This window comes from Bombus fervidus, chromosome 15 (genome assembly GCF_041682495.2).
Source record: "Bombus fervidus isolate BK054 chromosome 15, iyBomFerv1, whole genome shotgun sequence".
Classification (NCBI taxonomy): domain Eukaryota; kingdom Metazoa; phylum Arthropoda; class Insecta; order Hymenoptera; family Apidae; genus Bombus; species Bombus fervidus.
Window position 1 is genome coordinate 520,994 of NC_091531.1, and position 243,793 is coordinate 764,786.

The 243,793-nt window shown below is 40.1% G+C and overlaps 3 protein-coding genes, 2 long non-coding RNA genes and 1 pseudogene across 6 annotated transcripts; 4 read left to right on the plus strand and 2 right to left on the minus strand.

Moving 5' to 3' along the window:
• Positions 1–20,525: 20,525 nt before the first annotated feature.
• LOC139995182 (uncharacterized) lies at positions 20,526–154,488 on the minus strand. Its single transcript, XR_011801896.1, has 2 exons — positions 154,388–154,488; positions 20,526–21,296 (listed from the first exon to the last, which is right to left on the minus strand). It is a non-coding gene; the product is annotated as an uncharacterized lncRNA (long non-coding RNA).
• LOC139994714 (uncharacterized) lies at positions 46,533–50,511 on the plus strand. Its single transcript, XM_074112080.1, has 2 exons — positions 46,533–47,206; positions 49,920–50,511. The coding sequence occupies exons 1-2, from the start codon at positions 47,190–47,192 to the stop codon at positions 50,509–50,511; spliced, it is 609 nt and encodes a 202-aa protein (XP_073968181.1). The 5' UTR covers positions 46,533–47,189.
• LOC139995168 (dnaJ homolog subfamily C member 7-like) lies at positions 53,001–53,674 on the minus strand. The gene is made up of 3 exons (XM_072018409.1): positions 53,549–53,674; positions 53,284–53,472; positions 53,001–53,217 (listed from the first exon to the last, which is right to left on the minus strand). The coding sequence occupies exons 1-3, from the start codon at positions 53,621–53,623 to the stop codon at positions 53,023–53,025; spliced, it is 459 nt and encodes a 152-aa protein (XP_071874510.1). The 5' UTR covers positions 53,624–53,674; the 3' UTR covers positions 53,001–53,022.
• On the plus strand, positions 54,562–58,748 carry LOC139995171 (eukaryotic translation initiation factor 3 subunit C-like; annotated as a pseudogene).
• Positions 154,489–171,719: 17,231 nt separating the features above from the next.
• Positions 171,720–241,261, plus strand: LOC139995178 (uncharacterized). 2 transcript variants are annotated; one of them, XR_011801889.1, is made up of 3 exons: positions 171,720–171,905; positions 172,518–172,603; positions 241,251–241,261. It is a non-coding gene; the product is annotated as an uncharacterized lncRNA (long non-coding RNA). The 2 variants fall into 2 exon arrangements; XR_011801890.1 differs by lacking the exon at positions 241,251–241,261 and adding an exon at positions 215,498–215,521.
• LOC139995011 (uncharacterized) lies at positions 189,818–192,201 on the plus strand. The gene has a single exon (XM_072018109.1). It carries the CDS (start codon positions 190,570–190,572, stop codon positions 191,827–191,829), a length of 1,260 nt encoding a protein of 419 aa, XP_071874210.1. The 5' UTR covers positions 189,818–190,569; the 3' UTR covers positions 191,830–192,201.
• Positions 241,262–243,793: the final 2,532 nt, after the last annotated feature.

The window sequence follows — 243,793 nt, forward strand, 5'->3', positions numbered from 1 at the left end:
TTGCTTTCTGTTCGTTAGCCATAAGCGCGCATCAATTCGTTCCCGCGCCTTGGCCTTTCCTGTAGTTCCCGGCTGTACGTCGCATCGATTCGTACACGATAGCCAAAATTCGAGCTTCCTTCGCCATAAGTTGATTCGTTTTCGCTTCTATCTCCTCAGCAGTCAGTGCAATTAACAACATTGGATTTGCCTGATTAGCAACTCCATAACCTAAGAATTAGCCCGGCTACATAGTCGCCTCCTGTAGCTGGTAACCATCTTCTATATTTTGTATTATGTTTAAATTTCTATTTACAGTCGTGTATGTAACTGAATCAATAACCATCTTTGCTACAAAGATATAATAATTATAAAAGGGGAAAAATTAAGTAACTATAAATAGCAGAATGTTTCATAGCATGAAACTGTTTATTTATATATTTTACTTTTCATTTCTTTGTAATACAAGAAGCGGAGATAGTATATTTCTTATATCTTCATCAAGTTCCTAAACTCCTCTTTGAAATTAACAATCATTGAATGAACAATGATTGAACGGCCAAGATGGCTACAGTTATTGGCGATTTTAAAATAAGATTTCCTTAAGTCCAAGATCATTGGGAACTTGGATGAAGGTAGTCTTATTTGCGCCTTTTGACGTTATATGAGATTTTCTTATTTCACAAGATCTTTACTAAGCAAATCCTTAAGACACGACCTTAAAATTAATCTTCAGTCACAGTTATGAAATCAAAAGACATCTGAAGACTGTTCTTGAGACGATCTTAAGTATAAGACTGGGCTATGAATATCATCCATAGATTTATATGAAGCAGGTCATATGGGATGCAATTTTGAGCGTGAGAAACCTATCGTTGTATAGGACATAGTAGCAAAGTTCCTTTTGTCAAATATAATATGTGGAAGACAAAGATATTGTAAAAACAAAAATACCTTTTCGTGTCTTTCGCGTAATTGTTAAAGTTAAAGTATCTGTTGAACTAATTACTTTTTGACATAAATAGGTTAATACCTTTTCGTAGGGGACGTTGAGACGAATCAATTACTTTATTTAAAACTATATGATTCCATTAAAAAAACGTATTTTGTCATCATATGATTTGCACCTGACCATATACAGAGAAAATTATTATACCAGATTATGTTTCCTTTGAAACTATTCATTTCTTGCCTAAAACATTTTTTCATACAGTGGATGGTATTTCTGTAATTTGCATATATTTCTTGAAATCAAACACCCCATATATATTTTAATGTTGGAAGTATAGCTAGAAGGAAAAAAATCTGTTCCTTATACTTTTTATTTCGTATTTTCCATCTATTTCTTATTTTCTATCAAATATTATATATATGTCGGGTTCTTATTATGATTAGGGTTAGGGGCGTGTAATGAATCTTCACTGGAATTAACCATCGTAGTTATACAATCGAGGTAATGTTGACTAGCACAAGTGTGAGTATTACAGAATTGACAAGTAACCGCGGTGATTAGACACTAATGACAATGGTCTTAGGTTCGATAACGAATCCGTAGTCAATGGAATAGCGTAATGTACTTCCCTCCAAAGTCTAAGTCTGACTCTTTGTTAAGAACGTGAAGCATTCACTGATCGTAAAGACGTTGTTTTTCTCGCTGATGAGATTGCACGAGAATGTGTCTCTCCGTCGCGGTGATGCCGCAGAGGAACACTATGATGGAGTGTGTCTAAGGGCACGATATCATTGGATTCGTTAAGGAAAACCTTGGTTCAAAAAATGAGAGAAATCTCAGGAAAGTGAGGGAAAGAGAAGACTGTCGTCAATATAGTTTATGCAAAATTCTGTTAGTATATTCCTTCTAAGAGTATTTGCAAGCACTCGTTGAAAAATAGCAGGAGAGATTTTCAGTTCGAACGGTAAATATTTCCATTGCCAGTGTCTATTTTATGTTATGAAGGCTGTCTTCTTTCAATCTTCTTTTTTTATTGGAATTAACCAGAACGCTGAATTAATGTCAAACGTTGAGAAGAGATGGCAATTTCCCGTCTTGACTATGATATCTTCTATTCTTGGGAACGGTTGTGATTTCGGAACTACAATTTTGTTTATCTCCCGGAAATCGATAACACAGTCTATCTTTGCGGTTCGATTCTTTTTTAAAAGCTAGTGTCACCGGTGCTGCAAATGGTGAACTTGATTCCTCTATGAGGTCGTATTCTAGTAATTTTGTAATCTGGAATTCTATTTCTTTCTGATCTGGAATGCTACATCTGTATGGTTTTTTTATATGTATCTGTTTTCGATTAGCTTAATGGGAGCCTCTTGTGATTTTCTAGTTCCCACATCAAATTTGTGTTTGGCGAATACGTCTTTATATTCCTCTATAAGTTGACATACCCCCCCCTTTTTTTTTAGATTATTTAGGTGTCCAAGGTTGTTCATAGGCTCGTCCGTCTCCATGTATTCGGTAACGTTTATCTTTCTTCTCTGATTATTCCTTCTTTCTTCATTTCTATCAAATATTATTGCCTCTTTGTCACCAATTTTTGGGGCGACTCTCAAGTTCTCGTCTTGTTTAAATTTGAACTTCCTTATGGCGTCCAGCCCTAGGATAAGGTCATATGTGAAGTTACCATTGCGTACTATGTAAACATCTATCTCTTTTTCTATTTTATTTATTTTCATTCTGAGTTTCGCCCGAATACTCGTGAAGTCCTTACCACTGGTAGTTTTGAACATACTCTTGTCTTTTGTTATGTCTGCTTTTATTTGGTCAATGATCTTTTGATTGATGAAGCTTGCATTGGCTCCAGTGTCGTAGACGCCTTCAACCTCTTTCTGATCATTGATTTTAACTCGAAGCTTTATCAGTGATTCGTACTTCTCCAGGCGTTTTAGTTTTTTTCATTCTCATCTGGTGTTATTGCCTTTTTACTTGTTTGGGGTTCATCTGAGCATTTCTGTTTCTGCATAAAATTCTATTGGGTGAAATCGGCCTGGGAAATTCAGTGCTTCGCAAACCACGCACGGGTGTTTCTTGGGTGGTGGATCTGACTTTCTGTCAAATCTTACATTTCTTTCTTGTATTTTTTCCCTTTTTATCTGATCTTCATATTTCCCCAAAATTCCGGTTAAGTCGTTTGTCGATTTTACCGCTTCTTTATCGATTTTGTCTTGAATGTAAATGGGTAATCCAATAACAATCAAATTTATCCTTATTTCTTCAGGAGTCTTCCTCCTTACTTCCAATATTAACCGTCCTTTTTTTATGGCGTACTCGATGAACGAACCTGAAATGTATCTGAAATTATAGGCGTATCGTACTGCAGACCAACCTTTATTGCTAAAAGCTTTTAGAAATGCCGCCTTCCAGTCTTCCCAGTTGTATTCTTCATCCTTCAGCAGATATCTGGTACCATTCTGATGCTGTTTTTTTTTTTCAAATATTTTTTCAAATATTTCTTCAAATTTTTGATATTTTTCTCATCACTTTGGATTTCGTATTTTTCACATTCCGTTTCATACTCTAATATCCAATCTGTGACTTTCTGTGTTCCATCAAATTGTTTTATAGCGAAGTCCGTACCTTCTCTCTCATGCTTGTCTCGTTTTTGGAGAATCTCTAAAAATCTTTCCACGTGAAGACTGGGCTTCTCGGTTTCGGTTTTTGTTTTCCTTGTGGGGATGATTTCTGATTCTTCTAGGTGAGTATCTCGAAATACGAAGTTTAGGTAGGTCTGTGTCGGTGTATGACGCTGCCGTTGCGTCATCCATCGTTACTGTAATGTTTCCGTAATGGCCTACCTTGGTTAAGCTGTTTGCGGTCTTCCTCACTATCGATGAACTGAATAACTGCGGATGATAATTTCTTGCTTGATACTCCGGGGGAAAAACATAACACACTTCATCTTCTGGTTTTCTTATGAATTCTATGCATTCTCTTTTCTCTCTTCTTGCTCTCTCGTTCATAACGATACGGAGGTTCACTTTTAACGGCATGGCGTAACGAAAATCGATTTGTAATGTCGTAAATCTCGGGGTAATTCAGGTGACCGATTCTGAAGTCTGAAAATCGAGTTTATTGTGAAAATACTTAAATGAAATACAGCAGTAAACAACAATTAATACTACTCTGTAACAGTAAACAATAAATAATAAGTTCTGTGCAATGTCTACTTGAAAATCGAAAATCGATTTTCAACGTCCTGAGCTACCGATCTTTCTCCGCCAATCTTCAATGTTTTAAATAATTATTCTTTCTTCTATGATTTTGTCTTTCTCTGATGTTGCTCTCTATCCGTCCGTTTGGGAAATGAGTGTCTCTCAAAATGGCTGTTCGTGAAATAAAGAAAGTCATGCTGTCCATAAACAGAGAAAGTCGTGCTGTCCGTAAACAGAGAGAGTCCTTATCACATTTGAACTCGAGGGAGTTTACATGCATGAATATTCTTTTTCCCTGTATGGAATTGAAAAATTTTTTGATTCGCGTTATGAATGTTTCTTATAGAAAAATGTTCACAAAATTGCGTGCGATTGTCAGAATTCGCGTCAGACCTCTACTTTTTGAGAAAAATCGAAAAGAGTACAAAATTAGGGCCAAAACTGGTCCCGTCAGCTTTACTTAACATTTATAGATATATCCAAATCGATATTGCCAAACTATTGTATATCAATGTATTTGTATGTAGTTAAAATCTACGGAATTCATTGAACCCAACAGGAATTGTATAGCTTTTGTAATTTTGCTATAAATTGAGGTCGAAGTTGAAAAATTGCGGTCAAGTCAAACAATCTAATATGACCCTGTACCGCCCCACGAAGCAGACCGTCCATTCGGGCAGCGCCTTACAGAGAAAACCATGAATATCGGCGCCAGCGTCAACGTGTTAAGGAAACTCCGGTGGTGCTTGGTGCAGATCCGTCAAACACGACTCGGAATTTTGTAGTTTAGCTGGACTCTTTGATCACGTCGTGATGTGGCAGAAAATATCCGTCGTCGGTGGAATAGTCCGTGGTGATCTTCGTCATGTGTCCTAATTCCAAGTATTCTTGTATTACGGCGTGATAGTCGGCTTTGAATTTTCTGTCTCGTTGGAACCGACGGCAGAGAGATGCGAGTCGCTTCATCGCCATGGCTTTAGAAGATTCAAGCGAAGGAGTTGTTTCGTTAAATGGGAGAGTGACAATGTATCGCCCTTCGTTGGTACGTTGGACGTGATTTCGGAAATGTTGTTCGCATTGTCGTTGCGTCTCTGAAATGTGTGAAGTGGGCGGTCCTTCGTCGATCTCCCAAAAACGGGCGAGGTCCGCCTGTAAAGCCGTCGTGGAGGTGTGAAACGTATGTGCTGATGATTGCGAGGTTGGGCTCCCCCCGATGATCCATCCGAATCGCGTATTTTGCAGACGCAAGTCAGGCCCGTTTGAGTGACTGATGTCAAGTTGACCGACAAAGAGTGATGCTAGTGTTGGTCCGGTGCTCAATATGATTTCGATCAGAGCAGGTCTATGGAATCTTGGATCGACTAGTTGGAGATTCCTAGGTATTTGTATCATTGAGCGATCTACGGGCTGATCTGGGACCCAAGTTGATGTAGTTGGTATAATTAGGAACGTCAGTGTACGTTCGTATGTGCCGTCGATTGAGGTGATTGTAGCCGTGATATAACGTTTCGATGTCGTTGATAACGTGTTTAGGGCTCCGATTGGGACCGAACATTTCCGTTGATTGAGCTTCAATGAATTTGCAAGTTTCTCGGTGATGAAGTTCATGCTAGAGCCGGTGTTTAGCCAGGGCTCTACAACGGAATGGTTGAGTTTTGTCGTTCAGAATTTTAATCTGCGCTGTCATTAACAGATCGTGGTACGATGGTTTAGAGGAAAGCGAGGTGATTGAATCCGTTTTGTGCGATTCGATCCCTAATAAAGTCGTCTGAGGCAGTCATTGTTTCCCTTGTCGTTGAGGACTCGGCGATAAATTTGATCCGGTTTCCCTTGTTCCCTTGTCGAGCGAGACTCGCGTTTGGGAGATGTTCGGGGAGACGATCGGTGAGATGATCGGGGAGACGTGTCGGATCGTCTCAAACGACGCGACGAACGAGGTGTCGGTGAACTAGGTGGTGATCGTCTGCCTGATGATCGCTCGCTCGACCTTTTGGCGGTTTTAAGGCGAATTTTTACCAACTTCGCCTTGACAAGACAATTCCAAATTTCGCGTGGTCCTTGGCAAGTTGACACACCAACGTTCTATATGTAGTGGTAAATGTGTGGGTTCGCGGCGCGGTTTATCGCTGACGATTATGTGGGTCGGAAGCCCGTTTTTTTTCATAATTGTGGTGGAGCTTGTCCTACCGCCGTTCGTTCGTGTTTTTTGAATGTCTATTATGTGCGTGAATGACGGCATTTTTTTATTAAGCAGGGTGCGTTGCCATTTACGAATGGTGGCTGATGGTAGTTTCAAAGTGAATAATTTAATCAGAACGGCGTTTGAAGTGACTGGTTCACCTAGTTTCTCTAAGGCTTGAAGGTTAACCTTAACTGTCTCGTGAAAATCATCTACTGCTTCGGATGTCTCTTCGGTTATTTTCGGATAATCGAAAATCAGATCCCAATGGCGCATGCAGACTTGACGGTGGCAGTCAAATTTTTCTTTAAGAACGTCAATAGCAATCGAATAGTTGAGTTCCGTAATATCTAACGATTGGATACTCCGCGCGGCCTTTCCAGTCAAAGATGATCGAAGGTAATGGAATTTTTGGACGGGTGTCAGTCGTTCGCTTCGATCTATTGTGGACGAGAATGAATCATAAAAGGAATGCCAATTTTCAATTGTACCGTCGAAAGTAGGTAGGTGAATTTCTGGTAATTTAATCAATAATGTTAATTGTGAATAGTATCGCTTCCATTCTGAATGTAGATCTGATGGAAGTGATTCATCCCAGTCCACCTTCAGTGCCCAGACTCGTTGAAGTAGAATTTTTGCTCGAACTATCACTGGCTCGAGCAATTTAAGTGGATCATATATTCTGGCAATCACAGAACTAATTGATCGCTTGGTGATATGTGAAATGTTAGTTTTGGTTTCAATTGAGTATAGGATTGCATCGTCATGCGAATCCCAAAAAACCCCAAGAGTTTTCAGAGTTGGAGACTCACCCAATTGTAGTCTTTGATTTTTATCGATTTCTGATAGCCCACGTAGTATATCTTGGTCGTTGCATGCCCACTCTCTTATATTCAACCCGGCAGATCGCAGTAGTTTGTTTAATTCCTTTCTGATAGACACCACTTCTTCTTTTGTATCAGCTCCGGTGGGAGCATCATCGACGTAGAAATCGATGAAGTACGTGGGAATCGATGGCCCTCGTCATCTGCCAATTGTTTTAGGCACCGTAGGGCAAGATACGGTGCTGCCGATAACCCGAAAGTCACGGTATTGAGCCGATAGGTTTCGACATCGCCTTTAGAATTGCTCCACAGAATGTGCTGATACTTCCGATCCGCTGGTCTCACTAGGATTTGACGATACATTTTTTCAATATCGCCAGTGAGGACATACTGATGAGAGCGAAATCTCAACAGAATGCTAACTAGATCTTGTAGCTTTGGACCGGTATGAAGAGTGTTGTTTAGTGAAACTCCGGTAGTGCTGGATGCTGATCCGTCGAACACAACCCGAAGTTTAGTGGTATCGCTCGATTCCTTGACCATGCCGTGATGCGATAAATAATATACGTTACCTGAGGGATAAGTAGATGTGATCTTACTCATGTGTCCCAGGTCCAGATACTCTTGAATTACCGCACGATATGCTGTTTCCAATTGCTTATCGCGTTGGAATCGATGATGAAGTGAGGTAAGCCTATTCATGTCTACGGCTTTCGATGTTCCCAGTGAAGGAAGTCTCTCATTGAATGGTAGGGCGACGACGTATCGCCCTTCTATAGTGCGCGTCGGTCATGGTCTCGGAAATGCTCCTCACATGTTCTTTCCGATTCCAACAAATGCGTGGTGGGACGGTCCTTCATCGAGTTCCCAGAAACGCGCTAGATCCGCTTGCAAATCAGTGGTGTTTACATGAAAAGAACAGGTAGTTACTTGTGCGGTTGGACTCCCCCCGATGACCCAACCGAATCGAGTCTTTTGTAAGCATAACTAGGAATGGTTTGCTTGACTTAACTTGATTTGCCCGATGCATAGTGATGCTAAAGTTGGTCCGGCGCTTAATAATACTTCGATCGGGCGTGACTTGTGGAATTCTGGATCAGCTAATCGTAGGTTTCGAGGTAGTTTGATTAGCGATCGATCGATGGGTTGGTCTGGAATTGCTGGCGATATCGTGGGTATTATTAAAAAATTCATTGTATGCGTGTATGTGCCATCTGTAGAAGTAAGGGTAGCCGTGACTTGTCGCTTCGCAGTGGTGGTCAAGTTGTCTAGAGCTCCGATCGGCACCGAACATCTCCTTTGTTTGAGGTAAAGTGAGCGGGCGAATTCTTCAGTCATGAAATTCATGCTAGATCCGGTGTCTAGCAACGCTCTAGCTCGGATGGGATGTGCCCTGTTATTTAAAATGTTTATCTGCGCGGTGACTAACAGATCATGATTTTGTGGGGCCTTTGGAGATATATCTAGTGCCTCGGTCGCTTTTCCTATTGTCGTTTTCAGTCATTTCTTCTTGGATCGCTGTTCTTTGGCTGATCCGTGCGATTCGATCGAGTTAGATCGCGGTGAACGTGATTCGTGGTGATGAGTAGATCTTCGTTTAGATTCGGTAGTACGTCTTGACCGGTGGGTATAACGAGGTGTCGGTGACCCATTTGGAGATCGGCCTTTATTGGAACGGCCGTTCGATGAATGACTGCTAGAGGATCGATCGCTCGACGACCGATCGCTTGATGATCGTTCGCTTAAGGATCGATCGCACGGTGACCTACTGCAGGATGATCGCGAGTTCAAAACTTTATCACTGACCTGAATGTCATCTCGATGGAGAAGAGTATGGTGTGTCGTCGTCGACATATGCGACATGATCCAGCGGAGCATTGGGTAATGGTGTGTCCCTTGCCTAGGAAATTTGTGCATAATGATATGCCTCCTTTATTAGTTCAACGCGTGTCTTTGCCGGCTTTGCTTTGAAGAATTGGCAATTCTTTATAACATGAGGTCCTCGGCATATGTGACATGTCCACGTCCTCTTTGTGGTAGTGAAAGTTTGTCCTCGTGACGAGTTATATCGATGACTGGGACGTTGGTAAGACGACTCTTTTGTCTCCTTTGATTTAGTATTGGGTTGGACGCCGTTTGCCCGTGCCGTCAGAAAATCTATTAGATGTGTATACGAGGGCATCCTTTTATCGGGCAATGTATGATGATATTGCGTATAGTTGATGAGGGTAATTTAGCTGTGAATAAATCGATCAAGATGACATTCGACGTGACCGGCTCCCCTAATTTCTCTAATGCTTTGAGATTAAGTTTTACCGTCTCAAGAAAATCATCTATGGCATCTGGTGTTTCTTTCGATATCTTGGGATAGTCACGTATCAGATGCCAATGACGCATGCATACTTGACGGTGACAATCAAATTTTTCTCTTAGCACATTAATTGCGATGGAATAATTGGACTCGGTGATATCTAACGACTGTATGTTTCTCGCGGCTTTGCCAGTTTCTCATTGCGATCGATGGTGGACACAAATGTATCGTAAAAGGAATTCCATTCTTCAATAGTGCCGTCGAACGTGGGCAAATGGATTTCTGGCAGTTTGATGGCGATTACTTCGGAATTGGTTTCTGATTCGGGTTTTGAAAGTGTCGGATGGGTTAATGATCGATTTTTATCCGCGAGGGTCTTGAGTCGCGCGGACAGGTAACCGCAATTTTTCAGGGCCTCCGTTTCTTGCGCGAGGTCCTCACCGTCGAGATCATCTAACTCGCCTCGGAGGAGTTTCCCACCCATCCTAAAGCTGGGATTGATATGTGCTCAAAAACGAGATTTGTAGTGCGGTGGACTGCTCATATTCGTCAATGCTCTCCCTTAGGAACTTGAGGGTATTTTCGAGTATTTTATCGCGTTTTTTTCTTATGACATTGATCTTTGCCGTGGTCGGAACGATTAGCGACGTAGTTAATATTCAAGTTATTTGAACTTTCAATTGGTTGATTCTCTAGTTATGTTGGGACGCAGTCTGGTTGCGTTCCTCGACCAACGAGTTATATGTATTTTATAATGACGATGCTGAAGTTACTTGCTTTTGCTGCTTTCCGACGTCCACGCGTGTTACTGAATGGCGGTGTTTTCACGTGGCACTGTGTGGTCACTGTTAGGTACACTTTTCACTGGCACGTCATCCGGTTTTCATTGGTTTGTAATCCGGCTCGAAGGACCATGTATTTTCTTCCAGTCGCGGGGAGACGCGGTCGCGTTGAAGCGCGTCAACGGGAATTGTAAATTCCCGTTACGATTAAACGAATCGACACCACGAGCAGGGCGATCCTCTTATTTTTTGTGGGATAATAGGGGTTTTTGGTTTTGAATATAACTGCTATCTACAGTTATATATGTCGGGTTGACGTTAGGGCTTGGATTAGGGGCGTGTAACGAATCTTCGCCTGGGTTGTACATCGTTGTTGTACAATCGAGATAGCGTTTATTATCACGGATATAGATGGTACAAGATCGACCAGTGGCCGCGGTAACTAGACGCTAATGACAATGACCTTAAGTTCGATATAACGAATCCACGGTCCACGGGCTAACTCATTTTCTTTAATCTATCATGGCTGTATTTATACGACCGTTTGCCATCTAACGTTTTTAAAATATATCTGTCTCCTTCCAAAATTTCTGATATCCCAAATGGACCCCTAAATTTCGGATCTAGTTTCGTTTGATTTCTTTCCTCGTTTTTCTTTAATACAAAATCACCGACATTGAATTTAACTACTTCGGCTTTCGTTTTATCGAATCTTTCTTTATCGTACTTAGCGCTGTTCTCTATACTTTGTACGGCCTGTTGTCTTACGTTGGAGATGTTTACTTCCTTTTCCTCGATATTTTCAGGTAGTAATAACCCATAGAGTCTTGCCGTTTTACCAATTAATGATTCTAACGGACTCGATTTAGTCACACGATTGGTGGTGCAATTCAAAGCTAATTGAATCTCTCCGATCGCGTCTTGCCAGGAACGTCCGGTCGTCTCTACTGTCGTAAACATACTTTTCAACGTACCCATAGTACGCTCTACCTGTCCATTCGCTCTACTAGCACCGGTTGCTATTAGGTGTAGTTTGATCTGTTTATTCCGACAAAACTCTTGAAATTCCTTACCGGTAAAACATCGAGACTATGGATTCTCTGATTAGCGAACATTCGGCTCCAGAATAGAAACAAAATGAAAACGACTCACCCAGGTGACTTAATTTACCCATTGGAGACTCCACCACGCAGGAGTTTACTCGACCTTCGTTATCAGTATCGCGGTTTGTTTTCCGCAATAACGGACAGTCAGGCGCGATATGGCCCTCCTCGCGGCACTTGAAACAGAACACCTTGGATGATACAGCTGGTCGGCTTTTCTCCGGGCGTCGTGTAGTCTCCTGTCTTTCGGTCTTCATCTTCGTACGGCACTCCGCCATTTTGTGTCCGGGGACTCCACAATAATGACATTTAATACGGGGGTCAGACAGCTTCCGTCATTTTGCTTCGAGGCCTGCCGATGGAGTTCTTGACGAAGGCGTCAGCCTCTTCTTCGCGTAATGAAAAGCGTTCATTTCCGCCGCAAATTGATCCATAGTCTTCACGTCAGTTGTAAGCGCTATCTTCTCGACACGCTCGTCGCGTAAACTCAGGTGATAAAGAACGGCGGCGTTGACTGCTTCGGTTATTGTCAAATATTCCCACCTTGCTCCAAGGAGAGAGCGGAGACGCATACCATAGGCTCCCGTAGATTCACCCTCCAGCTGAGGTTCGGCCAGCATCTTCATCAACGCTGAGGTTGCCGTCTCTTTTCCACCGAAACGCGCAAGAAATTGTTCTTTAAACTTTGCCCAAGTGAAGTCTGCGACGGTCAGTATATGCGTGAGCCACTGCGCAGCAGTGCCCTTCAGCGCACGGCTTACAATAAGAAGTAATTCGTTATTTTTAATGGGCCTTTGCTCCATGAGCTGATTGGCGGTTAAGCACCATGCGGCTGGATCGGCGCCTGCGTTAACAGGATTAAATTCTGGTAAGGATACTTCCTTCGGTTCCACGCTCTCCCTTTGTCCTCTGGATTGGTTCATGATGGCTATGAGCTGGTCCAACGTTACAAACGGCGACGATCCCACTTCTGATGTCGGAGTTGAGTTGTTTGAGTTTTGATTATGGGCGTGTAAAGAATCTTCGCCTGGGTTGTTCATTGTAGTTTCACAATCAAGATAACGTTTATTAACACAAATACAGAAGAAATAAGTTTGAACAGCAACAATGGTAACTAGACGCTGATGGCAATGACCTTAGATTGGATATAGCGAATCCACGGTCCACGGGCTCACTCTTTATTTAACTCAGAATAGAATTTCTATGCACAAAAGTATCGCTCGCTATGACGCTCTTTATATTGCTCTCTAGACGATGTGTCACTCACCAAGGAGATCACAAGAATAACTGAGTAATGGAAACTTTCTTTTCCTTACGGTTGCGTTGGTTTTGTTTAACGTTGGCCTGGGATACCAACAAACTGCTGCTGTTGCTAGGCAGACTCACATAACTGCGACATTGCTCTTGCCCAGGGTTTGATTGTTAATACAACGTGTGTCTCATAATATTGGTACTTTTCTGTTAGGTGAAACATTCATCCCGTGACCGCGGCTACGCTCGGCGACCGGTTGTCGCCTCGAGCCCAAGTTCATTGTCTCAAGTTTCGAATGACTGTGTCTGGGTTATTTCATGAATGCTATTGAGGCTTTTCCAAGCAATTCCAACGGGTGACCCCGTTGTCCTTTCATCTCCGACATATATATATATATGTAGAATTGTTTGAGTTTTGATTATGGGCGTGTAAAGAATCTTCGCCTGGATTGTTCATTGTAGTTTCACAATCAAGATAACGTTTATTAACACAAACACAGAAGAAATATGTTTGAACAATAACAATGATAACTAGACGCTGATGGCAATGACCTTAGATTGGATATAGCGAATCCACGGTCCACGGGCTCACTTTTATTAAACTCAGAATAGAATTTCTATACTCAAAAGTATCGCTCACAATGACGTTCTTTATATTGCTCTCTAAACGATATGTCACTCACCAAGGAGATCTCAAGAATATCTGAGTAAAGGAAACTTTCTTTTCCTTACGGTTGCGTTGGCTTTGTTTAACGTTGGCCTGGGATACCAACAAACTGTTACCGTTGCTAGGCAGACTCGCATAACTGCGACATTGCTCTTGCCCAGGGTTTGATTGTTAATACAACGTGTGTCTCACAATATTGGTACTTTTCTGTTAGGTGAAACATTCATCCCGTGACGCGGCTACGCTCGGCGACCGGTTGTCGCCTCGAGCCCAAGCTCATTGTCTCAAGTTTCGAATGACTGTCTGGGTTATTTCATGAATGCTATTGAGGCTTTTCCAAGCAATTCCAACGGGTGACCCCGTTGTCCTTTCATCTCCGACATATATATATATATAATTCATTAAAAAAGGGGGAAATATAAAATTAAAAAATACACATATATTTAACAAACATAAAAAAAGATAACCTTACGCTATCACATTTAAAATGTGTGTATATATATATTGAACAAAAAAAGAAAAAACAACAAAATACATCTAAAAAAATAATAAGGAACCCACGATTATCAAACAACGAACCAGCGAAATTGAAGCAGCTACACCGAATCAAGGTAGAGGAGCTCCAGGACAAAGTTCGCTGAACTCACGCATACACCAATAACGCACAACAGGGGAAATTCCCTTTCTCCTAGAAGCATGGTGACGAAGATGTGCCTCCAAAACCTCTCCGGGAATTTCATTTGCAAAACGAACTTTTACACAACGATCGGTATCAGCGGCTTTAACCAGAGGGGGTTCCCACTCCAATACGACGGTCTCTGCATCGAAGAAACTCTCATCGACAGTAACAAAATTGTCAAAGCTCAATTCCGACGGGAAATCCACGGCCTCGGTATCAATGTCGAGTAGTTCCTCCGACCACTCTGGTACTTGTGGTTCGTCGCAGCGCCGCATGCATTTGATGGGTCTTCTCGAGTCGCCCATGGGTTCTTCGGAATCCCTCTTTCGCTTGCGCTGAAACAACACAATATAGTTTAAATAGAACGAAACAGGACGAATCAAGCGGACTAAAAACAAGACAAAATACGCACCAGAGAAGTCTGGATAGGAACCCCTGATGGAAGTGCCCCCGCAGACATTGTTCAAATGTCGATCACAGAAGCCTAGAGAAACAACAAGAAAAGGAAAAAGAATCAAAATCACGAAAACAACCATAATATGCAAATATCCATCTAAACCAAACTTACGCAAACTAACTCGAAGGAGGAGATCCTTGTTGTGGGAGAGCAGCGGATTGCGCGTGTTGCCCGAGCAAACATCGAAATGATAATGATGCTGCAGCCGCCAGCCCTTGCACGCGCCGAAGAAACACAGGTAATTCCCACCGTACAAACGTGGAAGTTTCTCGAGAAAAGACTAGATCAGCATGGAATGCTTCAAGCCTCCTAGACGCTAGCTCAGCAGAAACACAGGACCGATGGGAACTAAGTCGAGATATGGAATTTACATTCCCTCACGTACGATTTCAGGAAACCCAAACTGCAACATCCCGATTCCCACGGAAGCGTACCCCCAGTGGACCACCACCCCGTGGGGGATGGCATTATAAATAAGCGTAGCAACATAGAGCAGTGCTCATTATTACGTTCCATATCGTGCTCAATTATTACGTTCCATATCGTGCTCAATTATTACGTTCCATATCGTGATCATTATTACGTTCCATATCGTGCTCATTATTACGTTCCATACCGTGCTCAATTATTACGTTCCATATCGTGCTCATTATTACGTTCCATATCGTGCTCATTATTACGTTCCATATCGTGCTCAATTATTACGTTCCATATCGTGCTCATTATTACGTTCCATATCGTGCTCATTATTACGTTCCATATCGTGCTCAATTATTACGTTCCATATCGTGCTCATTATTACGTTCCATATCGTGCTCATTATTACGTTCCATATCGTGCTCAATTATTACGTTCCATATCGTGCTCATTATTACGTTCCATATCGTGCTCAATTATTACGTTCCATATCGTGCTCATTATTACGTTCCATATCGTGCTCATTTATTACGTTCCCTATTGTGCTCAATTATTACGTTCGTTATTGCGTTCATTATTACGCTCATTCCTACGTTTAGAAATTTTGTGTAGCATTTTGCATTTCGGCGGTCTTTAGTTGTTCAGGCAAGAAAAGAGAGTCGCGACTAAGAAAAATTTATCTTTGAAGTCCTCATTTCATCGCTTAGACAAAAGAAAGCACATTGTAATTGCGGTATTAATCCGGTTAGCAATTTGTAAAGCGTGTATCGAAACAAATAAATAAAGTAAAAGTTTGATAATAAACTATATCCGAGTTCGAGAAATAAACCCAAAAATAAAAAAAACCGACAACCATTAGAGCAGGCGAAGTAATGGCACCCGACAGCACTTATTCCTCAAGGTAAGAAAATTAATTTTGAAAATTTCCTTCTTCTCTGATAATTTCGTTGCACTCGAGAATCGAACTAGAACTACCTATCATCGATCTCGTTTTATTTCCGTGAACGGTTTGAAGATAAAATCATTGTTTTAAACTTTAAACAAAGGGGTTGTTCGCTGTGTTGGCTTGTGCGAACGGTGTTTTCAGCTACTGAAACACCCACTGATCTTCGCATTCCTCCTCCCATTGTTGGCAAAATATTGCCAGTCTTTGGGCAAGGCTTGCGAAATCACACAAGTCCCGCACAGAGAGGATCGTTAGAATCATCCTCGATTATTAAACTCAAAAGGCAAGAAAATCGTGGCAATAGAATCCATCAGTAGCAAATGAACTGAGCTTTGGTTCTAACGACAAACTACTATAGCGAAATTAAAAGAGAAGAAGAAGGTAAACGTAAAAATAAATTTATATCAAACAACGAAAAATTTCACATTCTCATCCAATCCATCAACGCGAAAATTCTTGTTCTACCTCCTCTAACACTAATATATACATCTACACACACACACATATATATATATATATATAGGTAACAATCTAAGCAATTCGACATTCAAATAAAAATCCGTTCAACGAGGACAAATATTTATTGTACCCAGCTTTAATCCTCTCCTGTGCTAGTATCCCTGCACATAGCAGGTTAGCCGAAAAGTGGAATCCGTTTGCCAGTTGCATTAAACGTTAGTTAACGCTACCCAATAAACGTAAACTATTGGATAAGCATTTACTAAGTAACAAAAACCCCGATAGACGAACAATACCCATCACTTACTAATACTCTTAACTTGAAGAGAAACAATAATAATAATAAGAGTAAAAAAAAAATTTTTTTTTTGAAATAGTCAGACTATTTCTGGTGGCAGCAACTACCGTATTAATCAGAAATCCAAATCAATATTTCATACACAATAATATCATTTCAATATTTCCCTTCCAATTAAACTCTAAATCAAACGGAAAATAAATTAAACAAAATTTTAATTTTAATTTGATTTAAACAAATAAATACGTAACAACACTTTATCGTATTTACATGCTTTGTCGAATTACTTAACAGAAACTTTATCACTTATTGCTTTATTCACACTCCCCTTAGTTTACATTCATCCATGACCTAAACCTTTCGAATTTCTCTCTACACAATGCCTTCGTAAAAATATCCGCAGTATTTTCGTCTGTACTTACTTTAATTATATTTATCTTGTTTTCCTCTAAGCACTCGTGAACGTAGTGGTAATGAACTTCAATGTGTTTAGAATTTTTTGTAAAATTTCCGTACTTTGCTATACTTATCGCTCCAGAGTTATCCTCATAAATTTTTACAGGGTTATCGTTTAGATTTACATTGAAGATTTTCATAATTTCTCCAATAGACATTAATTCACTCACCGCTTCCCATAGAGCTACATACTCTGCATACGTCGAAGCTTTTGCCACACAGCTTTGTTTTCTAGACTTCCATCCAATTACATTTCCATACAATCTAATTACATATCCAGAAGTCGATTTCCTATCTAAATGATCTCCTGCCCAATCAGCGTCTACATAACCATCTATCGTTTCACACTTTTCATTCCTTTTATAATCTATCCTTAAATCTCTAGTCCGGTACAAGTATTTCAATATTCGCAAAGCATATTTAGAATGTGTCTCGCTACAACAATCTTGAAATCTACTCAGATAATTCACACTATAACTTATATCGGGTCTGGTATTCATACTAATATACAACAATGCGCCAATTAAATTCTTGTATCCAATGTCCTCTCTATTTATCTCGGCCTTTTCAATTTTTAAGTTGGTCTCCATAGGTGTACTGTACAATTTGCTGTTTTGTAATTTATATTTGTTTGCTAACGATTCAATGTATTTCTTTTGGCTTATTCTCATTTCATTTTTGAAATAATCATACTCTATATTTATTCCAAGATATTCTTTTACTTCACCTAAATCTTTCATTTCAAATTTGTCAGTTAATAACCATTTTACACTTTGTATCTTCCTTTTGTTTCTACTACAGATTAACACATCGTCTACATATATTAACAAATAAACGACATTTTCTCCCTCTCCGTGAGTATATAAGCACAACTCTATGTTATTCTTCTTAAAACCTAATTTCGTCACATACCTATCAAAACACTCATACCAGTCCCTCGGACTTTCTTTTAAACCATAAAGCGCTTTCGATAATTTACAAACTCTATTCGTTCCGTCTGCATATCCCTTTGGTTGATTTACATATACCTCCGAGGTTACTTCACCATTTAAAAAGGCAGTTTCTACATCCATTTGCTCAATGATTAATCCATCTTGACAACAATATGATGGCAATATCTTAAAGGTCTGATCCTGACTCGCTACTGGGGAATATATGTCATCGGCTACGTTTCTTTGTTGGAATCCTCTTACCACTAAACCTAGCCTTATACCTGCCATCTGATCGTCTCGTGTAAACCCATTTTACATCTAATACTTCTTTGCCTTTTACCCTTTCTACCAATTTCCAAGTTTTATTCTTATAGAGACATTCTATTTCCTTATCCATAGCCTGTTTCCAATCTTCACTATTTTCGCAACAAATCGCCTCCTCAAATGTACGAGGGATATCTACTCTACAATAATTTGCATGAATCTCACTAATGTTTTCCTTTTCTGGATACCTTACTGGAGTTCTCTTATTACGCGTATATCTCCTAGGGATGTTTAAGCTTTCAGAACTGTTATCATTTTCATCTATCCTACTTTCTAACTCTTCCTTATTCATGCCGTCCAATAAATAATTATCTTTGTTATCATCGCTATCTGCATCTAACGAATTCTCCTCAAATCCGATAGTGTCTGTCTCTATGACCTCTACATGTTTAGCTATTGTTATTTTCCCACCTAATAAGACTCTGTACCCTACTTCACTATATCCTAACAGAATTCCCATATCTTCCTTCATGTCCCATTTGCAAACTTTGTTTTGTTCTGGCCTTCTTACAAAAAACTTTACTTTCATGTAGATGTACATTTTCAACACTTGGAATCTCCCGAAGAATATTTCAAAAGGTGTCTTTGTGTCTATAGTATTTGATAGTATTCGATTTATCAAGTATGCCGCTGTACATACTATTTCCGGCCAATACCTTTTATGTACTTTCGCTTCCGCTAACAAGCAACGCGCTATGTCCATTACCGTTCTATTATACCTTTCCGCTGTCCCGTTTAATTCATGTACGTATGTTGGGCAATTATTTATTCTGATACCTTTATCCCTAGCAAATTTATAAATTCGATTATTTAAATATTCTTTACCATTATCGCATCTTAATATTTTTAATCTCTTGCCCGTTAAAGACCTCATCTTTTGATTTTATACAATAAATTCCAGCTACTTTACTATAATCATCGATAAATGAAATAAAATATTTTTCTCCATTGAATCCGGTAGTCTTAAAGGGACCACACACGTCCGTATGAATAATTTTCATTATTTCCCTAGCCTTAGTTCGATTATATTTGAAAGATAAATTATGCATTTTGCTTTCTATACACACCCTACATTTCAAAAATTCCTTTTCAAATTCGTTCGGTATGCCAGTCACTAGCTGCTCTTTACCCAAAATATTTAAGTATTTAAAATTTACGTGTCCTAGCATCCTATGCCATCTTTCCTTATTACTCATACCACTACGTTCGGCACTGTTTACTAAATGCTCCTTCCCTTTCAATATACTTTTCATTCTATATGTCCCATTCTCTTTGATCGCTACAGCTGTAAATTTATTGTTCTCATCTATTATTTTTGCAATATTTCCTTTTGAAATAACCGTATTCTTATTGTCTGTTATGTTAAGGTTATGCGATGTTTGTGGGATTAAAGAAAAGCGTGGGTAAATTGTAAGGTATTGAAAATATATAATTTATTGTGAAAGTATAAAGTGTGGAATATATGTAAGCTGGTCCAGATCCGCACGCTAGCAATGTTACCCTGAGACTAAAAGAACGCTGAAGCCAACGTCGCACGTTTATGGTCTGTCGTCGACGCATTCTTTTGTCTATGCGCTATCGATGACCTCGGCGCTTGAGAAAGCCGAAGACCAGATGTAGAGTTTTCCTAAAAGTGTCGATCACCTTAACATGTTAATTTACCTAAACTGATCAAATTTGCGGACATTTCTTTCGCGTAAAATACTTTACTCATATTTATTTTATTTTGTTTTCCAAATACTTCAAAGTAGCTTATAACGTTTCCAACTTTTGTTGCTTTTACCGGTCCATTATCGTCTAAATATATATTTACTGGTTCCTTAAGGTCACTACATTCCTCAAAGTAACTTACATTATTAATTATATGATCGGTACAACCGCTATCTAATAGCCACACTATTTTGTTCTCACTTATCTCATTCGTCTCGCTGCTGCGTGCTGCGTGCGTTGTTGCTATCCATGTGCCGCTCGTGCCGGCTGTTGATTGACGATGGAAGTTTCCACGTCCCCTGCTCGTACTGCTTTTGTTTCCTTTTCCTCTGCTGCGACCGCGTGTTGACCCACGCCAACAGCTGTTACTACTTCCTGCTTGAACGCCATTTTGACACTCTCTCGCAAAGTGTCCTTCTCTTCCACATCTGAAGCATCCTCCCTTTTTTTGCAGAAAAGGCGTTGGTTTGCGTTTCTCCTCGATTGGATTTATTTTTCTTCTTTGCTATTTCAATTTTATTTTTCACATATGCTACCGTTTGATCTTCTTCTCTCAATGCATCTGTTATGTCCGCTATGTAACTGTATTCTTCGGGTAACGTATTCAGCATGTAATTTAGCTTTTCCCTCTCACTTACTTGTGCGTCCGCACCTTTTAATTCATTTATTAATTTTTCGAAATCGCTGAAGAACGATGCTGAATCTCTGTAGTTCTCAAGTCTTATCTTTTCCAATCTCCTTCTGCATACGATCTGTAGTGCCGTCGACTCTTTCAAGTACATTTCATCGAGCTTTTTCACTATTTCATATGCCGTTTTTTCTTCCCTGATATATTCCAATTGTCTATTTGTGATGGCACTGTAAATTATATTTATTGCCTTCAGATCCTTTTTGTCTCAATCTTCATTGTCTGTTTCGGTCTTCACTCTAGTTGTAACAATCTCGCATTCTTTATGCCTGAGAAACATCGTGATTCTTTGCTTCCACATACTATAATCCTCACCATCGAATATAGGTATCATGATTTCCGATCTCTCCATTTTAATTAATTCCTTATCTCTTACTCAGGCGTTCCTACGGGCTCCAAGTATATTTTTTTCTTTTTATCCTTTGAACGTTTCTTCCCTTGCTGAAACTTACTCGAACTAACTCGCAAGATTGAAGAACCACGCTATGCTACCATGTAAAGATATAGGAGGGATTCGGAAATACAAATAATTCACTTTATTCAGCACACAACAGTTATACATATATCTTATACTCTGAAGACCTCGTAAACCTACTCGCACGCACTCTTGTTGTCAACCGCCCTCTGACGCTTACACACACATTTACATGTACAGTGTAACTGTATCATCTTCCTAACACTTTTACTACGGCATGTGTTCTTCCTAGAGATCCATTTGACCGAGGGTGGAAGCTAGTGGTTTTAATGTGTTTAATCTTAAATGCCTCTTCGAATTTTATAATGAGTTCGCTATTGAAGTTTTGTCCCTGGTCTGTTAGAATTGTTTTGGGTGCAGAAAATATGTAAATGTAGTGTTCTAAGAGTGCATTTATTATGGATTCTGTCTGTTGTGTCTTTAGTGGTACTAGGACCAAGTATTTCGTCAGTTCGTCATGTATTGAGAGTATAAATTGATTCCCTTTCTTAGTTTTGGTCATAGGTCCTATGATATCCATAGCAATTTTGTCGTTAGGTTGTAATGGTGTGTCCGATATTACTGGTTCTTCTTTTGGTCTAATCCGCGTTAATTTCTCCTTTTGACAAGCTTCACATCTCTTTATAAACTCTTCGACTTTATTTAATAAATATGGAATTTTATATCGTTCTTTTATTCTTTGGTATGTCTTTTGTATCCCTAAATGTCCTATCGTACTGTTATGATTTTCTTGAATTATTTTCTCTATCTCTTCCTCGGTTAATTCTTGGATTGGGTCCCACGCGAAAGTGACAGGGTATCGGGTATCATTGAAATATAGAAGCATAAGTTTGATCTGGCTTTTTTCTAATTCTGTAAACGTGTTGTCTCCTATACCTACTTTCTTGTTATTTCGTAATATGTTGTCGATTTTCCGTAACCACACTGCCTCGTCGAACTCTCCTAATTCTGTTTTAGTTAATTGATAGAAAGATTGATCGTTAGCTTTTATTTCTAATCGTTTTGGGATATCTGACTTCTTTTTCCATTTTGTAAAATGTTGTAAGAAATCTAAGACTACTGCTCCTTCAGGGGTTTCTACATTTTGAATCGCGTGAATTCTAGATAAGCTATCTGCGACTGGGTTTTCTTTGCCTTTAACGTATTCGATTGTGTATTCGTACTCTTCTAGCTTTAGTCTCCATCGCATTAATCTAGACGATGGGTCTTTGCAATTATTCAACCATTTCAAAGCTTCATAGTCTGTTCTAATAATAAATTTTCGTCCTAAGAAGTATTGTCGTAGTCGTTTTAATGCCCATACGATAGCTAATAATTCTTTTTCTATAGTCTTATAATTTTTCTCTGGAGGGTTTAGCGTTCGAGAGATGTAACAGCACGGGTGTCCGTCTTGTGATAATACGGTTCCTAATCCTTCATTACTAGCGTCTGTCGTTAATATGAACGTTTTAGAGAAATCTAGGTATGACAGAACAGGTGCTTGACAAAGTTTTTGTTTGAGCGTATCGAAACTGTTCTGTTGTTTGTCCGTCCAATGGAAGTTAGTGTCTTTTTTGTTTAGGTCCGCCAGGGGTTTGGCTATTTTAGAGAAGTTACGTATAAATTTCCGGAAGTATCACACGTGTCCTAAGAATGATTTGACTTCGGTAAGGTTTCTAGGAATTTTAAAATTTTCGACTGCTTCTATTCTTTTCGGCTTAGGTTTTACTCCTTCCGATGTTACTATGTGTCCTAAATATTCGAGTTCTGGTTTTAGAAATTCACATTTATCTGGTTGGATTTTTAGTCCTAATTCTCTTAGTCTTTGTAATACTATGGCTAAGTTTTCATTATGTTTTTGAATAGTACTTCCAAATATAATAATGTCGTCTAAATATACAAAGCAATGTTTATTAATTAATCCGCGTAACGCTGTGTCCATCATTCTTTGGAATGTTGCTGGTGCGTTTTTGAGTCCAAATGGCATTCTGTTAAATTGGAAATGTCCTTGCGGTGTTGAAAAAGCAGTGTATTTCTTTGAGTTTTCGTCCATAGGGATTTGATGGAAACCGGATGATAGGTCAAGTGCTGAGAAGAATTTCGCGTCTCCTAGTTGGCTTAATATGTCTTCTATGTCGGGTAATGGATAGGCGTCTTGGTCAGTCAGTTCGTTTAGTTTTCTAAAGTCAATAACTATTCTCCATTTCTGTTCTCTCGATGCATCTAATTTCTTGAGAACAACCCATACTGGTGAATTGAAAGGAGAGTCTGATTCTTCTATAATGTTTTTATTTAGCATTTCTGTCATTTGTTTCTCGATTTCACGTTTGTAGCAGTCGGGGGGTCTGTATTATTTGGTGTTTATGATTTTGTCTTGTCTTAATGTGATTGTATGTTTTGTCAAATTAGTACACGGTAATAGATCTGTTTCTAAATTGAATACGTCAATGTAATGTATTAATATTTTCTCTACGGGTTCGCGGAGTTCGCGTTCAATATGATTTGTTCTCACTATGGTTTTGAATTTAACAATTTGATCTAGTTCTTTACTGTTATCAATATCGTTAGAAATTTCATGGTTTGTCTCACCAGAATTGAAGAAGCATACTCGCTCTGGTTTGCCTTCGAGGTAGATGGTTCGAATTCTCTTTTCGCCTGGTTGTATCGTTTCTGGTTTCTGAAAGTATAAAATATTATTATCAAGTTTTAGTCTATCGTTGGAGATTTCATATTGGTACTTATCTAAACAGGGTAGTCCTATTATCCCATCTTCTATTAAGGGAAAGTCTTCCCGTGTTACCGTGGATTCTTTGCGTATGACCGTTGGAATATTCGATAAGATAGGTGCGTGGTTTGGATGAGACGATTTCTGCAGATCCTAGCCATTCGTGGTGTAGTATATTAGTTTTGTGATCGTTATGTACCCATACTTTATCTTTTACTCGGAATATCGTCTGTGCTTTAATAATTTTTCGTATTTGATTTTTCTGATATCGCTTTTTGTTAGATTCGGTAATTCGTCTTGCTTTAACTGTATAGCCGTTGTGTCGATTTTTCCAGAGGTTAAACAATTGTTCTCTAGTTAGGCTAGAAGTGGTTGATATTGAGGATGTCATGTTAGCTTGTCATCGCTCGGGCAACCGAGGTATGCAGACGTGTGTAAGCAAACGTGTGCTTCAGTCAAGTGATTCAGAGAAGTGTTACGAATAGTGATAGTGACAAACAATGCAGCAGCAGATACCAACAATTAAGATTGCAACCAAAGGAGAAAAATATTATATAAATGGGCCGTTAGATTTACCAGGCTTAAAGCAACAACAGCAAAATAGTAACAACCAAAACGATATGGAAACAGAAGAAATGGAAGAGCAGTGGAGACAGAAGGAGTGCAGACACGATAACGAAAGAAGTTACCAGGACGAAAACTGGAAGCTAGCAAAGACTAGCAAAAAAAGAAAAAAACGTAAAATAATTCCATGCACAAGTGCTGCTGGAAACCCAGATACAGGAAAGCAGCGATGGCTGCAAGAATTACCTTTAAGAAACTCCTTCAGCTCATTAACGGAAGAAATAGACAATGACCCGGCAAGCAAAACCACAACTAAATCAACTTACATATCAAAACCACCACCAATATTTGTTGAGGCCCAAATAATAGACCCGCTTATTGATCTACTAAACAATATAGTCAGGAAGGATAACTACACAACAAAACAAACAAAATTAGAGCAAGTAAAAATTCAAACAAACACCGCAGAAGTTTATAGGAGAGTGATAAATGAACTAAAGGAAAAAAATGCTATATACCACACGTACCAACTCAAAACGGAAAGGAGCTATAAAATAGTTATAAGAGGTTTACATCCAAAAACTAACACAAAAAAATTAAGTGAAGAATTAGGAAAAATTGGCCATGAAACAAGAGCAATAAACAATATGACAAGATACGATACGAAGCAACCAGTGCCATTATTCTTAATAGAACTGGAACCCAGAACCAATAACAAGGAAATTTATGAAATCAAAAAAATACTAAATACAATTGTAACAGTGGAACCACCACGCTACAAAAAAGATATACCACAATGCATGCGGTGTCAACAATACGGACACACAAAAAATTATTGTAACAGAAGCCCGGCATGTGTTAAATGTGCAAAAAATCATCTAACAATACACTGCCCATACACAGGAAAAATAGAAGAAGTTAAATGCTATAATTGTAACGGAAACCACCCAGTCAGCTACAAAGGATTCCTCCACTTCGCAATAGATCGTACAATAACTACCAACCACAACAAAGTATAACGGATAATGAAACAACATTGAAAGCACGATACGAACTAAACGCTATAAACAGAACCATAGATCCCCAAGGTAACCGAAGCTACGCACAAGTAACCAAAAACTTTAGCCAAGCAACGCTTACAAACAATCAGAATCAAAGCAATAACATCGAAGACGTTACAGAAATCAAAGAAATGCTCAAACAATCCATTAAAGGTATGGAAATGTTAGGAAAAATGGTAAGTGAGCTAAACACAATACTAAGACAACAAGTACAACAAACAACAGTCGTGTTACGACTACTCACAAACTTGCTAAGTAAAAAATAGAGATGGACATATTGAAAATAGCAGCCTGGAACTCCAATGGCTTGCAACAGCGAGCCCACGAAACTAAAATATTTTTGTATAAAAATAATATTGATATACTACTTGTCTCAGAAACACATTTCACTCTAAAAAACTACATGAAAATACCGTACTACACCATCTACGATACCAAACATCCCTCGGGTAAAGCACATGGAGGAACTGCAGTAATAATAAAAAATGACATCAAGCATCACCTACATAGTCAAACAAATCAAGAACACTTACAAGCAACCACTGTCACAATACAAACCAATGACAATTACTTCCAGATGTCAGCAGTATATGTACCTCCGAGACACAAAATGACACTAGAAAAATGGGAAGAGTACTTCCAATCCTTAGGCGACAAATATATAGCGGCAGGAGACTTTAATGCAAAGCACACATTATGGGGTTCGAGAATTAACACGCCGAGAGGTAGAACATTAGAAAAATGCATTAGAAGTAGCAACATCAACGTACTATCTACAGGAAAACCAACGTACTGGCCAACGGACCCCAATAAAATACCTGACCTGTTGGATTTTGCAGTAACAAAAGGACTAAATGTTAGCAAATTAAAAATAACAATCAGCCTCGAGCTTAACTCCGACCATACACCAATTATAATAGAATATACAAGCAAACCACTATTTTATAACAAGTCAGAGTCGCTTTGCAATAAAACCACCAATTGGCAAACTTTCAAAGAGCTGATCGAAAACAAAATCAACTGCAATATCCCGTTGAAAACACCTGGACACATTGAGCAGGCAGTAGCAACTTTGACAGAAATAATACAGGAAGCAGCGTGGGCAACCACTACCTATGAAACAAATAGCAGGCAATCAAAAATTATTCCGCAGGACATCCTAGACAAAATCAGGGAAAAAAGAAAAGCGAAAGCAAAATGGCAAAAACAGTTACATACTGTTGTGGGCTTTCCTCCGATGTATTGGGTTGAAGTTAAAGCTTCGCCTGATCCTATCTCGTTATCGGTGTTCTGGAAATGTAATATGATCTAAGTTAAATTGCAAATTTTGTTAGTGGTATGTGTGTCACTTCCCATTAGGAAGGTCTTTGGGTTAAAGGTTTGGACGTTTAGTGAGGCTTTTTCTTTTATAAGGTTGATTCCTACTCCGGTATCGATGAAGAATCTGGCTGTTCCTCCATCTCTTCGTTGCAGTACGATTGATAGTAATCTTCCAGTGGTGGTGCAGTTGACTCTAGGTAAGCTTCCTCTGGATTCTCCGTTGTTTGGTTTACTCGAGGTGGAATCTTTCCTTGATTGGCGAATGGCAAATTTCGAGAGTAGCAGTTTTCGGCTGTGTGTCCGATTCGTAAACACTTGGGACACTTCGGTTTCATGCGATCGTCTAATGGTCGGCTAGGTGACTCGGCAAAAGTTCGTGGTCGTGGATCGGTAGTATTTCGCTTGGATACTAATATAGTGTTGTGAGATTGATTCTTTGGGCGGTTGGCGACACGATTTGCTTCTCGTAACCATTGTTCTCTATCAGCTGCCAGTTGATCCTGTTCAGTATCCTGTTCAGTAGATTGTTACCTCTTACTGTAATAAGTCTACTGCTCCATTGAGTATGTATAGCGTTGTAGTCTCCTCCTGCTATGAATCTATTGCCGAGGTCTTCGAGGAAGTTATCGAATATCCAGGAGGACAGTATACTGCTGACGTGGTGATTGGACCATGCTAATCTTCTATTGCTACTTTTGTGGCTTGGAGGTAGTCTTTCTGAAATGATGGAGGCTCATAATGTTTTATGCTGGTTTTAATGATAATTCCGGTGCCGCAATGGGCTTTTCCGCTGGGATGTTGGATATGATAGAGGTTATGATCATTTATTTTTAGGTAATTTTTATCGGTGAAGTGGGTTTCAGATATGAGCATTACATCAATTTCTTGTTGTTTTAAGAAGAGTTCTAGTTCGTATTTATACTGAGTTAGACCGTTGGCATTCCGAAGAGCTATGTGTAATGGTTTTATTTTACGTCGCAGTGTAGTTTGCTCACAAGGAGTGTAAGCAGTGATAGCAAGCTTTTAAATTGCTCTGATTGTCTGTCGATTAATTTTTCGAGCCTATCGAGGTTATTCGTGCTTTGTGGACTGGGAACTGAGACTGGGATATTTTGGGAATGTTCATTATGGATTATCGGTCTGCTTTGTACTCCTTGAACTACCTGTGCATAGGAGATTGAAGGAGTAGATAGTTTTTGTGGGCTGGGTGTTGGAATCGTGAGGTCCTTTACTCTGGGTTTGGGGTACTTGTTGTTATATAAGATCTTGTAGGCTGAGCAGCCTTTGTAGTTCGCAGGGTGGTCTCCTTGACACTGGATAACATTTCGCAGGAGTTTCTGTTGATTTAGTGCATTGATCTGTAAAACGAGGACCTGCACATTTGCCGCAGCAGTAATTGCGGTTGCAATATTTTTGCGTATGGCCGTATCTCTGGCACCTTTTACACTGAACTATTTCTCTCTCTCTCTCTTTTTTTTTTTAAAGTAATTCTAATTTTATTATTGAGTTCATTAATCGGTTGATATTATATATTTCTTTGTTGTTTGGCTTTTGCTTTAATACAACAAAGAATAGAGATAGTGGGTTTTTTGTGATTCGGTGTCTTATATTGCTGATTTTGGTAACTTCATGGCCAAGATGTTGGAGTTCGTATTTCAGTTCATCTAAGTTAGCAGAGTGATGAATGTTGCGTAGTACCACTCGAAAGGGTCTTTCTTGTTTTAGTTGATAAGTGAGGAATTTAGCATTCAGGGTTTTTAGCAGCTTTATTAGTTTTCTGTAGGAGTCTGGATTAGTCGGTAGAATTTTAACCTGATTGTTTTTAATTTTTAGTTGATAATCTTCTTTGTTGATGTCTTTCTCGATGGACTTGATCATTGTTTGAATATCGGTGACGTCATCGATGAAGATTGGTGGGTGGAGGAGGAGCTTTGTTTGCTTTTGTTGGCTTGGTGATGTTTCTATTACATCCACAGAGTCGTGTGTGGATTCTAGTAGTTCGAATCTGTTGTAAGTGGAAATATTTATGTTTTTGTCGGGTGAGTCTAGCGTGCGTTTTCTGTTATTATTTGTGTGGTTTGGAAGGTGGGACAGTTTATCCTTTTGCCACGGAGGAGGGAGAATAAAGCGGTTATAGCTTTGTTCGAGTGAGCTAGTTCGGGATGTTTGGGCCACCTTCGAGCTACTTAATTCAAATTGAAATAACTAGTCGAGAGGCTATGATTCGGATTGCAGATTAGAAGAGTCTGATTATTCACTACTAAGTTTAGAAGCACTTGTTCTATTTTGGTTTCACTTCACTTTCGACGGAGGGTCGTCACTTGTATTGTGAACTGCACTAGGCACTAGACACACACGTATTCACGCTTCGGCAGTTTGAGCATTTCTTTGATTTCTGTAACGTCTTCGATGTTATTGCTTTGATTCTGATTGTTTGTAAGCGTTGCTTGGCTAACGTTTTTGGTTACTTGTGCGTAGCTTCGGTTACCTTGGGGATCTATGGTTCTGTTTATAGCGTTTAGTTCGTATCGTGCTTTCAATGTTGTTTCATTATCCGTTATACTTTGTTGTGGTTGGTAGTTATTGTATGATCTATTGCGAAGTGGAGGAATCCTTTGTAGCTGACTGGGTGTGTTACGTCGGCCGACTCTCTACCTGGACGGGGCCTTGTATCGCATATGGCAACCATATGTCTGCACCTCCTTATTGCGTACTTTAAAGAATCTCAAGGACCTTTTCTACGAAAGTAATTTCTAAGATCTCTGGTTTGTGTCCGGAAAACACTTAAAATTAGTTATTTTCACACGGGCGATGCTTCCCACCACCAACCTTCTATCGAGAGCGGCTAAGACCCCTCCTAGTCCACCAACCATCGCAATAGCCAATAGAAACAATGTCTATTACCTTCACTTTCCTTACCAAAAAACTGTCATTAACGAATCCGATGATCCCATGCGTTAGACACACCCTTTCCTAGCTCTCCTCTGACACAGCATCGTCACTCTCGACACAGTTCATGTTCGTCGTCCGAACAGTCAATAAGTCTACCACGATTCTACCTTCAAATCAATTCGTTTGCAAAGTCTAACTATCGCATCGAGACATATCGTCAAATCGGGTCATATTTTCTGTAACGCATAAGCTGTACTCATCGTCAAATATTTGTGACGCTCATAATATTGTGTAATCCATTGTTGAATATATATATATATCATATTAACCTGTTAACACAGTGTTAATTTCAATTAACCACCCTTGTTATCCTAACTGAAACACGGGGAACGACTATTTCGCGGCGTCGATTAGCCGAATCGTAGCGAGAATTTACGCCTCTCGCTGACGCGTTTTCCTCGTGACCGCGTCTCTCCGCGAACGGTCGTAACAGGGTGGTTTCCGTTACAATTATAGCATTTAACTTCTTCTATTTTTCCTGTGTATGGGCAGTGTATTGTTAGATGATTTTTTGCACATTTAACACATGCCGGGCTTCTGTTACAATAATTTTTTGTGTGTCCGTATTGTTGACACCGCATGCATTGTGGTATATCTTTTTTGTAGCGTGGTGGTTCCACTGTTACAATTGTATTTAGTATTTTTTTGATTTCATAAATTTCCTTGTTATTGGTTCTGGGTTCCAGTTCTATTAAGAATAATGGCACTGGTTGCTTCGTATCGTATCTTGTCATATTGTTTATTGCTCTTGTTTCATGGCCAATTTTTCCTAATTCTTCACTTAATTTTTTTGTGTTAGTTTTTGGATGTAAACCTCTTATAACTATTTTATAGCTCCTTTCCGTTTTGAGTTGGTACGTGTGGTATATAGCATTTTTTTCCTTTAGTTCATTTATCACTCTCCTATAAACTTCTGCGGTGTTTGTTTGAATTTTTACTTGCTCTAATTTTGTTTGTTTTGTTGTGTAGTTATCCTTCCTGACTATATTGTTTAGTAGATCAATAAGCGGGTCTATTATTTGGGCCTCAACAAATATTGGTGGTGGTTTTGATATGTAAGTTGATTTAGTTGTGGTTTTGCTTGCCGGGTCATTGTCTATTTCTTCCGTTAATGAGCTGAAGGAGTTTCTTAAAGGTAATTCTTGCAGCCATCGCTGCTTTCCTGTATCTGGGTTTCCAGCAGCACTTGTGCATGGAATTATTTTACGTTTTTTTCTTTTTTTGCTAGTCTTTGCTAGCTTCCAGTTTTCGTCCTGGTAACTTCTTTCGTTATCGTGTCTGCACTCCTTCTGTCTCCACTGCTCTTCCATTTCTTCTGTTTCCATATCGTTTTGGTTGTTACTATTTTGCTGTTGTTGCTTTAAGCCTGGTAAATCTAACGGCCCATTTATATAATATTTTTCTCCTTTGGTTGCAATCTTAATTGTTGGTATCTGCTGCTGCATTGTTTGTCACTATCACTATTCGTAACACTTCTCTGAATCACTTGACTGAAGCACACGTTTGCTTACACACGTCTGCATACCTCGGTTGCCCGAGCGATGACAAGCTAACATGACATCCTCAATATCAACCACTTCTAGCCTAACTAGAGAACAATTGTTTAACCTCTGGAAAAATCGACACAACGGCTATACAGTTAAAGCAAGACGAATTACCGAATCTAACAAAAAGCGATATCAGAAAAATCAAATACGAAAAATTATTAAAGCACAGACGATATTCCGAGTAAAAGATAAAGTATGGGTACATAACGATCACAAAACTAATATACTACACCACGAATGGCTAGGATCTGCAGAAATCGTCTCATCCAAACCACGCACCTATCTTATCGAATATTCCAACGGTCATACGCAAAGAATCCACGGTAACACGGGAAGACTTTCCCTTAATAGAAGATGGGATAATAGGACTACCCTGTTTAGATAAGTACCAATATGAAATCTCCAACGATAGACTAAAACTTGATAATAATATTTTATACTTTCAGAAACCAGAAACGATACAACCAGGCGAAAAGAGAATTCGAACCATCTACCTCGAAGGCAAACCAACGCGAGTATGCTTCTTCAATTCTGGTGAGACAAACCATGAAATTTCTAACGATATTGATAACAGTAAAGAACTAGATCAAATTGTTAAATTCAAAACCATAGTGAGAACAAATCATATTGAACGCGAACTCCGCGAACCCGTAGAGAAAATATTAATACATTACATTGACGTATTCAATTTAGAAACAGATCTATTACCGTGTACTAATTTGACAAAACATACAATCACATTAAGACAAGACAAAATCATAAACACCAAATAATACAGACCCCCCGACTGCTACAAACGTGAAATCGAGAAACAAATGACAGAAATGCTAAATAAAAACATTATAGAAGAATCAGACTCTCCTTTCAATTCACCAGTATGGGTTGTTCTCAAGAAATTAGATGCATCGAGAAAACAGAAATGGAGAATAGTTATTGACTTTAGAAAACTAAACGAACTGACTGACCAAGACGCCTATCCATTACCCGACATAGAAGACATATTAAGCCAACTAGGAGACGCGAAATTCTTCTCAGCACTTGACCTATCATCCGGTTTCCATCAAATCCCTATGGACGAAAACTCAAAGAAATACACTGCTTTTTCAACACCGCAAGGACATTTCCAATTTAACAGAATGCCATTTGGACTCAAAAACGCACCAGCAACATTCCAAAGAATGATGGACACAGCGTTACGCGGATTAATTAATAAACATTGCTTTGTATATTTAGACGACATTATTATATTTGGAAGTACTATTCAAAAACATAATGAAAACTTAGCCATAGTATTACAAAGACTAAGAGAATTAGGACTAAAAATCCAACCAGATAAATGTGAATTTCTAAAACCAGAACTCGAATATTTAGGACACATAGTAACATCGGAAGGAGTAAAACCTAAGCCGAAAAGAATAGAAGCAGTCGAAAATTTTAAAATTCCTAGAAACCTTACCGAAGTCAAATCATTCTTAGGACACGTGTGATACTTCCGGAAATTTATACGTAACTTCTCTAAAATAGCCAAACCCCTGGCGGACCTAAACAAAAAAGACACTAACTTCCATTGGACGGACAAACAACAGAACAGTTTCGATACGCTCAAACAAAAACTTTGTCAAGCACCTGTTCTGTCATACCTAGATTTCTCTAAAACGTTCATATTAACGACAGACGCTAGTAATGAAGGATTAGGAACCGTATTATCACAAGACGGACACCCGTGCTGTTACATCTCTCGAACGCTAAACCCTCCAGAGAAAAATTATAAGACTATAGAAAAAGAATTATTAGCTATCGTATGGGCATTAAAACGACTACGACAATACTTGTTAGGACGAAAATTTATTATTAGAACAGACTATGAAGCTTTGAAATGGTTGAATAATTGCAAAGACCCATCGTCTAGATTAATGCGATGGAGACTAAAGCTAGAAGAGTACGAATACACAATCGAATACGTTAAAGGCAAAGAAAACCCAGTCGCAGATAGCTTATCTAGAATTCACGCGATTCAAAATGTAGAAACCCCTGAAGGAGCAGTAGTCTTAGATTTCTTACAACATTTTACAAAATGGAAAAAGAAGTCAGATATCCCAAAACGATTAGAAATAAAAGCTAACGATCAATCTTTCTATCAATTAACTAAAACAGAATTAGGAGAGTTCGCGGATTGCTCAATGTCATAGGCTCAGTATCCAAAACTTTATTCGGAACTCTCGACGAAAAGGACCTAGAACTCATTAACAAAAACATCGGTACATTATTTGACTCCAACAACAAAATAAAAACAATCCTTAGTAGCCAAATCGCACTTACCAAACGCGTGCTAGACGGCACCAAAACAAATCAACTTGAAAACCTTGCCAACGCTATGCACAAGATTGAAAACCACAATGAAGAAAACGAAATATTAGTCTCCCTACTAATTCAAACTGAATCAACCATCATATCGGAACTCCATATTAACATCGACGAAATTTTTAACACTGTCATGTTAAGAAAACAAAGAATCCTAAATCCACAAGTTATAGAACCTGAACAATTCTTAAAAACACTTGACCAAATAACGAGACAAAACTTTATGATTAACCATATCGAACCTACAGTTCAAAACTTTCAACTAATTCTAGATCTAAGTAAATTAAAAATATGGATAAGAGATAACTAACTTATATATACAATAACTGTGCCTCTTTTGGAAAACAATGAATGGAAAGTAACTAAAATTTATCCGATACCATCCAAACAAAACTCTGTATTCATTGCGCCTGTAATAGAAACTGATTTGATACTAACCAATTCGGAACAATACATCTTTGCCGGTAGTCACTACTTAAACAAATATTGTAAACGAACAGCAATCATTCACATTTGTAAAAGAACTCAACCGAGTCACAATAGAATCAACTCACCTGAATACAGATCAGAATTAATTAATAATCAACAGACAGTCAAAACTTGCCCGACTGTGTAACGCCACCCAAAAGCCAGGCATCTGCCGACATCGGATATGTCGATAACACCTAGTCATGCGATAGCGATGAGAAAAGACAATAGCCGGACTCCCACCCATAAGATATGTGAATCATAATGAAGAGATAAAAACTCCAATCCTTTAGTCAGTAAGTCAGTCTGTATTCTGCAGTTAATAAAGCATACGAATGGGCTATTGCTCATTCGCCTTTTTGTAACACCTCGTCATTTATTACGTGACATTTTTGACGATCCTGCCAGGATCCATTCGGTTCAGTGTAAACAAAATTACAATTTCGGCGTACGCGCATCACTGAAGATTGAAGGATCAGCGGACCTCTGCATAGATCAGTTCACTTTGCGTGAAAACGACTTCTACGGAAAGCAGACTACGGTCATCACCAAAACTGAAACTGGTCAGAGCAACATCCACGAAAAGAAGAATACCCAGGTAAAAAACTGGATTCTTTTAAACACTATCGTACTCGTTGCAACAGTTTCAGTAGTACAGACTCCGACGACAGTATAATAACCACTATGAGCAAAATATCAGAAGATACATCTTCTGTTAGCTCTATGGTTACAGGTATGGATTCAAATATTCGGGCCATACTAGACGCTATGCAAAAACAGAACGAAAGACACGAACCAGCTTTGAGTAGCTTGCATAAACTAATACACGACGAAAGTCAACAACGCGTTAGAGAAATTGAACTCTTGGGTAAGAGTCTCGCTGAAATACGAGTAGGATTTCAGTCAGTTTCCACATCTGAATTTAATTCCATTATAACTGAAGATGCTAGTGCCAACACTATTCAAAAAAAAGCGACCACCTGTTCCTAAAAAGACCAAAATAAAACCTAACGAAACGGACGATATGGACAGTGAAGAAGAAGCAGTAAGTTGTGACAACCCCACGTACAATGCAAAAACCTGCCTAGACTTTATCCCTATACTCAATGGACAAGACGATATAGGAGTAGAAGGGTTTATTAAACGGGTAAGAGAAGCTCGAGCCGAATGGCGAGAAAAACGCGCATTATTACGCCTAATTTTAACGGAAAGAATCATCGGAGAAGCGGAACGCAGTATCCGCCACATTGAAATCGAGGGCTATGAAGACCTGTTTGAAAACCTCCGAAAATTTGTATCCGTGAGTATTACATCTAATGGAACCCGTGATAAATTGCAACGTACGCGACAAAACTTTAACGAATCAGTACACAGTTATGTGAAGAGATTCTGACACAACCTCAACGAACTGATATACGCACTCCAACACGAAATCCAATGCGTCGAGCAGTTGCTATAGATCTTGAAACTGAACGAGCCACCAAAGTCTTTATTCTAAACTTGAAACCCGAAATAAAAATACGCACATCGGCTACAAGACCGAAGAATTTCCAAGAAGCACAAGATACAGCTTTCGAGACAGAGTTGTTTATAGGTGAAATCGAACGCAACAAGAACATAGTAAGAGGAAGAACAATGAATCAACCAATTGCAAGAGCCAACCCCCAATTTCAAGAAACACCCAATGCAAGAAGAAATATCACGCTTGGCAACACCGCACGACCAAAGCTAATAAATCCACCTACGGAAAGAAAAGCAATAGTGGAACGACCACCGCCCAAATGTTTCAAATGTAATCAAACGGGACATTTAGCCAACGCTTGTACCCAACAGCGAAATTTTCCACCAGCCAGCCAAAGAAACCTACCACCTCCGAGAAATTACCATATAATGACGGACGAAGAGGATATGAATCCCGAGGAAGAAGTGGAAGAGAACCAACAATACGAATTAACGCCATCACTGCAAGACTCCTCACAATTACCATCGGATCAAAACTTGGACGAAAGCGATATTTAGTAGACACTGGTGCCAGAATAAACATAGTCAAAAGCTCGAAAATTATTTCTACTCCATTAAAAGACGACAAGAAAACATTCTTTATGGGCAATGACAAATACGAGACAGACGAATACGTTTACCTTAGAATCTGTGACAAAAGAAACAAATTCTACATAGTACCTGACGACTTCCAACTAATTGAAGACGGAATCATAGCGTTACCAATGCTAGAAAACTATCAATACAAAATTATGAACGACCAAATCCAACTCAACGATCATGTATTCTTATTTCAGCCACCACAGGTAATTTCTCCAGGACAAACCAAAGTCGAAACAATTTATCTGGACAAGAGACCAACGCAAGTATGCTTCTGCAATACTGGTGAGCAATCAATACCAATTTCTAATGATCTCTCTAATGAAGTTGATCTCGAACAAATTCAAAAATTCAAAAACATAATTAGAACGAGCCATATTGAAAACAATTTCCACATTCCTATCGAAAAAATCCTCTTACACTACATTGACGTATTCAACATATACACAGACACTATGCACCGATTTAACAAAACGCATCATCACGTTGAAAGAAAACAAAATCATAAACACAAAATCTTACAGACCACCCGAGGCACACAAATGAGAAATCGAAAAGCAAATCAAAGAAATGTTAAACAAAAACATAATCGAAGAATCAAACTCATCGTACAATAGTCCAGTATGGGTAGTCCCAAGAAATCGGACGCCTCCGGAAAACAAAAATGGCACATAGTGATAGATTTCCGTAAATTAAACGAATTAACTGATCAAGACGCGTACCTTTTACCAAACATTGACGATATGCTCTCACAATTAGGAAACGCGAAGTTCTTTTCCGCATTAGACCTCTCTTCTGGCTTTTGTAACCCCAAAATCTTCTACTCTGACGTCACTTTAGGCGACCAACTCTAGATATCCTTCAGACAGTTGACACATCGCCACCCTGATAAGGAACTTCCAAGAATAATATCCCCACCATCATTTCCATTGTTCCCGCCTAGTATATAAACTCCGAATATTGACGACCAAATTAGTCTGAATTGTAAGCCAATACTTGAACATTGTAATAATATTGTAATTAGTACTCCAGGGTCTTGGACTCTTGAGAAATAAAGTTTTTTTTTGTATCATCACAAAAGTTTTTTTTACGTGACATTTTGGCGATCCTGTCAGGATACATGAACGTTGGGTAAAACAAGACTACGGTTTTGGCCTACGGGACATCCGACCAAAGGTGTATCAAACAACCTCAGTTGACCGTGAACCTCCGAACAAGACGGACCCCTCAGCCCAAAAAGGGACATCAGGCTTAGGTCAGAACAGTGCGCGCGTCAAACTAGACAATCTGTTATTTCGTCCAGTCGCGGGGAGACGGTCGCGTTATAGCGTGTCAACGGGAGTCGTAAATTCCCGCTACGATTGCACGAATCGACACCACGAACAGGGCGATCCCCTTATTTCTTTTGGGAGAATAAGGGGTGATTGGGTTGGAATATAACTGGACTTCACAGTTATATAATATATGTATATTTATTTACACTGGATTACAATATTTAACGTGAACAGACCGTGTCGGAAAGCGCCGTGATGGACCCGAAGGTTGATCGATTTGATAGTTAGAGCAGCGAGAACTTCACTGAGTTATGTTAGAACTTTACGGCCCGATGAGTGTTAGAACCGTAGACTTGACTGCCCGAGGGGTGTTAGAACAGTGAACTTGACTGTCCGAGGGATATTAGAACAGTGATTGACCCGTCTCGTACTATTTAGGAAGAAAGCTCGATGTGGGTGTATCCTTGTTGAACTAAGAACGCGGATTCGTAGTTCACACTTTTCGGTAGAAAAGTGAGGGTAACGATCCCCGATGACCATTGGGTATTGCCAATGTTAATGAATAAAATATGAGGAGACAGTCCTCGGCAGATGTGGCTCACGTGTGTTTCTGCCCTTGAGAAAAACTCGTTAACTCGCTGGGCAAACCTCCGCTTTCTCCGTAATGAGTGAGAGCGTGCAATAAACCTAAGGACCTTTTTAAGGGACCACTCATAAACCGAAGATGTTCAAAGAATGCAACTTTATAGCTAACAGATGTGGGCTATGGTGGTTCCTTGGGTTTATTGCGGGTCAGTGTGACGATGTGCAGGCCTCGGCGGCCTGACCATGAGGGACGTCGCAGGTACCGACTCACGCGACGTAACACAATCATTCCCTGAAAGAGAAAGAAAAAGTGACAAAAAGTGGAAAATATAGCAGTGACACCATCGCTATAAATAAAAATAAAAAAAAAATAAATAAAATAAAATAAAACAAAATAAATAAAAAAATAGGAGACATCGATAATGAAGCCTAAAGCAAGAAAACGGAACCCACCATAAACTCAACAAAAAAAAGGCATTAAATGAAAAATAATCACGCAAAAGACGACCAAAGAAATCAACAGTAGCGTAAGACTTTCCGCACAAAAGACGCGGAAACTCAACCCACAACCAAACCTGGTGACCAGGACCAAAGGACTACCAGGCAACCTGGAAAACACAGAAGAAGAAGATCTCTCACTAAACCAAGAAGTTCTGCCCGAGCAGTTGAGCTAAGCGGACGTGTGAATCAGTGCTTCCGTAAGTGCGACAAGTGGGAAAACAAACTGTCTCAAGACGTAATCAATCGCTAAACAAGCAAAACAATGCAACAAATACCACCAATTAAGATATTAAACAACGGCGAAACATACATTATAAACAGAGCTGTAGATATAACGAACCCAAACCAACCAACAAACGAAGAACAGGATTGCTCAGTTATAAAGGAAACACAAATGAATGACGAGAGGAATAACATCAACATCCATCTATCACACCAGAATGAAAGCTGGAAGGTTGTAACTCCTAGCAAAAAATAAAAAATAACATCAAACACAAATGTTAGGAGGGCGGTAGAAACAGAAAGGCAACGATAGCTCCAAGAAATTCCTCTCCAAAACTCCTTCAGCACACTGCCACAAGAGAAGGAACCAGACCCAACTGAAAAACCAAAAACACACAACGCCAAACCACCACCAATCTACATAGATTCCCAGATAATAGACCTCCTCATCGAACTGCTAAACATCACGGCAAGCAATGAGAACTACAGTATAAAACAAGTAAAGTTTGACCAAGTCAAAATGCAAACCAACACCCCTGAAATCTACAGAAAGATGGTAAAAGTGCTAAAGGAAAAAAACGCCGGGTACCACACTTACCAGCTTAAAACTGATAAAAGTTACAAAGCAGTAATCAGACGATTACACCCAAAGACAAATACAAGAAATATATGTGAGAAACTAGCCAAAATCGGACACCAGGTAAGATTAATAAATAACATAACCAGACACGACACTAAACAACCACTACCGCTATTTCTAGTAGAGCTAGAACCTAAAAGCAACAACAAAGAAATTTTCGAAATTAAAAAAGCTCTAAACACAATAATTACTGTTGAACCTCCCAGACACAAAAAAGACATACTACAATGTATGCGGTGTCAACAATATGGACATACAAAAAACTACTGCAACAGAAACCCGGCATGCGTTAAATGCGCAGAAAAGCATTTAACAACGAACTGCCCATACACAGAAAAAATAAACGATGTAAAGTGCTACAATTGCAGTGGAAACCACCCAGCTAGCTACAAAGGCTGTACAATCAGAAAACTACTTCAACGTAAACTGTCTCCGTCGCTTCGAAGCAGGACATACGATAACTATCACACACAACAGGACAGCGCAGAAACTGAGACATCAACAAACGTAATGAATATCAACCACAATAATACTAATACCTCTGGTAGCCGAAGCTACGCGCAAGTAACCAAACAAACAATGTCCCTAGACAACCAAAACCATAACAATAATACCAACGACGCTACAGAAATCAAAGAACTAATAAAGCAATCCATCAAAAACACTGAAATGCTAACAAAAATGATAGGCGAACAAAATGCAGTCCTGAGACAGCAAACGCAACAAATCATAGTCATGTTGCAACTACTTACAAACATGTTAAGCAAAAAATAAAAATGGACATGCTTAAAATAGTAGCCTGGAACTCTAACGGCCTACAACAAAGGGCCCTAGAAACTAAAACATTCCTGTATCACAACAACATCGACATATTACTCGAATCAGAAACGCACTTCACTACAAAAAGTTACATAAAAATACCGTACTACACCATATATGATACCAAGCATCCCTCAGGGAAAGCACACGGAGGGACCGCAGTAATAATGAGAAACGACATTAAACATCACTTACACAAGCCAAGTTAGTAAGGAATATTTACATGCAACCACCGTTACTGTATAATCTAGCAGCAACGATTTACAGTTGTCAGCTGTATATGTACCACCGCGACACAAAATTACAGCACAAATGTGGGAAGAGTACTTTCAACAATTAGGCGACAAAGTATATCGCAGCGGGAGACTACAACTCAAAGCACACACTATGGGGATCAAGAACCACTACACCTAGAGGTAGAGTCCTGGAAAAATACATTAGAAAAAATAACGTCAATTTATTATCTACAGGAAAACCGACATACTGGCCGACAGACCTGAGCAAAATCCCTGACGTACTTGATTTTGCAGTTACAAATGGATTAAATGAAAATAAAATAAATATAGCACCCAGCCTCGAGCTTAGCTCCGACCATACACCCATAATAATTACATACAGAAACAAGCCCATACTTTACAACAACTCAGAGACACTATGCAATAAATCCACCAAATGGCAGACATTCAAAGAAGTAATCGAGAGCAAAATCAACTGCAACATACCACTGAAAATACCTGAACACATCGAACAAGCAGTAACAACATTTACAGAAACTATACAAGGAGCAGCATGGGCAACCACTATACCCGAATCAAACATTAGACAAACAAAAATAATTCCGCCAGACGTCCTGGAACTATTTTGAAAAAAAGGGGGGGGGGTGAAAATAAAAAACGAATCAAGATGCCAAGGGACGATGAAATTAAGGTTCAAATATTCGATGGACGTGATTACAAAACGTGGAAGAAAAGAATATTAATGTATTTAAAGTGCAAAAAATGTTGTGAACCGGCTACACGAAAGAAAATGGACACGGATGCGCAAGATAACTGGGATGAAAAGAATCAATGGGCGATAAACTACATCTATGATAGTATAACGAATGAGCAATTAGAATTTGTTGGTGATCAGGACACTGCTTTAAAAATAATGAAAAAATTTGAGGAGATGTATATGAAGGAATCAACAGCATTGCAAATCTATATAAGAAATATACTAGACATGATGAGGCTGAAGGACTTCGAAGAATCAAATTCATTTTTTACGGAATTTGAAAAAATGATAAATGAATTAAAGAGTGCTGGTGCAAACGTAAGTAAACGTGAAAAACTCGACTACATGCTGAAAACACTACCAGAATCATTGAGCTATATTGGTGATTTAATCGACTCAGTGAAAGAAAGTGATCGAACATGTAAATTTTTAAAAAATAAAATTAGAATGTGGGAAACGCGTAGCAAGAAGCAAAGTGATAGGACAAGGTAAAATGTATTCACAGCTGAAAAAAAGGACATAAAGTGCTATGGCTGTGGAAAATACGGCCACGTGGTAAGAAATTGTACAAATACGTGCAGAAGCGGGAACAATGGCGGAAACAACGGAAGAGCGCAATGGCAAGGAGGTGCGTATCAGCCGCAGCAGAATAGGGGTCGCGGCGGACGAGGCTTTGGCCAAAGAGGACGAGGATATGGTCAACGAGGACGAAGCAGAGGCTGGCAACAACACGACGCAACTTATTCACACAACGAGGGCTACGACGACCAAGAAATTGGATCTTTCCTAATGAGAGTAGAGCGAGAAAATGGTAAAAATGAAATTACGGTATATACTAGCGATACGCGAAAAATAGATTGGATATTGGATAGTGGATGTTCAGATCACATTGTGAATGATGACTCTTATTTTGTTGAATACGAAAATTTAAAAAACCCGATAAATGTAAAGTTAGGAGACGGTAGAATTCTAAAAGGAACAAAAGTCGGAAAAATTTTAACTTACTTTGAAGTAAATAAAAGGAGGATTAAAATCATAATGTCTAATGTATTTTATGTGAAAGAAATGGATAGTAACTTGATTAGCTATGCGAGAGTAACGAATGAAAATAAGATAGTCTCAGCAGGAAATATTTCAAAGATATATAACAAATACAGAAAGTTGATAGGGATCGCATTCAAAGATCATGGTTTATATAAAATAAGTAGTTACATTGAAAGGCAAGAATCTCACGCTAAAAATGTAGGAAAAATTTCACAGGATCTTAGGGCATGTAAACTTTAATTATTTAGATACAGTGTGTTACGTCGACCGACTCTCTACTTGGACTGGGCCTCACATCGCGGACGGGATTATTGCGTACCCTTAAGAATCTCAAGGACCGACCATAAATCTTAGAAAATTCTAGCTAAAGTCATTCAGATCGAACAAAGATCTTTTTACGAAAGCGTTTTCTAAGGTCTCTGGTTTGTTTCTGGAAAACACTTGAAAGTTGGTTTTTCCACACGTGCGATGCTTCCTACTACCAACTTTCTATCGAGGGCGGCTAAGACCCCTCCTAGTCCACCAACAATCGTAATAGCCAATAGAAACAATGTCTATTACCCTCACTTTCCTGGCCAAAAACTGTCATCAACAAATCCGATGATCCCGTGCGCTAAACACTTCCCTAGCTCTCCTCTGACACAGCATCGTAACTTTCAGCGTAGTCCATTTTCGTCGTCAGAACAGTCAACAAGACTACCACGGTTCTACCCTTAAATCAATCCGTTTCGTAAAGTCTAACTAACTCATCGAAAGATATCGTCAAGTCGGGTCATATTTCTGTAACGCATTAACTGTACTCATCGTCAAATACTTGTGATGCTCATAATATTGTGTAATCTATTGTTGAATATATACGTCATATTAACCTGTTAACACAGCGTTGATTTCAGTTAACCACCCCTGTTATCCTAATCGAAACAAGGGGAACGACTATTTCGCGGCGTCGATTACACGAATCGTAGCGAGAATGTACACCTCTCGCTGACGCGTTTTCCTCGCAACCGCGTCTCTCCGCGAACGGTCGTAACACAATGTTTAAAAAAAAATTAGTTGAGGAAATGCCAGAAAATTTTGAGCAAGTAAGATTAAAATGTGGTACATGTATCCAAAATAAAATGCACAATTTACCCTTACAAAATAACCGTAGTAGAGCACGCGAGATTTTAGAATTAGTACATACCGATTTAAATGGACCTCATAAAAATACCGGGTTTGATGGATCCAAATATTTCTTAACATTTTCTAACCACCAACATAGAAATTAACCAATTAACAGCAACGTCCATTTCCCTCACCTTCCGAGCGGAGGCTTTCATCGACAAATCTGATGATCTCGTACCCTTAAGCACACCCCATCATAGTTTTTCTCTGTAGCATCATCGTGACGGAACGTCATTCCCTTTCTTGCAGTCTCATTAGCCAGTTACCTAGTGTCTGTACGATCGGTGAATAATCCACGTTTCAATAAAGAGTTAGTCAAGTAATCCTTGTATTGCGAGAAGTAAGTCGAGTCAGACTTAGACTTGGGAGCAAAGTATATATATCTGTTACCCCGTTGACTGCGGATTCGTTATCGAACCTAAGGTCATTGTCATTAGTGTCTAGTTACCGCGGTCCCTTGCCAATCTTGTAACCAATCTTGTGCCAATCTTGCCATACTTGTGCTAATAAACGCTACCTCGATTTTGTGACAACGATAAATAATTCCGGTGAAGATTCACCCTAACCCTAATCTTAACGATAACCCGATATATATATATATTATATATATATATATATATATAACCTAACCCCAATTAACAGCAACGTCTATTTCCCTCACCCTCCGAGCGGAGGCTTTCTTTGACGAATCCGATGACCTCGTGCCCTTAGGCACATCCCACCATAGTTTTCCTCTGCAGCATCGTTGCGACGGAAAGTCATTCTTTTTCTTACAGTCGCATTAGTTAGATACCTAGTGTGTTTGTACGATCAGTGAATAATCTACGTCTTAGTAGAGAGTTAATCAAGCGATCCTTGCATCACAAGGAGTAAGTCGAGTTCGACTTAGAAGTAAAGTAGATCAATTATCCCGTGGGCCGTGGATTCGCTATACCGACCCCACGATCGTTGTCATTATCGTTCGAGTATCGACACCGGTAGTTTATCTTGTATTTGCGACAATAAAAGATATCATCGATTGTACACCGACGATGAACGACCCTGGCGCAGATTCTTTACACGCCCCAAATCCAATTGTTAACCCCAATCCGACATATATATATATATAAACTCCCTAGAGTTCACGCGGGATAGGGACTCTTTTTGTTTTACGGGTAACACGACATTCTTTGTTTCACGGACAGAGCGACCCTTTTATGTTCTACGGACAACCATTATTGAGAAGCACGCATTTTCCCAAACGGACGGACAGAGAGTAACATTAGAGGCAGAAAAAATTACAGAATAGTTATTTAAAATTTTGAAGACTGACGTAGAAAGATCGGTAGCTCAGGACGTTGAAAATCGATTCCCGATTTTCAGGTAAACATTGTACAAAACTTGTTATTTCTCGTTTATGTAATTTATTGTTATTTATTGTTATAGACGGATATCAATTGTTGTTTATTTTTGTATTTTATCTAATTACGTTCATAATAAAAAAAACTCGATTTTCAGACTTCAGAATCGATCCCTGAATTATCCCAAGATTTACGATCTTACACTTATATTTAACTAGGAAATTAAAATTAACTTATAAAAGAAATTTATAAAAAAAATTTACGAAGATAATTCTGGAGCGATTGCGATATCAAAACTTGGAAACTTAACAAAAAATTCTAAGTACATTGAAGTTCACTTCCATTTTGTGAACGGAAGTTACGAAAATAAAGAGATTGACATTATACTCTACGAAGAAAACTTAAATGGACAGACCGTAGACACTAGGTGGGGATACAACATGACCCTCCCCCTGAAAGACACTAAAGACAAGCACAGAAAAAACACAAAAAAATATTGGTGGATACCAAATCCATAATAAAATAAGAGAGAAAATCATTAAATCGACAGAATTCAAATCTGCCTCCGTGTAACTTAGGTGTAAACATTGTAAATATTGTAAATTTTGTAAATAAACCTATTTAACATCCCCCCTCCGTCTCCCTCTCGCCCCGTTCCACCGCAAAGTTCCACAGCACCCAAAAAGTAGAATGCAGAAGCGTCCTGTTGTGCGGCCAAGTTTTTAGGACAGAAATAACAACTAAAAACAAGATCACACAAAAGCTCCGCCCCCCCCCAGCTGCTTAAATCCAAAGAATTTAACACAAAGAATTAAAACACAAAAAATTGTAAAAACTCTGACACATAATATAGTATGGCTACATCGTACTGTCGAGTATCGGTACTTTTGCCTAACCCATTTTATTAAAATTCATAGTTTATTGTGAATTACTAAAATGTATTAAAAAGAAATCTTGGTATAATAAACGTTATTAAAAAAAAAAAAAAAAAAAAAAAAAAAAAGTATCAAGCAACCCGCACTACGAACGACGATTTTACTAGTGAGTAGAACCATTTCCTTTAAAAAGATCGATCGACTGTATTCGGTAACGTCAGATTCCGACGATCTATTACTCTGAAATGGACAAGAAAGACGATAAAAAAATTACACCTGTCGCTTCGACTAGCGTTGATCCAAACCTACGGGCAATTTTGGATATGATGTAACGCCAGAACGAAGAGCATAAAGCAGCTATAAATAATTTATATAAACTAATCCGCGATGAAAGCACTCAACGCATTAAAGAGATAGAATTAATAGGGAAAGCTATGGCGGAACTCAAGCTAGGTGATACTTATATACTTATATACCAAAAAAAATCGAATCGAATCTCTGTAAAACATTGACTGCATCTTTCACGAAACAATTTGTGACGCTTCTATTATAATTTAATTTATTGTTAAAAATATATGCTATATTAACCTGTTAACACAGTGTTAATTTCATTCAAACACCCCTGTTATCTCAATCGAAACAAGGGGAACGACTATTTCGCGGCGTCGATTACACGAATCGTAGCGGGAACTTACGACTCTCACTGACGCGTTTTCCTCGCGACCGCGTCTCTCCGCGAACGATCGTAACAGAACGAAACCGCGGAAACCAGCGCAGCCAGTAAATAAGAACTCAGTCATTCACTCGAGGGGATGTATCATCACAGCGCAACTTAAGAGCCATTTAGGAGTAGTCCGATGACTACGCCCAGTCGTCCGCAGATAAACACTCAGACAAACAACGATAAGGCTATCTCTGGAAGCAGATTTAACCAGTTAGAAGGGAAACCATTACAAGAAAGAGCGAAAATGAAATGTTTCAAGTGCAACCAAATAAGTCATACCGCAAATTACTGCCGAAATTTTCAACCGGTCAACCAGCGAAACCTTCCGCCATCGCGCAGCTACAATATAAACATGGAGAATACGGGATAAGAAGAAGAAACGACACTACCAGAATCTCAAGAGACATCATACGAGTACACGCAACAACAGGAAGACTTCTATCTATTGGAGTTTGATCAGGAACAGGAACCAAACGATATTTAATTGATACCGGTGCAGGAATAAATTCAGTTAAAAGATCAAGTGCCACATTCGAACCTAAAAAGACAGAAGCTAAAACATTTTACATGGGAAATGACAAATACCAAACTGAAGAAACAGTAGACTTTCAATTCTTTAACATTATTAACACATTTCACGTTGTACCAGACGATTTTCCTTGAATAGAAGACGGAATAATTGGCTTACCTATGCTTTCTAACTACTCATACCAAATTAGCAACGAATCAATACAACTAAACGGGAACGAAATATTTTTTCAGGAGCCAAAAACCATTCTCCCAGGGCAAACCAAAATCGAGACAATTTATCTGGATAAAGTTCCGACGAGAGTATGTTTCTGCAATACTGGTGAGCAACCAACTGTAATTACTAATGATCTTTCTTATGAAAACGATCTCGATAAAATTGCTAAAATGAAACAAATAATTAGACTAGACCATATTGAAGACAAACTTTGTACTCCTATTGAAAAGATCCTCCTACATTACATAGACGTATTTAACCTAGAATCCGATACCCTACCTTGTACTACCTTAACAAAACACACCATCACCTTACGCGAAAACAAAATCGTCAATACCAAATCATACCGACCTCCCGAAGCCCATAAAGCAGAAATCGAAAAACAAATGAAAGAAATGTTAGATAAAAATATTATTGAAGAATCAGATTCTGCTTACAACAGTCCAGTATGGGTAGTACCCAAGAAATCAAACGCATCAGGCAAACAAAAATGGCGTATAGTTATCGACTTTCGAAAATTAAATGAACTTACCGAACAAGACGCTTACCCATTAGCGCCAATCGATGACATTTTATCGCAATTAGACAACGCCAAATTCTTTCTCCGCTCTAGATTTATCTTCAGGATTCCATCAAATACCTATGGACCCTTTCACTACTTTCACTACTCACTTTCACTACAATCGTATGCCATTCGGTATAAAAAACGCCCCAGCCACCTTCCAATGCATGATGGATACCACGCTACGAGGATTATTGAATAAATACTGCTTTGTATACCTTGATGACATAATAATATTCGGTAATACAATTCAACAACATAATGAACACCTTGCTATAGTATTACAAAGATTAAAACAGTTAGGACTAAAAATCCAACCCGACAAATGCGAATTTCTAAAACCTGAATTAGAATACTTAGGACACGTCATAACGCACGAGGGCATAAAGCCAAATCCTAAAAATATCTCCGCAGTTAAAGACTTTAAGATTCTCAAAACACCAACAGAAGTAAAATCATTTCTCGGATTAGCAGGATACTACAGAAAATTCATTGAAAACTTTAACAAACTCGCCAAACCATTAACAGATCTCATAAAGAAAGACAATCCTTTTAGATGGACAGAAACGCAACAAACAAGCTTTGACACACTAAAAGAAAAGTTATGCTCAGCTCCAGTTTTAGCATACACAGACTACACGAAAACATTCACACTTACCACAGACGCTTCCAATGAAGGAATAGGTGCAATCTTATCACAAGACGGACATCCTTGCTGTTACATATCACGAACACTCAACACACCAGAGAAAAATTAGTCTACTCGGCTCAAAAATTGCAAAGACCCTTCCTCGCGTTTAATTAGATGGAGACTTAAACTCGAAGAATACGAATACGAGATTCAATACTACAAAGGTAAAGAGAACACAGCAACCGACGCACTGTCCAGAAAAATTTACCAAATTACCGACAGACCAGTCCCAGACACACCTGCAAACTCTAAAAACATTGTAGAACACTTTAACGCATGGTCAGAAGACGCGACACCACCGGGACGACTTAAAATCACGCCAAACGATCACACATTCTATCAATTGAATAGAGAAACATTAGGTCCATTCGACAAAGATACTTGGATTCGAAAAATTGTTGAACTAACCAAGAAACACAAGAAAATCGGAATAGAAGACAATAGTTTTACCGAAACCGAAAAAGCTAGAATCAAAGTAACACTCGTGTTTATCAACGATTAAATTGAAGAAATAACTTTTGCATACGAACCGATACAAACCATAACTGACGAACAAGCTCTAGACATTATACGCGAAAACCATAACGACATTAGTGGGCACTTAAGGTATTCAAAAGACATATAGTAAAATCAAAGACCAATTAAAAATCCCACACCTCGTGGAAAAGATAGAAGATTTTATTAAAAATTGTGAAGCTTGTCAAAAGCTAGTTAGAATCAGACCCAAGGAACAACCTGTAATCCCTCAGACACCAGTAGAACCAGACGAAATGATAGCCATGGATCTAATTGGTCCGATGCCTAAAACCACACGTGGAAATCAATATATTCTTTCGATTCACGATGACCTAACGAAATATCTCGTTTTAGTACCACTGAAAACACAACGAACCGAATCAATTATCGATGCACTACTACACCACTACATTTACATCTTCTCAGCACCCAAAACAATACTAACAGACTAAGGACAAAACTTTATTAGCGAACTAATGGAAAAATTCGAAGAAGCATTTAAAATCAAACATATAAAGACCACTAGTTTTCATCCTCACTCTAACGGATCCTTAGAACGAACACACGCCACAGTAAAAGACATGATTCGCACAAGCCTACACGATTCTAATAAAGAATGGGATCAGGTATTAGACTTTATTTGCTTAGGTTATAATACCGCGATACACGATGCAACTGGACTTTCACCCTTCAAACTAACATTTGGAAGAAAAGCTAACCTCCCATCTTCCGTATCCCGTACTTTCAATTACACCTACGAAGAATATGGCAAAAACAATTGCAAAAATATAGGATGATAGCGAAGAGCACTCTTGAACAAAGTAGAAAGAGATACATGAGAGATCAGAAAAGAAAAATCATTAAAACTCAAGTCTTATTTAAGGAAGGAGATTGTATACTCCTTCACAATGATCATAAATCAGATAAATTGGACGACGAATGATTAGGACCCCACGTCATTAAGTCAGTCAGGACACCGTATTATGAGATTCTTATTAGAGATCGAGTTAAGAAAATCCACGGTTCCAGAATAAAACCTTATTTTTCAGGACGATCACCCTTGCCATCGGCATTACCACCCTTAACGGATTCAAAATAACCCCTATTGATAATAATGGAATATTTCATGAGAAAATATCCAAAGAATATCTTTATGGCGAACGTATAAATGTTATTATAGGAATAGATATTAGTACTGTATTAGAACAAGTAAGATATACTGAAAATGGAGTAGCCGAAGTTAAGAATCATTGCGAGACACAAAAAGATTGTACCATATTACCAGAAATACGCTCTTTACAAGCAAAACTAAATAATGTCAGAACACTTAGCATCAAATTACAATCCTTAGCTCATATTCATCTCAGAAATAGACGAGGACTAATAGACGCTATCGGATCTATTAGTAAAACTCTTTTTGGAACCCTAGACGTAAACGATCTAGATGTAATTAACAAAAATATAGACAAACTCTTTGAAGAAGGTAACAGTTTAAAAACCATAGTAGCCGACCAGACAGCTTTGATTAAACGAATTTTAAATAACGACGTCATCCAACAACTGAAACGAGTAGACACAGGTATAACAAACGAACTTAGAACGCTTAACAAAAACGAAATCACCTTGTTGATAATATTCTAACATTTCGAACATCTCTCCATTTGAGGATCACAATACCGCTCTTATCTTCTCGTGCTATCATTTCACCTTTCTTCAACGGGTACGACATTACGGAATGGGGCATATATTTTTTGTTGTGCCATACAGTTCCAACGGCATGCGTCCTAAAATTTAAACTATTTCACTGCTAACTGATGGCTCGTATAAAAGTAGTCGACGAACAAAGTTCGTCCTTCATTTAGCAATTTATCTGCAAGTTCAACACAGACGTTTTCAGCTATGCCAACTTGCTTTCTTTCGGTGATTTCTCGTCCAGAATATACCTTTGCAGACCATGTGTAACCTGCGGTGGAACACAGTTTGAATAGTTTTATACCATACTTATGTGATTTCGTCGGTATGTATTGCCGGAATATTAGTCGTCCCCTCCAAGGAACCATTGTCTCGTCGACTACAATATCTTTGCCTGGTGAAAAAGTTTGTTGGTAATTGTCTATCAATATGTTTATGAGTGGTAAAACTTTTCCAAATCTGTTATTATCTTCTATAGTTTCGTTATTTGCAAAATGCAAGTTTGCCAATAGCAATTCGATACGATTACGGGAAATCAAAATAGGACAAGTATTACTCGCCAATCCACCATACAATATCGTCGAAGCTGAAAAGAAAGCCGCCGACTTCGAGCAATACTTCAGGGAAGATCAAAGTCGACGACTAAGACCAACGGAACGACCACGATTCCCCGAGCAGCGACGACCAACGACCAATAATCCTAACCCAACCGTTGGTTTTCTAACTCCAACACCTAATCCAATGCCAAGAAACTTCTAGCAAGCTGAACAAATGCCACTTGCCCAAAGGACTCAACTGAAATGTTTCAAATGCAATCAAATCGGACGTGTCTCCAGTTAATGTAGAAATTTTCAGACACCCGGCCAACTTCCGCGACCACCAGCAGTCCACAATCTCGAGACACGCCAGGAAGAAACAGAGGAACCAATACACCAGACCTACGAATTAACGCCACAATAGGAAGACTACCCACAGTGCTTCTACGATCCGACGGACGACGACATAATTCCTCGTTGACAGCAGAGCAGGAATTAACGTACTTAAGCAAAGATGCGTATTACAACCAAGAACGGTAAAAGAACGAAAATTCTCGATGGGACACTCTAGATTTAAGACTAACGAACACGCCTTGATAAAATTATTCGGTAAAACTTTAGAATTCTTTGTAGTAGACGATAACTTTCCAATTATAGAGGACGGCATACTCGGTTTGCCAGCCCTATTTAAATTCAAGTTTGAACTCTTAAATCAACAATTAAAACCTGACGGTAATATTCTCTTATTACAACAGGAAACCGACGTACCTCCAGAACAAGCAGTGTCAAAAACAGTCTACCTGGAAGGGAAACCGACAACGATATACTTCATCAATGGTGGTGAGTGCCCACCAATCTTATCGAAAATTCAAATACATACGATCAAGTCTCCACATATAAAGATTTAGTCAGACTCTCGCATATAGAGAAAACTCTCCGTGAACCAATCGAAAAGATATTGCTGTTTTACTTCGACGTATTCAATTTAGAGACCGACCTTTTACCATGCACTAACCTTGCTAAACACACAATAACGTTAAAAGAAAATATTATCTTGGAAATATAGACACATAGCACGAACATATATAGCATCTGTTCTTTCGTCCAGTCGCGGGGAGACGCGGTCGCGTTGTAGCGCGTCAACGGGAGTCGTAAATTCCCGCTACGATTGCACGAATCGACACCACGAGCAGGGCGATCCCCTTATTTCTTTTGGGAGAATAGGGATGATTGGGTTTGAATATAACTGGACTTCACAGTTATATATGTACATTTATTTGCACTGGATTACAATAATTATGACGTGAACCGAAATAGTTTGAATTCGTCGTGTCGGAAAGCACCGTGATGGACCCGCAGGTTGATCGATTTGATAGATAGAGCACCGAGAACTTGACTGCCTGATGAGTGAAAGAATAGAGAACTTGACTGCCCGAGGGATATTAGAACAATGATAGACCCGTCTCGTACTATTTAGGAAGAAAGCTCGATGTGGGTGTATCCTTGCTGAACTAAGAACGCGGATTCGTTGTTCACACTTTTCGATCGAAAAGTGAGGGTAACGATCCGCGATGCCCATTGGTTCTAGCTAATGTTAAGAAACAAAATACAAGGAGAAAGTCTCCTGCATATGTGGTGCCCTTGTTCCTGGGGAAAAACCAGCTATTTCGATGGGTACATCTGCTTTCTCCGTAATCAATAAGAGCGTGCAAGAAACCGAAGGACTGTTTAAGGGACCACCCATAAACCGAAGATGTTTGTGTGAATAGAATTGAATAACAGATGTGGTTTATGGTGGTTCCTTGCATCTATTGCGGGTCAGTGTGACGATGAGCAGCCCTCGGCGGCCTGACGGTGAGGGACGTCGCTGACCATCTCGCGTGACGTAACAGCATCTGCATTTTGCTTATCAATATGCAAGATATCACTGAAATATCATTGATATTGAATATAAAATAATTTTGATTACTTTAGGTTCATGAAAAAAGCAATTAATATACTTTGCTATTTCCTGTGCTTCTTGATACCTCCCCAAGAATACCAAACATTCTGCTTTAGTTAATTTAAATCTTGTGCAACGATTACTTATATCACAACAACGATCCATACAATATATAACCTATAAGTATTATATGTTAAACACTATTATCTATATTACTATTCATTTAGAAGTTGAGCCACAAACCTTACGATAATCTTTAACATTGTATGCAGTATCTGCATCCTTAAGAAATTTTTTCACATATTCTAAGTCTTCTTTCTCTGTGGTAATGTCTTTATTCTCGGGATCAATCTCTAATAACTTGGATAAAGTAGTCTCAGCTTGAACTATGTCACCCAAAATCAGGCAACATTTTATAATTCTTACATAAGCCTAAACGTAAATGAATTGAATTAAAATTCTTGTTCATTTCTTAATGTATTTTTATGTATCTTTATGTCTAACGTACTTTGTATACTTTTGGATCCAATTCAATACATTTCTTTGCATCTTTCAAGGCAGGAGGATATTTGTCAAGCATCATGTAACATGCAGATCTATTTGCATAAAGTAGTGGTATATTTGGATATAATTCTAAAAGGATATTCATTTTATTGATCGATAGGGTCATAACATCATAACAAATTTTTAATTGAGCAAATACTTACCAATAAATTCACTGAACATTTTTAATGCTTCCTTGTATTGTTTCCTAGCATAAAGTACTTTGGCCTTGTACAGTTTTGCAATTCTGGAACATCTATCTATTTAATATTGCACTGAATAATTTGATAAACCATAATCATAATCATATAAACTAAAGCCATATCATCTTTCACCAAATCAATTATGTAACCTCATAAAAAAATATTAAAAACATAGGGTCAATATAAAATTAAAACGATTATTAAAAGATAGAAAGAATGTTTAAGAATTTTGAACGATATTTAAAGAAAAAGATCGATCAGTCCAAGGTATATATCATTTCTGTTTATTAAAAAAGTAACATTTAATAAATTAAACGAAGCGCGACATTATATAGTCTCGGTCTTTACTTACTCTTTAATCTCTGTAATAATGGACATTGTCGAATGTTTTGAAATATACTTGTGTATATTCCTAAAAGACTGAAAAATAATAAGCGTAATATTTCATGAGATATGATATTCCTATGTTTATACATAGTCATCTTATATTATTATGAAACTTACATCCTTGTAACAAAAATATATACGTACTAACCCAATCGGTTTATTCCTTTCGTGCAACAGTCCTACTCCCTTTAACACTACCAACAGAAGGGCCGCATTTGTAATAATGATCCCAGGAAATTAGTATATACACGTTCCAAAACGCATCCAAAATGGTTTAAAAATCCAAATTAATTTTAAATTAATTATTATTTAATACTAATTATTAGTGCGATAATTAATCAAATTTTTGTCCTAATAATAATTTGAATAAAAAAAACATCAAAGAGAATTTGAAAACTTTCTACCATTTTTTTTAGAACACTTTCATCCCAGCAATTTTATGGTGTATCAGCCTTTAATGGCGTTGTCATTCCTACCGGTAGCAGTTTAACCTTTTGAAGGGAAAAAAACAATCAATTTTGTAATACGTAAGTTTATAAATGAATAAATATAATTTATATACTTTTAAAGCATTTTTGTTAATAGCAATGCGTGCTCAACATAAACTAATACTAATCAAACTATTACACCATGTGCTTAAGAATTATCGCATATACGGAGTAGCTTTTCTAATTACATGCATTTATAATTAGAATGCAATTATAATTCACATAATAATATTATCATATTATATTATGAAATTTTATAAATAAATATATTATTAATAATAATATTTTTATTAATATTTTTATTAATAATAAAGTATATATATTTATATACCACCTTTTCGAATATTAAACATTTACTAAATTTGTTCCTTTTTTCACAGTATTTTTCTAAACATGAGTCGTTTTTTTGCTACTGGATCAGATTCTGAATCTGATAGTGCTTCTGAGGAGGAGCAGGTTCAACGAGCACCAACTACAGCTTTCACGGTAAATTTAAACATTCTAATATTTTATTATTTCCTTTTTTATACTGTGGTAAACATACAAAATTTGCATTAACATAATGTAAAATTTTTTCAGTTCAGTGATGAAGAAGAAGAAACTAAGAGGGTTGTACGATCAACCAAAGAAAAAAGATACGAAGAGATTGCAAATCTCATCAAGCTCATAAGAAATTATAAGAAGATCAAAGATATGAGCAGCATGTTGTCCAGTAAGTGCTTACAAAGTTTAATGATATTATACAAATATAAATTATTTACAAAGTATTCATTTAATTGAAATCATTCATATTGTAACTATAGGTTTCGAGGATTTAATGCGTGCTTATCAAAAAGCTCTGCCTGTAATAGCAAAGGAAGAAGGTGGCCAAACACCACGTTTTTACATCAGATGTTTAGTAGAAATGGAAGATTTCATCAATGAAGTATGGGAAGATCGCGAGGGACGTAAAAATGTGTCAAAAAACAATTCAAAGTTATTGACTTCATTACGTCAAAAACTTCGTAAATATAATAAAGATTTTGAAGAAGATATAGAATAGATATAGATTCAGAGAAAATCCAGATCAGGATGATGATGAGGAGGAAGAAAAACGTGAGTCAATTTCACTGATAGTATTCAATAATATTTCAATTCAACAATAATTCAATAATATTTACTGATGTTCTAAATTAATTATTTAAAATAAAAATTAATCATTGTTTAAAATCTTTTAGCTGAAAAAGTTATAGAATCTGAGGAAAAGGAGGACAATGCAGTTCCTTTCAAAAAGGCTGGATCAGAAGCAAGTGAACCAGATACTTCTAAATTTAAGGTTTGTTATATATAATAGAATATTTTGTGACTTCCTTTTCTTGATATTAACAAGATCATACTTTTACAGAAAAGCATGGTTGATGGAGAAGAAGGTAGTGAAAGTGAATCTGACTGGGGTAGTTCTTCAGATAGCAAGAGTACAAGTAATGAGGATGAAGGTCAATATCAAAATATACATGAATGGTTTATCAAAAAGTATGTTTAACTCATTCACACAAATAGATGAAAGTAATAATTAATTAATGTAATATTAACATTAGCATATTCTGAAATAGAGTGACAGATAAAGAGGAAGAAGAAGACAAGACAAAACGAAAGGAACAGCGAAAGGAACGTAAAGAAAAGGAACGGAAAAAGAAGAAAGATGAAGACGACGAAGAAGGTGAATGGGAAACTGTCAAAGGCGGTGTAGCCATTACATCCGAAAAGCCGAAAATATTTGCGAAGGATGCAGAAATTAATATAGCTGCTGTCTTGAAGAAACTTTCTGAGATCATCGCGGCTCGCGGTAAAAAAACGTACCGATCGAAGGGAACAAATTGAACTTTTACACAAACTGCAATCCATAGCCGATACTCATAATCTTGGACCAGCAGTAGCTGTAAAAATTAAATTTTCTATCGTGTCCTCTATTTTCGATTACAATCCAAAAGTATCAGACGCAATGAAAACTGAATATTCGTCAAAGTAGGTATTATATTCTAAATTTTTTAAATATGAAACCATCCCAATTTATGAATTAATAAATTATTTTTTTGCAGGATACTAGAACGTATCACAGAAATGCTTGATATGCTTTTAAACACAAAAGATATGGTTATCGCTGAAGTAGTATCCGAGGATACAGAAGAGTACGAAACTCCTCCTTATAATGGATGCGTGCAAACGCTAGTAGAACGTTTAGATGAAGAATTTACTAAGTTATTAAAGGAATGTGATCCACACAGTAATGAATATGTAGAAAGGTATTAGTAAATTGTATTAGTAAATTAGTAAATTGAAAATGTAGACGAAAATATTCACCATATTTTTAGGTTAAAAGATGAGAAACAAGTGTCCATGATAATAGATAAAGTTCAAGAATATTTAGAAAGGCAAGGCACAGTTTCTGAACTTAGCCGCGTATACCTACGTAAAATGAACATTTATATTATAAATTTGATCCAAATGTTCTTAAACAGAAGTAAGTATATAATTATTAATATTTTACAGATAAAAATCTAAAAATATAATATATACATATTCAGGGCGAACTTAGTCTAGATGTCGCAACATCTGTCCAAGTTATGGAGAAGCTTTGTAGATACGTTTATGCTCATGACGGGACTGACAGACTTAGAACTCGTGCGATTCTTTCTCATGTTTATCATCATGCTCTTCACGATAACTGGCTTTAAGCACGTGATCTTATTCTGATGTCCCATTTACAAGAAACCATTCAGCATTCCGATCCAGCTACACAAGTTTGTATCCTTTATAATGAAATTATGCTTTTCTATATTTTCATGAATTTTTTCCCCTCTATTTCCAATTACAGATTTTATACAACAGAACAATTGCTCATTTGGGTTTATGTGCATTCCGTCACGCGAATATTAAAGACGCATATAATTGTTTAGTTGATTTAATGGTGACTGGTAAAGTAAAGGAACTCTTGGCACAAGGTCTTCTTCCTCAAAGACAACATGAACGCAGCAAAGAACAAGAGATCGAAAAACAAAGACAAATGCCATTCCATAAATTTGGAACTCCTTGAGTGTATTTATTTAGTTTCTGCTATGCTCATTGAGATCCCGTACATGTCTGGACATGGATTTGATGCGAGGAGAAGAATGATTTCTAAGACATTGTATCAACAGTTGAGGTCAAGTGAACGTCAGTCTTTGGTTGGACCTCCAGAATCTATGAGAGAACACGTTTTCGCGGCGGCAAAAGCGATGCGCAATGGAAATTGGTGGGATTCCAATAATTTTATCATTAATGATAAAATGAATTCTAAAATTTGGGACCTCTTTTACCAAGCGGACAAAGTTCGTGACACGCTTAGAAGGTTAATCAAAGAAGAGGCTTTAAGAACGTACTTGTTTACGTATTCCCACGTATATGATTCGATTTCTCTGCCAAAAATGGCAGAGATGTTTCAACTGAAGCGACCTGTTGTTCATTCCATCATTAGTAAAACGATTATCAACGAGCAACTTATGGCATCTTTGGATGATCCAACAGAAACGGTTGTGATGCATCGTAGCGAACCAAGTCGCTTACAATCTCTAGCATTGCAGCTTATCGATAAAGTAAACAACTTTGTGGATTCTCGAAATGAAACAAGGTAAGCTATGAAAACTTTAAGCAATTTTAAATGATTGTAAAATTGTAAAATGATTCATATTGTAAATGATTGTAAAATACTGATGATGATGAACGTCTTGCGTCACAGGAAACTTTTCTCAAGAGGAAATCCAGGAAACTTCCGTGATAGGCAAAATTACAATCGACAGGGACAAGATTCGGGCCGTCAGAGACGGGACCGTGATTGGGATCGTAATCGAGAAGAAAATCAAAATCAATCAAATCAAAACGATACTATACGAGGAAAACTTAAACGGACAGACCCCAGACACCAGGTGGATATACAACATGGCCCTCCCTCGAGAAGACACTAAGGACAACCACAGAAAAAACACAAAAAATATTGGTGGATACCAAATCCATAATAAAACAAAAGTGAAAACCAGTAAATCAACAAAATCTCAACACCGCCACTGTACAACCAAGGTGCAAAAAATTGTAAATATTGTAAATATGTAAATATTGTAAATACCATAAATAAAACTATTTCACACCCCTTCCCGCTCCCTCTCATCCCCACCACCAAAGTCCACCAACACACAAGTAGACTACAGAAGCGTCCTGTTTTTGCGGCCAAGTTTTCAGGACAGGAACAACAACCAAAAATCAAGAACACACAAAAGCTCCGCTCCCCAGCGACTTAAATCCAGGAATCCCAACACAGAAATAAAATCTCAAAAATTGTAAAAACTCCGATGAACAATACAGCATGGCTACGTTATACCGTCGCATATCGGTACTTTTGCCTAATACATCTTATTAAATTAGTTCATAGTTTATTGTGAATTACTAAAATGTATCAAAGAAAAAAAAAAAAACAAATCTTGGCATAAATAAACGATATAAAAAAAAAGCACTCGTTCTCGTCCGATCACGAAAGTTAAGTAACGCTAGGCACGGATAGCACTTAGATGGGTGACCGCTTGGGAATTCCGTGTGGTGTTGGCTTTGGGGGGCATGAGGCGGGTATGAGTTCTCGATGAATAGGACCATGCTCCGGGAAACCCCGATGGATCTGATGCTCTCATATAGTCGGATGGCGGCTGGTCGGAGCCTCTGGCACCCGTCAGTTCGCCGATCCGGTGCGGAGAGCTTCGGAGAAGTTGGTGGGCCCATACCCGCCAAGACCACTCACATCACCCTCCCGTGGAGGCTCTCCGTCACCCTGCACCGACCTCGACCTGGACAGGGTGCGAAAGAGTGAGTGACACCAGGATGGAAACCTCTGTTGACGACTTGGCGACAAAAATAAATAAGAAACACTATGGACTTGGATAGAAAGAAGCAAGTTTACGGTGCAGGGGAGGGAGACCCCAGTACCGGCGCAGTTGTGGGTTGTAAAATGGGCCCCGCTGGCCGTCCGAGGGTGGACCGCCAGGCCCCCGGACGCGTTTCTAGGTACGCCTGGCGAGGCGATAAGCGACGACGATAGGATGGAGGTGAACAAAGCTCCAAGGAGAACGAAGAGGGGTCCGCAGAGCATCGCGGACAGGCCGGAGGGCACCTTCCTCGCCCCGGCCGTAGTGGACGACTATATCTCACCGATAGGAAGAGGATCCCGGGCGCGAGCAAAATCCGATGACGAAGAATCGATCACGTCATTCGCGTCCCGCTCGTCTTTGGCCTCCTCAATGTCCAGAGGAGGAAAGAAGAGGAAGTTAACGTCGCTAACTCCGGACGTTTCGCGCTGGAGGTTAGAACGAGCTCGCCAGCCGACGTCAGCGCCGAGGTTACGCGACAACTCTCGGAAATCATGAGAGTCGCAACGACGTCGGCCAATCTCAAAAGGACGTACGTCCGGGTACTGACAGACGCTGCCTCGTACATCACCACCGCATGGAGGGATCAGGCAGCAAAGAGGACCGAACAAGCACATAACAGCGACACCACATCCACGAGGCTTGTAAATGCAAGGCTGACAGCGCTAGAGGAGGAGAACACGGCACTTCGCCAAGAACTAGCGCGAAGGCCCACCTGCGCTCATGGGTGCCCGCGATGCGATAGCTCGGCCCCTGAGCCCAGCCTCCCTCCGCGTACGGGCCGGAGCGACAGTGAGCGCATCGACAAATTGGAGAAAAGGATGGAGGAGTTCGGGCCCAAGATACTCAGGGCCATTGAAGAGCGTTTTGGGGACCGACGACCTCGCACCCCAGAACCTCGAAGCAAGGCGGACCATTCAGCCGCTCCCCGGGCAGCCCAGATAACGGCCCCCCCCCCGTAAGAGCAAGGGGGAGAGGAATGGAGGGTGGTAGAGCTCAGAAGAAGGAAGAGGGCGGACCAGAAATAGCCGGAGAAAACAGCCGCCCCCGAGATGACGAGGAAAAGGGCGACCACGGCTACACTGACCAGAGCCGCAAGAGCGCCGAGACCGAGTACCGCCATGGCCGCCGACAAAGAAGACACCGGCACAGGTACCAAAGACGACCGCGCTCCCCCGCACACCGCGAACATCCGCGGTGACCGTGACGCTAAACGAAGGAGCGAGTATGTTGTACGCCGACGTGCTCGCAACGGAGAGGAAGAAAATCCCGCTCACGGAGATAGGTGTGGAGTCCGTCGAGATGCGAAAAGCTATGACGGACGCCATATTCATAAGGGTCCCTGGGGATACAGGGACAGAGGGAAAGCCTCGCGGCTAGCAGCACGATTGACAGAGGTGCTGGACCCTACCGCGGTGAGAGTCGCGGCTCCGATGAAGACAGTGGAGCTACGAGTGGTCGGGATCGACATCTCGGTGAGCAGGGAAGAGCTGCGGTGAGCACTGGCCTCGGCGGCGGGATGCAACAGCGCGGAGGTGCAAGTTGGGGAAATTGGCACATCCAGAGGCGGCCTCGGGTCTACGTGGATTAAGTGTTCGGTGGCCGGAGCCCGAAAACTGGCCAAGGAAGGAAAAGTGCCGCTGGGTTGGTCCAGGGCCAGAATAATAGCCATACCGGCAAGGCCCCTGCAGTGCTACAGATGTCTGGAACTGGGGCATGTACGCGCGGCCCGCGTGTCTGCCGAGGATCGGGAACATCTATGTTACCGATGTGGTGAAAGCGGACACCGCGCCAGACGGCGTCCAGCTGCCACGCCCAAGTGCCCCCTGTGCGAGTCGCTCGGGGGCACCCACTGGCCGCAGAATGGGAGGGGTGGAATGCGCTCCTCCACAGATCAAGAGGAGATGCCCCACTCGCGAGCCGACCGTCGCCGCGAGAACGACACAAAGGAGCACCACCGAAACAGCTGGTGATGGCCGGGGGGAGGCCATGGATTTGAACGAGTAAGGTTAAAAGCCTCCTCCAATGCAACTTAGGGAGGGGGAGGCGGGCGCAAGACCTGCTCCTCCAGATCATCCGGGAGAACGGGGTCGCCCTCACGGTGGTGGCCAAGCCGTACCGTATTCCTGACGCTTCCAACTGGGTCGGGGACCTAGACGGATTGACGGCCATTGGGTGGACGCCAACATTGAGCGCCCCAGGTGTTCTGCTCGACCGCGTCAACGGCTACGTCGCGGTCGAGTGGGCCGGAATAGCGGTGGTGGCGGTATACGTTTCCCTCGACACAATGGGGGAATGCCAGGACTACCCCACGAGGAAGATGGCTGACCAACTGGGCCGCGGGCCTGGAGCTCCTTCTGACAAACAGGGGCTCGGCGAGTACCTGCGTGAGGTGGAGGGAGTCATTCGTAGTGGACATTACCAGGGCCACCTCGGAGTTATACCGGAAGATCCGCGATTAGAGAGTCGCCGAGGGGGTCGAGACGTTGTCCGATCACCTCTACGTACGAGGATAGCAGCGACACCAGGGGAAGAGCGAACCGTTCGGGCCCACAGCCACGCAGATGGCAGAAGATTCTCGCGGGCACGCCGTCGCAGGCAGACGCGCGACGAAGAGGAGATCTCCCGCACCTACGAAGCCTATAGAGAGGCGAAGCGCACCCTCCAGCGGAAGATCAAGATCGCAAAAGCTCGGTCCTGAACGGAACTAATAGAGTCTGTCGAATCCGATCCGTGGGGGAGGCCGTATAGGATCGTGGCCAACAAGCTACGACCTTCCCCCCCCCCCCCGCTGACCGCAAAGATGGACCCGGTGCTGCTGGACAACGTCGTGGGGACTCTGTTCCCACGGCAGGACAGTTGCGCTGGATAGCCAGGACCGCCTTCCGCCACTGCCTCCGACGAGGACGGTGGGATGGAGCCGACGATGACGGAGTGGAGAGAGCAATTCCGAGTCACCAAGGAGGAGCTGCGCGAGGCAACGAGAAAGATGGCATCCCGTGACGTGGCACCGGATGAAAAATATTTTATTTCACTTATCGATGATTATAGTAAAGTAGCTAGAATTTATTGTATAAAATCAAAAGATGAGATCTTTGATTCTTTCGTACAGTTTGTAAATGAAACCGAGAATTTAACGGGCAAGAGATTAAAAATATTAAGATGCGATAATGGTAAAGAATATTTAAATAATCGAATTTATAAATTTGCTAGGGATAAAGGTATCAGAATAAATAATTGCCCAACATACGTACATTAATTAAACGAGACAGCGGAAAGGTATAATAGAACGGTAATGGACATGGCGCGTTGCTTGTTAGCGGGAGCGAAAGTACATAAAAGGTACTGGCCGGAAATAGTATGTACAGCGGCATACTTGAAAAATCGAATACTATCAAATACTATAGAGAGAAAGACACTTTTTGAAATATTCTTCCGAAAAAAACCAAGTGTTGAAAATATACGTCTATGTGGAAGTAAAGTTTTTGTAAGAAGGCCAGAACAAAAAAAGAGTTTCCAAATGGGACAAGAAGGCAGATATGGGAATTCTGTTAGGATATAGTCATGTAGGGTAGAGAGTCTTATTAGGTGGGAAAATAACAATAGCTAGACATGTAGAGGTCATAGAGACAGACAATAAATGTATCGGTTTTGAGGAGAATTCATTAGATATAGATAGCGATGATAGCAAAGATAACTATTTATTGGACGGCATGAATAAGGAAGAGTTAGAAAGTAGGGAAGCTGAAAATGATAACAGTTCTGAAAGCTTAAACATCCCTAGGAGATCTACGCGTAATAAGAGAACTCCAGTAAGGTATCCAGAAAAGGAAAACATTAGTGAGATTCATGCAAATTATTGTAGAGTAGATATCCCTCGTACATTTGAGGAGGCGATTTGTTGCGAAAATAGTGAAGATTGGAAACAGGCTATGGATAAGGAAATATAAGAATAAAACTTGGAAATTGGTAGAAAGGGTAAAAGGCAAAGAAGTATTAGATGTAAAATGGGTTTACACGAGACGATCAGATGGCAGGTATAATGCTAGGTTAGTGGTAAGAGGATATCAACAAAGAAACGTAGCCGATGACATATATTCCCCAGTAGCGAGTCAGGATCAGACCTTTAAGATATTGCCATCATATTGTTGTCAAGATGGATTAATCATTGAGCAAATGGATGTAGAAACTGCCTTTTTAAATGGTGAAGTAACCTCGGAGGTATATGTAAATCAACCAAAGGGATATGCAGACGGAACGAATAGAGTTTGTAAATTATCGAAAGCGCTTTATGGGTTAAAAGAAAGTCCGCGGGACTGGTGTGAGTGTTTTGATAGGTATGTGACGAAATTAGGTTTTAAGAAGAATAACATAGAGTTGTGCTTATATACTCACGGAGAGGGAGAAAATGTCGTTTATTTGTTAATATATGTAGACGATGTGTTAATCTGTAGTAGAAACAAAAGGAAGATACAAAGTGTAAAATGGTTATTAACTGACAAATTTGAAATGAAAGATTTAGGTGAAGTAAAAGAATATCTTGGAATAAATATAGAGTATGATTATTTCAAAAATGAAATGAGAATAAGCCAAAAGAAATACATTGAATCGTTAGCAAACAAATATAAATTACAAAACAGCAAATTGTACAGTACACCTATGGAGACCAACTTAAAAATTGAAAAGGCCGAGATAAATAGAGAGGACATTGGATACAAGAATTTAATTGGCGCATTGTTGTATATTAGTATGAATACCAGACCCGATATAAGTTATAGTGTGAATTATCTGAGTAGATTTCAAGATTGTTGTAGCGGGACACATTCTAATTATGCTTTGCGAATATTGAAATACTTGTACCGGACTAGAGATTTAAGGTTAGATTATAAAAGGAATGAAAAGTGTGAAACGATAGATGGCTATGTAGACGCTGATTGGGCAGGAGATCATTTAGATAGGAAATCGACTTCTGGATATGTAATTAGATTGTATGGAAATGTAATTGGATGGAAGTCTAGAAAACAAAGCTGTGTGGCAAAAGCTTCGACGTATGCAGAGTATGTAGCTCTATCGGAAGCGGTGAGTGAATTAATGTCTATTGGAGAAATTATGAAAATCTTCAATGTAAATCTAAACGATAACCCTGTAAAAATTTATGAGGATAACTCTGGAGCGATAAGTATAGCAAAGTACGGAAATTTTACAAAAAATTCTAAACACATTGAAGTTCATTACCACTACGTTCACGAGTGCTTAGAGGAAAACAAGATAAAAATAATTAAAGTAAGTACAGACGAAAATACTGCGGATATTTTTACGAAGGCATTGTGTAGAGAGAAATTCGAAAGGTTTAGATCATGGATAAATGTAAACTAAGAGGAAGTGTTAAAGTTTCTGTTAAGTAATTCGACAAAGCATATAAATACGATAAAGTGTACAATGTAAATGTAAGGAGGCGTGTTAGGAAGATGATACAGTTACACTGTACATGTGAATGTTTGTGTAAGCGTCAGAGGGCGTCCAGGCCTTAGTTAGGACAAAAGACGATTGGCAGTCTTTTAGAAGCATCCGAAAGAGTTGGTTGACAACAAGCGTGCGTTCGAGTAGGTTTACGAGGTCTTCAGAGTATAAGATATGTGTAACTTTTGTGTGCTGAATAAAGTGAATTATTTGTATTTCCGAATCCCTCCTATATCTTTACAGGGGCAAACAGTGTTTCTACACCTATCAAGAACGCACCATACAGAGAAGCCGTAGGAAACTTAATGTTTTTACAAACCGCAAGTGGGCCAGACATTAGCAATAAATATAGTGTCGAAACATTTAGAGAATCCAAATAAGTATCAGTGGAAATTAGTCAAACGAATTTTGCGCTACATAAAAGGGACCGCAGACATGGGATTCTTATATACGAAGGTAGGCAGACTCGAAATTTTTAGCAATGCTGACTATGCAGGTGAGACGCCAACCACATGAGAGACCTCATGCTGCGCTTCGGAACCGATGGAGTGATGACGGAAATAAAGATCTGGCGGCACTCGGCGACAATGTATGTCGCCGAAGCAAAGTGTCTAATGAACCCTCAATATCCCAACGGTCCTTTCGCCGAATGTTCGAGATCGCCTAACAAACGCGTGGATAGTGGGGATATTGAGGGATGACAAGGAAAAAGAATCAGATTCCGCCGAAAGTCAAGTTGTAAGAGCTTCAGTCAATTTTCATTTTTTTTATTTTTTATTTTTATCTTTTATTTGCATCTTCGGTCCCCCTTTTTTATTTTACGTGACACAGGCAACAAAGAAACAAGAAAGTCGACATCAGGCGTTGTGTGTAAGTATGCGAATGCGGCCATTAGATGGCAATGTAAGCGACAACAATGGATAGCTTTATCTACGACAGAAGCTGAGTATTTCAGTGCAGTCTCAGGAAAAAATTATGTGGCTGAAGAAAATATTTCTTGAATGTAAAATAGACATCCTCAAGTATATGCTATATGTAGACAATACTAGTGCTGCGAAGTTAATTAAGAATCCAGAATTCCATCAAAGAAATAAGCATATTGATGTAAGATATCATTTCTTGCGAGATTTATACAATAGAGGCGATATTGATGTAACGTATGTAACAAGCGAAGAACAACTGGCAGATATATGTACAAAGGCGTTGCCAAAACCAAGATTTGAATATTTAAGACAAAAATTAGGTTTGAAAAATAAAAGGGATATTAAGAGGTAATTGTTTGTAGAGATGTAGAGTTTTTAGAGAGGGTGTCGAAGTGGTTATCACTTGTAAAAAAGGAAAAACTCTACATGATCTGTTAAGTCTTTTCGTGGTATTTTTTTGGTAATAAATTAATTTGAATGGTGAAGAGAAAGGCATTGACGAAATTAAGCTTCAAATATTTACAAAGAGATAATTGTATGTAGGGATATATAGTTTTAGGTAGGGTGTTGAAGTGATCATTACTTCTAAGAAAACTCTACATATGGTCTTTACTTTTCTCAAGCACTGAAGCTATTGACAGCGCTTAGACAAAAGATTGCGTCGAAGGCAAACCATAAACTGTACACAGGCAACGTTGGCTTCAGGGTTTTTCAGTCATAAGGTAACACTGCTAGCGTGCGCATCTGGATCAGCTCAATTATATTTCGAACTTTGTATTTACACTTTAATATTCAAAATATATATTTTCTACTTTATAATTTATCCACGCGTTCCTTTGTATTCACATACATCTTCTAATAACCTCAACAATATCAAAACGACATCCTTCCACCCACAGAGTAACGGATCTTTAGAACGAACACACGCAGTAGTAACCGACATGTTAAAATCGATACAGCGAAATTCAGATGAAGACTGAGACGATCAACTTAACTTTGTATGTCTTGCATATAACACGATGATACACGACTCCACTGGTTACACGCCATTCGAACTCACATTTGGACACCAAGCCAATCTCCGTTTCACAATATTCAAGAATCCCCAATGCACATACGCAGACGAGGTCACGCTCTGCAAAAGAGAATGGAACTCTAGACTCCAACACGCTCGCGAAACATTGATCAAAAGCAAACAGCGATATCAGCGCGACCAAAAACGTAAAATTATAAAACCTCAATCAGTTTTCAAAGAAGGAGACCCCGTTTTAGTACATAACGATCATAGAAAGCACAAACTCGATATGGAATGGTTACGACCATACACAATTGATAAAGTATGCACTCCATACTATCTGATCCAAGACGAAAAGATACACGGTAATCGTTTAAAACCTTACTTTCCAGGTCGACATTCCTTTTTGCCGGAATAGTACCGCGCAAATAAATATTACACCATTAGAAGGAAACTCTGTATTCATAGAAAACATTAGAAAAGGATATTTGTATAGCGATACTGCCAATATTATTGTAGGATTAGACACTAGCGACATATACGAGCAAATAAGCACGATAGAACTATATAAATCAACAATAAACTCACGCGCAACCAGCAAAGAATACGCTGCAGAGTTAGACGGATTACAAAATCGTATCGATAGCCTGAAACAACTCGCGAAACACTTGAAGGCGTTAACACACACCAGAAGCAAACGAGGTTTGCTCAACATCATAGGTTCTGAATCGAAAAGTCTGTTCGGAACTCTCGACAATGACGATCTTATACTCATAAACGAGAATATGGGCAAACTATTCGATGACAACAATAAAATCAAAACTATAATAGCTAATCAAACAGCACTTATTAGGATAATTGTAAACTCAGAAAACCTAAACCATTTAGAGAAATCATATAACGATGTATTAAAACAACAACAGCAGGCAAATCTCGATAGATTTATGCTTACAATAATCATGAAACTCGACAACGCGGTGCAAACTTTACACTTTCAGTTACACGAGATACTTAACGTCATAATATTAGGCAAACAGGGAATAATTAGCCCACAAATACTCGACCCCAATGAATTTATAGAAAACTACGCCAAGGCAATAGGCAACCAGATGTACAACACCGCGATATCTGCCAAAACCGAACATTTTCAGTTTATACTCGACATTAGTGATCTTAAAATCTTCACAATAGGTGACAAAATATTCTTCAAAATCGTAGTACCTTTAGTCTCTAACACGGAATGGAATATATTGCAGGTATTTACTATCCCGAGTAAGAGAAATAGGGTATTTTTGGCTCCAATAGTCGAACGTCAGATATATTTAACTTCAGGACTTTCATTTATGAACACTGATATCGAATATCTCGACAAACTTTGTAAGAATCGGGCCGGAACCACTATATGCAAACAAACACCACCAATCCATGACAGAAACTCGAGAACCGATTGTCGCAGCGAAATAATAAACTTCAAACCTCACAGCAAACATTGCAAAATAATTGTACTTAACATTGAAGACATTAGCTTTATGCCGCTCAGAACTAGCAACAGCTACATTGCGATACCGGCAAACCCGATAGAAATAGACACAATTTACCAAACGAAACATACCTTGCAAAAACTTGACAAGCCCTCCATCATAAGAGCCAACACTTCCTGCGTTATATTGTACAAAGATGAACACATGCGTATAGGCGAAATAAAGAACGAAGTCAAATACGAAATGAAATCTAAATCTCTAGCGCTCAAAACAAACGATAGCTTCACTCATGTGTTAGACAAACTCGAGCGAGCACCAAAGGTAATATATAATTTACAAGGCTATAAAACCGATCGATAAAATAGGCGACGAGATACAAACTCTTAATTTCGAACAAAGAATCAAAAATATACAGTATTGGGGACTAACCACGCTCCAGATATTAGGGTACATAGCATTAGGCATGATAGGTATATACGGATTAAATAAGATAGGAGTATTCAAATGCATCAAAACATGTATACCGAACAGTTTATGTATCAATTTATTTTGCTGCCGAAATGAAACCGTAATCAACAGTCACGATGCAACATCCCCACCAGCATCAAGCGTCCTGGCCGCAACACCCAACATCTATATTCCGACCATTACATACCACCTCGAAGAAGTAGAGGAATCAACTGTGATTTTCAAGCCACGCGGAGTCAGATTCCATAAAAATCTTCTGAAGAAAACTTGACGAACCAAGTTCAATCTAAGAAGAGGGGAATGTCACAGGTGAAATTCGACTAATTATGCGATACGATAGTAAATTCCAAGAGCCTTGTCATGAGTGACCGTCTGCGTAGTATTCTCGTTCTCGTTCTCAGAAATATATGATAAGTTCGACCAAAATCTTTTCCCACTCCAACGAATAAAGGATCTAAATACTCCCCCCAAAATCATCCAAGTTAGTCTGAATAAGTCCGAACCAGCCTGAATATTAAAAGCCTATCGTTGCGAACCGTAAATACTATAAAGGGTTTACCATTTAATTATTGTATTAATTGAGTGGCAATAAAGAACTCTATCTCCTGTTTGGAAATCGACAATTATTTTTCACTTGTTGAATTTTTACGCGACAAATACAACGTCACTGACAATCAAGTAACCTTAGACGCGATTATATTTCCATTCCAGAACACCGGTAACAAGATAGGACCAGGCAAAATTTTAACTTCAACCCAATACATCGAAGGAAAGCCCACAACAATATACTTTATCAACACTGGAAAGCAAATCTGTCATATTACAAACGAAATAGAAAAACCCGATAAACTAATATAAATTAATAAATTTGCACAAGTACTTCGCACGGAATTTCGAGAACCCCTTGAGAAAATCCTTATCAATTATCTAGACATTTTTAATAAGGAAACAGACACACTACCATGCAATAAACGAACATACAATCACACTCAAGACAGGCAAATCTATAAACATCAAATCTTACAGTCATGAAAATGTCATAAAAAAGGAATTGAGACTGTTACGTCGCGAAGCTTGATATGGATCGTGTTTCTAGCCGTCTCTCGCGGTCCTCTAGCGTCATACACAAATCGTTTCATCTCCCCGACGGGATATACAATGTATCGACGAGCGCACGGTTGCCGCCCGGCCGCGAGTTCCAGAAACGTCGATTCGATCCGTTCTTTAATTACACAAAGAAGTCGGCATACGTGATCATCGGCGCGAACGGTGGCGTGATCCGAGCGCGGAGGGGGTCGTCTCCCCGAGAGGACAAGAAATTTATCCTAGGGCAGTCAGTCTTTCTTCCGAAATCTTACCGCACACGTCTTAAACGCTAACGGATAAAATCGCGAATTCATCGAACATCGATACATATCAAAGTCAAGTTCTCGGCGTTCTATCCATCAAATCGATCCATTTTCGGATTAATCAATTACTGTGCTTTCCGACACGACGAAGTCAATTTCTGTCGACGCAATAATTATTGTAGGCTAGTGAAAATAAATATATATATATTCTATAACTGTGGATTCCAGTTATATTAAAAAACTAATCACTTATACTGCATTTTCAACTCCACAAGGTCGCTTCCACTATAATAGCATGCCCTTCGGACTCAAAAACGTACTAGCAACGTTCCAACGCACGATGGATACCGCGCTACGGGGATTAGTAGGAAATAACTGTTTCGTATACTTAGACGATATAATAATATTGGAAGCACCATCCAAGAGCACAACCGAAATCTAGCCATTGTATTAGACTGATTTCAAAAATTAGGATTAAAAATACAACCGAACAAATGCGAATTTTTGAAACCAGAGTAAGAATATCTTTTTTGTTTTCACGTGGAGAAATCCTCATGGACACTCCGCCGCTACAAGCAGCAGCAGAGCAGTGCCGGACTCTTACCGACTAAGACTCCACGATGGCCTGCCTGCGCGTATGATAGGAATGCTCCGTGGTCCCGTTCTTGGCGAATTGCAATCGGTGCATTCCCCGCGATCCCCCCCATCACGTTATCCTACAAGGGTGAGAGTTTCTCTTTCTCTATCTTTCTGTCCGTTATTTTGGGAGCATGACTCGCTCCCAGAAGAGGCGGACAGCCTTGTATTTCTGCGGCTGCTCAGTATTGCTTCTATGATTGCCGAGGGGATCAGCCTCTCGCCAATGATGAGACGCAAGGTGAAGCGGGCTGTTCTCACGCCGGGTAAAACTCCAGCGTGTGCTGCGCTGTGTCCCTGCTTTCTCCGCAGTGGTGATAGATGTCCGTCGTCTCGCATCCGATTTTCCTTAGGAATTCGCCGAACACGCCGTGTCCTGTAAGAACCTGGGTCATCCTGAAGGACAGCGGGAGACCGCGTTGGCTCCTCCATGTCTTCCAACTTGGGAGGACGGCCTCGACGCCTCGATGTTCGCGTCCCTCGCTGATCAGCTGGGACCGCCACTGGTCTCATGCATCCTCCTCGGCGGTTCCCTGGTCGTCTGGCGCCGCCTGTTTGGCTGATTCCTCTGTCGGGTCTAGCGCTCCCATGCGGATGTATCTCCTCTTGAGCACCAACGCTCCAAGCTCCCACGGTGGAGACGTGTCCAGAATCGTCGCCGACGCGTGGGACACCGTTCGGTATCCCCTGACGATTTTGATGGCGGTTACTTTCTGCAACATCCTAAGGAGCAGGATGCTGCGACGACTCGCCATCAAACTGTTTGCCCATATTGGGGCCCCGTATATCACTCGGGACCGAACAACGCCCTCGTATAATCGGCGCACCGCGGCTCCCGCCCCGGCGATGTTTGGCAGCAGGCCACATAATGCGTTGGCCGCTGTCGTCACCTTCGGAATCACGGAGTCTAAGTGCGGCTCGAACGTCCACTGGCTGTCGATGACGAGACCCAGCTATTTCATCTGCGATCCCACCCCGACGGTTTCGCCTACCATGCTTAGAACGGGCGGAGGGGTCCGTCGTCTGTTCTTGTCGTAGAAGGAGATGGCCTCCGACTTCGCAGGGGAGACCCTCAGGCCCAGTCCGCGCAAAGCATGTATTGCGCGCTACACACCATGCCCGCGTCCGGAGGCAGCGGGCAGCGCAGTACCTCGTCGTACGCGGTGATCCACAGGATCGGTCCCAACACCGAGCCCTGCGGGACGTCACGCACGACGAGCCGTCTTTCCTCCCTCTCCCTGCTGGCGTAACATACCTGTCTGTCGTTGAGGTAGGCGCGGATCAGTCGAATGAGGTGTGTGTCTTATGTTTTACGGACTCATTCCTCGACGCTAATTTTTTGCCATACTGGACCCGGGTCCCCTAGGTCCATAGGGGTTGGGGTTACGCCCAACCAGCGTGCAAGGTTTCCAGAACCTTGCTATCTATATTAGTTAGTCCTGCAGGGGCTGTCACTCACCTCAGGTCGAACGGGGCGTTTTCTAGGCCCTACCGTCTCTCCAGGATGGTTCCGGAGCAGTTGGTACGCTGCTTACCCGATCCGCTATCAAGTTTCTGTATTTGTTATAGATTTATTTCCTGCTGAGATGATTTTATTTTCACTTACTCTCGCACAGCTAATCAAGTTTTGCCCATTTCTTTCACGTAATATACATTAGACATTGTAATTTTAATCCTCATTTTGTTTACTACAAAGTAAGTCGAAATTTTTCCGACTTTTGTTCCTTTTAGAATTGTACCGTCTCCTCTTTTTACATTTATCGGGTTTTTTAAATTTTCGTACTCAACAAAATAAGAGTCATCATTTAGAATGTGATCTGAACATCTACTATCCAATATCCAATTTATTTTTCGCGTAGCGCTAGTATATACTGTAATATCATTTATACTATTATCGCGCCCTACTTGCGTTAGGAAGGATCCAATTCCTTGGTCGTCGTAGTCCTCGTTGTATGAATAACTTGCGTCGTGTTGACTGGCCCCGTCGTTGCGTTGCTGTCAGCTTCTGCTTCGTCCTCGTTGGCCAAATCCTCGTTGATCATATCCTCGTCCTGTTTGGCCGAAACCTCGTCCGCCGCTATCTCTATTCTGCTGCGGTTGATATGCACCTCCTTGCCACTGCGCACAGCCATTGTTTCCGTCATTGTGTCCGCCTCTGCACGTATTTATGCAATTTTTTATCACGTGGCCGTACTTTCCACAACCATGGCACTTTTTGTCCCTTTTTTGATGTTAAATACGTTCGACTTTTTCCTATCACGTTCACTCTTGCTATGCGTTTCCCACATAGTAATTTAATTTTTTAAAAATTCATAAGTTCGATCACTTTCTTTCAATGAGTCGATTAAGTCACCAATATAGCTCAGTGAGTCTGGTAGTGTTTTCAGCATATAGTCGAACTTTTCACGTTCACTTACGTTTGCACCAGCACTCTTTAATTCATTTATCGTTTTTTCAAATTCCGTGAAGAATGAATTTATTTCTCCAAAGTCATCCAGCTTCATCCTGCCGAGTCTATTTCTTATGCAAATTTACAACGCTGTTGATTCCTTCGGATACATTTCATCAAACTTTTTCATTATTTTTAAAGCAGTGTTTTGATCACCAACAAATTCTAATTGTTCATTTGTTATACTACAATAGATGTAGTTCATCGCTTTTAGATTCTTTTCACCCCAGTTATCTTGCGCATCCATTTTATCTCGTCCAGCCGGTTCATCACATTTTTTACACTTTAAATACAGTAATAATCTTTCCTTTTATGTTTTGTAATCACGTCCATCGAATATTTGAAGTTTAATTTCATCGTCCCTTGGCATCTTGATTTGTTTTTTATTTTCACCCTTTTTCTTCTTTTTCAAAAATAATTCTCTTTAATATCCAGATTCCTTTTATTTGTTCTGCCAATAGCCTTTTTACCTCTTCAGAACTTATTTCCAATTTTTTAAACTCGACGATAACCTTAAATTTCGCCAATCACGGACTTTTGCTACCATGTCGAGAATTGTGGATCTTATCGCCGAAATAGAAGTAAAGGAACACTAAGATTATACTTAGAATTTATATTAAAACTGTAGTATCGTGGATACTAAGAGATATCGAGTAAACCATAAACATTGTCGCGAGAGATCCGAGATGCCGACAGCCCCATTAATGTATCGTCGGTTCTTCATTTGAATAGTTTCGTAGAAAAGGCCTACGTGACCTTGGCAACGAGCCGTTGCGGAACACGTGCGTGGTGGGCCTAAGAAGAGAGAAAGGGATGCTAGAACAGTCATTGTTAGTGAAGAATCCAGAGAGTGTGAATCGAAAAGTCAGAGAGTGCGAGTTGCGTTGTCGAAATATTGTTGCTAGCTTTGTCGAGAGAGTGTGGTCCGCGTGAGAGAGAGAGAGAGAGAGAGAGAGAGAACGTTGGATCCCTGGTGACGAGAGTTGCAAATTAACTATTTAGTTGTCAATCATTAAGCAACCATCGTTTTTCTGTTTAGTCAACATCTGTACAATTCATTCATTGTAAATAAATTATATTTATTTACGATACTACAAAACAGTTTTAGATTTATTTAATAAATGATTTGAAGGTCTTCGGCGATATACATTTGCACGCGTCTCAGCACTCTTTTTGTCTCACCATCTTCTATACCACACACCTCTAACGGAACAGTTGCATTCATCTGTTTTTCGAGCCACTGTGCACACACATACTTCCATACACTCATACTCACATACGTGTGTCACTACTGCGCGGGTAATCTAGTCTAGCACACAAAATTACACATATGTCAATAATCATAATGCTACTTAAGCCAGGCAAAGACCCACATCAAACTGCAACTTACCGGCCAATATGGCTACTTCATGTGTTTTCCAAAATACTAGAGAAAATAATATACGATCGGCTGAAACCAACAAAAGAGAAAACTAAATTAATGCTAGATCATCAACTGGATGGATTCAGAAACTAACGCTCCTCGATAGAGCAAATGCACAGGCTCGTCAATGAAATCTTACTAGCAATAGAAAAGAAACAATATTGTACAGTCCTCTTCATGGACATCGAGAAAGCATTTGACAAAGCGAACCATAAAAGCCTCCTACAAACAATAAAAAAACATTTCGTGGAACAAATCCATCACTTACTCAAATCGTACCTAAGCAACAGAACCTTTGTAGTAGAAATAAAGGTCGTATATTCTGAAGTAAAAGGCACCAAGCCAGGGGTACCGGAAGGAAGCGTCTTAGAACTAATATTATACACACTATACACGGCCAACATAACATCTACTACTTACAGCAAAATACTGACATTCGACACTACTGCAGTGACATAACTACAAGAGCATATCACAAAAATAGAAAAATGGCTACAGGATAAACAAATAAAAGCAAACCCTAGTAAATACAACCATATTACACTTACACTACGAAAACGGAAGCCACCAAATGAAGCAAGTTAAATACCGAGGACTCCACTTAAACTCACAACTCACATGAAAGCATCATATTAAATCAATTATAGAGAAATTGCGGATAAAGAAAGACAGATGTACTAGTTAACTAGTCGAAATTCTAAACTCAGTATAGAAAATAAATTAGAAATTTATAAAACGACCATTTTGGACGTACGGAACATTTTAACTATGGGGGACAGCCACATAAATAAACTAGAGTCGTTACAACCAATAATGCTCCGAACAATAGTTATATGCGAAAAGATACAAAGAAAGAATTGCTACACATTCAAACCAGCTGGCTGCTGAAACGTGCAAAACCCATATCAAAAGAAGACTGTAGAGAAAACACCCCACTGTCCTTACTAAAGAAATATAATAGGCAAACTGTAAGATGGTATCTCTCTGGGGGTAGCCATCCACAAGTTATATAGTAATAAAGCTAGAAAAATTTACCGAATGTTCAGCTGAATAAATTATAAAGTACAATTTAAATAAAAAAAAACCTTCTAAATCTGTTCCCATGTTTCCATGGTCTCTATACTGTCTGCATCATAAGTTTCCTCTTCACCGAATATATATCCATTACTGCCGCCACCCTCACTTACTTTACACGTTCTTTTCATTTTGGGAATTACAAAAGTTTTGTCGAATAGCGAGCAGCACACTGATTGAACGCGAGTGACTCAAAATTTCTTTATTACAGGTTGCCAAGATTACAATTCTTTAATCCAGATTATTTGTGAAATGTTCGAACTGCGACGCGAGGAGATCACTGGCAATTCCGTAATTTCTTGTGTCTCCTACGTGACAAAAGCAAAGTAATACCTTCACCGAAATAGCAAATATAGTGAACAGGTCAGCAACGGCTTGTAAGCAAGTTTGGTATAAATTTTTAAAGGCAGGCATGTATTGCGATAAACTGAAAAACGGAAGACCACGGAAAACAACGCCGAAATTGGATCGCTGGATTCATCGAATGAGCGAAAAGGATCGTTTTCGTAGTGTAAATAATATTACTGCGGAGATAAACTATAAAAACGATATACAAATGAGTGCTATAACTGTTAGGAGAAAATTAGAAGACTCTAACTTATGAGGACGAAAACCTCAAAAGAAACCACTGCTGAGTTCTAGGAATTGAAAAAGATGACTTGCATTTGCTAAAGCTCATAAGCATTGGACAAGTGAAGATTGGAAAAAGGTATAGTTTTCAAACGAATCGAAATTCAATCGCGTCTCTTCTGACGGGATACGGTATGTTAAACGTCGAATTGGCGAAAGTTTGAAAACACAGTGCGTTTTAAGAACTCTTAAACATGATGGCGGAAATATGGTGTGGGCGTGTTTTTCTCGAGGCGGCTCTGGCCCGATATGAATCAATGGAATTATAAACCGTTTTCAATACATGGACATACTCAAGATACAATGTTCCCTTTTGCACGCAACAACATTAGTGATGATTTTATTTTTCAAAATAATAATGATCCGAAGCATGCGCCTCGGGTTGTGAAACAGTTTTTTGAGGAAGAAAATATTACCGTGTTGCCGTGGCTGTTGCAATCACCAGACATTAATCCACTCGAGAATTTGTGGAGCATCATAAAAAAGACAGTACAAGGTTATAAACCGAAAAGTTTAAATGAACTTTACAATTGAAAAAGTAATATTACGGTAGATCAATGTAAAAAATTAATAGATTCTATGCCAGGAAGATGTATCGAAGTGATAATGGATATTGGACAAAATATTGAATTTAAACAAAAATTGTGTATACTTTTTTTTATCAAAACTTAATATTTTTTGTGTATCCTTAAACTTTTGACCGACGAAATATTATACAGATTTCGTTACTTTTTTATAACTTAGCTACTGAGCAAAATATCAAAATGAAATTTTTTGTAAGTGTATAAACAAATGTCTAATTAGTTAATACCGAAAGGAGAACACTGTATTTATTTTTTTTTATGGGAAGTAAATCAATTATTTATTTCTTCCATTTCGTTTTAATCTTTTGTCCGCTACTGTATATTATTTTCATTAAAATATGATTGAACCAATCTTGATGTGTATAGATGCATTATCTTCTTGAAAGATGTAATCAACTCCAGAAATGCGTTCTGCATGATTATTTATTTGTTCTTTGATTAAATTTATATATCGGACACTATTCATTCTCCCATCGATGAACTTGATACTTGTCTTGCCGAAATAACCGATGCCGATCCAAACCATCACGCTGGCTCTTCCCATTCATCATCGAATTGCTGACATTGTCTCTTTTCTTATGTCATGAAAATAATATTAGAACCCATCACGACCATCCAAGTTGAGTCCTTTTCGTCTGAAAATAGTACCCTTCTCCATTTCCTTTTTCAATGTATTTTCACTTTTACAAAGCGTAAACGTCCTATTTTGTGTTTCGTTGTTAACGAAGGTTTTTTTTCAATTTTAGCCTCTTAACATCTTTGCAGGATAGTAGAACTCGATGAACAATTGAAACACTGGCACTAACACTAGATTTTTCCATTATTTGCTTTGTTGTTAACTGCGAGTTGGAAGCTACACGCAAAATTGCTCGCTTATCATGATCGAATAACGATGACGGCCGACCAGTACTTTTCTTTTTGCCATAATCTTCAACATTTTTTAAGAAATTATGTATTACTTTACAGCTTCTTCTTATTACTTTCAATATTTTTGCTACTGATAACTGTTGCTGTCTTAGTTCATGAATTTGTTTTTTTTTCAGACTCGTTTAATTTTTTCCGCGTCTCATACTTACAAATTTATATAATATTGTATTGTAATCTTTACTCGTTCACAGATCATGAACTACTGAGCAATTTCTAAACACGTTAACAAAGTGTGTCATCATTTCGTTCTTTAAATAAATTAATTTTTTTTGCTACACACTAAACCTCATAATATTTTTAATTATTTTCAACGCACCGCTTGTTCTGAGCTCATAATGTTTTGATATTATACAGACGAAAAACTTTAAACGCGTCATTGAGAAATTAAAGATAACACACCTGGGTTATCTTTTTGACGAGGAGTGTATTTCTATTAGACACATTAAGACTCAACTGGATACAATCATAGATTATAACTATTGTATGGAACGACTCTTCAACCTTTTTCAGGTATGAAATTCTGAATAAAAAATCGGAATGGCGAGCGCTTGCACACCTGATCGACGCTTGTCTGCTTTCGGTTTTATATTCTTGGAAATATTTAGAATTGGCCCCTGTCATTTTGTAAATATATTCTTAGATAGTCTATCTATCGACTTAAGCAGTAAAAAAAAAAAAACGATTTTTTTTACATTTTAATTCAGGACATCCCCTTAATGTACAAAATAAAAGAATATTTAGAAAAATATAAATGTGTGTAAAAATAACAATGACATAATGTATGCTAATAGTCATGTAATATTAAAACATTTATTTTTCTCGATGCTTAGTTTATAGATTATTAAAAATAGATTATTAAGGAAAGTAGAAAAGATTGGAAAAATAAAAAAGCAAACACCACACGGAGTTCCCAAGCGGAGCATCTAAGTAAGCTTGTAGCTACTTTTCTATTTTTGTGATATGTTTTTTGTAGTATTGTGACTGCTGTTACAGGGTTAGTGTGTCTGACTAGAACAACTGTGTCGTCCGCGAATGTCAGTATTTTGCTATTGGTAGTTGTTGGTATGTTGGCCGTGTATAGTGTGTATAGTATTGGTCCTAAGAAGCTTCCTTGCGGAACCCCTGCACCAATGTCTTTGACTTCGGAGTATGCGTCCTTGATTTTTATTACGAAGGTTCTGCTGCTTAGACATGATTTTATTAATTGGTATATTTGCTCCGAGAATTGTTTCTTGATTGTTTGTAGAAGGCTTTCGTGGTTTATTTTGTCAAATGCTTTCTCTACGTCCATAAAGAGGGCTGTACAGTATTGTTTGTTTTCTAGTGCTAGTATTATTTCGTTGACGAGCCTGTGCATTTGCTCTATACTGGACTGTTTGTTTCTGAATCCGAATTGGTGATCTGGTATTAATTTTTCCTTCTCTATTATTGGTTTTAGTCGGGCGTATATTATTTTTTCTAGTATTTTGAAAAGCACGGGAAGTAGTGAAATTGGTCTATAGGATGCTGTTTGGTGTGGGTCTTTGCCTGGTTTAGGTAACATTATAATTTGTGATATTTTCCATGGTTTAGTATTGGATTCTTAGTATTGCATTGTAAATTATGGTTATTAGTCGTATCGCTTTCGGAGGAAGGTTTTTCAAGATTTTACCATTGATTAGATCAATTCCTGGTGTTTTGTTGTTTTTTGTTTTTTCGATTATGTTTCTAATTTCTTGAGCTGTTGTTTTAGGTATGGTGTATTGCTTGTCAGTTGCGGAACTAGTGATTGGTGCATACTCGTCCGTGCGACAATTGAGGTTGCTGTTGTTGATATTGTGTGGTGTAAATGTGTTGCATAGGTGGTTGGAAAATTCTTCAGCTTGCTCTTCGTTGCTTCTTGCCCATGCGTTGTCTGCTTTTCTGATTGTTGATTGCTAATTTTATTGTCTTCTTTATTTTTTTTTTTTTTTTGTGCATTTCCATAGTGAGTAGTTGTAGTTCTCGTGTGCAGATAGTGACTCTATGAACTTTGTGAACTCGTTGTTATTGTGTTCTTTTATTTTGTTTTTTATTTCTTTTGCAAGTTTGTTTAGGTGTTTTTTGTTTTCTCTTGTTCTATGTTTTTGCCATTTTGCTTTCGCTTTCCTTTTTTCCCTAATTTTTTCGAGGATGTCTGGCGGGATTATTTTTGTTTGCCTAATGGTTGATTCAGGTAAAGTGGATGCCCTTGCTGCTTCTTGTATAGTTTCTGTGAGTGTTGTTACTGCTTGTTCGATGTGTTCAGGTGTTTTCAGTGGGATGTTGCAGTTGATTTTGCTCTCAATGATTTTTTTGAATATTTGCCATTTGGTGGATTTGTTGCATAGCGTCTCTGAGTTGCTGTAGAGTATTGGCTTGTTTCTGTATATAATTATTATGGGTGTATGGTCGGAGCTAAGCTCAAGGCTGGGTGCTATATTTATTTTATTTCCATTTAGTCCCTTTGCAAAATCAAGTAGGTCAGGAATTTTGCTCAGGTCTGTCGGTCAGTATGTCGGACTGCCTGTGGATAATAGATTGTGGTTATTGTTTTTTATGTATTTTTCCAGGACTCTACCTCTAGGTGTAGTGGTTCTTGATCCCCATAGTGTGTGCTTTGAGTTGTAGTCTCCCGCTGCGATATACTTGTCGCCTAATTGTTGAAAGTACTCTTCCCACATTTGTTTTGTTAGTTTGTGTCGCGGTGGTACATATACTGCTGACAACTGTAAATGGTTGCTGGTAGATTGTACAGTAACGGTGTTTGCTTGTAAATATTCCTTACTATCTTGGCTGTGTAAGTGGTGCTTAATGTCGTTTCTTATTATTACTGCGGTCCCTCCGTGTGCTTTTCCTGAGGGGTGCTTGGTATCCTATGGTGTAGTAAGGTATTTTTATGTAACTTTTTGTGGTGAAGTGCGTTTCTGATACGAGTAATATGTCGATGTTGTTGTGGTATAGGAATGTTTTGGTTTCTAGGGCCATTTGTTGTAGACCGTTGGAGTTCCAGGTAGCTATTTTGAACATGTACGTTTTTTATTTATTGCTTAACATGTTTGTAAGAAGTTGTAGCATGGTTGTGATTTGTTGCGTTTGTTGTCTGAAGACTGCATTTTGTTCGCTTATCATTTTTGTTAGCATTTTAGTATTTTTGATGGATTGCTTTATTAGTTCTTTGATTTCTGTAGCGTCGTTGGTATTATTGTTATGGTTTTGGTTGTCTAGGGACATTGTTTGTTTGGTTACTTGCGCGTAGCTTCGGCTACCAGAGGTATTAGTATTATTGTGGTTGATATTCATTACGTGCTGTACGTTTGTTGGTGTCTCAGTTTCTGCGCAATCCTGTTGTGTGTGATAGTTATTGTATGTCCTGCTTCGGAGTGGCGGAAAGAGTTCGCGTTGAAGTTGTTTTCTGACTGTACAGCCTTTGAAGCTAGCAGGATGGTTTCCATTGCAGTTCTAGCACTTTACGTCGTTTATTTTTCCTGTGTATGGGCAGTTCGTTGTTAAATGCTTTTCTGCGCATTTAACGCATGCCGGGTTTCTGTTGCAGTAGTTTTTTGTATGTCCATATTGTTGACACCGCATACATTGTAGTATGTCTTTTTTGTGTCTGGGAGGTTCAACAGTAATTATTGTGTTTAGAGCTTTTTTAATTTCGAAAATTTCTTTGTTGTTGCTTTTAGGTTCTAGCTCTACTAGAAATAGCGGTAGTGGTTGTTTAGTGTCGTGTCTGGTTATGTTATTTATTGATCTTACCTGGTGTCCGATTTTAGTTAGTTTCTCACATATATTTCTTGTATTTGTCTTTGGGTGTAATCGTCTGATTACTGCTTTGTAACTTTTATCAGTTTTAAGCTGGTAAGTGTGGTACCCGGCGTTTTTTTCCTTTAGCACTTTTACCACTTTTCTGTAGGTTTCTGGGGTGTTGGTTGGCACTTTTACCTGGTCCAGTTTTAATTGTTTTATGTTATAGTTTTCTTTGCTTGCCGTGATGTTTAGCAGTTCGATGAGGAGGTCTATTATCTGGGAATCTATGTAGATTGGTGGTGGTTTGGCGTTGTGTGTTTTTGGTTTTTCAGTTGGGTCTGGTTCCTTCTCTTGTGGCAGTGTGCTGAAGGAGTTTTGGAGAGGAATTTCTTGGAGCTATCGTTGCCTTTCTGTTTCTATCGCCCTCCTAACATTTGTGTTTGATGTTATTTTTTATTTTTTGCTAGGAGTTACAACCTTCCAGCTTTCATTCTGGTGTGATAGATCGATGTTGGTGTTATTCCTCACGTCATTCATTTGTGTTTCCTTTATAACTGAGCAATCCTGTTCTTCGTTTGTTGGTTGGTTTGGGTTCGTTATATCTACAGCTCTGTTTATAATGTATGTTTCGCCGTTGTTTAGTATTCTAATTGGTGATATTTGTTGCATTTTTGCTTATTTAGCGATTGGTTGTGACTTGAGTCACTTTGTTTTCCCACTTGCCGCACTTACGGAGGTACTGATTCACACGTCTGCTTAGCTCAACTGCTCGGGCAGAACTGTGTTACGGGTAGCACGACTTTTTCGTTTCACGGACAGCGCAACCCTCTTAGGGTTTTACGGACAACCATTTTTGAGAGACACTCTTTTCCCAAATGGACAGACAGAGTGCAACATCAGAGACAGACAAGAGCACAGAATAACCATTTAAAATTTTGAAGACCGACGGAGAAAGATCGGTAGCTCAGGACGTTGAAAATCGATTCTCGATTTTCAGATAAACATTGTATAGATCTTGTTATTTCGCGTCTATGTAATTTATTGTTATTTATTATTATAGACGGATATCAATTGTTATTTATTTTTGTATTTTATCTAATTACTTCCACAATAAAACTCGATTTTCAGACTTGAGAATCGATCACCTGAATTATCCCAAGATTTACCGATCATACATATATATATATATATATGTGTGTGTGATGTATAATGCAAAATAGAAATATAAAATTAAAGTTTATTTCACAATTACACTTGGATATGGTATGGAAATTAAAGTTTGAAAGAAAATACAGATACATTGATTTTCGGAGTTATTTAATTGCTTTTCATGTTTAGTTGTGAATTTCCACAGTTGGCGAAATTGCAAAATTCATGCCATTGGCATTAAGGAAACTATATAGAGTGTAATAAAAGGAAAACAGGAAAATACAAATTCTGACAGTGAATTTAGTGAAGAATCAAGAAAAAGTAAGACAAACGTTAGGAAACTATAGCAAAATAAAAGAAGCTCGAGAGGGCAACGGTAACCATAGTAATAAGAAAGAAACACAAGAGAAAGGTCACTAAAATAAATCACGAAGTGTAAAATAGTAGAAGACAAAAAATAAATAACAAGTACGAGCAAAGAAAATACAGTTAAACAATAAAGGAAATGAAGGAATGACCTTAAATCAAACCTTAAATCTTACAGAAGGCGTATATAATATTGAAGGTAATGGGAATATGAAAGACGAATTAGAAAAGGTAAGAAAAATTTATGATTAATTAAGAGAGATATTATATTATAATAGAGAGATACCAGAATATAGAAAGAGATAGGAGAAAATAAAGGAAAATGAGCAGATGAACAAAGCAAAATGGGCAGGAGAAAGAAGCAATCTAACAAAAAGAAGTAAGGTACTAGAAGAGTCAGACAAAATTAAAAGAAAAAAAGAGGGGAGAAACTATTATTATAAAAAGGTTGTAAATAAGAGATAAAGTAGAAGAACCCAAAATGATCTTGAACATAAATAGGTTAAACTTTGTTTCAGGGCATCACTCTTTTCTGGTCATTGTTTGTATCTTCTAATGTTATTTCATGAATATGAAGATGAATATGAGAATGAAAAATAACAATTTTGAGTTTAGCGATTCATTGTTTCACAAGTAATGATCAATATATGAATTGATTTGACAAAGGCAATGTTTGGCATTTTGTACAAGAAGAAAAATATATATAACCCAACTAATATTATAGCGAAAACATTCATGGTGCGGATAGAAATTAATACTTTAATGGTAATCTGACGTCAGGACAAAGTCAACCATACATAGTATATAGCTATATGGCATAGGAATATGCGTTTTCCACTACTCAACAAGAATAGATAAAACACAAACACATTCCATGAAAAGAATATTATATATACTGAAATACCATGTAATGCCAGATTATGTGATTAGAAGCAAGAAGAATAGACTTGGAACACAAAATAATAAAATGAGGCATAAACTATATGTTAAAACTGGCAAACATGGGAGAACACATAATTAGACAGGAAAACATTGGAAAAAGTTATACACACACTGAACAATAATAGAAAAAATAACAGAGATACTTTCTGGAGAAAAGAAAGAAAGAATAGAATAATTTACCTATAGTGAAGTATATAAATATGCTAAAAATATAGAAAAAATAATTAAAGTTACTTACTTAGATATGAAACTGCTATTAATAACTAAAAGAATAATCAAAGTCAGAGTAGCCGGGAGACAAGAACGATCAGTGAATGCAGAAAACAGCATAAAATACAAAATAGATGAAAACAAAATTTATAATATGTGTAAGAAAAATAAATTGGATATAGTAGTCAGAATTCAAAAACAAAATCCATTAAAAAACAACAATAGGATGGTCATTTCCTTTTCTGACAAAGAAAAATAGTTACAAGGACTGACAAATTTTATTAAAAAGCAAAAGCAGCATTAAACTAAGATCATTTTACCATAGAAGAATAGCAATTCAGACAAATTCACAAATTATAATAATCTAAGAACAACTTAAAAACTTTGTTATGTTTGTTTTATAGTAACCAACAAATTTAAAGACTTTAAACCTAAGTATAAATATGCCACAAATAATTTTATATAGAAATAAACATAAATAATATTAAATAAATAGAATTTTTCTTATTGAAATGTGACAGTCTGTAATAAAAGAAGAATTAAAAAAGAAAAAATAATTTTAATAAAAAAGAGATTTATAAAAATTTATTCTTAAAAAATTGTGGCCAATCAGATAAGTGAAGTTAAAAGTATAAAAAATAACTTATATTAGAAGAAATATGATTAGTTTACAAGATCATATGAAACAAGAAACGAAACATGTAACGTATTCTCACGACGTACATTTGCGAAGAGGTTTACTTACTCTATATTTCATTTCCGAATTTCTTTGTTTTCACGCAGTCATAGCAATTCAGAACTATTTTACGAAAATTAAGAATTTCCTACATCAGATTATTTGATTTGCAAGACCTTATATATTCCTAACTTATTCACACAAAATTAGTACAGCCCGTGAACAATGCAAACATTAAAAAGCAATAAGCGATACAGTAGCCTAAACAAAGAAGGACCTAGGTTGAAATAAGACATCAAAAATAGCAGTTATTATTCAAATTTATATGAAAAATCCTTGAATAAGTAAATTCTTCTTTAAATGAAAGACGGTTATGTTAATGAAAATCAAAAATGTAATGAAAATACAAAAAACATAAAAGAAGGAAACTGTATTTTTTATTACGACTTACTTTTGCATGTAGAACAATTTCCTTTCCAGTTACTATACTACATCATCCATCCTAGAACAAATTTTTAGGTTAAAATTATTGATACGAAACAAATATGTATACGAATCTTTTCATTTTATAAAATTGTATGTATAAAGTATTTACCTTCGCTAAATCTCTTTTTACAGAAATTTTGCAGATCAACTTTCTAATCAAATTTAATTCTCCACTTATTATTCATTACCAAGTAATGCTTGGTAAATTCAAAAATTATAACGTTCAGTAAATTTTTATATAATTTTTCTACCGCGTCTCGAATGCGGAAGACGATTAAACAGTACTGAAATTTATGACGATGTGCTAGCGTGATATAATGACGACGATGAGGTAGCGTTGCTTGCTGATTGGTTGTGCTTCAGGATTAGAAGTGGGACCTGTGTACGATTGCTGGCTAAATCGGTCACCTTGCGATATGTTTATGAAATCTAAGTCAATTCTTCTGTTAACATTTCCACAATTGTACTCCAATTTTAGGATTAATTAAACAAATATTTAATAACTATTTTAATACCGAAAATAACGATTATTATAGTGCGAAATTTTATGTGTATATAGTATATTAAAATATGTAAAATAAAATATATAAATGTCTGCATATGCAAAATATATTACATGCGTGTGTACCTACATTTAAAATACGTAACAGCTACACAATATTTTAGATTACGAATTTAGTTTTAAACGTTTATTGTGTTCTTTTATTACAATTTAGTTTTTATTACAATTTGTCAATTGCAAATCGATTCATAATATTCATAAGGGAAGGACCTTCTTATTGCAAATAAACTAATGGAAGGTTTTTCCCTAAAATGAATTACAAATAATAATTTTCAGTTCTACCCGAGCAGCCGAGCTGAGTGGACGTGAGAAGTGGTGCCTCCACAAGTGCGACAAGTGATGCGACACCAATCGAGCTGATAAACAACGGCGAAACATACGTAATAAACAGAGCTGTGACTTCAGCAAACCCAACACAACAAACAGGTGAGAAGCATGATTACCCAGATACAAGCGAATCGGAAATGGAAATCACAGAAATGAATGACGTGAGGAATAACACCAACATCGATCTATCACACCAGAATGAAAGCTGGAAGGTTGTAACTCCTAGCAAAAAATAAAAAATAACATCAAACACAAATGTTAGGAGGGCGATAGAAACAGAAAGGCAACGATAGCTCCAAGAAATTCCTCTCCAAAACTCCTTCAGCACACTGCCACAAGAGAAGGAACCAGACCCAACTGAAAAACCAAAAACACACAACGCCAAACCACCACCAATCTACATAGATTCCCAGATAATAGACCTCCTCATCGAACTGCTAAACATCACGGCAAGCAAAGAAAACTATAACATAAAACAATTAAAACTGGACCAGGTAAAAGTGCCAACCAACACCCCAGAAACCTACAGAAAAGTGGTAAAAGTGCTAAAGGAAAAAAACGCCGGGTACCACACTTACCAGCTTAAAACTGATAAAAGTTACAAAGCAGTAATCAGACGATTACACCCAAAGACAAATACAAGAAATATATGTGAGAAACTAACTAAAATCGGACACCAGGTAAGATCAATAAATAACATAACCAGACACGACACTAAACAACCACTACCGCTATTTCTAGTAGAGCTAGAACCTAAAAGCAACAACAAAGAAATTTTCGAAATTAAAAAAGCTCTAAACACAATAATTACTGTTGAACCTCCCAGACACAAAAAAGACATACTACAATGTATGCGGTGTCAACAATATGGACATACAAAAAACTACTGCAACAGAAACCCGGCATGCGTTAAATGCGCAGAAAAGCATTTAACAACGAACTGCCCATACACAGGAAAAATAAACGACGTAAAGTGCTAGAACTGCAATGGAAACCATCCTGCTAGCTTCAAAGGCTGTACAGTCAGAAAACAACTTCAACGCGAACTCTTTCCGCCACTCCGAAGCAGGACATACAATAACTATCACACACAACAGGATTGCGCAGAAACTGAGACACCAACAAACGTACAGCACGTAATGAATATCAACCACAATAATACTAATACCTCTGGTAGCCGAAGCTACGCGCAAGTAACCAAACAAACAATGTCCCTAGACAACCAAAACCATAACAATAATACCAACGACGCTACAGAAATCAAAGAACTAATAAAGCAATCCATCAAAAATACTAAAATGCTAACAAAAATGATAAGCGAACAAAATGCAGTCTTCAGACAACAAACGCAACAAATCACAACCATGCTACAACTTCTTACAAACATGTTAAGCAATAAATAAAAAACGTACATGTTCAAAATAGCTACCTGGAACTCCAACGGTCTACAACAAATGGCCCTAGAAACCAAAACATTCCTATACCACAACAACATCGACATATTACTCGTATCAGAAACGCACTTCACCACAAAAAGTTACATAAAAATACCTTACTACACCATAGGATACCAAGCACCCCTCAGGAAAAGCACACGGAGGGACCGCAATAATAATAAGAAACGACATTAAGCACCACTTACACAGCCAAGATAGTAAGGAATATTTACAAGCAAACACCGTTACTGTACAATCTACCAGCAACCATTTACAGTTGTCAGCAGTATATGTACCACCGCGACACAAACTAACAAAACAAATGTGGGAAGAGTACTTTCAACAATTAGGCGACAAGTATATCGCAGCGGGAGACTACAACTCAAAGCACACACTATGGGGATCAAGAACCACTACACCTAGAGGTAGAGTCCTGGAAAAATACATAAAAAACAATAACCACAATCTATTATCCACAGGCAGTCCGACATACTGACCGACAGACCTGAGCAAAATTCCTGACCTACTTGATTTTGCAAAGGGACTAAATGGAAATAAAATAAATATAGCACCCAGCCTTGAGCTTAGCTCCGACCATACACCCATAATAATTATATACAGAAACAAGCCAATACTCTACAGCAACTCAGAGACGCTATGCAACAAATCCACCAAATGGCAAATATTCAAAAAAATCATTGAGAGCAAAATCAACTGCAACATCCCACTGAAAACACCTGAACACATCGAACAAGCAGTAACAACACTCACAGAAACTATACAAGAAGCAGCAAGGGCATCCACTTTACCTGAATCAACCATTAGGCAAACAAAAATAATCCCGCCAGACATCCTCGAAAAAATTAGGGAAAAAAGGAAAGCGAAAGCAAAATGGCAAAAACATAGAACAAGAGAAAACAAAAAACACCTAAACAAACTTGCAAAAGAAATAAAAAACAAAATAAAAGAACACAATAACAACGAGTTCACAAAGTTCATAGAGTCACTATCTGCACACGAGAACTACAACTACTCACTATGGAAATGCACAAAAAAAAAAAAAAAAAATAAAGAAGACAATAAAATTAGCAATCAACAATCAGAAAAGCAGACAACGCATGGGCAAGAAGCAACGAAGAGCAAGCTGAAGAATTTTCCAACCACCTATGCAACACATTTACACCACACAATATCAACAACAGCAACCTCAATTGTCGCACGGACGAGTATGCACCAATCACTAGTTCCGCAACTGACAAGCAATACACCATACCTAAAACAACAGCTCAAGAAATTAGAAACATAATCGAAAAAACAAAAAACAACAAAACACCAGGAATTGATCTAATCAATGGTAAAATCTTGAAAAACCTTCCTCCGAAAGCGATACGACTAATAACCATAATTTACAATGCAATACTAAGAATCCAATACTAAACCATGGAAAATATCACAAATTATAATGTTACCTAAACCAGGCAAAGACCCACACCAAACAGCATCCTATAGACCAATTTCACTACTTCCCGTGCTTTTCAAAATACTAGAAAAAATAATATACGCCCGACTAAAACCAATAATAGAGAAGGAAAAATTAATACCAGATCACCAATTCGGATTCAGAAACAAACAGTCCAGTATAGAGCAAATGCACAGGCTCGTCAACGAAATAATACTAGCACTAGAAAACAAACAATACTGTACAGCCCTCTTTATGGACGTAGAGAAAGCATTTGACAAAATAAACCACGAAAGCCTTCTACAAACAATCAAGAAACAATTCTCGGAGCAAATATACCAATTAATAAAATCATGTCTAAGCAGCAGAACCTTCGTAATAAAAATCAAGGACGCATACTCCGAAGTCAAAGACATTGGTGCAGGGGTTCCGCAAGGAAGCTTCTTAGGACCAATACTATACACACTATACACGGCCAACATACCAACAACTACCAATAGCAAAATACTGACATTCGCGGACGACACAGTTGTTCTAGTCAGACACACTAACCCTGTAACAGCAGTCACAATACTACAAAAAACATATCACAAAAATAGAAAAGTGGCTGCAAGCTGAACAAATTAATGCTAACCCTAATAAATGCAACCATATTACATTCACACTGCGAAAACAGATACCATCATACATCTTCCTGAACGACACGCAAATAATACAAACAAGGCAAGTCAAATACCTGGGACTCCACATAGATACACAACTCACATGGAAACAGCATATCAAATTAATAATAGACAAAATACAGACAGCAAGGAGACAAATGCGCTGGCTAACAAGTAGAAAATCCAAATTAAGTACAGAAAACAAATTAAAAATATACAAAACAATCATAAAACCAATCTGGACGTGCGGAATTCCACTATGGGGAACAGCAGCAATGAGCCATATTCGCAAAATTGAGACAATACAAGCTAAAATTGTTAGAACGATAGTAAACGCCCCATGGTACGTTAGAAACGAGGACATTCGGAAAGACCTGGGAGTACCAACGGTCAAGGAGGAGATTAACAGACTTGCAAGTAGGTACAGAGAAAGAATTAGCAACGCACCCGAACCGGCTGGCAGCGGAAACGATCAACACAACAAGCATTGAAAGAAGACTAAAAAGGAAACACCCAACAGACCTCACAAAGGATATAACCTAGCAAACACGATGATGTTACCCCGCTGGGGGTAGCCACCCGCATGCTATGTTTTTATTTTTGTTTTTTCTTTTACTCTCTTAGATATAATACTTTACCAAATGTCCTTCTGGACAAATTGTAACAATAAAAACTCAAAAAAAAAAAAAAAAAAAAAATGTCCAGATGGACAAATTGAGAAGCACAAAGTAAAAAAGAAAGAACGGAATGTGGAAATAAAAAGATCAATATTTTCTATATTATTAAATACATGCATTGAAATATTATAACAATGTCAATGTTTGTATACATTTATTATACAATTACATTATTTATATGAATGTTTCTTATGGTATACAATTATATATATTTGAATAATGTAGAAAATATTGTTCTTTTATTTTTGCATTCCAACTGTACTAACACTTCTATTTTTCACTACACATACATACATGTATCTTAAATGTTATACATACTTCGCATGTATCATATTTAATGTATGATATTTGCATAAAGATCTTGTTGAAACGGCTTGTTAAAATCGTACTTATATATCTATCAATCTTATATTAATCAATCTTAAAATACAAATATTATACGTTTATATTCTTATATATTCGTGGAAGGATGTGTGCAGGTACCATGTTGTGCTGCCGAATTGTAGCCAATCAACGAGCAGTGCTGTAAGCAATTCGAAATAATAACGGTTGACCAACACGAGGCATCGCACAGTTGTTCTGTGGATTCGCACATGGTCAGATGTTCGTCGTGTTAAAGGATGCCTACAATGTGAATATATATCAGTTAGTAATGAATGCTAAACAAAGAATTACAAAGTTAATCTGTTAAATTTTGATAGAAGAGAATGTACAAATACAAAAGATGTAACACTTGACCGACCATTGATTTATTTAAGGTAAATATTTTCTATATGTTTATATAATTAAACATTTTGTTTAAGTTATTCTAATATGAAACAGATATGTTTTATATAATTTGACCTGTATTATTGCGGTATACCAAATTTATCAAACTATATGTATAAAAGATAAATAGATGAGATCGTAAATCTAGACGGTCTAAGCGTAGATCTAGATCGTAGATAAGAGAAATAAACGTGTAATATGTACTAAAAAATAGAGAATTTATGTTCTTAATTCAACTATATTTTTATTAACTGTGTGGATAGGTTCGCACTTTTTTATCTAATACTAATACACGACTACCTAGGAATATGTACAGAACGGAAGACAATTAAGCAATAAAATACCTATTTGTGATTATTGGTATAGGCCTATGTGACAATTAAATTTTCATAGTTGAGTTTGCGATGCGATATACGACATTTGTTTAATTTCTATCTTTATTGATACAAGATAATAGGTTTCAAAGGTTTATTTTTAAATGTAAAATATTCTTTTTCTCCTCCCTTTTTAATTAAAAGTTACAAATTTGCCATATTATCGTACTACTTTTTTACCACGATTCATCATATTATATAACAACAATAAAATTTCTTGTCTATAAAAAAATGAAAGAGCATCCCAATGTAAATATTATATTAGCATGAAATTTGTTTTTATCAAAATTTTCTTATTTAAAAGCATTTGATGAAATTCAAACATATAATGACAAAATATAGTAAAATTTTAACTTAATTGTATTTAAATATTTAATTTGTTAAGGTGCTCAATGTCTTTGGATCTCCAGAAACCTATACATGGATTTCGTGTTATTCAATTCTCCTGTAAGATAAAGCATTATAAATCTTCTCTTACGTTGGTATGGTGAGTCTTTTTTTATTATCTTTATTACGAAATGCATGTAATCATGCGTTCTCCTTTTTATTATGACGGATTTAAATGATGTACTGCGTGCCTTTACCAATGAATGTTTACAAATAGCCATGATACTGCTCGATGCGATAAGCTTGGTATTAAAAATATAATTAAAAACATCGGACCAACGGAGTGAGATCTCTATGTGTAATGTGCCGCCTGCGTATAGAAAAGAGTAAAAATCACCGTGGACTTGTCGCGGTTATCGGTTGAACTCCAATTTGAAATTATTTATGTCATGCTGTTAGCGCCAATTTGTTAACGCCTAACTGTTAACGCAAATCGTCGCAACCTTGGGTTTGCAGGTTGATCGCGCCATTTCGTTTAGCGAATGTTTTCCTTTTTTTTTTCGAGTAACTAATTAGTTACCCGATTTTATTTATTTATTTTTTTTTATTGAACTCGTTGGTATATAGTTTACATGAACATAACGTATTCCTAAAAAACGTTCTCCTTATCCAACGAAATCTCGATTCCTATACAACCTCTCCTGGTTATCTTGCGGACGCGTAACATTCACGTACCGTTACATGCGCTTACACTTACACCGCGCTTACATTCCACACTTTTCGTATTCTTTTTATATTGTTACTTGAATATAGAATTATAGAAAACCTTTAAAAATACAAAAGTACAAAAATATAGAAAATATAAAAATATAAAAATAAAAAAAGACAAAACTATCAAAATTACAGAAACCCTGATTAAACATTAGTACTTATATTCTACACCCGTTTTGTATTATATTTTTTGTATTATATATATGAACCAAAATAGAATATATAAAATATATTTTATATAACATGTTTCGTGCCTCACCCTTTTCTCAATCATCACATTTTATCTCAGACATTTTCTCTTTTTCTCTTTTACTTTTCTCTTTTTACTTTTCTCTCCCCCCCCCCCTCATACGAGGTGTGATCAAAAAGATCGTTGAATTTTTTTCTTATTTGAGAAAATATTTATTTGTTCGCCTATATTTAAGTTATTCCCCTTGAATATGTTGAAGTAACTACTTCAAGAAAAACTCTATATTTTTATTTATATATATCCGTGACCTAAAGACTTCTATTGCGCAGAAAATAGAATTTAGTGAAACGAAATTATTCTAAATAAGGAGAGGTCCTTATTATTGTACCCTTGAATATACATTATGTTTTGGGTTACAAGGTCTAGGAACAAAGGAACGAATAAATAGATTTCTATTTATGTTCCTTGTAACCTTTAGCTAAAGCTATAAGGTTAACTTTTTTAGTAATGTGTTTTGCTATAAAAATATGAACGTGCTCCTTATCGATTCTATTGTATCGTAACACTAAGATAGTAAGGATCTGAATCAGTATAAACTTATACTTATATATTATACTTCTACTTATACTTTTGTTTGTTTCAATATATTTTTCTATTACGAATTTATCCACTCGTTCTTCTATCAATCAACCTCAACAGAATACAATATATTTTTGCCAGCGTGTTTTTTAGTCATTAACGCATTTCTGAAAGCACTTTCTTCTATAGTGCATAGTTCGCATAACGATTTTTGTTTTATTTTTTCATTTTGGAGAATAATAAATAATCGCAAGGGAGCGATCAGGCGAATATGGTGACTGTAAATGTTATTTTTTGCGAAAAACTCCCGAGTTTCAGTAGTGACGCATGAGCTGATGTGTTATAGTAGTACAATTTCTACAAGTTATCTATGAGAATGATTTGAACGTTTAATCTCACTGCCATGCTTTTGTCGCGTAAAAATTAAGATAAAACAAAGAAACTTGTCAATTTCCGAACAGGAGATCGAGTTCTTTATTTTTTATTCAATTTGTACAGTATTATTTTTGGTTTGCGATGATACACTTTCGATACTTAGGGTAGTTGAGAATTTTTTAGACTAACTGGGCGATTCTGGAGGGAGCATTTATATTCTTTTATTCGTTGGAGTGGGAGAAGGCTTTGGTCGTACTTATCATATATTTCGGAGAACGGCTAGAGTGACCGAATGCCACCCAGGCGGCTGAGAACGGGTGCTGACCGGACGGTCACACGTGATAAGGCGCTCGGAAGTTTAGTTTTTCATATAGCTGCTCGAGTTTCACCTGTGACACTTTCTTTCTTCGGTCGTGGTTAACTTGGAAATTTCCATTGTGATACTTATGATTCTCATACAATAATGATAAGAGGATACAATAGAAATAAAAAAATTTCGAAATATTAACAAAAATATATTTACTTACTTTTTATACTTGAGGTGATATTAAACGTGTTAGTTATTAAAGTCAATTATATTGAAATTACTTCAAGTACAAGTACAGAGATAGTATAGGTTGGTTGTAACTGTCGTTCGTATGACTCGCTGTGATAATTCGCTATATTCTTCGCTATGCTGGTTCTCTTTCTAGACTGTCCTAAGGAGAATGCTCGTCTGTTTTTATTGTCCGGCGGATTTATAGAAGGTCGTATTTGGTTCAGGTTGACGATTACTCATAACGGCGATACTGTTTTTGTCTCGAGTTCGTTTATTCTAGAACTTCGCAAATCCAAAACAGCGTTAATACTCAGAGGTACAAACAATATGAGTCGCTCCCGGTTCGAATCGTCCTATGACTCATGTGCCGCTACATACTAATACTATAATAAACTGTTGCATCCTATGTTGGATTAATAGGAAAATTAACAATTAAATGCATGAATATTCATATTATTTAATAAAATAATAAAAGATTAATCACTTGATATTTAGAAATTGCGAATTTTATAATCCGTTCATAAAAGGTGTACTTGGCGGAAAAAGTAGAGGTAGTAATAGGAACCACAATGTGGCGGAATAATTTCTGATATTGATATACAATTTCCATCGTCATTTGTAAGAGTACTATTAAAGTAAACAGCATCTATTTGTCCACCTCATGAATCTAGAATTAATAAGAACTTATTGTACACAATATGAACTGATTATATTTAATATCTTCCTAAAAAATGGGTATTGACTAAAACATCAGAATATGGGTCAGTTTATTTTTGTCCTAGATTTATAAGAAAAATTTTTGTCAGAGCGATGACCCAACGACTTTGACCTCTCCTTGTTAAGTTGCAGAAGTTTATGCATTACAATATACAGTAAATATGCAGGGTGTTATGCAAGATATATATATAAAGTGGATAAATTTGATAAATATGTGAGGTGGATAGGTCGTGATAGGTACTGAAGAAGTACTAGAGTATAATTAATAGTCTATTTATTATAATACTACCAATATACACTTTGTGTGGAACTCACGATTGCACTAGCGGTTCACAGTTCGCGGTTACAAGTTAGGTTTACAGGCGGTGCGATAGAGTGTCGGTCGCGCGGAGTGAGTTCGGACGATGATTGCTTTAGATGCGTCGCGGGGCTCTAGTCGATTATTAACTGACTGTTCGTCACGATGATGCTTCAGAGGAAAACTATGACGGTCTAAGGATGCGAGATCATCGGATTCGTTAAGGAAAGCCTTGGTTCGAAAAGTGAGGGAAATGGACGCCGTTGTTAATTGGCTAATTCTTGCGTTCGTGGTTGGAAAAGGATGCTAACAGCCTTTGAAAGGAAGTCGCTGGCGGGAAGCATCGTACGTGAGAAAAGCAGATTTCTCGTATCTTCCCGTAGGAAGTGATCGGTTTAGGGACTGCTAAGAAAAAGACTGTTGTCACATTGGAGGACCTTGGCTAAATTTTTTTTTTTTTTATTTGCGTTTATTTTATAATCAATTCTCGTTAGAGAATTTTAAGTAAATTCATCTGACGTGGTACTATGAGATGATTAATAAGTGTTTATAATATGTTTGATTCTATTTGAATCTAGTGCTTAGATCTAAGGTGTAATGTTCTTTTAGCCTGTGGATCTGTTCCGACGCGTCGAGTAGTTGAGTAATTAGAGGGTTTTGGTGGTTGTTAACTCTTGTGCTATGTTTATTGCTGAATTTTGATATTTCTTCTTTGATTGTGGGTATCGTTTCGTTGGTGGCGTACCAAGGTGCATCTATTAGGGATCTTAAGGTTTTCGATTGGAATCGTTGGAGAATTTCTATGTTGGAATTACTTACTGTTCCCCATAGTTGGATTCCATAGGTCCAAACAGGTTTTAATATGGCCTTGTATAATGTAATTTTACTTTGCGTGTTTAAGTTGGAACGTCGGCTGATGAGCCAATAGAATTTTTTAAATTTTGCTTTGAGTTGTTTGGTTTTATTTAAGATATGTTGTTTCCATGTCAATCTTATGTCCAGAGTCATGCCCAAATATCTGACTAGATCTTCATTCTGGAATAGGTATGTTGTTTATCGTCATACCTGTGGGCAAGTTTGTTTTCGTAGCGTAAAAGTTATGTAGCTAGATTTGTTTTCGTTGACTTTGAAGCGCCATTTGTGGAACTACTCTTCCATAGAGTCGAGGCCTCGCTGGAGAGTAGAGGAGGCAATTGTCGGGTCTGAGTGTGAGGCTAATAAGGCTGTATCGTCAGAAAATGTCGCTGTGGTTATATCTGTCCAAGTTGGTAAGTCTGCAGTGTAGATGTTGAACAGCAGGGGTCCGAGGACACTGCCTTGGGGTATGCCAGCTTCTATTGGAAATGTTGAGGTTATAGCGTCTAAGTGTTTTACCATGAATTGTCTATTGGTTAGGTAGGATTTTAGGATGGAGTAGTAGGTGTGTGGTAGGGTGCAATATTTTTTCTTTTCTAAGTCTTGGGTGATTTTGTGGGTTATACGATGAATTTGCTCTATCGTAGAATGTTGCTTTCGGAAACCGAATTGGTGATCTGGCAGTGTTTTTAGAGCCTCTAAGAGTGGAAGGAGTCGTATCATTAGCATCTTCTCGAATAGTTTGGACAAGGTAAGCAGAAGACTAATTGGGCGATAAGAGCTGGTTTCGTGTATTGGTTTTCCAGGTTTGGGAATGAGAATAATCAATGATATTTTCCAGAGCTTGGGATAGTATTGAAGGCGGAGAATTGCATTAAAAATGGAAGTGATGGTTGCAATCCCTTTTATGGGAAGCTCTTTTATGGCTTTGTTACTTATTAGATCATGCCCCGATGCTTTTTTGGAATTTAGGCGTCGGATTAATTCTATGGTTTCTAGTGATGAGAAAGGCTCAGTAGGAGGAGACATCTGGAAGGGAGAGTGCAGATATTTAGTTATTTCATCTGGAGTAGTGGGGGAATTTGGTTTGAAGACGTTAGTTAGATGACTGGCAAACAAGTTAGCTTTTTGTGTAGAGCTACGCGCCCATCCACCTTGCGGGCAGCGAATTGGAGGGATTGTTAGCGAAGGATGGGAGAGTTTCCTGGATGCCTTCCATAGTGAGTAGTTAGAGTCAGCTGTGGGAGATAGGTTGGCAAGGTATTTTTGAAAACAATCGCTTCTATAGTTTCTAAGGGCTTTAGTGAGTTTTCTTGTTGCATTATTTAGCTTGCATTTGTCGTCGGGATAGTCTATGACTCTGCCATATTCTTCTAAGTCTGCGTTTTTCTATGACATTTTTTAAATAAGAGCGGATAGCGTTTACTATGCTGGTGTTTAGGTATTCGGCGGCTGCTTCTATACCTTCGTTTGTTTTTAAGCGAATTGAGGCTGATGTTGTATGATTGAAGATTTCCCTCAAGAGTTGCCAGTTGTTGAGTTGGTTGTGAATAAAGCCATTAGGTAGATGTTTAATAATTGCTGAGTTAATTATTGCTATTACGGGTGAATGATCTGAAGAGGGTTCCACAGAAGATTTGATTTGGATATATCTTGGTGAGATATTTTTAGTTATGAAGAAGTCTAATAAGTCATGTAGTTTGTTATTGTCAGTGAGCCAGTAAGTGGGTTCGTTTGTACTGAGGTAATTAAGTCTGTTGGTGTTTATACTGTTCAGTAGATTGTTACCTCTTACTGTAATAAGTCTACTGCTCCATTGAGTATGTATAGCGTTGTAGTCTCCTCCTGCTATGAATCTATTGCCGAGGTCTTCGAGGAAGTTATCGAAGTCCTCTTTAGAGATAGAATATCCAGGAGGACAGTATACTGCTGACGTCGTGATTGGACCTTGCTAATCTTCTATTGCTACGTTTGTGGCTTGGAGGTAGTCTTTCTGGAATGATGGAGGCTCATAATGTTTTATGCTGGTTTTAATGATAATTCCGGTGCCGCAATGGGCTTTTCCGCTGGGATGTTGGGTATGATAGAGGTTATGACCATTTATTTTTAGGTAATTTTTATCGGTGAAATGGGTTTCAGATATGAGCATTACATCAATTTCTTGTTGTTTTAAGAAGAGTTCTAGTTCGTATTTATACTGAGACCGTTGGCATTCCGAAGAGCTATGTGTAATGGTTTTATTTTACGTCGCAGTGTAGTTTGCTCACACGGAGTGTAAGCAGTGATAGCAAGCTTTTAAATTGCTCTGATTGTCTGTCGATTAATTTTTCGAGCCTATCGAGGTTATTCGTGCTTTGTGGACTGGGAACTGAGACTGGGATATTTTGGGAATGTTCATTATGGATTATCGGTCTGCTTTGTATTCCTTGAACTACCTGTGCATAGGAGATTGAAGGAGTAGATAGTTTTTGTGGGCTGGATGTTGGAATCGTGAGGTCCTTTACTCTGGGTTTGGGGTACTTGTTGTTATATAAGATCTTGTAGGCTGAGCAGCCTTTGTAGTTCGCAGGGTGGTCTCCTTGACACTGGATAACATTTCGCAGGAGTTTCTGTTGATTTAGTGCATTGATCTGTAAAACGAGGACCTGCACATTTGCCGCAGCAGTAATTGCGGTTGCAATATTTTTGCGTATGGCCGTATCTCTGGCACCTTTTACACTGAACTATTTCTCTCTCTCTTTTTTTTTTTTTTAAAGTAATTCTAATTTTATTATTGAGTTCATTAATCGGTTGATATTATATATTTCTTTGTTGTTTGGCTTTTGCTTTAATACAACAAAGAATAGAGATAGTGGGTTTTTTGTGATTCTGTGTCTTATATTGCTGATTTTGGTAACTTCATGGCCAAGATTTTGGAGTTCGTATTTCAGTTCATCTAAGTTAGCAGAGTGATGAATGTTGCGTAGTACCACTCGAAAGGGTCTTTCTTGTTTTAGTTGATAAGTGAGGAATTTAGCATTCAGGGTTTTTAGCAGCTTTATTAGTTTTCTGTAGGAGTCTGGATTAGTCGGTAGAATTTTAACCTGATTGTTTTTAATTTTTAGTTGATAATCTTCTTTGTTGATGTCTTTCTCGATGGACTTGATCATTGTTTGAATATCGGTGACGTCATCGATGAAGATTGGTGGGTGAAGGAGGAGCTTTGTTTGCTTTTGTTGGCTTGGTGATGTTTCTATTACATCCACAGAGTCGTGTGTGGATTCTAGTAGTTCGAATCTGTTGTAAGTGGAGATATTTATGTTTTTGTCGGGTGAGTCTAGCGTGCGTTTTCTGTTATTATTTGTGTGGTTTGGAAGGTGGGACAGTTTATCCTTTTGCCACGGAGGAGGGAGAATAAAGCGGTTATAGCTTTGTTCGAGTGAGCTAGTTCGGGATGTTTGGGCCACCTTCGAGCTACTTAGTTCAAATTGAAATAACTAGTCGAGAGGCTATGATTCGGATTGCAGATTAGAAGAGTCTGATTATTCACTACTAAGTTTAGAAGCACTTGTTCTATTTTGGTTTCACTTCACTTTCGACGGAGGGTCGTCACTTGTATTGTGAACTGCACTAGGCACTAGACACACACGTGTTCACGCTTCGGCAGTCGACGGCTGAATGACCTTGGCTAAATAAATCCTAAGATTTGTTGCAGGTCCTTGGGCTAGCTGAAAATATTCCGTACGGATGTATCGACATCTTTTTTTTTTCGTGGGGAAATCCTTATGGACTCCTGGCCGCCCTCTGGAGGGCGGCGGGTAGTGTCGGACTCTTATCGACTAAAACCCCACGGTGGTCTTCATGACGCTTGTCAGGAGTGTCCCGGTTCCTTTCTTTAGATTTGCTACCCCAACACTCCTTCGTCGTCGTCTCCCTTTGTTGTTGTGGGAAACCTCCTGGTTGAGGTTGGCAGCAAGGGAGGGGGACCACTCCCCCCCTAGTGCCGCATTCCCTGGGCCGTCGTGCGAATCCGAGGGGGAGCCCAGACCCTCCTCAGTCTGACGGCTCCTTCGCCGCGCTCTTCTATGACGGCGGTAGAGGTGGTGCCGCGGTCGCGCGGCGTTGTATCGGTTCTCTTCGGCGAACCACTCCGACGGGGTCGCCTCTCTTCGTGCTGTTCTTCTCCGCCCGTTCCTTCGCTAGCATTACTTGCTCGCAGTAGGGACGCATGGGATATCGTTCTATCTCCCCTCGCTATGCGGATAGCGGTCGTCCTGTGTAGCCTCCGCAGCAAAGTCAGGCTGCGGCGGTTGGTCATTAGAACTCCGGCCCATATGGGAGCCCCGTAGAGGACCCGCGATCGAATCACTTCCTCATATAGGCGGCGCACTCCGGTTCCTGCTCTTCCGATGTTCGGCAGTAAACCGCACAAGGCGTTGGCTGCTGCCGTCACTTTCGGGACCAGCAGATCGAAATGTGGACCGAACGTCCATCCGCTGTCAACGGTGAGACCCAGGTATCTCATCTGGGATCTCACCGGGACTTCCTCTCCGTCAATGTCCACGCAGAGTTCAGGCGGGGGGGGGGGGGGGCTCCTCTAGTGCGATGGTCGAAGAACCCCAATGCCTCTGACATGGTCGGCGACACGTTCAGGCCCAGTCTCCGGATGACGCGCACTACGCATGCCACGGCTGTCTACGCGAGCCTCTGTGTCTCGCACCACCCGCGACCCCCGGCCAGAACCAAGGTGTCGTCTGCATAGCACACCATGTCCGTGCCCGGTGACATGGGGCATCGGAGAACTGAGTCGTATGTCGTGATCCACAGAATGGGTCCCAATACCAACCCCTGCGGGACCCCACACTCCACCGGTTTCCTTTCCTCTCCGTTCCTACCGGTGTACGCGATCCATCGATTGTAGACGTACGACCGGATGAGACGTACTAGGAATGCGGTACTCCTTTCCGGGAGACCATGGCTTCCGTCGTTGCTCTCACCTGCTTCACCGCGTCCATCGTCGATCGACCTCGCCGAAATCCAAATTGGCTGTCGTGCCATCCAGGTGCGCGTTCCGTCATGTGGGCTTTCAGACGGGCGGCGATTATTCTTTCGAATAGTTTCCCACCTCGAACAGAAGGCATATTGGCCTGTACGCGGACGGCGAGTCCAAAGGACGTCCTTCCTTGTTCAGCAGGTTCAACCTCGCCGTTCTCCATGCCCGGGGGTATACTCCTTCCCTCAGGCATCTGGTGAACAGACTTTGCAGGCGGGGAGCCAGGCTCTTCATTGACTCTGCCCAGACCCGGCCTGGGATTCCGTTCGGTCCCGGGGTTACGTCGCCGCGGGATGCCATCCTTTTTGTTGCCGCGAAGAACTCCTCTTGGGTCACCCGTAGCTCTTCACTCCACTTCATGGTCTCGCTGAGGTGGGAGGATGGTGTCCGCTTCGTGTTGCCGTTATCCTTATTATCCCGCCCTCCGTGGGAACAAAGTTCCGGTGACATTGGCGAGCATCCCTGGTTCCATGTTTGCGGTCAGTGGGGGGCTGGTGGTCTCAGCTTCTTCATGACCAGTCGGTAGGGCCGCCCCCACGGGTCGGATTCGACCGACTCGACCTATTCCATCCAGGACCGGGCTTTCGCGTTTTGGATCTCCTGCTGGAGAGCGCGTCTCTTCTCCCTGTAGCCCTCGTAGCAGCAGGAGATCTCCTCTTCGTCACGTCTCCGCTTGCGCCTAGCTCTTCGGAGTTCCGCGATCTCCTCTGTCCACCAGTAGGCGCAGCGGTTGCGTGCTCCGTCGCCGGGTATGGAGCGCGGCATCGAGGCGTCGCAAGCTGCGCTCATGTCCCTTTGCAGGCTTTCCGCTTCCTGGTCGATGCCGCCTTCTTGCGATGCCCGCGCATCCCAGTTCCACGCGGATACGGTGACCGCCGCCTGGAGCAGGTCTCTGTCTATTTGCTTCAGTCACCATCTTGGAGTTGGCGGAGGACGGGACCGGTTTGGACCTCGGGTGTTGCTGCGGTCCTGTCCTGTGGACGCAGTCTCCGAGGTAAGCTCCATCATTATGTATAGTTGGTCGGACAGTGCCTCGACCTCCTCAGCCACTCTCCAATTGCGTATCCGTCAGTGCAGGCTGGCAGTGGTTCAAGTGACGTCTACCAGAGAGGATCCCCTCCATGCTACGCACGTGCTCGTCGAGCCCCTGTTGGTTAGCAGGAGCCCGAGGCCCACGGCCCAGTTGGACAGCGTCCTTCCCCGTGTGTTTGTTCGGGTGTCTCCCCACTGCGAGGAACGGGCGTTGAAGTCCCCCAGTATGAGCACCTGGCGGGAGCGGCATCTTCTTCTCATGCAGTTGCTCACTCCGTCCAGGAAGTCTCCGTACGCGTCCAGGCCGCTGTTGGGGGAGACGTAGACGCCCACCACCGCTATCCCGGCCCACTCGACCACGACGTATCCGTTGCCACGATCTAGTAGGGCGCCGTGAGCGCTCGACGTCGTTGTCGTCGTCCATCCGATGGCCGTTGAGCCTTCCAGCTCCCCGACCCAATTGGGGGAGTCGGGGACGCTATATGGCTCTGCTACCACAGCGAAGGCGACCTCGCTCTCTCGGATGGTCTGGAAGAGCAGGTCTTGCGCTCACCTCGATCTTCCTAGGTTGCCCTGGAGTATGCGCTTGAATTTATTGCGCCAACTCCATGTCTTCCACCCGACCATCTACCGCTGCTGCTGCTGCTGATGTTGCTTCTTTGGAGGCGACGGCGGCGGCGGGGCATTCCTGTGTTCCTTCCATGGTGGTTGGTTCGCGAAAGGGTGTACTTTTCTTGCTCGCTATCCTCGTCTTTGGCGGCGTGCATGCCGTCCCTCCCATCCTATGGTTGACGGGTGCCCCGAGCGATTTGCACAGGGGGCATCTGGGTGCGGAAGCGGGACATTCTCTTGCACGGTGTCCGCTTCCGCCTTGCTTGTAGCACAGGTGCCCTCGTTCCACAGTGGTCACGCATGTGAATCGTACGTGTCCTAGCTCCAGGCATTTGTAGCATTGGAGCGGCCTTTTTGGGATTGCGATGACCGCGGTGGACCATCCCAAGGCTACTTTCGCTGCCTGGGCAAATTTGCGGGCTCCGGCCACCGGGCATTTTACATACGTAGCTCCGAGGCCGCTTCTGGAGGCTCCAATCTCCCCCACTTGTATCTCCGCGACTCCGCACTCTGCCGCCAGGGCCAGCGCTTGTCGCAGCTCCTCCTTCTCTATCGAGATGTCGATCCCGACTACCTTGTCGGGTTTAGCACCTTCGACAGGTGCGTTGCCAGTTGCAACGTTTTCTCCCTTACTTTGTCACCGGGAACCTTAATTATTATCGCGCCCGCCGTGGCCTTCCTCATTCCTACCGACTTGACGCCGATCTCCGTGAGGGGGATGCTCCGTCTGGCCGTGGCTATTACTTCGGCATATGTCGTTTTTGCTCCCTCGTTAAGCGTGAGGGTCACCGTAGACGTTCGCTGTGTGCGGGGGAGCGTGGCCATCCTCGATGCCGGCGTCGGTCCTGTCTTCATTGCAGCGGCGCCGCTGTCGTGCTTTCCTGAGGTTGCTGCGTTGGCTGCCGCCCCGCCGGTGGTGTTGGGGCCGCAGTCCTTCCCCCTTTTTTCTCCGTTTCCCGGACGTCGGTTGCTATCCTCTTCTTGGCCTTCTTCCTTCTCGCCCCTTTGGAAGCCACCACTTTCCACTCTTCCTCCTCCTGTTTCCTCGGGGGAGGTGTTGGTGGTTTCTCGGCAGCGATGGGGAGAGACTTGTAGCGGGGTGCTCCGTCATTCTCTGCCGCGTTTCGGGTTTATTTAATAGATGGTCCCCGAAGCGCTCTTCGATTGCCCTTAATATGGAAGATCTGATCTCCTCGACCCTACTCTCCAGGTCAGCGAAGCGCGCTTTCTCGCTCTTGCCCTCGCGCGGAGGGCGGTCAGACTCGGAGGCCGAGCCTCTGCACCGTGAGCATTCGTGCGCGCAGGCAGTCCTTCGCAATAGCTCTTGGCGAAGGGCTGCGTTCTCCTTTTCCAGTGCAGTCATCCTGGCGTGGATGTATCGACATCTGGCAATCATCTTATCCAAAGAATAGGGTCTTTGTGTAGCGAGCCACGGAACAGAAACCATTGGAAAGTTTTTTTGTCGAGTGCCGCTACAGTAATTATACAGATTAAGGACCGCCTCATCAATTTCGGTGATTTTTGAATGTATTGTCAAAATCATGATTTTGCACACCTTTCCCATACATATAACCCCGGCTAGGCTTTTTGTTTTCGAGATATCCATGAGAAATCCTTTTACATTTGCACTTTGATGTGGGCTAGATACAACTTAGGTTTGCTTTATGTTTATCTACAGTCAGGATTATATTATATCCCCGTGCCACGATGCGTTTATAGTGAAGAGAAAAACTGAACCAATAATCAAAGGTTTCGTATAAATCTTTATTTAATATCATGGACAGTAACGTATATAAAAAGGAAGCATAACAATAACATTTTGCAAAGGTTAAGTTAACATAAACAATCTTCAAAAATTTTGAATTCTTTTTTACTCATATGTAACAAAAAGTATTCATTGGTTTGGTTTTGAACAATATTTTTAACAGTATAATTTTTTAACTTTAAAAATGTTTCCATTACTCTGTCCAAAGTTCTTTAATTTGTAGAACCAGATTAAGTGATTTTAATTATACTATTCTTGTATATACAGAATGTCCCATTTTAACCTATAAAACCAATTATATTCTTGAATTATTTATTGATTCAAAAATGTTTCAAACAGAATTTTTTGATTGAGAGTATAGTTGGATATTATCGAATAAATTTTTGGAGAGTTCAAATAAAAAACAGAAACGAATTATTTGTTACTTGGACAAGTCTAAAGACATTATTTAATGTAATGAGATTAATTGTTATTTACAAATACAATTTTATTTTTTATTTGTTACTTTTATTTGTTATTTATCGATAGTTGAGCAAATTTATTTCTACATAAATATAACATTTCAATCAGAAAGATCGCTGTATATGACAACTTATAATTTGTAATAATATTAGCTAAAAATAATGTGAACTGCGATCTATCTATTGAAAAATAACCATATTAATTATACGATTTTTCCATTGTACAAAATGAAACAGATAAGACAAAAACAAAACATATTTATATATTATTATTTGTTGTCGGATTTAATCCATATAGAAAATAAAATTTCATTTACAACTAAGAAATAATAAATAAATTATTTTTGGTATCGTATAAACTATTATTATTTAAATAAGAAATTTAATTCTTATTCAGAATTAAAATGCTATTTTAATTTGTTATTTATTATTTAATAGATAAATCAAATTTCGCTCAACTGTGGTTGTAAGAAAACAGAAACTTAATATATGAGATTAACCATAAAAAACCATCTTTTTTACATTATTAATTTTTTACATATGGAGATGCAATTCTGATTAACCTTTCATGTATATTACCAATTTCAATTAATTTTTGAGATATTGTGCTAATAAATTTACTGGTTTTTCCGGGAAAACATTCCTCAAGTAGGTCAAAAGCGTGGCTGGTGGTCTTGTTTGCGTCTGAAGTACCACGTATCAAATATTGCATCTTGTGAAATAGGTACTATCGAATCATGTGAAAAAAAATATATAGTTTCATTTTAGTTTTATCTTGAACTTTATATTGAATTTGAACTTTACCTCCTTATCTTGAGGAATAATGATGTAAAGAAGTTAGTCTTTGTCCAAAATGTGTCCTAATTGTATCATGCAATCGTCATGTAACAAATTTTCAGTATCTGCAATACGTCAGGCAATAAAGAGCCGTTCATGGTTACCGTGGATATCCCATGTATTAAAAAGGTATTTTTGGTATATGTTGAAATAATTAAATTTGATATATGTATATAAAAAAATATTCCATGTATATAGTAAAAAGATAAGATATTCATCTCTAAGGTAATATTATCTATTATTTTTTCATAATATATGTATATATATTACTGTCTTACATTATGCACATGTATATACATGTATATACATATGTATAATGTATACAGTAGTACACATATATATACATACTACTACCATACGTAATATACTAGTGAAAATCCTAACATCATATACTTATACTATAAATTAATATTAATGCATAATAATAGACATTAATACCGATACTAATACTATACGATATTTAAACATCATCCTAATAATTTTACTCTTGGTAAATAAATAATTAGCTTCGAGATCAGAGATTTCCACCATTTGTACTGTAGCGGCACATGAGCTAGAGGACAATTCAAATCATGTTGTTGTTTTGTCTCGGAGTATCAATATCGTTAGGAATCACGTAATGTAATAATAAATAAACTTCAGGTAAAACAATGTCGCCGCTACGTGCAACCGTCGAAAAAGGACGAATTTAAATTTTCCGGCCCTCCCCCGGCCACTATAAATAAACGGACGCGATCGCAAGCGAGTCACTATCTACGAGTATCTATCGAGTGTCTATCGGAAATCTATCGAGTATCTATCAGTTACCAGCGAGTTATCAGCGAGCGATTATACACTATCTTAGCGAATTTGTTAGTATGAGCGTCTTAATGACATTACTTGTATTTATTAATTTATTTATTATTCTAAATACACTTGACGGTTTCAATAACGAGTTACTTCGTTATTACAACAATCATCATTTACAATCCTGTACAGCACTCTGCGCAGGCGTGCCTGCTTAGTTACTTTTCTCCAGAGATTCAATGTTTGTCCAGGCAAGGTACTCACGAAACGTTTCAATAAAAGCCCAACGATATTCGCCAATGTATTATGACAGATATTGTATTACTGTATCTACAGATACAATTTTGGTGGGACAAATAGAGATTATATTACTGTATCTACTGATACTTGTCCTACCAAATTTGTCCATTTGGAACATCATTGTTATTCCAAAATAAAGGAAATTGTTACTTGCGAAAGTTGTAAGGTATAACGAATGAAGAATTCACCACCCGATTTATATAACAAACGAAATTGTAATATGTACTAGGCAGTACCGCTACCCACCGATGAATCAAGAGCAGATACATCATTAATTTGAAGCTCTATTTTTCCAAAAAATAATTAGACCGTCCACTTCACCGTATAACTCCACTTTACGGATTGTACCGAAAATATCGGATGCCGATGACACTGAATATTGGCGCATGATAATTAATTTTCGTGCACTGAATGAGAAAAACAAAGCGACAAGTATCCACTATCTCAAATTACCGAAACTCTGGACCAACTGAGAGGTGCAAAGTATTTCTCAATCCTTGATCTGGCAAATGATTTTCAACGTTTAATATATCAAGTATTAACTCAATGAAATATAAATTCAAAATTATTTGAATGATATAGAAGTCTACTTTTCATCTTTATAGGAAGTTAAAATTTAAAAATTGTTGAATCATCTCAGAAATCGCGGATTTACCTTCTCAACTAATATAAGCGAATTTTTGCGTAAAGAAATTACATACTTAGGGCATAATTTGTACCGACAGTGCCAAACCAGGTCCAAGGAAACTTCATGCGGTTGAAAATTTTCTTACTCCAAAGTCAGAATCCAACAATCCAGAATCCAAGGACATCTAACAATTCTTAGGATTGACAAGTCACATATTATCGTCGTTATCAGAGACCATTTTGTTAACGCACAATCATTGATTCAACTGCTATAAAAGAAAAAAAAATCCGTTTGAGATGGACCGATGAACAATAGAAACATTTTGAAAATCTGCAAGACGAAGCCTGCATAAAATTAATACTACATTATCCAGATTTCAACCATTCATTATCATTACCTACGCTTTAGATCATACAAATATTGAGTGCAGTATTTAGCCAAGATGAAATTGGTCTCGATTTACCGGTTCCATATGATTCTCACAATTTATATCCAGTCGAAAAGAATTATTGAGCAACTGAGAAGGAATGCCTGGCTATGATGTACGCTACGCAATATTCCCGACCTTTTGTGCTCGTAGATTTGCACTCATCACCCACTATCGACCCTTAGTCTAACTATATTCAGACAAAGATCCCATTTCAAGATTGGTTAAATGGAATTTAATGTTGCTAGAGTACAAATACAATATCGTACTCAAACCTCGAAAACGAAACAGGAACGCAATCGTGCTGTATCGTAATTCAGTGGTCTTCTTTTAATCTTAAATTTTAAAAAAGTGTTTAAGGAATAGAACGAAATCAAGGAAGGTTTACATAGAGCGTACCTTCTAGCAATTCGAATGAAGGACCAATTACAGCGCCACGTCTATCCGTAGAAAGAGGAAAAGTTCGCCAAGAAGCAACTAACACAACAACGAAAGACGTTGGGTGCACTGTTCCTCAAATCCACATGGAAGGCGATATAAGCTCATACGATTAATTTCTCTAATAGCACATTCAACACTAACCAACAATCATCTCACGTTAAACATGAACAATAAATAAAATAGTAATAATTCACAAAGGGATATAATAACATTGGACGAAGGAGAAACCGAAGAAGCTACTTCACCTAAAAATACCAACCCATTGAGTGGCATAGAGAAATCATGCGAGAAAAGCATGCAATTTCGTCTATCCTCTCAGCCTATTAAAATGTAGACCCCACAAATTCTGGAAAGCATTTGAACGCAGTTGAGAAGTGTTATTCCCGATTATTAAGAATCTGATACAGATATATTACTGTCCTAAGATTCACAACCCGAGGAAGAAGAAGACAACCACAAGCCCTGTAAAATAAACATAACGGGAGAAATATTTATCGCTATGAAGGGAAAGTGTGTACATTTAATATGTACATTTAATAAGTCCGTAAATTGTTACTTAAAAGATGCCAGGGGAAGAATTCTTGCTGATGTCGGTTACTTGGAAAAGAGTCACCTGCTAAGGAGAATTCGCAGGAAGGACTATAAATAATCATCACTACCATTCAGCCATTCAGAATTTTTTCCATGAATCTAAAATAAATTTGTCATAATATATATCTTTGAAGAACTGACGAAAGACGAAAATATCGTCACAGTACTACGAACATATTGTTCTCGTTTCCTTGAGTATAATTTTCAAGAGCCGTTATATTGTCATTGGGAAAGAACCAGAATCAACCCATCATTCAGAAATACTAAACTCTCATCTGAAAAATACTCAAAAACACCAACGTCGAAATTACTCCATATACGGAAACAAGCATAGCACCTCCAGAGGATATTCGACAAGAGTTCATAGAAGAAACACATAGCAGTATACAAACGAATGACCAAAACCTACAGACATTTCAGAGTAAGATATTCATTGCTAGGAATGAAAAACGATATAAAGAATTAATCAGAAAATGCAAAAGCTGCGAGAAACAAAAATTGGTAAGAGCGAAAATTCCACAACTGATGTTCATTACAGACAATTTATAGTGGAACCTGCCACATACTGACAATACAAGACAACTTAACCAAAAACTGCATAGCTGTCGCGAGAGCGAACACCGGAGCCACGACAATAGCAGATGCCTTTGCGACGATTTTAATTCCCATCTTCGGAACATCACGCGCAATCCTCACAGACAAAGGAACAAACTTTCCAGTTCAATTCAGAATCAGTCTTTTATTCGATTCAGTAACAGTTATATTTTATGGGAAGTTAAATGTTTTATTACGGTGAAGTTTTGAATGGTACAAAATCAAAACTGGTAATGGTGGTAACATACCACGGTTCCACGGCGGCAAGTGGGACATAAGGAATTTTGGTATCGATCGAGCGGAAAGGGCACGTGCATCTCGCAACTGACGCACACCAACGCAGAATATTATTCCACGTGAGAATCGCAGGATCGTGTTTTCAAATTATGGACAATTTCACGAAATTCACTTTTATGAGTTAGACGTGGTTAACAGTCGCGAAAGATGCGGCGAGAATCCAATGACGAAACGTTACCATTGATTGAAACAAACTTTACATAATGTGCCGGTATTAGTTTCTAGTTTTGATTAAATGTATTGCGCCCGTAAAAATACACACAACAATACGTCACAAATAATAGTAAATCCTAGGCTAAATTTAAAAGGTAGTATTTGTAACATCCGTACTATTTCGCACTTTACTGTAATGGAATTGAACGATATGTCTTTTAAGGAATTCGTATCATTTAAAAATATTATTTTGTACTTAACGTGTTACTATATTTACCCTTTCACTATTATTTTGCTATTATCCTTGTACCGGCACATGAGTCAAAGGACGATGCGAATCGAGAGCGACTCATATTGTTATTTTGCCTCGGGACATTGACATCGCCTTGACGTGCGAAACGTAATGACAAACAAATTCCGGACAAAACAATATCGCCGCTACGTGCAACCGTCAACTGAAATCGAATTTAAACTTTATTGTACTCTCCGACCAGATAATTAAACGAACAGGATCTTTAGGACAGTTAGTATCGGGAATTCTTATAGCGATTAGTATCGAGCAAACGTAAGCATTACCTTGTTTATACATATCGAACAACAATGACCCAACTACGATTAAGTTTGTATTGCGAATAATTTTCAGTACATCTGACTACTGCAAGTATCAACTTGTATCGTCATTACTCAATAACACGTATAACCGTACACCATATCCTATTAGATTGAGTTAGAATAAGAGGATAGGAAACAGAATCTTGGTAATCTGTCGAGTAATCAATAAAGATCTAATTATACTATTATTTTTGAAAACAGATCTGAATTAATGTCAAGCCTCATGGATATTTTCCATCGAATCATGAATATTTGAAACACGTGAATTCTCGGTTCTCACGCAGTCTGACAGGACGAAAGACAGAAATCTAACAGGAAAGAAGGAAATTACTGTATGAACACGCGATCCACTTACGATCGATGAAGGTAGAAAGTGCTTACGGCGGAGAGTGTAGGGCGAGCGGAGGATGGTGGATAAAAATGGGAAACGGATCAGCCGAATGACTGGCAGTCAGAATAATAGGTCCGGTGAAGTGTAAGTGCGCCGCGTTTTCATATCTAAAGCAATGCACCTAGTAAAAGGGTAAATAGAGAAACGACCTTATAAGTGATTTTTTTGCGATTATACGTCTGTAAGGTTTGTGTATGAGCAAGACCATAGTAAGTGCTATTCTAGCAGAATGCAAGGAAATTATGAGTTTCTATGTGGGTGTCACGTTTAACCGCAGTTTCATACAAAAATCTGAACTTTAGAACGAGAACGTTGTGGAAGTAATGATAAATAGACTGCGGATATTTGTGTAAATTCATATTTTTATAAATTGAAGAAATGAAATCTAAGTAAACGATTGTTTTATTGTAAATGTTATAACGAGTACTATATTTTGTATGTTTCATACTTTTTTTGGTCTAATACTTCATATATAAAACCTATAGTACTTATTGTTATCTGTATTTATTTAATTAATATTTATTATTAATATTTATAATAAAACAATTGTCCATATATGAAGCATAAAAGTTTCAGTAACTATATAGTACGTGGCATTAGCATTATGTTAGGCAATATCTTACATTAGTCTTTGATTCTCGCTCTCTCGCTTGCGTGAAGGAGTAGAATTAGACTCTTATTTCGTTGGAATTGAAACTTAAATAACTCAATTTAATATTCCTTTACAATTACTTAACTTGTGATTTAGAGAGTACGCGTAGATACCCCGACCATTGCACTAAACAATTGTACGTTCTTGTTTATAAACTATGTACGTTGTCATTTACTATATAATATTTTGTTCAATTGTAATATCCAGCCCAGCGAACTCTCACCCACAATGATATACCTTTACTACTCGAGATTTACCGATTAGTTGAACGTTATGTTATTAAATAGGTTTTGGAGTTTGATATTTATTCATACAGATTTAATTTTTACGTTCTGTATTTCACCATCATGTACAGCCATATGAACACCGGATACACTTAGATAATTAACACGTGGCCGACGCGTAAGACAAAGGAGCGTCGTTAGAAGTCGTATTAACTTAGCATGTAGGAACTAGTGATCATACCAACTTAATATTTTTCTCAACACGTTACCAGTTTGCTACTAATATTTCCTGCTTTTTGTTCGTTAGCCATAACACTGCGTCACTTTGTTCCCGCGCCTAGGCCTTCGCTGTAGCTCCCGGCTATACGTCGCATCGATTCGTACACGATACCCAAAATTCTCGAGCTCCCTTCGCTATAAGTTGATTCGTCTTTGCATCTATTTCCTCAGCAGTCAGTGCAATTAATAACACTAGATTTGCCTGATTAGCAATTCCATAACCTAAAAGTTAGCCCGACTACATAGTCGCCTTCTGTAGCTCGTAACCATCTTCTATATTTTGTATTATGTTTAAATTTTTATTTACAGTCCTGCATGTAACTGAAACAATAACCATCTTCGCTACAAAGATATAATAATTATAAAAGAGAATACATTAGGTAACTATAAATAGCAGAATGTTTCATAGCATGAAACTTTTTATTTATATAATTTACTTTTCATTTCTTTGTAATACAAGAGGCGGAGATAGTACATTTCATATATCTTCATCAAGTTTCTAAACTCCTCTTTGAAATTAACAAACCCGATTCAACGAGCAAGATGGCTACAGTTATGGCGATTTTAAAATAAGATTTCCTTAAGTCCCTGATCGAGGGAACTTGGATGAAGGTGGTCTTATTTGCGCGTTTTGACATCATATGAGGTTTTCTTACCTCACAAGATCATTGCTACGAAAATCCTTAAGACACGACCTTAAGATTAATCTTCAATCACAATTATGAAATCAAAAGACATCTGAAGACTGTTCTTGAGACGATCTTAAGTATAAGACTGGGCTATGAATATCGTCCATAGATTTATATGAAGCAGGTCATATGGGATGCAATTTTGATTTACTATGTCTCATCGTTCTATAGGACATATTAACAAAGTTGCTTTTGTCAAATATAATATGTGGAAGACTAAGACATTGTAAAAGCAAGAATACCTTTTCGCGTCTTTCCTTGTTAAAGTTAACGTATCTGTTGAACTAATTACTTTTTGACATAAATAAGTTAATATCTTTTTGTAGGGAACGCTAATACGAATCAATTACTTTACTTAAAACTATACGATTCCGTAAAAAAATTTTTTGTCATCATATGATTTGCACCTGACCATCTACAAAAAAATTATTATACCAAATTATGTTTCCTTTGAAACTATTCATTTCTTGCCTAACACATTTTTTTATACAATGGATAGTATTTCAGTAATTTGCATATATTTCTTAAAATCAAACATCCTATATATATTTTATTGTTGAAAGTATAGCTAGAAAGAAAAAAATCTATTTCTTATATTTTTTATTTCGTATTTTCCATCTATTTCTTATTTTCAATCAAATGTATATATGTATGTCGGAGATAAAAGGACAGCGGGGCCCCCCGTTGGAATTACTCGGAAAAACCTCAATGCTGTAGCATTTACGAAACAACCCAAACACAGTCGTTCGAAACTTGAGACAATGAGCTTAGGCTCGAGGCGACAACCGGTCGCCGAGCGTAGCCACGGTCACGGGATGAACGTTCCACCTGACAGAGATATGGAATTGCATAGCTCGCCTTCAAAGAATTGGCCGTACCGATACTTGACAATAAACATTCCAACGGCCCCGCATCTCGCCACACACAGATGGTTGCCAGATGTCGATGCATCATTCACAGTATATCCAGATAGCCTGAGGAACCGCTGCAAATATATATGTAAACTCCCTAGAGTTCACGCGGGATAGAGACTTTTTTTGTTTTCCGGGTAGCACGACATTCTTTGTTTCACGGACAGAGCGACCCTCTTATGTTTTACGGATAACCATCTTTGAGAAGCACGCATTTTCCCAAACGGACGGACAGAGAGTAACACTAGAGGCAGACAAGATTACAGAATAGTTATTTAAAACTTTGAAGACTGACGTAGAAAGATCGGTAGCTCAGGACGTTGAAAATTGATTCTCGATTTTCAAGTAAACATTGTACAAAACTTGTTATTTCTCGTTTATGTAATTTATTGTTATTTATTGTTATAGGCGGATATCAATTGTTGTTTATTTTTGTATTTTATCTAATTACGTTTATAATAAAAAAAAGCTCGATTTTCAGACTTCAGAATCGATCCCTGAATTATCCCAAGAATAACGATATTACAAATCGATTTTCGTTACGCCATGTCGTTAGAAGTGAAGCTACGTATCGTCATGAACGAGAACGCAAGAGGGGAGACAATGGAATGCATAGAATCCATAAGAAAACCAGAAGATGAAGTATGCTACGTCTTCCCCCCAGAATATCAAGCAAGAGATCATCATCCACAGTTATTCAGTTTATCGACAGTGAAGAAAGCCGCAAACAGCTTAACCATTACAGCTTAACCTACCGGCCATTACAGAAACATTGCAATAACGATGGATGACGCAACGGCAGCGTCATACACCGACACAGACCTAAACTTCGTATTTCGAGATATTTACCTAGAAAAAGCAGAAATCATCCCCACAAGGAAAATAAAGACCGAAACCGAGAAGCCCAGTCTTCAAATAGTAAGATTATTAGAGATTTTCCAGAAACAAAACAAGCATGAGAGAGAAGGTACGGACTTTGCTATAAAACAATTTGATGGAACACAGAAAACGACAGATTGGATACTAGAGTACGAAATGGAATGTGAAAAATACGAAATCCAAAATGATGAAAAAAGAATCAAGAATTTAAAAAAATATTTGGGAAAAATAGCAGCAGAATGGTACCAGACAAATCTGCTGAAGGAAGAAGAATACAACTGGGAAAACTGGAAGGCGGCATTCCTAAAAGCTTTTAGCAATAAAGGTTGGTCTGCAGTACGATACGCCTATAATTTTAGATATATTTCAGGTTCGTTCGTTGAGTACGCAATAAAAAAAGAACGGTTAATATTGGAAGTAAGGAGGAAGACTTCAGAAGAGACAGGGATAAATTTGATTGTGATTGGATTACTCATATACATTCAAGACAAAATTGATATAGAAACGGTACAATCAACAAATGACTTAATCGGACTTTTGGGGCAATATGAAGATCAGACAAAAAGAAAAACAATACGAGAAAGTAATGTAAGATTGAACAGAAGGTCAGATCCACCACCAAAGAAGCAACCGTGCGTGATTTGTGAAGCACTGAATTTCCCAGGCCGATTTCACCCAATAGAATTATGCAGAAACAGAAACAGAAATGCTCAAAGGAACCACAAACAAGTAAATTCACTAGAATCATTTATATCAGAAAATAAACAGGCAATAACACCAGATAAGAATGAAAAAAACTAAAACGCCCGAATCACTGATAAAGCTGCGAGTTAGAATCAATGATCAGAAAGAGGTTGAAGGCGTCTACGACACTGGAGCCAATGCAAGCTACATTAATCAAAAGATCATTGACCAAATAAAAGCAGACATAATAAAAGATAAAAGTATATTTAAAACTGTCAGTGGTAAGGACTTCACGAGTAGCCGGGCGAAACTTAGAATGAAAATTAACAAAATAGAAAAAGAAATAGACGTTTATATAATACGCAATGATAACTTCACATATGATCTCATCCTGGGGTTGGACGCCATAAGGAAGTTCAAATTAAGACAAGACGAGAACTTGAGAGTCAGTCAAAAAGTAGGTGACAAAGAGGAAATAATATTTAATAAAAAAGAATTTAATAACGTTACCGAATACATGGAGACGGACAAGCCGATGGACAACTTAGGACACTTAAATAACCTACAAGAAAAGGAGGTATGCCAACTCATAGAGAAATATAAAAACATATTCGCTAAACACAAATTCGATGTGGGAACTAGGAAATCACAAGAGGCTTCCATCAAGCTAACAAAAAACAAATATTGTTGAAAATTGTGGATCTTTGTTATAATGTTATAGGAACACTCAATTAATATTGAGGATTAATATTAAAACAATAACATATTTATTTCATGGACGATTCCTCATATATTCATCGATACATAGTTGCACGCGTCTCAGCACTTTCTTCCATACCCGACTCTTAACCGACTGCACCGTTTACATTCTTTTGTCTTCGAGACGCTGCGCACACACACATACTGACACTCACATACAAGTATCCCCACTACGCATTTAACCCAGTCCAGCACAGAAAATTATACATATCACAACAAATATATATCAAAAAAACCATACAGATGTTATATTCCAGATCAGAAAGAAACAGAATTCCAGATTACGAAATTACTAGAACACGATCTCATAGAGGAATCAAGTTCACCATTTGCAGCACCGGTGACACTAGCTTTTAAAAAAGAATCGAACCGTAGAGATAGATTATGTATCGATTTCCGAGAGATAAACAAAATTGTAGTTCCAGAATCACAACCGTTCTCAAGAATCGAAGATATTATAGTCAAAGCAGGAAGTTGCCATTTCTTCTCAACGTTTGACATAAACTCAACGTTTTGGTCAATTCCAATAAAAAAGGAGGACCAAGAGAAGACAGCCTTTACAACACAAAATGGACACTGGCAATGGAAATGTCTACCGTTCGGATTGAAAATCTCTCCTGCCATTTCCCAACGAGTGCTGGCAAATACCCTTAGAAGGAACAGATTAGCAGAATTTTGTATTAATTACATTGACGACATCCTGGTCTTCTCCGAAACATTTGATCAACATATAAAACATATAGAGCAGTTGATGAAAGTCATAAGAAAAGAAGGCTTCCGATTAAAACTGGCCAAATGTAAGTTCGCGAAAAACTCAGTAAAATATCTGGGCCACATTATCGAGAAAGACGGCGTGAGATTAGGAAAAGATAACCTCAAAGCAATACGCGAATTTGAACGTCCAAGAAACAAGAAAAACGTAAGACAATTACTCGGAAAAATTAATTTTTATTATAAATTGATAGAAAACGCGTGCAAACTCTTGGAACCACTACACAATTTACTGAGAAAAAATACAGAATTTATTTGAAATGAAGAATGTGAAAAGTCATTTAAAAAAATTAAGGAATACCTCTGTTCAAGCCCGATCCTTTCAATATATGACCATAACAAAGAAATTTATACAGATGCAAATGGAGACGGTTTAGGAGCAGTTTTAAAGCAACCTCGAGACAACGGGATGTTAAACCCGGTTGCGTATTTTTCGAGAAAATTGAAACCAACAGAGGCAAAAAAGAAAGCAATCCACCTTGAATGCCTTGCTATTAAAGAGGCGATTCAATACTGGCAACATTGGTTAATCGGTAGATATTTCACTGTCCTTTCATATCATAAACCGTTAGAATCAATGAGAATCAAGGCAAGAACCGATGAAACTTTAGGAGACCTAATTCACTACTTGTCGCAATATGACTTCAAGATCATGTACGCTCCAAGAAAACACAACATAGAGGCAGACACACTATCCTAGAACCCCGTCTTAGAAAGTTTTGAGAATGAAGAAGATGTTTTAAAAATGGCGAATATTATAAAAAAACAAGACATAATTCAAGATCAAAAAGACCTCAGCGTTCATGAAGATGAGGGCCGAAACTCAGCTGGAGGGTGAATCTATGGGAGCCTATGGTATGCGTCTCCGCTCCCTCCTTCGAACAAGGTGGAACATTTGACAACAACTGAAATAGTCAACGCCGCCGTCCTTTATCACCTGAGTTTGTGCGACGAGCGTGCCGAGAAGATAGCGCTTACAAGCGACGTCAAGACTCTGGAACAATTTGCGACGGAAATGAATGCTTTTCACTACGCGAAGAAGAGGCTGACGCCTTCGTCAAGAAGTCCATCGGCAGGCCCCGAAGTAAAACGACGGAAGCTGTCCGACCCCCGGATTAAGTGTCATTATTGCGGTGTCCCCGGGCATAAAATAGATGAGTGCCGTACGAGGAAGAAGACCGAGAGACAGGAGACTACACGACGCCCGGAGAGAAGCCAACCAGCTGTATCATCCAAGGTGTCCTGTTTCAAGTGCCGCGAGGAGGGCCATATCGCGCCAACTGCCCGTTACTGCGGAAAACAAACCGCGACTCCAATAACGAACGTCAAGTCAACTCCTGCGGGGTGGAATCTCCGACGGGTAAATTAAGCCATCTGGGTGTATCGTTTTCATTTTGTTTCGATTCTGGAGCCGAATGTTCGCTAATCAGAGAGTCCATAGCCTCGATGTTTTACCGGCAAGGAATTTCAAAAGTTTTGTCAGGGTAAACAAATTAAACTTCACCTAACAGCAACCGGTGCTAGTAGAGCGAACGGACAGGTAGAGCGTACTATAGGGACATTAAAGAATATGTTTACGACAGTAGAGACAACCGGACGATCCTAGGAAGACGCGATCGATGAAATTCAATTAGCCTTGAACTGTACCATCAATCGTGTGACTAAATCGAGTCCCCTAGAGCTATTAATTGGTAAAACAGCAAGACCCTATGGGTTATTACTACCTGAAAATGTCGAGGAACATCTCCAACGTAAGACAACAGGCCGTACAAAATATACAGGACAGCGCTAAGTACGAGAAAGCAAGATTTAATAAAACTAGAGCAAAAGTAATTCGGTTCAATCTCGGTGACTTTGTACTAAAGAAAAATAAGGAAAGGAACCAAACGAAGTTGGATCCGAAATTTAAGGGTCCATTTGTAATAGCAGAAATTTTGGAAGGAGATAGATATACTTTAAAGACATTAGACGGCAAGCAGTCGTATAAATACAGCCATGATAGGCTGAAGAAAATGCCGGATAGTTGCGTTCCTACTGAGTTGGACGTCTGTGGTGATGGAGAGAGTAGTGACCCTGGCGATGCGAGTGCCCCGGCCTCAGAGGATCATTGTGACCACAACACTTAGTACAATGAGTTTGTGAGTGCCCAGTGGGGCGATACAATGAGTTTGTGAGTGCCCAGTGGGGCGATACGATGAGTTTTCTCAAATGCTCAGTGTGGTAACATGATCCAGAGAAGTGAGAGCCGTCGAGGTGCGAGATCGAGTATGGCCCATTATGCCATTACGCTCTGACTGATAACTCACAGAATGCAACTAGTACTTCGAATATTAATTATAGTGCTGCGAATTTCTTCCCTCTTTTAACTCCTTCCTTATCAAACATCTGCTCAAAATTTCTGTTGTCAAACTGGACCCTTGAACTATTTTGACACCTAGTTAAAGTGTAAACGACATCAGTTATATCGATTCTAAAATGGGGAAAACTCAATATTCTAGATACACCCGAGGACGTGTGATAGTCAGGATGGCCGTGTCGGAGATGAAGGGACAACGGGACCCCCATTGGAATCACTCGGAAAAACCCGAATGTTGTAGCGATTATGAAATAAAACAAACACAGTTTTTCGAAACTTGAGACAATGAGCTTGGGTTCGAGGCGACGACCGGTCGCCGGGCGTAGCCACGGTCACGGGATGAATGTTCCACCTAACGGAGACGTGGAATTGCATAGCCCGCCGTTAATGAATCGGCCGTACCGATATTTGGCAATAAACGACCTAACGGTCCCGTAGTTAACGACATACATAGCAATCAAGAGAACCAAGGGTGAGCGAGGAACCGAAAGGAGTACCCTTACCAGAATTCAATCCCGAAAACGCAGGCGCCGATCCAGCTGCATGGTGCTTAACCGCCAACCGTTTCATGAAGAGAAGGCCCATTCAAGGCGACGAATTATTTCTCACCGTGAGCCGTGCACTAAAGGGTACTGCCTCGCAGTGGCTCACGCAGATACCTGTCGACGAAAACTACACTTGGCCAAGGTTTCAAGAACTTTTTCTTGCACGTTTTGGCGGGAAAGAGACGGCAACCTCAGCGTTGATGAAGATGCTAGCCGAACCTCAGCTGGAGGGCGAATCTCTGGGAGCCTATGGCACACGCCTCTGTTCCCTCCTTGGAGCAAGGTGGGACCATCTGACAGCAGTCGAAATAGTCAACGCCATCGTTCTTCATCATCTGAGTCTACGCGACGAGCGTGTCGAGAAAATAGCGCTCACGAGCGACGTTAAGACTCGGGACCAATTTATTACGGAGATGAACGCTTTCCACTACGCGAAGAAGAGGCTGACACCTTCCTCAGGAACTTCATCGGCAGGCCCCGAAGCAAAACGACGAAAGCCGTCCGACCCCCGGATTAAGTGTCATCATTGCGGCGTCCCCGGGCATAAAATAGCGGAGTGCCGTACGAGGATGAAGACCGAGGGACGAGAGACTACACGACGTCCGGAGAAAAGCCGACCAGCTGCATCATCCAAAGTGTCCTGCTTCAAGTGCCGCGAAGAGGGCCATATCGCGCCTCACTGCCCGTTACTGCGGAAAACAAACCGCGACTCCAATAACGAACGTCAAGTCAACTCCTGCGGGATGGAATCTCCGACGGGTAAATTAAGCCATCTGGGTGTATCGTTTTCATTTTGTTTCGATTCTGGAGCCGAATGTTCGCTAATTAGAGAATCCATGGCTTCGAAATTTTCCGGCAAAAGAACGACCGATGTAGTGGTAATGCGAGGGATGGGAAACAATCGTATTAATTGCACATCGCAAGTTTCGTCCGTAGTGCGCATCAACGATTTTGCGTTGGAGATAACTTTCCATATCCTCGACGACAGCTATCTAGCGTACGACATCATGATAGGCCGCGAGATCCTAAACCAAGGTTTTAACGTGAATATTTCCCGAAATAGTGTCACCATTAACAGGGAAAAGGCCGTCAATAGCTGTAATAAAACCGTCGAAAACGAAATCGATATTAACAAACTCGACACCGAGGTGCTCGGCGAAGATAGAGACCGATTAATTTCTATTCTCGAAAAATTTAAGAGTTCGTTTATTACGGGGTTCCCGCGTACACGCGTAAAGACGGGACAGTTGAAAATACGTTTGATCGATCCCAACATCACCGTACAAAGAAGCCCCTATAGATTAAGCGAGGCGGAGCGAAGCATAGTACGCGAGCGAATAAGCGAATTAATTAAGGCGGGAATTATAAGGCCTAGTAACTCGCCGTTCGCGAGCCCTATGCTACTGGTAAAAAAAGAAGGACGGTTCGGATAGGTTGTGTGTGGATTTCCGGGAACTAAATAAAAATACGGTCGCGGACCGGTATCCCCTACCCCTTATTGCAGACCAAATCGCGAGATTGCAAAAGGCGAGGTATTTCGTTAGCCTGGACATGGCCAGCGGGTTTCACCAAATCCCCATTCACCCCAGTTCGACGGAGTATACAGCGTTTGTCACCCCCGATGGTCAGTACGAGTACCTAACAATGCCGTTCGGATTGAACAATGCACCGTCCGTTTTCCAGAGGGCCATTCTAAATGCCTTGGGCGACCTCGCACACTCTTACGCCGTCGTTTACCTAGACGACGTCCTAATTATTGCCGAATCGGTAGACCAAGCCATAGACAGATTGCACATCGTACTAAATACCCTCGTAAACGCCGGGTTCTCCTTTAATTTCTCCAAATGTTCTTTCCTAAAGACGTCGGCATATATCTCGGGTACGTGATCCACAACGGAGAGGTTCGCCCCAACCCTGGTAAAGTACAAGCTTTGACTTCCTTATCCGCACCAACAACTGTCACCCAACTTAGGCAGTTCGTAGGTTTAGCCTCCTACTTTAGAAAATTCGTACCTAAATTTTCGCAAGTAATGAAACCGCTGTACGCGCTTACTTCCGGTAGTAAAAACTTAATTTGGACAAATAGGCACGAAAGTATAAGACAAAAAATAATTTCCGTCCTGACGAGTAAGCCGGTGTTAGTTATATTCGACCCGAATTACCCGATCGAACTACATACAGACGCTAGTTCGGACGGATATGGGGCAATTTTAATGCACAAAATTGACGGCAAAAACCGGGTAATAGAATACTATAGTAAAAGAACGAGTCCCGCGGAATCTAGATATCATTCTTATGAATTAGAGACGCTGGCAGTTGTAGACGCCATTAAATACTTTCGTCACTATCTGTACGGACGGGAATTTCTTGTTGTTACTGACTGCAATTCGTTGAAGGCAGCCCGCAATAAAGTAAAATTGACCGACCCAGTTTATAGGTGGTGGGCCTATTTACAAACTTTTACGTTTGACATCATGTATCGAGAGGGTAAGCGCATGACTCATGTAGATTTCTTTTCGCGTAACCCTGTCGACAGCGACCCTACCCCTACTAGCGAGATCGAGGAGAAGAGGATTAATCTCACCGAAATTTCAAAGGATTGGCTCCTAGCAGAACAGCGTCGCGATCCCCAAATCTCTGAAATCGTCAATAAATTGAAAAACGACGAGCTCGCGGAAGGCATCGCGAATACGTACGAGCTACGATCCGGTACCCTTTACCGTAAGATACAAAGGAGGGGCAGGACCCTCTGCCTGCCCATTGTACCAAGAGGCTTTAGGTGGTCCGTCATTAATCACATACACCAGGCGATTATGCACTTAGGTTGGGATAAAACGCTCGAGAAACTGTACGAGTATTACTGGTTCGAAGGAATGGCGAAATACGTTCGCAAATTCGTAGAGAACTGTCATGCTTGTCAGATTTCTAAGGCAAATTCAGGCAAAATACAAGCCGAGTTACATCCCATACCTAAGACCAGCATACCCTGGCATACGATTCACGTAGATCTAACGGGAAAATTGAGCGGCAAGAATGATTCGAAAGAATACGTCATTGTCTTAATCGACGCCTTTACTAAATTTGTATACTTACACCATACCCGTAAGATAGATTCACTCAGCACCGTTAAGGCACTCAAATCTGCCATATTCCTATTCGGCAGCCCTTCTCGGGTAATAGCGGACCAAGGGCGATGTTTTACCAGTAAGGAATTTCAAGAGTTTTGTCAGGATAAACAAATCAAACTTCACCTAATAGCCACCGGTGCTAGTAGAGCTAACGGACAGGTAGAGCGTACTATGGGGACGTTGAAAAATATGTTTACGACAGTAGAGACGACCGGACGATCCTGGCAAGACGCGATCGGAGAGATTCAATTAGCCTTAAATTGTACAACCAATCGTGTAACTAAATCGAATCCGTTAGAACTATTAATTGGTAAAACGGCAAGACCCTATGGGTTATTACTATCTGAAAATATCGAGGAAAAGGAAGTAGACATCTCCAACGTAAGACAACAGGCCGTACAAAGTATAGAGAACAGCGCTAAGTACGATAAAGAAAGATTCGATAAAACGAAAGCCGAAGTAGTTAAATTCAATGTCGGTGATTTTGTATTAAAGAAAAATGAGGAAAGGAATCAAACGAAATTAGATCCGAAATTTAGGGGTCCATTTGTGATATCAGAAATTTTGGAAGGAGATAGATACATTTTAAAAACGTTAGACGGCAAACGGTCGTATAAATACAGCCATGATAGGCTGAAGAAAATGCCTGATAGTTGCGTTCCTACTGAATTGGACGTCTTCGGTGAGGGTGAGAGCAGTGGCCATGGCGATGCGAGTGCCCCGGCCTCAGAGGAGGATCATTTTGACCACAGCGCTTGATATGATGAGTTCAATGGTTTTCGTGGCACTATGGTATAGTGTTCGCACGAGTGCCCAGTAGGGCGATATGATGAGTTTGAGAGTGCCCAGTAGGGCGATACAATGAGTTTGCGAGTGCCCAGTGAGGCGATACGATGAGTTTTCACAAATGCTCAGTGTGGTATTATGATCCAGAGAAGTGAGAGTCGTTGAGGTACAAGATCGAGAATGGTCCATCATGACCTTACGCTCGGACAGATAATTCACAGAACGCAACTAGTACTTCTAATATCAATCATAACGTTCCGAACTTCCGCTCTCTTTAACTTTCTCTTTATCAAACATCTGACCAAAATTTTTGTTGTCAAACCGGACCCTTGACCTATTTTAATACTTAGTTAAATTGTAAATAACATCAATGATATCGAGCCTAACACGGGGAAAACCCAATATTCTAGATACACTCGAGGACGTGTGACAGTCAGGATGGCCGTGTCGGAGATGAAAGGACAACGGGGCTACCCGTTGGAATTACTTGGAAAAAACCTCAATAGCATTTACAAAATAACCCAAACACAGTCGTTCGAAACTTGAGACATGAGCTTGGGATCGAGGCGACGACCGGTCGCCGAGTGTAGTCACGGTCACGGGATGAACGTTCCACCTAACAGAGATAGGAAGTTACATAGCTTTCCTTTAAAGAATTGGCCGTACCGGCACTTGACAATGAAACATTCCAGCGGCCACACACAGACCCCATTCTTTGGGTAAGATGGTCGCCAGATGCCGACGCATCATTCGCAGTTTATGTTCAGATAGTCTGAGGATCCGTTACAAATCTTAGGATCTGGTTAACTAAAGTCCTTTAGATTGGTAAACAGTCTTTATTATATCAGCCCGTATATCTGTCACCTATTGCGGCAAGATACGGGAGATCTGCTTTCCTCACGTACGACGTTTCCCGCTAGGAACTCTCTCTCGAGAGCGGCTAGCATCCTTTTCTAATCGCCAACATGGAGATTAACCAATTAACAGCAACGTCTATTTCCCTCACCCTCCGAGCGGAGGCTTTCTTTGACGAATCCGATGACCTCGTGCCCTTAGGCACATCCCACCATAGTTTTCCTCTGCAGCGTCGTTGCGACGGAAAGTCATTCTTTTTCTTACAGTCGCATTAGTTAGATACCTAGTGTGTTTGTACGATCAGTGAATAATCTACGTCTTAGTAGAGAGTTAATCAAGCGATCCTTGCATCACAAGGAGTAAGTCGAGTTCGACTTAGAAGTAAAGTAGATCAATTATCCCGTGGGCCGTGGATTCGCTATACCGACCCCACGATCGTTGTCATTATCGTTCGAGTATCGACACCGGTAGTTTATCTTGTATTTGCGACAATAAAAGATATCATCGATTGTACACCGACGATGAGCGACCCTGGCGCAGATTCTTTACACGCCCCAAATCCAAGTGTTAACCCCAACCCGACATATATATATATATATATATATATATATATATATTAGATAGATTAGATCTATGGGGGCAACAGGGTCCAACTAGTGTCCCATTTATAAACAGTAAATGTGTCTCTAGGCTGCCTTTGTAAGATTATTTCTCGCCGATATCTGTCGAGGATGTGGCGGAGAGGATCAAAAAGATTAGAAAGAAGGCCGCGGCAGGTCCGGGTGGATTATTAAAAGAACATCTAATGGTTCCCGGCCTGCCTGTAATATTGACAAAGATATACAATATTTGTTTGTATATCTCCTATTATCCTTTCGTTTGGAAGAATAATAGGACCACATTAATTCTAAAACCGAAAAAGTCTGGCAATCTGGTCGAGAATTACGATAGGCCCCATTTTCGGCCGAATTTTCTCCTCCATCCTTGACAGAAAGTTAAGGAGAGGAGTCGTATTGAACCTAAGGCAGAAAGGTTTTACATCAGAAAATGGATGTAAAACCAACATTGAATTATTAAATTCTGCCTTAAACACGAGCAAAAACGAAAACGGCGGGATATTCACGATTGTGGATATCTCGAAGGCGTTTGATACGATCCCTCATTCGGCATTAACACCTTGCCTGGTTAGGAAAGGTGTGCCGGCCCCTATAATAAAATTAATAAGTAATATGTATGTGGATAACACCACAAAAATCCGTGCAAACAATAAAGAAGGGGTCGAGATCAAAATCCTAATACTATGTGTACCTAACCTGCGCGCGCACCTCACGCACGCGCACTCACTCGCACGCGCCCTTGTTTACGCGCACCTAACCTAAAACCTAACCTAAAAAGTCTTTCTAGCGTTTCAAACTAGAAATCACTCAACGCGGAGCAGCAACAAAATATTTCCATCGTAGTTGCTGAGTAGACCGAGTAGACTAATACTGTCAAACAATCTAAACTACCAAAGCTAACATTACTAAACAAGCAGTAACCACCGTGAGTAACGAAGGCATGCGCGTACCTCCATCCTTTTTCACCAAGGGTTGGTCTTATACTAGTATTCCTCTTTTAGTCCAGGTATTCACCTCACTGTCCTTATTCTTCTCTTAAGATTCCTCTCATGAATTTGTCTCGTCGTCATTATCTTGTAGGAAGATAATGACCAAGCCTGGAACGTTATCCAGTTGTCTTCCTTCCTGATTATCACTTTGATAAAATTATCCATCGTCAGTAGTGTGCTGACATAATTCTCCAACTCAGTCCTTTCGCGTATCCACCTAGCGCAGTGAAACAACGCATGCACGGCATCGTCTTCTTCGTTGTCGCAGTCCCAACATCTGGTGTGTACTTCTTTGTTTATCGTCTTACTGTACACATTAAAAATTCTGTGCCCGGTCAGGATCTGCATCGTAAAGTAGCCAATATCTCTTCTGTACTTCCTAAATGTACAGGCGTCAGTTACCAACCTCTTCGTCCAATTTCCACTTCTATAATAGTACCATTCTTCCCTCCACTTCTCCTCCATGTGCTCCTCCACTGCTTTAATTCTCGGCATTGTATCCGTAAGGACGCACAGTGCTGCGTGGAACACAGTGCGATGTATTGGAAATTAAGAAAAATAACGGCATTGGCCCATACAGGCGCCGTGTAAAGCACCATCGATTCCCAAACTCCATAATAGAGTCTCCTCACAATGCCGGTGGGACCGTTCACATTAGGGAGCAACGCGATCTTAGTGCTCCTATCAGAGCATCGGCCTTACCGCACACTTCCTCAAAATGAGTTCCGAACCTTCGGTAATTGTCGTCTAACTGCACCTCAAGTTATCTGATCTCCTGTTTCGTTCTCAGGAGGTATCCTTCCGCCGACCGAGAAGTCCAAGGCGATGTGGTTTTGCCGGATGGCCGATTACGGGACGCCTCCGGCGGACTATCGCCTGAGGTTGGTGGGGGCAGAGATCGGGGTCGGGACCAGTATGAGATATTTGGGCCTGACCCTCGACAGCCACTGGACATTCGGGGCTCATTTCGAGCGTCTAATACCGTCGGTCGAGACGACGGCGAACGCGTTAGGACGTTTGCTGCCTCGACTAGGCGGGCCCGGTGTCAGAGTGCGTAGGCTGTACGCCGGCGTGGTGCGAGCAAAGCTCCTCTACGGAGCCCCAATCTGGGCAGAGGACCTGGTGGCTAACAGTCACAATCTTCGAACAATCAGGAGGCTGCACAGGGCGGTGGCCATCACAATAGCGAGGGGTCTTCGCACCATTTCGGCGGCGGCAACGGCGGTGCTCGCCGGGCTTCTCTCGTTCGAACTGCAGGCCCTGAGGTGTCGCGAGATTTATCTCCGCACTCGGGGTCAGCTGACGCGGACGCGGAGGCGTGGGCTCGGCGAGAGCTGCTCGACAGATGGCGCGCCGGCCTCGACACAAGAGGGGCTAAGGGTCCTCGGAGCCGTCCTCCCAAACTGGGACGTTTGGTTGGACGAAGGCGCACCTCCCCTGACCTACAGGGTGACGCAGGTGCTCACGGGACACGGGTGCTTCGGGGAGTATCTGCCCCGAATCGGGAAAGAGGCGACCACGTGTTGCCACCACTGCGACGCAAGTGTGGACTCGGCGCAGCACACGCTGGAACATTGCCCGGCGTGGACAGCGCCGCGATACTCCCTCGCCGGGGAAATAGGATGCGACTTCTCGCCGCCGGCGATTTTTGAAGCGTTGTTGACAAGCGAGAGGGGCAGGAAGACCGTAGCCTCCTTCTGCTACTTATGCTGCGGAAGAAGGCGACGGAGCGGGTGAGGGAACGGGTTTCCCATCCCGAGAGGATCGGCCGACGAGAGCGCAGCGGCTCCCGTGGACGCGCCTACACGAGGCGCACGAGGACCGTCGCGGCCTCCGAAGGGGACTGAAGTTAGGTGCTGGACCTCCAGCACCCGGGAGCTACCAAGCAGTCCGGTTGTGGATCCGGACGGCGGAGGTTTTAGTCGGTTGGAATCCGACACTACCACGCCGCTCTTCCCCTTAATAGCGGCGGGTGTCCGTGCGGATTTCCTCCACGAAAGAGAAAAAAAAATAGGTGAGGGTGGCACGCGGACGGGGAGATCTGTGGAACAAATAAAGTGTGAATCGAAAAAGGGAAAAGGAAGCATAAAGAAGCATGAAGAAAGGTAAATAATAAGTGAGCACACGAGGAGAAGGCAAAGGGAAAGAGAAAGAGAATTCAAGAACGAGAGTGAGCTACAAATAAGAAAAACTAGAAAAGAAAAGATTAGGAGACCAGAAATGCGGCAAACAGAAAGTAAGGTAAAGAAACGGTAGATGGCAACACACAGGGGAAGATCAAAGAACACTGGTAAGGCGGGAAATAAGGCAGACTTCAATAATACACTGGACAGATACAGCTCAACAGAAATAGAGACACTAGCCAGAGAGAAAGAAATGGAGGCAATGATGGAAAAAATAGAGAAAATGGAAAGAGGATTCGCGGCAATGATCAATGAAATGAAAGATATATTCGAAAAGCAAGTGGAGGAGCTGAAGAGGAAAATGAAAGAAGAAAGGGAAAGAAGGAAAAGAGCGAAAGGAGAGTGGGAAAAGGAAAAGAAAGAATTATTGGGTGGAATCAGAAGAAGTGACGAGGAGCAGGACAGGACAGAGAGAGACAAGAAGAAGAAACATAGTAATCAAAAGAGTGGACTGGGACGAAGGAAGCAATGAAGAGACAGTAAAGGAGTTCATAAACGAAAAAATGAGGATAGGAACAGAAGTAGAAAAGGTACATACGATAAAGATGAGGGGCAAAAATGCAATAATAGTGGCGACAATGAAATCGATGGAGGAAAAAAGAAGGATAATGAAGGAGAAAAGCAAATTGGAAAAAGGTGTATACATAGACGATGATCTGATAAGAAAAGAAAGGGAAATACAGCAATACATAAGAAGGGTAGCCAGAGAAAGAAAGGAAAAGGGCGAATATGTAAAGATTGGATACAAAAAACTAAAAATAGAAAACAAATGGTATAGATGGAACGAAAACGAAAAGAGACTGGAGAAAGAAAGAAAGAGAGGGGAAGAAATGAAAAAAAGGGGGAAAGGGAAGGGGACTACAATGGGGATGAAAATGTACTTCTCGAATATAGTAGGGCTCATAAGTAAGGACAAGGGGGTGTGGGAATATCTGAAGACATTCGACGTGATTGGGCTCACGGAAACATGGATAGAGGAAGGCAAACGGGAAAAATCAAATTATAGACTACCCAAAAAATTCGACTGGAAATGCAGGGCAGCAATGAGAGTAAGAAAAAAGGAAGAGCAAAGGGGGGAATAATAACGGGTATAAATTAAGAACTAAAAGAAATAGAATATAAAGAAATGAGTGATAATATAGTTGAAAGAAAAATAATATACAATGACAAGACGTATAGGATAATGGTAGTCTATAATCAAGATGCAGAAGAGACATGGAAAAAAATACAGGAAAGAATAGATGAAAGAGAAGAGGAAGTAACAATCATCGGCGGAGACTGGAATGCAAGAACGGGTGAAGAGGGAGGGCCAATAAACGAGGACCTAGGGAAAGAAGAAAACAGATGATCAAAAGATAAGAAAATGAACTTGGAAGGAAGAACACTGCTAAAGTATCTGGAAGAAAGGGGCTGGACTATAATCAATGGCAGAGATAAAGCAGGAGAGAAGTGGACCTATGTAGGGGAGAGAGGAAACACTAATAGACTATGTGATTGACAATCAAGAGGTGACAGAAGAAATAATTGACATGAAAGTAGGAAAAAGAACAGAGTTAGACCACATGCCGTTAGAAATAGAAATAGGGAGCCGGAATTACAAAAAAAAATGAAGAAAAGAAGGAAGAAAAGGAGGAGAAAAGGGAGGGGACAAACGAAAGTGTGGAAAAATATTTGGAAGAATGTAAAGACTGGACCCGCAATGGAAGAACAGTAGAGGAAATGTGGACAGAAATCAAAAAGAAGATAAACAAAGCAATGCCAAAGAAGAAAGTAAAGATAAGGAGATGGGGCATGGGAGAGAAAGCGTGGTACGACAAGGAGTGGAAAGAGATGAAAAGAGAGATGAGAAGGAAGGTGACCAGGTTTATGAAAGGAAAATGCAGCAGAGAAACTCTCATAGAGGAAAAAAAGGCATTCAGACAGTGGTGCAAACAAAGAAAGGAAAAGCACAAAGAAGAATAAACTGCGAAAATCAAGAAGATCAAAACAGAACAAGAAGCATGGAAATACATAAATAAATATAGAAGAAGAAGAGAGAGTATAGATGAAGAAATAAGAGAAGAAGAGTGGAAGAAGCACTTCATGGAAATTTTAGAAGGAACAGAGCATAAAGAGGGCAGAAAAACGGAGGAGCATCGAGCAGAAGAGAAAACAATGGAGGAGAGAGAAGATAATATAGAGAAGGAAGAGGTGATTTACCAATTAAGAAACTTGAAGGAGAAGAAAGCAACGGGGGAAGACGGGTTGGAAAATGAAGTATGGAAGTATGCACAGAAGGAAATGGTGGAAGCGCTATGGGATTTGTTAAGGAATATATGGAATGGGGAGGGGATACCAGAAGACTGTAAAAGAGGAGTGATATGCCCGATATACAAGAAGGGGGACAAGAGAGTAACGAAAAGTTACAGAGGAGTAACATTAATGGACACAGCATACAAGATCCATGCAGGGATACTGAACGAACGGCTGAAGGCAGAAATAGAAACCAAACTGGAAGAAAGCCAATTCGGATTTAGAAAAGGAAGAGGAGTGACCGACGCAATATTCGTGATAAGTCATATAATAGATAAGCAGCTGAGCAGACAAAAAGGGAAACTATATGCCTGCTTCGCGGACTTAAAAGCGGCGTTCGACAGGCTAAACAGAGAGAAATTGGAGGAGAAAATGAGAAAAGTGAAGATTAACGAGAAACTAATTCGAAGGATAAAAGAGCTGTACGCAGAAACAAAGAATGTGGTGAGAATCAAGAATAACAACAAAGAAAAATTTTGGACAGCGAGGGGATCAGACAAGGATGCCCGTTGAGCCCGTCGTTATTCTACATCTACGTGGCAGAGCTAGAAGAAGAATTAAGAAAAGGACAAATCAGGGGTATAGTAGTAGGAGAAAGGAAGGTATGGTTACTGACATATGCAGACGATATTGTGCTGATGGCTGATAGAGAAGGGGAACTAAAGGAGATGCTAAACAGATTTGAAAAATTTTTAAAGGAAACCGAATTGGAACTGAGCACGGAAAAGACCAAAATGGTAGTGTTCGAAAAAAGAAAGAACAAGAAGAGACAAAGAAAATGGAAATGGGGAGAGCGAGAATCAGAAGAAGTGGAAGAGATAAGATACCTAGGGTACATACTATAAAAAAACGGTAGCGATGAGAAACACATAAAAGATAGGAAAAAGAGAGCAACTATTGCAATGAAGAAAACGTGGAGCGTGGATGAAAGAATTTTCAAACAGGACTACAAGAGGAGAATGAAGATGTTCGAGAGATAGATACATAGGAAAAGAGTGTAGAGTTTAATTAGATAGATATAAGAGAAAATGTAAAAGCGCGATTAGGTAAAAAAGATGTAAAACCGAAAACTCGTCCAAAGCTGAAAGGCACGGACTAAATAAATAAAAATAATAAATAAATAATAAATAATGCCGCAAAATATGAAAATTTTATTTTTCTTTTGGCGATGGTCATTAGTAATATGAAATCATCAATCACGAGTTCTGACTTATCTCTGGATAATGCGAACGCTCGTTTCTTGCGAACCTGAAGCGAGCCACTTTCAGAAAACGATGGGTAAAATTCCACGAACATTAACCGACCATTATTGTGTACGAAAGTCTGAGAAAACAGAAAGAAACTAGCAAATTGAAGAAATATAACAACCGGAAATTTCTAGAATATTAATACATAGTAATACTTGGAATTTTACCGCATAAAATATTTTTTAATTTCCTTTTTTAATCTCGTATGGCTTAATTTACGTATTAATCCTGCTGCACAAAATTCTGTATCTTAATTTTAATGTTCGAATCGAATTTTTGAAAAGCAATGATAATTATTTAGAAGTGTCGACTTCACTTCGGTAAGTAGCGGTAAGTAGATTCAGCTACGTTGTTGTTACTGTTTTCTCCCTGCACTTCGCGCTATTCTTTTGTATCGGCGCCTTGACGAATAGTCATTACGATATGTTGTTCTTCCTTGCGTTCTTTTTCCTCCAAATATATACAATTCTCAATTGCATTTTAAAATTGTGTCGTTGCTTACGTTCAGTCCAGCGAGTTATCTGTCTCTATATTCTTAACACTAAACCTACCGGCGCGGTCAAATTGACCGATCTCGAACTTCTACACAAATTTAGCCATATTTAAACTTTATCATATCGCTTCATAACTTCTGACCTTTCCTAAAACATGCATACAATATATTTTTCGGTATTTAATTTTAGTTTGCTCTTTTATTTTCTGAGAAAAATTTGTACTCTGGTTTGCCTACCGTGGGCGGTCATTTTGACCGACCAACAAAATATGTTAGTTATTCTTAAAATAAATTCAATCAATGCAAAGAAAAGGCTATCTCAAGATCAGATGACAAACAAAATCAGTAATAACAAATAATAACAGCTGTTACAACCGTAATCTTGTCACAAAACAATCCATCCCTGGATCAAGATGGCCACCAGCTGTCAAGTTATATCAACTTAGGCCCATAATAATCCTAAGGAACCGCCATAATATTTAGCATTTTTTACAGTCCATTGTTACAAACATTTTAAAAGTCAAGAAGTTTCTTAGTGTTATTGCGTATTGCGATAAAACATCTCAAGTAACCGTTGGTGGGGAACGGTCAATACTCATCAAGATTTTCGTATAAATATCGCCGTCAGAGACCATATTCTTACTTGCTATTGTCTTTTCGACTAGAACACATCTTAGTTAGACAATCAATCGAAATCTAAATTTATTATCTCTAAAACTCGGACAGACAGCATCTCAGAGCGTTGTGTGTAAAATTGGTATAAAAGGAAAAGTAAAGCACATCAAATCTGACAATAATTTTGTATTCCGTACATTGTATTATTCTGTGATAAATATTTATCCTAGAAATGTCAAGACTTTTCAAAAAAAGATCATAAAGAAATGAAACATTTAGAGTATTGGGAACTAAGAGGGAACTAGATGCAACAAAATTAGATGTATTTATTGCTCTGCTATATGCCCGCGGTGCATATCAGACAAAAAATTTAGATGTCCCATATATGTGGAATAAAATTTGGAGACCTGCATTTTGTTCAAAAACAATGAGCAGGAATGACTTTGTTGAAATTATAAGGTTTATACGATTTGATAAGAAGAGCGAAAGAAGCCGACGTTTACAAACCAATCAATTTGCAATGGTATCTATAATATGGGGCCTATTTACAGAGAATTCACAAAATTGTTATAAACCTGGTGCATACATTACTTTTATATAAAGAATCGCGTGAAAAAACCATGCAATAAAACTATCAACAAGTTCAAAATCATTACTACAAAAAGCTTGTCAAGTAAAAAATTGTAAACGTTACAAAATTACGAAAATTTGTTTAAAATGCGGGAAATACTTATGCGACAAATGTACATTTAATAATGCCATGTTGGCAGGAAACTTTCTATTCATATTTTTACTTATTAACGTTGGCTATAACCAATGGGCATCGCGGATCGTTACCCTCACTTTCTTACCGAAAAGTGTGAACAACGACTCCGCGTTCTTAGTTCAAAAAGGCACACTCACAGTGAGCTTTCCTCCGTAATAGCACGAGACGGGTGTTCACTGTTCTTTCAATCTCAACGCAGTCCTCTACTGTTGCTACAAACTTAGATCAGTCAAACCTGAGTTACTTTCAGACTGGTAGATGGTGAGGAGACTGAATTTGGGTGAGGACGGAGGAGTCAAGTCGTCAGTTGACGAGTACGAATTGGGACAAAGTTCGCGTTTCTACGATCGAGTTAAGTATCAATTAGGTGAATGTTTCAGAATTTTGGTTGGTGAAACGATAGTAATTTTTGATAGTCCTGTGTGAATTAATGTTAAACTAGATGAGGTTAGAACTTATAGGTTAGGTCTTAGGTTAGGTGCGCGTAAACAAGGGCGCGTGCGAGTGAGTGCGCGTGCGCGAGGTGCGCGCGCAGGTTAGGTACACATCAGCGCACGTAAGAGGAAAGAAGAATGACAGACAGGAATGAAAAGAGGCGCGTCAGCGATGCAGAGGAAGGAGCCCCCAGCACCAACGCAGCAGCGGGTGGTCAAGCGGGCAACGTGGTGGCGACATCCCGCGACCAGGGCCGCTCGAGGGTGGACCAACAGGCCAACGGGTGCACTCCTACTCCCGGCGAGGCGGGAAACGACGGAATGGAGGTGGATACGAGGAGCCTACAGGGAACTTCGGACAGACCAGAGGGCGTTTTCCTCGCACCAAACATGGTAGGCGATGCCCGGTCGCTGACGGCAGGGGGATCCCGAACGCGAACGAGGTCCGACGAAGAGGAGTCGGCTACCCCACCCATGTCGCACACATCGCTGGTCTCGACGGTGACCAAGGGGAAGAAGAGGAGGCTGATATCACTGACCCCGGACGTCTCCGAAGAACTGGAGGTGGCAGTCAGGATGAGCTCGGTAACGGACGTCGGCGCTGAAGTTACACGGCAGATCACCGAGATAATACGGGTTGCGAAGACATCTTCCAACCTAAAAGGTACCTATGTGAAGGCGCTAAAGTCCGCGGCGGGCTACATAACCACCGCGTGGCAGAACCAAGAGTTGCAAGGCGTGGGGCCAGGGTAAAACAGCGGCACCGCAGCGACAAGGCTGGCGGACGCCAGGATGACTGCGCTGGAAAAGGAGAACGTAGCCCTTCGCCAAGAGCTATCGCGAAGAACTGCCTGCGCGCACGAATGCCCACGGTGTAGAGGCTCGGCCTCAGAGTCTGACCGCCCTACGCGCGAGGGCAAGAGCGAGAAAGCGCGCTTCGCTGACCTGGAGAGTAGGGTCGAGGAGATCAGACCTTCCATATTAAGGGCGATAGAAGAGCGCTTCGGGGACCATCTATTAAATAAACCCGAAACGCGGCAGAGAATGACGGAGCACCCCGCTACAAGTCTCTCCCCATCGCTGCCGAGAAACCACCATCACCTCCCCCGAGGAAACAGGAGGAGGAAGAGTGGAAAGAGGAGGCTTCCAAAAGGGCGAGAAGGAAGGAGGCCAAGGAGAGGATGGCAAGTGACGTCCGGGAAACGGCGAAGAAGGGGGAAGGACTGCGGCCCCAACACCACTGGCGAGGCGGCAGCCAACGCAGCAACCCCAGGAAAGGACGACGGAACTACCCAAACCGAGGCATCGAGGATGGCCACGCCCCCCGCATACAGCGAACGTCTGCGGTGACCCTCACGATCAGCGAGGGAGCAAAAACGACATATGCCGAAATAATAGCCACGGCCAGACGGAGCATCCCCCTCACGGAGATCGGCGTTAAGTCGATAAGAATGAGGAAGGCCGTGACGGGCGCAATAATAATCAAGGTGCAAAAGGAAGGGAGTAAGCGTTGCAACTGGCGACGCACCTAACGAAGGTGCTAGACCCGACCGCGGTCAAAGTGGCAGCTCCTACAAGGACGGCGGAGCTGAAGATAGTTGGGATCGACATCTCGATAGAGAAGGAGGAGCTGCGACAAGCGCTGGCCCTGGCGGCAGAGTGCGCAGTCGCGGAAATGCAAGTGGGGGAGATCGGAGCCTCCAGAAGCGGCCTCGGGGCGGCGTATGTAAAATGTCCGGTGGCCGGAACCCGCAAATTGGCTCAGGCAGGGAAAGTAGTCTTGGGATGGTCCACTGCGAGGGTCATCGCGATCCCAAAGAGGCCGCTCCAAGGCTACAAATGCCTAGAGCTAGGATACGTACGAGCCACATGCGTGTCCACTGCGGAACGAGGGCACCTGTGCTACAGGTGCGGCGGCAGCGGACACCGTGCAAGAGAATGTCCCGCCTCCGCACCGAGATACCCCCTGTGCGAATCGCTCGCGACACCCGCCAGCCATAGGATGGGAGGGACGGCATGCACACCGCCAAAGATCAGAAGGGTGACCAGGAAAAAAACACGCTTCCGCGAACCAGCCGCCACGGAAGGAACACAGGGATGCCACGCCACCGCCGTCGCCGCCAAAGAAGCAACACCAGCAGCAGCAGCAGCAGCGGTAGATGGCCGGGGGGAGGCCATGGAGTTGGCACAATAAAATCAAGCGCATACTCCAGAGCAACCTAGGAAGATCGAGGCGAGCGCAAGACCTGCTCTTCCAGACCATCCGAGAGAGCGAGGTCGCCCTCGCTGTGGTAGCAGAGCCATATAGCGTCTCCGACTCCCCCAATTGGGTCGGGGAGCTGGAAGGCTCAACGGCCATCGGATGGACGACGACAACGACGTCGAGCGCTCACGGCGCCCTGCTAGATCGTGGTAACGGATACGTCGTGGTCGAGTGGGCCGGGATAGCGGTGGTGGGCGTCTACGTCTCCCCCAACAGCGGCCTGGACGCGTACGGAGACTTCCTGGACGGAGTGAGCAACTGCATGAGAAGAAGATGCCGCTCCCGCCAGGTGCTCATACTGGGGGACTTCAACGCCCGTTCCTCGCAGTGGGGAGACACCCGAACAAACACACGGGGAAGGACGCTGTCCAACTGGGCCGTGGGCCTCGGGCTCCTGCTAACCAACAGGGGCTCGACGAGCACGTGCGTAGCATGGAGGGGATCCTCTCTGGTAGACGTCACTTGGACCACTGCCAGCCTGCACCGACGGATACGCAATTGGAGAGTGGCCGAGGAGGTCGAGACACTGTCCGACCAACTATACATAATGATGGAGCTTACCTCGGAGACTGCGTCCACAGGACACGACCGTAGCAACACCCGAGGTCCAAACCGTTCCCGTCCACCGCCAACTCCAAGCTGGTGACTGAAGCAAATGGACAGAGACCTGCTCCAGGCGGCGGTCACCGTATCCGCGTGGAGCTGGAATACGCGGGCATCGCAAGAAGGCGGCATCGACCAGGAAGCGGAAAGCCTGCAAAGGGACATGAGCGCAGCTTGCGACGCCTCGATGCCGCGCTCCATACCCGGCGGCGGAGCACGCAACCGCTGCGCCTACTGGCGGACAGAGGAGATCGCGGAACTCCGAAGAGCTAGGCGCAAGCGGAGACGTGACGAAGAGGTGATCTCCTGCTGCTACGAGGGCTACAGGGAGAAGAGACGCGCTCTCCAGCAGGAGATCCAAAACGCGAAAGCCCGGTCCTGGATGGAACTGGTCGAGTCGGTCGAATCCGACCCATGGGGGCGGCCCTACCGACTGGTCACGAAGAAGCTGAGACCACCACCAGCCCCCCTACTGACCGCAAACATGTCATGACAACGTCACAAACGCCTTCAATACCAAACCCTGGGACGGGATAATGGAGGCGCTGGAGCGTTTCAGGGTACCGCCGTACCTAGTGCGCCTCATCCGGTCGTACCTCAACCATCGATTGGATCGCGTACACCGGTAGGAACGGAGAGGAAAAGAGACCGGTCGAGTGTGGGGTCCCGCAGGAGTCGGTATTGGGGCCCATTCTGTGGATCACGGCATATGACTCAGTCCTCCGATGCCCCATGCCACCGGGCACGGACATGGTATGCTATGCAGACGACAGCTTGGTCCTGGCCGGTGGTCGCGGATGGTACGAGACACAGAGGCTCGCGAAGACCGCCGTGGCATGCGCAGTGCGCGCCATCCGGAGACTGGGCCTGATCGTGTCGCCGACCAAGTCAGAGGCATTGGGGTTCTTCGACCATCGCACTAGAGGCGCCCCCCTCACCTGAACACTGCGTGGACATTGACGGAGAGGAAGTCCCGGTGAGATCCCAGATGAGGTACCTGGGTCTCACCATTGACAGCGGATGGACGTCCGGTCCACATTTCGATCTGCTGGTCCCGAAAGTGACGGCAGCAGCCTAACGCCCTGTGTGGTTTACTGCCGAACATCGGAGGAGCGGGAACCGGAGTGCGCCGCCTATATGAGGGTGTAATTCCATCGCGGATCCTCTACGGGACTCCCATATGGCCCGGAGATCTAATGGCCAACCGCCGTAGCCTGACCTTGCTGCGGAGGCTACACAGGACGACCGCTATCCGCATAGCAAGGGGAGATAGAACGATATCCCATGCGTCGGCCTACGTGCTAGCTGCGTCACCTCCGTTCGAACTACAGGCCCTCGCACTCCAACAGGTGTACGATCACCTGAGGGATCTGGGCTCGGGCAACGGAGAAACGCTGCCCACCAACTTTGACCGGCCGGTCCAAGACGTCCGGAGGGAGGCAAAGCGAAGTATATGGGAAAGGTGGCGCTCCCAATTGCTGGAGGAAGACACCACGCGGCCGCACCGAGCCGTCCGCGCCATCCTTCCCAACTGGGCGGCCTGGGGGGACCGCGGAGGAGTCCCAATCACATTCAGGATGACACAAGTACTCACCGCCCACGGCGTGTTCGGGGAGTACCTGCTAAAAATTCAAAGAGAGGTGACGTCCATCTGTCACCACTGCCAAGAGGAAGATGACACGGCACAACACACACTGGAGCGCTGCCCGGCTTGGGAAGAACCGCGCCGCGTACTACGCCTTACCATCGGCGATAGGCTAGTGGTCATAGAGGCCATGACGAGGGGCCAACAGGAGTTAGCCGCCGTCCGCAACTACTGCGAGCAATTTATCGAAGTTTTCTGTTGAAATAGAATGTCTAGGAGGACAATATGCTGCTGATGTGGTGATTGGATCATGCCAATCTTCTAGCGCTACGTTTGTGGCTTGGAGGTAGTCCTTCTGGAATGATGGAAGCTCATAGTGTGTTATGCTGGTCTTGATGATAATTCTGGGGCCGCCGTGGGCCTTTCCACTGGAAAATAAATGAAATAAATAAAAAATAAATAAAAAAATAGGAGACATCGATAATGAAGCCGAAAACAAGAAAACGGAACCCACCTTAAACGAAACAAAAAAAGGCATTAAACGAAAAATAATCACGCAACAAATTACCAAAGAAATCAACAATAGCGACTTTCCGCACAAAAGACGCGGAAACTCAACCCACAACCAAACCTGGTGACCAGGACCAAAGGACTAGCAGGCAACCTGGAAAACACAGAAGAAGATCTCTCACTAAACCAAGAAGTTCTGCTCGAGCAGTTGAGCTAAGCGGAAGTGTGAATCAGTGCATCCGTAAGTGCGACAAATGGGAAAACAAAGTGACTCAAGTCACAACCAATCGCTAAATAAGCAAAAATGCAACAAATATCACCAATTAGAATACTAAACAACGGCGAAACATACATTATAAACAGAGCTGTAGATATAACGAACCCAAACCAACCAACAAACGAAGAACAGGATTGCTCATTTATAAAGGAAACACAAATGAATGACGCGAGGAATAACATCAACATCAATCTATCACACCAGAATGAAAGCTGGAAGGTTGTAACTCCTAGCAAAAAATAAAAAATAACATCAAACACAAATGTTAGGAGGGCGGTAGAAACAGAAAGGCAACGATAGCTCCAAGAAATTCCTCTCCAAAACTCCTTCAGCACACTGCCACAAGAGAAGGAACCAGACCCAACTGAAAAACCAAAAACACACAACGCCAAACCACCACCAATCTACATAGATTTCCAGATAATAGACCCCCTCATCGAACTGCTAAACATCACGGCAAGCAAAGAAAACTATAACATAAAACAATTAAAACTGGACCAAGTAAAAGTGCTAACCAACACGCCAGATACCTACAGAAAAATGGTAAAAGTGCTAAAGGAAAAAAACGCCGGGTACCACACTTACCAGCTTAAAACTGATAAAAGTTACAAAGCAGTAATCAGACGATTACACCCAAAGACAAATACAAGAAATATATGTGAGAAACTAGCCAAAATCGGACACCAGGTAAGATCAATAAATAACATAACCAGACACGACACTAAACAACCACTACCGCTATTTCTAGTAGAGCTAGAACCTAAAAGCAACAACAAAGAAATTTTCGAAATTAAAAAAGCTCTAAACACAATAATTACTGTTGAACCACCCAGACACAAAAAAGACATATCACAATATATGCGGTGTCAACAATATGGACATACAAAAAACTACTGCAACAGAAACCCGGCGTGCGTTAAATGCGCAGAAAAGCATCTAATAATGAACTGCCCATACACAGGAAACATAAACGATGTAGTGTTACAATAGTGGAAACCACCCAGCTAGCTACAAAGGCTGTACAGTCAGAAAACAACTTCAACGTAAACTGTTTCCGCCGCTTCGAAGCAGGACATACAATAATTATCACACACAACAGGACAGCGCAGAAACTGAGACATCAACAAACGTACAGCACGTAATGAATATCAATCACAATAATACCAACACCTTCGGTAGCCGAAGCTACGCGCAAGTAACCAAACAAACAACACCCTTAGATAATCAAAACCAGAACAATACCACCAACGACGCTACAGAAATCAAAGAACTACCAAAGCAATCCATCAAAAACACAGAAATGCTAACAAAAATGATAAGGGAACAAAATAAAGTCCTCAGACAGCAAACGCAAAAAATCACAACCATGTTACAAATTCTTACAAACATGTTAAGCAAAAAATAAAAATGGACATGCTTAAAATAGTAGCCTGGAACTCTAACGGCCTACAACAAAGGGCCTTAGAACCTAAAATATTCCTGTATCACAACAACATGGACATATTACTCGTATCAGAAACGCACTTCACCACAAAAAGTTACATAAAAATACCTTACTACACCATAGGATACCAAGCATCCCTCAGGAAAAGCACACGGAGGGACCGCAATAATAATAAGAAACGACATTAAGCACCACTTACACAGCCAAGATAGTAAGGAATATTTACAAGCAAACACCGTTACTGTACAATCTAGCAGCAATCATTTACAGTTGTCAGCAGTATATGTACCACCGCGACATAAACTAACAAAACAAATATGGGAAGAGTACTTTCAACAATTAGGCGACAAGTATATCGCAGCGGGAGACTACAACTCAAAGCACACACTATGGGGATCAAGAACCACTACACCTAGAGGTAGAGTCCTGGAAAAATACATAAAAAACAATAACCACAATCTATTATCCACAGGCAGTCCGACATACTGACCGACAGACCTGAGCAAAATCCCTGACCTACTTGATTTTGCAGTTACAAAGGGACTAAATGGAAATAAAATAAATATAGCACCCAGCCTTGAGCTTAGCTCCGACCATACACCCATAATAATTACATACAGAAACAAGCCAATACTCTACAGCAACTCAGAGACGCTATGCAACAAATCCACCAAATGGCAAATATTCAAAGAAATCATTGAGAGCAAAATCAACTGCAACATCCCACTGAAAACACCTGAACACATCGAACAAGCAGTAACAACACTCACAGAAACTATACAAGAAGCAGCAAGGGCATCCACTTTACCTGAATCAACCATTAGGCAAACAAAAATAATCCCGCCAGACATCCTCGAAAAAATTAGGGAAAAAAGGAAAGCGAAAGCAAAATGGCAAAAACATAGAACAAGAGAAAACAAAAAACACCTAAACAAACTTGCAAAAGAAATAAAAAACAAAATAAAAGAACACAATAACAACGAGTTCACAAAGTTCATAGAGTCACTATCTGCACACGAGAACTACAACTACTCACTATGGAAATGCACAAAAAAAAAAAAAAAAAATAAAGAAGACAATAAAATTAGCAATCAGCAATCAGAAAAGCAGACAACGCATGGGCAAGAAGCAACGAAGAGCAAGCTGAAGAATTTTCCAACCACCTATGCAACACATTTACACCACACAATATCAACAACAGCAACCTCAATTGTCGCACGGACGAGTATGCACCAATCACTAGTTCCGCAACTGACAAGCAATACACCATACCTAAAACAACAGCTCAAGAAATTAGAAACATAATCGAAAAAACAAAAAACAACAAAACACCAGGAATTGATCTAATCAATGGTAAAATCTTGAAAAACCTTCCTCCGAAAGCGATACGACTAATAACCATAATTTACAATGCAATACTAAGAATCCAATACTAAACCATGGAAAATATCACAAATTATAATGTTACCTAAACCAGGCAAAGACCCACACCAAACAGCATCCTATAGACCAATTTCACTACTTCCCGCGCTTTTCAAAATACTAGAAAAAATAATATACGCCCGACTAAAACCAATAATAGAGAAGGAAAAATTAATACCAGATCACCAATTCGGATTCAGAAACAAACAGTCCAGTATAGAGCAAATGCACAGGCTCGTCAACGAAATAATACTAGCACTAGAAAACAAACAATACTGTACAGCCCTCTTTATGGACGTAGAGAAAGCATTTGACAAAATAAACCACGAAAGCCTTCTACAAACAATCAAGAAACAATTCTCGGAGCAAATATACCAATTAATAAAATCATGTCTAAGCAGCAGAACCTTCGTAATAAAAATCAAGGACGCATACTCCGAAGTCAAAGACATTGGTGCAGGGGTTCCGCAAGGAAGCTTCTTAGGACCAATACTATACACACTATACACGGCCAACATACCAACAACTACCAATAGCAAAATACTGACATTCGCGGACGACACAGTTGTTCTAGTCAGACACACTAACCCTGTAACAGCAGTCACAATACTACAAAAAACATATCACAAAAATAGAAAAGTGGCTGCAAGGTGAACAAATTAATGCTAACCCTAATAAATGCAACCATATTACATTCACACTGCGAAAACAGATACCATCATACATCTTCCTGAACGACACGCAAATAATACAAACAAGGCAAGTCAAATACCTGGGACTCCACATAGATACACAACTCACATGGAAACAGCATATCAAATTAATAATAGACAAAATAGAGACAGCAAGGAGGCAAATGCGCTGGCTAACAAGTAGAAAATCCAAATTAAGTACAGAAAACAAATTAAAAATATACAAAACAATCATAAAACCAATCTGGACGTGCGGAATTCCACTATGGGGAACAGCAGCAATGAGCCATATTCGCAAAATTGAGACAATACAAGCTAAAATTGTTAGAACGATAGTAAACGCCCCATGGTACGTTAGAAACGAGGACATTCGGAAAGACCTGGGAGTACCAACGGTCAAGGAGGAGATTAACAGACTTGCAAGTAGGTACAGAGAAAGAATTAGCAACGCACCCGAACCGGCTAGCAGCGGAAACGATCAACACAACAAGCATTGAAAGAAGACTAAAAAGGAAACACCCTCACAAAGGATATAACCCAGCAAACACGAAGATGGTACCCCGCTGGAGGTAGCCACCCGCATACTATATTTTTATAAACCCGTAAAACGAAAAGAGTCCCTATTCCACGTGAACTCTAGGAAGTTTACACCTCCCCTCCTCGTGTTGACAATTGCATCGTTAATTGTCTTCCCTATAAGGAACTCGAGTGGAAGAAATTCCCTTCAGATCTTCGATTACCGTTATCTACTTCGTATATGGAGTTTGAAATCCTTCTCAGAATTTTGAAAGGTCCTTTCCGAATTTTTTCCAGCTTATTTCTATTTAATTTGTTTTCGTTGTTGGTGAAGACCATATCGCCAATTTTAAATTCGTGTTCTCTTCTTTTTTTATCATATTTCTGTTTGTTAGTTTCGAAATTTCTTGTTGAGTTTTTGAATGCTCTGTCTATTTCTAAGTTTATCTTATTTTCAATTATTCCCTTAGGGATGATTTCAATTATTTTTCCATACAGTAAATGATTTGGAGCAACTGTGTCTGGTGTTATTGTACTCTTCTACACTTTCTTCTGCGATTTTTGTCCAGTTTCTCTTTTTTTTTTTTTTTTTTTTTTTGTTTGAATTGATTTTACATCGGATGCTGTTTACTAATGTTTGGTTTACCCTTTCGTTCAATCCATTGGAGGATGGATAGTCTGTCGAGGTGAAAATTAATTTAATGTTCTTTTTCCTTGCGTACTCTTGAATTTCTTTGGATGTCATTACTGGATATCGGTCTACAAGGATAATTTTTATGAGATCAGTTTCTCCTGTCGAGTCCATAAGTTTTGTGATATCATCTGAGCATTGTATTTTTAACGTGGATATAAAAACGGCTCTTGAAAAATGGTCAATAAGAATGTGCATATATTTCTTTGGTGAGTTGTTATTAGAAAAACCTCCGACCGTATCGAATGACATTATTTCAAACGGTTTCCTAGCTGGTCCTAGTTTCGACATAAATCCGATCGGTCTTCTCGTTCTGCTTTTATTCTTGATGCAAATTTCGCATTTGGGTCCATATTTTTGAAATAGTAGAAGGGTCGGATTTTCTTAAATATATGGTTCTTTCCAATGTAACCAAAGAAATCATGAACCGTCTTTGCGATATTTTCACCAAAATTTTGTGAGACGAATATACGTTGACGTCCTTTAATATTTTTGAAAAAAATTTCCGATTTTTTTGTGGGGTTTTCTGTATTTTCAATATTTTTTTTGTTTTCTTTTTGATCTTGAATTGTGTCTTTTTGTTTATAATTCGCCACTTTTAGAACATCTTCTTCATTCTCAAAACTTTCTAAGACGGGGTTCCTGGATACTGCGTCTGCTTCTATGTTGTGTTTTTCGGGAGAGTAGATGATCTTGAAGTCATACTGTGATAAGTAGTGCATTAGGATTCCTAACGTTTCATTGGTTCCTGCTTTATAATAACACATTTTTCCTGTAATTCACAAACCTTTCAACAGTCGTATGATTTTGTTTCCTTTGCAATTCTTTATAAACAAATGTATGAGGCGTTGAGGGCTGGTCTTTCACATAATGTTTAACCATCACGTTTAATTATGTAACAACCGACTTTATCCAATGATTATTTCATCAATTGAATTCCAAGTATATCTTCCCCTAGCGTTGACTTTCTAAGAATATTCTTATTTGCATATTTTTTCAACAAATTTACCAATATTACGATATTTAAACACCTATGTACCATATGAAATCACCATTACTTTGCATGAATCAGTATATACGTTATTTTTCCTTGAAATACAATTATATCATGTATCACTGCATAAATCTTCTGATTTTGCTTCAGCATTTCTGTTGTACACAACAGTATTGTTGTGCTGTTTTAACTGAGATATTAGTTCATATAGAACCTAAATTACAAGATTAATAAACAAAGAAAGATTTTACTTCCTTCCGGATACGTCGAAATAAACCAGTACTTTTATGGCGTTTACGGTCTCAAATTGGAAAATGTGGACGAATTTTGGATCTATGTTATTATCGTTTTTGGCTAAACTTTGCTTTAGGGAAAAATCAAGAATTAATCACTTTTTTTTGCAATCTGTCAGTTTTCGAAACGGTGAGGTACATGGGGGATCGCTAGATGGTGGAGAGGGAGTTGGGACGGAGCTGTGAGTGTGGTCGAAATCTCCGGAAAAACTGGAGAATTGGACAAGGAAAGTAACCAGAGTGAAGTGCTAGTGCCTGTGTGGGAAAGTGAGTATAAGAACTTGCGGAATTCAGTCTGGAAAAGACGTGGTAAACAAAACATAACAAGCCATATTGGGACGCGAGACAATAGTGCCGCTACACGGGCTATTCGGGAACTACACGGACGGAGTCATATTGGCCCACGCGCCGAAAGCGCGCCGCTCGGATCATTTAACAGTGGTAGTGACGGGTGATAGTGACAAGTGCGGACATAAGTGGCCACTCTGCGCGCCCAATGGGAAGGAGAAAAGAATCTACTGTGGAGGAGGACAAAAAGGCGGATGAGACTATGAGAGGAGGGGGCGAAACGGAATTGGCTGTTGGGCTAAGACACGTTCGCACCAGACGTACGAGGAAGGCGGTCCCTCTTAAGCATGGGTACTTCCGCTCTGCACCGAGCACGGGAAGCATACGAACCGAGGAAACATCGGAGGTGGAAGAGGCCCCTGCCGTCGAAGCGCTCCGCGCGAAGAAAAGGAAGGCCGGCGAATCTCCCCAGCTCCCCACAGAACTGGCCGAAAAGATGAAGTCATCTACTAAGGCGGATATAGGAGCGGAACTGATCCGTCGAGCTTCCGATGTGACCAGGTTTTGCCGAGACATCACGCAACGTTAAGGGCATACGCGTGAAAATGCTGAGAGAAGCGGCGAGGTTAATCGCCGCTGGCGCAACAGAGATGGTGATAATAATGGACCGCGCCCCTGGCGCCTTTGCGATAATAGAAGGACGCATAGCGGCACTAGAGGCGGAGAACGAGGCGCTCTGGAAAAAGCCTCCCACTGCACGCTAGAGAAGAGCGGCGAAACAGCGCACCTCGCCGCGATCGAACGCAAGATGGAGCAGCTAGGCCCTTCGCTGATTCAGCTGATAGAGGAACGCCTCCACAGCATAGAAAAAAGAAGTGGAATGGAGGTCTTCCCTGATGCGATCACGAGAAGAGTGGAGCCTGAATTTCCAAACACATCAAGGCGGTAAGAATGCGTAAAACTATGACCGGTGGAATCATTTTGAAGATCTCCGAGGACTAGAAGATCCAGGATCCAAGCAAGCTCCGCGTGGCGACACCTTTCCGAGTCACGGAAGCAAAGGTGACCAAAATAGTCATCTCGGCCACCAAGGAGGAAATTTGGAACACCCTGGCGAAGAAGGGTGGTTACAAGGGGGAGGACGTCCAACTGAGAGAGATCCGCTTCGCTCGAAACGGTCTTGGATCCGTGTGGATAGGAGCGCCGGCTGTCAGCTGGACATCAACGCCAGGGGCGTTCGCCCACGGAGCCCCGCTTAATCGCGAAAAAGTTTCCCGAAACTTCATGGAGCCAAGTGCCACATACCAAAGTGTAGTGACGCTAGTCAGAGAAAAGAAGGTGCATACAAATGTGAAGTCTACCCCATGAGTTTCGGGACTCAGAGAGGGCTATCCACTCACGAACGGCATGCACACCCTGCCGTAAGAAATATAAAAAGAAGGGGTGCGGACCCTGAAAGTACAAAAACGTGGTCGCTAGAGGAGGTAACTCTCCTGATGGAACTCGAGGAGATCTACAAAGACCATAGATTTCCTAATATACAAATAAGTAAAATCCTCATTAGCAAGACTGTTGAGAAAATCAAATATAAAAGGAAAAAGCTAAAATTGGCTAGTGAGGGCTAGGACCTTCAGGAAGTTGCCCAGGAGACAGAGGGAGGGTGCAATCTCGTTAATTTAGGCAATGCGCGGATCGAAGAGCCTGAAAGTAGCGGGAATTACGAGTCTATCCAACAGTGGAGACTCGAGTTAATGCAAGAAATAGAGAAATCAACCGAGGTGCCCCCTTCGTTAAGGGAGGTCAACGATCGGTTGAACCAAATTTGGAACGATAGAAAAGGGAACAGGAAAGCCCTTACGAAAGAATTATTAATTTTATTTGCACATCTCTGTATAGAGCAATAGAGAAAGCTAATAGTAATAATGAAGTTAAAAGAATGACACCCCAGGGCAAAAATCACAAGAACATTCGGAGTAATAGGACTTCGAGGAAGCGGTACTCCTACGCACGTTGCCAGGAGTTATTCCACGAATGTTCTAAGAAGTTGGCCGACATTGTTATCAACAACGATCGTGCATACCTACCAGGAACACACTACCAGTCAGGCAACCACCTGAAGTCACAGAAGTGAGGAGGCTCTATGAGGATTTATGCCGTAAGACAGGACCTTCAGATATCCCAATTCCAGCAAATAGAGCCTCCAAGCTGTCTCTGAGCGCAATTTTCCCGCCGATAACAGCTGAGGATGTGGGTGAGAAAATAAATAAAGTAAGAAAGAAGGCTGCGGCAGGGCCAGACGGACTAATGAAAGAACAAATTATGATACCTGGTCTGCCTGCAATATTGGCAAAAATTTTTAACATCTTGTGCTATAGTTCCTATTTTCCAACCGTATGGAAGGAGAATAGGACTACTTTGATACCCAAAGTGAATAAGCTAAGCAACCTGGTCGAGAATTGGATGCCTATAACTATAGGCCCCATTCTCGGCAGAATTTTTTCCTCCATTCTTGACGGAGGGATTAGAAAGGGCGTTGTGTTGAGCTTGAGGTACAAAGGTTTTACATTCGAAAATGGGTGTAAAATTAACATAGACCTATTTAATGCTGCCTTTAGTTACAGCAAACGGAACAGTGGGGGGATATTCATAATTGTGGATATCTTCAAGGCTTTCGACACAATACCCTATTCGGCGTTGAAACCTTGCCTGGCGAGGAAGGGTGTGCCGACCCCTATAATTGAATTAGTAGAAGATATATACAACGAGAGCAAGACCACCATAAAATCTAAAGATAATATAGGAGTCGAGATCAAGATCCTCAGAGGAGTGAAGCAGGGTGATCCATTGTCACCGCTGCTATTTAATTTGTGCCTAGAGCCGCTGCTGGAAATGCTCGAGGAACAAACCAGTGGCATAAATGTCAGTCTAACAAGGAAGATGCCTGTTATGGCCTCTGCTGACGACATTAAGATAAGAATGAACTGAAAGAATTGAAGAAAAAAGAATTGAAATTATTGAAGAAAATATACGAATCAAAATATTTCCAACGAATCAATTCTGAGAAAAGATTACTTAGAAGATTCGTATAAAACAATTATCTAAAGTATACGAAATGATATTAAATATATAAATGATATAAAACGACAAATAAAATTGGCCGTTATTTAGCAAACATAGCACATTATGTGTGAGAACCTTCAATGCTTCAGTTACTTGCCTGTAAAGAATAGGAAAAGATAGATCACGCTATTGTCGCATTACTATAATACATTATCAAAAATAACATCGCAGCGCAATCGCGACTCTGTGTCATTACTCAGATAAATGTTTTAAAATAAAGATATTTCTGCGTCCGTTTCATAAAATTGAACAAGTGCAGGTGGAAGATGTTCTCCATTCATAACAGCTTGCTTAGCCTAAATGCATCGTGACTCAAAACCAAAGTTGCATTGAGTCTACGCAGCAAATAGTGATCAAAAATATTGAAACTTAATCGCTTAATTAATCTTATTTAATTTTATTTAATTTTATTTAATTTTATTTAATTAATCTTTAATTTTAATCTTATTTAATTTTCCGCCATAGGTAGTGACGCTTGCACACAAATATGAAAATTTTCGTCAATATTGTACTGCGATCCTTGAATATTGACCACATACAATCGATAGTATTGTCAATACCTGACGATTAGTATCATCGTCAGTGAGAATGAAAAATAAAATAAGTATATCGGGTGCATAAATAAGGATCTGTATCCAAATTATTTGTTTCTCATAGCCCGATGCAACAACGCCTGTCATCTATTATGCGTGGATAATCTTAAGGATGAAAGATATAGCAAATAATATACATACATACATATATGTTTAAAAAGTATGTGAGGTAGGGTAGGACAACCAAGTAGGAGATGATTCTATAAGCAAATATAACTTTGTTCTATGAAGTTTTTTCATATAACAATAACTAAGAAGTTTAGGTGATTCCACTTAGTTGTATCCATTGCTAGTATGTAAGAATTAATAAAAAAAATTGTCTAGGAACAAATTATGCGATAAAATTGTTCAGAAATGAACGAAATATATAGATAATTTTGTAAGATTGTTTGTATTTTGAAAATATAAACCTCCGTTTACCTTTTATTAATTTTTTTTTCCTTGCATGGTCCTGAATCAGGACATACATTACATCACATACATATACACCATCAGTTTGTTTTTTAGTTAACAAAAGCTTTTTTTCACTATGAATATTTCCATTGACCACGATATATTTTTTTTGTAATTAGACATTTCCATGTCCTATATATTGCTAAATAATTCAATCAGGATATCTCATAAGTCAAATCTTCCATGAAGTCGTCTATTATCGACTATACATATTACTAAATATTAAATTGTTCATCATTAAAATATCTTGAATGATAAACATAAATTTATTACACATTGAATTCGCCAAACAAAAATACAACTAAAATCACGTATTGAAACGTACATTACAAAGAATTTTTTTTTAATTTTTTGTAAATCCTTTTCCCTTACCAACATATTCTCTACAAATATTTCGAAGATATGCGTAACGAAATTTCACTCTAGACTTTCCATCTACTCTCACATCTTCACAAACAAATTGTTTAAAAATCTCTATATCCCATACGTTAACATCCAAAACACTAAATGTTTTACACTAAATAAATATCTTATCTCTTGCATTATGTCACAACCAATTTCTATCGTTCTTAATTAATACAGACTTCTAAACACATTATAAGCGTTTTCACGAAGTGTTATCAGAAAGAGTTTATAGAAAAATATTTCAATATATATATGTCGGAGATGAAAGGACAACGGGGCCACCCGTTGGAATTACTTGGAAAAACCTCAATAGCATTCACGAAATAACTCAAACACAGCCATTCGAAACTTGAGACAATGAGCTTGGACTCGAGGCGACGACCGGTCGCCGAGTGTAGCCACGGTCACGGAATGAACGTTCCACCTAACAGAGATATGAAGTTACATAGCTTTCCTTTAAAGAATTGGCCGTGCCGGCACTTGACAATGAAACATTCCAGCGGCCACACACTGACCCCATTCTTGGATGAGATGGTCGCCAGATGCCGACGCATCATTCGCAGTTTATGTTCAGATAGCCTGAGAAACCGTTACAAATCTTAGGATCTGGTTAACTAAAGTCCTTTAGACTGGCAAACAGTCTTCATTATATCAGCTCGTGTGTCTGTCGCCTGTTGCGGCAGGATACGTGAGGTCTGCTTTCCTCACGTGCGACGTTTCCCGCTAGGACCTCTCTCTCGAGAGCGGCTAACATCCTTTTCTAACCACCAACATGGAGATTAACCAATTAACAGCAACGTCTATTTCGCTCACCCTCCGAGCAGAGGTTTTCTTTGACGAATCCGATGACCTCGTGCCCTTAGGCACATCCCACCATAGTTTTCCTCTGCAGCATCACCGCGACGGAGGGGGATACTCTCGTACGTTCTCATCAGCGAGAGGAACAACGTCTTCACGATCAGTGAATATTGTCACGTTTTATTTTGATCAAGAGTCAGACTTAGACTTTGGAGGAAAGTACATTTATTATCCCGTTGACCGCGGACTTGTTATCGAACCTAAGAGCATTGTCATTAGTGTCTAATCACAGTTACTTGTCAATTCTGTTGTTATGCCACGAGGCTCAGTAGAGATCATATTTCTAACCGTCGCTGGCGGTCCGCCAGCGTCGCAGACATATCCTCTTATCTGCCCGACGAAAAACATACATTGTATCTATGAGCGCATAGTTGTCACCAAGCAGCGAGTTCTGGAACCGTCGATTTCGGACCGTTATTTCTAACAAAGAAGTCGGCCTACGTGATCATCGGCGCGAGCGTTGGCGTGATCCAAGTAGGGGGGGGGGTCGTCTCCCCGAAAGACAAAGAATCGGTCTAAGGGCAACAGTCTCATTCGAAACCTCTAACCGATCAGTCGCATTCGAACACTCTAACTGAAGAGTCTCATTCGAAAACTGTAACTGCACAGTCGCATCTTAAAAGTCTCCTTTAAAAATTCATACGGCACGCATCGAGAGCTCTGACGAACAAAGTCGTTTAGAATATCGAGAAATAACAAAAGTCGAGTCGAATTTCTGTAACGCATTAATTGTATCCATCGCCAAATAATTTGCGACGCTTATATTATTATTACGATTTGTTGTTGAATATACACGCTATATTAATCTGTTAACACAGTGTTAAATTCATTCAATCACCTCTGTTATCTTAACCGATACAAAGGGAACGACTACTTCGCGGCGTCGATTGTCGAATCGTAGCGAGAATTTACGCCTCTCACTGACGCGTTTTCCTCGCGACCGCGTCTCTCTGCGAACGGTCGTAACATCTGTAATACTCACACTTGTGTTAAGCAACATTACCTCGATTGTATAACAACGATGGCTAATTCCAGTGAAGATTCATTACACGGCCCTAAGCCTAATTATAATGTTAACCCGATATATTCGTCACTTGGCGATTGCTCGCTGATTCGGAAATCAAACATCAGAATGCTCCAAGAATGTTTGTTCCATTATTTTAGATGCTAGGTTTAATTTCCACAGCCACGTTTGATATTATGGTCTGTATGGTAAACATGGTACCGTCACAAAAAATTAGCTGATACCTTGACAAACCTGACGCGAAACCAGGGAACCGGTAGGACTATTCTTTGCAGAGACGAACCTTATGTAAGATTAAGGATACTCACGTATGGAGTCACGACTGGACGAACCTGATACGATGTTAGGGAATAAATTTCGTGAATGGACCTGACGCGAAAATGGGGAGTGCTTGGAAAGACGGCGCAGAAATATTCGATGCGAAATCGAGGACCTACTTGCAGGTTGGAAAATAACACAGATGAATCCGACGAGAATCCGGGAACTTATTAGGACATTGAAGAAAATATAATCGAATCTAACGCGTAACATGAGAGTTGGAGAAGGTGTCAGTAAAGGCCTCGTACATTTATTAATAAAAATCAACACGATTCGAGCGGTAAGTAGATTCAGCTACGTTGTTTTTACTGTTTTCTCCCAGCGCTTCGCTCCATTCTTTTGTATAGGCGCCTTGGCAAATAGTCATTACGATATATTGTTCTTCCTTGCGTTCTTTTTCTTCCGAATATATACAATTTTCGGTGAACTTTCGAACGTTCGCGGAGAGATGCGATCTCGAAGAAGCGCGCCAATGAGAGTCGTAAATTCCCGTTACGATTTGACTAATCGACGCCACGAATCGATCGATCCCTTATTTCTTTTGGGATAATAAGGGTGGTTGAATGAATATAACTCTGATATTAACAGGTTATAATATATATTTTAAAGATCCAACAACTTCAGCGTGATACAAAGTTACGTATATGAAATGTCAAACTACGAATGAGTACGACCTGAGACCCCTTTCGTGTTGGTGACTGTGATGAAGTATCTTCAGTCGATGAATTGTCTTCGACTTGGTGAGTGTGATGACTTGACTTCTGTTCCTCGAACTGTATTTTGACTCGCAGCAATGTTAACTGTTCTGTAGTTAAGAGTAGAAGTGAGGATCGTTCTTGTGTTATCACGGAGGAAAGCTCGGGGTGGCTGTGTTTGTTGTAAGAAAGCGGATTCGTTGCTCCCACTTTTCATTAGGAATGTGAGGGTATCCTATTGGTTATGACCCACGTTAATGAATGAAGATAGGAGGAGGAAGCCTCCTACCAACGTGGCTCGTGGGTAACCTTGTTCATGGGAAAACACCCGCTTTTATCATTTGGGAAATACCAGCTTTCTCCGTAATTATTTAAGAACGCCCAATAAACCTAAGGACTGTTCTAAGGACCATCCCTAAACCGAAAACACTTACAGGATTAAAGATTCCTTCAAGTTAACAAAATTAAGTTACAAAGATTAATGTAAAGATATAGGAGGGATTCGGAAATACAAAAATTCATTTATTGAGCACACAACAGTTATACATATAATTTATTCACTGAAGACCTCGCAAAGCCACTCGCACGCACGCACGCTTGTTCTCAACCGACTTTTCCAGATACTTCTAGGCGACTGTCAATCGTCTTTTGTCCCAACTAAGGCCTGGACGCCCTCTGACGCTTACACACACATTCACATGTACAGCGTAAATGTATCACCTTCCTAACACGCCTCCTTACATTTACACTGTACGCTTTATCGTATTTACATGCTTTGTCGAATTACTTAACAGAAACTTTAACACTTATTGCTTTATTTACATTCCTTTTAGTTTACTTTCATCCATAATCTAAATCTTTCGAATTTCTCTCTACACAATGCCTTCGTAAAAATATCCGCAGTATTTTCGTCTGTACTTACTTTAATTACATTTATCTTATTTTCCTCTAAGCACTCGTGAACGTAGTGGTAATGAACTTCAATGTGTTTAGAATTTTTTGTAAAATTTCCGTACTTTGCTATACTTATCGCTCCAGAGTTATCCTCATAAATTTTTACAGTGTTATCGTTTAGATTTACATTGAAGATTTTCATAATTTCTCTAATATACATTAATTCACTCACTGCTTCCGATAGAGCTACATGCTCTGCATACGTCGAAGCTTTTGTCACACACCTTTGTTTCTTAGACTTCCATCCAATTACATTTCCATACAATCTAATTACATATCCAAAAGTCGATTTCCTATCTAAATGATCTCCTGCCCAATCAGTGTCTACATAACAATCTATCGTTTCACATTTTTCATTCCTTTTATAATCTAGCCTTAAATCTCTAGTCCGGTACAAGTATTTCAATATTCGCAAAGCATATTTAAAATGTGTCTCGCTACAACAATCTTGAAATCTACTCAGATAATTCACACTATAACTTATATCGGGTCTGGTATTCATACTAATATACAACAATGCGCCAATTAAATTCTTGTATCCAATGTCCTCTCTATTTATCTCGGCCTTTTCAATTTTTAAGTTGGTCTCCATAGGTGTACTGTACAGTTTGCTGTTTTGTAATTTATATTTGTTTGCTAACGATTCAATGTATTTCTTTTGGCTTATTCTCATTTCATTTTTGAAATAATCATACTCTATATTTATTCCAAGATATTCTTTTACTTCACCTAAATCTTTCATTTCAAATTTGTCAGTTAATAACCTTTTTACACTTTGTATCTTCCTTTTGTTTCTACTACAGATTAACACATCGTCTACATATATTAACAAATAAACGACATTTTCTCCCTCTCCGTGAGTATATAAGCACAACTCTATGTTATTCTTCTTAAAACCTAATTTCGTCACATACCTATCAAAACACTCATACCAGTCCCTCGGACTTTCTTTTAACCCATAAAGCGCTTTCGATAATTTACAAACTCTATTCGTTCCGTCTGCATATCCCTTTGGTTGATTTACATATACCTCCGAGGTTACTTCACCATTTAAAAAGGCAGTTTCCACATCCATTTGCTCAATGATTAATCCATCTTGACAACAATATGATAGCAATATCTTAAAGGTCTGATTACTCGCTACTGGGGAATATATGTCATCGGCTACGTTTCTTTGTTGGAATCCTCTTACCACTAACCTAGCCTTATACCTGTCATCTGATTTTCTCGTGTAAACCCATTTTACATCTAATACTTCTTTGCCTTTTACCCTTTCTACCAATTTCCAAGTTTTATTCTTATAGAGACATTCTATTTCCTTATCCATAGCCTGTTTCCAATCTTCACTATTTTCGCAACAAATCGCCTCCTCAAATGTACGAGGGATATCTACTCTACAATAATTTGCATGAATCTCACTAATGTTTTCCTTTTCTGGATACCTTACTGGAACTCTCTTATTACGCGTAGATCTCCTAGGGATGTTTAAGCTTTCAAAACTGTTATCATTTTCATTTTCGTTATCATTTCTTCCCTACTTTCCAACTCTTCCTTATTCATGCCATCCAATAAATAGTTATCTTTGCTATCATCGCTATCTGTATCTAATGAATTCTCCTCAAAACCGATACATTTAGTGTCTGTCTCTATGACCTCTACATGTCTGGCTATTGTTATTTTCCCACCTAATAACACTCTGTACCCTACTTCACTATATCCTAACAGAATTCCCATATCTGCCTTCTTGTCCCATTTGGAAACTCTTTTTTGTTCTGGCCTTCTTACAAAAACTTTACTTCCATATAGACGTATATTTTCAACACTTGGTTTTTTCCGGAAGAATATTTCAAAAGGTGTCTTTCTCTCTATAGTATTTGCTAGTATTCGATTTTTTAAGTATGCCGCTGTACATACTATTTCCGGCCAGTACCTTTTATGTACTTTCGCTTCCGCTAATAAGCAACGCGCCATGTCCATTACCGTTCTATTATACCTTCCCGCTGTCCCGTTTAATTCATGTACGCATGTTGGGCAATTATTTATTCTGATACCTTTATCCCTAGCAAATTTATAAATTCGATTATTTAAATATTCTTTACCATTATCGCATCTTAGTATTTTTAACCTCTTGCCCGTTAAATTCTCGGCCTCATTTACAAACTGTACGAAAGAATCAAAGACCTCATCTTTTGATTTTATACAATAAATTCTAGCTACTTTACTATAATCATCGATAAATGAAATAAAATATTTTTCTCCATTGAATCCGGTAGTCTTAAAGGGACCACACACGTCCGTATGAATAATTTCCATTATTTCCCTGGCATTAGTTCGATTATTTTTGAAAGATAAATTATGCATTTTGCTTTCTATACACACCCTACATTTCAAAAATTCCTTTTCAAATTCATTCGGTATCCCAGTCACTAGCTGCTCTTTACCCAAAATATCTAAGTATTTGAAATTTACGTGTCCTAGCATCCTATGCCATCTTTCCTTATTACTCATACCACTACGTTCGGCACTGTTTACTAAGTGCTCCTTCCCTTTCAATATACTTTTCATTCTATATGTCCCATTCTCTTTGAACGCTACAGCTGTAAGTTTATTGTTCTCATCTATTACTTTTGCAATATTTCCTTGCGAAATAACCTTATTCTTATTATCTGTTAATTTACCTAAACTAATCAAATTTGCGGACATTTCTTTCGCGTAAAATACTTTACTCATATTTATTTTATTTTGTTTTCCAAATACTTCAAAGTAGCTTATAACGTTTTCAATTTTTGTTGCTTTTACCGGTCTATTATCGCCTAAATATATATTTACTGGTTCCTTAAGGTGACTACATTTCTCAAAGTAACTTACATTATTAATTATATGATCGGTGCAACCGCTATGTAATAGCCATACTATTTTGCTCTCACTTATCTCATTCGTCTCGTTGTTGTGTGCACCGTGCGCTGTTGCTATCCATGTGCCTGCTCCTGAGTTGCCATGCTCGCTCGTGCCGGCTGTTGATTGACGATGGACATTTCCACGTTCCCTGCTCGTATTTCTTTTGTTTCCTTTTCCTCTGCTGCGACCACGTGTTGACCCACGCCAATAGCTGTTACTGCTTCCCGCTTGGACGCCATTTTGACACTCTCTCGCAAAGTGTCCTTCTCTTCCACATCTGAAGCATCCTTCCTTTTTTGCAGAAAAGGGGTTGGTTTGCATTTCTCTTCGATTGGATTTATTTTTCTTCTCTGCTATTTCAATTTTACTTTTCACATATGCTACCGTTTGATCTTCTTCTCTTAATGCGTCTATTATGTCCACTATGTAGCTGTATTCTTCGGGTAACATATTCAACATCATCGAGTCTCGCTGGGGCAACCGAGGCGAACAGATGTGCGTAGGCAAACGTGTGCTCCAGTCAAGTGATTCAGAGAAGTGCTACGAATAGTGATAGTGACAAACAATGCAACAGCAGATATCAACGATCAAGATTGCAACCAATGGAGAAAAATATTACATAAAAGGGTCATCAGATTTACCAGGCTTACAGCAACAACAGCAAAATAATAACAACCAAAATGATATGGAAATAGAAGAAATGGAAGAGCAGCGGAGACAGGAGGAGTGCAGACACGACAACAAAATAAGTTACCAGGACGAAAACTGGAAGCTAGCAAAGACTAGCAAAAAACGTAAAATAATTCCAGACACAAATGCTGCAGGAAACCCAGATACAGGAAAGCAGCGATGGCTGCAAGAATTACCTTTAAGAAACTCCTTCAGCTCACTAACGGAAGAAATAGACAATGACCCGACAAGCAAAACCACAACTAAAACACCTTACATATCAAAACCACCACCAATATTTGTTGAGGCCCAAATAATAGACCCGCTTATTGATCTACTAAACAATGTAGTCGGGAAGGATAACTACACAATAAAACAAACAAAATTAGAACAAGTAAAAATTCAAACAAACACCCCAGAAGTTTATAGGAAAGTGATAAATGAACTAAAGGAAAAAAATGCTATATACCACACGTACCAACTCAAAACAGAAAGGAGCTATAAAATAGTTATAAGAGGTTTACATCCAAAAACTAACACAAAAAAATTAAGTGAAGAATTAGGAAAAATTGGCCATGAAACAAGAGCAATAAACAATATGACAAGATACGATACGAAGCAACCATTGCCACTATTCTTAATAGAACTGGAACCCAGAACCAATAACAAGGAAATCTATGAAATCAAAAAAATACTAAATACAATTGTAACAGTGGAACCACCACGCTACAAAAAAGATATACCACAATGCATGCGGTGTCAACAATACGGACACACAAAAAATTATTGCAACAGAAGCCCGGCATGTGTTAAATGTGCAAAAAATCACCTAACAATACACTGCCCATACACAGGAAAAATAGAACAAGTTAAATGCTATAATTGTAACGGAAACCACCCAGCCAGCTACAAAGGATGTGAAATAAGGAAACAAATACAACGTAAACTGTTTCCTCCACTTCGCAACAGATCACACAATGACCATCAACCACAACAAAGTATAACGGATAACGAAACAACATTGAAAGCACAACAGGAACTAAACGCTATAAGCAGAAACATAGATCCCCAAGGTAAACGAAGCTACGCACAAGTAACTAAAAACATTAGCAAACCAACGCTTGCAATCAATCAGAATGAAAACAATAACATCGAAGACGTTACAGACATCAAAGAAATGCTCAAACAATCCATTAAAGGTATGGAAATGTTAGGAAAAATGGTAAGTGATCTAAACACAATACTAAGACAACAAGCACAACAAACAACAATCATGTTACAACTACTCACTAACTTGCTAAGTAAAAAATAGAGCTGGACATTTTGAAAATAGCAGTCTGGAACTCCAATGGCTTGCAACAGCGAGCCCACGAAACTAAAATATTTTTGTATAAAAATAATATTGATATACTACTTGTCTCAGAAACACATTTCACCCTAAAAAACTACATGAAAATACCGTACTACACCATATACGATACCAAACATCCCTCAGGTAAAGCACATGGAGGAACTGCAGTAATAATAAAAAATGACATCAAGCATCACTTACATAGTCAAACAAATCAAGAACACCTACAAGCAACCACTGTCACAATACAAACCAATGACAATTACTTCCAGATGTCAGCAGTATATGCACCTCCGAGACACAAAATGACACTTAAAAAATGGGAAGAGTACTTCCAATCCTTAGGCGACAAATATATAGCGGCAGGAGACTTTAATGCAAAGCACACATTATGGGGTTCGAGAATTAGCACACCGAGAGGTAGAACATTGGAAAAATACATTAGAAGCAGCAACCTCAACGTACTATCTACAGGAAAACCAACGTACTGGCCGACAGACCCCAATAAAATACCTGACCTGTTGGATTTTGCAGTAACAAAAGGGTTAAATGTAAGCAAATTAAAAATAACAACCAGCCTCGAGCTTAACTCCGACCATACACCAATTATAATAGAATATACAAGCAAACCACTACTTTATAACAAGTCAGAGTCGCTTTGCAATAAAACCACCAACTGGCAAACTTTCAAAGAACTGATCGAAAACAAAATCAACTGCAATATCCCGTTGAAAACACCTGAACACATTGAGCAGGCAGTAGCAACTTTGACAGAAATAATACAGGAAGCAGCGTGGGCAACCACCACCTATGAAACAAATAGCAGGCAATCAAAAATTATTCCGCAGGACATCCTAGACAAAATCAGGGAAAAAAGAAAAGCGAAAGCAAAATGGCAAAAACAGAGAACACGAGAAAACAAGAAAAACCTAAATAAACTTGCAAAGGAACTAAAGAATAAAATAAGGGAACATCATAATAACGAATTCTCAAAATTCATCGAATCACTATCCGCGCATGAGAATACCGACTACTCCCTATGGAAAGTCACTAACAAAATTAAGAAAACAGTAAAAACAATCCCAGCAATCAGAAAAATGGACAACACATGGGCCAGAACCAACGAAGAACAGGCAGAAGAATTCTCAAAGCACCTACAAAATATATTTTCGCCGTATGAAATTAATAACAGCATCCCTGGATGGCAAACAAATGAAGAAGTGGAAAATGCCAGCAACACAACTGATAAACGCTGCACCATACTCAGCACAACAGCGCAAGAAGTTACAATCTTAATTGAGGCAACAAAGACAAGTAAAGCACCAGGATTTGACTTGATCAATGGGAAAATCTTAAAAAACCTTCCCCCAAAGGCAATAAGACTAACAACGATAATATTTAACGCAATTCTAAGAATACAGTACTTTCCTACACTATGGAAAATAGCACAGATAGTGATGTTACCCAAACCAAACAAAAACCCACATTTAACTGCATCCTACAGGCCGATATCATTACTACCTGCGTTTTCCAAATTACTAGAGAAAATAATATATAACCGCTTAAAACCAACAATAGAAAAAGAAAAACTAATACCGAACCATCAATTTGGATTCAGGAATAAACACTCCACAATAGAACAAATGCATAGACTCGTCAATGAAATCTTACAGTCGCTTGAAACAAAACAATACTGCACAGCACTCTTTATGGATATCGAAAAAGCATTCGACAAAGTTAACCATGAAAAACTTCTTCAAACAATCAAAAAGCAATTTCCAGAACAAATCTACAAACTACTCAAATCCTACTTAAACAACAGAACCTTTGTAGTAAAAATAAATGATGCATACTCTGAAATTAAGGACATCAAGGCAGGAGTACCGCAAGGAAGTGTCTTAGGACCAATATTATACACACTATACACGGCAGATATACCAACAACTGTCAACAGTAAAACACTGACGTTTGCGGACGATACGGCCATACTAGTGAGGCATGCAAATCTAGAAACGGCCGCCGCACTACTACAAGAACACACTACAAAAATAGAAAAATGGCTGCAAAACAAACAAATAAAAGTGAACACCAGCAAGTGCAACCACATAACATTTACACTTAGAAAAGGAAAAACACCAGATATTCAACTGAACGGCGCCCACATAGCACAATCAAAGCAAGTCAAATATCTGGGAATAAATTTAGACACACGCCTTACATGGAAGCACCATATAAAATCAATAATAAACAGAATAAGTGCAAAAAGGAAGCAGATGTACTGGTTAATCAATAGAAAATCTAAATTAAGCACAATGAATAAACTAAATATATACAAAACAATAATCAAACCAATCTGGACATACGGAGTCCCATTATGGGGGACGGCAGCAATGAGTCACATAAGCAAAATAGAAATAGAGCAAGCAAAAATCTTAAGGACAATAGTTAACGCTCCATGGTACGTCAGAAATGAAGACCTACGAAAAGATCTAAAAATTCCAACAGTCAAAGAGGAAATCGCTAGATACGCAAAAAAGTACAAAGAAAGACTTGCAGCACACCCAAACCAGCTGGCTGCTGAAACAAATAAAACCAAAATAGAAAGAAGACTGAAGAGGAAGCATCCCGCAGACCTCGAAATAGAGATGCAATAGGAAACCTAGAAGATGGAACCCCGCTGGGGGTAACCATCCACATGCTATATTTTATTTATTTTTATTTATTTCTATTTATTTTTTTTTATTTTTTATTTTTTATTCTTTTATTCTCTAAGCTATAACATTTTACCAAATGTCCTTCTGGACAAATTGTAAAAATTTAATAAAAAAAAAAAAAAAAAAAAAAAAAAAAAAAAAAAAAAAAAAAAAAAAAAAAAATATTCAACATGTAATTCAGCTTTTCCCTCTTACTTACTTGTGCACCTGCACCTTTTAATTCATTTATTAATTTTTCGAAGTCGCTAAAGAACGATGCTGAATCACTGTAGTTCTTAAGTCTTATTTTTTCCAATCTCCTTCTGCATACGATCTATAGTGCCGTCGACTCTTTCAAGTACATTTCATCGAACCTTTTCACTATTCCATATGCCGTATTTTCTTCCCTAACATATTCCAATTGTCTATTTGAGATGGCACTGTAAATTATATTTATTGCCTTCAAATCCTTTTTGTCCCAATCTTCATTGTTTGTTTCGGTCTTCACTCTAGTTGTAACAATCTCGCACTCTTTATACCTGAGAAACATCTTGATTCTTTGCTTCCACATACCATAATCTTCACCATCGAATATAGGTATCGTGATTTCCGATCTCTCCATTTTAATTGATTCCTTATCTCTTACTCAAGCGTTCCTACGTGCTCGAAGTATATATTTCTTTTTTTCTTTTATCCTTTGAACGTTTCTTTCCTTACTGAAACTTACTCGAACTAACTCGTAAGATTGAAGAACCACGCTCTGCTACCATGTAAAGATATAGGAGGGATTCGGAAATACAAAAAATTCATTTATTGAGCACACAACAGTTATACATATAATTTATTCACTGAAGACCTCGCAAAGCCACTCGCACGCACGCTTGTTCTCAACCGACTCTTTCAGATACTTCTAGGCGACTGTCAATCGTCTTTTGTCCCAACTAAGGCCTGGACGCCCTCTGACGCTTACACACACATTCACATGTACAGCGTAAATGTATCATCTTCCTAACAATTAAGCTTTATGGTGGGTCCTTAGATTTGAATAACGGTACGTGGCCAGGCAATGAGGGATGGCGTACAGATTATCTCACGCGACGTAACACACTGATATATGTCTTCTTAAAGAATATCTTAAGAAGTTTCTAGAAGAACTGAATAACGTATGTATCATTGCATAATCAGTTGAATTCTCTTGCAAAAATGTTGAAATAGTAATAGATCCAATAAGAAAAATAAAAAATGGAAAAGTAGATACAGTTCGTGCATCATTATTATAGTCTTTTCGTTATATAGCCAAACATCGGTTCGATACAATTTATTAAGAAGTTTTTTATTTTTATCTTTCATCTAATATGACCACTACACGTTATAACAAAATGAAAAGCAAACGTTATGTTATTACTATATCGTCACAAACGATAGAAAGTAATGGGAGAATAAAGTTTCCTAATCCATCAGTATCTAATAAAATTATATTTCTTTTTTTTTCGATTTCGTTCATGTAAGGAAAAGTACAGGTAAGAAATAACTAGCTACATATAACAAATTTAGATAAAATATTCATTTTCATCGATCACTATACAGGCGATCTAATAACTAGAAATTAATAAGATTTAATGATTTACTACGATTTATGTGCAGATTAAAGAAAAGTCTTTCTCATCAGAAATATTTTTCATCAATATACAATAGTAGCAATTGGAAGAATTTTCTAGAAATATTTCGCATTGTGGATATTGCAAGTCGTGTGAAAGCTAACTTTTACGTCGCGTGAGTCGGTACCTGCGACGTCTCTCGTGGTCGGGCCGCCTGCTCATCGTCACACTGACCCGGAATAAACCCAAGGAACCACCATAGACCACATCTGTTAGCTATAAAGTTGCATTCTTTTGAACATCTTCGGTTGTAGATGATCCTTAGAAAAGGTCCTTAGGTTTATTGCACGCTCTCACTCATTACGGAGAAAGCGGAGGTTTGCCCAGCGAGGTAGCGAGTTTTTCTCAAGAGCAGAAACACACGTGAGCCACATCTGCCGAGGATTGTCTCCTCGTATTTTATTCATTAACATTGGCAATACCCAATGGGCATCGCGGATCGTTACCCTCACTTTTCTACCGAAAAGTGTAAACAACGAATCCGCGTTCTTAGTTCAGAAGGGCACACCCTCACCGCGTTTTCCTCCGTAAATGACATGAGACCAGAGTCAGTCAATCTCTCGGTGCTCTAACTATCAAATCGAACAACCTTCGGGTCCATCACGGTGCTTTCCGACACGACGAATTCAAACACGTTCGGTTCACGTTATAATTATTATAATCCAGTGTAAATAAATGTACATATATTATATAACTGTGAAGTCCAGTTATATTCCAACCCAATCACCCCCTATTCTCCCAAAAGAAATAAGGAGATCGCCCTGTTCGTAGTGTCGATTCGTGCAATCGTGTCGGGAATTTACAACTCCCGTTGACGCGCTACAACGCGACCGTCTCCCCGCGACTGGACGAGAATACACTAACAGAGAAAGAAACGGAGTTTGTAAACCGATTTTGAATTACTTTAGATATGGGTTTCTAGATCTTTAATAAGATCTGGATCTTCATAGATAACTCGATAATAAGATCACATCGCGTATATGTATATTTATATAAACTTTTTTTCTCGTTTAGTATGCTAAATCTGTCCTTTCTATACTCGTTACGTACAACAAAATATCCTGTAGAATTCTAGTATTCTCTCCTCTATCTGATCCTTTATCCTCTATTTAGATAGGAAAGCAAGAAATTGCTTTAAAACATTGTTGTGAAAACACGTAAAAATACCTTCCTTGTATATTGTTGACAGTGAGCAAAATATGTACATATATGTAGCGGATAACGTATGGAGATTGGATTTTCTGATTACAGAAATAATCAGGATGTTTGCTGCTGCAACCGTCCAGTGTATTTCAAATCAATTTCTCAAAATAACTGATAACGTCGATAGACGTCCTTACAGGAGATTTTATTCCGCAGAAGTAAATCGCTTGTAGGTACTCAACGAAGACTTGCAAATGCTTTCGTGTCGTAATAATCGCCTACCAAATGCTTACTCGTATTATTCGTAACTCACTGACTAACTAACTAACTAGCACTCGCGCTCGTGTCCACTTATTTATATCGGTCGGGGGAGAGCCGGAAAATTCGAATTCATGTTTCATCGACGGTTGCACGTAGCGGCGACATTGTTGTGCCCGGAGTTTGTTTATCATAGCGTTTCATACGTCACGGCGGTGTCCATGTCCCGAGGCAAAACAACGACATGAGTCGCTCTCGCTTCGCTTCGTCCTATGACTCATGTGTCACCACATCACCCCCCTACCAGTGATAATGTTATAATTAGGCCGACTTGTAAGAATGATATTTACCTCATAGGTTTTTAAAAAAATAAATAGATACAAGTAATATACTTCATATATCCTGTGTCCGACAATTTACAACCTTCACTCGAAACCTGCCTGATACCTATCAGGAAAACGGACTCTTCGCCCATACCGCGTAACGTACCTATCCCTGATGTTTTCTTCTGCGCGTTGATTGTTGTTATTTGCCGTACTTTCGTCGCGCGTGCTTGTTCGTCCTACCGGAATTAGTACGTTACGAGTTTCAGCGGCTTCTTTTTCTAGGTCGTCTGGTACAATAAAGGCAGGTTTTAAACGCTCTACGGAAACCGTTACGTTGCGATTGTTTATTCTAATTAAGAATATCCTATCGTTTCTTTTTATCACCTTAAATGGTCCGTCGTAAGGCGGCTGTAACGGGCCTCCAATCGCGCCATGGCGCAAGAAAATGTACGGCGATGATTCTAGCTCTTTAAAAATAAGAATTTCCTTTTCGCCATGACGCGTAACCGGGTATGGCCTGACTTTCTCTATTCGTTCTTTTAGCCGATTCACGTATTCCGAATTGGCCCGATGCTTTGACGGTAGGAAGAACTCTGCCGGCAATCGTATGCCGGTGCCGTAGACCATTTCAGCCGCCGTTGCGTTAAGATCTTCCTTTAACGCGGTTCTAATACCCAGTAGCACGATAGGAGGAATTTCGACCCAGTTGCTCGTGTCGTGGCACTTAATTGCTGCTTTCAATTGCCTGTGAAAATACTCTACCATTTCGTTAGACGCGGAATGGTAGGCCGTCGTGCGTAGGTGCTTGATGCCGAGCAACCGGCATAGTTCTTCGAATAAACGCGATTCGAATTGGCGTCCTTGATCGGTCGTGATTTTTAAAGGTACGCCGAAATTAGCTATCCAGTTTGAAAGGAGGGGCCAAGCAACAGTTGGTGCTTCCATATCGACGATAGGAATAGCTACGGACCAACGCGAAAAACGATCGATACACGTTGGACAATATCGGTACCCTTGAGAGTATTGCATGACGACAATGTCTAAGTGTATATACTCGAACCGGCCTGCGAGCGTTTTGAATGTTTCCGCATGTAAAGGTACGTGTCTAGTAACTTTGCACCGTTGGCGTGGTATAACATTGCCGCGCCCACATTCGACAATCTTTGTTGATGGACGACCAGACGAAACGTGACGTTACCATTTTTCGCGTGGCACGTAACCCCGGATGGGAAAGTCCATGTAACGATTGGAATACTGTGCGTCGTAACGGTTCCAGTACATATGGCCGCAACTTTTTTGTTGAGATGTTGCAACATATTCCGACAGCATGATCGGGAAATCGTACTTTTCTCAATTGCAGCGTATTAAAGTTGGATTTGAGGATTTCGCGTAGTTCGTTATCATTCTTTTGCGCCGCAGCCAACGTTTGATGATCTACGGATTTCCAGGATCGTTTCGATCCAGGATAGAGTGTCGGCAACGTTATTGTCTATCCCTTTAATGTATCGTATATCTATCGTAAATTGCCCGATGTAGTTGAGGTATCTAAATTGTCGTGGCGAACATTTGTCAGGATTTTGGTTAAACGCGTATGTGAAGGCTTTATGGTCGGTAAAGATAATAAAATCTCTTCCTTCAACGGCGTGACTAAATCTTTTTACCGCGGTGTACGTCGCGACTAATTCTCGATTGTATGCGCTGTACTTATGTTGTGCGGGGGATAGCGATTTTGTCATGAAACCTAACGGTTGCCACGTATTGTTGACGCGCTGTTAAAGTGCCGCTCCTATAGCATAATTGGATGCACCGACTGCGAGGCTAACGGGCTCGCCGGGTATCGGATGCGCTAACATTGTCGCATCTGCTAAAGCGCGTTTTGACTCGCGGTAGCTCTTTTCAGCTCGTTGGGACCACTCGATAGACGCGTTGCACTTCGTAGTGCCCCTCAATAAGTCATTGAGTGGCTGAAGGTTTTTTGCCGCCCCCGGTATGAAACGTCTGTAAAAGTTAATCATACTGCGCGCGAATATACATAGGTGTCTGCACCGGTATCTACTAAATGGGATATACGCGTTATAATATCTTTTACGAAAATGCGGCGTGTCTTTAAACCGTCGTCGTGCGCCGCGTTTACCCGGTTCCACCTGCAAGGGAAACGACATTTTAGCGCGCGTTCCCCAAATTTTGCGTGATAGAAGCATAAACTATTCCGTCGCGGTGATTCGCTAGAGCGCGAACGACGGCGAAACTGTGGACGCGAAGGTGAGCGTGATCGATGATGTTTGTCGATAGCCAGCGCACCTACCTCTTTCTCGATAGAGCATTGAGTGCCATGGCCACGGAGTCAATCGTTTTTTCGCTTTGCGCCGGCAGCTCGGTAACTGCTGTTATCTTGTTCGCGCGCTATTTCGTAAAAATGCTTCCTCTACCTTATCTGCGGCCTGAGTTAATTTGTCGACATCTGTATCGTCCTTCACGGCTAGGACTTCTCTTAGACGATTTGGCAGCCGATTCCTCCATACGGTGGGGATGAATTTTTCGAACACATGCGGACTGGCGAGATTTTTGATATCCTGGTAAAATTGCGATGGTTTCGATCACCCATCACTTCGCCTTCTACTAACCTCTGTATTCTCGTTCGCCGTCATTTTCTTCTAGTATTTCGTATTGTCCTGTGGTCGAAGGTTTCTTTATTATCTCCTCTATTTTCCCTAGATATTGAGACTCAAGGCAGTATATTAAAGCTGTGGTCGTATATCTTCATCGTTGGTGATGTGCGTACTCGCGAATTGTCTCTCTAGTATGGAGGAACCACAGTTCGATCTTCGTAGGCATAAAGGGCGGGGTACTCGTAACGCTTGAATGGTTGAACTTTGTTTGTTACCTGTCACCATTTTTTAATTTTTTAACTGTTTCTTGTTCTCACGTCGGGGTCACCAATTATGTAGCGGACTAGGTCCGTGATAGTCGTTGTATATATTTGGCTGCAGATGTCGCTGCTGGGGGTCTATTGTATTTACTTCTTAATTATTGTATCGTGGAAGAAAAATATCGGAACGACGGGCACCGGGATTCGAACCTGGGTCCCGAACGTTCGTAACCAAAGGCGCTAACCACTGCGCTATCGTCGTCCGGTACTAGATAATGTCTAGTGGCGGTGTTTGTCGAGTGCCGCCACATATACATCGCACACGTATAATACGTTTTTGTATACAGTGTATTCCAGGGTCATAGTTTGGTTCTGTCGAGGTTAGAGAATTGTTACATATACAGTATCTTCTTCGATATAGCTATAAGCATTGTAGAAATTTATGCCACGTATTATACTTACGTATATGTGTAGCAGTCCCACAATTTTCAGTCGCGACTACAGATATCGCCTCCATCTTTTGCCAAATATTTCTGGCATTACTTATGCTTCACAAGAAAGCAATCATTAAATTAACTATTTTCTTTTTTACACTGATTTCAGGGCAGGATATACATGTCGGGTTATTATTGGGATTAAGGGCGTATAATGAATCTTCACGAGAATTGGCCATTGTCACACACTCAAGGAATCATCTGACTAGTAAATAAATAGACCGAACACTCTGAAGGCCACACCCGTTGAAACAATGGATTAACGAGACCCCCTCCAAAGGGACTAGATCCTCGGTAGAGCGACCTTCCTAAACGAGCGTAAATACAGTCTAGTGTGATACTTCGAATCTATCCGTTGTAACCGTCACTCAGTTGGATTTTCTATAATAAATTTGATCTTTGCGTATCAAATTCTATTTTCTTCACCCTATTTGTGAAAGAATCATTTCATTCGTGCCGCGGCGCGAGGACATCACCTGCGATTTGTTAATTTCGCGATCTTTTGTGCCTCCGACGTGACACCATCGTAGTTATGTACTATAGATGATGTCATTTCGAGCCCAAGGCCATTGTTACAAATCTCGGGCACCCGTACTCGGATTAAATCATAAACAACTATTTCTCAGTTTTTATTATTTAAGTACAGCCATAATAAAAGTCTGGACTAAAGTATTGGGGACTGTTACGACCGTTCGCGGAGAGACGCGGTCGCGAGGAAAACGCGTCAGCGAGAGGCGTAAATTCTCGCTACGATTCGGCTAATCGACGCCGCGAAATAGTCGTTCCCCGTGTTTCGATTAGGATAACAGGGGTGGTTAATTGAAATTAACACTGTGTTAACAGGTTAATATAACATATATTTTTAACAATAAGTTAAATTATAATAGAAGCGCCACAAATTGTTTCGTGATAGATACAGTTAATGTTTATAGCAAATCAATTCGATTTTCTATGTATGCGGTGTGAATTTTATAATGAGACTGTTCGGATGCGACTGTTCGGTTAGAGTTGTCGAATGAGACTGATCGGTTACAGATTTCGATTCTTTGTCTTTCGGGGAGACGACCCCCCCATATGCTCGGATCACGCCACCGCACGCGCCGATGATCACGCAGGCCGACTTCTTCGTTATAAAATAACGGTCCGAGATCGACGGTTCCAGAACTCGTTGCTTGGTGACAAGTATGCGCTCGTCGATACAATGTATGTTTTCCGTCGGGCACATAAGAGGATATATCTGCGACGCTGGAGGACCGCGAGCGACGGTTGGAAATACGATCTCTAAAAAGCCTCGTGGCGTAACAGGGACCTTCCCAAACATTTCAAAGGAAAGGCCCCGATGTCCTTTCATCTCCGACATTCATATATCCATAGATTCGATCTATCTTTGTTAGTCGTAGATTTTTCCCAATTTTCAAATTATTCATAGCAATATAAAAGTAACTTTGTTTAAAAGACTATTACATTGTATGCTATTTTTATTGAATAATTCTTTTATTCGTTATATGTATATTTACAGATATTCTATATGTTATTATGTATATATATTATATACATAATTCAGTTACTATTATATACATAATATATACATATACTACACCATATATTATACACATATTATATATACATATATTCTATACGTTATATATATTAATTGAGATTTTTATTTACATTAAATTTGACAATCGGTAAACAAACTGTAGTAAAAGATCATGATGAACAATTAAAATCGTATTCACAATATAAAATATTGTAAAATTATTACATACTTTGAATATATTTAGCATTTACATATTTTATACACTTTGATATATAATATCTAAATAAAAATCTGCAGCGTAATAGTGACAATTTTTAAAATGTTAGGTCGTTGTCGTATTGTTGTAAAATTGAAATATTAGGTCGCCCGAAAAATTTGCTTCGTTTTATAAGGAAATTTTATCGAATTACGTGCGATCCATTTTGTTTTATCACGATTGTTACGACCGTTCGCGGAGAGACGCGATCGCGACGAAAACGTGACAATGAGAGGCGTAAATTCTCGCTACGATTCGAATAACCGACGCCGCGAAGTCGTTCCCCTGTTTCGCTTAAGATAACAGGTAGTTCAATGAATTTAACACTGAATTAACAGGGTTAATATAAACTTGTATATTTAAAAATATTTAATATTATAATGCAGATGTCACAAATTATTTAGCAATGAATACAATTAATGTGTTACAGAAATTCGACCCGACTTTAGGTATCTTTCGATATATTTGTTAGATCTAGCGACTTTAATTTTATTCGTTAGGACCTCTCCATATATGTCGTCTGTATCTTTAAATGAGACTGATTGCCCCTCGATCATTTCTTTGTCTTGTCTGGGAGACGACCTCCACTACGCTCGGGTCATGCCACCGTTCGCGCGTATGATCATGTATGCCACCTTCTTTGTGTGGATAAAATAACGGACCGAAATCGACGTTTCTAGAACTCGACGCTTGGCGACTAATATGCGCTTGCCGCTACAGTGTATACATTTCGCCGGTCCTATAAGACGATCTGTCTGCGACACAGTAGTACCGCTAGCGACGGCTAGGAATACGGCCTATAGTAAGCCTCGTGACGTAACAACGATAAAAATCACAACGTTTGAGACATTAGGTTTCGTGTTTATATAAAAATGCGTTGTTGTAAAAGACGAGTCTGTAAAAGAAAGACGCTTTTCAGACCACCTTATATAATCGGCGCAGAGACATTTGCGCAGTGTACAGGATTCGCTTATAGTCCAGAAACGTAGACAATGAACAAGCAGTACGAATCTGCCTTTATTAGCGACGGTATTGTTCAACAGTCTTTCATGTTCGAGACGCGGTAGTGTGTACGTGCTACGGAATAGTTACCTATTTGAACGTTACAATTTTTGTGTTTAGCAAGTGTTTGAGCAATTAGTAAGAAGTGCTAGTTGCTAGATAAAATATAAAATCTGATTATTTGAAAGTCGATTTATAAATTTTCTGTTTGTAAATAAAAGGTATTTATTCAGGGTAAATATTTTATACCTGTAAATTTTAAGAATTACGAACTTTCTGTGAATTATTTCAATCTAATAACTTTGTTCTGTCTCTAAGATAGGGCATACGGCAACCAGATAGATTATTCCACATGTGGAAGTAAGTCGTAGGAACCAATACAGTGTTTTTATTTATTTTTCTTTTTTCTTATTTTTATTATATCTTTCGTCTCTAATATACTACTTGCATTTATATATTTATATCCATGTAAGAGCGATGTTTTACGTATTTATGTTTTAGTTTTAATTAAGCATATTGATTATAGTTCTTTATAAAAAAGTCAATCATCGATAATGGTTACTAATAACAGAACTTCACGTATAATTATTTCTGTAATTAAATATTATGTTGTTATAATTATTTTATAACATAATTATAAATATTATTTTAAAACATAATTATTTTATGTTTTTTTTAATATGAATTATTCTTCGAATCTCGTATTGTATTTATCTCATAGATAGTAATTGTTTACGAAATTTGTTTAAGAATCATCCCCTGATACACTTCGTGATACACAAAGAAGCTTATTCCAGTGACACACTTCTTCATAAATTCTTTTCCATGCTGTTATGGTAAGTTTTTTCCTTACTTCTTTGTGATTATCTGTATTATTGTATATTGTTGTATTATTTGCTACAATGTCTGCATTTTAATCGCAAAATGCATTGTTTCATTTAAGAAAAATGATACAGTATATTAATTCGTTATCTTTTCTATTTATTAACCAAAAATTATAAATGAAAAAAGAACAAATCTCAGTTCTCAAATTCTGTTGCAAGTCATTACAATTAGATATGGACATGATTTAAATAATATACTGAGTCTGATATCTACAAAATCGTCTAAAACTTTCAATTTTTATATATATTTTATATGTAGATATTTTATTATACATATAAATTTATTATACATAAAAGCCTAACCTGAATTTTTAACCAATGGCGAAACAGTAAGCTGAATATCTTACGTGAGACTGATGTTATCAGAAAAAGTTTTAACAAAAATTGTTTAGTTCGAAAGAAGACATCACATATGGTGCAAATTACTTTTTTGTAGATCCATTAGTAGGGTCCCATTTCAACTTCATTTTTGCAAATGGAATCATACCTTTTTTAATACATTTGTGGTGAATTGTGTAAGGAGATCGGATTGGTAAAACAGCGAGGGAGATTGCTGTTGCACCCGTCAAATATATTGGGAATAAATAAAATAAATAATGGTATATAAATATATAAATATCGTCGATAGACGCTGGTACAACGTATTTGCCAAGATAGATTTTAAACGCTCGCGGATAACTCGATGACTCTATACTCCGTTAATCGCAAATAATAGCTCGTGTAATACTCGTATGATAACTCGGATAATTCGGATAATAACTGCCCCGCTCGCGTTCGCGTCCGTTTTTTTTACTGGCCAGGGGGGGGGGAGAGTCGGAAAATTTAAATTTGTCCTAGATCGACGGTTGGCCTCAACAGCGACATTGTTTTGCCTGGAGATTATCTAACGTTAATTTCGCGTGTCGACGTGGTATACGTGTTCCGAGGCACAACAACAGCATGAGTCGCTCTCGCTTCGCCTCATTCTATGATTCATGTGCCGTTACATTTTGTTTACCACGTCTTTTCCAGACTGAATTCCGTTAGTTCTTATACCGGCTTTCACAGTCACTAGCAGTTCACTCGAATTAACTTCCTTGTCCAATCCTCCAGTTTTCCCGGAGATTTCGACCACACTCACAGTTCCGTCCCAGCTCCTTCTGTACCATGCCTTCAAATACCATTTGAACCTGGCCTTTTTCTTTTTTTTTTTTTTTAACGTAGTGAAATCCTCATGGACACTCGGCGCTGCGTAGCAACGACCGAGTAGTATCGGACTCTTACCGACTAAAACCCCACGGTGGTCGTCCCGACGTTCAGAGGTGCACCCGAGGTCTCTTGCGAATCACTACCTGGGTGCAACCTCGTCGTCTATCTCCCTGCCGTTGTTGTTGTCTAGAGAGGCGTCCCGGCTTGAGTTGGAAAGCTAGGGGGGACCACTCTCCCTAGCGCCGCGTTCCCTAATCTGACGCTCCCGGGGCAACAGTGGCGGCGCCGCGTCCCTGCGTCGTACGGAGCCTCTGCGATGTTGATGCGACGATCTACTGGGATCGGCTCTTCTCTCCCCGTCTCTTTCTGCCCGCTCCTTTCTCTGCATGACCTCCTCGCAGTAGGTGCGGACAGCGTTAAACTCCTGGGGCCCTCGAAGCATGGCCTCGACGACCGCTTCCGGGGCTAACCTCTCGCCGATGTCGAGCTGCAGGACGCGCCGCGGTTTCGCCCACGCTGGACAAAATTCCAGCGTGTGCTGCGCCGTGTCCTCCTCTTCCCCGCAGTGGTGACAGATGGACGTCATCTTCCGCCCGATCTTCAGCAGGTACTCACCGAAGACCCCGTGTCCGGTGAGCATCTGCGTCGTCCTGAAGGTGAGCGGAACCCCGCCTTGATCTCTCCAAGCCTTCCAGTTGGGAAGCACGGCGCGGACGGCTCGGTGTGGCCGCCTGGCGTCCTCCTCCGTCAGCTGGGAGCGCCATCGCTCCCAGATCTCCAGCTTCGCCTCTTTCCGGACGTTCGAGGCCGAGAGGCCGTCGGGCGGCGGCGTCGTCGTCGAAGGCGGTGCCCTCAGGTGGTTCGTACACCCGACGGAGCTCGAGGGCCCGTAGCTCGAACGGGGGCGACGCCGGCAGCACTGTCACCGACTCGTAGAATATTGTCCGATATCCTCTGGTTATGCGGATAGCGGTCGTCCTCTGCAGTCTCCTCACCAGGGTACGACTGCAACGGTTGGCAGTAGAGGACCCGGGACCGGACCACTCCCTCGTAGAGTCGGCGGACTCTCGATCCTGCTCCGCCGATGTTCGGAAGAAGGCCGCACAAGGCGTTGGCTGCGGCCGTCACCCTCGGGGCCAGGAGCTCGAAATGTGGTCCGAACGTCCACTGACTGTCAATGGTGAGGCCCAGGTACCTCATACGACGCTTCACCGGCACCGCTTCGCCGTTTATAGTCACGGACAATCCGTCGGGAGGGGATCCCCTGCGGCGGTGGTCGAAGAACCACAGGGCCTCCGACTTGGCCGGCGACACGCTCAATCCCAGTCGTTGGATAGCGCGCACCGCGCACGCCACAGCGTCTTCCGTGAGAATCACGGTCTCGTTCCACCACCGTCTCCCGGCTAGCACCAAGGTATCGTCGGCGTAGCAAACCAAGCCCGTGCCCGGGGGCATCGGGCATTGAAGGACGGAGTCGTAGGCCGTGATCCACAAGATCGTTCCTAGCACCGAACCCTGCGGGACGCTGCGCTCCACGCGTCTTCTCTCTTCCCCGTTCCTCCCGGCGAAGGTGATCCACCTGTCGTTTAGGTAGGCTTCGATGACCTCGACCAGGTACGCCGGCACCTCGAAGTGCCGCAGAGCCTCCATTATCCTCGCCCAGGGGATAGAGTCGAAGGCGTTGCTGACGTCCAGGGAGACCGCCACCGCCATCCCAATTTGAACCTGGCCTGGAATTTTCGTAACCAACGGCGCTAACCAATGCTCTGCCGTCGTCCGATCTAGGATATGGTCTTTGTGTAGCAAATCATGGAACAGAAACCGTTGGAAGATTTGCTGTCGAGTGCCGCTACAGATCCAATTAACTTCTTCATCTCTCCTTTCTTTTTACGAAACTCCTGTGACCACAGTAACGCGCCCGTCGCTCCCCTCGCCATTGCCCTGTAAGATTTCCTTCTAGTCGACATTACCACCCTCCTTAGAGCCGTTATCTCCTCACTCCACCAGTAGTTCCTAGTCCTTTTGCCCGTCGGAGGATACACATTCCATAGTTTGGAGACATATGAGGTTTCCACCGCAGCCTGTAGGCGCTCCTAATATACCTCGTCCAAATCCGAATTTCCTGTAAATAAATTATCATAATTTGAGTCAAATGTTAAAATAAATTTCTCCATATCCGCTTCCTTCGTCGAGTATTTAAAATTATGAACATCCCGTCTGCTTTTCTTCGTCCTAAAATCGTGCAGAATATAGCTATGGTTCGAGGCAGTCCACATCTTCGGAATTCTACCCCTGGTATTTACTAGCTAGTCCTTTGTTCGTATTTATTACGTCAATAAAACTCCTCCTACCGTTCCTACAGAACGTGTGTCCACCATCATGCTGATTGGTACGATACCCTTCTTAGTTAGCATGTCCATAAGACTCGTACCCCTTCGATCAGTTGTATAACCCCTCCCCCACACACGGTTGCCTTAGCATTAAATACATCGGCGATCATCATTGTGAGATGGCTCTTCTTGATTATCCGGATCATGATCTCCATTTCGCTTAAGTACTTATAAAACTCTTCTAATCTAATATTGGGGGAACAGTGCCCCCAATGCAGTGCACATCATCGATTCTAATTGCAACAAGCCCGTTCCTAGTCATTAAAGTATGGGTGCTTGCCTCTGAACAATGTCACCCACAATGATGCATCTCCTTTGTCATCATTGTACCAATATGCCTGCTGTCAGCATGGTGCAGTAATAAAAACCACATCAATTTTAACTTCGTAGGCATATTGGTACATCAACTCCTGTACCAACTAGCACCTTTTAAGGTTTATTAATAATATTTTTATCGTATGAGTCTTGTGGGTCTGGTTACACCTCTCATCCTATTCTTCATCGCCGAACATGCCAACGGTCTCGTTATGTGCCTAAGGTTGGCTTTATTCTCTTTCGCACATATTACATACCTCGATTCATTTTTACACTCGTTTATGGTGTGATCCCTCTCCCCGCACCTCCGACATAGGTCCCTCTCTGGACTTATCGCCGTTCACCTCGCTGCGTTATGCCCCAGCATGTGGCATCTATAACATCTCAAGATATTTGGAATGACTCTAGCTATCGCCATCGTCAATCTCGTCCTAATCCCGACTCTGGTTCCTGGAACAACTACCACCGCCTGCCGGGTTCCCTAAGGTGTTATTCTCAATGTTTTAATTGAAATCCACCTTACATCTCTTATATCCAGCTCGGCGGCTATGTTCTCAATCAGTTCTTCCTTAGTAACGATGGGGTCAATATTCCTTATCTTTAGCGTCTCCCTATTCGCTAGAGGTAGAATCTCCTAGGAACTCCTTTCTCATCACGGCTTTTACTTTTTCCGCGACCTCGTCCGCCGACACCTTGTTATTGATTTCTATTAAAATGTGCCTTGCCCTGGTTTTCCTTACACCAGTTGATTCCTTCAGGACATCGTTGGCACCCGCTATTTCTCTATAGACTTCGATATAGTTCGCGTTCTGACCAACCTTAACCAGGATCATTTCACTTTTTTTCCTAGTTTGTCTTTCTCTCCTCCCTTCCCTACCTCCTGTGCTGTCATACAGTTCAACATTTGTCTTATCTGCTATACTCCTAATCCTCCTTCGCCTGTTCACAACAGTCCATTCGGTCTCTCTATCAGCGTTCCTCTCCTTCAGGCTGCATGCCTCCTATTCCTGTGAGAATTCCAAAGGGAAGCCCCATACTTCCGAGGTACCCCCTCGTAGGGATTTAAGACTTAAGTTTACCTTGAAATTGACATAGTCAATAGTAAGGCAAACTTCTCAATAGATTAAAATAAATAAATAAATACTAAATAAATAAATAATAATATTTTTCTCATCCATCTAAAAATACATTGCTCATCTCTATAAAGCTTCTTAAAACATTTATAACAATCGTTTCCATTTTACTTTTCGTGACGCCAAGTTCCCTTAAAATTTCAATGTTGTTTGGCGTTATAGCCCCTCTACTGCCCAGGACCATGGATAAAATGTCTCCATCGTTCATATTGTATTTAGCCATTAGGTAGTTTAGGCATGGAAAGTACTTGTCGACCTTCTCCTTCTCGGTCTTAAGGAGGTAATTTCTGTTCTCGTACCGGACGGTGACGTCGACCACGAGAATCCGTTCCTGGTTTTTTACTACGAGGTCCGGCTTATACAGATTACCTCCTACCTTTATCGTAGGTTTGACAAATAACTCATTGTTCTTGCTTATTGTTTTCGCCACGAGAGATTTTACCTCTTCATGTCTTTTAATTATTAGACCTTTGGTGTATTGGCACAACCCTAAGGTGTGTCCTAGAGTTTCTAGTTGGGCGCGACACCTCCGGCAAGCTACGTCTATTGTTTTGTCGTCCCGTGCCAATACGTTCTTTGTACTAAAGGTGTTTATTCTCAGTCTTATTGTATCTATGAATAGCTTGAGCAGATTATACTCTTTCAGCCACACGTTGCCGATATTTTTTCTTGAGAAGTTTTGAACTCCTTGGCCCTAACTCCTCAATTTGGACCACTCTCTTATGTGTTTTGTCTTTAACCTCTTTCTCGCTTTCTCAATGTCCTCAGAAGTAGCCGGCCAATTGATCCTTAGGAAGTTCGCTATTTTCTTTAACATTTTGTTTTGTTCGTCGCTTATAGAATGGCCCTAATTTCTTGCCTGACTTCGCTGTCCAATAGATTCAAGACACCGTCGCTTGGTGGATTGATCAACAGATTATAAATGTAGCGAGGGAAGATGTAATTCACAATTAATTCTATCTTATGGCCTTGCTTTAGAAGGAATTTCTGACTTTTCTCACTATCACGTCCTACGACCCGCGCGATCTGTGGGGCGAAAGTAAAATTGATAAATTGCTTTAAACCGAGATAATTAAAACGTTTATTCGAACCCGTGTTTACAATATTTAAAGTGAAAGGCAGTTAAAGCCGCTAAAAGCTATATCTTGCAAGAACTCATCTGATTACGTTTTTATATTATGTTTTTATAATGATATTATGATGATTTAAATTGTAAACAAAGTCGGCAGTTGAACAAACGTTGGGAATCTTTCCAAACATTTTCAAAAGAAAGACTGACGTTTTTTCATCTCCGATGGATATAAATGTAGCGATCCAGAGAAGTCAGCAGTAGTTTTTGGAGTTCGAGTTTGAGTTTGAGTTTGAGTTTGAGTTTGAGTTTGAGTTTGAGAATATTTACCGTTTGGATATCGAGTAAATTAATTAGCGTTCGTCTATTGAAGAATTAGTTATCATTTGTCTACTGAAGAGTCATCATCTGTCAAGAAGAATTTCATACCCTTCAGTCAATTGTCAATATCGAAATTAAGTAAGATTTAAATAAAACATTTAAAATCGATACTGTACTTACATTACATTACTTTAATGTGCTGCATTAAACGTCAGTTGACGCTACTTTCTTGTCGGCTACTAAATAGAACGTAACACTCACGACGCTCAGAATTTCCAATATTATTATGCCACAGTGGATACCCTTCCAATGCCCCATTTTGGAGCCTAAATATCTGAAGGCCTCTTCTGGGTCAATTGTTGGTATTCCATCATTCTCAAGCATTATTTCTGGACCCTTATCTGGATCCTACTGGCGACCACTTGGAACGTTTGACTCTTCTCCCCGGAGATAGTCATACCTAGGCTTTTCAGGTATTTATGGAGCGTATCCACCTGACATTGTGCCTCGCTCTCGTCTTCACTAAGCAAAACAATATCGTCAGCGAAAGCCAGGATTGGAACTTTCAATATCATATATAGAGTTGATCATGGTAATTAAGTCCTGCGTTGTATACCTATAATCCCCCCAGGACCACAGAATGTTTATGCCTCTTAAAGAGGCTACCACTAACGCTTATAATGTCTAGGAAACTCCTCCTAGTACCTCTCTGGAACGTGGAGCCCTTACCGACCATAATAGGAGCAAGGTGGTTTCTATCCAGAACCTCCGACAGCATCCTTCTCCTTCTGTCAGTCTTGGTGCCACCTCATGCCTTAGATTTTGCATTAAAGTCTCCTGAGATGATAACTTCCTTGCATCTCCTCACAGCTGCCCTAATGGATATATCGAGTCTCTCCGCGTATTTGACAAAGATGTCCAGGCTGACGTTGGGCGAGCTGCAGCCACTCACGCAGTACACTTCCCCTATCTTGACTCCGACATATCCCTCCTCTTCAGCCAACATATTTTCGCTGGGATGGAGGCCATTAAATCTTGTTGCCCAGATAGACGCATCCCCCTTCGTATCGTTAGACCAGATGGGGAGCTATCGATTAGGTTCTGAGATGATCACAACGTCGAGCCGACGCTCTCAAGCAAACTGCTGCATCAGGTCCTGTGCGAGTTTACTCCTATTAAGATTTATTTGCAGTATTTTCAGGGTACCCATCCTCTGACAATCCCTTTTTTAATCAGTTTCCTGTATGTGGAGCACGCTAACGACCCCATAACGTGTGTAGTCTGTGCTTCGGACCCCTTACTACATATCGTACACCTAGGATCATTATTGCAGTTTGCAATCGTATGATCCGTGATTGGACATGTGCCCAATCTCGTGGTACCTAAAACAACTAACCACCTTCGGGAGAACCCGCATTGTGGCTATAGTGAGGCCAGTTCTTATTTTCATATGCCGCTCCTTGTCCGTGATATAAGATGCCGGAACCGCAGCAATCGCCGTCTGCGTGTCCCATAGTGCCGGCCTTAATGATTTAACCTCGACCTCACTGACATCCTTGATCATCAGCCCACTAACGATGTTTTGTTGAAGGTCCTCCCTACTTACCAGCGGTCGATGTATCTAATTTCTACCGATACCCTACTCTGAAAGGGGCAAACAAGGATCTTGTCCCCTGTTACTTCCTTTATCTTGAGGACAATGTCACCCCGTTTAACTCTCGCTTTCAGTTCCACGAGGATATCCCCGCTCCTCGTCCGTCTGACGCCTGTGCTCTCTCACAGCGCCTCCTTCGCTACCATAAGCTCCTTATTCGTCTGGAACCATTCCCCACCCTCCCGGACATTCACCAAGAGGGCCTCAGGTCTGTTTCGAGTTCTAGGCAACCTTTCCCTCCGGTCTTCGTAAGCCGGTGGCCTCCTTCTCTCGCTGTTACTCCTCTCTCTCACCCTTCTTCTTTCTTTCCTACTCGTCTGGATGATTCATTCGCGTCCAGAGTCGTAGGTTTCTCTAGCCCTAGGGTCATCTTCGCCCCTTTTTCTCTCCTTACAAACCATCGCGTACGAGGTATCCCCTCTCTTCTCCCTCTTCATCTTGTCAACCTTCTTATCTTCGAGCGGCGACACGGTTTTTCTTTTATTACTCTGTTCAACAGGCACCTTGTTTCTTCAGTCCCCGTTCCTTTTCCCAACCTCGATCATTGGAGGGGACATTTGCGTGGAAATATTAAAACCTCTACGTGCCCTTTCTACCTGTCTCCTACCTTTACGTCCCTTCTTATTTGATAGTGACATCAGCTTCTCCCAAACACTCTCCGATTTACTTTTGGCCGAAACGGCCAATTCTCTGTTCTTCAGGTCCTTTTTGAAATTTACAAAAAGTCCATTCGCGGCAGCCGACATCTCCTTATAGGCCTCAATCATGAGGTCTCTCATCTCTTCCCATTCGCTGGGCCTGACTATCACATAGTTTTCTCTGTTCTGCTCCGCTCTTATTATGCTCCTTTGCTTCTTCAGCGCCGCTTTGATAAGTGGTTCCCTCGAACGCCTAGTTCTGCTTGCCATCGGAGTACTGTAGCAGCTACTCTCCGGTACAGAAACCTCACCTTCGGATGAGCTGACCACATCTTCGACGGTTTCACTAACCGATTTCCCGGCTAAACTCGACCAGGTTACAAGGGAGTTCTCCTCAACTCCGCTAGTTCCTTTTATCACCGGAACCAAATATCCCTCTTTGACGTGACAGAGACAATTCTCGGCGATATCCTTCCGTCACTTTCTTCTAGGCTGCCGGATTCCTTTTTCTCCATCACCTCTCAAATGTCGTTACTAAATTCTAGAAGCTTCGCATTCATCTTCGGAGGAGGACCCGACGCCCCTTTTTTAATTATTCTCCTGCACCTTTCTTTGCCTCCTCCAACTTCGAACTCGTTGTCTTCGTAACTCTGTTCCCCGGTCGTATTTTCCGAACGAGAGATGGCCCCAGGACCCACCCTCCTCTCGTCGAAAGCACGCTTTTCCTTTTTGTAATTTTTCGTTCATTTCTAGTATTCCTTCTCTCCTCTCTTTTACGGTACCACATGCATTTGTAAAATTTTCCTGTAATATATGAAATAATGCGGGGCTTGCGTACCAATTGTCGACGTAAAGGATGTGGCCTTTACCTAAATATGGTTGTAGGAGGGACATTACAATATTTCCTGATTTACAACAATCCTTATGTTCGAACCCTATAGTAGTACCAGTCTCCGTATATATAAGAAAGTCTTGAATGTAACCCGTCTTGCAATCACAAAGAACAAACGATTTTAGGCGTTAGAAGCAAAGGGTTTAATATAACGTATTAGCAAAGGTGATCGGTAGTTTCGTCTGTACATTTTTTCTACATAATTTGTAAACTAACGATCGCCAGTTATATGTACAGAAAAAAAATTGTCTACAACATTGAGCCTTGCAACATATTTCAGTATCATCCAAATCGTAGAGAAATTAGCTTTCAGACAAGTTACCCAAAATGGTGATTATTCTTAAAATTTCCAGCATGTCCCGTACTAAACCCCTAGTGTCGTAACACTTCTATATTGATACAAATAATAAATAACTGACAAATTCCATCTCTTTCGCGAGAATCCATCACACTGCATATAAGGAAATGTAGGTGTTCTAAATAGCATATAAAAATGCATTATAGTTGTAGTCGTAAATTATTTATCGTGGTTTATATATGTGCGCGGTTTTATTAACCCTGAAGAGGAAAATAGATGGTGCATACTCTACTTTGAATTCATTTAAAAAAATGACAACTAATGATTTGGATCAGATAAATCTCCATCAAAGTTGATCGACGATTAGACGTACTTTAGCTATATGATTCTTCGCTAATTCTAACATAAACAGGTCAACTGAGAGACCATGGCACTCTCACCGCATCCTACAGATGCAATTTGTATATAGTATATAAAATTATTTAAATATTTGTATTGGTATATAAAATAGCTCGAGCGATACAGCCTCATGCAATGCCTCGAGCATTTTCATGTGAAACACCTGAGCTGGTCCTTCTCGTTCGTTGTGACATCGAACGAAATCAGACAGGCATAAGTCGGGATAGGATTATTGACAGCAATTTGTACAACAAAAGACTACACTATGAGCAGAGATACTTTGAAGAGAACAAACCATTATTTGCTACAAAAGTCTTTTCTGATTTATTCTACATTTGCGTGTTAATATGCTTCGTAATCTGTAACTTGCAATACAAATATATACCGAGATATTTGACCATTTTCTTATGAGGAACGGATAGGGGCTATTGCCGGTGATAAGAAATCAGCGAGAATGTCGAGTCACATCACGGTTGAAATTAAAATGTCTAGACATGCACAACCCGAAAAGGATTGATTCGCATTTACTAGTACTTATACGGAACTTTCAATTGTCACAGTAAACCATAGTTCGATTGAAAACCTCCGGTAGCTTGGAGTTAATTTTGGACAAATACATTCCCGTCGCATAAATCAGGAAGCTATCAGAAAATACCAACGCGCATAGGTTAAGGTTGCTATTGAAATGAAAGGGACTCAAAGCATGACTAGAATACAAATTAAACAGAGTGGAGGTGTTGCAGTCCGTCATTCACGCTGAAGACGACGGTCGAGTCATTGCGCCATTCAATGAGAAACCTTCCGAAAATTATGGACCAAATCACTTGAACTAGATGTTTAGGAAAGCTGTATCGTATCAGCTTTTATAGCAAATCGCTCGATCGAAACATATCAAAAGCCCTTTCCAGGTCTATGAGGAGAGTTTTGCTACCAGCAGACGTCTGGCACGAATTTCATTGTTGCATGGACCTTACTGTACTTGACTCGGAAGCCAAATTGCTGATCGGGAGGAATGAAAACCTCTTTACAATGAAACAGTATGAGTCTCTGTATCACCCTCTCAAAGACCGTACTAATGGATACTCTGCAAACAGCAAACTCATTGATCTGTACCTGGCTGGATTAGGTTTGTTCTTATCCTTTCCTAACAAGGGAACCACTTTCCCCATCTTTCGTATCTTAGGAAAATACGCAGGTTCAAGAGATCATTCAATATCAAGGTGAAGAAGAATGTGTATCTTTTCGGTAGCTATATTGGTACTGCGTTGAAGATATCGAAGCCAGATTACCTTTCCCATTCAGAAGCTTAAATTGAATCGTTAATGAATCTATCGATGTGAAATGATTCTCTGAGACATCGGAGCTGGAGCCGTTACTAGCCCTGTTTCCTCGGGTGAAGGTGCAGACCTTGTTCCAGCGGCCCCGACCCAACGAAGATCTGAATTTTCAAGGTGGTGAAATTTGGGAATCTGAGAAGATCACCACACATATTTCGATGCACACTTTCAAAAGTTGTACCCAGTAGTCTTGCGGGGTTCACGAAACTTGCCACGCGGTAGAAAGGAGACCGGACAAAGAATGCTTCGCTAGATATAGGTAACAAGTGCTATTGTAAAAAGTAATAAAAGTTTAACAAGTTTAAAATGATGAAATAGCATATGAGCACAATAGTAATTAAAGACTTGTACAAAGAACAGTTTAAAACTTGAAAGGAAGTCACAGCACACGATCGTGAATAACCGAAGCACGTGTTTCGTACACGTTTATTCTTGGCATGTCATCGCGTTACTAGTAAGTTCTGGGGAGCCGGCGGCACTGGAGACGTCACGATCTCGACTTATTTGTCGGCTTGGTACCAGTAACGATGCATCCTCTGCTCTGTCACACTAGACGAGGAGGTTGTTCACCTGTGGAAGACGGTGAAAATCGTCTGAAGAAAATTTGAGAGCGCCGGTCAAGGGGTTTAATATAAGGTAAGGGTAGCCCTGTTGCCTAGCACTCGTCTAACTCGCGGAAACATGCATTTGGAATCCCTTGATTCCCTGGATCCAGAGAACTCGTGGATTTATCACGGGCCTTGTTGATGGGCGGGTCCTTTTATGGCTCTATATGACTTGCCGTGTTCCATGAACGATGGGATAGAGTAACATAGTGTGCCGAAGCGCTTCTTCAGCCGGTTTAAGATGTGGAGGATTCTGTGTTTCTCTTGTAACAAACCTCCGAAGCGGGAGTCCTGATATCTCTCAACGTAATTAAAATCCCATATGAGCGCTGGAATGGACTCTTCTAGGGCCGAAAGAATGTTATTATTTATGACGACGATCTCTATTTTGTGATCGTTGTCTTCGTGTTCTTATCCTCATGAACAAAGATATCAAATTCTGATAGCTCGGTGCAGAAAAGTATCCAGCTTTCCCGCGCATGCTAAATACGAACGACCACGCCTTGACAAATCAAATGCCATCAAAATCAGTGTTATGTCGCGCGAGACAATCAGCACATCATCCCTCGTTGCCTGGCAGCCAACGGTCCACGTACCGTTATTCCGACTCTCAATAAACCTAAAAACCGACCATAAACTTTAACTTTTTAACTTAATTGTTTTCACACATGTTTTTTAAGTTAATCTGTTTGTCTTGAAGGATTTTGTAATCCTAGAAGTGTTTTCGGTATATGGCTGGTTCTTTGAAAAGTCCTTAGGTTTATTATACGCTCTTAAATATTACGGAGAACACGGGTAATTACGTAACGGACAAAACGGATATTTATCTAATGGAAAAGCTGGTTTTTCCCAGGAACGATGGAAGTCATTAGCAACGTTGGTAGGAGGTTTCCTCCTCCTATCATCATTCGTTAACGTTGATTATAACCAATGGGCATCACAAATCGTTATCCTCACTTTACTGACGAAAAGTTTGAGCAACGAAACCGCTTTCATCGTTCAAAAGGCACACCCACACCGAGCTTTCCTCCGTAATTACATGAGAGCAGATAGTCAGTCAACTCGCTGCTTGAACGATATTCGTTCAGTCAATACCCCGGAACCAAGTCGACAACTACCAAGTCATAGACGGATCAGTCAGCTGCTTCTACAACATTCGAGCAACATCAACATATCTACACGAGTGTTACGCCTCTCGCTGACGCATTTTCCTCGCGACCGCGTCTCTCCGCGAACGGTTGTAACATTTGGTCCTTCGAGCCGGATCACGTGTCAGTGAAAAAGTGGACTTATCAGTGACCACACAGTGCCACGTGAATATATCAAAACCACACAGCCTCTCGTCTGGACAATCATCAACATATTCAACCTCCTGCCGCACAGTAACGAGCAATAACCGATAACCGAACCGACATCCGCAACGCAACTACAAGGTAAGCTCGTTCAAAGCATCGAAATCAGTCATGGCTCCCAATCTGGAAGAGCGCACGAAACAATTGATACTAAAACGAGAAGGGTTCAGAGAAGAATTGGAAGCATTTCGCACAATACTCAACAATTATGAGGAAGGGATATATATGCCATCCAACGAAATTTAAAGGAATTAGGAGTAGAATTCACATCGTTCAAAAAAAATCAATGTGAATTAGACGATAGGGATAAGGGCCAAACACAGCAGGACCGCGTTGATTTACAACAGATGTTCTATGCTATCACCGGACACGCGTCTGCCATCATTAGTAATGCAAACAAACAATCAAAGCCAACAATCCGAAGTCTTACATCGAACTTATCGAACATTTCATTGCCAGAATCCGTCGATTTGCCGAAAATTCAGTTACCCACCTTTTCGGGAGCCTACGAGGATTGGCCAGGTTTCGCGAATCAATTTCGCTGCACGGTTCACGATAAACCTCGCATTGACAACTGCAAACGATTAACCTATCTGCGCTCTTGTTTAACGGATGAAGCGGCTCTCACTATATCCTCGTTAAGTAATGTGGCCACCAATTACTCAGCCACGTGAGAAATATTAGAAGAGAGATACAACAGACCAGCTAAAATTGTTGAGAGACACCTGCAGGAGATAGTTAACATAGGCTTTGTTTGTTCGTCCAGTCGCGGGGAGACTCGGTCGCGTTGTAGCGAGTCAACGGGAGTAAATTCCCGTTACCATTGCACGAATCGACACAACGAGCAGGACGATGCCCTTATTTCTTTTGGGATAATAGGGTGTTTGGTTTTGAATATAACTGGAATCTACAGTTATATAATATATATACATTTATTTACACTGGATTACAATAATTATTACGTGGACCGAAATTGTTTGACTTCGTCGTGTCGGAAAGCACCGTGATTGACCCGAAGGTTGATCGATTTGATAGATAGAGCACCGAGAACTTGACTGAATGAGTTATATTAGAACTTGACTGCCTGATGAGTGAAAGAATAGAGAACTTGACTGCCCGAGGGATATTAGAACAATGATAGACCCGTCTCGTACTATTTAGGAAGAAAGCTCGATGTGGGTATATCCTTGCTGAACTAAGAACGCGAATTCGCTGTTCACATTTTTCGGTCGAAAAGGGAGGGTAACGATCCGCGATGTCCATTGGTTCTAGCCAATGTTAAGAAACAAAATACAAAGGAGAAGTCTCCTGCAGATGTGGCTCATGGGTACTCTTGTTTCTGGGGAAAACCAGCTATTTCGCTGGATACATCTGCTTTCTCCGTAATCAGTAAGAGTATGCAAGAAACCGAAGGACTGTTTAAGGGACCATCCATAAACCGAAGATGTTTGTGTGAATAGAGTTGAATAACTAATAGATGTAGTTTATGGTGGTTCCTTGGGTCTATTGAGGGTCAGTGTGACGATAGGTAGGCCTCGGTGGTCTGACCGTGAGGGACGTCGCGCGGACCATCTCGTGCGACGTAACAGGCTTCTTATCGCGCACAGTACACCGAGATTTACAGTCCTATACGACCAAGCTAGAATCACACTACAAGGCCTTAGAATCTCTTGGACAACTGACCGCGGATACCATGCTATTATAACTGTGCACTTCTAAATTAGATCGGGAAACCGATCTAACTTAGAGGTTTTGTCACGCTGTCCAATTTGCCGTGGACCACACAAAATTTGGATTTGCAAGGACTTCAGGATGAGCACCATCGAAGAACGTCTTATGGCCGCCGAAGCGATATCAGCGTGTATTAATTGCCTGATGACAAGACACATGCTTTCACAGTGTACCACCGGATCCTGTCGTATATGCGACGTTCAAATTACGGATCGGGCCCTCTCTAGCAACCGGACACCTGCGACGACACCTCCAGGCATAAGGAAAAATCCATTGAAACATCCAAATGGTACACCACCAACTCGACCATGTCCTAGTCCATTATCCAATAATCAACGACAAATCACACAGTGACAACGACAGACAGACGCAACAAGGGAAACCGACTCACCGACCATAAATTCATCCACAACATTATCCAACGATCTGTTAATCACTGCATGCGTCAATATATTACACGACTGAATTCAACCAATGCGCTGTCGAGCATTAGACACCGGTTCCAGCAAGAATTTCATAACCGAGCGGCTTGCAAATTCTTTAAGACTTCCTCAAAATAAATGTTCCGTGCCAATCGGAGCCCTTGATACCTTGTCAATGACTTCAAATCGTTTTATTACAGCCACGATCACATCCACTAACAGAATCTACCAACGCACCTTGACATTCCTTATCATACCAACAATTTCGACATCCATCCCTGATCAACCCATAGACCGATCAACAATTCCGATACCTAGGAATATCCATGTAGCTAGCCGATCCAACATTTCATTTACCAGCCCCGATCGATATCTTGTTGAGCTCAGTGCCCACAGTTGCATCATTATGTGTCGGTCAAATCAACCTTAATCCACCAACAGGTCCCGATCTGCGCCAACAAAAAACACAATTCGGATGGGTCATCAGGGGGAGCCCATTCTTCCCATTGACCGCAAGGGTCTTTCACACCTGCACGGCAGATCTCGAAACGGACCTCACCTGCTGTTGGGAACTCGACGAGGAACCATGAACAAAACACGTATCAGAAGCGGATCGACGATGTGAGGAACATTTCCAAAATCACGTCCAACGCACTAGCGAAGGACGATATTTTTGTGGTGCAATTTAAACGGTGAGGTCGAAACTTACCAAATCAACACCGTTACGTCTGGGCTGTGAGCTGCACCCTATTTGGCTATCCGATGTCTAAAAAACAATTGGCAGACAACGAAGGACACCGATTTCCGCGAGCTTCATCAGTCTTACAGCTGGATTTCTACGTCAACGACGCCCTTACCGGGGCTGACATGATATGCGAGACGCTGTCAATCCGAACAGAACTCACCGAACTTCTCCAACTGGCTGGTCTAAAAATAAGAAAATGGGCATCCAACAACCAGGAATTACTCAACGGACTATCTGACCATGATATAAACCAGAATCTACAACTGGGTGAGTCTCAACCTTTAAAAACACTTGGGATTTTTTGGAGGTCCTCCGATGATTCAATGCTTTACTTGGCCGAAGCCAAAGCTAACATCTCTCGCGTCACGAAGCGATCGATCAGCTCCGTAATTGCTAGAATCTATGATCCTTTAGGACTACTCGCGCCAGTGATCGTTCGGGCAAAAATGTTACTTCAGAGAGTCTGGGCATTGAAGATTGATTGGGATGAGTCGCTCCCCACAGATTTACATTTAGAATGAAACTGGTATTATTCTCAATTAGCATTTTTAAACAATATCACATTCCAACACAAGGCAATAATCAAATCCGCAACGGAGATCGAAATGCATGGCTTCAGCGATGCAAGCGAGAAGGCATGCGGAGCTTGCGTTTATCTCTGAACCGTTAACCCTGAGGGCCGCGTGTGGACACAGCTCTTAACCGCAATATCAAGGGTATCCTCGCTCAAGTCCCAAACCATTCCTCGGCTCGAGTTGAGCGGAGCCCTTTTTCTTACGTCCTTGTTGTCTACAATACAGCAGGCTCTATCGCATAATGTATATCGAGCTGTCTATTGGACCGACTCCACCATCGTTCTCTACTGGATAAATACATCACCTCACATACTCAAAACATTTATCGCTAATAGAATCTCCGAGATGCAGACCAAAACTGGTTTTGCGCGATTGGCGCCATGTTCCTACCAACGACAATCCCGCGGATCTAATCTCGCGAGGAATTTGTACGCCCGATCATTTGGCAGCACGGTCTTGAATGGCTCCAACAGTCTGAAGACCGCTGGCCGACATGGACACTGATACCGCAAACGGAATTACTAGAACAGAAAAGAGTAACTTGTCTGTCCGCAACTCCCGTCGATTACAGCTTGCTGCAAAGGTATTCATCCTGGCCCAAGTTGATCAGGATCATCGCTCGTTGTCTCCGTTGGAAACAGAAGCAGAACCGAACAACACCCATAACCGCAGTCGAATTAAACATAGCACACGACAAACTTATAAAACTATTGCAAGGCATCTATTTCTCCGCGGAAATCCGTACGTTCCAGAAGGATCGAAACGTGACAATAAAGGGAAAGCTCACGCGACTCAACCCGTTCATAGATAAGGAAGGAATATTACGAGTAAGTGGCCGACATAGTCATTCGTCTATGACTTTCTCTCAGAAACGTCCTATAATCTTGCCCAAGTCATGCATTACAGCACGCATTATCGATCATGAACACAACGTTAATATGCACTCAGTAACACAGGCTACGTTGTACGCCGTACGACAACGATACTGGCCCAGCGACGGTCGAAGTCAAGTTTGGCATACGATCAAGAGCTGCGTCCGTTCCTGCCGTGCTCACCCACCACCGGTGGATTATATAATGGGTAATTTACCGGAGGCGCGAGTGACGGAATCTCGCCCATTCACGAACGTCGGCGTCGACTATTGCGGACCATTCCATATTAAAGAAAAGAGAGATCGCAACCGCCGTCAGATCAAAGTATACGTTGCCATCTTTGTATGCCTAGCGGTTAAGGCGGTGCATATTGAGCTTGTCGGCCACCTCACGAGCGAAGCCTTCATCGCCGCACTTCGGAGGTTTATCGCTCGACGCGGGTTTTGCTCTACTATCCATTCCGACAACGACACAAACTTCATTGGCGCGAATAACGAATTACATGAACTTCATGACCTCCTACAATCGGACGATCACAAATCAAAGGTACACACATTCCTATCAGATAAGCAAATCGAATGGCGCTTCATCCCCCCTCATTCCCCGCACTTCGGTGGTCTCTCGGAAGTAGCGGTAAAGTCATTTAAACGCCACCTTAAACGCGTCGTCGGCAACGAGTTACTTATCTTCGAACAATTGAACACCCTCATTGTTGAAATAGAAGCAATCCTTAATTCACGACCGCTAACTCCAATATCCTCTAATCCGAACGATCTCCTGGTCCTCACTCCCGGCCATTTGATCATTGGCAATTCATTAATGAGTTTGCGGGAACGAGATTTCAGGGATATTCCATCCAATAAGCTCACCAGATGGCAACATCTCCAACAGCTGAAACAGCATTTTTGGAACCGCTGGCATAATGAATACTTGAACGAGTTGATCAACCGCAATAAATGGAGCAAGGGTGGACACAGCATTCAGGAAGAGCAATTGTCATCCTCAGAGAGGACAATGTGCCCTCAATGCAGTGGCCTCTGGGACGAATTATCAAGGTCCATCCAAGGGCCGATGGTGTCATCCGGACAGCTACAGTTCAAACGGCGAAGAACATCTTGGATCAGGGCTTCAAAAGGCTTGTCCCACTGCCAGTTCAACCTGATTTCGAGAAACTCGAACAACCAGCAATTGAGACGAAATAGCATTAGAATTCCAAACAACGCCACACCTCGCCAATTTTGATCGCTATCCTCTCAACGGGGGGAGGATGTTACGTCGAGCGACACTCTACCTCGACCGGGCCACATACCGCGGGCAGGCTGGCAACCAGATGTCCGCACATTATCACGGCGTACTTTCAATAGACTCAAGGACCCACCCTTATTGTTTACTACGGGAAGATTCGGGAAGATTCGTTCTGTCACGTATGATGCTGTTGCGCCGCGAGGCTTAGTATGTATCGTGTTTCTAACCGACTCTCGCCGTCCTCCAGCGTCGTATACGAATCGTCTCATCTTCCCGACGAAACATACAATGTATCGACGAGCGCATGGTTGCCGCCTAGCTGCGAGTTCCAGAAACGTTGATTTCGGTCCGTTCTTTATTTTCACAAAGAAGTCGGCTTACGCGGTCATCGGCGCGAGCGGTTTTCTGTAAATCATTAACTGTATCTATCACGAAACAATTTATGACGCTCCTATTATTATTTAATTTATTGTTAAAAATACATGCTATATTAACCTGTTAACACAGTGTTAAATTCATTGAACCACCCCTGTTATCTTAATCGAAACAAGGGGAACGACTATTTCGCGGCGTCGATTACACGAATCGTAGCGAGAATTTATGCCTCTCGCTGACGAGTTTTCCTCGTGACCGCGTCTCTCCGTGAACGGTCGTAACAACGGGCTAGGTTTATCGTGACAACTGAAAGCTCCATTTTCCCTTTATCTGTACGACTAGTGATTATCGCTTCAAAGTTAAATGATATGCTAATCGGAACGAATTAAATGGTAAAGCGGTTCCGCCCCCGAACTTCGAGTTCAGATGGTCACACTCTTTCGAAACGAAGACCCTTGAACTGCACCTTATGCCTCTCCGTGATCTTCGTCTTTGCCAGCAAGACTACCTCAAACGAGAGAGCTTGCAGGGGTTGCAGCAGTAGTAACTTACGATTATTACAAACAAGCGGATTGGTATTAAATTTCGCAATTACGAAGTTTGTCACTTGTGGTAAATCTGTCAGAGTTTATCCATCTTAGCGACAATGCGTTCATCTCCGTCAAATGAACATGGAACAATTCCTTGAAATCCTGTATGCTCTTCACCAGGTTCACCATGTTGTCCATATTCACCATGCACTCTACTGAGACAAGGGATTACTTTGATCAGGAGGATTGTTCGTAAAGGGGTGAAAACGTGTGAAGCTCTTTGTCGAATTTACGAAGTTGTTGAAGGATTTTATTTTACTCTTCTTCCGCTCTCTGTCATTTCAGCACGCTTCTTGATTTCTACATGTATACGGACTTCATGTTCTTCGTTTACTGACTCACAAATGTATATCTGTTTATCGGGCATGAGTTCGGAGCATGATCACCCAACACACTTTGCGCACGCTATTCTACTCTCTTACTGTTGCAGTTCACTACAACGTAATCGGTTCTTCGAGTTCTTGCATTGTAGTCTGTCGGATTTCCTGTATACGTCTCATGTCACTATCTTGCCGAGCATATATATATATAGTACCCCTGGAACAGACTCATTATCATACTTCCAAGTGATACTCTCATGATGAACTTGTCGAGTTTGTTATTATTTTGTTGCAAATGCTTAGTTTTGAATCTGTCTTTAACAACTTTGCCCTGAATGATGTTAAAACTAGTTCTTCGAAGACATTTTGCGGGTAGTGGTCCTCACACATACTTTTTACAATGACATTTATATGGTTCTCCACTTGTGGTATGAATGTAAAGAACTTCACTCTTTCAGTTTTCAGCGTGTTGTACATGCTTTTAAATTAATCGTTGGGTCTGCGCACCCATTATTCCTCTTGTTCGTCGGTATAGCAAAGGTGGAATCTGCAACTTCATCTGCCCTGTTTGGTGTCTGGGGAACTTGAATGTATTATCTTTCCCCGTATCCGAAATCTGTTTGCTAATTCAAGCTCTTGAGAGACTGATATATGGGCCAGAATTGAGCAATAAAAATAAATTTGAAATACACTTATTGTCAGAAGTTGAGAAACATTATGATCGCTTGGAGATTACTGTGTATTTTTTATTTTCTGAGATACATTAGACGAAATTAAAAATAGTAGAAGATAACAGTGTATATATGAAATCACAATCATACATGTTTTCTTCGATTAGACTCGTGTAAAATTAATTCTGAACCGGGAAACTTTGCGAAAAAAGTTAACGAACATATATTGTTCGCATTATATAATTACTTCTAACAAAAACTTTCAACAAAAAAATAATCTAATAAGATTTTATATATCCAAATGCACTGGAATCGATAATTTTGTCAGAATCTTCTATACAATATAACGAAACTTCTCGCCCGATGTGCTTCGTAGATTACCTGCCTCAATATTGTCTTCCTTAGTGTATTCGAAATGGAGAGAAGTGATTAATTTTGTCTATCTTCATCTTAGTGCTCTTAATAGATCATAAAAATTATTTATAATTTTGTCATATTCCGTATTAATGAAGATAATATGAATTATTTGTTAATGATGTTGTTACGTCCGGTGGTTCTCTACCTAAACCAGGCCCCACGTCGCAGGCAAGATGGCAACCAGATGTCTACACACCTTTACTGCGTACCCTCAATAGACTTAAGGATCTACCACAAATCTTGACATTTTCATAGTTAAGGTCCTTCAGACTAAACAAATATCTTTTATTACAAGCGTTGCTTAAAACATGCTTGAGGCTTATTGTTCGTTCTTAAAAATCACGGAGAAAAAGAGTTTTTCCCACACGGAGAAAGCGGGTTTTTCCCATGAGCAATGTCACCCACGATCCACGCTTGGTAGGAGGCTTCCTCCAAATCTTATTCGTGGAGAGGCTAGCGAGTTTTCTCAGGTGCTGATAGAATTGAGATGGCTTTTTATCACCCATTTCCTCGTTTTCCATCAACTTTTTTACCCTAGCGCTATAGGTGTCCGTTAAAATGCGAATGAATTCGGCCTTTAACTTCACGTACCGTCCGGTGGCTGAGGGATCCGTCATAACGCCCCCAATTTGCTGAAGCAGTTAACTGTCGAAACATTTTGCGAGGGTCGCGAATTTTATCTTGTCGGACGTGATGTCCGCCGCGTCAAGTTACGTCTCTAGTAAGGCGAACCATACGGTGATGTTCGTGGGTTGAAGAGGAGGTATAGTGATCGCTACACTAGCCATGTCTTGGTTGTTCTCGTTAGAGTTTGCCATGCTTCGCATGGCTCTCGGCGGAGCGCATGCCGCCCCGCACATCCTGTGGTTGGCCGGCGCTCCCAGCGACTCGCACTACGGGCACTTGGGCGCGGAGGCGGGACACCCCCTGGCACGGTGCCCGCTAACGCCGCACCTGTAGCACAGATGCCCGCGATCCAGGTTGGACGTGCAGGTTGTCCGCACGTGCCCCAGCTCCAGGCACTTGAAGCACTGTAGGGGTCTCTTCGGAATGGCCGTGACCCTCGCCGTGGACCAGCTCAGAGCTACCTTCCCGTCCCGGGCTAATTTCCGGGCTCCGGCCACCGGGCACCTTATCCACGCGGTCCCGAGGCTGTATCTGGTGGTGCGGATCTCTCCGACCTGCACCTCCGCGCTGCCGCATCCCGCCGCCGAGGCCAGCACCTCGGTCAGACGCGTCGCCAGTCGCGACGCCTTCCCTCTGTCTTTGTCGCCGGGGAGCCGGATAATTATCCCCCCCCCCCCGGTCATCGATTTTCTCATTCCGAGGGACTCGACGCCGATCTCCGAGAGCGGGACCTTCTGTCGCGCTGTCGCGAGCACATCGGCATACGATATCTTGACCCCCTTGTTGATGGTCAGCGTCGCCGCGGACGTACGCGGTGCGCGGGGGAACCCGGCCGTTTTCGTCGCCTGCGCCGTTCCTTTCCTGGTCGCTGGTGCGGCGCCCGTCTTCCGCGCCCCCGTCGGTCTTGTCGTGGGAGCGGCAGGCGCTACCTCCTTCATCTCCTCCTTCCTTGCGGTCCTCTTCTTCCGCGGCCGCTTTTCCACCATCCTTCATTCGCCGCCCTCCTGCTCCCTTGGGAGCATTGTGGCTTGGGTGGCGCGTGGGACGGCGGGTTGGTCCGCCTTGCGCCGGGGTTCGGGACTGCGCGGTCTTCGGCCCCCGAACCGTTCCTCGATGGCCCTCATGATGGAGGGACCGAGTTCGTCCATCTTCTTTTCCTCTCCCGCAGAGGGTGGTCGGACTCAATAGCCCGACCGTTGCACCGCGGGCACTCGTGGATGCGAGCGGCTAGCCTCGTTATTTCTTTGCGCAAGGCCGCGTTTACTTCCTCCAACGCGGTCAGCCTCGCTTCCGCGAGCCTGGCGGCCGTGGAGCTACCGCTGTGGACCACCTCGGCCCTCTGCAGGTTCAGCTCCCTCCATACGGCGGCGACGTAGGTCGCCGCGTCCTTCAGGTCCTTGATGCTCGCTCCCTTGAGGTTCGACGATATCGCCGCCACCCGCAAGATCTTAGACACCTGCCTGGTGAACTCGGCGCTCACGTCAGCCGCCGAGCTCATCCGTATCTCCAGTGCCAATTCCACGGAGATCTCCGGGGTCAACGACATAATGCGCCTTCTCTTCCCCCCGGAGACAGTCGATCCCAGAGATGATCGCGACGCGAACGAGGCGACCGAATCCTCGTCGTCGGACCACGCCCGCGTTCACAGCGCCCTCACCGGCGTGTGGTCCGTCTTCGCGGCCGGTGCGAGAATGACGCCGTCCGCTCCGCCCGCGGTTCTCCGCGATCCTCTTGTCACTCTTCTCGGAGTTTCCTCGCGAATCTCCGTACTGCTGCATCCCGCCTCACCAGACGTGAAAACACATCCGGGGGCCTGGCGGTCCACCCTCGAACGGCCGTGGCCGTGAGATGACGACTCAGGTGGGCCCACTTGACCACCCACCGCTGCGCCGGTACTGGGGTATCCCTCCCCTGCACCGTAAACCGTTTTCTTGTTTTGGTCTCTATCCATAATTTATATACTTGTTGTCGCCATGGTCGTCAACGATGTCTCCGTCCTGGTGTCACTCACTCTTTCGCACCCTGCCCCGGTCAAGGCCGGTACAGGGTGACGAGGGGCCCCACAAGAAGGTGAGGTGAGTGGTCTTGACAGGCATGGGCCCACCAACTTCTCCGAAGCTCTCCGCATCGGATCGGCGAACTGACGGGCGCCAGAGGCACCAACCAGCCGCCACCCGACTGTAAGAGAGCATCAGGTCCATCGGGTTTTCCCGGGACGTGGTCCTACGACCCGGGAACCCATGCCCGCCTCATGCTCCCCACGCTACGCGCCATCTATGAGCTGTTGCTACTGGAGGTATCATATGACGCCACGATAAGCAGTAGACGATCGCTGTTGTTCGTACGATGAAGGGAATCAAGCCTGGTATTTTCTTCTGACGATTTCATTTTCATCTACGCTTCTTGTACCTTCGAAATAAGTAAGTGCACCTGATTCTGCATCTTCATGTAGCCCATTTTTTATTTTTATTAAGTGATCTTTTTTTTGCACGTGGAGAAATCCTCATGGACACTTCGCAGCTGCAGGCAGCTGCAGGCAGCAGCAGAGCAGTGTCGGACTCTTACCGACTAAAACTCCGCAATAGCCTGCCTACGCGCGTGATAAGAAGTAGTCTCGGTCTTTGCGGATTACTACCTGTGCATTCCCCGCGGCCCCCTGATCGAGCCGATCCTAATGTATTGGCACCAGTAGAGGCCATTGTCCCTGGTGCCATTTCCTTGCTAGTCGCGTCCCGTTGGGGGTGGCGGTGGAGCGGCCCTGGGTCGCCTGATCGCCATCCCCCTCCATTGCGTTATCCTACAAGGATGAGAGTTTCTCTTCCTCTCCCTTCCTGCCCGCTCCTTTATGAGCATAGCTCGCTCGCAGAAGAGGCGGACAGCCTCGCATTTCTGCGGCTCGCTCAGCATCGCCTCTACGATTGCCGAGGGGATCAGTGTCTCGCCTATGATGAGACGCTAGGTGTAGCAGGGCAGCTCCCACGCCGGACAAAACTCTAGTGTGTGCTGCACACTTCCCTGCCCTCCCTGCAGTGGTGACAGGTGTCCGTTGTCTCGCGTCCGATTTTCCTCAGGTACTCGTCGAACACGCCGTGTCCCGTAAGTACCTGAGTCATCCTGAAGGACAGCGGAAGACATCGTCGGCTCCTCCATGCCTCCCAACTTGGGAGGACGTTCTCGACGCCTCGATGTTCGCCTCCTTCGTTGATCAGCTGAGACCGCCACTGGTCCTATGCGTCCTCCTTAGCGGTTCCTAGGTCGGAATCAGGGAGTCGAAGTGCGGTTCGAACGTCCACTGGCTGACTTTGCAGGAGAGACCCTCAGGGCCAGTCCGCGCACAGCACATATCGCGCAGGCTGTTGCGACTTCGCTGATGCGCAACGTCTCGTGTCAACCGCGATCTCCGACCAGGAGCGGGGTGTCGTGCGCGTAACCCATCATGGCTGCGCCCGGACGCAGCGGGCAACGCAGGACGTCGTCGTACACAATGATCCACATGATCGGTCCCATCACCGAGCCCTACGGAACGCCGCGCTCGACGGGCCGCCTTTCCTCCCCTTCCCTGTTGACGTAACATACGTATCAACAAATTCCTTTCCGTTTCTACGTTTTATTTTTGGTTAGTTTAGGTCTGATTTTTAAAATCATGAAAGTGGGAAATTAAACTGGCAAGCGGTATTGATCGAGGTCAGATAAATCCGGCAACACTTACCGCTTTGAAATATTTCATAAAAATTAATACTTATCCATGAAAGAAGTTGTCGGTGGAACCCAGAAAGGAAAATATGTCATTTGCTAAAACATATATGCATCTTTTAGTAACATATATAGAGTACCGAGCATATAAATAGGGAAATTGATCCGTTGAACTACATTGTTCTAAAGTTGCAGTTACTATGTCTCTTTTCCTCTTTACTTTGTAAAAAGATACGAAATTTAAAATAAATCAAGTGGTATAAAAAATTGTATTTGAACTCTATTTATAGTCTTATATTTCTTATATTCTATATTTATATCGTATTATATAATCGTATTATATAATTATTATTATTATTAATCAAATTTTATTTCAAATTAGTATGTCACTGGAGTACTATTTCATCCGTAGTAGATCATTAGTATAGTAGTATTTTCCTAAAATAAATTGAACAAACTTGGTTATTAGTTGCGAGTGAGTTAGATTGATAAGTGGTAGGTAAGGTACGTGGCTATTGTTTTAATTACCAAGGTTAATGCCGATCGCAGTAGGTATAGGCCTAGTAGTAATGTATAAAAATCAATAAATTTTAATTCCAAATAAGTATGTCACTGGAGTATTGCCTTATTCGGTGAACAATAAATATAGTGGTATTTTTCTAAAAAAATTTGAACAAAATTGGTTAGTAGCTGCAGGTAAGAATTAAGCAGATAGGCAGTGATTAAGATACTGGGCAATCGATGTAATTACCAAGATAAATGGTGTTCGTAGTAGGTATACGTTTAGTAGCAATTTATATGAATTAATGAAATTTTATACCAAATAAGTATGCTACTGGAATAGTATTTTACCCGTGGTAGGTCATTAAAATAATGGCATATTTCTAAAATTTAACGAAGTTGATCGGTAGTGGCAAGTTGAGTTAGGTCGATAAGTGATAGATAAGGTACGACGCTATTGTTTTAATTAATGGTTAATGTCGATCGTAGTAGGTATAGGCCTAGTAGTAATGTATAGGAATTAATAAATCTTAATTCCAAATAAGTATGTCACTGAAGTATCGCCTTATCCGCGTGGATAATAAATATAGTGGTATTTTCCCAAAAGAATTTGGACAAAGTTAGTTAGTAGTTGCAAGTAAGAATCAGGGCGATAAGTGTGACTAGGATACTTGGCTAATGTTTTGATTAACAAGGTAAATGTTGATCGTAGTAGATATAGGCATGGTAGCAAATGATATTAGTAGGTTACATCGGTATACGGGTTAAGAGGAAGTGCATCGCATAGAGCAGGAGAGGGTGTAGAAATAAATAGTAGGTATAGAAAATAATACGTACCGTTATAGGTGGGTTGGAGTTCTAAGTTAGTTGGGGAATATCAAATCGAGCGAAGATAGTGGTTAAGTCATATCGATGCTGGCATATAAAATCGGCATGAAATTGAAAAAAGAGAACAGCTTTAGTTCCGTAAAATGGCACTGTAGAAATTGTTATCGAAATAACGTAAAAATATTTGCTTCGTAATCGGCAAAAAAATTCTATCATAAAAGGAATAGAGCCTTGAGATCCTTCAGCGGATCTCGAGGCTGTGAACCTGCGGATCTCTTCCCTTCCCTCCCATCTCGTAGGAACAGCGATGACGGTTCGACACTGTCTGGCAGTGCGGCGGTGGTGTGGGAGGGAGTACCATGGTAGCCGTTGGAGCCCCGGATATCAAATTCTTTATCCCCCTCCTGCCTCTCCCCGAAGTTGTTTCTGTCGCTTCAATAGGGACTTTCGGCACCTCCGCCTCTTCACCCTTTTACTCCTTTGTCATGACCTCATTCTCGTGGTAACGCACCCATCTCCTCAGGCAGGCTGCTGGCTGGAGCCCGAAAGACGTCGGTCGTACGTTGCTGAAGCTCTGCGCTAACATATGATAATTTCTTTTTTCAGTTTCAATCATACTAGCTATGTATATGTCGGAGATGAAAGGACAACGGGGCCACCCGTTGGAATTACTTGGAAAAACCTCAATAGCATTCACGAAATAACCCAAACACAGCCATTCGAAACTTGAGACAATGAGCTTGGGCTCGAGGCGACGACCGGTCTCCGAGTGTAGCCACGACCACGGGATGAACGTTCCACCTAACAGAGATACGAAGTTACATAGCTTTCCTTTAAAGAATTGGCCGTACCGGCTACTTGACAATGAAACATTCCAGCGGCCACACACAGACCCCATTCTTTGGGTGAGATGGTCGCCAGATGCCGACGCATCATTCGCAGTTTATGTTCAGATAGCCTGAGAAACCGTTACAGATCTTAGGATCTGGTTAACTAAAGTCCTTTAGATTGGCAAACAGTCTTTATTATATCAGCCCGTATATCTGTCACCTATTGCGGCAAGATACGTGAGATCTGCTTTCCTCACGTACGACGTTTCCCGCTAGGAGCTCTCTCTCGAGAGCGGCTAGCATCCTTTTCTAACCACCAACATGGAGATTAACCAATTAACAGCAACGTCTATTTCCCTCACCCTCCGAGCGGAGGTTTTCTTTGACGAATCCTATGACCTCGTGCCCTTAGGCACATCCCACCATAGTTTTCCTCTGCAGCGTTGTCGCGACGGAAAGTCATTCTTTTTCTTACAGTTGCACTAGTTAGATACCTATTGTGTTTGTACGATCAGTGAATAATCTACGTCTTAGTAAAGAGTTAATCAAGCGATCCTTGCATCACAAGGAGTAAGTCGAGTTCGACTTAGACTTTGAAGTAAAGTAGATCAGTTATCCCGTGGGCCGTGGATTCGCTATACCGACCCCACGATCATTGTCATTGTCGTTCGAGTATCGACACCGGTAGTTTATCTTGTATTTGCGACAATAAAAGATATCATCGATTGTACACCGACGATGAGCGACCCTGGCGCAGATTCTTTACACGCCCCAAATCCAAGTGTTAACTCCAATCCGACATATATATTAGACAGCATCCAAAATTTTTCCCATTCGTGGCATTTAGCTTCTATGTTTACCAACAGTTCCAAATGCATTCATTTTGTGTTCGTGTAGCAAAGTATTCAAAAGTGAGCTCGTATACTAATTGTCCGTAATTAATATATGACATACTTTTTCAAAGTAGGGTTGAAAAAATATCATAACATTTCCAAAAATCTCAATAGTTGAAGTACTTTGATTTATCTCTGTTTTGTTTTTTCCAGTGTAAATTATAAAACCTATATATGTAATTAGTTTCACAGTTGCAAAGAATACATATCTGGATGCAAAACCTACTTCTCTTAGAAGGTATAAACTGTTCAACATAACATCTGCCTTCATATACTGAAAGGTTTTCGTCAATTCACAGGTTTTTATATGGTGTAAATGATCGCGAAAAGGATTTCTTCAGCTTGTCGACTACTGGTCGTATTTTTATTATTAGGTCATTAATTATTATGTTGTTATCATTGAAGTGTAACATTTGTCATAATAACATGTACCAGTTTCGAGCCACTATTTTCCGGAATATATCGGTTTTCAGAGTTTCATCGGTGAACCAATGCTCCAAATGCTCAAAAAGAGTTTCCTTACTCACGGTATTAGCATTGTATAGATAAAAATCCGCACATTTTACAGACTTAAGCATCCTGCCAATTGTTCAAACTCGAATGCATTTTAGATGCTCTATGATCTTTTACATGTTTGTAATGGTCATTCGTCAGTCCGGCAATTTGCGAGACCAATTCCTCCGAGAAGAAAACTCGAAAAGCATGAAAAGCTTTCGACTGTGCATTCGGACGGAATTTTTGTCATCAAGGATATGTAATATAAGCGTCAAATTCTTCTTTAATCACAAGACATTTTCGTCCATTCACAATTCTCGATATTTTGAGTTAAATCCGTATCATCCTTCTCCGAAGAGGTACTCAATGTTCTGTGCTGTTTTCTTTTTTTATTTCTATGTGTAGCTAATTTATTATTTATATTGCCTTCCATATATTCAGCTTCCGATGAATTGTGATCTTCATCTATTTCACTGTCATCCCTTGTAATACATTCTTCAAGATTATTTCGCCTTTTTTAGGGTATTAAAAATAAAAGTAATATAATGATTTATATACGATATTATTATTCTTTCTGTCTTTCTAACTTTCATTCCTTTTGTTTATTGCTGTTGCTAAGGAGTACGCATGTGTCATTTCATACACTGATGAAAGTATCGCAAACGCGAGACAGGTCGAAAAAATAAGCATGATTTTCTTTTAATGATGCGCTAAATCTGTTACACAGTTCCTGAATTATAGCTCACAGTTCTGTGTATAATGTTTACGAAATTATGCGTATATGCTACACGACGATTTATGAGAAGCACATAAACGTACTTGAATGTATAAACAAAAGTATGGAGGAAGAGGTGGCGGGTGACCAGAACATTCGCGGGTAATACAAAAAAAAAAAAAAAATAATTAAGGAGAATAGAAGAAACAACAAGGACATTTAAAACTTTTACTTCTATAAGAAATACATTGTGGCGGCACTCGACAGCAAAATACCACCACTCGACACTAATTAGTGTCGGACGACGGCAGGGCAGTGGTTAGCGCCTAAAGTTACGAACGTTCGGAACCCGGGTTCAAATTCCCCGGCGATCGGAGTCCGATATTTTCTTCCACGCATCTAAATTAGAAGAAAAATACAGCAGTACCCCAGCAGCGATATCTACAGAGTAGCAGCATCAGCCAACTACAACTATCACGGCCTATTCACCTCAACATAAATATATGTCGGAGATAGAAGGACACCGGGCCTTCCCTTTGGACTTCTTTGGAAAATCTCCAATACTTTAATCTTTATAAGTTAACCCGATTATAATTATCCGAGATTTGCGATAATGAGCTTGGGCTCGAGGCGACAACTAATTGCCGAACGTAGCCGCGGTCACGGGATGAACGTTTTTACCTAATAGTTAATAAAATTTAATAAAATTTAATAAAACTAAAAGTTAATAATAAAAAGAATAGTTGTAGCGGCACTCGACAGTAAACATTCCAATGGTTTCTGCCCCGTGGCGCTTCTCTCTAGCAACTTTCTCTCAAGGGCGGCTAGCATCTTTCTCTAACCACAAATATAGAAATTAACCAATTAACAGCAACGTCCATTTCCCTCACTTTTCGAATGGGTGTTGTTCTCGACGAATCTGATGATCTCGTGCCCCTAGACACACCCCATCATAATTTTCCTCTGCAGCATCACTGCGACGGAAAACACATATTCTCGTGCGATCTCGTCAGCGAGTAAAACAACGTCTTTAGGATCAGTGGGTACTTCACGTTTTTAATTACGATTCCGACTTAGACTTTGGAAGAAAGTATATTTGTTATCCCGTTGACCGCAGATTCGCTATCGAACCTAAGACTATTGTTATTAGTGTCTAATCACCGCGGTTACTTGTCGATTCTGTAATACTCACACTTGTGCTAATCAACCGATTGCATAACAACGATGGCTAATTCCAGAGAATATTCATTACACGCCCCTAATTCTAATCATAATGTGAACTCAACATATATTATATATTACATTAATTTAGGAGTTGTCTGAGGCTTGTATACACAAAAGTTTCTGCTTGTAGCTTAACCTTCAATTGAAATTTTCAATGTTACACGTTGTTGGTTTATTAGCTATTCCTTGCAGTAGCATGACAATTGCGTCAAAGTGTCAATTGTGACAAAGGTGTCACGTTTAAAAGTGTTCTTATCTTTTGGCAAGATATTTTTTTTTGGCTTTTTCGTTTCCCCTCCGGTCGTCATCACGTCTCCGTTTCTAATCTCGTATCAGTGTCATCATTGTCGCACAATAACATGTATCTATTTTTTGCAAATATTTGAAAGTCACTAATTTTCTATACCATCTTATTCGTTTCCAACTTCGGTTCTCTTTTTATTATTAAAGTGCCTCACCATCTTACCGAAACAACGTGTTTCATTTTCATTTTTGTTGTTATCCTCTCCTAGAATAGTTGATAGATCGTTGTTTTATCTTGCCCCTATTTTGTTTTATATAACACTCACTTACCCACTGCATACTGTTAGAAAATGAAGATTCGCGGAGAAATGTAGGTCAAAATAAATTAACTTCAAAACTGATGAACGGAACTATGCGCACGTCACCTTGTCTATACCTCGCCCCGTTAACACAGTCGAATAGGGTGGCGAGAACAAATGCACTCATCTCAAATAAGACAAATAAAAAATAGAAAAATAGATAGAGTTCGTGTACTATTATTATGGTCTTTTCATTATATAGCTAACCATCGGCTCGATACACTGTGTTAAGAAGTCCTTTATTTTACCCCATAAACGGTGTTTACATCTTTCATCTAATATAACCACTAAACCTTATAATGATATAAAAAACGAACATTATCTCGTTACTGTATGATCAAAAACAATGAAAAACAATGGGAAAATAAGTTTTCCTAATCCTTCACAATCTAATAAAATTATTTTTCTTTCTTTCGATTTCGCTCATACAACGAAAGGTATACGTGAGAAATAACTGGTTAAATATAACAAATGTAGATAAAATATTCATTGTCATGGCGACTGATAGCAAACAAGGTACAGCCAGTCAAGCGCTCCGTATACCGCCCTTTGTGCCCATGAAGATCGGGCTGTGGTTCTCCATATTGGAGAGACAATTTGCGAGTGCGAACATCACCAACGACGAAGAAAAGTCCACTGCTCTCATATCCTGCCATGAGCCTCAGTATCTAGGACAAATTGAGGAAATAATAATGAACCCTTCGGCCACAGGGCAATATGAAACATTTAAGGGCGAGCTAATACGCATCTGGGCAGAATCACAAAATAGCCGAGCTAATAAAATAACTACAGTTACCGAGCCCCCGATGCAAAATGCAACAACAAATGACTCCTTGGCTGCGGCAATCAACGCCCTATCCAGGATAACAGATGCGCTGGCTAACGACAAACATCGTCGATCACGCTCACTCTCGCGTCCACAATTTCGCCGCCATTCGCGCTCTAGAGAATCACCGCGGCGGAATGGTTTATGCTTTTATCATGCGAAATTCCGTGAACGCGCGCTAAAGTGTCGTCCTCCGTGCAAATGGAATCAGGGAAACGGGACCAGCCATCCGTAAACGCGGTGCACGACGTCCAAGGACGCCAATTCGAATTGCGTTTGTTGGAAGAATTATGCCGGTTGCTCGGCGTCAAGCATTTACGTACGACGGCCTACCATCCCGCGTCTAACGGAATGGTAGAGTGTTTTCACAGACAATTAAAGCAGCGATTACGTGCCACGACACGAGCAACTGGGTCGAAATTCTCCGTATCGTGCTACTTGACATTAGAACCGCGTTAAAGGAGGACCTTAACGCAACGACGGCTGAAATGGTTTACGGCACCGGCATACAATTGCCGGCGCAGTTCTTCCTACCATCAAAGCATCGGGTCAATTCGGAATACGCGAACCGACTAAAAGAACGGATGGAACAAGTCAGCCCATACCCGATTATACGTCATGGCGAAAAGAAAATGTTCATCTTTAAAGAATTAGAATCATCGCCGTACGTATTCCTGCACCATGAAGCGATTGAAGGCCCTTTACAGCCGCCTTATGACGAGCCGTTTAAGGTGACAAAAAGAGACGAGAAGACATACACAATTCAAATAAACAATCGCGATGTAAAGGTTTCCGTAGACCGTTTAAAACCTGCGTTTATTGTACCGGACGACCTAGAAGAGAAAACCGCTGAAACTCGTAACGTACTGATTCCGGTAGGACGAACGAACACTCGCGACGAAAGTACGGCAAATGACAACAACCAACGCTCAGATGAAAATGCCAGGGATAGGTACGTTACGCGGTCTGGGCGAAGAGTCCGTTTCGCCGATTGGTCGTAAATTCTCGGACACAGGATGTATTAATCGTATTTAACTTTTTCTAAAATTAACGAGAAAAATATTACTTTACCAAATCGACCTAATTATAACATTATCACTGGCAGGGGGGTGATGTGGCGATACATGAGTTATAGGACGAGGCGAAGCGAGAGCGACTCATGTTGTTGTACCTCGGATTAAGGATATCGCCTCGATATACGAAATTAGCGCGGTGGTGATCTCCAGGTAAAAATAATGTCGCCGTTGAGAGCAACCGTCGTTCCAAATCGAATTTGAATCTTTCGACTCCCCCCTCCCCAACCAGTATTTCTAACCGTCGCTCGCGGTCCTACAGCGTTGCAGACAGATCGTCTTATTTGCCCGACGGAAAATGTACAATGTATCGACGAGTGCATAGTTGTCACCAAGCAGCGAGTTACAGAAAGGTCGATTTCGGTACGTTATTTTATCCACACAAAGAAGGTGGCATACGTGATCATAGGCGCGAACAGTGGCGTAATCCGAGCGTAGTGGCGGTCGTCTCTCCGAGAAGTCAAAGAAATGATCGAAGGGCAATCAGTCTCATTTAATGATTCTATCTGCATACATCGAGAGGTCTGACGAATAAAGTCGCTAAGTCTAACGAATATCGAGAGATATCACAAAGTCGAGTCGAATTTCTGTAACACATTAACTGTATTCATCACTAAATAATTTGTGACATTTTTATTATTATATAATTGATTGTTAAATATAGAAGCTATATTAACCTGTTAATACAGTGTTAAATTCTTTGAACTACCTCTGTTATTTTAACCGAAATAGGGGAACGACTAATACGCGACATCGATTATAGGAATCGTAGCAATAATTTACGCCTCTCGCTGACGTGTTTCCTCGCGATCGCGTCTCCCCGCGAACGGTTGTAACACAGGTCATTTTTTAAAAATATTTCGCATTGTGGATATTGCAAGTAGTGTGAAAGACAATAGAGAAAGAAACGAAGTTTGTAAACCGATTTTCAATTACACTAGATGGGTGTATTTAAAGAAATTTATAATGTAAAAAATTAAATTCTTGCTAAAATTTGGAGACAAATAATCATTTAACATTAGATACTCTTAAAGCTCTCCATCAAAGTATTACAGATTTTTTACTACTTTGCTTTCAAAATTTTTACTTATCTAATTTCCTAGTAAGATAATTCACGACTGAAAAATTACAGATACGACTTGAAAGTTATAGACTTCTATCTTATTTTAATTATTATCGTACGTCATATGATGAAGTAATTCATGCAGAAAGAGATATTAGATTATACATATTTACAAAATTGCCAAATTTATTTTCTTTTAAAAGAAATTTCCTCTGAAATCAAGAATAAATTTCAAATCTTCGATTACTTATTCAACTGTGTTGTGGATGATTCCATTAAACTTATATACTTATGTATCTCATTCTGTTGCAGAAGAAGTGATTACCTCATTCATTTATATGTATTTAATAATGGAAACCAGAATAAATGATGCTAATTAGAAATCTGAATTTTTGCAATCTGAAAATCAGAAACGCATCTTATGCAAATTAAAATACATTAGTATTTAATTAAATATACATTATTTAGCATTTTTACATTATTTTATTATTTTACATTATTTTAATGTTATTTACATGCATTTATGCCCGAGATTACCACAGTATTTAGCTTAAATTATTGTCAATTTTTTTTACGTGGTCTACTAAATGATTATGTGAAAGCTATAAATAATGATCGGTTAGAGATGCACGCAGATATAACTTCTAAATGCGCCAATTAGAATTTTTAATAGAAACTAAATTTTCAAAGAGTTTTCTTAATTTGACCTTCCTTAACTCTTTCGTTTTGAAATGACCTGTTAGTACGAGCATCGTTTATAGGCGGCATCCACGAAATGACCTGTGGGTACGAGCGCTGCATATAGGCGGCGACCACGCGACGAATCCTGTGTTCGGTACCACATATATCGGGCATACACCAATGCCATCTGTAGTCAATAATACATTTTTTCGTTATCGGCAGAATATTTTCTGTTGATTTTATTGTTATATTGTATTAATCACTTCTTAAAAGTTACCTAGTGTTGAAAGAACATCAAAACGTTTTACGCAATATATTTTAAACGTCCATACTATCGTATGCTGTTTCGTGCTAAAAAATCTGTTAAATCCATTGATAGTGAAACGATATTTCATATACGGTTCTTACAAGAATTATTATTATTTAAGACTTAGGAAAACGTATATACAGCAATCATGCACACTGTGTGCATTTCTAGCGCGCCCTTCCGTTCAAAGACAGTACTTCGGCAGACTGGACTACCGAAGCGAAATGGTTAAAACATTCATTTTTATATGTATTTAACTTACCTTTTTCAATATGTTAAAAGAGTTTTATTAATTTATTTGTCTCAGTTTGTTTATTCATTTTCATTTTTGTATTTTTACTTCTTATATCTTTATTATTAATTCTATTTCACGAAAGTGAAGATTTTAATAATAAATCTTCAGAGCATGTCAAAGCATGTTTTATTGTTTTATTATTAATATTATTAAAGATTACTTGTTGTTGTTTGAAAATTTAATATTCTTGTTTAATATTTCGATATTGTCTTTTTGGAATAAGCAGTCGTGTTTGGACATTGCACTAATATCTATAATGCCTTATTGTGCTAAATTTGCCAAAATTATGTTACTGTTGTGTCATTAATTATTATGCATAAAAATATGAATGTTACCCAGTATCGGAAAGTTTGAATTCGATTCCGGTTGACGGTCTCGTACATCGAAATGTTGTCAATGCCCCGAGGCAAAGAAACATGAGTCACTCTTGATTCGAATTGTCCTATGACTCATCTGCCGCTACAGAACAAAGAAAAAAAGACAAGTATTCTGGGAGTTCAAGAGTTTCCAATTTGGAAAATCTGAAGATCTTACGGTGCTTTGGATTGCAATTTCGGCAATATAAAAATTTAAGAAGCAAAAGGCTGAAGTATAAAAGCCTTAAACTGTAATAGGAGATGCAAGGTATAATAAATAGTACATAATACAGTGCTGTGGATAATTATAAACTCAAACACATTTTCAGTATTATTTTCTGAATATTCTCAAGAAACCATCGGTCATACCTTGACATGTTAAATGAAATTGTTTTATATTAAAGGGTAAGTTGAATATTATAGGTTATCAGGAGATGTTACATAGTGAATTATTGCTTTTAATAACCAGAAAAGTGACTTTCTGTGAGAAATTCTAGTAAGTATAGTTTACGATCAGGAGGGGCTACCTATAGGATATATCGTGAAACATAAAACTTAAAAAAAAAAGGATAGAATTCAGGCAGGTGGCTATTCAAAACGAAACTTCAACACGTTTATTTATCACGTTCAAAAAGTCTATATTGTACAGACGTGTGTTTACAAGTGTGCGAATGAGTAATGAACATCTTACATTCTAACATTTATGCAAATTCTACATCTTTTATACAGAGTTCTGCATTCGTCGATGGTTTTTTCCAACTTGCTGATAGAAAGTCGACTATTACAACGCAAATGGTATATAAAATTATCGTACGCATTTTAATATACATACATTGAACTGTTAGACTAAGGAAGCTGTACATACTGCATACGCTTGCGTGTTTCATTTACACAACCATATTCCTCTTTTCTCTTATTTCTTCTTTCATTGACAAACCAGGAAGTCGATAATGATAATACAACTATTATACGTAACAAACATCGCTAACAGAACATTATTCATCGTGGTATAAATTCGCGATTAAATACAGATTTAAATATGTTCATTCGCTCGTTATACAAACTAATAAAGTTAAGTAACAAAGTGGATTTGTCATAAATTTCTCTCGTACTCCTAGGGTAGGTTCAATACGTTGTTCCGCGTTTCGAAGCGATTAATATGTAAAATGGCGTAATAATTATTAATTATTAGAATTATCCGATTGTGTCTCGTATTTGATCGTGAATTTCCGTAGTTTATAAATTGAAATATAACAATCTATTAAATCTAGTCGGAAAATAAATCGCAGAGTCAGAAATATCGGCAAGCCAAATGACGAATTACTTCGTTTGCTCTTATGAATAAATTGGAGGTTACGTAGGGCGAATACTGGCATTGTCGTGTTGTCATCCCTTGAACGACCATTATGCTTTGCTTGGAATTTGTTGCGCCATGCTGATGCCATTTTTTCCCAATCATTAGTTGGTTGAGATATTCTTTATCCCATCTGCTCTACCAGTGCTGTCTCGGTGGTTGTATTTTTTGCCATACGGACAAAACTCGCCTCAATTGCTATCAGGTTAGTGGATAATGCTTCGTATGCGAATGATGTGTTTACTACCTTCAAAATCCTAAACAATGCTTACGAGATAAGTTAGTAGGAAAGTTATTTGGAAAGATATTTCACAGGATTTAATTATTGAGATATGTATAATTTTGTGCGCTACACTGGATGAGCCGCGTAGTAGTGACACACATATGTATAATTATGAGTGTGTGTGGGAGTATGTGCGTGCGCAGCGTCTTGCAGAACAGAAGAATGATAAAAAAAATGGTGAGAAAAAAAGAGTGCTCAGACATGTACAATGTGTATCTACAAATATCTTGTAAATCACATAAAATAAATATGAAACTATTTCGATATCATTTCTACGTGTAATGTGAGTGTTGCTATACGTTTATTTCGGCGACTAAGATCCACAATTCTCAACAATAATAAGTCTATTTAACTGTTATAAAAGTAATATAGAAACATGGTTTATTAAAAAAGTTATTTACAATGTAATGTTTCGTCCTTGTTGAAGTATTTATTTCTAGAAAAACTCTACATCTTTTTGTTTTGTATACCCGTGACCTGGACACCGCTGTTACAATGAAAATAGAACTTAGTGAAGCAAAAAAGTTAACGAAAAAGAGAGGTCCATATTATTGTGTCCTTGAATATGAATGTTGTTTTTGGGTCACAAGGTCTAGAAATAAAAGAGCTATAAGTAGACTGTTATTGCTGTTTCTTGTAACTTTCAGCTAGAGTTATACACCAAGGTTAATTTTTTCGTAATGTCCTTTGCTGTCAATGTATCAATCTGCTCCCTATTATATTGTATTGTAATGTAACATTGCTAGAGTGAGGATCTGGATCAGCATATACTATACCTATACTTATACTTACTTCAATATATATTTCTATTATAAATTTATCCTTTATTTATTCCTCTATCAAATAATCTCAACAGTCCAGAAGCACTTTTTCGGATGACAATATTATGATATCTATGTTAAAAGAAGATTTCATTACATCATCAGTCAGCCCTTTTGTCTTCTTCTTTTTTTTTTTTTTTTTTTTTTTTCGTGGAGGAAATCCGCACGGACACCCGACGCTTCTAGGGGGAGGAGCGGCGTGGTAGTGTCGGACTCCAACCGACTAAAACTTCCACGATAACCGTCATCAGTCAGCCCCAATAATTTCATAACTAATAATTCTGTAAATTTTGTATTATTTGTTTCCTTCTTTGTTGTAATCTTGTAAACTATTAAAGCGTTTACAACTGTAATTCCAAGAAGAAGCTGAATGCCAAATTTCCGGTACCGTGTGATTCCTTTTCTAATTGTAGTGGCATAAGAAACTATTTGATCCGAATAATCTATACCACACTTTATTGTATGCAAGAACAGCTAGTGGTTTCAATTTTCTAGATGACTGTTGGCTTGTAGAAGTAGCATGAATGTTACGAATATTTTTTGTACTTGATACCATGATGCGAGTGTGCTTTTTTGATAAATCTCACGAATTTCTCCATTTGAGTACGACAGTATCATTCTTTAATACATATTTTGTTACATCGCGTGAGATGGTCCGTGCGACGTCCCTCATGGTCTGGCCGCCAAGGCCCACACACCGTTACACTGACCCGCAATAAACCTAAGGAACCACCATAAACGCGAGCATTTCCGGAAGATCATTGGCAAAGTGTACTAGCACTTTCGCTAGGGACGGCTTCTCCAGCGCAGTACTCCCGCTGAACGAGCAGCCGCGCCAAAACAGTGCACGGTGTGCGAGAAAGGTCGTTAACGACCACGTTTACACCTCACTGCAAACCGAGCCGATCTGACGGTGTTTTTCGAAGAAAAAACTTTCCTCAAAACAGGGTATTTATAACTTCTTAACACACTCACTTTTAATTACAATTTTGAAACAAATAACATTATAGAATGTAATAATATAATATAATATAATTGTATGATACGAATAGCCTTTAATAATGGCATTGCGTGTGGCATTTTTCGAAACACGATGTTACACACAGGCCAACATCACAAATCCGGCATTGGTATCGCGATTCGCTCCACAATTCCCATCAACCGATTATGATCGACAACATACTTCTGTCCTTTAATCGTTTCTTGCGTGCGATAATGACGTTTCGTGTTAACAAATTTTTCATTGTGGAAAGAGGACAACATATACAATCTCCTCTTGTCACACCATTTTATTGCTAATAAAAGACTTGATGATGTACAATACTCGTCGTATGTACAATACGTAGGTATCTTACGTAGGGCGACTGTAGTCGCCCGTAGTAGCGAAACGGCTAGTCTTATCGGTCGAGGACCATCCGTGAGAATTACTGCGATTCATAAGCCGAATTTACTCCTTGTCACTTTGAGGTATTCAGTGAAATTTTCACCCGCTTTTCATGCAAAGTGATCATCTAAAGAGAAAAATGTACAGAGTAGAACCAAATTCTACTTTTGGTGAATTAACTGGTAATAAAACGGCATTGATGGATACAAACATTATATTTTATAATATATGTATATGCTGTTACAATTATGATTATACTGAATGCGTATTCGGACGAACAGTTTGCATTTCTGTGTCACATGGCGCACAAAATGAATATCGATAAATCACAGTTCTGAATTTTTGAAAATTAATGAATATAATTGTTATTAATATTTGTTTATACAAAGCACTTTCTACGGATAAAGGAAATAAACAAAATAAATCAAATTTGAGATGTTATTCTAAATAAGAAACATATAACAAGCATATATATTACTTTTGGTATGCTAAAAATTACTTCTAGTGTAATAATAATTGTCAGGCCGTTTTGGAGACCAGTGATTCATCCGGTGCGATCATCCAGTGAACTGGTTCTGAGTGATATTCGCCATGACTGAACTTCAGGAACAAACTTGCAAAGTTTGTGCAGTACGTAAGTTGTATACAGCGCGCGTTCTAAGTGAAACAATTTCAAGATTTCAATGGAAAAATGCCAGCATTTTAGAGATTAATGAAGATGCACTAGAAAAATTAAGCGAAAGATAAACATTTTGTTGATACTGATAAGAACTAATATCTGGAGAATATCTGAATATCTTAAAAAGCTTTTTAGAGTAAAAAATAAAGTACACTTCAGAAATTTTGAATTGTGGGGTGAAATAAGTTTATATTTTTATTTATTCGGAAGTTTGTTTGTATTATTTATTGTATTTATTTTAATACATAAAATAAAATAATGAATGAAAAATGATAGAAAGAAACGAAAAGAAATGTTCAGAAAAATGTAATACTTTTTCATCTTACAAAGACAAACTTCAACATTGTACTTTTAATTTCTAATCTAAAAAATTCTCTGCCGTATTTAGTTTCTAAGGCATTAAATACTCATATCACTATGTATTTGCATTATTCTTGTTCTAAAGTAGCCGTTATGTCAAAAGGAGCGCCATTCAAAATAAAACAAAACTGTAAATCATAAAATCATATCGTCATATCTTAATTACCGAGAAAATAGAGGAAAATGAAATAAACGTTTCAAAATGCGATCAAAGCTTAACAGTCGTAAAAAAAGCCTCTCTGGATACTAAGTGCGCAACCGCGCTGTACGTGTGTCAATGCATGTGTAGCGATTATCGGGATGTTTTCACCGCGCCACGTCGGTTGACGTCCGCGGTTTGGCTAGCGAAAAAAGAAAGAAACCGTAGAACTAAAGGATCGTTCAAAATTGGCACTTTAACGTTCGTTCAAATTTGTATAACGAGAGTACGATATTAATTACATTACGTTACGTAGATATTAGTCTATGTTCATTACTTACTTTCGGTGAAACTGTGGAAAGACTGACTAAACTTCGATTTCGATGATTTTTGCGTATGTCGTGCAAATCGACATTTTAAACAATTTTTCCCTATACAAACAAGGACTGAATTTGTTTAATTTCCGAGATACTCACAAAAAACTGCCGGTATCGCTTGAGTGAATTCTGCCTATAGTTGTGCGCCCGTGTAACATATGCTTCGGTTGCTACCGGATACAATGCCTTGACGTGAACCTAACTCTTATATTTTGTTCATAGTATATGTAGGTATGATAGAGCGGATGAGTTTTACGGGAAATTAAAATATTATTTAACTGTTAGGTAAAACTCGCTGACTAAGCTCTTTTGTCTTCACGCAACATTCGCTACAAAGACACACACACATACACATTCCTTTTGGTCTATATCTACATATCTCGCAAAAACTGCGCGTGGCCACCAGTCCGCCATCGCGTGCTGACTTTGAAAATGCACAGAAAACTATTGACATCGCCGATAGCTTTGTTCTCTTAACCTTTGAACTCGAGAGGAGCCTCTCAGTTGTTACCGCATTCCGTGCTGCAACTCCAGTGACGAGTGAGCGGCTACAGTTCCTGTTTATCCGTTTAAGTCTTACTTTATCCTTACTTTATCTTTACACCCAATTGTATGCAATTGTACGCAATAACAAGAGCACAAAGCCTTTCGTTCAATCGCTATCTCACCTCACTTGTATTTCGAAACAAACTGCAGAACAGACGAACAAACGCACGAGCAAATCTCAAATGAACAGTTCTGAGCGTACTGTGTGATAGCAAGTTTTCAAGCTGCTCTCAATTTTTTTTTTTTTTTTTTATGATTCAATGTGTACTTTACAATTTATCCAGCAGGACATTTGGTAAATTTTTCTAACTGAAACTCTCAAATAGATACACAATTTCAGAGCACTTTCGAGAGCAAATGTCACCTCAAATTAGCTTAAAGATGCTCTAGAAAGATGCAGCCACGAAGCAGAAAAGACGATGAACCTTCTGGTAAAAGGAATATGTTCCTCCGTACTTACCTCAGAACTCTCAGAAAACTACGAATATCGAGACAAATTATTATTTACAAGTGTATGATTCAAAAATTATTAGTTGTAAAATTTCGGAGAGGCGTCGGAGAGATTTGAATGCAGAGCTCGAAAAAGGGAATTTTTATATTAATGAAAAAGAAGAGATTGAAAGTAAACTTCCAAAATTGATGGAATATTTTTTAGTAAATATTTTTGAATCGATAAAGCAGAAACAGAAAGATATTTAAACCGTATATCGATGCTTGGCATTGATAGTGGTGCATTTCGCAAAAGGGTAAGTTTTAGAGGAGAGGCTTTTTAAAATTTACGAAGAGATTTTCAACGAGTCATTTCAACAACATTATAAGGCTGACTAAACACAAGACATACCATTATTCGCGAAAGCAGTACGACCTTCTACTTATAATGTAAACAGCTGAAGATGTGAAAATATTGTTGTAACACTAAGGTCAAGGAGATACGTAATAATTTTGTCCTGTGTCGCAAAACTGACGGAATTTTAAATTTACCGTTTTATATGATAGAAAGAAAAGCATAATGTAGATTTGATATTCAATAAAAGCAAATTCGAAATTCTTTTTACTTGTGCCACTATCAATGCCAAGCAGCGATATAAGAAATCTAAAAATCTTGGTAATGCTAATACTTTCGATGTAAGTAAAACTGCGTGTGTTTATCGATTCCGTTTTATCAAATGGCGGAAAAAACGTCGCGAGTTGTGCTTCTATATTTCAAATGGAATACAATAGATGATGATTGCTTTAGCAGAAATGTTTGTTGTATCGCGTATTGTAGTTTGGTTTTCTCCTCTACCTTTAGTTGTTTCAATAAACTGAGAAATGTAAGAAGGAATGTTGCGTTTGAGATGCCTTTTCGCTCTGATCATTATTTAGACATGTTTAAATGTTCATAATGCAATAACAATACATATCATTTTATTCAGGAGAGTCCACAGAATTTTTTCGTCTCAACCGCAACTCAATAGCTGCTATTATAAAAACACAAAATATTTCCAAAGTTGAAAATTTGCAATTCTCTTCAAAATTGATATTTTCGAAAATTGTGAGTTATAAGAAAAAACGGTTTGCAAATTCGATTGTAGCTCGTAAATGTCTTCAAGAATCGCCTATTGAAGGTTGCAAAATTAGATACATGTCGAACAGTGTTATGAATCGAGCACGAAGAAATTCGATTTTCTTGAAAATTAAGCTTTATACGAAAAGATTTTATTTCACATTTCTCTATTATTTTTGCACGTAGAATAACTTCCGTCTGTTTAGTCAGTAACTAACCAAATTTACATGTTTGAAACAGATTTCCAAGATCAATTTTCTCGAAAACAAAGCCTATTATTCTTTATATCTTTCTTGTTTTTCTTCGTACAAAACTGTTTTTCGTTTGTTAATGTTATTTGAACAGACCTTATGTTTCACATATTCTAACATATTGTATTCATGTAAAAATTCGTAGTATAATAATCGTTATTTTCGATATTAAAATCACCATTAAATATTCGTTTAATTAATATTAAAATTGAGATACAATTATAAAAACCTAACAAAAGAATCATGTCTAGATTTTACAAGCATGCCACAATATATATATATATATATCTGTAACGTTGTAATATTTTTGGAAATCAGGCGATCGATTTGTGAAAACTCAAGAATCGAATTTCTAAGTCTTCTTCCGTATCTCCTCAAAACCCCCGCTTCTACTCCCTCTTCTCTTTCTTCTTCTAGTTTTTAACTTGCATTTTTTCATTGTTCAATCTTCTCTTCTCGAAATCCTGTTTTGTTCTCTATCCTAACTCCCCGTCCTTCTCTGTTTCTATCGTTCGACCGACTCCCAGTAAAAACACAGAGAAAGTCAAACCGTCAGTTGGTGTTCTAAATTCTATAGAATTTGCATATATATAATGTTTATTGCCCAAGAAAAATATAAGTTGCATATGTGTATTTACAATAAACAATGAATTTCTGTTTGAAAGTGGTTTTGACAAAAGTACCCTTACGCGTCGGTACGACGTATCCATACCATATTTTGTGTTGGATTTACATTTTTAACATTACAGTTTGTAATTTAATTTAAGCCGCTCAAAAGCAATACTGTTATACGATATTGCTTTTTCTTTTTTTCTTTCTGTCATGAAAACTTGATCGCAAAACGGGACAGATCGGCAGTCTACTTTTAGTTCCTGTGGGGCTGAGTGATCGGTTGTTGAACAAGGGCGAGGGGAAGGGCGCATGCCGCGAAATGACTTTTACGCAGTGATCGCGTACACGTACCGCCTATAGGCTCGAAGTATAGCCAATCACTGAGCAATCCTAATCCGTCGTCGTCACTATATAAGCGGTCACCGTATAGTTCCATAATGTTCACTCGTCATTCGTACTCGGGACGCAGTAGAGTGCGCGTCGTATAAGAATTTACCGATAGTTTTAATTTTTCTATCTGGAAAATTGTCTTAAAGTGATGCTGAAAATTATCTAACAAATATTCGTGCGCGTATTAGCTTTATGTAAATAATTGTAATCTAAAAATTTGTTCAATGATAGATGGGGTAATGCAGTAACCGAACAGGAAATTATTCTACATGTAAAGGTAAGTCATGAAAACAAATATATTTAACCCCTTGGCCTACACGCTATCTGCCGATCGCGCGAGCCATAGTAAGCAAGAAGTTCGATCGCGCGCCGCGCCATTCATTTGTTCAGCCGTGTGCCCGAACTGGCGCAAAATGTATACTTCTTATGACTTATATATATAGGGGCTATAAAAGGAATTGTAAAATAATAAACAACGTTTGAGGACAAATGGTGTTTTTAAGACGTCTAGGGCGTAATCATGATCAACTGATCAGTTAACAAAAACAATTTATTATTTCAAAGTGGATAATGAATCAGTAGCAATTTGTAAATTACCACGAGTCAGACTCGTGGGTTCCGTTTACGGCACAAATTCTTTAGCACGAGTCTGACTCGTGGGTTCCATTTATGGCATAAATTCTTTACCACGAGTCTGACTTGTGGATTTCGCTTATGGCACAAATCCCTTACCACGTGTCTCGCTCGTGGTTATAGGCCAAAGGATTAATCTTCTTATTTTAGGTCGCTTTTTACTTTTATTACATTTTTGGTTTCTATATACATAACATGTAGGAAACCTGTAGAAATCTTGTCGTATTGAACTACATAACTTTTGTATTTTCTCTGGTAACAATTTCGTCCTAATGTCCATAATTCTATTCTGAGTTATGGAAAATAAGCGGTCGCTAATTGTTTGTGCTAGTCGTTCGATTTTTGTTAAGTCAACTTGAAGTTAGACTGTTCGCTTATGCTAATACAGTGCCAAACAGGAGCATCGGCACAACCCGGATTTTCGTACAAAATTTTTTGTAAATCTGTAAAGGAATTGATTCTCTATTTAATCTTTCCATAAAATAAAACTGTCAAGTTTAAAGTTTAAGTATACCATGAATCATGAAGTTTAAACATTGTTATAATAAAGAAAAAATTTAAAATACACATAACGCTCCTGTACAATTTTTTCTCCTGTATGCTCCTGTAGAGTTTTGAAAAACATTGACTGATAAACCGTTGATCTCATAAAGTGGAAAATCATTCAGCAGAATGTTCTTGTAACAATTTTTTTTTAATTTTCGTCTCGTTCACCATTATCACAATCAAATAAATTTTGCTCATTGGGTAAATATTCAAATTCACTAGCAGAAAAAAGGCAATTTCCTGAAAATACACATATTTTCACCTTTTTTGCTTAATGTTTCAGTTAAGCAGTCTTACAATTATTTTTTATATAACAAACTATAACGCTTAGGACTTATCACGACTTCGAAATGATTCTCAGTGTTTATGCTTATGCTCGGAATAATTATGCTTAGTAATTTCGTGGTCAATACCGTAATCTGTTATATATGTATGAAAGTAGCGACTTAATTGATTTATCAACTGAAATTTTTAACAATAAATTATTTTTGGAGCTACGTAACTCCTTTTCAGGGAGGTTGCGTTTACACTAATTGGCTTCTGAATCCTCCATAGATATATATAATATAAATAAATAAAATTTATTACTAAATAAATAATATACAACTTTGGGCGATATTTTCTTCTCACGTTTTAATCATATTTTCAATTATTTTGATTTTTCTAAGTGCATTCTTACGCATCCTTGTATATGCAATCCTTCCCTTATTCCCATTTCTGTTAATATTAGTTGTTTTCGAAGCTTTTATTTCATTTATTTTATTTGCTATCATTTTGTACCAAATTCAAGAATTTTCGTTGTTAGGAATTTAAAGTGAATGCATTTTATGATATTGAAGGAAACTTATTCTTGAATAAGACAAAACTTCGTAAATTGTTTATTATGATGCTATAGTAAATCCGTTATATTATTATCATTATTATTATTAACAAATTCCATTTATTCGTTATCTTTCGTAGTCATTATTTACTGTTACGATCAGGTCTTGACCTTTGGTATTAGTAACCATTTATTTATTTATTATTCTCGATATCGGGTCTTCGCTTTCTCAAATTGACGCTTGAATCCAAATGGTAGTTGCTGCTACCAGAAATAGTCTTATGTCTAATAGTCTTCTGAAAGTGAATGGTAGAGCAGAATATTTTGATACATACAATTTTAGGAATTACTCGTCTTAGACATTCGAAAAGTTTACATTTATACGTTATATATATTGTTCCTGGTCCCAGGCCTAAATTCTAGTATTTGTAGTAAATATGCTATATTCTTTGATTGAATTTATACGTGGCTCAAATTGTAGGATATTGACTTGTGTTTGTAACGTATCGAGGTTGGCTTTGTATTGGTTAATGTTGCGAGTTACCTTTGGAGCCGTTCCTAATATTTTCTCTAGTGTTGAAATATCTATTTCTTCAAAACTGGATGAACTGTTCTTAATTTTTATTTCGTAAGAAATATTTTTGGGTGATCCTCATATTTCCATAATATTACGGTCGTATGTGATTATGCATTCAGTTTTACTGATAATTAAATTTGGCTGTCTGATTTCTAGGATTTTGTCTGATTTAGGAAATAGGATATTATTCCAAGTGTAGAATACAGAGTTAATTGTCACTCGCTCAATGTCACTCGATACTCTCGCTATAAGAATGCTCGATATTCGTAAACTAGATAATATACTAGATATACTATACTAGATATAATATACTAGATAATTCGCTCGATAGTAACTGTCTGGAGAGAATTATCGTCTATTTATAATGGTCGAGGGAATACCGGAAAGTTTGAGTTTGACTCCGGTTGACGTTTGCACGTAACGGTGATATTGTTTTGTCCGGAGTTTGTTTCTTATTACATTTCGTACATCGTAACGGTGTTAATACTCCGAGGCACAACAACAACATTAGTCACCCTCGATTCGAATCGTCTTATAAATCATGTGCCGCTACAGGTATATTTCTTTTTATTTATTTATTTAATTTGTACTTTACAATTTATCCATTCAATATTTTAGGAGTAAACAATGAGAAATATTTCTTGCATCACACAGGACGATTTTAAGTGCGACTCTCCGTATAAATAATTTTGTATGATTATCTCATATGTAAATGCACGATCACTGAAACATCAAATTACGTATAGGGGTTGTGTTGTATTTATAAGAGATATCCTACCCTTTTCCATTGTTCATTTGCATTTCCCATCCTTTTTGTTTTCTTTTTTACACACTTTTATTGGTTGTGTTATAAACTGACACTACATTTGATACAGAATTCAAGGAGAAATAAGAACATACTTAATATTTATATAAATTTTACAAGTTTATATTTTCTAAATTTTATATTCTATAAGTAGTGCATGTCACGCAAAGCATATGGAAAATCACTGTAATAAAATATGAAAGTTATAGAAGGAATTTTATTACATTTTTTATTAATTACTGTTAAGGTATTTTGAAAGCAAACTAATAGAGTACAAGTCTACCAAAAATTTCATTCTTTTATTTCTCACGAAATTTTGCAAGTAAGTAAGTCTCCCTTCAGGGGAAAATTTTAAATAATAATGAAATTGACAGAATTCTGCTATTACAGTAAACAATTAATTATACTGTCATAGAAGATACAAAATTTGTTAGTAGAAATGGAAAGATAGCAACATAATTACTTGGAAGTGCTACAAAGTATAAAACAAGAAAGAGCAGACAGCAATCGCATTGACAAAAAAGGATTTTCAAAAATAGTAGGTCTTGCGATAAGCCGTACAATGTATTTTGCAGCGATATAAGCATTTGCAACATGTAACACTACAATCTTAGATGTCATTCACATCTCAACGTAAAGAAAAACGTATAAAGTTCATAAAGATACGTGTACAGTATACAATGTAGAAAAACATTAAAAAAACGCAATCCGTCTAGTTGAACGGAATTGTAGAATATCCAGGAAATTCCTAGCCAACAATGTATTATCTATAATATTATAATTTATCGTATATCAACATATGTTGGAAATATCTATAACAAGTCTAAAGATATAGATATTGGTCATCATATCGTTGAAAACTCTATGCAGATTGGACAATGACACAGCAACGTTTAGAACTTGTGATATCTATTTATGTGATGGGGAAATTGAATGATTTGGCAGACTCGTAAATAATTATTAGCAAACAATATAAGAAAAAAATTTGAGTTTTGAAATTTGATACAGTAACGCGAACAAGATGAAGAACGTGATTCGCTTAAAACATGTAAAATTATATACAGATACATATATAAAAAGAAGAAAACTGTAACGTTTCTAATCTTGCGTTTTTGCACTCAAATTACATGATCGCGTGAATAGTACGCAGTTTTATAACGACATTACTCAAAGAAATGGACCCAATCATGTTTGTCAGATATGCAATGCAGCACATCAAATTTCTAATCATGAAGACGAGATTTTCATTATTTCACAAACGGGTATATTTGTACACTTCGAATGTAGAATCATGCTTTTTCTGCAAGGAAATTATATCCAGAATTTTAACACGTTTCTCTTAATACAAGAATTGTGCAATGTGTATTATGTAACACTTACAAACAAAACTATACGCAGTGAGATCTCTACCGATGGAAAAGGTTGTAAGATGCAGAATCTTTTTGAAGAAAGTTAATTAAAATTAAATTAACACCAAAATATTATCAAAAATATTTGAAAATCGAAAATCTTATGAACAACCTACTTTTCGATGAATATGCGGCATGTACTACAGACGTATTTGCATTTTCTTGTACAGAAAAATGCAGTTCGCGTAATTTAACCTCCAGTTGCTAAACAGGAGCACAAAGTTTCACTGCTTTGGCTGCAGGCAACGCACTCCGTAATTTCCTCTTTTATGTCGTTGCAATCATACTTGTACTAGTTAAAATATTCTTCGTACCATTGAAAACTGGCTATAGTCACGGTGTAAGTGACAATACGATCAATACAATGTATCGGTGCAGTAGTACATTCCAACCGAACAGATGCATTGTCAACAATTACGTTTCTCATCAAAACATAGGTGGCGAGCTTACCCAAAATTTTCAAACCTACGTCTCTGCACTCAAGACTGTCAATAGATAATATGCAAAGAAAAACCTGAAGACACCTGAAGTCGAAAAGATTTCAAGTGAAAACATAGTTAGTGCTTGCACACGAGACTAAAATCAATCATCGCTGTATGAAAATTGCAACTGCTTATGAATGCATTTTCGACTTGGATTTGAAAATCCTGTAAGATGTTCTTGTTGGCACTTGAGTCTATTGGGACAACCATCCCATATGGTCTGCCCTAAAATGTATGGAGTTTATCGTTTTGAATAACCTGTCAAATCTTTAACTCAGATCGTTTTGCGAAATTTCTTAATCATATGTCCCACTGCATTGCTGTAGTAAATTCGGATATCAAAATTTGATCTATATGAACGTCTACTGAACTCGATATATGTCTTTATTACCATCATATGACATTATTCCATATCATAAAATATATGCATGCTGATAAGATATACTATCGAGATAATACTATCGAGATGATGATGTTTAAAAGAAAATAAATCAGAATCGTTGCCCCTCGAATCTCTTCAAATGAGCGAGTGGCAAATGACGATGCGTATTGGCAAGGTTGCTCGATGACGATCAATTACGTACTGTGTCCGCGGATTCTAAGAAATGAGTCCCTAAGTAGGTGGAAAAAGAAGATGAAACAGATAAAACACAAACAGCTGATTAATGTAATGGTGGAAAGCTAAAACTCCAAATAAGGAACAAAAAGAAACAAGCTGCTTATGACGCTATCGTTCCTGGACTTCTGTGTTCGGTCCATAATTGCCTATATCGCCCATACAATATATTGTATCAGGTTGTAGTATATTTGAGCATATTGTATTATATTTTGATGCATACTACCTCTTCGATCACTTGTTTTCACCATTAAGACAGAAGAATAGAATGCTGACTGAAGATGCTTATTGTGATTTCAACTTAAGAAAGGAGACACTTCTTTTGATGTATATTCGAAACGGGAACATGTATCAACCTCGATGATGACCTTCATTTTTACATTAAATTTTTAATTTAAAAATTTGTATTTCAAAGTGTGGTAAGAAGAGGATAAAACAAAGTGCAATTTTCGGAAGAAATTACTAAAATTGACACTAAGATCAGTGAAATTATTATTTTTCTAAAAATATTCAAACCTTGAACATTTTTTTCGTGGGAAAATTCTCATGGACAGAGTCAGGGTAGTGTCGGACTTACCGACTAAAACCCCACAATGGCCTACTTGACGCCTAACAGGTGTGCGCCGGGACTTCTTTCGAAATTCAAGCTTTGAACTGCTCCGCATATTCATCGAATCTGAGTATCGGATACAGAAAATATCCGGGTAAATTTATTCAAAAATGTTTCTGCCAAAGGAAGTCAATTTCAAACAGTAAGTTAACTTGAGAGAATTAAATTATAAAGTTCTGGGAGAATAACATAATTTTACATATGTCTTTTATTTAAATTTTCATACATAATTTTCATAATATATTCATGAAGTAATGTTGAATATATAGTACAATGTTATAGGCCTACTGCGAGAAACACATCTTAAAAAAACAGCAACACTAGTAGAGAAGAAGTGTTCAGGCTAAATCCAAATATGATACAGTGTTGAAAAACTAAAATTAATATATCTTAACAAGTAAAATTTATCTTCATAATCTATGTTCTACTAGCGATTCTCCACATGTCCACGGAGATTTGTAGTATAGAGGACGTATAAATTTGTTTTTTTATTTATGTTGAGTCACAAATCAGAATATTGAGTATGTTACTTTCCCGCGGATTGTAAAATCATAAATTGTAAAAGTGTCACGGCTCATTTTATTATCGTAGCATCTGTTCAAAATTTGTCAATGTATATCGTGACCTGGGGATTACGGTAGTGAATATGCAACAGCGAGAAGAGCGCGGACATTATATTTATTCGTATCGTGGGTTCGATAATAAAATGTCGGGTTTATCGGTCTTATACAGAGCTCGATCGTTCTGTATTATAGCCTCTACTTCTACGGTTCCTTATTGCTTTTGGCATTTCTTTTATATGTATTGTCAATCGCACTTGGGAAATATCGTACTATGCGATATACTGATTAAACTGTCCAAATATAACTACTTGATGGTTAATAACTATTGTCGATACGTTCTTTATAACCATAGGCCGTTAAATTACATTTTCCTTTACTGCGAATTGTGTCGTGTTGATCTTGTCAAGTAGATCCCTTAAAAATCTACATAGCTCGGTTCCACATTATCTTCAATTACTCCTTCACTCTACAGTTCTCTGGCCTGGCTAGACGTTCGAAAATTAATTCATTCGAAGAGAACTTCGTTCCCTCGTGCACAAAAGTGTTATAGGAGATCATGGCTAACTTCTTCCACTCATTCTAATTCCTTGATTTCTCTACATATAATTTGAGGTATCCTCATATACAACATATACAATACGTGGTGTGATCTTCCGATCGATACATTGCACTGAGGATGATATGCTGTTGTAGTATACTACTTTATTCGAAATCTTTCTGTCACCTTCTTCATTAGGGAAGATGTAAAATTCGTTCCTTGATTTGTTAAAATTGCTTTCGAGGAACCGAAACAACAAATCAATTGTTTTTAGAACATGTCCGTCACTTCGGCTGCAGAGATTCCATCTATAGTGAGGTGGTAAGGGGTGGTAGGGTGCTAAAAAAATACTCCGTGGAATGATTTAACAATGAATTTATTAATTATACGAGAAGGACCTGACAGTTTTACTGGCGCGTGTTACCTCGACCGTACTCGTATTCTTCTTCGCGTACTCCCCGATTACTCGACTTCACTGATCAGTTGCAACTCTGTGTCTCTCTATCTTTTCCTCGTTTCCATTCATATAGGATGCCGAGATACCCATAACAGAAAGTTTTCTTCTGGAGTAGGGAAACGGTTTTCTTCATCGAAGGTACTTGAGCTTTATTGTAAGTCACAGGGTTTATTCTTTGACGACGTCCTGACCTCGGACGTCGGATTTCGCAGGCCATGTTGCCAACACATGAGCTTAAACCCTGGAACTTTTTTCAATGGCTACGAACCGCTACAGTAGGAATTCCAAGGGAGCACTTAGTTAATAGATCCTGTGTATAATAGGATATATTTGTTTCCCTTTTGTGTTCTCGATAATGTAACCTAGACGTCCAGTGATAACTTTCTTCCCTTTGTCATCTTTCCATATCCCTACTACGCACGTGTACGCAACCGTTTGCTATTGGGATTATATACGCCTTCTTCCGATTATTCGACTGAAGGATCAAAGGGATATCGATGAATCATTAGGCCTATTGAAATTTCCCGACACTTTCGGCCTATCGGCACCTACGCTTCATAGCGACACTGTATGTGTTTCGTCGGTCTTTCGTAAACAGTGTTCCAGCGATGCTATACTATGTACCGAAGAAGCCGTTGGAAAGAAAATTGTTCTTTGCGGCCTAGTGCCGTTACAGATCTTTGAAAACACGTACACGCTCGGAAAATGAACGAAGGTAAACTCATACATTTTTATTATATACTAAATATTTCTCGTCTCATAACTTAACAAATTGATCGTGGGAAAATTAACGGATCCACTTAAAATGTGCGTTACTTATCACAGAGTCTTGATATTCTACGACAATTAGTGTTACATATGATCTAAGAAAAACGAACACTACGCACTTTTTATTTATTTTACAATCGATTCTCATTGAGAATTATAAGTAAATTATTCTGGCGTGGTACTATAACGTGAATAATAAGTGATTATCATACATTTTATTCTAGTGAATCTGATGTTTAATTCTAGAGGGTAATGTCTTTTTAGCCTGCGGATCTGAACCGTTGTGCCAAGTAATTGAGTAACTAATGGGTTTTGATGGTTGTTAACTCTTACGTTATATCTATTACTGAATTTCGATTCTTCCTAACCCCAGATGTCTTAAGGTCTCGATGTATTGTTTCGTTGGTAACATACCAAGGTACATCTATTCAGCATCTTAGAGTTTTTGATGGGAATCGTTGAAGAGTTTCTATGTTGGAATTACTCGCTGTTCCCCATAGTTAGATCTCATAGATCCAAACACTTTTTAATATGGCTTTATATAGCATTATTTTATTTTGTACGTTTAAGCTGGAACGTCTGTCCACGAGCCAGTGGAATTTTTAAAATTTTGATTTAAATTGTTTGGATTTATCTATAATGTGTCGTTTCTATGTCATTCTTCGGTCCAGAATCATGCCCAGATATCTGACTGATCCTTTGTTTGGAATTGAAATATTATTTATGGTCACCCATGGGCAGATTTGTTTTCGTAGCGTGAAGGTTATATGACTGGATTTATTCTCATTTATTTTGAAGCGCCATTTGTGGAACCACTTTTCCATAGAGTCGAGACCTTGCTGGGGAATTGAGGAGGCAATTATCGGCTTTGAGTGGGATGCTAATAAAACTGTATCATTAGCAAATGTCGCTGCGGTTATCTCTGTTAAAGTTTGTAAATCGACAGCATAGATGATGAACAGCAGAGGTCCGAGGACACAACCTCGGGTTGGGGAATGGCAGCTTCTATTGGAAATATTGCGGTTCTAGTGTCTAAGTATTTAATCATGAACATCCTATTGGTTAGATATGATTTTAAGACTACCTGGAGTAGTAGGTGTGTGGTAGAATTTTCTTTAGTTTGTATAAAAGTCCTTCATGCCACACTTTGTCGAACGCCTGTTGAATGTCCAGGAATACCGTAGAGCAATATTTTTCCTTTTCTAAGTCTTGGCTGATTTTATGAGTTAAACGATGAATTTGCTCTATCGTAGAATGTTGCTTCCGAAAACCGAATTGATAATCTGGCATTGTTTTCAAATCCCCTAAGAGTGGAAGGAGTCGTTTCGTTAGCATTTTCTCAAATAGTTTGGACAAAGTAGATAGAAAACTAATTGACCGATAAGAGCTAGTTTCGTGTATTGGTTTTCCAGGTTTAGACTTTAGGGTAGAGTAATCAATGATATTTTCCAAGACTTAGGAGAGTATTCAAGGGGAAGAATTCCATTAAAAATAGGAGTGATGAGTGCAATCTCTTTTATGGGAAGCTCCTTAATGGCTTTGTTACTTATCAGATCATGCCCCGATGCTTTCCTGAAATTTAGACGACGGATTAAGTCTATAACTTCGAAAGATGAGAAAGACTCAATAGGAGGAGACATCTGGAAGGGAGAGTGCAAGTATTCAATTATTTCCGCTGCAATAGTGGTGGAATACGGTTTTAGTTAAATGACTTGCAAACCAGTTGGCTTTTTGTATAGGGCTACGCGCCCATCTACTTTGCGGACAGCGAATTGGAGGGATTATTTGTGAAGGACGAGTGAGTTTCCTGGATGCCTTCCATAGTGAATAGTTGGAGTCAACTGTGGGGGACAGATTAGCAAAATATTTTTGAAAACAGTCATTTTTATAATTTCTAAGGATTTTGGTTAGTTTTCTTGTTGCGTTATTTAGCTTACACTTGTCTTCAGATGTTCTATGACTTTGCCATACTCATTCAAGTCTGCGTTTTTCTACGATTTTTATTATTATGTAATGGGGGTATTAATTTTTATTAACAAAACACTTAGTAGGGGTGGAGGAGCGGATAGCGTTTATTATGCTGGTGTTTCGATATTCCATGGGTGCTTTTATATCTTCGTTTGTTTTTAGGGATATTGAGGCTGATGTTGAATGATTGAATACTTTCCTAAAGAGCTGCCAGAGTTGGTTATGAATAAGGCCATTAAGTTGATTTTCGATAATTGTTGAGTTAATTGTTGCTATGGCGGGTGAATGATCTGAAGAGAGTTTCACAGAAGAGTTGATTTGGATATGTCTTGGCGAGATGTTTTTAGTTATAAAGAAGTCTAATAAGTCAGGTAGTTTGTTAGTGTCAGTGAGCCAGTAAGTGGGTTCGTTTGTACTGAGGTAGTTAAATCTGTTGACGTTTATGCATTTCAAAAGATTTTTGCCTCTTACCGTAATAAGTCTGCTGCCTCATTGCATATGTTTAGCGTTATAGTCTCCTCCAGCTATGAATCTATTGCCCAGGTCTTCGAGGAATTTATCGAAGTCTTCTTTGGAAATAGAAAGAGGTCTAAGAGGACAATATACTGCTGGTCTGGTGATTGGACCATGCCAATCTTCTATCGCTGCGTTTGTAACTTGGAGGTAGTCCTTCTGAAATGATGGAAGCTCATATTATTTTATGCCGGTCTTGATGATAATTCCGGTGCTACCGTGGGCCTTTCAACTGGGATGTTGGGTATGGTAAAAGTTATAACCATTTATTTTCAGATAATTTTTATCGGTGAAATGAGTTTCAGATATGAGTATTACGTCAATTTCTTGTTGTTTTAGGAAGAGTTCTAGTTCGTATTTATGCTGAGCTAGACCGTTAGCATTCCAAAGAGCTATGTGTATTGGTTTTGCTTTACGTCGGAGCGTGTTAATTTGTTCACGATGATTGTAAGCAATGACAGCAAATTATTAATTTCCTCTGTTTGTTTCGCGATTACTGTTTCAAGCCTATTGAAGTTTTCTGTGTTTTACATTCTGGGAACACTATTTTGTGATTGATCACTATAGATTTTCGGTCTGCTTTGATTTCCTGAACTTTTTGAACTACCAGTGCATAAGAGTGCATTAATTTTGATTTCGTAATTTTATGTGTTCCTCCCATTTTCATAATATTATCCATCATCAACTATCACCGTGCCTTCGCTGGAGACCATTAAAGTTAGCCACCCACATAGACGCATTCCCCTTAGTATCATTATACCAGAACGGGAGCTGCCGGTTAGGATTACTTCGCTCTGCATTTTCGACAACGTTTCTTCCCCAAGCTGATCAGTGTGCACTTGCTGGATCGCTGCCCAATTCTGTGGCATCTAAAGCACCTCAACAACCTCGGGAGGGATCGCAACGTGGCTATAGTGAGGCCCGTTCTTACTTAACGTACCCCTCCTTACCGCTTAGATAAACGGCCGGCACCACAGCAATCGCCGTTTGCGTCCCCCTCAAAGATTTGACTTCGATCTCGTTAGCATCCCTGATCATCAACCCACTATCGATGTCCTCTCCGAGATCCTCCCTACGTTCCAGCGAATCGATATCCCTAATCTCCACCGACGTCCTACTCTGCAGGGCGGAAACAAGGACCCTGTTACCTTCTTTAGCTTGAGGGCAATGTCACCCCCTTTGGCTCCCGCTTTCAGTTCCACGAGAATATTGGCGCTCTTAGTACGTCTGACGCCCGTACTCTCGCACAACGCCTCCTTCGCTACCATAAGCTCCTTATACGTCTGGAGTCTCCTCACCCTCCCGGACTTTCACCAAGAGGGCCTCAGATCTGTTTTTCGGCAACCTTTCCCTCCGGCTTTCGTTAATCGGCGGTTTCCTTTCCTCGTTGTTACTCCTCTTTCGCTCACGTTTTCTTTCTCGCCTACTCGTCTGGACGATCCACTCACCTTCAGAGTCGTTGATTTCTTTATCCCTAGGGTCATCGTCGCCCCTTTTTCTCTCCTTACATACCCTCGCGTACGAGGTACTCTCCCCACACTCTCTTTCCTATCCCGAAGTGCACCACCAATGATGCCGACCATCTCTTCCCATTCACTGATCCCAACTATCACATAGCCTTTGTTTTGTTCTGCACTTGTTGTACTGTTTTGCTTCTTCAGCACCGATTTGATCAGTGGTTCCCTCGAACGCCTATTTCCACTTACCATCGGAGTACTGCAGTAGCTACTTTCCAATACAGGAACCTCACCTTCGGATGCGCTGTTCTCCTCTTCGATAGCTTTACTAGCTGGTTTCTCGGCTATACTTGACCAGGTTAGGAAGATTACAAGGGAGTTTTCCTCTACTCCGCTAGTTACTTTCACTACCGGAGTCAAATATCCCTATCCGCCGTTGCCACTTACTGTTAGGCTACCAGGATCCTCTTTCTCCACCACCTCTAGAATGTCATTACTAAATTCGAGAACTTTCATCCTTCTCCTTTTTCTAGGGAGGAGGGATGCCCGGCGCCCCTTTTTTTATTGTTCTTCGACCTATTTCTTTGCCTCCTCCAACTTTGCCCTCGTTTTCTTCAACACTCTGGTGCCCGGTCGCATTTACCGATCGAGAGGAGGCTTCTTGACTCACCCTCCTCTCGTCGTTTGTCCAGTCGCAAGATGATCGTCGGGTTGAGCCTGGAATGCCACTCGAAACACCGATGGGCCCTGGGAACTCCGAAACCCCCTGTGCCGTAACTTTATTACTCTTGTTTGTACTTTCCATAATAATTTAACAAAAAGTATCGTAGTACTCTGAAGAGCAGGTCACTATCACAACATGGCGCCGAATGCCAGTTACCGTAAGTGTCGCCTCTACTCACGCTGATCAAGTACATTACAAGCGGTATTATTAAATGGTTATACAAATCGCAATTCGACATTATAAAGGCTCCAGCAACAATAAGGCATCTGTTATCCCATGGATTCTTACTATCATTTACAATCTTACACGCTCATCAAAAACCCAAACGTCAACATTAGCTATTCAACTTATTACCTGCACTTTAACTTGCAAGTACCATAGACCCATGTGCAACCGTTAATTAAATTCATTCAATATTATTTTATTTAATTAATTAATTTTAATTTAAGGAATGACACTGCATCCCTATCAATAAATAACTACCAGGGATATCACCTTGGTCCCACTGGCTCAGTCAGGAAGCTTTACTATGGAGTATAAGATTCGGTGCTTTATGCATCCCCGATATAGGTCAAAGTGCTGTTGGAGAGGAATAGAATAGAATAGAAGCATCAAGAGGAATAGAAACATCTTGAAAAGTGCACAAAGAGCGGCACTTATAAGATCGTCTACGGTCTACAGAACTGTGTCGCATGCAGCGCTTTGCGTATTAACGGGCCATGACAGTGCCAATTTATTACAAAGCGGACTTCCGGGCCGAGATCATCGAACTAAAGAAGACGTATAAGCAACTACATGATGAGACTCGATCTAGAGCAGGAATTGCTGAAAATTTTATGGAAAGGATGAGGGTAGTGGAAGAACGTATAAACGATAGATGAAGGGTGTTATGTTCTATTTAGTTGCCGACGAAAAGATACCGTTAACTGACGGTTAATGCAATTGGCAATAAGTTCCAATTTCGGCTAACCTGCTATGTGCAGAGATACTAGCACGGGAGAAGATTAAATTTGTTTGAAAATAAATTAATAATATGTAGTGATTTATTTAAATCTTACTCGATTTTGATACTAGCAATTGACTGACAAACTGACGGATATAAAATTCTTCGGTTGACAAAATGATTTTTCGATAGAAAAAATGATAACTAACTCTTCGATAGACAAGATGTTACGCCATGCGACTTACTATAGGCCGTATTCCTAACCGTCGCTCGCGGTACTACAATGTCGCAGACAGATCGTCTTATAGAACTGGCGAAATGTATACAATGTAGCGGCAAGCGCATATTTATCATCAAGGATCGAGTTCTAGAAACGTCGATTTCGGTCCGTTATTTTATTCACACAAAGAAGGTGGCATACGTGATCATAGGCGCGAACGGTGACGTGATCCCGAACGTAGTGGGTGTCGTCTTCCAGAGAAGACAAAGAAAAGATCGAAGGGCATCAGTCTCATTTGAAGATTCTAAAGGTATACATCGAGAGGTTCTGACAAGTAAAATTAAAATCGCTAAGTCTAACATTCGTTAGATATATTCATATCGAGAGATATCATAAAGTCGGGTTGAATTTCTGCAACACATTAATTGTATTTGTCACGTAAAATAAAAAAAAAAAGGAAATCGAAGATGAAAATAAAAGAAAAAAATAAAAAAATAAGAAAGAGAATTTATTTCTTAACACTTGTTTTACACTAACTACAATTTACTTCTTAACTCTAGGCGCGACTTTTCAAGACTGAAACTCTTACAACTTGACTCTCGATGGGATTCGATTCCCTTTTCTTTGTCACCCTTCAATATCCCCACTATCCACGCGTTTGTTAAGCATCCGCGGCCTTTGTCACGGACGCCTTCTTCTCGAAGATTCAGCGAAAGGACCGTTGGGATATAGAAGACAGCATAGCATTTCGCTTTGGCGACAATGTATGTCTCTCTCGTTGACGTGTTTTCCTCGCGATCGCGTCTCTCCACGAACGGTCGTAACACAAGCTTTAATGTTACTACGTTCTTCTACAAATTTAAGCAAACATTAAATTTATTTAATTTTTTCGAGACTTCATGCCTTGCCCTGTCAATGATAAAGAAATTTATCCTTTTTCCCGCTGACAAGGTAAGACTAATTATATAAAAAACTATTTCTTTTATTCGCAATTCTCAAATCCTCCTAATGTATTTCCGATTTAACCTTCACCGCTCCTTTATACCTAAACTCCAATGACTACCCACTTTATTTTGATATGTATTACACTTTCTAACTCATTTTAATCATTATGTTATAAAAAAAACTTTTTTTGGGTGGCGCAAGCTCCATCAATACCAATGATCCATCTACTTTCCCTTTAATAGAGTAATACTACTAAACAAAATCACTATTTCATTTTAATTCCCAATTTCCAGTCCTACATATGTATTTCTTATTAACGCTTATTATTACATAACCCAACCACAACAAAAGCTGTTTTTATATTATTTCTTTATTTATTATTTATTATTACTTTGTCCCTGCCTTTCGGCTTTGGACGAGCTTTCGGTTTTACATCTTGTTTACCTATCACGCTTTTTACATTCTATCAGTCCTAATTCGTTATCACCATATTACCTCCTCTCGTATATCTATCTAATCTCTTTTCCTTGTCTATCTCTCTTTTCTTATACATCTACCTCTTATCCACTCTGTTATATTGCACTCCAGTATATATTATGACTCTAAAACTATGGCAACTTATGGGCTTTTGCCTCCTTGCTGTGCTACCTTATTGTTGTTCCTCCCCGTCTTGTATTGCCCTTCTCTTCTCCATTATTGTTTTCAATTCTATTAGTCCTCCAGTCTCGTTTAGCATTTTTCTGTGTCCTTTGGTCCTCCTGTTATTTCGCATTCGTTTATTACGTGTCTCAGGTCTCCTTCGTTCTTTTTACATAGCCTGCATCTTTTTTCTCCCTCTTCTGTCCAGTATTCCCTTGCTTTGGTCTCGTTTCCACATCTGAATCTTGCTAATATTTTCCTGTCCTTCCACTTCATACTCCCTTCTAATTATCTTCGTAACTCTTCTTTGGCGATTTTTCTATAATGTTTGTTATATTCTGATTCCCTTATCCTTTTCCCCCTTTCTTCTGCTTCTCTCTTTTTCCTTTTTTCTATAATTTGGTCTACTGTCATCCTTTCTTGCTCTTCTCTTGCTTCCATCTGTCCCTCCATTTCTCACCTCTTCTAGTCCCTTCTTTCTCTTTCTTGCTCTTTTCTCTTCTTGGCCATTTCCTCAGTTTCTCTCTCTTTCCTTTATGCACTCCTTTACTAGTTCCGTTTTTGACTCTATGGCTTTCCCTTCATACATTGCTGCTCTTCTTAATGCTTTTTCTTTGATTTCTGTTAGCTTGTATTCTTCTATCAATATATAATTCGGTGTTGTCATATCTAAACCTAAGATCCATTTCACATATCTTCTTTGTATTCTATCCAGCCTTTTTTCCATGTTCCAGCCCCATACCTCTGCTCCAAACAGCGCCACGCTCTCTACCAGTGCTCCGAACATCTTCATTCTCCTCTTGTAGTCCTGTTTAAAAATTCTTTCACCCACGCTCCACGTTTTCTTCATTGTAATAGTTGCTCTCTTTTTCCTGTCTTTTATGTGTTTCTCATCGCTTCCACTCTTCTGTAGTATGTATCCTAGGTATCTTATCTCTTCCACTTCTTCTGATTCTCGCTCTCCCCATTTCCATTTTCTTTGTCTCTTCTTGTTCTTTCTTTTTTCGAACACTACCATTTTGGTCTTTTCCGTGCTCAGTTCCAATTCGGTTTCCTTTAAAAATTTTTCAAATCTGTTTAGCATCTCCTTTAGTTCCCCTTCTCTATCAGCTATCAGCACAATATCGTCTGCATATGTCAGTGACCATACCTTCCTTTCTCCTACCACTATACCCCGATTTATCCTTTCCTTAATTCTTCTTCTAGCTCCGCCACGTAGATGTAGAATAACGACGGGCTCAACGGGCATCCTTGTTTGATCCCCTCGCTGTCCAAAATTTTTTTGCGTTGTTATTCTTGATTCTCACCACATTCTTTGTTTCTGCGTACAGCTCTTTTATCCTTCGAATTAGTTTCTCGTTAATCTCCACTTTTCTCATGTTCTTCTCCAATTTCTCTCTGTTTAGCCTGTCGAACGCCGCTTCTAGATCCGCAAAGCAAGCATATAGTTTCCCTTTTTCTCTACTCAACTGTTTGTCTATGATATGGTTTATCACAAATACCGCGTCGGTCACTCCTCTTTCTTTTCTAAATCCGAATTGACTTTCTTTCAGTTTGGTTTCTGTCTCTGTCTTCAGCCGTTCGTCCAGTATCCTTGCGTAGATCTTGCATGCTATGTCCATTAACGTTACTTCTCTGTAACTTTTCGTTACTCCCTTGTCCCCCTTCTTGTATATCGGGCATATTACTCCTTTTTCCAATCTTCTGGTATCCCCTCCTTATTCCATATTATCCTTAACAAATCCCATAACGCTTCCCCCACTTCCTCCGGTGCATACTTCAGTTATCACGGGTGGCTCTTTTTCTCTGATACGGTTCAATTTCTCTCGTTGGCAAGTTTCGCAATTTTATATAAATTATGTGACGTCTTATTCTAGGTTTGTCCAGTGATGGTGCACTTGTATTTGTTTCACGGTGTGGTGTATACCTAATTGTCCTACTATTTCTTTATGATTTTCGCGTAGTATCGTAGTATACTGGTGGATCTTGTCCAAATATTATTTTAATTTGACGGAATCTCGTTGTTAAGAATCTTAACAGAAGTTGAATGTTTACTTTTTCTAAGGTGCTGAAGCTATAATCATTTATTCCCATTTGTAAGCATTCAATTTGGCATTTAGTAAGGAGTTTAGTTAACTGATATAACCAGTGTTGTTCGTTAAAGTCCCCTAGTTCCGTTTTTGTAATTTGTTTAAAGTGTGGTCTGTTAGGTTTTTGAGTTATTGAAGCTAGGGTGATATTAGTTTTCCAGTCGATATAGTCATCATCATAGTATGGGTTTTCTAGATCGGATGATACGGATTGAATTTCTTCATTGGAGATAGGATACAATCGGTATAGAGCGTCTGCAGCTGTATTTTCCTTTCCTTTTCTGTATTCAATTTCATAATCGTACTCTTCGAGTCTCAAACGCCATCGTATGAGTCTCGATGAGAGACTTAATATTTTTTAAGCATTTTAAAGCTTGATGATCACTTGGAATCTTAAATTTTCTATCAAGTAGGTATTGCCTTAGTCTTTTGATTGGCCATACTATTGCTTGTAAGTATTTCTCGGTTGTGGAATAGTTTTTCTCAGGAGGGTTCAAAGTTCCGGGGTATGTAACAGCATGAATGTCCATGTATCTTAGTAGAGTATTGCTCCTAATCCTTCGTTATTTGCGTCTGCTATTAATGTAAATGTTTTTTTTTTTTTCAAAGTCTGGGTATTGTAGCACAGGTTCATCATAGAATTTTTGTTTCAGTGTGTCAAATGCAAGCTGTTATTTATCAGTACAGTGGAATGGACTGTCTTTCTTTGTGAGATCTGTCAGTGGTTCCGCGATGTTAGAAAAGTTGTGTATAAATATTCTGTAGTATCCAACGAGTTCTAAGAATGATTTTATGTGAATCATGGCTTTTAGTATTTTAAAATCTTTCATGGCCTGAATATTTTTGGGGCTAGGTTTTACTCCTTCCTTTGTAAATACGTGTCCTAGATATTCCAACTCTGATTTCGAAAATTCGCATTTGTCCGATTGTATCTTTAATCCTAAATCTTGTAATCTGTCTAATACAATAGCTAGATTTCGATTATGTTCTTTGATGGAGCTTCCGAATATTATGATGTCGTCTAGGTATATGAAACAGTTATTTCCTACTAATCCCCGTAGCACGGTATCCATCATACGTTGGAACGTTACTTTTTTTTTTTTTTTTTTTTTTTATCGTGGGGAAATCCTCATGGACACTCGGCGCTGCGTAGCAACGACCGTGTAGTGTCGGACTCTTACCGACTAAAACCCCACGGTGGTCATCCCTACGTTCAGAGGTGCACCCGGGGTCTCTTGCGAATCACTACCGAGTGCAACTTCGTTGTCTATCTCTCTGCCGTTGTAGTTGTCTAGGGAGGCGTCCCGGCTTGAGTTGGAAAGCTAGGGGGAACCACTTCCTCTAGAGCCACGTCCCCTAGTCTGACGCACCCGGGGCAGCGACGGTGGCGCCGCGCCCCTGCGTCGTACAGAGCCTCTGCGATGTTGATGCGACGATCTACTGGGATCGGCTCTTCTCTCCCGGTCTCTTTCTGCCCACTCCTTTCTCTGCATGATCTTCTCGCAGTAGGTGCGGACAGCGTTAAACTCCTGGGGCCCTCGGAGTATGGCCTCAACGACCGCTTCTGGAGCCAACCTCTCGCCGATGTCGAGCTGCAGGACGCGCCGCGGTTCCGCCCACGCTGGACAAAACTCCAGCGTGTGCTGCGCCGTGTCCTCCTCTTCCCCGCAGTGGTGACAGGTGGATGTCACCTCCCGCCCGATCTTCAGCAGGTACTCACCGAAGACCCCGTGTCCGGTGAGCATCTGTGTCGTCCTGAAGATGAGCGGAACCTCGCCTTGATCTCTCCAAGCCTCCCAATTGGGAAGCACGGCGCGGACGGCTCGGTGTGGCCGCCTGGCGTTCTCCTCCATCAGCTGGGAGCGCCACCACTCCCAGATCTCCAGTTTTGCCTCTTCCCGGACGGCGTTGGAACGTTACTGGAGCGTTTTTGAGTTCGAGGGGAATGCGATATTTTCTATGCTGAGTTTCGAACTTCGACTAGTTAACCAGTACATTTGTCTCTTTTTTATCCATATTTTGTCTATAATTGATTTAGTATATTGCTTCCATGTAAGTTGTGTGTAAGTGGAGTCCTAGGTACTTAACTTGCCATGAGGAAGACAAACGAGGAGGACGGAAAGCCTCGAAGGATGGTAGCAAGGAGTTCGCAGCGAACTGCGGACAGGTCGGAGAGCGGATTCCTCGCACCGGTCATGGTATCGGATGCCATGTCATCGATAGTAGGAGTGTTGCGGGTGCGAACGGGGTCCGACAACGAAGAATCGGTGACTTCGTTCGCGTCGCGCTGATCAGTGGCTTCGTTCGCGTCGCGCTGATCAGTGGCTTCGTGCGCGTCCAGGGGAAAGAAGAGGAAGATCATGCGCACAACCCCGGATGTTTCCGAAAAAATGACACTGCAAATGAGGACTCGGCTGCGGACATCAGCGCCGAGCTAACAAAGCATGTCCCCGAGATAATGAAGGTTGCGACGACATCGTCCAACCTTAAGGGGACATATATCAAGGCCTCAAAAGAGGCGCCAGCTTCCTTCGCGTGTGGGACGAGTGAATTAGTGAGAAGGACGGGACCAGCGCACAGCAACACCGGAGCTACAAGGCTTGTGGAAGCAAAGCTGTCCGTCTTGGAGGAAGAAAATACAGCCCTGCGCAAAGAACCGTCGAGAAGTGCTGCTTGTGCTCACGAGTGCCCGCGGTGCATCGGCTCGGTTTCCAAGTCTAGCCGTCCTCCACGGAAGGGTAAGAGCAAGAGTGCGCGTCTCGATGCCCTAGAGAGGAGGTTCGAAGAGATCGGACCCTCCATAATGAGCGCCATTGAGGAGCGCTTTGGGGATCGACTACGCAGCCCTGAAGCGCGGCGAAGAACGGAACACTCTGCCACACGCCGCACCATCCAAATATCATCGCTCCCGAGAGAATCGTGGAAGGTGGTAGAGTCAAGGAAGAACAAGAAAAAGTGGAAGACAGCCGCTGGAGAGGCGGCGAAGAAAGGGGCGACAGCGGCTCCACTGGCGAGAGCCCAGCAACCGCAAACAAAGACGACAGGTGCGCCGAAATCGAGTGCCGCCACACCAAACAAAGGACCAACACAGACATCGAAGACAGCCACACTCCCTCGCACACCGCGAACATCTGCGGTGACTCTACCGCTGAGCGAGGGATCAAAGATGTCTTATGCGGAAGTGATAACAACGGCCAGGCAGAACATCCCTCTTGCCAAGATCGGCGTTGAGTCCGTGGACATGAAGAGGGCCATGACGGGCGCCATTATAATGAAGGTCCCTGGAGACAAGGACAGGGAGAAGGCGTCACTGCTTGCGACGCGTCTGGCTAAGGTACTAGACCCGACCATGGTAAGAATTGCGGCTCCAGCGAGGATGGCGGAAGTAAGAGTGGTTGGGATAGACATCTCGGTCAAGAAGGAGAAAATGCGGCAAGCACTGGCCTTGGCGGGAGGATGTGGCGGCGCGGAGGTGCAAGTCGGAGAGATTAGCGCCTCCAGAGGCGACCTCGGGTCAGTTTGGATAAAGTGCACGATGGCTGAAGCCCGGAAATTAGTCCAGGCAGGACAAGTTGCCTTAGGCTAGTCCACCGCGAGGATCATAACCCTCCCGAAGAGGCTCTTGCAGTGTTTTAAGTGTTTGGAGTTGGGGCATGTACTAGCAACTTGCGTGTCCATTGTGGATCTAGGGCATCTGTGCGAAAGCGGACATCGTGCCAGAAGCTGTCCTGCCCCCTGTGCGAGACGCTCGGGGCATCCGCCGACCACAGGATGGGCGGGGCGGCATGCGCCCCCCCCCCCGAAAGTCAAAAGGAGGCGACTCATCCGCGAGCCAGCTGCGGAAAGGAGCCAGGAAGCACCGCCAAAGCAGCAGTAGATGGTCGGGAGGAGGCCATGGAGTTGGCGCAATAATTCCAGACTATCTGGGAGAGTGAGGTCGCCCTTGCGGTGATTGCTGAACCGTATCGTGTCTCCGACGCCCCCAATTGTGTGTGGACATAGATGGATCAACAGTCATAACGTGAACGACAGCGCTGAGTGTCCCCGGCGTCCTGCTTGACCGTGGCAGCGGCTATGTCGCGGTCGAGTGGGCTGGAATGACCGCGTTAATAACAGAGGCTTGACCGCGTTTGGGGATTTCCTGGACGGGGTTGACGAATGCGTCGGAAGATGCCTTCCCTGCCAGTTACTCGTCCTTGGAGATTTTAATGCCCACTCCTCGCAATGGGGAAACGCTAGAACGAACACTCGTGGAAGGATGCTATCCGATTGGGCTGCAGGTCTCGGGTTCCTACTTGCAAACAGAGGTTTGTGCCCCGGGACAATGAAGATAAACATATATGTGGGGACACATGAGTCATAAGACGAGGCGAAACGAGAGCGACTCATGTTGTTGTTGTGCCTCGGATTACGGATACTGCTTAGACACACATAAATAAAGCTGGATTATCTCTAGCCAAAAACAATGCCGCCGCTGAGGGCAACCGTCGTTCGAAAACGAATTTGAATCTTCCGACTCCCCCCGACCAGTATATATAAGCGGACACGATCACAAGCGAGATTATTATTATTGAGCGATTATTGAGTTGTTTTATCGAGCGATTATTGAGTTGTATTATCGAGCGATTATTGAGTTGTATTATCGAGCGATTATTTAATTGTATTATCGACCGATTATTGAGTTGATCTAACGAGCAAGTTTATGTGTAATACGAGTAAGCGTTAGTGTAATATGAAGCATTAGCGAATCTTTGTAGTGTACCTACAGGCGATTTACTTCACCGGAAAGAAATCTCCTATAAGGACGTCTATCGACGTTGTACTTTATTTTAAAGAATTGATTTAAATATACTGGACGGTTGCAATAGTAAACAACCTGATAATTTCTGCGATCCAAAACACATCCTCATCCGCCACATATAGTTGAAATTATCAGAAAAATGAAGCACTAGCTTCAGATAACGTGTGTAGTATGTGCATCGTAGAATTTCCATGTTCGTATTCCATGTTTTGTTTTCTATATTTCTATGTTCGTTTAAAATTACTCAAATTTTTCTCGAATCAAAACTCTCAGGATCTCTCGATAGCTTCACCAGTCATTCGTCACTACGCAACATAATACAATCGAAATATATGCAACTTGCGTTAAAACCGATCTTTGCGCCTAGGTTCTATCATACAGCGCGTCTGAATCATATCCCGGGATCCAGTCATCACGCCCATGAATCCCAACCGAATGCTTTTCTTTTAAAATTCCTTCAATTTTCCACCTCATTTCAGCTACTTAATCATGTCTATATATTAACGCCACACTTCTATTAATAAAATAAGTTTACATAAGTTAAACAAAATAAATAAAATGCGTTAAATTATACCTAATTAAGATAATATGATAAGCACAATACAAATAAATAAATAAATAACATAAATAAATAAAATTAACTATGCGACTTACCGTGTAGCCCTTTGTTCTTAATAATTCGAGTCCTCCTTCATAGATGTCCGTCAGTACTTGATTACTAAGCTTTTCTAATTAACCATTGCCACCAGATGGCCCACTTAGCCAGATTGACACATACCATTTCATATCGAATAATACTTCACTTCATACATGTTGTTACGTCGCGTGAGTCGGTACCTGCGACGTCCCTCATGGTCAGGCCGCCGTGGCCTGCACATCGTCACACTGACCCGCAATAAACCCAAGGAACCACCATAGCCCACATCTGTTAACAATAAAATTGCATCCTTTGCACATATTCGGTTTATGAGTGGTCCCTTAAATGGGTCCTTAGGTTTATTGCACGCTCGTACTCATTACGGAGAAAGCGGAGGTTTGCCCAGCGAGGTAGCGGGTTTTTCCCAAGGACAGAAACAAACGTGAGTCATATTTGCCGAGGACTGTCCCCTCGTATTTAATTCATTAACATTGGGAATAACCAATGGGTATCGCGGATCGTTACCCTCACTTTTCTACCGAAAAGTGTGAACTACGAATCCGCGTTCTTAGTTCAACAAGAATACATCCACAACGAGCTTTCTTCCTAAATAGTACGAGACGGGTCAATCACTGTTCTACTAGCCCTCAGACAGTCAAGTCCACTGCTCTAAGATCCCTTGGACAGTCAAGTCCACTGTTCTACTAGTCCTCGGACAGTCAACTTCAAGTTCTAACATGTCAGTCAAGTTCTCGCCTCTATAACTACCACGTCTAGCAACCTTCGGGTTCATCAACACGCTTTCCAAACACGGTCTGTTCACATCTAGTAGTGTAATCCAGTATAAATAAATACATATATAATATAACTGTGAAGTCCAGTTATATTCCATCCCAGTCACCCCTTATTCTCCCACAAGAAATAAGGGGATCGTCCTGTTCGTGGTGTCGATTCGTGCAATCGTAGTGGGAATTTACGCGACTGGACGAAAATACACATGTACATGGCACTACTCCGTCATGTATCATAAAGCCCCTAAAGAAGGGGCCCTATGCCAATATGGCAACCGTTAATGTGACACGTGTGTGTCTCATCACATGGTTCAAACTATTATGTGATCCCTACTTCCTATACTCCACTGCACATATGCATTTGCATTTGCATTTCCCCTATCCCATCAACCCACAGTTGACTCTCGCGACAAGAAAACACCACCGTGCCCCAATGAGTGCTACCACCCACATGTACCATCTTCAATTCATCGATCTACCGATATTCATGTGCCAATCCAGCAGGTATTAACCGTGTCGATATCCATCCAAAGGCTAGTGTTAGTATATTATTGTGCTCCATCGTGTGCAATTGCATTCTCTATCATACTTGATGATCTTACACCATTTAAATCTACTATATTAATTATCATCTCGAAGTCAATATTAAATACTGCTGTGTTGCCAATTAATATAAAACCATTATCGTTATTCAGGTAAAAGCAATATAAACAAAGACTAAAACAAAAACAAAACACAATAAACAGCATAAAGGGTCATTGTTATTAAAGGCGTTTTTAATCTTTCATTTTTTATTTAGCGAAACTTTATTTAGTTACATTTTTTGACTTTCTATATTCTGTCCCATATAACCTAGCTTAACGTAAAAAATTTGAATTGTGTCAATTCTTCACCTAACCATTAATTTATTAGTTTGTAATTAATTAATTAGTTTGTAATTATGCAGCTATAACAATTCATCAATAAATATGGACAACCCACGTCCTTTCCAATTATCTACAACAACGTACTCACGCATATTAAACATTTCCTAATATGTTATATACATTAATTTATTACTTTTGAAATTATTTACTGTTTCCTACTAATTTCTTTTCCTTTTTAGGCTTGAAAATCAACGATGTGTACTACCACTCACATATCATTATTACTCTTTCTCTTTAATTCTTTCACTGTTTTCCATCATAAACTGACTTTATCTGATGAGTCATTATAGTTCCAAACATATTTATTCTAAGCTATTGTAATTAAATTACTTAAGACTGAAAATAAATTTCTTCTTAAA

Excerpts from the sequence above, each read along its gene's own strand:
- LOC139995168 (XM_072018409.1), bottom strand. The coding sequence starts at position 53,623 with ATGATGCTTGACAAATATCCTCCTGCCTTGAAAGATGCAAAGAAATGT. Across the intron at positions 53,473-53,548 it reads TGGATCCAAAAGTATACAAA|GCTTATGTAAGAATTATAAA; the intron begins GTACGTTAGACA and ends ATTTACGTTTAG. Across the intron at positions 53,218-53,283 it reads ATGTTAAAGATTATCGTAAG|GTTATATATTGTATGGATCG; the intron begins GTTTGTGGCTCA and ends TAATACTTATAG.
- LOC139995011 (XM_072018109.1), top strand. The coding sequence starts at position 190,570 with ATGACTTTCTCTCAGAAACGTCCTATAATCTTGCCCAAGTCATGCATT.